Here is a 287,235-nt window from a genome sequence, read left to right as displayed (position 1 = left end):
CCTTCCGAAACTTGATACAACAGAAACCTGGTAAAAAAGAAAAAAAAAAGAAAAAAGACCAAATATATTAACCGCACATTTAGGGTACTATGTTCTCTACTCACTCATATCAATACCAAATGGTTACCTCTTCTTGCTGAGTAGTTAAGGTCCAGTAATCAGGTGCCCAAAAGTGTAATGATCTGTGGCGTGGCGTGAATAGCGATGTATCGATTGTTATGCCATTTAAACCTATGGAAAAGGATCGATAAACAGGGTGTTCGCAGCGAACACCTTAATAATCGAGTCTTTATCATAGGTTTAAATGGCATAACAATCGATACATCGCAATTCACGCCACGACACTGGTAATGATGCTCTGAAATTCGGATCCAAAGCGAGAATCAAAGGAAATCTGTAATCCGACAAATCGACGCCGGCAAAATGCTTGAGCACGGCTGGGCCGTGCTGCCGTGCTAAAAAAAAAAACGCCGTATGAACGTTCGAGAGTTGCCAAATTTCACCGGATAAAATATGTATTTTAGATGAAAGTTTTGCATATTTTCCCTTGAAATTCTCAGATAATTTAGATTGAATTGCGTACAAAATTGTCCAAAAATTTAGCGGAAAAATATTCACATACTCTCTTAAAAATATGTATGTTAATGGAAAATTGGCAACAACTGAAGGTTTATACGGCGTTTTTCCTTAGCACAGCAGCGTAGCTTTCTGCCCCGCGCACGCGTTTTCCTCAAGAAATCAGGCAGAGAGCTCCTTCTGCAAATTGAGTAGTCTCTCCGCGCGTCAGGATAGCGATGTTCCTGTTCTTATTGCACTCCAGACACTGCTTGGGTGCCGGAGTTGGCAAAAATCAATCAGTTTTAGTGAGGCTAAAGTAGGAGTAAATTGCAGGCCCTTTCGATGCGTTCATTTTGGTTTTGTGAAGTTAGCTTGTTCATTGTGTAGTCTGCATTAAAAACATAGGTTTTCAATTTTTTATTTTCAAAATTTTGAATTTTTGGTAAACTGCTTTTAAAAAAAATAAAAAAAAAATTAAAGAAAATTTGCAAAATTATGCCACAGAAGAAAGATTAAATATTTAAAAACCGGAAAAATACGTTGTTACTAATTCGTAACGCTATGCCATAGAGGGTTGAATGTATAAAATTTACAATACAGCGTAGTGATAGCGGCACGCGGAAATAAAAACTGTAGATCCACCTTAAATTCACGAATGTGTGCCTTAAGATTGAATATCCCGATTCCTTCACTAGAAAAAAAACACATTGGATCTAGAGTCCAGTCTCTTAAAAACATCGACAAGAAAACATACACTCAATTCAATCATATTTTTGCTTAAATCAAGAGCCAAGTCTCCTAATTTAAGCGGATTTCGTTTTGATCTAAGCAAAAATCCGATCGAATCAAGAGTTTTTTTTCTTGTCAATGTTTTCAAGAGTCTGGACTCTAGATCCAATGTGTTTTTTTTTCCAGTGTTCAAAATAAACTTTCCGCCCGTGCCGCTTCGAAAGCTCTCGACAGCGCCTGGAAACTAGGCAACCGGGCAAGTAACAAAGATGCATCTGCAAGAGGGAGGCGGCATGCAGCGGGAACTCGTAAACGGCTACCGCTCGCTCAGCATGGCCGCTTGAGCCCTGATTTATGGCAACAAGCTAACATGTGCAACTCTTTACTCCAACTTAAATAGTATTCCCTCCCCCTCCTCCTCCTCCACCTCCTCCTCACCCTCGTCAAAGATCCCCCAGATAATTACAGAGAAATGGTACAAATCCCTTGCCTCGATACATTTGTAGGAAAGTGGCCAATAAAAGAGCTTTCTCTTCATTTTTGTTGTTTTACAGGTTGTAAAAAATATTGGGTGTTATGAGCGTACACTGGAAAAAAAACACATTGGATCTAGAGTCAGGCTCTTGAAAACATTGACAAGAAAAAGGACGCTTGATTCAATCAGATTTAAGCTCAAATCAAAAGGAAATCCGCTCAAATTAAGAGGCTTGGTTCTTGATTTAAGCTTAAATCTGATTGAATCAAGAGTGTTTTTTCTTGTCGATGTTTTTAAGAGTCTGGACTCTAGATCCAATGTGTTTTTTTTTTTGCGACGCGGCGCAGAGAGCAATGATGACGAGGACTTGAGATATAAAGGTGAAGCTCTTGGCGCGGCGATCGGCATGTAAAACGTATTAGCGCCTACAAGACCGCGTGAATACTTCACGCATTGCGTCAATACAGTGCGCTCAGCAGCGGTTGGCGTGAAACGCATAGCGCCTACAAGACTGCAGGAATACTTCACGCATTGCGTTAAAAACAGTGCGCTGAGCTGCTGAGCAGCGGTCGGCGTGAAACGCATATCGCCTACAAGACTGCAGGAATACTTCACGCATTGCGCCAAACACAATGCGGTCAGCGCGGCGCGGCGGCGGAAGTTAAAATTAATAAACCACATTGGAAAAGAAACACATTGGATCTAGGGTCCAGACTCTTGAAAACATTGACAAGAAAAAATAGTCTTGATTTTAGTCTTTGTACTCTTGATTGTAGTCTATACTCTTGATGTAGTCCAATTATGAAGAAGCAATCTTTTTACAACACTGAAATTGCGTTGGTTACTTTTTTCCAAAATGCGATCCACTTAGAGACTTTCTCTGTTCTTTACCCCCCCCCCTCTCTCTCTTTGTAGTTCAGTATTTTTTTGCTGTTGCACTGTAACGGATCTTTCTCCAAAATAATTTATTTCCGTGTTCTTTTTCCTGTTTACGACCCCCCCCCCCCCCCTCTTTCATTGTTTTGCAGCCCGGAGGTTTCTTGACCGGACCGCAAAAGAAACTAAACAGGGGATTTCCATGTCCTGATTACAATGACACGTAAGTGTAAGGTCCATCATCCACCTCAGTGAAACAAAGGACCCCGCCTGCCTGCATCCGAATGATCTTAATGATGTTTACGATGGAATGCACCCCCTCCTAAAATTCCGCAAAGCTCAGATTTTCCGCCATTAGAAAACAAGGAAGAAGTTTCTGGAATACATCCTAATTGCGAGAGGGGTCAGCAAGGGAGGGGGGTTGGGGTTGTTAGTGGTGGCTACAGACCAACAGGTTACGAGGTCATAAAAAGGCAAACTCACCCCTAAATTACAGTCAGTTTGGGTTCAGCAAGCGAAGTAGTTTCATGGGTGAGCAGGTCAGTGGGTCCGTCAGTGGTGTTGTGTTGTGTTGTGTTGCGTTGCGTTGTGTTGTAGTGTAGTGGTGAAGTGCAGTCGGATACCGGAATCGCAACGCTTACGCTACAGGTCCTAATCCGCGTGAGTACACCGTCTGTAATATCTTATTCACAACTTCTACTGCAATAAAATTTATAGTTTGAAATTTATATCCTCTACAACTCAAACATTTATTTTTTAATTTTCTTAATTTCAAATTTTTTACATTTTAAATTCTAGATTTAAATTTTTACTTTATAAATTTTAAAATTTTAAAATTTTAATTTTTACTTTATAAATTTTAAAATTTTAATTTTTACTTTATAAATTTTAAAATTTTAATTTTTACTTTATAAATTTTAAAATTTTAATTTTTACTTTATAAATTTTAAAATTTTAATTTTTACTTTATAAATTTTAAAATTTTTGGGTTTCAATTTTATTTTTATTTTAATGCTTCACATCATTTTTCCAATTTATTCATACTCAATACGTCAATAATACATATATATTACTACTATCACAACTATATACTTACTACTACTCATACTATACTTACTTACTTACTTACTTACTTACTAACAGTACTTACTATACTTATTTACTTACCATACTACTCACTATATACCCACTACTACAATATTTATAGTATAAATACACTATTGATCTATTGAGTCTGAAAAAATTGTTAAAAATGATGTAAAACATTAACATAAAAATCAAATTGAAAAATAAAAATTATAAAATTTAAAAAGTAAAAATAGCAAGCGCTCAGTAAGAGCTTTGTGGCGCTGTAAAAGCGACTCATATGTATGTATGTAAAAAGTAAAAATTTTAATTCTAAAATTTAAAAGTTAAAATTTTTGAAATTAAAAAAATTAAATTTTAAAAATCGAAAATAAAGTTTTTAAACTGCAAAGACTATTAACTGTTAATTGTTTTTCTTAAGCCGGATTTTTTCCCCTCTTCAAAAGCTTCACATCAGCATTTCTTTCTCATTTGTATGTATCTATTCTGAATTGGACGTATTTCTGCCAAACGGAACTATGTGCATAATGACGTGAGCCCTGTTATGCACGAATTCCAATGGGTCTTAGGGCTCATGTCTCAATGCACATAGTTCCGTTCGGCAGAAATACGTCCGATTGACGAGAGATGCGGTTAGATAATTTTCAGCATTTTAATCACAAGGAAAATTGATTGACTGCGTTTTTATTACTCTCTCGAATAAGAGACTAGTTTTGCTCTCTGTGTTTTACTTTCATTTATTTTTTTATCAGATTAACATGAAACGAACACAGTAAAAATTGTTGGAGGGTATGGATTCGATCGACATGAATCGATCGAAAAATGAATACGTGAATCGATCGACAAATTATTAAAAAACCGTTGTCGATTCGATCAACATGAATCGATCAATAAATGAATACGTGAATCGATCGACATTAATTGATCGACACCGATTCGATCGACACCGATTTGATCGACAAATTATTAAAAAAACCGGGGGCGATTCGATCGACATGAATAGATCGAAGAATAAAAACGTCAATCGATCGCCACCGATTCAATCGACAACCGTGAATCGATCGACAAAAGCCGTGAGTCGATCGACAAACCCGTGAGTCGATCGACAAGCCCGTGAGTCGATCGAATTTTGTCGATCGATTCACGTTTTTATTTTTCGATCCACTCATGTCGATCGAATCGACACGGGTGTTTTTAAATTAACTGTCCATCGAATCGGTGTCGATTGATTCATGTCGATCGAATCGACACCGGTTTTTTAATAATTTGTCGACCGAATCGGTGTCGATCGATTCATGTCGATCGATTCACGTTTTCATTTTTCGATCGATTTATGTCGATCGAATCGACACCGGGTTTTTAATAATTTGTCGATCGATTCACGTTTTCATTTTTCGATCCACTTATGTCGATCGAATCGACAAGCGTGTTTTCAAATTAACTGTCGATTGAATCGGTGTCGATCGAATCGACACCGGTTTTTTAACAATCGGTGTTGATCGATTCACGTTTTCATTTTTCGATCGATTTATGTCGATCGAATCGACACCGGGTTTTTAATAATTTGTCGATCGATTCACGTTTTTATTTTTCGATCGATTCATGTCGATCGAATCCATACCCTCCAAAATTGTTTCACTTTGTTTTATTTAGTGTCTTTTCTTGTTTACTTTACACTACTTTTCCTCTATTTGCATAGTTTCAGACCGGTAGGAAAAACAGTTTTTCAAACTGTTCAGTTTAGTTTCATTTTCCGTTTTATGTTCCGTAAACCTCAAACTACCTAATTTTCTTTTGTTTATCTTTTTTTTTCAGATCGGCAAGAAACGAAGCGCTCACAGCGGAAGCTATTTTACACGCATTTTGATCATTGAATTTCACATTAATAATATTTAGTGTTGCAAATATTAACATGGATTTTAGCATAATTAAGCAGGAAACACTGAGACGTTTCTAATCCCTTATCACTTTTTTATCATTTATAATCACTTTAAAATGACTTTTATTAATCGCTCACATCGTCGCTTACCTGACATAAGGGCGTGACTATCCTCTGCAATGAACCCTGTCTTCCATATGTTTCAATGCTTTTCCGGGCTCATCTCAATGTGTAGTTACGCCTTTCTGTCAGCCAAGCGACGACATAACAAATAGCGAAAGAAAAGACAAAAGTAAAAATTAGCTTTAATACATTCCAAATAAATAATTAATTTTACATTAGAATAAGAGATGGGTATCAGCTTTATCAAATTGATTTTACATGAATAAAACAACTTTTCCACTAAACTTTTTATTTTCAAGTTAGGTTAAGATCCAACTAATCTTTCTTTTTTTTATTCTTAGTTTGTTTCAGGTCTGCAAAAAACGAAGAAAATGCTCCGCATGATGAGCCATCGAAGACGGAAGTAGTGCCTTCCAAAATGTGTACCTATTTGTTCTATCGTATCCATAACTTAAATAACCTTAGTTGCTGAAACAGAAGAAAAGTATTTGCAATTCCAATAAGTTCTGCATAGCTCTCGTGTGATACCTACTATCGAACAATAATGCATTCAACAGAAAGTAATTGGAATGAATTATGTAGAAAGGAATTATCTTTTTCGGTTTATTGTAGCATAGACTTAAATGTCATGAATTGTTCTAAATGAGCCAGAGAAATTAGTTTCTTTTTGCGTAATACAGTTCAGTTACTCTACAGCTGGATGCAAACTTGAAATTAACGAGAGAAACAAAACCACAAAGAAACGTAGCCCGGACGCATTGTTGCTTATCTGACGTAAGGGAGTACCTCAATTTTCGTATGAGCCTCAGAAAGCATGGTTTTAAATGCGGAATAGAGCTCACATGGAAATTGAGATATGCCCTTACATCAGAAGGGGACGGTGTGTAACAAGGTGGTACAATGGTGAATAATAATAAAATATCTAGTAGATAAGCCAAATAGGCCAAATGGTACAATAGTGCTGCGCCCACACAATTTTGCTGTGAAAACAAGGCCAAACAGTTCGAAAAAAAAAGAAATCAAAAGTTCTATTTGGCCTCGTTTCCGTCACAAAATAGTGTGGACCCAGCACTATTTTACCACCTTTCTGCAATTAACGCTGCATGATATAGTCCAAAAGCAACACGGAACTGCATTTTAAATTTGAAAAAGTAATACCTAAACTTTGATACCTTTTCGGCATGGTGCCTTGACTAAAATTTGGACAATAGATAAATGGACAAAAGGATCATGGACCTATGCACGCTAAAAGGAAGTATGTTGCATGCAAATAGTTCCCTTTAGCATTTATAAGTCCAGCGTAATAATTAATGGCGTGGCGTGAATTGCGATATCGATTGTTATGCCATGTACACCTATGCTAAAGAATCGATTATTAAGGTGTCCGCTGCGAACATTCTGTTTATCGATCATTTTCCATGGGATTAAATGGCATAACAATCGATTTATCGGAATTCACGCTACACCACTGATGATCATAGAACCAAACTTTTAATTACGTGGATGACGGATTAAATAGAAATGTAGAAGCCAGTTTTGTCACCTGTTGCTAATCATACTAATAATTCATGATTTGCCTTGTTTGTTTCAGATGCGGCTGAAGATTCGGGCTCGGGGGGAGGGATCGCTGAGGGGGGAGGTTCCCTGGGAAGGGGGGTTCGTAGGGTTGGGAAGTATCGCGGAACTAGGATTCCCAGGGGGGAGAGTCCCGGGGAGAGGGGGTTCGTGGGGTTGGGTGCGGCATCGCGGGGTAGGGTTTCCTAAGGGGGTTCCCGAGGGAGAGGGGGGATGTCCGTGGGGTTTAAGTAGGATCGCGGAGTAGGGTTTCCAAGGGGGGAGGGGCCGCGAAGTAGAATCACGGGGGGAGGAGTAGGTTTTTTTTTTTTTTTTTTTTTTTTCCGCGACTGGCTTGCTGAGATCCTCCGGGGCGTTACGTCCCGGGGTCCGCCGTCGCCGGCAGGGGCGCCCGCCGGGACCCCGTGGGTCCGTTGGGCGTCCCTGCCCCCGACCCCCCGCGAGGGGGGTCTTTGCCCCCCCGCAAGGGGGGGCTTTTTCCCCCCTCGTGGGGGGTCGGGGGTGGGGGCGCCCAACGGACCCTTATGGGGTCCCGACGGGCGCCCCTGCCGGCGACGGCGGCTCCGGGGCGTTACGCCCCGGAGGATCTCAGCAAGCCACGAGTGGAAAAAAAAAAAAAAAAAAAAAAAAAAAGGGAGGAGGGGGGAAAGGAACCTGGGGGCCGGAGGGGCCGGAAGCCGGGGTTGGGGGAGGCCGTCATCGTAACGGGATCGTCGTACCGGGATCATCGTACCAGGATCATCGTACCAGGATCATCGTACCAGGATCGTCGATTTTTTTTTTTTTTTTTTTTTTTTTTCTTCTGTTTCAGGTGCAGCTGCCGTCGTTCCCGCAACCGAAGGTTAGCTACCGTTTCATTTCTCCTCATTTCTAAATAAGGGTTATAATCGTTATTCAGTTTTAGTGGGCACTACTTCCGTCCTCCGAGCAGAGCTGATTTTTAGCAGAATCAAAAATGGCATGGAGCAGTGGAAGCTGGAGCTGCGTCAGCGTTGGTAAGTACTTTATTCCCTTCCCCCCTCCCACGTGGATTAGGGCTCATGGCGATACCACGTTAAAAAAAGCGCGCCTAAAGCTCTACCTCCAGGAGCAGTGCTGTATCATTTACCTGATCGGACTCTCCTAAGGTGGTGTGGAAACGAGCCTTTCAAAAGTTGTTTCCCCATTCCTTTTACGAGTTTTGCTTTTATCTGCTGTGCTGAGGAAAAACGCCGTATGAACATTCGAGAGGTGCCAAATTTCCTCCGACAAAACGTTTAATAATGAAGAAAGTTATGAATATTTTTCCTTGACATTTTCAGGAACTTGAGGTGAAATTGCGGACAAAATTATCTGCAAATTTGGAAGAATGTATGTATAAGCCGCTAGCCGCTTTTACGGCCGCCTTTTGGCGTCAAATTTTGGCCCCAAATTTGGGAGAAAAATATTTAAATATTTTCCCGAAAATTCGTAATTTAGCGGAGGAAATTTGGCAACGCCTGAGGGTTTATACGGCGTTCTCCCTTAGCACGGAAGTGTAGCTTCTGGCTGTACAAATGAAAAACATAAATAAGTAACGTCAAAACCTGAGATTGACCATCTTTTTATTGAACCGTACGAATCTGAAATTTTCAGGTGAGAGCAACACGAAGCTGAAGAAGTGTGAATTTTCTTCTTTACACGGAGAGTAGAAATTCAATACCTAATAAGTGCCACCAGGTGCCTTTAATGGGGCACCAGTTTTTAATAGACCAAATTTAGAGAAACTTTTCTAATGGAAATTCAATAAAAACGGGGCACTTTACGCTGAGGAGCAACATGCATATTTTATCAATAACCTGATGACGCTCGCCAGGTTTTGAATTTCTACTCGTCATGTATGATAGACCAAGGTGATGTCATAAGTCTGTGTGGTATACTGCCGTGCAAAGGAAGAACACCGTATGAACATCCGAGAGTTGCCAAATCTCCTTAGATATAAGGTTTATTTTTGAGGAAAGTTATGAACATTTTTCTTTGAGATTTTCTGGAGCTTGGTTAAATTGAGAACAAAATTATTTGGAAAATTGGAAGAAAAATATTCATACATTTACTAGGAAATTCTTGTTTTATCAAAGGAAATATTGCAACGCCTGAAGGTTCATACGTCGTTTTTCCATAGCACGGCAGTATAGGATCTACGGTTTGTAATCATTGTGTTACTCTGCACCGTTCCGAGTCTATCACAAGGAGACTTTAACGCAGGAGTAGAAAAGTAGAAAATTACGATGCCCATTGATGGTAAGCCAAGGTGATGTTTAAAGGCTGCTGCACGAAGTTTACTTTCACAGTGGAGGGAAAGTTATTTTTCTTGAATATCTGCATTATTTCATCTATTAAATATGACTTGACAAAAAATTTAGTCTAGATGCGTGAAATCACAAAATTTTAATTGATTTAAAGTTTAATCGGCTGCCGCCCACGCTTCTCCTGTAATCAAATATACTAACAGCCAATTAAATTTGCCTCTTGAAATCCGCGACCTAATCCTTGAAAGACGCCGTCTCCGTGTTAAATGGCAAAAACCCCGCCATTACTTAGACAAACTATATTTTAATAAAGTAAATAGAGAGACCACTAATTTAATATCAGAATTCAGACAACAACAAACATACAATTTCTTGAAAGAACTCACACCTACACCCACAACAGATTACTCCCTGTGGAAAACCACCAAGTATCTGAAAAAGAATGACTCTTTCAATGAGCCACTTAGCACACCCCTCATAACGGGAGGATGTACTAAAACTCACCAAGACATAGCAAATGAATTTTCCCGGCATTTATCTGAAGTCCTCCAACCCAATGCTAACATCAAATCAGATATTGACATCAAAGTCGAACAGGCGAAAATAATCCCACCGCCCCCTGAACCCTTTGCCGAAGTGAAGCGTCGGGAGGTAGCTGACTTAATTGAATATAAAATTAAAGTTAAAAAGGCGCCTGGACTGGACTTGGTCTCTGGTGATATGCTTACAAATTTGCCTAATATAGCAATTAAAAAATTGGCAGATATCTTTAGTGCATCGCTGGCCCTCTGCTGGATACCCTCCGTCTGGAAGACAGCGGGGGTTGTAATGTCTCATAAGAATTTTTTTTTTTTTTTTTTTTTTTTTTTTTTTTTTTTTTTTTGAGATAAGAAAAATAAACCCAAGGAGGTTATCATTTTTTGTGAGGTTTTCGCGATTTAGAAGATTTTTTAGTATGTTTGCGAAAAGCTCACGAAAATTATGATTTTTTCTATACCTTCATTTCATCTTCATATCTATAACATAATCTTCATCTTTTCCTTCTATGGTTCTGCAACTAGGGATGTGATTTTCGCATGTTTTCCTCGGCAGGGAAGGTTAATGTCTTTCATCCATGTCTAACTTCTCATAACTTAAATTTTTTTTTTTTTTTTTTTTTTTTTTTTTTTTTTTTTTTTTAAGGGATCAAGGGCTAGATAGTCCACTGCCAGTAAGCGTTTCATTCCCCCGCTCTCATTTATATTCTGGACCAAACAACGCTACGTCCTTGGTATACGTTCAAACATCGACCTTCACGGGAATCCGACCGACCCCTCGCCATCATTTTTCCGTAAACCGAAGTTTCCGCGAAGGATTCCCCATTATTTTCCGTCCGTCCACCGATACTTCGGAGCCTATAAATTCTACGCAGACGTCGGAAACATCTTTAACTTCGAAAAAAACTCGTCCGCGGAGCATGGATCATAGCGACCAAGGTCGTTGGATCGGCCTTTGCCTTTTGTGTAGTATGGCACGGCCCTCTTCCAAGAACGTCCGCTGCTAGACCGCGGTTCGACGAACCTTATCCCGGAGGATCCTAGATCCTGTCTGTGCGTTCCTTTTCCCTCGTTCCTCGTTCTGGTTGCTTCCCACTTCCCTTCCTCGGTTCCTCCGAAGGGCGCGATCTAAATTCAGCCATCGAACCCGCTCGCTATTTGTATGGAGAGCGCGCAGCATGGACGGCATTTCCACGGTTGCTAGGTCGAAATTGAAATAATTTGTTTTTGTGATGTGCTGCACGGAGAAAAAAAACTTCGTGCGTGGGGCCCGAAGTTTAAGTCATATGGATCTCTGAAGTTTTCAGATTGAGCATCTGAACACTTTAGGTCCAGCTGCTGAGGTTTGGATCACACATCTGAAACTTCAGTCTTTACATCTGAAGTACATACTTCGGTTCTCACATCGGAAGTACTTCAGATGTAAGAGCTGAAGTTTTAGATGTATGATCCAAACCTCGACAGCTAGACCTAAGTGTTCAGATGCTCAATCCGAAAACTTCAGAGATCCATATGGCCTAAACTTCGGGTCCTGTGCACGAGGTTTTTTTTCTCCGGGTGTGTACTGTAGAGACACTTTATACTGAGAGTCAAGACAATGTGAATCCATTTCTGATTGGTTCCCGTATTTTCGACCTCCGTAGTGTTTCAAACGAGAATAAAGATTACATTTTCTTCGATTCCAAAGATTATAATCTGGAGTGGACCAGGGAATTACACGTTTGGCAAGGAACAAATGGAATGAGAAAAGGAACGGAGAAAGGAATTTGAGAATGGGCCGATCAAAGATTACGGAAAACTGTCAATTTGTGTTATGTTTATTCCTGTTTGTGACTCCATGAGAGGGGGGGTTGTCTTGACTCTCGGTATAAAGGGACTCTAGTGTACTGCCTTGCTAAGGAAGAACGCCGTATGAGCATTCGACAGTTGCCGAGTTGCCTTCGATGAAATGTTTATTTTTGAGGCAAAGTTTTGAATATTTTTCCTTGGTATTGTCAGGAACTTCGGTTGAAATCGCGAACAAAATTATATGAAAAATTGGGAGAAAAATATTGATATGTTTACCAGGAAATTCGTGTTTTATCAAGGGATATTTGGCAACGCCTGGAGGCTCATACGGCGTTTTTCCTTAGCACGGCAGAGTAGGATGAGATGTGAAGTTTTTGGGCTCAACAGATTTCTCGTCGTCTCTTTATGCCCATCGTTTTGTCTATCAATTTCAATAATCAGTCTGATGGGATGGCATTGGCGAGATTATTTGGGAAAGTGGTCCGGGGGCTACCGCTGATTAGAGAAATAAGTTCGGTAAAATGCGAGTCTGTGGCGTCAAATGGACGTATTTCTACCAAACAGACCTATGTGGAGGTGAGAAATATGGGGTGTGCTCGTGGAAGCTGCATAAGAAGCAATGTATAAAAGTGGGCGTGATTCCTTTTGAAGAATTGGAAAAGCGGGATATTGCATTCTATCAAACAGACCTATGTGCAACTGAATGCGTAATTCATGAGCCGCGGGCTTGGCAAGAGAGCCTTGTGGACAGGACTCATGAGTTAATGACACCCCGCGGGGATCTCCCCGGTGCGCCCCGGTCTCGTTTGTTGCCGCTGACGTCACTGGCGCTTTATTATTCTCATTCACTCTTACGCAAAGAGAACTAACGAGCACACCCCACATTTCTCACTTGCACATAGGTCTGTTTGGTAGAAATACGTCCAAATGTGCTCCTCCTCTGCACGCTGGACATTGAAACTGATGGACAAAGAATATTTTTTTTTAACCAATAAGAAACGGATAAAAAATTTGTGTGTAGAATAAGTATATTAATATTTAATAAGTTTTCGTTTCTTTGTAATTTTTTTATATAGATATAGGGTACACGTCATATTATGGCATTCTGAAAGACATTTCTACGAATAAATATGGTGGAAGTTGTTTTTTTCTCTCGTAATTAAAGTAATGATTCTTCACTGCAACAACCATCAAGCCCTTCAGATACACGGTCGGATGTTCCTCTGTTCTGTAACAGAAAAAGATGAAAACATGTTTTAGCCAAGAATACTTATTGCCTATTTTTAAAATTGAACAAATTTGTGTGAAAATTAATTGATTGAATAATACCTTAAATGATGTACACATTGCCGTGTAAGGTCTACTTGGGTAATTATTGCTTTCTAATTATAACGACATATTTATCCAAGCGGGCTACAAAAGCAGAATTAATCAGAGTTCGGTTGAGAATTCTTTGGTATGTTGTGGATACAAACGGTGAGTGTACTTGCAATGGAGTTTGAGAAAAAGAAAAAAATTACAGTTTTAATATTTATGCCCAGCAGCAAAATAACAATATTTATTTTTTCATCACTTAAAATGGACTGATTGGGCCAATGAATCGGAGACTTGGCGAAAAGCCATATAAATCGCCTTCAATATTGTATGATACCAGATATTATGCGTTAGCGTGTGATGATAATCCACAGAAAATAATGATGAGCGCCATAATGAGTCTCGCGGTTAAAGATACTGCAAAGTTTCTATCCTACTTTCAAAAGGAAAACTAAAATTTATCATTTACGACCTTCCGTTTTAGTTTGCCTCAACAAAAATCATTATCCTCGATCATAATACAGATGGAGGGCTCGGAGGACAAGGCGCATAAGTGCAGTTTTGGAAGAATCAAGATATTGAAGATTTCAAGTAACACTAGGCTTGATACTAATTCTGTGAAAAAGTCGCTCCTAAATTTATATTTTCAAGGAACAAATAGTTAGTTTCAACTTTCTTTCCGCCATAAGGATCCATGTAATTTCAAAACTTCAAACACGTATTTCTAGAAATAGCGAAAACTGCACTTATGCGCCTTGTCCTCCAAGCCCTTCATATCTTTCAGCCACGTTTTTTATTAAAAATAAGATGGAGACACACTTTTATAAAAATCTCCGAGTATTATTTCATTCTCATCGAGTGAAAATAATGAAAAATTCTCGTTGCAATTTTGTGTGTTTTTGAGTGAAAAAATAAATGGACTGCATTCTGCAAGTTGGAACTATAAATTCTGGCTTTTTTGGAAAAACACTTATGTGCATAGGGAAACTAATGGCACTTACGTTGTTTTCAAACCGGGCTAGAAATTATAGTTCCAAATTGCTAAATGTAGTCCAAATGAAAGCATGCACAAACTGTATCCTTTAGAAAAACAAGACATGAGCGGAAGTTATCAATGTCAAAATCTGAGATCCGCATTTTTCGGACTCATCGATACAGTGAAGAAGCAACAGAATAAAAACCAAGAAAATGTTTCAATAAATTAAATACCTCAAAGTATCCGACGAAGTATTCACGCCTTGCAATTGCATCGATAAGAAAAAAGTCACAACGCAAGAGGTATACGATGAAACACGATGAAGATTGGGTGAGAAACTGATAAAGGATACGCAAATTCTGAGATGCCGTCGAGCAATATATAGTTCAACAAGACATATTTCCTCCGGAGCCTGCATCGTCGGGAATTCCCCAGTTTCCTCGTGGAAATCAAAGATACGTAGTATCATCTCATCATCATTGGGGAACAAGAGGACGTACTTACATCAAAAGGAACTATACTTATTGTTACATGAGCTCTGACTTGCATGTATCCTGATGGATTTCAGGGCTCACGTAAGAATGGGCATATTTCCTTTTGATTTAAATACGTCCAAGCCTGACTCTACTGCAGACCATAATACTGCCGAGCTAAGGAAAAACACCGTATGAACCTTCAGGCGTTGCCAAATTTCCTTTGCTAAAACACGACTTTCCCGGTAAACTTATGAGTATTTTCCTTCCAATTTTTCAGATAGTATTGTTCGCAGTTTCACACAAAGTTCTTGAAAATTTCATGGAAAAATATTCATAAATTTTCTCAAAAATGAACTTGTTATCAAAGTAAATTTGGCAACCCTCGAATGTTCATACAGCGTTCTTCTTTAGCACGGCAGAATGCCATGCCAACGAAAAACGCGCATGAACAATCGAAAGTTGCCCTATTCCCCGCGATGAAATATTTAATTTTCAGGAATGATACATATATTTTTCCTCAAAATTTTCGAATACTTTAGATACAAAATTGAACGAAATTTTTCGCCAATTTGGAAGGAAATTAGTAACAAGTATTTCAGAAAATGCATGGTTTATTAGAGGAAGCGCGACGGCGACCATAGGCTCATACTACTCTCTTCATTAGCATGATGGTTGAATAAATCATCACAGAAGAGGGGCTTCCCAAAAGTTGAATTCCCCCAAGATTGCAATTAGTTGAATAGGCGTTTTCCTTGAGCTAGGACTAAGCGTGCGCCGCAAATCTACAACACTGTAATTATAGTTGTAACGGTGGGGGAGAATGAAGCTGCTTGGACTTATTTATAAAAAAACAAAAAGTCACTCCGGCTGGGGATACGTTGCAGGAGCTTGAAATGTTCAATTGCAATAGTTCAATTGAGCTAGTGTTTTTTGTTCCTCTTGTCTACGCAGAGAGAAAAATTGGCACAAAAGTTCGGTTGATACAGGAAGTATAACACACAAAAAACGCAGCCTTCGGTTGACAATTTCAATAAATAATGTCAGCAAGTTTTCTTGAAGAAATTTAATGAAAAACGAGTGGTGAATACCTAACAAAGTCGCTATCAACAAAAAATGTGTATTGGTTTGCGTTCTATATTAACCAAAAGTAGCACAAAAACACAAATATTTGTATTAGTATAGTTAAAAGTTAACCCTTTGTTGTATGAGCGAATCGCCGACTTTGGAGAGAAAATCTATTTTATGTGGTACTTTTTCGATCGAAGAGATAGTTGAAGTCGAATTTTTTACTTTTTTGTTTTAAAAGTTTAAGTATGAGACTCCAAACCCCCATTCCCCCTAAAAAACTTATCTGTAACTTTCATACAACGGTATGCCAGAAAGGTTCAATAATGTACATTCGAAAATCTTTAATATTAATTCGGACGAAGATGAACAGTGAAAATGTCTGCCTGAAAGTAAGGAACAAGAGTAAATAATCGACAAAACAATAGAGACAATAAATTAATGTAGATATGTTTTAGTTCTGAAACTGATTCATTGCGACCGTAGTTTACCGTGTAGGAAAGCTTATATACGTAACGATGGTAGAAGGTGAATAATGAGTATCTCTGATTTTTGCGACAACGTTACAAGACTCTGCTCACACTGTCTGGTTTTTTTTTTTTTTTTTTTTTTTTTTTTTTTTTTTTTTTTTTAAGTAAACTATAAATTAGTTTTTGCTTCAAGTCTGGTGATTCCATTCACTCTTTCGGAAAAAGTCACAGAAAATTCCACGGAAATATTTTGGTTATTGTATTTTTAAGAATAAGAAGAAAATACAAAAACAAAATGAAGATATCATGGAGATCCGTATATTTTTAGTTTGTCTATCGATTCAAATCGATAACTTCCTACCAAGAACTTGTTCAAGAACCTGTAAAGATTTTTTAGTGCACAAGGAAGAATTCAGACAGAAATGTAAAATCGGAATGGAAAATGTGGAATTTTTTCAAAAAAGAATTGGTGCCGTAATTGTAACTTTAAACCATTTTAATTTCGTACATTTTTTTTTAACCTCCATATTGTTATTTTACTGAGTTTAGCAAGGACGAAACAATTCAACACTTGCCTCGGATAATATACAGCGGCCTCAAAAAAGCTCCTTCAAACCTACTTGAAACCATTTGTTACACTTGGCAGCAAGTGTAGATTAAGGCGCTTTTTCATCTTACCAGAAACCAGACTCGTTCAAAACGGTCCATTTCGATTACAAAGGTTTATTGTAACTCCGTAAACACAAATCATTCAAGAGTGAGGACTTGGAAAACTAAATGCTGACCAGCGTTCCAAGACTCTGTCGATTCTATTTACAATTTTTTCGAGTCAACGATGGTGTTAGAGACCAAATTAAGCAACCGTATTTTTGCTGATTTACGCTGATACACTGCCGAGATACTTGCATCTGAAAAAAGGAGATGAAGAAATAGAAATAGGAAAACAATGTGCCGGAGAGAGATAAATAATTCCAAAGAAATCCCAAAACCCAATGGTAGTTAATACTCCATAGCCATAACTCGTATAAGTTTTTTTTTTCTTTTTGTCTTCTTTTTTTAATTTCATTACAGGGAAGTTCATTAATTCATACTTAAGGAGCTCTAGGACTAGCTAGGAAGCTGAAAGGGTGTAATAGGTCCAAAACATAAGTCGTTCCCTATATTTTGGGCCAGAAAGGACCCTCAGGGGCCCTTTCAGCAAACTTCTGGAAGAATGTGAAGGAAACCTTTCCTCCGTTATCAGAGAGAGGTCACCAATTCTGATACCCAACTTTCCCCTCCAAAGTTTGGAACAAGTCAACCTCTGAAAATCAGAACATCATACACACATGATTTATCTAATAACGACTGCCATTGTAGGTCATTGTATTCTAAGCCTCGTTTAAGTGGATACCTGAGTGTATTTGGACGTATTTCTGCCAAACGGAACTATGTGCATTAAGACGTGAGCCCTGAGACCCATAAGAATATATGCATGACAGGGCTCACGCTTTAATGCACATAGTTCCGTTTGATAGAGATACGTTCATTTAAAGTTCCATGTCAAGAATATAATCAGATATATAATTAGCCACTAGAGTATGATCATTCGAATCCGAAACTAAATTTCTCTGACATGCCCCGTATTTCTTAAATCAATCTCTGTTGTTTGTAACCATTTCCAATCTCCTCAATTTTTAAAGCTGTTTTTGAGGAACGCCAGAGAGGCTAAAAGATGCTGCAATTTCGGCTCCGGAAGCTGAAACACAGATTCCGCGAACTTTTCGCCCCTCCTCGTCTTCCGGAAGTTAAAAATCTATTGTGATTCAGTGGATAGGCATTTAAAATTGGCTTCATAAAGTCATTTGATCAATCGACAGCAGAAATGTCAAGGCTGAGTGAGTTTTTTTCTTTCAACAGTTTCGACCGAATTTGACATCCTCGCTCCTTCAACGCAAGGGCATATCTCTATTTCCACATGAGCCTCAGAAAGTATACTGTTATGCGGAGCACCGGGCTCACTTGGAGATTGAGGTATGCCCTTACCTCAGAGAAACGACGATAGTCGACTTCGACTCGTCGGCGCACCGTGGGTCGACCTAAACATCGCGTTAATAATATACTCTTAAATCCATCTTTTGTCTCCCTCAACAAATTACTTGTAAACAATGCACTGAAACACGCCAGTGACACATTACTGCATATTTTAAGGCAGAAAAGTGCAACTTTTTCTTTTTTATACCAATAAAAAAATCACAGCATAGTTTTTCGTCTTTTTACTCTAAATAAGTAATTCCAATCGCATATCATTCTAAATTTACACATTTAATCATCTTTACCCTCAAGAAGAACCGTTAACAAAGGGGCCAGTTCTATCATACGTCGCTTATCATACGTCGTCTTGCAATCTCGCACATATTAGGAGACTTAAACGCTGCATAAGAAAAACAGTCATATTTGTGGACGGCGCAGAGTCCCTCGTGGGTAAAATCCATGCTTCTGATTTTTTTTCCTTCTTCTTTACCAGCCGAAGATATGCCCTCAGGCGATTCCGGCGTGTCTCACCCCGCGGTGTAATGCCGTGGAGTCTGTTTTTAGTCGAGATCAACCCATTAGTTTTTTTCTCCAAGTAAACTCAGTGAGCTTTGCTCAAATAAGAACTTTGTTTATTATTTTTTCTATCGTTTTGTTATCAAAACAACGACTTACAAAATTTTCAAATTTGTTTATTATTTTCCCGGCCAAAACTACATACATCTTTTAACTGGTGGCGCCCTACTTTCATATCGGGTCCAACTATCTCTTGTGAGATACCCAAAACCTTTATGAGGTTGGTGACAGTCGGTTAAAGTTTGGTATCTGTTGGCAGATTTTTTATCTCCACGATACAAAAAAAGAAAAAAAAAAAAACTTCTGATATGATTCATGCATTATGGATGTTTCTATCATAATGCTATTCTAGCACCTTTTTGGAAGCTTAAACTCAGAAAAGGAAAAACAACCCTATTCGCAGATGGCACTCTGAGCCCACTTAGGGCAAAATCAATATACCTTTGATACGATCCATGTAATCAATCTACCCATTTATACAAAATACTCAATCTTAAAGGGCTTTTGTTGTGATTATGTAAGGGTATTCATTTATTTCTTCTAAAATTAGGTTCAGTTTTAGCTCCTTCCCCGAAGTATAAAAAATTAAAATTGGACTTGATGCCCTGAAACAGACCGCACCATTTACCTTCTCGCAGCCCACATTTTTTGTTGATTGGCAACGGAGTTGAGTCCAGCAGGTTGGCAACACTTGCTTTTTCCATTTAAACTTAAGTTAAATGATCGACTCCTATCGAAGCACCTGATTCCTCCAAGAATCGATTCATCTCCATTGGTTAAAAGGAGAAAAACAATAATGCCAACTTGATAAATCCGCTAAAGACTGACAATCACTGTGGCATGACCGATGATACTTCCAGAGTGCCAGGAACCCTCAAAAAAGTCAAACTTTGAAAAAGTCTTGCTCCATCTCGCTTTTCCCATTCCTTTTGGACCTAATAATAAGAATCTGAAGTCTGGAGGCTGTAGCTGAAGTAAAGGGTTCGGTACTTTTGCCTTCTTTTTTCAAAAATTGAGCAAAAAAACTCGATTTTTGGTGATTTTTCAAAAAAAATTTGGGGGGGCGGGAGGGGCTCTCGAAGGTCAAATGGGGCTAAAATCACTAAATTAGATAGTCCTGTAATGAATTATAAATAAATTTCGTCACAAAGTTGCATTTAAAAACGCTTAAACGTTTTTAAAGAATAGCAAGAAATAAGTAGATTTCTCGTCATTAACGCTAATTTATTCTGTGTGATACAAAATTAGTTGAATTTAAAATAATTGCAAATTAATCAGTAACTTTTAGAATCCTTCTCTTTTCTGAACCCCTTCCATTATTTGCGAATTGATGTGGGCTTAAGGGTAAGAAAAAAAATTATTTTACAATTTCTGCTTTATAAAAGAAATCTCATACCTACTTGACATAATTAAAGCTAGCTTTCCTAAGCTTTCGAAAGAACAGATTTTGATTTCTTTAAACTTGATACAGTGCGACGACTTTGCTCTACTACCTGCAGCAAATCTTGTCGTTGTCCTTCATTTTTGGTGATTGATGAGGAAAAGTCTTGCATCAACTTTATTCCGCGTTCTACAGCGTCATTTACGGACTTCATTGTTTTAACGACTTTTTTTAATTCTAAAAAATCGGCGTCATCGGCCCATGCCGTTGTAGGTTTTTTCAGCCAAGAACTTTTGTGACCAGTGACGTTAAATAGTAGCCAAGAATTAGGTCCGACTAATTGAGGCAGCTTAGTACTTTTAAGTAAATTAGGAAATACAGGAGTTCCCTTCGAAAGTGGAGTATCAGATTTATTCCTCAGGAGCGCCGTTGCTATTTTTTTCTTGTCGGAGTCTGAAACTCGGCTAGAAAATAAAGCAAGTGGAAATGTGAGAAACAGCTCAAAATTTCGGAAGAGGGAAGGCTGTAAGCTCAAATGAGGAATTAAAACTGAAATATCAACCATACAGATGAATTTTTTGACAAATTGAACCCCCCCCCCCCCCACCTTCCCATGAAAAAGAGATCTGGAGCATTATCACTCCTTTTTAAAACAGATGTATATTTATTGCTCAAACGACTTTAGAATATATGTTTGTGTGCATGTATACGTAAGCTTGCTTAACATTCTGAGGAACTTCGCAAGGACGAAAAATCGGATAATTTTTAGTTATGTTCTTCAAACGTTGTTGAACCTATAATGTCACTATGTGACGAAATTTATTTATAATTCATTACAGGACTATCTAATTTAGTGATTTTAGCCCCATTTGACCTTCGAGAGCCCCTCCCGCCCCCCCAAATTTTTTTTGAAAAATCACCAAAAATCGAGTTTTTTTGCTCAATTTTTGAAAAAAGAAGGCAAAAGTACCGAACCCTTTACTTCAGCTACAGCCTCCAGACTTCAGATTCTTATTATTAGGTCCAAAAGGAATGGGAAAAGCGAGATGGAGCAAGACTTTTTCAAAGTTTGACTTTTTTGAGGGTTCCTAGCAGTGCCATACGCAGAGGCGGATCCAGTAAATTGGCAGCACCGAATTTCCTCCATTTAAATCTATGCTAGATGATCGATTCTTGTCGGAGCACCTGGCCCCTCCAAGAATCGATACATTTCCATAGGTTTAAATGGAGAGAAGGCAATGTTGCCAATTTGCTTGATCCGCCAATGGCCATACGTAACCGTGTCTCTCAATGTCAGTGCCACCAATCCACAGGGTCATTGCGCTTATTCTATCCTATGGTGCCAGACGCTTGCCGGCCATATAGTGAGCGATTCAGCTCCAGGGGGAAAAAAACTGCTGAAACACCTGTTCTCAACACCGACCAGAGGAACTCCTCTCTTGGCTAGAAGAAGAAAAAATTCCTGCGACAATCTCCGAACAGAATCTACGCTTACTCTTCCATTCGCTTGACCATTATATAAATTAGAGAAAAAAAGTTTTGAAAATCCTTCCTCTTTTCAATGTCTTCCGCAGTCTATCTATTCGTCCTAGATTTTTAAAAAAAATGACTAATAATTATTGAAAAAATATTTCCCATTCCTGATGATTCAATTTCGTTTGCATCATCGGATTCATTCGGTATCGGTGTTAGTTCTAGTGGACAGAGTGTGCCGAAAACTTGAAAATCAAGTGAAACGTGATTTGTTCCGTTTTAGTGATTTTAGGGACGGACGTCATAATTTTAGTGGTTTTAGGTTCTCACGGGTATTTTAGGTGTGACTCGATCAAAGGTAATCATTTTTATGACATTTTTAAAGTACGATTTAACTTTAAAATTGTGCAATATCCTGCAAACGTAACAACACACGCACCTTTCCTCACACAGATTAATGTTTTTTTCTTCATTTTTTTTTAAAATTGTAAAATTAATTTATTAGTAATTTACAGATTAACAATGGAGTTAGATAAGCATTCCTGAGTTAATACTTAACATCCCAATTCCCAAAAAAGGAGCTCTAGAATACTTGAGCAAAATAATTTCATATTGTTTCTTTTGATCAGTATCAGGTTAGGTTTTTTTTAATGTTGGTGTTAGCACTGAAGCAATAAATGTTACGGGAGTAAAATTGAAAAAGTATGAAATGTTTTCATCCAGAACAAAGGAGCAGCATTTTTTCATGTTACTCAAAGTTACAATTGAATTGTCATTGGCTCACTATAAATTAGCACATAGGTCGGAATTGATATTGCACGACAAAATTTCATCAATTTGAATTTATCAAGGTTTTTTTTTTTTTTTGACTATTTTTTCATCACATCTTTGTTTAAGAAGTTAGTAGTAGTAAGTAAATACATACTTTAGGACTAGTTAACCAAATTATAAGCCTACTATGAACTATGTGTAAAATGACAATAAATTAGTAAACTTAATTACTTGGGCTATGACTTAAGTAGTTGAATTAAGTAGATATATTTACGAGTAGAGGGCACTTGCAAAATTGTACATACAAAATAATAAAAATATAATAAAACCTATACTGTGTATACATCCTTATCAATGTATTACACCATTATAATTTCATGTTGAAAGCAACAAGAAATACTGGAGTTAAAAATGAAATATTTTGTGGAGCATAAGTCCAGTATGAAACCAAACTGTTCAAGTTTTCCGGCTTAGAGTAGTGATGGAAGTTCTAGTTGCGGAAGGTTCTGCTGACCAATAGGAAATCATATCGCTGAATGTTGAACTTTTTTTTGCAATGCGAGTCTAAATGTCACCGCAGCGCCGCGTAGTGGGACAAAACATTTGAAGAGGGGGGCTTAAAATGTTTTACTAAAACTATTATACCTTTTGAAGTTTATTTCGTCAAATGGTTCATTTTAAGGAGTGCTTCTGAAGAAGACGCTGCAAGAAAATCGATGGATCCAAGTTTAAGTTTCTTTTTTTTTGTATTATTTTTTGTATGGACATTAATTTGTGAAGTTTCCTAATTGTGTCCAATCTCTCTCTCATTCGCTGGTTGCAGCTTACTGCGCCCCGTTGAACGATAGGGTTTAGGAGCATAAAACAGAGATCGTGGAGAACTTGACATTGGTTTTGTTGATCAAAGCAGCCGCTCTGTAGCTGGTTTAACTGATGGACATTTTGATTGCGTAAGTGGGGTGTCTTGAGTGATGGAAGCAAGTGGATATTTCAACAAAAAGTCGAAGTTTTTGAACGTTTTCCACATCGAATATATTTCATATGATCGCATGTTTGAGATCATATTGAACAATGTCAGCCCATTTGGGTGAATGAGGAAATTAGATGTGTTTAAAAACACTTCGATGGCCGCAGTGCGAAACCACGTAATACGTTTGCAACGTTTCAAACGTCCTGTCCGTCCTGTTTTTTTTTTTTTTTTTTTTTTTTTTTTTTTTTTTTTTTTTTTTTTTTTTTTTCTTTTCTTTCTTTTTTTGGAAAACTAGTCAAAGAAATTTCTTGAAAACGTCCTTAATTTTTTTTCTCAATTAGCAGATTATTCTGTCAAAAGTTCAAGTCTCAAAGTTGTCTTGTTTGTCGTCAAAAAATCGAAACAGGTGCTAAAATTTTGAGGTTTTGCACCTTGACCATCGACTTATCCGTATTCCATGATAGACTAGGAGTCCCCTGGATACTGATCTAGATGTAGATTCCCTTCCAAGATAGACTAGGATTTTGAGATTTCGACGGAGCTTTCTCTAATTCTTTAATGCAATCAATCGCGAGGAGTATATTCCCTTTTTTTGCCAAAAGAGGGCGTGAATCTGCCTTGTAAGTTGACGATTGTGTTTCCTGTAAATGACAGTTATGCACTCCGAACAACTTAATTTCTCGAAAATATGCTCTTTGAACCAGAAACTTCAAACTATTGGAGCGTCCGCGCGTCTAGTCTGACATTTTTGGACTTTTTCTAGTCTCAAGAAGCTCGTAAAACTCTCTGCTGTTGTGAGCTTTGGCATCAATATTAAGCGCTCAGCCAATAGGCAGCGCTTTTTGATTTCGAATTGCCTCTGAGTACTAGTATACTAGTGCTAATGCGTTTAAATGGCGCACCAGCTCATCGATGTGTAAGCTTTTTTGGGGGGGGGGGGGGGGGGGGGTCCATTTTTAAAATAAATAAAGCTGTGAAAACTGCATTTTATGCTTTTAACGTAATGCGCAGGTAGTTTCGATCGTTTGTCTATAAGAAAATTTCTTAGCGGTAGAGTAATTCTTATCGAAATGGATCGTTGAACTCAAATGAAGCCTAAAAAAAACCCGCCTGATGAGCTAAACGGTGAGCTCATTTTCGGGAAACAAAAATACGCGTTTACGGTTTCCTTGGTAACCTTTGTTTGATATCAGCTGATGTTTTATTTCCATTTCCCAGCCAAATCGACGGAGTTTATACGTCCTTTCTTCATTAAATACATTTACTAACACCTGAGCGCTTTTCTAATACGACAGTATTAGAACTTTCCCGCTTGTTTTTTTTATTTTCTTTCTAGCCAAGGTTGCTCTTCTAGCGGATGCTGATAAATAGGTATTGAATTGGATTTAATTTCGTTGGTTTTCCCTGTATATCAGATGAGCGCAGCCGTAGTAATTGGAACAAGCTTGACACCTCTGCTTTTCTTCTTTCTCGCACTAACATATGTGGTCTATTCGTTAACCCAACGATGGAAGCTCAGGAGAATCATCCAATTTATGTCCCAAATTCCAGGCCCACCAGCTCTTCCGATTATCGGAACATTTTATATATTCCTTGACCAACTGAGAACCATGGGTAAGTATGCCAAGAACTTCGCATTAAAAATGTAGTACATTACACGTGCATTCAATGCAAAGGCACTGGATTTTAGAGAAGCCGGCTCTGAAGGTTGGGCCGCGCAGCAACCAGGGGACGCACCCCTTAGTTTTAAAAATAGCCTCCCAGATAAAGTTTGAAGCAGGAAATTAGTTGGAAGTAAAATTACCACTATCACTTACCAGATTTCTGGTCGATGAACGCAGCTGCATTAGACCGAAGACTAAACTACTATACCGTTTCAACAAAGCAGACAGCTCGATCAACTCAGAAGAGCACTGCTGTGCTAGGAAAAACGCCGTATGAACCCTCGAGAGTTGCCAAATTTCCTCCAATAAAATGTTTATTTTTAAGGAAAGATATGAATATTTTTGATTGAAATTTTCAGGGGCCTTAGGTGAAATTGCGAACAAAATTACCCAACAAATTCGATGAAAAATATTCACAAATTTTCCCTGAAATTCGTAATTTACCAAAGGAAATTTGGCAACGTCTGAAGGTTCATACGGCGTTTTTCCTTGACACGGCGGAGCAGAAAGAATTTCTTCATAAAATCCGTGCATGATTTTTTCTAGGTTTTCAAGGGATCGCATTTATGTGAATGCCAGTCATGTATCACTTCAATTGAATTTTTCTGTTCATGTAATTTCAGATGTGACCAAATTTCTTCTTGACGTCGTCGAAAGTTTTCCGGAGACCTCTCGACACTGGCTAAATTTCACACCTTACATTGTCACAACTGATCGTGAAATAGTTGCCGTTAGTATTGCAAAGTCTTTACATCTTGTTCTGCGAACTTATTGCATATCTTATACAGGAAAATCTAGAGGAAATTATAGTTTAAATCTTAATAATTTTGAAACGAACAATGAGATCGGAGTTTTTTTTGATCGCTTTATATTTGTGTTTAGTTAACTTCATAATGCAATTTCAAATTGCAAATTCAAGCAGTTAACAGCATCCTCATTTTGAACAAAGCAATATGAGCTCTGATTCTCTCTCGTCAAGATTCCTAGAGTGATCTCATGATCAAACCGTTACAGAATTGTACAGCATGATTAGACGTACACGACCAAAACCAACTTAGCTAAAACAGACGTTGTCTAATTTCCTCTTTTTTTTCTTATTGAATTTTTTATTTTTAAGAAAATAGGAAATTGAAATAATTTGTGTGAAGTGAGCCTGGAAATATTCGTTCTTTCACTCTAGAGAAAGCAGGGAAGCTACAAGTAACCGTAAAATGCAGTTCGGCAAATTTAGATTGATTTTGTTTCAATGAAATCTAATTTAAATTATTCACTGCTTTAAACTGCAACCGAAGAAAAAATGTTAATACTTCCGTAGCATGTAAGAGTGTCTAATTTCCTTCATTTTGAGGAGACCCTCAGCCTCTACTCCTGTATAATCTGATAAAAAAAAGATCATCAAAACTGGACCACATTTTCCAATTAGGGACTACAGTTTTTGGCTCAGTTTAAGAACAGCATGTTCCATAAGTTTCCTCAAACTCCCGTGCTAAGGAAAAACGCCGTATGAGCCCCCAGACGATGCCAAGTTTCCTTCGATAAAAACCAAATTTACTGGGGAAATTTTGAAAATTGTTTTCAAAAAATTTCAGACAATTTTGTACACAATGTAATATAAAATATCTGAAAATTTCACGGAAAAATCATGCATGATAGTCGTTAAAAATGCGTGTTTTATCAAGGGCAATTTGGCAACTCTCGAATGTTCATACGGCGTTCTTCCTTAGCACGCCAGAACAGACGTGTGTGCTTTTACGAATGAGCCAGACATTGTAGTTCCTACTCGAACTACTTTGTAGTTTCTTACGGTTGAACATTGAAACGCCATGAAGCAATGGAATGAGCCTAAGAGGTCTAACTTAGTCTTCGTTACTTATTTTGTTGGCAGGCTCTCACCAGCAGTCGTGACAACGTGACAAAAGCGAAAGAGTATGAAAGTTTGAGGCTTATCAGTGCCGGCCTTTTCTCTTCTACTGGTAAGTAATATGTTTTCGAAGTTTGTTTCATCTACTTTTCTTGGAATAAAATCATTCCTGAGTTTTCGGAAGATTTCAAAGAAAGTTCGTAATTCATTGCTTCCGCCTCCATCGAACTGGGCCGCCCCTCCCGCAAGAAAAACAGTTAATGGCGGGAAGGGGGCCAAACACACACTCACACACCCTCACACATATGTTACATAATTGGACTGCATTTTGCAATTTGACCTATAAATTCTGGCTCATCTGAAAAAACGCTTATGTGCATAGGGGAACTAATGATACATACGTTGTTTTTAAACCGGGCTAGAATTTATAGTTCCAAATTGCAAAATGTAGTCCAATTATGTTACACATGTTACATATGTTACATAAGTTACACTCACACCCCTCCCCCCAGTAAGCGATCTTCCCCCTCCCCGCCCCTTACTGCTAAGACCTATTGTTCAGGCCCGCAATAGGGTGTACCTGATTTGTACCTTGATGTAAAAATTAAGTGATGAAAGAATAAATTATAATAAAACTCGGTTTTTTTATTCATCCGGTTAGAAAATATTCAAACGCCCTAAAATTATAGTTTTAAAGGCAAAAAAAGTGGATTACTAATAGATTTTTCTTTGATTGACTCCTTCAGGTAATCTGTGGCGGAAAACGAGAAGAATCGTTAACCCCGGTTTCAGAACGAGTGTCCTAGACAGCTTTGATGAAAATTTCAGCCACCATGTTCAAGTGTTTCTCGACGCTGTGGAGGAACGTGTCAAAACAGGAGAGGAGTTTAACGTGTTCCGCATGGTACACTCATTCACTCTTGATGCTGTAATTGGTAAGTCAAAACCCAGAAACCCCAGAAACTCAGAGATGCTCAAGAATTTTTTACCAAATCCAATTTTTCCAAAATCCCAAGTCGGCTCAAATTCACCGCTCTATCAACCTTGTTTTATCTTTCCTCCTCAATCACACAGGGACACAGGGGCAGTGTCTCATCGGGCTAAAATATAAAATATGTAATGTAGGTGGAGAAATGCTGCTGGGTTCACACTATTTCGCGGGGGAAACAGAGCCAGGAAGTTCCAAAAATTATGATTAGAGTCAAAAATACATTTTTTAACTCTGATGAGTAGTACAAAACTGACGGTGGATAGAGTTTTCAGCTCTGGCAGTTTGCATTGGAATATTAAAGTTGAGGTCACGCCGAGGGATCCATAACAATCTTTCCTTCATTGCAGCTTTTAATTATAAAGTAATTTATTATGCTACCTTAGTACAGTTAATTTACTGTAGCTATTTAACTTTGTCACTGAGCAGAACTTATCTAAAATTTTTCTTTCTTTAAACTATGGATCTTTTTAGACCTCATCAGTATAGATTACCCTCGCGTCAGTGAACCCAACTAAGCTACCCGCAAAATCCAAGACGGCATTAAAACGTAGTCATGAATATATCATAGCAGCGCGTGCTACCAGCTCGAAACGCGCTATGACGCCTACAAACCTAAGGGGATACTTTAAGCATTGCGCAATGCGTGAAGTAGCCCTTTAGGTTTGTAGGCGTCAGTGCGCGCTTTGCGCTAGCAGCACGTCGCGGCTCTTCCGGCGGGTGGGCGGAGAAGGATTTCTTGCGGGGAGAGCTCCCTGGTGGGGAAACTCGGGTATCGTGTAATTTTTTTTTTTTTTTTTTTTTTTTTTTTTTTTTTTAATTTTCGACTTTTAAAATTACACACTGGTCGTGTGAAGTGATTAGTGTACTCTCAACACTAGACGAAGTGTAATAATGAGAGGCGGATCGTGTGCAATGCACGCTGCGGACGGCGCGGCGCTGCATTTTGTGTCCTCTCTAATGGTCCATTTTACATGGAGTGACCTTTCTGATGTGTGGCAACGCTGTACGGCTAAACGAATGATTGTGTTTAATTGACTTAACTTTGCTGTGTTCCAGATAATATGTTGGGGGTCCGCTTGGATATTCAGAAGGAGAAAACGTATCGTCTGTCTCGGTGTGTTGAGAAGTAAGTTGTCTTGAGGATTAGAAACTTAAAAAACATCCTATCTTACTGAGGTTTGAAAAGTTCCTTCATAAAGGACCTCTTCACTTTAAAACAATTTAACAGCAATTAAATAAAAAAATTCCTCATTAAAAAATTGCTGTTGATTTTAATGGGCGAAATTACTTCTTTTTTGCAATTTCCGGTTTTGAAACATGCAGTAACTAAATTTCTACGGCGATTCTGTTGCACTCTCCACATGGTTGATCACGTCATCGATAGCTATCGGATTTTAGGATCCTCCCCCCTTCTCTAAAAATCATAAAAAATCACACAAAATTTTACTGAGGTTATTTTAAAATAACCTTGAAAGTACTTTTTCGTGTGAATGTAGCACCTCAAAAGACAGGATAATTTTCGATATCCAATTGGGATGTGCTTTTGGAGTTTTCTTCAAAGTGCTTTCCGATTGGTTCTGGTGTGCAATAACCTGATTTTTTCCACCATGACGATATATTTGGGGATATTTGAGAAAAGAAAGTTAACGATCCCAAATTACCAATTAACTAATTGACTATTGAAGTGCTTTCTAAAAAGTTGAAGTTCCACATCCCTTTAGTCTTAAGTTATGACCACAAAATGACTCATTCAAAAGAACGATTAAAAGATGAGGATACAAGCTGCTATGACTCGTCTTTAAAAGGATCGTAATGATACAGAATCTGGAATATTATCTATTTTACTTTTTGTATTGCCTGAATGTTTGATTTAAAAAAATAATTTTTATAGGGCAGTTGACATGTTCTTCGAGAGATCTTTTAACCCTCTACTTTGGCCAGATCTCGTTTACTCTTTGATTGGGAAGAAGAAGATAATGCTTGAAGCTAGCGCCGAAATGCGTCGCCTTGCAGAGGAGGTAGGTAGAATTTTTGTAAAATGTTAAACTTTTTTTCTTTTTTTGCTTGCAATATTGCAATAACTTTCCTCAATTTATTCATCAAGTAATGTAACGAGTCATAGGTTCTTTGTCGTTTCTGTTATACTGTAAGGGTTTATACCTTTTTTGTGTACATCCGCGTATTCATGATGATTTTTTGGCAGCACGTGCAAAAAAGTTTAATACATTTGAAAGAATATGGTACACCACAAGCAAGTCTTAAACATACGATCTAGTAGTAAAATTAGAAAGCTGAAACTCCACACCTATCATCCAAAAAACTTATACAGCAAAATCCTTGGACTTGGTACTCCCCTGGCCTTACTTACTAATGTTAATTTCTGCGGATGCGACAATATTAACACCTTGATGCAGTTTTTTTCCCAACTATCTAAAATAAAGGGTAAAACTCCGACCGACAATAAATGTTCTACCTGCGCTAAATAGCGCGATTCTCCTTCAATTCAACGCTTATGCAAGCGCAACTCACACGAGTTGAAAAAATCGTGCATTTGGTGGCGGGCTTTCACCCCTCATGTTTCTATCTCTATCAAATCTTCAAATAGACCCGCGAAAGGGCCAATCACCTCTAACGCAGACTCACATTTTTTCCTCGGAAAAAGAAGGAAGAGAAGGAGTATTACCAGGGAGAAATTTTAATTCGGTAATTTCACAATATCATTTACTGAAAAGTCAGGAATTGAGAGTAAGGCCATTTTACACACGAAACGGTAAAAGGCCCTACAATGGGTCGGTTCCGCTGGTCACAGAATCGTGATTGATGCTCGGTTCTTATGGATTAGCTGAAAATAATAAAAACTGTCCAAATCGCGACTTTTTACGTTCAATATTAACCGAGATATCGCGCCTTAGAAAACTAGATTTATGACGTCATCCGCCGCGGCAGTGACACCCTCGGTTTCTTCCTGTTTTGTTCGATCAGCGAAGCAGAGGGTGCAACGCGCAACTTGAGCGACGTTAAACGTTAACGAACTGAGGTGAACTGACCGACCGCCTAATCTCTTCGCGGCGAGTGCGTTATGTCGTCTGATGAGATGATCTTTAAGGTGCGAATACGTCTGTTTCTTGAGTTTGTTAACGTTTAACGTCGCTCAAGTTTTGCGTTGCACCCTCTGTAATCACTGATCGAACAGAAAAAGAAGAAACCTAGGATGTCACTGCGGATGACGTTAAGAACCTGACTTTTCAAAAGGTGATATCTTGGTTAATTTTGAACCTAAAAAGTTGCGGTTTCGACAGATCTTAATATTTTCAGCTAATCTACAAGAATCAAGCACCAAAACACGATTCTGTGATTAACGAAACTGACTTATTGTGTGTTTGAACATTTGACCAACGTGCTGGAATAAAATGTATTAATTGTGCCATGGAATCTTTTAGGTTTTGAACGAGAGGATAGCACACAGAGAGAGGCAAAGGAAGGAAAATCCAACTGCAGGTCAGTAAATGTCGCAACTTCTTTCCTTTTTGCTGTGGTTGATTTTCGGTACGACGTTTCTTATTTCTGGATCATACTTGATTTCGAAAAATTGAGGCACTTTGCGAACCATTCACCTTGAAAAATCGAGGCTTCATTTTATAAGGATAGAAAGTGGGGAGTGGGCGACAGGCGTAGTTTTAAAGTGGACATATCTTTTATAATATTTTGTTGAAAAACGTTCGTTGCTCCAAAAAAGCTACGACTTTTGGAAGTTTTATTTACACGAACTAAATCAAACTGAAACCTGATCCGACAACTGCAAACCAGAGTGATCATTTTTTAGGTAAAAAACAAAGAAATTACTGATTAAGGGTGCTATCCTAAAATGAGACATTTTACACTATCAAGCCTTATCTTTGTAAAAATGTCAGAGTTTATGCGTTTTTTAGAATCATCGCAGCATTAGTTAAATAGTTGAACGATTATTTTATTTTGTCCTTTATAGAGACTCCTCAATACTTTATGGAGTTACTGTTGAATGGAATTGAATCTGGTGAGGTAACGAAACAGCAATGCGTTGAAGAAATAATTGAACTCTTTCTCGCTGTAAGTCTCTGTTTATTAACATTTTTTATACACTGTGCTTTAAAAAATTATGTATGATACACATTAATTGACATTTTTGAGCATCGAGATATAAAGTAGGGGAGGCTGTTGTACCTCAAGCTCATTTTACCTTGAAAGTAACATGTCTACAGGGCTTTCTAGGGATAATTGACACAAGATGACAAGTTTGGTTTCAAGAATGTTCACACAAAGTCTCTTCTGTTTTTTGTTTGTGAAATATTAAAGAGGAAATTTGAATTGCTCTATGTTATACCATAGATAGAGGCCCATTTATTACCTCACTGTATAATGTACCATTATTATCGTAGAGTAGGAGATGGTTAAAAAGTAAATGTCAACTTTATATAAACCCGTAAATACGTATAACCACAAAATTGGCCGCATGTAAAGAGCATTCTAACAATTCTCCTTGACAGTGAAACTGCACTTTTGAAATATCTTAGAAAAATACAAAATAGACAAAGCAATCGACGACCCAAAGTATATGTCAAATTTTCAAATTGAAATACATAAGCGGCAAATTTGAATAGTATTAAATCAATGATTTACTATTGCCATCTAGTTGGCAGATCAGTAACGAACATCGACAACAGAGATACCACCGCCAACTGATAACAGTCGTCAATATCCACCTTTCCTTTATAATGTTTCCTTTTTTTCTAATTTTACTGTATCTTATAATTCCAATCATATTCAGTTTATTTTGTTGCTGAGTCCTTTCTAATTGTTTATCCTGACTATGCACTGAAGTGCGAAAAATTTCGACAAAATAGGTAAGTCGTAAATTTTAATTCCCAGTAAGGCCATTGGTCAACCAATTTTAAACCATTACTACTCTTTATAATTACTATAAATGAATGTTTTTGAATTAATAGCGTCTTATCGGTTCATGCCATGAACTTGAGACACCCTATTTTGACTGCAAATCAATTTGTTTCCTCTTGACTGACAGCGACTCGCATTTTTTAGGGATCCCTCACGTCCGCTATCACGATTTCTTGGATGATTAAAGGAGCAGCCATGTATCCACATTTGTCAGAGAAAGTGTATGAAGAGGTTATGTCTGTTTGCGGCAACAGAAAAATCACCTACGATGACTTGTCGAAACTAACCTACTTGGACATGATTGTTAAAGAAACACTGAGGCACTGTACTTTACCGGTCATTGGTAGAGAGATAACTTCTGAGCTCAAAGTCAACGGTATGTACCACACGATACACAACGATACTACTTATTATTGCATTTTTGCAAGACCACACAGCTCATAGATATTTTAATCAACTTGGTATGAGAAGCATCATACCAAGTAATATAATTTTGTTAAGGTGGTAAAAGACTGCTGGGTCTACACTATTGCAGCAAGCCAAAAAGTCAAAAACTTTCAATTAGAATAAACAATGTGAGCTCTAATGAATATTAGTACAAGGGGGAGGGTGTTCAGCTCAAGCAAATGTATTGGGGTATTACTCTCCCCCTCAACTCTCGACTCAAGGGAAATAGGTATCCTATTACCCTTGAGAATCTCCCCCCCCCCCAAAGTCTTTTGCTGATCCTCATTAGGACTCAAATTTTTACTCATATTGAAATGTTTGAACTTTCTGTCCTCGCTCTCCCTGCAAAATAGTTGGGACTGAGCACTATTTGGCCGTATTTCTGTCAAACAGAACCAGAGACGTGTGGGAAGAAAGTGAAAAACTGTGTGTTTAATAAGTAAATGACTCTTAAAATTTGTCTGTGTGTAAGTTATCTGTACTTAAAATACGGCAAATTCAACTAAATTTCTCGGTTGGTGCCAAAATCGGTAGTGAATATGATTGAACTCTCATTCCTTTTTCTCAGCGGTATGGGAAAGTTTCATGAACTACTACTCTAACTATACAAGTTACTTACTCATATTTGTTTCTGTTTGTTTAGATAAAATGACAATTCCTCCTGGTATCAATGTCATTGTACCTCTATTTGGTCTGCACCACGATCCTAGGTACTGGGAGAAACCGAACGAATTTTATCCTGAGCACTTTTCTCCAGAGAACGAGGGCAAGAGACCGAAAGGAACTTTCCTACCGTTCTCCAGTGGACCCAGAAATTGTATCGGTAATACTGATGGTTTTTTATAAAGCGTGGTTTCATCAAACCTTACTAATTTAGTAATAATACTAGAAGTTTTAGACTCTTTAATGGTGTATCCGTGAGGATACAATGGTTGCAATAGGTATGAAACCTTCCCAGTGGGTTGGCAACATTGGATTCTCTCCATTTAAATGCATGTATAACAATTGATTCTTCATGGGGCAGCTTGCCTCACTTAAAATCGACATTTTTAATGGATTTTAAGGAGGGAAAACAAGCTTGCCAACTTGCAAAATTGTCACCGCTTATTGCGTGAAGAGAGGGAAGGATAAGAGAAACAATTGCGAGGAAATGAGATCAAAAGGATCTTATTCATAATTTTTCTGCGTCAGCATTCTTAGAGGATAATCCGAAATTCAATTGATCAATTGATAATTTTTACATATTTAAGACTCTGATTTTTTAAACTCCCACGGAAGCAAAATACATTGTATTGCATCATTGACATATAATTTTATTAGAAATGAACATCTAAATATAAAGCACGTGCCGTATGCATAGTATGTATATTGCATATGGTTGGGTCTTCAGTTCCTTTTTTGGACCAGGAACGTACTTTTGGACTTATTCCAAAGTACTTTCCCATGAAAGTAAACCATTGCCTCATTCATCGCAATGTTTTGTGTTTTTGAAAAAGTTTTGTGAAATTTATGTATCATAAAATGAACAGGCTCAAGTAAAAAAAAAACCGACGTCCAATTAAATTTTATAGCATTACATGAGTTTGGTTTCCTTAACAACACTGGGCAATGTCCTCTATAGACTATTAACCAGGGTCGGATTAAGGAGGTGGCCACATAGGCCTCGGCCCATGGCGGCAAATTTAGGGAGCGGAAAATTTTGCATTTTTTTTTTAATGTAGGTATAAAAAAATCGGATTTAAAAATAAAATTATCAATGAGAAAAGGGGACGAAAACTCTCTTCCCTGAGAGTATAGTAATTTCTAGTTTTGTCGTTTTTTCGGTGATACAAGAAGTAGCATCTTTAATTAGTAGAGTGAAGAGATAGAGGAACTAAATACGCAATTTGGCCTGGAGCTCAACGCAGAGAGGAATGATGACGAGGACTTGAGATGAAAAAGACAAGCCCTCCGCGCGGCATGTAACACATATTAGCGCCTACAAGACTGAATGAATACTTCACGCATTGCGTCAAACACAGTGCGGTCAGCAGCGGTCGGCGAGGAACGCATAGCGCCTATACAAGACTGTAGGAATATACTTCAAGCATTGCGCCAAACACAGTCCGGTCAGCGCGGCGATGCGGCGGAAGTTAAACTTATTAGACCACATTTATGTTTGTTCTTTCATAATTTGTTGGTTCATTTCTTATAAATGGAGGATCTTGTCCACATAGAGATAGGTTTACGGAACTTAACTTTCGCGCAAAGTTCCGTGAAATTTTGCTAGTAGTGTTGACAGGGCTTTCGCAAAAAATGTATCCAACACGAGTATTTAAACGCGTCTTATACACCTCTCCTCCTCCGGCACGTTCACTTGATGGTTTTTATTGATGATTCCAAACGAATGAGAAGGGGGCGGCAAAATTCAGGCGGCCCATGGGCGGCAGGTAGATAAATCCGGCCCTGCTATTAACTATATTTTCGATATTTTTAATAAAATCATTCCACAATTCTAAGGTTTTAAACTAAGGTTAGATCATTAGCCACAAAAATTTACTCACACAAATTTTAAAACATCGGGTTGAGGACAGTGGCGTGGCGTGCTTTGCGATGTATCAATTAATCTGTCATTCAAACCTATGAAAAGAAGTCGATTATCTGGGTGTTCGCAACGGACACTATAGTAATCGATTCTTTATCATTACTTCAATGTAGAAATTTCGATAGTCGCTCACTCTCGCCACGCCACTGGTTGGAGATAGGACGTTTTCAGAGATATTTCAATTCATCGATTAACCGTGGAATATCTCTTGATGGAACTATGAAACCATTTTTTCCGCACTCGGTTTCGTAACACGGAGCTTATTTGCCAGTACCAATTGTTCCGTATTGGCTATTTTTTCGATTGATATTGCAGCTGAAATTGAGAGCAAGTAGTTTAGCTTTCAGCCGATAGATCGCGTTGAGATCGCCGGCCTGAGAGCTAATAATTTGTACCGTTTTCCTCATTGATTTTGCTCAATTGAAGTCATCTTTCCTGGACCTTGCTACTTGCCAGATAGATTGTTGGCATTTTTGACTAAGTAGCCTTTGATTTATTGTGTGTTGTATTGTTAGCACTAAGTTGTTCATTTTATTCGCGAGAATTGGCGAGCTTTAGTTTTTGGTTGCCCGGCCACTGATTCCTCCTAATCAGTGTCTCTGGGACGAGTTACGTAGAGCGAGAATCCCAACCCGGCGATAGCTAGATTACAGACAAGTTGCGTCTATTTAGCTATTGTCACCTCTTTTGAAGAGAGGCCCGGACCGGACACTGTTGCCTGAGCACGTGCTCCGTGTTTCGTCAGAGTTTTTGTGATCAACCTTGGAGTCCTCAAGCCAAAGCTAAAAAGGCATGTTGAGCCTATGGTTTTGAATCTATGAGCCAACTCCTCGGTGCGATCTTTTGTTGAGTCAATCTTCGAGAGACCCTTAAGACAAGGCTAAAAAGGCTTGTTGCGCCTAAGGTCTTGAACCTATAAGGGATCACCTCAAGTGCGACTAAAACCCCCCTTTTTTGAACACTCGCGAATTCTCGCGAGTGTTAACAGGTGAACCACGTTGCGGTCACCTATAGCCGATTTTTTGTATTGAGCTGCTAAGAAGAGAGCTAAAGTCCAGATAGCCTTGTTGCGGTTTCTGGCACTTATTTTGAGTTCTTATTCGTCTTAGTCTGGGGGAGGAAAATTCGTGTTTTTGAAGTTTAGTCAGACTGCCATGTTGCGGCATCTGACCCCAATGTCTTTAGTTTTTTCGGGTCGAGTGTTGCAACTATGATGATATACAATTTGATTAGTTTCGCTCTTCAATGCTACTGCAGCTAGAAGCAGCTTTTGTTCGTTGTTTTATTCTGAGTTGCAACCTCACCCATCTTATTGATTTTTGATCAATTTTGATTTAGGTTCTTATCGAACATTTTTGGTCCCTCGGGCCGGATCCCTAAACCACGCAGGTTACGATCCGCACTAGTTCTTTGTAGAATTGTCATTTCTCGCCTAATCGAGTTACACTGAAGTAGCCGCATTAGAACTTATACTCTTTGAGTTTTTTGCATAGCAGATTCAACGAGTTACAGTGGACTTACAAACCACCTGTCAATTTTGTAGATTGAATGCTGCACTGTTCCTTGGAACTTTTTGCTTTTTGCTCGGCACAGAGTTGCCACATTTTCGAGATTTTTGATCTCAAAGTTCACTTTGGAACTTTTTTGCTTTTTGCTCGGCACAGAGTCGCCACATTTTCGAGATTTTTGATCTCATAGTTCACTTTGGAACTTTTTTGCTTTTTTGCTCGGCACAGAGTTGCCACATTTTCGAGATTATTGATCTCATCGTTCACTTGGAATTTTTTGACTTCTGAATTTTGCTCGGCACCGAGTTGCCATATCCACGAGAAAATAGTTCTCTTTTGCCTTTTTGAATATTACTGTAATTATTCTAGACTTTAGATTGTTTGAATTAAGTTAGAATATGATGGAATCAGTCACACAGTCAGAACGAAAAATTCAACTATCATCCACCCGTGCCGCCAGAGAGCGACTTAAGAGTCGAGTAAAAAGGTGCCTAGACCTAGGAAAAAATTTGAAAAATGATCCTACAAAGGTCGACCAATTTAAGGCTCGTTGCTCTAGGATGTCGGAATGCCTATTCGAATATTCTAATTTGACCGAAAAATGTTATTCTCTCGCCTTAAATATTGACCCCACTAGCGCGACTGAGGAATTTGCAGAAGACACGATACATTTTGAGGAGCTTTACTACGCTATGATGGAAATTTATGATAGTTTTAATAAGCAGCCGCCAGCCGCCGCGCAGCCGCTTGTAAACCTTACTGCAGAGACATCGAGCGCATCGGCACTCCAAAGACACGTAAAGTTGCCACCAATAAAATTGAAACCTTTTGATGGAAGTCAAAAGGAGTGGCGAGAATTTCGCTCAATTTACGAATCACTGATTCATAATGATAATGCTCTGAGTACGACTGCAAAATTTCACTACTTAAAGTCCGTGTTAAGTGGCCCGGCACTGTCAATTATTAAGGAGTTGCCTTTTTCGGATGAAAATTATCTCATAGCTTGGAATGCCTTGGTTAGGCGTTACACCAATAATAGGCTAATTGGAGCCGAACTTTTGAGTAAAATGTTGAAGTTTCCTGCGATTAAAAAGGAGACTTCAAAGGATTTGACGAATTTTGTTGCAACATTCAGCGAATGTCATGCTGCGTTGCAAGGATTACCTATTGCCGATCTTGCGGATTTCATAATTTTGCAACAAGCCCTCCAATGTCTCCCTTATGGCCTTCAACGGACCTTTGAAAGATCGATGGAGGATACTGAAATTCCCAAAACTGAGGATCTGATGAAATTTGTACGTCATCAAATTAGAATTGTAGAACTTTATCGTCCTGATGATTATAAAGAAAAGGATAGTCACGGAGAAAAAAAGGCTGACAAATCTGCCGCAAATCAAAAGAAGAGTTTTGTCGCCGGCGTCTCCCCTAAGGAATCCAAAAAACCCTTCTGCCCAAAATGTGAAAAGGCTCATTTTTTGTATAGATGTCCTCGTTTTTTGGCTGAAAGCTCGGACAGGAGATTCTCGTTTGTCAAGCAAAAAAGACTTTGTTATAACTGCCTCAGTAATTTGCATTTGTTGCCAAATTGTGAGGTACAGGTCAAATGTCGAACTTGCAAGGAACGTCATCATTCCCTGTTACATTTGAACCAAACTTCCCCGTCTCCCTCTAATAAAGATTCAGAGCATAAAAACTTAAAGGATAAATCCGAGACTGACAGCACTGGCGGTCACAATAAATTAGTTTCGACCACTGCAACAAGTTTGACTACCAGCACATCAGAGATGGTTTTGCTCGGTACTGCAGTAGTTCATATTAGAGGGAAAAATAACAAATTTTTCAAGGTTCGATCGGTGATTGATCCAGGTTCTATGACGTCATTAATTACGCAAGAATGCAGTAAACGACTTGGGCTCGTACCTAGCCAGACAGACTCTACGTTGACTGGCGTGGGGGAGAAGCCTATGCTAGAGGTTGAAGGGGCAACCACTTGTGTAATCAAGCCAATTTTTTCACCGTCACCTGCCTTAAGTACTACCGCCCTGATAATACCGCGCATCACCTCGAACCTACCAATTGCACCAGTGCCAAAATACCTTCGCGAAAAATTTAAGGATCTTACCTTAGCCGATCCTGACTATTTTTTACCTAAGGAATGCGAATTTTTGATTGCGGCTGATCTCTTCCCAAAACTTTACACTGGCGGCAGAATTGAATTTGGTGATTCTGAGCCCACTGCTTTAGAAAGCATTTTTGGTTGGGTGATCACCGGAAAATATCAATGCCACACGGTAAGTCCGCGGACTACATTGTTGACAAATTTACATGACCAGACCGACCACCTCTTGCGAAATTTCTGGGAAGTAGAAGAAATCAAGGTAAAAATTCCTGAAAACCCGGAGGATGAATTTTGCGAAAATTTGTATAGAGAAAAGCACCATAGGGATCCGTCTGGTCGCTATGTTGTGCCAATTTTGCTCAAGCCCGATCATGCCAAACTTGGTGCTTCGTATGATCTCGCCCTTTCACGTTTTTTGAGCGTCGAAAGAAGATTAGATAAAAATCCTGAATTGAAACAGTCATACTCTGAATTTATGACGGAGTATGAAAATTTAGGCCACATGGCTCCCGTACCTGCATCTCAGCAAGGAAAGGCGGAATATTATATTCCACATCATTGCGTCATCAAACCATCGTCAACTAGTACTAAAGTTCGAGTAGTTTTTGATGCTGGAATGAAAACTACTTCGGGCGTTTCGCTGAATGATATTCAATTTGCCGGGAAAAAATTGCTCCCGGATATTATTGATATTTTATCACGTTTTCGTCTTCACAAAATTGTATTTTGTACTGATGTATGTAAGATGTTCCGACAAATTTTAATTTTACCTGAACACCGAAAATATCAACACATATTGTGGAGAAGTGATAAAAATCAGCCCATTCAGGAATTTGAATTAAATACCGTTACATACGGACTTACTAGTTCTCCATTTTTGTGTAATCGCACGGTAACATGCCAGGTACCCGAGGACTACGAAGAAATATATCCGGAGGCGGTTGATACTTTCAGAAAACAAACCTTTGTCGATGATATTTTGGATGGTGATGATGATGTGCCCAAAGCCGTCAAGAAGAAAGACGACTTATTGGAAGTAGCTAAAGTAGTCGGCTTTACGCTACTCAAATGGGCAAGTAATAGCCCTGAGTTTTTAGCGACTCTACCCCCGGAATGCATTGAAACAACTTTTGATATCACTGATGAAAGTGATTTATTAAAACTCTTGGGCATGCAGTGGCAAGCCACACAAGATTTTTTTTCATTCAAATTCACTGTTTTGGATCCAGCGTATACAAAACGTGGAATTTTGTCCACATTTGCCAGAATTTTTGATCCCCTTGGGTTCCTTGCTCCTTTGACAAGCAAAATAAAAATTCTGTTTCAGAGCCTTTGGATAATAGGTCTAGACTGGGACACGTCATTGCCCAGCACTCTGAAATTAGAGTGGAGCCAAATTTTTGAATCGCTTCCGCTCCTCTCTAAACTTCGGATACCACGCTTGGTGGTGATCCCAAATTATACCCGTGCAGATTTGATCGGCTTCTCGGACGCTTCATCGCTAGCTTATGGAACAGTGATATATTTAAGGACCGAAAACTTGGAAAATCGTGAAGTAAAGGTCTCACTGGTGCTAGCAAAATCAAAGGTAGCACCGGTAAAAACAATTTCGATACCTCGTCTTGAATTGTGCGGTGCTGTCCTGATGTCAAAGGCACTCGAAAAGGCTCATAAAATGTACAGAGATCAGATTGAAATTCAGAGTAATGTCACCCTTACTGACTCGGAAGTGGTTTTATCTTGGTTAAAAACATTACCTTGTACTCTAAAAACATTTGAAGCGAATCGTGTCACTTACATTCTGGAAAGGACGGAGCCGCAGATGTGGCAACATGTTTCGACCGACCAAAACCCAGCTGATATAATTTCGCGTGGGTGCCACGTTTCTGATCTCATAGACAATAATTTTTGGTACCAAGGACCAACCTGGTTGATGAGGCCCATGGATGAATGGCCCATAAAAATCCTTACTACTACGCATCAGAATGCTAAAGAAGGCTTGAAAAATAACCAGGAATTTACTTGTCTATCTACATTACGCCCCCAGTATGATTTTCTAATGAATAACTATTCATCTTGGACCAAGTTAAATCGAATTACAGCGTGGATTTTACGCTTTTCAGTTAACTCACGTCAAATTGACCCCGAAAACAGGAAATCGGGTGAATTATCTGTCCTTGAACTAAGAGAAGCCGAATTTGCACTTGTGCGTATAACCCAAAAATTGTTCTTTGAAGACGAACTACGAAAATTGAGTAAAGGGCTAGTATTGTCTCGCTATTTACAAAAATTAAACCCTTACCTGGATGAAGAAAATATCCTCAGGGTGAGGGGTAGATTGACTAATGCAGATTTGCCAGAAGAGCAAAAGCATCCTATTTTATTGCCCAAGAAAGCAAAATTGACAGAACTATTGATTGATTCTTATCATCAAGATTATTTGCATGTTGGCCCGAGAACGCTTCAGTCGTTACTAGCTAGACGTTACTGGATAATTTCGGCCCGTCAGATAATTCGATCTCGTTTGGCAAAATGCGTCACTTGTTTTAGAGCAAACCCTCGTCCATTGAACCCATTGATGGGAGATTTACCGATAGCTCGTGTCGCACAAGGTCGTGCCTTTATATCCGTAGGAACAGATATGGGGGGCCCCTTTTGGACCAAAGACACGTCGCTTCGAAAAGCTAGATTTGTAAAATCCTACATATGCCTCTTCATCTGTCTTGCAACAAAGGCTGTTCATTTGGAACTAGTATCTGAAATGACGACACCAGCCTTCCTCGCAGCTCTTGATCGATTTACAGGTCGCCGTGGCTTACCACGTGATATTTACTCGGATCGTGGGTCAAACTACATCGGTGCTAGGAATTATCTGAATGATATTTCTAGATTCTACCGCAAACCTGAAAATCAAAAAGAAATTGAGGCCTACTGCTCTAAACAAGGAATTTCTTGGCATTTCCTGCCTGCCCAAGCTCCAAATTTTGGTGGAATTTGGGAGAGTGGGATTAAATCCACCAAACATCATTTAAAAAGAGTGATTGGAGATCAGCGACTTACTTTTGAAGCCTTCAGTACCGTTTTATCGCGAGTTGAAGCCATATTAAATTCAAGGCCCTTGTGTGCCCTCTCGGATGACCCCACAGAAATCGATGTCTTGACTCCGGGGCATTTTTTGATCGGAGCACCTCTCTTAGCACGGGCAGAGCGCGATCTCTCAGATGTCTCCATCAACCGGTTGTCACGCTGGGAATTATTGACAAGACTTTCCCAGTCATTTTGGAAGCGCTGGCAGCGTGACTATCTCCACACTCTGCAGCAACGCGCCAAGTGGAATGTTCCCACGCGGAACCTGGCCGTTGGAGATATTGTCATTATCTTAGATCCGAACTGTCCTCCGACGCACTGGGCGCTCGCCCGCGTGCTCGAGCTTTGTCCAGGACGAGACGATGTGGTCCGCGTCGTGAAGGTCCGGACGTCTACCGGCGAGTACACGCGCCCGGTGAACAAATTGTGCCCCCTTCCCGCGGCGACAACGGCCGAGGAGGAAAATTAGGAAACTGCCGCTGGCTGACTGCAGGTTGAGCAGTCAGTCTCCGCCTGATCAAAGATATCGACTTGTAAATATTATTGTTGTACTTGTAGCACACTGAAAGTGCAGTATATAGATTATTAAGGTTCACTTTAAAACAGATTCTTGATTACCATAGAACTACCTCCAATCAATATTGGAAAATTTTTTAAGGAAAATTTTGGTGAGGGGTATGTTCCGTATTGGCTATTTTTTCGATTGATATTGCAGCTGAAATTGAGAGCAAGTAGTTTAGCTTTCAGCCGATAGATCGCGTTGAGATCGCCGGCCTGAGAGCTAATAATTTGTACCGTTTTCCTCATTGATTTTGCTCAATTGAAGTCATCTTTCCTGGACCTTGCTACTTGCCAGATAGATTGTTGGCATTTTTGACTAAGTAGCCTTTGATTTATTGTGTGTTGTATTGTTAGCACTAAGTTGTTCATTTTATTCGCGAGAATTGGCGAGCTTTAGTTTTTGGTTGCCCGGCCACTGATTCCTCCTAATCAGTGTCTCTGGGACGAGTTACGTAGAGCGAGAATCCCAACCCGGCGATAGCTAGATTACAGACAAGTTGCGTCTATTTAGCTATTGTCACCTCTTTTGAAGAGAGGCCCGGACCGGACACTGTTGCCTGAGCACGTGCTCCGTGTTTCGTCAGAGTTTTTGTGATCAACCTTGGAGTCCTCAAGCCAAAGCTAAAAAGGCATGTTGAGCCTATGGTTTTGAATCTATGAGCCAACTCCTCGGTGCGATCTTTTGTTGAGTCAATCTTCGAGAGACCCTTAAGACAAGGCTAAAAAGGCTTGTTGCGCCTAAGGTCTTGAACCTATAAGGGATCACCTCAAGTGCGACTAAAACCCCCCTTTTTTGAACACTCGCGAATTCTCGCGAGTGTTAACAGGTGAACCACGTTGCGGTCACCTATAGCCGATTTTTTGTATTGAGCTGCTAAGAAGAGAGCTAAAGTCCAGATAGCCTTGTTGCGGTTTCTGGCACTTATTTTGAGTTCTTATTCGTCTTAGTCTGGGGGAGGAAAATTCGTGTTTTTGAAGTTTAGTCAGACTGCCATGTTGCGGCATCTGACCCCAATGTCTTTAGTTTTTTCGGGTCGAGTGTTGCAACTATGATGATATACAATTTGATTAGTTTCGCTCTTCAATGCTACTGCAGCTAGAAGCAGCTTTTGTTCGTTGTTTTATTCTGAGTTGCAACCTCACCCATCTTATTGATTTTTGATCAATTTTGATTTAGGTTCTTATCGAACACCAATGGAGTTTTCCTCGTTAATTTGAAATTAAACATCTTTTGGCCGTTTTGCCACAAAAAAGTTAGTGAAGGATATAGAATTGATATTTTTTAGGCTGTCTTGGTGTTGCAAGCAGGGGCGGACTGGAAGTCGAAAAGTTAGGAGGCGACCTAGATTTTGGGGGCCCCTCCTGTCGTTCGGGGGCCCCTCTAAGGAGATCCGGGGGCCCTCCCCCGGAAAATGTGGAAAATTACACACTTTTTAAACGCAATTTTATGCATTATTGGAGTCAAATTCTACAGTATTTGAACTTCAAAATAACCCATTCTCAGGATTCTTCGGGGGCCCCTTCATCACAAAAGCTTTAGACGACCTTTCATGTCACTTAGAGACAAATTTTCAAGGATTTTGGGACCTTTTAGTGACTGAATAGGATAAAAAAATTACAACATTACAGGGGTAAAACCATAACTCGAAAAAAATTCGCCAAGGGGGCCCCTTCGGGACCTTATCCGTGGCAAATTGTTAGGAGGCGATCGCCTCCCCGCCCCCATGGCCAGTCCGCCCCTGGTTGCAAGTGGTTTCGGGTTCAATGAGCCATTATGTATCCTCTAGTCAGGAAAACATCCTAAAATTCGCTGAAAAGGGGGGAATACACTGAACCCTCTGAACGAACATTCATGTTCCATTTTTAAACTCAATCAAGGGGCCGACCCGACCCCTATTCAACGAAATCCGGTCTTTAAAATCCGACTCTTCACCTGTAATATTGGAAGACAAACGAGAAGATGAGGAATGTAAAACGAGGAAAAACACAGAGAGAGGGAAACGCGAAAGAAGCTAAATTCATATCATCTCTCTTTTCCTTTTCCCTCTACCTCTGCTCATTCTGTTTTTTCTACTTATTCTTCCACTAGTCTTTTCCCCCTCTTCACTGGAAAAAAAATACACATTGGATCTAGAGTCCAGACTCTTGAAAACATTGACAAGAAAAAGGACTCTTGATTCAATCAGATTTAAGCTTAAATCAAGAACCAAGCCTCTTAATTTGAGCGGATTCTCTTTTGATTTAAGCTTAAATCCGATTGAATCAAGAGTCATTTTTCTTGTCAATGTTTTCAAGAGTCCGGACTCTAGATCCAATGTGTTTTTTTTTCTAGGTAAGGGCACTTTATCAAGGGGGTTTGGGGGGTACTAAAAAACACCCTGCTAAGGGAAATCTGTGGGACTTCCCCATTTCTAAAGAACGGTTTGGGGTTTCTCCTAGTTCCAAAGGTAGATGGGAGGGAGGTCCCTACTCACAAAAGAGGGTCGGGGGATTTTTCTAGTTCCAAGGGAAGGTATGGCGGGGGGGGGGGGGGTTGCCGGGAAAACTTTGAAAAAAAAAGGTCGTCGCTGGAGAACTTTTGAGCAGTTTCCGCCGAAAAATTGATCGAATTCCAATATCGTGGATGAGAGGAACGGTACGCACTTACCGGAAAAATCCTTTACATTCTCTCTAAGGAACCAATTAGATTTCTGGAGGGAGGGGGGGGAGAGCAGATCTACCGGTTCCCTAGTTCCGCTCTTGCTCAAACGACGTTTTTCCGTACAGAGGCGGATCTAACAATTTGGCAACACTGGATTTTCTCCATTTAAACCTAAGTTAAGTAATCGATTCTTGTTGGAGCTCCTGGTCCCTCCAAGAATCGATATATTTGCATAGGTTTAAATGGAGGGAACCCGGTGTTGCCAAATTGCTAAATCCACCAATGCAGTTCCATAACACGGCAGACAGCATAAAATCGTTATATTCATTAATTTGTTTTTCCAGGTAACAAATACGCGATGCGGGCCATGAAGTGTCTCCTGGCAAACGTGGTACTTCGATTCACAGTCTCGACGTCCGAGCCAGTGCCCAAAGACATCATCCACGATCTCCAGTACAAGATCGTTTTCCTCATCTGCCCCAAACATGGCTGGAACGTCCGCTTCCACAATAGAGTTCACAAATCGGAGAACCCTTCGTCCGAGCTAACTCTAGCTACTCCTGCTTAAAACCCTGGATAGACGATCAAATTCTGAAACAATTCCGATCAAAGTAGACATGCTGATGACTGATGGTCACCATCTACCATCAAATTTTGACGGGCCGCACTGTTTTGATCAAAGTAAGATTAGAATGGAGTGCCACCATTCATCATTTCGTAACCTCCCAGGCAAAGTATCACAAGCGCCATGCGACGTTTAAAAATTTCCACCGCCATTTTATTTTTTTACTGAGAAATTGTTGGTTGAATCTGTTCGAAAATTTCACTAAATTTTATCGGCAGCACAAAGAAAATTCGGTGTAATTTTCGGACAGCTTCGTTGAACAATTTCTCTGTAAAAAAATATAATGGCGGCGGAAATTTTTAAACGTCGCATGGCGCTTGTGATACTTTGCCTGGAAGGTGACGATTTCCTGTCACAGGAAAAATTTCTGCCAAGTTTTCATTCTAAATTAAGCAAATTAATGAGTTTAAGACTGATGACTCCCGACACTCTGATGGTAATTGGTTCGGGAATTAGATCGTCTATCGAGACCTTATGCCTTTACCTTTGTACCATCAAATCCATCAGAAAATTCTGGTACTCGATGGATATCCAGGGGTTAAATTTAAGAGCCACCGCCGTATAGTGGAGCTAGTCAATGATAGAGATCTGACATAAAGCGGAAACTTTAATATCGTCAGTCTACTAAACGTCTCTTTCAATAATGTGGCGTGCTCTGCGATCTGTCGATTGATTTTTCATTTAAACCTACCGAAAATAATCGATTAACAGGGTGTGCTCAACGAACACCATAATAATAGATTCTTTACCATAGCTTCAAATGGGGAAGTATCGATAATCGAACATCCATGCCTCGCCACGGGTCTCTTTGTTTATGTCTCTGCCTCTTATCGAATTATGATTCCTGTCTTACATTGCAAGGTTATGTAAGTATATGGCGACAAATATCCAGACGCACCGATGAAAACTTTGAGTCAGCAGAAAGAGGACAAATATCGATGTTTTAAATGTCAAATTTTGGCAGTTTAGTCAGTTCCTAAAATTTGTGATTTTTTCATTAATATGGGTTGCATTATTTTTATAAATAAAAAAAAATAAATTGCAATGTAAAATTACTGAGTTTGTGAAGGAGGGGAAAAATTCAGCTGTACTTCTGTCACACCGCGGTGAGGAGAATTGTCTTGTCCGGACATAGGCACCTATGCTGAATTAGCCACCGAGGAAAAATGCCGTATGATCGTTTAGAATTCGCCATATTTCTTCGGATACTATAGATTTGCTGACAAACTTGTGAATTTTTCTCTTGGACATTTTTAGAGACTTTTTCCCGCAACTCAATCCAGCATTATTTAAAATTTCAGGAAAGCGTATTTGTGTCGCAGGCAATCAGCAATCGCCGGCAATTTGCAAGCTCCGTACTTGTCAATTTGTCAAATCATAATTACAATGACATCGATGTATTAAAGGTTTCTTTAGCCAAAAAATGCAAGGCACGACCTCAGCTTGGAACGCCTTCAAATCCAGCGATACTCTCCGCTTTGCCGCGGAGTTAGTTTAATTGCTTAACCAAACCAAACCCAACGCAGATTATTGATTAAACTTCACGAACTAGCAAGTGTGCTAGCTGGTACCATGCATTCAAGAAGATGGAGATAACGTACGTTTGAATTCAAAGCATAATAATCACTACTTCCTTTCTCGTTTTTACTTTTTCACTTTAAATTTTTTTAATTTGTTAATTCAACACGAACAGATTGCAATTTGCCGGCGCTTGCTAATTGCCTGCAACATTTATACATTTCTCAAAAATCATTCTGGAGCAATTTGGCAACATTCGAATGCTTACATGGTATTATTTCTTAGCACGGCAGTATATTATTCATCGAAGTCACTGTGTTACTCGAACTATCGGACCTAGTTGAACGTATTTATACGAAGAGAAACTGTGCACACGTGGCTGACTTCAAAAGGGACGATGAGGCATGCAAATTCTATGTATATAGTTCATTTTCATCTTTGTTTTAGTTGTTTATTTCATTTGTTTATAGTTCCTTTGAGCACTAATAGTCCAATTATACTTATGGGAAAACTGCGACCCGGATTATAAATTCATGGTCAGTCACGACGATAAACATTTAAAGCATTGCAGTAAGAAAAGAGTGGAAGTCATATGCCCGAATTGTTGTGTGAAGAACGCATAAAACTTTTTCAGTATTTTCCAACGACTGACTTCAATACGATTTGTTTTGAAATGATCTGCAACTGTAATAGCAGAATTTTACGCATGCTACTTATTTCATGTTCATTTGCGACACAATGAAGGAAAAAAAAACTGGAAAAACGGTGTTGTTCAGTTTTATTTTAAGGAAATTTTGGATGTCATTTTTTTTTCAGTTAAATGAGCTGTAAAAACATATGTTAGAAAGCTGAACTAAGAGTAAAATATTGTAATGTTTTGGTTACGAAGAAATAATAAAAAAATAAATAAAAACTGTTATTATTACACTTATGAAGGATCACATCAGTTCAGCTGCTTTTCATTCACTACATGCCAGTCTTAGTATTTCATAAATGTAATATAAAGATTTACTTATGATTTTTTTTACGTAACAAAGAATGGAATCAAACCATTGTATGTTTAAAAATTAAAATTCCTGAAAAAAAACAATATATATGTGAATCAAATTTAAGCCTTTTTAATAATTGTATTTTTCATTGAGCGTCTTGTAACGTCAAATCACACTGCTCCGCTGTGACTGTAAGACTAAGATTGTCAGAGCGCCTGCATGTTTTCATTTACGCAACCTAGACATCACATTCGTTACAACAGTTGTAACTGTATTGGTCTCCTCATAGATTTTGCGTTACACGCGTTCACAAAAAATTCAGCCACATCTATCCGAATAACTAAATGACTTCATTTGAAAATGTAAAGCACCACCAGTGGATGTTATAAGTAAAAATGATATTGGAGTTACCTACTATCGTACAAGATTTTTTGGGTATCAATTAAAACATAGATCTAAATAAGATTCGCAGAACTTATTAGAAAATTCAAAAACATTACCGTTGAGAAATTTAATATTTCAAATGATTGAGGTATTGAAAACGCCAATATTTATATTTGAATTAGGGATGAAAGAAGATAATTAACATGCTTTGAAAACATTTGCTGTGGTGGGAAATCGTCATTGCCTTTTTAATCTTGTTCGAATGCTGCTTTTCCTACTATGTTCAGTTATTTTTCAGTTGTTTTGGAAAATGAAACAGAGACAAACTGCCCGAAAGTTTGAGTTAATTTTATCACAGTTTGTGTTTATATCATCACACAAAACGATGAAATACATAGGGGTTCAGGGTCAGACTGGCTCGCATCTGAGGGCAGGGCCGTATTTACATTTTTAGTGCCCTAGGCTAAACTTAGGATGGCGCCCTTAAAAGTAGGCGCTCTCATGAGGGGGGGGGGGGGGTCCCTCAGGAGCCCTTCCCCTCCTGGTCAGAAGGAGGATTTTAGGTGTCAGGAAAATGTTCAAATTCACCCTTAAAAAAACATGATTTTAAACAGTTCTGAGGTACGTTCACGTTTGCAAGTTGGTTTTGGTAAATGAAAAGTAAATAAAGAATCGTTAAATTAAAAAAAAATAAAATTCCCAGAGATTTTGCGCCCTTCAGAATGTTGCGCCCTAGGCTACAGCCTATGTAGCCTATTGGTAAATCCGGCCCTGTCTGAGGGTGTAGACCCTTGGCAGGTTAAGGGGCGTAATGTGATATTTCCTAATGGGGCATCCCCTTCGTGGAGAGGGGCTCAGAAAATTTTGGCGAAGCAGCACAAGTTTACGCTATTTTCAGGTTCAAAGTTTATTAATCGTACAGAGTAAAAATTGTAAAATTGAACGTATTGGAGTGACCGACAGACTTCTGAAATTAAAGAAAACAAAAATATTAAAGCCACTAGACGCATTCAAGCACCATTTTTTCCACAAGAACCGTGTCAGTGCTGCGGTTTACAAGAGCTTAAGACGTGGGTCTAAAAAACCTACCTATAAAAAAGAATCAGGCAAGAACCTGAAAAAAGTAGAAAGAACGAGTATCAACACAGCCGACGACAAAAAAGACGTATTCGGGCCTCTTTTTTAACTTTTCTCCCAAATCTGACCGACACCTCATTGACAGCATATAGCAGGGCATTGAGAACTCACGCTTCGCGTCATCGCGCCTTCAATTTTTCAGATGCGGCACGGACGTCCATCAAGTACGAATAGTTGTATCTCTTCGCCGTCGTTAACGCGCATCCTTTCCCTTCCTCTATTTCCATGTTGTGTTTGTTTCCGTTTGTCTTATTTGTAATGTTGCTTTAAACTAGAGCAGAGCATTGCGAGTTCACGACTCACACCATCGCGTCTTACATTTTTCATGTGCAATGTAGAAATCCATCTTGCGAGAATAGTTGTATCGCGGTTACACTTTAGATGTCTCTTACTTTTGAATTTCGAAATAAAATAAGGTTAAGTTTGCCCGAGATATGCTATGATATGTCCAAATCAATTGTCATTTTGAAAAGGAAGAAAAATGTTTAAAGGTTTCTCAAGAGGTCTATAAAGTGTGCGTATGTCTAAAAATCGAACCGGCTATCGCTTCTACGGGGGTAACATATGGAGAATGAAGGAGGGGGTGATAAAGCGCCTGTATGTCAACAAAAAGGTGACAATTTCGCAGAAAAGTGTTTACGCTTCAGAAAGTAGTTCTTGGACCTCTGTTCACCACTATGCGTAAAAGCACCTCTCTTCACTCCTAACTCTCTCTTCTTCCGTTCATTTAAAAAAATTTCCGCATATATTCTCTGTCGTTATTTTTTTCTCTTCTTATTTTGCTATGTGTCAGAGGGGCACGTTTTTGGCGCGCCAAGTGGGCGTATCTGCCAATGGCAGATTGGCCTTATGGCCAGTCCGAGCCTGTAGGGGTTATCTTTCATCATCCATGGGCTGACAATATTTTCGCTGCACCTCCCTATATTAACTGCATCTCGTTGTTTTTATTTTCAATGCAAACTGCAGCCTATAACGTCATAATTGTCATGTTTATTGAATGAAACATCTCCGTCAGCAGTGAGCGTCGTGGCTGCGTAGCAATTTAACGAATCTTATTATTTTTTCCGAACGTGCGTAAAATCTGTTTGCAAAGAGGCTGATTCATAATTCAATCGCCTCTTGCAAAAACGACCGATTTTAAATGCAGAGGTGTCAAATATCCAATGTGAAAATTACCGCATAATTTAAGAAAAAAGCTGATCCAAAACAGTAGAAACGTAGTCTATTTTTTTTTTTAATCCTACTGTGTAAATAAATGTTCAATCTAAGTTCATGAATCAGGATTATATAAGGCAAAAAGAACAACTATAATTAAAAAAAGTGTAGTAGACATACGACGTGTTTGCAGGAGCCGATTCAATTATCAAAGCTAACTCATTACCGGATGTTGTCGATTCTGGTGTTACACCGCTGAATCATGACAAATAATGAAAAACGTGGGCCGTAGGAGCCGATTTCTCATCACCAGAAAATGTAGCGAGTTCATACACAAAGTCATAAATGGAGGAGTAATAAAGTGGGCGGTACGAAAACTGGCACTCTTGAGTGTTTACGTTCATCTGAGCACATCGCGATTTGTTTGGAGTGCTTATTTTAAGATAGATGGGCAAGGGAACGCTGGAAAATATTCTACACAGGGTGTCGCAGAATTAGCAGGTCTGGTGCCATCACTTTGAAACGAATACATCCAGTGAGCAATAGAGAGAGATCAAATCACAAAAATGGTAACCAAAGCCTTCGGTTGATCCTAGGATTTCATCGATTTCCAAGTTTATATTCTGCGTTCATTTACTGCAAACTAAATCAAATTTAATTTGTTTGGGTTGGTTTGTGCTTGTCCTCCTTTATTAAACAAAAGAAACAAAATAACACAAATATTCTTTCTGTGTAGTTGGAATGCGTTAAAACCCAAATCTTAGTCTCTATTTTTTGGCAATGAGTTTTCAGTTAGACTCATCTGATGGAAAATTTGCCGAATTTTCTATAGATTGATTACAAAAAATGGAGGCCTTGTATCGTGTCGACTTTCTTATGGGAATATCTGTTATAAAATTTTGGTATAATTATTATTCTTATTGCGCGTTCATTTTACACTGTTGTTGTTTTCTCTCTTTTTAATACGTCTAATTTGATAATTAATTTATCGTTTACGGAATGTTTTGATGGATGACAAATAATTATGTGGGTGCAACTTCACATGATATTTGAAGAGGATTTGTGTGCAGAGAAGTCGAAAAAGAAATATATAATGCGGAGAAAAAGTTGAGTATTTTTTCAGACAGGAAATTCATCATCAAGTCTATACGCAGGCTTTCATATACGTATGTATACACTCATTCGGGAGATGAATATAGCTCTTCTAATTAGGAAAATATGTTCAGAAAAGGAGGAAGGGAAGAACGATGAGGAAAGGGAAGGGAGGGAGAGGGCAAGAAAGAGGATGGGATGAAAGGGAGGGAGAAAAAAAATGAGACCTCTTTATTTTCGTAATTTTCACACGGTTTTAATTTATTTGCTTCATTCAGCTTTCTTTTCCTATTTTGTAGAAGAAAAAAAAATATGAGCTCACTTTTGAGCAGAATGAAAAAAGTGTCCGTACTTATAAATGTTGAAAGCTTGAGATCCCGGGGATCAAATCTTGTTTGATAAGTCCCTCCTATTGAAAGCTGTTTTCACTGTAAGCAGTTCAGAAAATCGAGCCAATTTACAAAAATGCCAAAGGGAAAACATTCCATCTGCCCATGAAGGTCACCATTTCGATTCGTTATTACGCATTTCTCAATTTGACATGGACGACTTTTTGTACAGAGTCACCCCAAATTCAACCACCAGACGATTAAATTCAAGCCAAATTTATCCTTAAAATAGCTATAAACTCTTTTTAAGAGGATACAAAGTACTGCCTTGCTGAGGCGAAAAGCCTTACGAGGATCGAGCGTTGTCAAATTTCTTCTAGTAAAATAGTGCTTTTTCTAAAAATTGTAAGACCCTTTGTTCGGATTCTTGAACAAGGTTACTCCAATTTCAATGTCATTGACACCACTAACCAAAATTATCCTATACCTACATCTGACATACCCTAATTTTATCATACCTGAACGTTCTATTTTTTTCACCAGAATATTAAACACAGTTTATCTTGAAATTGTGTAATAATATTTCCTATACTCTAGGGGAAACTCATTAAAAATTTGAAGATGTTATATTGCTTACTGTGCCCTTTAGAAATTGCACTTTATTTTGTAAGTAGGGACTTCAATATCTGGCTTACAATCAGTTTGAAAACAACGCATCTGCCATTAGTTTCCCTGTGCACATAAGTATTTTTGCGGATGAGCCAAAAATTATGGTTCCTGGTTGATGAAGGAATATCAATTAATCGGGAGAGAAAAATAAGCAATGTGAAATGCAGCTGGGCTAACTCTGGCCATGTTCATCCTTATTATCCTGAACAGTGGCGTGGCGTGCATTGCGACATATCGATTGATCTGCCATTCAAACCTATGGAAAAAGATCGATATTCAGGGTGTTCGCAACGAAGACCTGACTGGAAAAAAAAAAACACATCGAATCTAGAGTCCAGACTCTTGAAAACATTGACAAGAAAAGATACTCTTGATTCAATCAGATTTAAGCTTAGATCAAAAGGAAATCCGCTCAAAGTAAGAGGCTGGGTTCTTGATTTAAGCTTAAAGCTTTTTGAACCGTGAGTATTTTTTCTTGTCAATTTGTTTAAGATTCTGGACTCTAGATCCAATGTGTTTTTTTTCCAGTGCTTTATAATCGATTCTTCACCATACCTTCAAATGGGGAAGTATCGATAATCGATCATTCACGCCACGCCACTGATCCTGAAAGTTTCAAGGGGGGATATTCATGATATCATCCACTGGAAAAAAACACATTGGATCTAGAGTCCAGACTCTTAAAAACATCAACAAGAAAAAATACTCTTGATTCAATCAGAATCTAGCTTAAATCAAGAACTAAATCTCTTAACTTTAGCGGATTTTGTTTAGATTCAAGCAAAAATCCGATTGAATCAAGAGTATTTTTGCTTGTCAATGTTTTCAAGAGTCTGGACTCTAGATCCAATGTGTTTTTTTCCCGCCAGTATTCAAAAGTATATAATTTTTTAAGAAACTTGGCACGCATGTCCACACAGCGTTGTACCAAAGCACGGTGATGTAGGGGCGTTCCATTTGCGGGCGCAATTTTTGATGAAGAGCCCCAAGGGAGTAGTTTATTTTCGCATTTTTCCCTCTCTCGGTCTCAAATACTCTTCAATTTTCCGCCGAATCTTTGAGAGGGGTGTTTTTTGCGACCTAACTTTTCACTTAACGTAACTTTCCCTTTCACTCTTCATTGAGACCTCCGTTTGTTAACCTTTGCCGCCTGGGCTGTATTCTGCATTATACGGATAAGATCCACCGTTGATTGGCCGCTGATTGTTTTTAATTATTTTCTCATTCCGTTTTCTGCTCCTCTGTCTTTGCGCATCGGGTCCGACGCCAATTTTCGATTCGATCTGCCTCAGCCTCGACCACGACCCGCGCAATCCTCAAGTTCTTCGGCGAAGAAAGCCGCCTTCGATTTTCACTCCGCGCAAATGTCTCCCGATAGTGCGCGCAAAGTTATTCTCGGTGCTCCCAACTGTGATTCGGAAAAATTAAAAGGTGGTGTTTTTTAGGATCGTTCCATCCGCCGACGCGGCGAAACCCCTCGCTTCCGATTTTTTTGCGGATCCGATTCAAGGTACTTGCAGTATTTCACTTCTCCTAGTAGACGGTGAAACTTTAAAAATGCATTTCTCGGTTGCGGCGTTTCAAAATTTCCTGTCTATTCTATATTTTTAAAAGGAGATCAAACCAGCAGGGTTTCAATTTTTTATGAAAAATAAAATATTGCAATTTCATGTGGAATATTGCTTTAAATTTCCGAAAAATATGAAAAATAATTTTCGAAATTAAATGCAAAATTAAATGAAAGGCGACTGCTTTTTGCTTTTTGGTGTTTTTTCGTGCGTGTTGCATACCCAGCCCCTGAAAATGTGTCTCATATGATTCATATTTTTCAGAATTTTGTGAAATTTTTATGAAATATTTTACGGAAATTTTCATATTTCACATTTCTCATTTCACCCATGCAACCCTGGCTCAAACCAACATTGTGGCTTGAAATATTCACAGAATATTTTCTCATATAGAAAAAAAAAATCACGGAAGTTTTCAATAGATGACATTTAGCGGTGATCCATGCAAAAAATAGCGTATGACAGGAAATCTGCAACGCCACAAACCGATATACGCATTTCTGCAGTTGTTAGACGGTCAGTCAAATCATTTATTTTATTAAAACGTTCAGCGGATGATTGAATTCTAAAGGTTTTCACAGTTTTGCATACATATAATTTGGACCAGAAGAAGAGCAAACGTATTGACTTTGCCTTAAAGGCACTCATAGCGATATCCATGAAAGTGGTTGTTTTACCAATTCTGCGTTAAAGTCCCAAAAGTACGGCAGCACGAGAAATAGCAGCATGTTTTTAAGAATTTTCCCCCCAGGAAAATTAATACCCACAAAAGTAATGCTGCTTCAGCATCTAGGTCGCCAAAATGTGTCTAGTGATTTCTACATGCTGATTTGACTGTTATTACAGTTACATATATTGCATTCTCAGGATGTAAAATGAACTTTAGGAGCGCAGTCATAAGCAGGCACTTAAGGTTTATTAAGAATATTCTTGAAGATGAACAAGAGGGGGAAAAGTAAGAAAGGAAGAAGAAGAAGAAATAGCAAAATACATAATAATGGTCTCAGTGTAATCCACGAAATTAGTGCCAAAGCTATGTAGTAAAACAGAGTCGGACTGGCTTGCATCTGAGGGCGTAGACCCTTGGCTAGTTAAAAAGGCGTAATGTTATATTTCCTGGTAGGGCATCTCCTACGTGGAGAGGGGTTCAGAAAATTTTGGCAAAGCAGCACAAGTTTACGCTATTTTCAGGCCCAAAGTTTATTAATCGTACAGTGTAAAAATTGCAAAATTGAACGTATCGAAGTAATCGACAGAATTCTGAAATTAACGAAAACATAAAAATTAAAGCCACCAGACGCATCCAAGCACCATTATTTTGAAAAGAACCGAGACAGTGCTGCGGTTTACACGAGCTTAAGACGTGGGTATATAAATCCATCCTAAAAGAGAATCAGATAAGAAGCTGAAAAAAGAAGAAAGAACGAGTATCACCACAGCCGAAAGCAGGAAAGACGTATTCGGGCCTCATTTTTAACTTTTCTCCCGAATCAGAGCGATACCTCATTGACAACATATAGCAGGTCATTGAGAGCTCACGCTTCGCGTCATCGCGCCTTCAATTTTTCAGATGCAGCACGGACGTCCATCGAGTACGAATAGTTGTATCTCTGCGCCGTCGTAAACGCGCATCCTTTCCCTCGCTTTACTTCCATATTGTGCTTGTTTGCGTTTGTTTTATTCGGAATGGTGCTTCAAACAAGTAGCATAGAGCAGAGCATTGCGAGTTCACGGCTCACGCCATTTCGTCTTACATTTTTCACATGCAATGTGTACATCCATCTTGCGCAAACAGTTGTATCGCGTTTACACTTTAGATGTCTCTTTCTTTTAAATTTCGAAATAAATTAAGGTTAAGTTTGCCCAAGATATGCTATGATATGTCCAAATCAATAGTCATTTTGAAAAGTAGGAAATATGTTTAAAGGTCTCTCAAGAGGTCTATAAATTGTGCGTGTGTGTAAAAATCGAACCGACCACCGCTCCTAAGGGAATTGAATGAAGGAGGGGGATTATAAAACGCCTGTATGTCGACAAAAAGTTGAAAATTTCACAGAAAAGTATTAACGCTTCAGAGAGTAGTTCTCTGTTCACCACTATCATGCATAAAAGCACCTTTCTTTACTCCTAAGTCTCTCTTCTCCCGTTCATTTAAGACATTTTTCGCGTATATTCTCGGTCGTAATTTTTTTTATCTTCTTATTTTACTATCTGTCAGAGGGGCGCTTTTTTGTCGCACCAAGGGGGCGTATCTGCCAATGGCAGATCGGCCTTATGGCCAGTCCGAGCCTGTAGTAAAAATATCATCGGAAAATCAGGCGATATTTGTTGTGTCGTCTGTTGATCAACTGCACAGAGCTCAAATGACGATTTCGTATATCTCACGACCTTGACCGCGACATAACTGATGTCTTATGGAATCTGCACTTGAAGCAAGACTTTCGTTTTTTGTTCGTCTCGTGTGAATTTAATTCATTATTTTAAACCTTTGCGCAAAATGTAAGCGGTAATCTGTCGGCGCAAAGAATGCTGATCCGTGCCAGTAAAAACAAACTTTACAGAGCATTTCAATTCCGCGATTTACCGAATAATGAGCACCAAGAAATTAACTGCGAGCTTTTGACTTGTTCTTTTCCCCAATAACTGAATTTAGTCTTCATAGTGTTCGTGAAAAGGGTGCCTTTGAAATCAGTCCTCGGCCTTAATTTTCTGCCGGGACCGTTCAGCTAATTAGACTTTCATTTTGTGTAATTGCTTGTTATGAATTTCGGGCATTTTCCTTCCTCTTATTTTCCAAAATGCTTCCTCCATGATGGTATTAGTCAGTTTTCGTCTTCTAATTATGCAGTGTTACCGTTGTGGGATTACTTTCAGCTAACATATCTCTACGACCGATAAAAATTGCCAGCAGACTGGTGAGCTGTTTTTGGCCTCTAAGGCATTTCTACATCCATGATTTTTATTTTTTTTCTCCAGATATCTCAGAATCATCTCTATTTTCTTATTATCTCCTTTCAACTGGGGCATTCTTTTTTCTTTTTCTTGCATGAATTAATGACATCACTTGGACAGGATCCAATTTTTTGGACTTATCTTAGAAATGGCACGTTATTAATTGATTTTCCTATGACAATAAGTGATTTAATAATTGAGAAAAAAAATGAATTTTATGCGAAATACCGTACAAATAATTACAGGTGAGGATATTGCCTGGTGAACCGCTCATGACAATTATTATTGTGCCGGTTCAATCACATGTCAAGCATGATATGATTCGTAAACCGCTCGTAAAATCATGATTTATCAGTGTATGGCTCGTGCTGGCACCGTTTAATATCACAGAAATTACACAATGCCCTTGCTTGTTGACAAAATTGGAAGGAGAGGGTGCGCTGACAACAAAGTTTGAAATGCAACCATTTTTATAGATTTATAAAGATTTTCAGTGCTTTCCGTAAATTTTTCAATGTAAATACCCTACAGTGCATTATAATTCAAGTTTGTTAGAGTATGCTTTTATAACAACAATGTGTTGCATTTTCCGCATTGTTTTCGATTCAAACTGCACTCAGCCTCTGAGGAAGTTGTCGCTTTGAGCTTTTGAAACCAATAGGCAAAATATCTTTAGGCCGGTTATGAATTGAGCCATTATAAAATCCTTATAGTAAATCCTAACTTACATTTCTCTGACGTAAGTCCATAAAATGGGTTCAAACAAATTAGCCCTAAAGATTATGTGTATCTGTTACCGGCAAACCCCGGGTTTCAGGCAAACCTCGGTTTTTCGAACGCTATTTCAGGCAAACCCCGATTTTGCTTTTTACTGCAAACATGACCGTTCCGTTTGACTTTTTTTTACCGCAAATATAACCCTACCCTACCGCTTATGTTTATTTTCGGTGTTAACGCCACGCCAGCGTCAGCTGCAACAATAAGTAGTGAGGCAGTTTTCACTTCAATATTTGTTTAAACATTTTGATGACATTTTTCGCAGTACTTATGCAATTATCAATTTTCTATGATATTTTCCCTTTTATTGTACGTGTTCCTGAAATTAAGTCTACTTCAATCTGTAAAAATTTGGTCTTCACAAACTGCCTACCAGCGTTAAGTTATATTTACGGTAAAAAAAAAAAAAAAAATTAAGCGGTACGGCCATATTTGCGGTAAAAAACAATATCGGAGTTTGCCTGTAATAGCAGTTTGCAAAGGTTTTCCTGGAATGGCGTTTGGCAAACCTAAATTTGCCTGATGACCTCCCTGGTAGCTTTACCTGATGACCACCTTGGCAAACCTAGGTTTGCCTGAAAAGCGGGGTTTGCCGGTAACATATCTATAAACATTTTCTCAACGCAAAACTTCAGCATATTTTATAAAAAACCGAGATTTGTCTGATTTGTAAGACAGATGTAGCTGACTTATCGATTGACTTCTATTGGCACGTATTGTGTACAACATGTGGGATCGCTTTGCGATTTTTTTAGTATTATGATCAATGGTGCGGTAAATGTTTTGGAGTTAAATTATATAAGACTCTAGACAAAAGTGTGAACTAGAGAATAGGTTTTTTTTTTTTTTTTATTTTTTTTGTTTTTTTTTTTTATATTTTTTTGTTTATTATCGCTTGATATAGAACAGATAAGTTTTCACTTACTATGAAAATGATAAATTGAATTTAAGGTTAATCTTCAGCTGTAGTTCCGAAAAAATCCACCACGTCGCGCTGCTAAAATCCGACTCCGAAATCAGTGATTATTTAAATATCACAATAGGTATCTTAAATTCTAAGACTCATAAGTTCTAGCAGCATACGTCTGGAATCCTTAGAAACAAACGCGAGCTTTGAAAGTCTAATAATAAAAGCTGTAAATTGATCCCAGTTTCTCTTACGGGATATCTGTAAGTGCGAGAGAGACAGCTCACGGTGGGAGAGAGATATCTGCCAACTGCTGAGAGCGATCAAGCGCGATTGGTTGCATCAAGGTCATCATGCTTAACCCTACTTTTTTCTGGGATCAAATTGCAGAGCTTCAGAAATGACTTTTCACGTTGTTTTTAGGGTCAATAGGAAGAGGAATGTTATGGCTAGAACTTATAACTCTTCGATTTAAACAGAAATTCCTTCAACTTTTATAAAAGCTCAAGGACTCACGTGGAGCTGTACGGACTCTAAAACACAGCGGTGGCGCCCCCTGCGCGGAGAAATTTCTTACTTCACGCAGCTGTAGGTAAACCTTAAGGAACAATAATTATTAGGACTATAAGTAACAGAGATTAGCTATGACGTGATGAAATTTACAAGTATAAGTATTACTTAAATCAACTCGGGTGATGGTGCGCGACTCCGGAATCCGGCTTTTGGCATACATCGGTAGGCACGTACATATGTTTCTCTTTAGAATCTTCCGTAAAAACTTATTTTCACAATTGGACGTATTTCTACCAAATGGAACTATGTGCATTAATACATGAGCCCTGAGACCCGTAAGATGTATTGCATAACAGGGCGCACGTTATTATGCACATAGTTCCGTTTGGTGGAAATACGTCCAATTGGAAGTTCGAAAACCAACGAGTTATTATCAAGTTTCACTTTTTCTTACTTATCTCAGAATATACGAATGACGTTATTCTTGCATTTTTGTCATTTAACCGATTTTAATTGTAAACACTCATTTCGATGACCAAAGTGTAAAAGCACGTGTATCCTAATTGCAGTGTTTCAAAATTCCCGCTCCTATTTTATGTTTCCAAAAAGCAATAAGTCAACTTTATAGCTTAAGGTGATTCGATAGACGCCATATTTTGTGTCAGAACGACGTGCGATATATCGCATTGATTGGCTCTATTTTCATTCAGCTACTAATCATTTTTCTCGAATTTTGAGATCGCAATTCTGTTGTCAGGAGACTAAAGCACTCACCTACCAATTTTTACAAACAAATTCAACGTAATAAAGGAGTGTTTTTTTAGAGAGAAAATATCGCATTCGAGTGCAGTTTCGATATCAGTATCGAATGCGATGCTTTTTCTCCAAAAAAAACACGCCTTTATTACGTTGAATTTCTTTGTTAAAATTGGTAAGTGAGTGCTTTAGTCTCCTGACAACAGAATTGCGATCTCAAAATTGGAGGAAAATGACGAGTAGCTGGAAAAATTGAACCAATTGATGCGATATATCGCATGCCGTTCTGACACAAAATATGGCGTCCATCGAATCACCTTAATATTTTTTAACAGAATATTTTGCTTACTGAGAAGACCAATCAAGAGCATTTTCAAGAAACTGCTTTTATTACTTTCCCCGTCCTCGAGAAAAATGAAAGTATGACATGAAGTCTGCAACGCAGCAACCAGAGGTAAGCGGTTTCGCACTTTGGTCATCGATGTGTAGTTTATGAGTAGATTTCTAGACTTCCCATCATGCAACTCGCGCTTTCCTCCTGAAGTTTCAAAGCCGCATTATGTTGCATATCGCTTTAATCCAAGGCCTTGTCAAGTGGCCCATTATTTCCTTCAATTTAAATCGAATATTTTCTGTAACTATAAAATGATAGACTTTGCATTGTTTCATACGTATTTCAGATGGATTTTGCGACAGGAAATGTATCATCTGCGCTAGCAGTCTTCTTAGCATTGACTATATTGATTCATACGATCATTCACCGATGGAGGAACAGGAGACTTATCAAATTCATGGCCCAATTCCCAGGCCCCATTCCTCTTCCATTTGTCGGATCAGCGTACATATATCTCAAGCAATTCAATACAACAAGTACGTATGCAAATTTTCTTCTCCGATGCTGTATTGAGTATTATAAAATCAGCAATTGTCAGCGATATTTTAACTTAAATGTCGCCATAAATTAAAAATTTTCGCGGTTACCGCGTTTAAAATATTATTGCGAATTATTATTATTATTATTTTATTTTTTTTTAACTGTGGATGCAAATTTTCATACTAATATTATTTTCATTGGTGTGAAAAAGGTAGATGCTACATTTTTACTAATTCAATATTGACGTGCAATAGAGTATTGCTGACTTTCGCCAGTTGTCCGTCATGTTTCACTCTTATACTGGAAGTGTTCCCTTCTTCCGAGGTAAAAACAAAAAAAAACTTTTCGACAAAGTTTTTGACGATCGCACAAATATGAAGAAAGTAAAAAATAAAAAAAAATGTAAGCATTTGCCTGATTGAATCAATTGCGATTGTCCCAGAATCATCTTTGATTGATCAAGTTGACAGATATGCAAAGTATAACAATCTATTCAAAAAATTCTTCGTACAATAGCAATGGAGGTATTGGTCATCGAAAAACACTGTGTATGTCACCAACCACAGTAAATAGCACTATGCTGCTGTGCTAAGGGAAATCGCCGTATAAACCTTCAGGCGTCGTTAAATTTCGATTGAGAAAACAGGAATTTCCTGGTAAACTTCTGAATATTTTTCTTCCAATTTTACAAGGAATATTCCTTGTATTTTGATCTAAAGTTCCTGAAAATTTCAAGGAAAATTATTCATAACTTTCCTCAAAAATAAACACTTTATTGAATAAAATTTGGCAACTCTCGAATGTTCATACGGCGTTCTTCCTTAGCAAGGCACTATGCTTTCTCCTACCTTTGATTTGTCAATTAATGACATATTTCCTGCGATTGCTCGAATCAAAACACGAAAGGAAACTAAGGCAAAAGAATACTGCTTTGCTCAGGAAGAACGCCTTATGAATATTCGAGAGTTGACAAATTTTCCAAACTAAAACATGCATTCTAGAAGAAAGTTATGTGTATTTTTCCTTAACATTTTCCAATATTAGATTTGGGAACAAAATTGTCTGAAAAACTGGAGGAAAAATATTCAGAATTTTCTCAGTAAATTCTCTGGTTATTAAATGCAATATGGCAATGCCTGAATGCTCATACGGCGTTTTTCCTTGGCACGGCAGAATAACCCTGGCATTCACCACCACGATAGATGATGTCATGCGTCGGGGTTTTTGAACGACATAATTTCCATTAATATGGAACGTGAAAACTCGGCGTTTGGACAGTTCTCATTGTTTCCAGCTAATCTATGATCTGAAATAATCAAAACACAATTCTATGAGTAGCGCAAACGGCCCATTGTTCATCATTACTTCATTGCTGGCCTTGTGAAAATATTTTTTTGTAACTTTAGGTGTGGTCCGATTCCTCCTACAGTTACTGGCAAATGCGGAAGAAACTGAGTCTCACTGGCTTGGCGGCTCCCCATACATAATGACGACGAATCGTGAAATTATTAACGTATGTACCACTAAATAATATCATTAGTGTCTGTTGCACACGAGAGAAACAGATGAGTGAATAGACTGCTATCAGGTAAAATTCTATAAACATCAAGTGGAGCATACACGAAAAACTTCTGAAATTTTCTCATTACCACAAAATAATTTGCGCACATGTTTCTTGCCGCGTCCGCTGACGGTCATGTATCTTAATTTGACCACATTTTGCAATTTGGACCTATGGATTCTAGCCCGGTTTAAAAACAACACATGTGCCATTAGTTTCCCTATACACATAAGTGTTTTTTCAGATGAGCCAGAATTTATAGTTCCAAATTGCAAAATGCAGTCCAATTATCGGCATTCGCGGCTGTCCGGAGAGAAATTTTTAAAAAAAAAAACCGCAACTACAAAATGCAAAAAATTTTTTTACCTTTTGCCCTGTAACGGAGCTTAGCCATAGCTTGAGATTCGTGAAATCTTTCTTTGAGCGAAACCGGTCTCTGCCAATGAAGAAAAATGCAGGCGGACGCGGAACATCTGAAAATGTGTGGCATGGACTAGACGAATGGACGTATCTCTGCCAAACGGAATTATGTGCATTATGATATGAGCCCTGAGACCCACAAGAATATTTACATAACAAGGTTCACGTCATAATGCACATAGTTCTGTTTAGCAGGAATAGTCCAAATGGAGAATGTGCAAGTGTCTTCAATTTGATGAACTGCTTTTTTGAATGTAAACTACTGACTAAACTGAGCACGGGAAATCATCGATCTTTTCATTGAACTATCATTAGAGAAGTTATGACAGAGCGAGGTAATCTGATAAAATGCAGGTGCTTTTAAATGTAAAATACCGTGACCTCCTCAAACACTAATGATGAACGTTGGATGGCATTTGCCAAAATTAGCTCAACCTATATCAGATCTCTGTTTTTTTCTCAAGTTTTTTTTTTTTTTTTTTTTTTTTTTTTTGCACAAAAAACAAAGCAAAATTTTGCTTCAAAGCTTTGTTCGTAAATTTTTTAAACCTCGTGAAATATTCTCAAAAAGATTGTAAACATCACGCAACATAACTTATTCCTCATTTTGCTGTGTAAAAATAATATACAGGAAGAAATTAGGAAACATGAAATGCAAATAGGCTGATTCTCTTCGGATCCGCGTATTTTTTAGAAAAAAATCCAGATCTCCAATCTGAGAATGATCTGAAAAATCCGAGAATCCATACCACGTCAAGACACTGAAATTTCAAATCTCTATTTATCTAATCTCACGTGTTTCTCTGGAATGATGAATTTTTGTCGGCATCCATTCCCATTGAAAGAACCTACTTTTTGATGGCACTATATCAAAGAGAAATATGTACTGCGTGTATGTGTGTATGTACTGTGTATAACTTAAAAAATTAAGGTTTTCCAATGGGTTTTCAGGTTTCTGACTGTCGTGATAAATTATAACTAAACTGAACTTTATGTATCTACCGCTTTGTTTCAAGTCACTAACTGCCTAAATTTTTCAGGCAATCGTCACTAATCTGAAGAATATTGATAAGACCAAGGATTATGACAGTCTTAAAGTTATTAGTGCTGGAATATTTACAGCAACAGGTGATGAACACATTTAAATACTTTAAATAATCTCCTATTATTCCAATATTTAAGCACCAGCCTACGCACAGTCTGGATTCACTGTTCCAGACTCTGGAACAGGAGTTCTCTAACTATTTTCGATACTTAAAGTTTGGGAATGGCACGACCAATCGTTACATCGAGGGCAAATATGAGAGTCGTCCAGAGAGTAAGTTTACCTATTCAATATCTCTTAAACTAAGAAAGATAAAAAAAAAAAAAAAATCTGTACAAAGCGTACACTATTCTAGAGTAGTGGCTTTTCAACGCTTCATACACATTTTCTTTATCTATCTCCGTTTAGGAGATATTGAATGAGTAAACTTACTTTCTGGATAACTTCGTTCGTCTAATTTTTATCCAAGCTGAAAATGCTTCCCAGTATGTGATGTTGCCCATACTAGTAAATGCAGGCGTTGATTTGGTGTCCACAAGTATAACAGAATTACACGGAGAACAACTGAATGTTGATTTACCATTTATACTGTTAAACAAATTTGCAAAAAGCATCAAATGCTGATTTTACATTTAAAAAAATGCTAGCACGACATAGAATTTGTCCATTTAATCGTGGACGTAGTCAACATAGCATTTTTTTTATTGTAAAATCAGCATTTATACTTGTCACACATTTTTCTAACAATATACTTGCCAAAGCAACATTCAATTTCTTCCGTGTAGGAAAATCAGCACACTAATTACCTTTGCATCATTGCCAAAGTTAAGATACATGTTTATAAATCCATATTAATATGAAGTTCATGAAGTAGCATCTGATTTTTGGTAAAATGATTATTTTTTTTGCATTTACTTGCTGAGTACGCACTTTCAATGAATACAATTAACTCAAGTCTTAGGTCTGACACCTAACAATAATTATTTTCTTTTGATTGCTTATCGATCGGTCTGTTACAACTCTTGCAGGCAACCAATGGCGCAAAACAAGGAAAATCGTCAATCCTGGCTTTAGGACAAACGTTCTGGACAGTTTTGATGACAATTTTAGTTACCATATTAAAATTTTCCTCGAAAGCATCTCCCGCCTTGCTGATACAGGAGAGGAGCACGATGTTTTCCGAGCTTGTCACGCTTTTACGCTCGATTCATTTTGTGGTAAGTTCATTTATTCAAACAGCCCATTTTAGTGACTTTTAAAAAATGACGCGAAAAGTACATTGTACTTTCACCGTTTGCCGAAATTTACTTCAGTCCATCCCGGTAATCAAAAGAAAGTAGTTTACCTTTATTCTTACCGGTGAAATTTTATTTATTCAGTTAGACGAACGGGCCATTTACTCCCCGAAAGATTTTAATGTGTGCTCTTTCTCTTTTTTCTGACAAATCATTTTTAAACAAAATACGTATACACTGGGGAGGAGTTCTCAGATTTGTTTTACTTTACACATATTATGAAGCAGAGTTTGGGAAATTTTTGTGAACCAACCCCTAACATTCATTACTGTATTCGCCCCACTAATCTTCGTCTTTTTACCTAATAATATCAATCGGAAAAAGGGCGAGTAAGAAACGTTGCCATTTGCATTATTTTTAAAACGATTAAATGGGACGCTATTTGGACATTTAACGGGACGCAAATCGGATAGTCCCCGGTTGCAATTCTCTGCGTAACGTCGCAAATCCAGATAAGTAAGAGATACGTTTGATCATCTATTATTATTATTCTGGATATCTTGTGTAAAAAAAACCTTAGATTCAAACAATTTATGAAATTAGTAGTTACCTAAAACATAATGTAAACAATCTTGTTTCAGATAATATGCTGGGCGTTCGGATAGACATTCAAAAGAGGAGGCTGTTTAACTTTTCTATAAGTGTTGAGGAGTATGTATCCAAGACGGTTGTTACGTTACTAAGAGTTTTTACCTTTTGTATTCAATCTCTTGAGAATGAGTGTTGTCTCTCAATCAATTGGTCCAATGGATCTGTTGCATGCAAGAGATTCAGCCAAATAAATGTACTCTTTGAGGGTTTCCTTAGCAGGGGAATATATCGGAAATACTACTTTTCCGTGTCTTAGGATTCCTCCCAAACTTGTATTTTTCAAAAAGAGCTATAATTAGAAACGGTGATCAATGGAATGAATAAGTAGTATATTTATTACATTCATGAAAATAATTTTTTTGTTTGGGTAGATTTTCCATCTGATACTTTGACTCATTAAGATTTTGATGCGAGTTTTGGCACCATCAGAACCAATATGGTAGTTCAATGGCAGACTCGTTTGTACAGGTCATAGAAGAGATTTTAAAGTCAATGTCAACCAATTATGTTACAGATCAATGAATATGTTCTTTACGAGAGCATTCAATCCTCTTTTGTGGTCCGATTTCGTCTATTCTCTGCTTGGAAAGACAAAGAAGCTAGCTGATGTATCGCGCGATATGCGTTTACTCGCAGAAGATGTAAGTGTTGTTCACTGCGTCACTTGGAAAACTTTTAAATGCAAATATCATGGGGTTATGCTGGACCGTCCTCCGTCTCAATGCATTTTTCTACAAAAAAAAAAAACAAAAAAAACCGAAGGAGTTATTTTTTACGCTAAATAAACTACCTACACAATCCGACACAGAAATCAACTCTTACTATTCACCGCATTTAACTCTAAAGTGATTTTAATTGACATTTTCATTACATCAAAGAAAAATGGAAATATTTGGAAACATCAGATGATGATACTGCCCTGCTAAGGGAGAATGCCGCAATAAAATTCGACGGCTGCAAATTTTCCCCAGGTAAAACATGTATTTTTGAGGAAAATTCTGCGCATTTTTCCTTAAAATTTTCAGACATTTTAGATTAAATTGCGACCAAAATTGTCTGAGAAAGTTGGCAAAAAATAGTAAACATTTCCTAGTAAAGTCGGTTTTTATTCAAAGAAATACGGCAACGTTGGACGGTTCATATACGTCGTTCTTCCTTACACGGCAGAAAATAAAATAGCTTAACCTAGCGTAGCAACTGTCAACAACAAAGTGAATGCAAAACGTGCATCGAAAATTCCCAAATCAAATCATACTGACATATTAACACCTGGGAGGGGCTTAATCCTATGCATGGTCAAAATGCTACACAATTGAAACTCTGCTGAAAGGCTTAATTAGCTTCCCAGATGTCATTTCAAATAATGAAGTGGGAGCTATTCTACACGTCGGATATAATTCCTTTTAAAATGGGTAACTATTGATAGCAAGTGTAAATTTGACATTATTACTATCAATTATCTTCGATGCAGGAAATACATCTGAGCGGATTAATTTGAAGGTTCATCGGTCAAACCTTAAAATATTTATTTTTAAGCCATTCGTGAGGTAAATTAACGTGTTATTGATAGCTGAGCAGTGAATGGTCTTGGTATGATATGTTGCAGGTACTAAATAAAAGACTTGCAATGGAAGATCTGCAGAGGAAAGAAGATATTAAGGCAGGTAAGATATTAAAAGTGATATGGAGAAAAAATGCACCCATCAATTTAATGAGAACAAAATGAGCTTTTGACCTGTTATTTAAGAGCATTCTTTGATATAACTGTCCAAAAGTTATGAAGGATTTCTCTCAAATCCCCCTCTTTTTATTCCATTTATTTGACTTCTATTAATTACTTCACTCTGATACTTAGGATCGTAATGGTTGCAGGAAACGAACACTTCAATTCAAAATGGATCTGTTTCTTAATGAAAAGGAATATATGATTAATAATGTAAAGACATTATCCCCAAATAATATTAGGTCAATGTTTTCCCGTAGGATTACAAGGCAACCCGTTAGTCGTGGGGCACAACTTTTAAACAAATGAAAATTGAGGCTTGAAACTCTGGGAGTGCTCCTGTTTTAATGTGAACTATTTTTTAGGCCTTATAAAGTTGTTTGGGCCTTTTTTGATGGAGCTACGGATCTCACTGTTTACGTAAAATAGGGAGGGAAAGAATCTGTGAATGGACCACTAGACAAGGTACGAATTTAAGCAATCTGATACTAGTTCTAAACTAGAATTTCACGTAGAGCACGATTCACGCAAAGAAAATTACTAAAATCAACTCCTTACGAAGATATAAACGATTTTATTTCACATTGGTTACGAAGAATTTGAACTGCCCGCTCACATGAAACTCAAAGCTCTACGTGAGTCAAATCGAGCACTACAACGGTTTCAGCAAGCTTCTGAAACAAGCAACGTTCATTTCCCACCGTGTATTGTTCATCCTATAAGCAATTTGCTGTAGCTGAGCCAAAGCGTCAAGATTGAGATTGTCAGATTTTATATCGCAGAGACTGTCATGATGACGTTTAGCACGCGGTATGAACATTGAGTTTTCATGAGCGGGTGGTTTAAATTTACGCATCAAGAACACTGAAAAAACACTCAAAAAAAAAACTACGGCCCTGTGACCCGGTTGCTCTGGACACTGGTGATCCCGGCGTTAACGCGCTGTGCGCCAGCTAGTACTGGACCCAGTGGCCGGTGTCCCGTGGACCCCGCGCGGCCTTCATGGCCGTAAGACCGGTTAGGAGCCGAGCGTAAGTTACGGGTTTCAGGATCGGAGCCAACCGCTTCCACGGCCGTTGGCAGTGAGGTGAGATTCAGTTTTCGGAAAATGGCGTCACCATCAGATTAAAATTGAGACGGCTACGTGTATATTCGCAGAAAATTATAATATTTTACGTCAATGTTATTCAGTGCGTGAATTTAAAGTTGCCGCCAGCCTTGAACATTTTCGGGAGCGATCGCAGCCACCACTCAGCGTTGTTTATTGAGGTTAGAATCTAGTAAATTGCTTGTCATTGTTGGTCATTGCTCATTACGTGTGTTCGTTTTTCGTTTAATTTTGGAGGTTTTCGATATATTTTCTTGATTCTGTGCGGTGCACGATTGATTCTAAAGTTCTGTGTGATAACGCTTGTCAAATACTTTCGGAAATGCGACGAGAGTTAAGTGAAAATTGTCAGTTTTACCTACACACTGAGCTCATATCCTCTCCTCCTGTAAGTTCGTTTGCAATTCACTTATTTTCCCCCTACTAAGGGAAAGAACTTAAATCCAAGAAAAGCAATCAATTACCTGCCACGCATCTTCCCACAGAGTAAATTACCGCCACACTAAAATACTGATAATGTAGACACAAGAATGTCTATTTACCGATTGCAACTTCATTGTGCCACCTTTGCTTGCTCATAAGATTGGGTTGATTTTTTATTCCATTTCAATCTAATCTCTGGCTTATACTTAAATGTTTTCAATTGAGAGTAGGTAGTATTTCACTCTCCGACATCCAACACCTCCCTTCTCTGTTGCCAAAATAGCTGTCCGCCAGCGGAAGCTATAAGCCAATCTTGCCTGCGTTGATTATCCGATAAGAGCCAGTGCAAACATTGTTGCTGTGAATATCTCTCTGATTCCATATCCCAATTCTAGGGAGCTCAGTGTACTGTAATAGTGGTAAAATTTTGTGTGAATCGCGCTTCAGTTTGCTGAAGGGAAGATCTACAATTTTAACAAGTGTGACAATTTTCGGTGGTATATTTCTTCGCTAATATTTTGTGGAAATTGTATCCGGTAGTTATTGCGGAGAGTTATATCTTGAAGTTTTGTCAACTTTTACTACTGAATTTACACTTTGAAATATTCTCAACCTCATTTTCAAGATTCTGAAGCTTTTCTAGTCGTAAGGAGTAAAAATCTGTAAGTACCTAGACCTACGCCTGTGCTTTTCCTTTGTTAATCATTTGGGTGATTTCCTACTTTGCATTCGTATTTTTTATTGAGGGATGAACCAGGTTTTGTTTTTGACAAATGCTGAATTCTCATTGAGTGAAAGTAATTACATTTATTGAGAACGGGCTGCCAAGTGATAAAAATGATTTTTCAATTTACATTTTTCGCTGCAATGAGTTTTAGCAATTTATCATACCTTGGACAGTCTGTTCTACATTTAAAATAGGTAGCATGAATTTTTGATCTATCTACATTTGTTCCTTCCAGTGCTTCCCCAGTGCTTTATTTATTTCTACGAAGGCTTGCAACATTAAAGTTAGGTTTTTGAAAATTTCTCTTGATATCTCTACACGATGAATAAGCTAACATTCATATGCTGATTTTCTTTCTCAATAAGCATCATCTCTTCTCTAAGATTCATCTCTTTTCTCAAATTGACTTGCTGAACTATCAGCCAAGGAGTTCAAATCTCTCTTGATATCTGAAACATGATCAACAAGCTAACGTTCATATGCTCTTTTTCTTTCTTAGACATTGAATTATCCATCACTTTCCTGAAACTAAATTGTTATGAACTATCAACAAAGAAATATATACCTATTTTAAAAAGAAGGAAAGAAAAAAAATCTTGTTCAGAAATTGACACAAGATAATTCACTCAATGTTTAAAACTTTGCTGGAAAGTTTTTCTTTTCTAAGTATGTACTTTAATGGTGAATTTTCAGCTGTAGTTCCGAAAAAATCCACCACGTCGCGGACAGCGGCGGCGCGCAGAGCTCCGGCCGTCCAGCCCGTAAGTAGCGCCTAGAGCGCAAGCTGCCTATGCCGCTCGAGGCCGCGACTTACGGTTTTCATGTCCGTAGGACTCCGCATCGTCCCCGCACGTAGCAATCCGGCCGTCAGGCGCGTAGGCGAACGGTAGTGCCATATAGCCCATCCAGTCCGTGCTCCAGGTCCGCTGCTTATGGCCTCCACGGCCGGAGCTTTTTTTGAGTGAAAAGTATGGTGACATTTACTATGAGTCTACTTGATTTTTTACACAGTGATACTATTTAGTGGAAATAACCAGAATTATAGTAGTATTCGCCAGAACTCTGGTGATTCTTACCATAGTATGGTAAATGCCACCATAGAGTCTGGTGTTTATTACCATATTCGTATCACTGTGTCAGAGATGGTAAAATCTACCGGCATATTTTTTTCAGTGAATAATTAGTTATCTTCGTAAGGAATTGATTTCAGTCATTTTCGCTGTGCGCACTGTATTTTACGCGATATTTTGGTTCAGAAATATGTATCAGAATGCGGCAATTCGTACCTTGTCTAACTGGTCCATTCCTAGCAATCGTCATTGCTCGGACACTTCAAACTCAATACATCAAATTGTTTTGTTATTTGCAGGGCAGCCAAAGTATTTCCTCGAGCTATTAATCGATGCCATTGAATCGAAGGAGATCTCAAGAGAGCAGTGCATTGAAGAAATCATCGAATTGTTCGTAGCTGTAAGTCTCATACATCCTTATGTTGAAATAATCACTGGCCCCTTTACTGTACACTGAAAAAAGAGTCCAGACTCTTGAAAACATTGACAAGAAAAATGACTCTCGATTCAAGCAGATTTAAGCTTAAATCGAAAGGAAATCCGCTCACAATAAGAGGCTTGGTTCTTCATTTAAGCTTAAATCTGATTGAATCAAGAGTATTTTTTCTTGTCGATGTTTTTAAGAGTCTGAACTCTAGATCTAATGTGTTTTTTTTTCCAGTGTACTACACATAACATTATTCCATACATTTAGTATATAAAATACTATCATGAGGAATAATTCGCAGTAGTAAGGACATCAAAAGTATCAGACGGAAAGTGGATCTGTTATGCGCAAAAATATATACTCAGGCATCACCAACGAATTGTAAGGATAGAATGTGAGTTGGGGATACCGCACAACAGTTACGCTGAGCACATAGAACTGTCTAAAATGAACCTCAATTTGTGTGGTTCATATTCTTGATTCAAATAAAATCTTCTTGACGGCATACTCAAGAATGTAGCTTTTGATGTTTGAGAATTCAAATCACCAGCATGTGTAACGTGATCAGTTTCTCATTTTGAATCTGAACTCAATGCTGATCAATGAATTCTGACCGTCAAAGTTTTTTTTCCCTCTCCGTTATTCAGCATTAAGAGCATTTAGGGTGTTGATCCTGATTCTTCAACAATTTATATTTGAAGGTACGTGGGCTTGTATTTTACTTATTTTAATGTGTGTTACAATTTTGTTTCATTTGTTTCTTTGCTTCCTTTCTTAACTTAACTACTTGTGAAGAGAGATGGGGGCCAAAGTATATTTCAAAAAGGATGAAACTAAAATGCCATAAAACCACCTCTTCCACTGGTTGCATCTTTCATTTTTGCAGTTTCATCATGCATGAAATTTTTTGGCTCAAACGCAACCTGATATGCATTTGACTTCATATGAGTAAGACTAGGGAAAAAGTTGAAGTGCACTGCATTTCTTTGCACTCTTGTCTTATTCATGGCTTAAATTGAATATCAAGTAGTGTGCGAGCAAGAGAATTTTATGCTACACTGTTGGCAGACTCGTAGCATCTTACTTAGATGAAGATAGCAAAATTTCTTGATTCAAGGAAAGAGAGTTCTTAAAATAAGAACGTTACTTGCTCAGCCTGAGAGGATAGATAACTTGGTTCAAGCCTTCTGTGGTGCTTAAACCAAGTTGAAAAATCTTTAGCCAAGCCATCCATGACTGCTTACACCAAGATTCAGCCGGGTAGCTAATTTTAAGCAGCATGCTTATTTCAAGCCATACGTTTCTTGGGGGCTTTAAAAGTTTTTCCAGCTTATTTCAAGCTAATTTTGAATTGTTTCAGGCTACTTTTTTTCCAGTGGCATTTAAAGATTAACGTTAGATAGTACTCCTTTTCCAAGCGTGTCAGTAGTTGTTTGATGGCGAAAAAAAAAACCAGAAAATTGTTCTCATTTTATTCAGGAAACCCTGGGAGTATCAAGGCCTCTAATATCCTCGACACCGTATCACAGTGCATCAAGAAAATTTAAAGTATATGTAAATTTAAAAGGATCAAATAAACAATGATAAGTGAAATAATTATTACAACCAAATTCTGAAAAAAATGATCACAATGAAAGAAAGTTTATTCTAAAAAAAACCGTGTATCATGATATTGTGCACATTTGCCTGTTTGCAAACTTTTCCGATTGAGCACGCATCCCTTTGCCAAACCTCCGGATGAATGGGAGGGAGCACGTTAGCAGGATGTCTATTGTCAGTAAAAAACTGAAAATATTAGGAAATTGGATGTCGTCAGGAAAAATGAGGAAATTCGGCCAAATTACTCATTGATCACAGGGTTGCCACAGTCTAAGAATACCGGGAACCGTCAGCAGGGTGTCTAGCATCAGGAAAAACCGGAAAATATCAGGAATTTTGGCCGATCAGGAAAATATCAGGAAAATTGGAAAAATCGGAATTTTTCTCACGCGAATCTCCTCAGCGGAGAAAGTCTTCCTGCTCTTTGCCTACCGTGCCAGGAGTCGAGAACAATCAGGATAATATCAGGACTTTTGAGAATGAAAAAATCAGGATTTTTTTATAGAATATTAGGAAAACTCAGGAAAATATCAGGATCTTTCAAAATTAAAAAATACTAGACACTCTGGTCAGGGAATCTTAAAAAGTCAGGGAAAATCTGGAAATGTCTGGGAAAAATTTTAGTAAAAAAATGAAAATAAAGTTCGCAGAATGATGATGATCGATGAATGTCGGGACAGCACGTTGCTGAGCGAGTTTTTGCTGATAGGTCAGGATTGCCTAGCCAAATAATCAACTCTTCGGCCATCAGTCATAACTCGGCGAACCTGACCGTTGACCCCCGGAAGTAACTTCTACAACAACGGAGACACGCACAAACCACATATCTCGTTTGCGATGTTACAAAATCTCCGCTCCTATTTTAACTTCTTTAAAGGACAACGACTCGACGTGATTGCTCGATGTGTCTGTCTGAATCAAGTCACTTTTTTCTCTGATGAAATTCAAAAACTACGCTAAACCGTATTAATTACGAATGCTAGGACCTAGTGAGTTTTTGGCCACCGCTCTGTTTTTTCCGTAGTATCTTGATTCATTGTGTGCGGAAAGCTCCGTACTCTTAAAGGATGCCTGTTATTCTTAATATGTTGGAGCGCCTTCAATTTCGTATGATACTGTGCAACACCTCTGTGGTGAAATAGTTGCTTGAGGCGCCGTGGCACGTTGCGGCGCGGTGAGCAGCCGGCCAGCGCCTACAAACCTAAGGGGATACTTCAAGCATTACGCAATGCGTGAAGTATCCCCTTAGGTTTGTAGGCGCCAGTGCGCGCCTCGCGCTGACAGCACCTTTTGCTCTAACGGAGATTGGTGGTAAATTAAATACCTCGGCCAAATCCATTCGCGAAAATTCGCCTATAAAAATTTATTTTCTTCCACAAATGAACACGAAAGTTAATTCGCTCTTGGATGCTGCATAAGAAATGTGATCAAAATTTAGTTCGCGGACACTTTTTCTCATTCAGGTTGGCCTCCATAAGAGCACTGATTTGAGCACTGACATGAATCGGTGCTCACTTCATATTGCTCGTCCAGCAGTTAACTACTTGTCAGAGTGTAATAAACTATTGATATAACCCTAATGCTCCAAAAAATGCAATCATTCCTCAATATTTAAATGCGACGAAAAATTAAATTTCACGCTGAAAATGAATATGCAATATACATGCATCAAGAGCATAATAATCTGGAATTTTAACTTTTCAGGGATCCTTGACCTCTGCTATATCTATTGCGTGGCTTATTAAGGGCGCAGCTATGTATCCAAACATGGCGGATAAAATGTATCGAGAACTTATCGAGGTTTGTGGCGTGAGAGAAATTACGCAGGAGGATTTGTCAAAGCTACCATACCTGGACATGATCGTCAAAGAATTATTGAGACATATCACACTGCCCATCATTGCTAGACACATTACGAATGACATCAGGGTCAATGGTAAGTTTTAATTGCTTGTGTATAGTGCAGGGTACTCCTAGTAGAATTCTAAAATAAAGAAAAATGCCCGAAATCAGGTACTCTAAGACTAGCCCTTTTCTTTAATTTCAATAGACTCTCCTGTTGAATATATTCCTCGCTCCAGTTGCATGATTAAGTTGCAAAATTGCAAAAGGGGTCACCAATCTTGTGTTTTTTATTTAATATTCTAAAAGTACCAGTTGAGTAGATATCGTGGTGATTTATTGCGTATGTTTGCAGCCAAAATCCGGGACAAGGCAGCTATCTAAAATTCCCTAGATTCGGAGGAATTCAAAACGCGCCAGAATGGCGGAAAAATGATGGCAGTGAAGTACAACAACAGTCAAATTGCTACCTCCTCTCATTTTTGATTGATGTTTCTTAATATAAAACGTATTTCAATATGAAATTTTTGCTTGCTCCTTACAGGTAACATGTATGGGATTATATTTTTTTATCTGAAGATGCAGTTTCGAAATATACTTATTGTTTTCTTATACGTGGAGTAGAATGACATTTGACGGAAGTCGTAGAGACTGAAGCTCGCTTTCGATTGGTGCCGGATAACGTTTGGTTTGGCGCAAAACCCGGGCGTTTTTTGCAGTAAAGTCGCGTGCTTATCGAATGGCGCATCTCTTAGTTTCTGAGTTACTTTTTCGTGTTTTTAATATGCGCATCGTGTTTTATGTGGCATAAACCTTTGAAAAAATGTATTCGCAACTCAAAATTTGTTCATGATATAGTGACCTATTGAAATTTGTTGTCCAAGGTAAGCGAATTCAAACTTTGCTCATTTTTATTTTTAGATAACATAGTAATTCCAGCCGGAATGAACGTCATGATGCCAATTTTTGGACTGCACCATGATCCAAGATTCTGGGAGAGACCCAATGAGTTTTACCCAGAACATTTCTCTCCTGAAAACGAAGCCAAAAGACCGAAAGGCGTCTACCTGCCCTTTTCCAGCGGACCGAGGAACTGTCCAGGTATTGACGGATGGAGCCCATCCTCTCAGTGTTTCCTTATCCATACCAAAATTCAATTTTGAATTCTCTTAACATACCAAATTTTTGGTTATTTTTTTAAATTTTTAACCACACCCTTGAATATGATAATATTACCCAAGGATGTTGACTGTTGAGTTATGGAACAATTTCTATGGGACCCTGGAGCTACTTCCGTAAGAGTCAATGTATAAATTCGTGAGCAGTTACTAGTGCTCCAACCGCGCGTATGATTCTGGCAAATATTTACCATTATCAGAAGCCGGACTTCACAAAATATCCGCAGGATCACATATCTGCTAGAAATCGAAAATTTCACCCGGAGTGATTGGGTGGTGGACCCTTTCCTGTCAAAAGGGGTCGGAAAACGTCAAAAATGTAATTATTTTTCAAGAAATCAGCCACCTTTCGGGCTATAATAATATTGGCTTACCCGCTTTTTTGGAGCGAGTGATGAATGGGCTAAGCATTAGGGTGAAGGATCCTAGGAGTTTACGAGGATCCTACGCAAGGTCGCGCTGCGATTGGGCTGCTCACGAGAGTGCGGTGTCCAATAGAACTTGTCCCTGGTTGAAGTGGTTGAGTCCTTTATGCAGGATATCGCAGTGGGTATGCCAGACCAAATGAGCTTGTTTTATAGGTCAAAATAATTTGTTTTACTTTTCTGAAAGTTTTTCCATAAACTTACTCCCCAGTCGAAGGTCCCCCCAATTCCCCAAAATTTTTCGAAGAACAGATTTATTCGCAAAACTACGTTGCTCGAATATACCCAAAATGACGCAACTCCTGTTTGGTCCGAATTTTTTTGCCTTCATCCCCCCTCCCCGTCCCCCACATATGCGTTGGTCACTCACCCAAGTAGCAGTGATCGCGATAAATAGCGATTTTATCGGTTGATTATCGCGATTATATCGGTGGCAATTTATCGCAATATTATCGAATAAATCGCTATGCATCGCAATTTTACGTTCAATAAAATCGCGATCAATTTTCGTCGATAAAATCGAGATGAAATCGTCATACATCGCGATTTTTGTTGCGATAATATCGCGATAAATTGCCGAGGGATAAAATCGCGATTTTATCGCAACAAGAACGAGGATAATCGCTCAGATGTTGATGATCTTAGCGATTTTTTCGCCGACAAAATCGCAACAAATCACGATTTTTCCGTTGAAAAATGCTACTTGGGCATTTATGCCTTGATATCAATCACTGAATTTTAAAGTTTTACAGAATGAGGTTTCTTTCGCCTTCGCCTTTCGAGGGCTTCCCGCCGATGCGTCCACCCCTAACTTACCTACTTATTTGCTTACTTACTTACTCACTTGCATCTATGAATGTTTTAGGTAACAAATACGCCGTGCGAGTTGTGAAGATTCTGGTGGCCAACATGATGCTTCATTTCAATTGCTCCTCCTCAGAGCCTACGCCAACGGACATCATCAACGATCTTGACTATCGTATCGCCCTTTTGGTCTGTCCGATCAAAGGATGGCGAGTGCGCTTCCACCGAAGGCGCCAAGAGCCTGAAAAGACCCAGGTTCACGCCGCTGCCTGATTTAACGAGAGGATTCGATCGTTTGTCTCTCTTTTCTTTCTGCTCAAGTATCTATCATCCTAAGTGGCATTTTTCAATATGAAAATCGCGATTTGTTACGATTTTGTCGGCGATAAAATCGCTAAGATCATCAACATCCGAGCGATTATCCTCGATCCTGTTGTAATAAAATCGCAATTTTATCGCCCGGCAATTTATCCTGATATTATCGCAACAAAAATCGCGATATATGGCGATTTAATCTCGATTATATCGACGAAAATTGATCGCGATTTTAATTAACAAAAAATTGCGATGCATAGCGATTTAATCGCCATTAATCGCAATTTTTTATTCCATGATATTGCGATAAATTGCCACCGATATAATCGCGATAATCAATAGATACAATCGCTATTTATCGCGATCACTGCTACTTGGGATACTGCCACGTTACTGAAGGCAGCAGTGACTCTGGAACTCTACCATGCTGAGAAAAAACGCCGTATAAACATCCAGATGATGCCAAATTTCTTCTGATAAAATGCGTACTTTTGAGGAAAATGTACAATTTAAGTACAATAAATCCGAGAATAGAATGATATAATGTAAGACTGAGAAAACAATGTAATTTGATTCCCTGTTATACAATTTATACCTGATACAAATAAATAAAAGTCGATGCCTGGCACGAATTTCTTTTACGGTGTATTTATCTATAACTTATAAGATTCAACATGACATTTGTATTCAACGTTCATATCGTAAGAAGTTTTTGTGGAATTTCAACCGATAAGTTTATCTTCATTTATATAATCCGCTTACTGACGCTTAGGAGAAGGTTCTGTTAAAATTCACGTATTCACGGTGTATGCAAGCGTGCTCTGCTATGAGAGGAAAAAGCTGCATGTGCCTATCGGTGCGGTCCTTTCATAAATGTAGAAAATATCGGAGTTCAAAATAAAACGCGATTTTCACAACTGGAGTCATTTTCAAGGCCGGTTTGAGTCAAGTACATGAGTCAAATTTGTTTAATGTTGGAGACAACTGAGACCTGTTTAGCTAGCTGCAAGCGTATTTTAAGTCACTCAATTAACGATCTTCTTTCTTTGTCATCATTGAGAAAATAGAGAAAAATTATGAGGAATTCAGAGACATGAATTCGCGCGCGCAACTTCTCAGTTGGCGATCAGGAAGATTCATTGACCAACAATATGACAGTCAGTTGATGATAGTTTGACTAGAAACCATCGCAGAACGTTTTGAATAGAGAAAGAACCAGTGACAGTTTGAGCTCCTTAATATTATGAAAATTTCAAATGAGGGATGAAGAGATAGGTAATTACGTTGCAACCTACACGGAGAAAAAAACTTCGTGCGTGGGACCCAAAGTTTAGGTCATATGGATCTCTGAAGTTTTCAGATTGAGCATCTGAACACTTAAGGTTTAGCTGTCGAGGTTCGGATCACACATCTGAAATTTCAGTTCTTACATCTGAAGTACTTCGGTTTTCACATCCAAAAAACATCGGTTCTCACATCTGAAGTACTTCAGATGTAAGAACTGAAGTTTCAGATGTGTGATCCGAACCTCGACAGCTAGACCTTCAGTGTTCAGATGCTCAATCTGAAAACTTCAGAGATCCATATGACCTAAACTTCGGGTCCCACTTACGAGGTTTTTTTCTCCGTGTGGGCGAATGATATGATCGTGCAATCTTGTACTAAACATACAAATAAATTTGTATCTCCTTTTTTGTGGCTCGTTTTTGCTCGTAATAACGTCAAGAATACATAAACACTAGGGGCTTATGGGGCTGCTTCGCAGCCCCTTATTTTTCCTGTACACTTTTCACTTTCACATGTTTTTTTTTTTTTTTTATTTATTTTCATTTAATTTTCTGTTTTGTCTTTGAATCGGGTCTAATTATTTTTTTGAGAGAATAAATATAACAAATGTTTTCAAAAATTGTAATTTTATTTAGTAAACTTTAAACTAAAATTTTGTTTTAATCTTCATACAAAATTATTTTTTAGGTTTTACATTTGTTTTCAAACTAATTTTAAAGAAGATCTTTTTTTATTTTTTAAATACTTTGCTTTTTTTTTCGATTAAATTGTTGATTCTTCTTTTGCCATTTCTGTCCTGCTTTTCTTCCTATATTTCCTACAACTTTGCTCTTCTTCTTTCCTCCTTTTGTCTTTTCTTTTTTTGCTTCTTCTTTTTCTTCTTCAGTAGCTGTTCCTTCTGGTTCTTCTTCTTTTTCTGCTCCTGTTTTAACTTCATCTAATTTTTCCGCTTTTTCTTCTTCGTTTTTTCCATGTTCAGTCTGCTTTCTGGTTTCCGGGGAATGCAGCTGCATTCCGGATGCGTTAAGGGGTGGGAAGGAGGGAGGGACGGACTGAGAAACTGAAAAAAGTACGTTACGTAACGGTAAATATTAAATAAACTTACCTATATATGGATCCTTGAACTTTAAAGCAATAAGGTCCATCACCCGGAATATCAATTCGATTTACAGAGAAAGAGGCAAAAGCAACAGCACTATTATAATTTCTGATACGCTTTATGAAATTTGGAGAATATAAATACTCGGTAAAGAAATTAAGCCATTTTGGCAGCAGTTATTAAAATGACCATTGGACATTTCACCCTGAAAATGGCGAGCATCACAATGATGACAAATTATATTCATTGAACCGACTGAAAATTTGGTAACAAAATTTTCATCAAAGTTCTGATCATCAATTTTATACTTCCGAAATGAAGAAATGAAACTTTGATTTTCTATACTAATAACAGAGTTAAGTTCTTGCTTCACTAAACGAACATGCGAAGAATTCTGGAAAACGCGACCACGTTTTGGAGGACGACCGCCTTGGTCATTGAAAATTTCACTCATAACAACTGTTAAATTTAAAATTAAAATTAGTAAAAATTATTATTATTTTAACAAAATCATAACTGAAAAGTTCAATTTTTAAATTAAAAAAAATAAATCAGAAGAAAAAGGATGAAATGAAAATGGAAATTAATAATAAACATATTTATACACATTGAAAAGAAACAGCGTGAAAAGTTCTGATCGGAATTTTTTTTTTTTTTTTTTTTTTTTTTTTTTTTTTTTTGGTATGTTAAAATGAGAAAAAAACTTGGAGGTTATTGACTTAATGAGGAAAAATTGGCAATAGGAAAAAGATGGAAGCAATCATGAAAAACCGTAAAAAAAAAAAAAAAAAAAACGCGGGAAAAGAAAAATGTAAGTTGATGGCAGTTGAGTGTTGGAAGTAACCTCACTTAATGATGATTGTTGAATGAAAACAGCTGATAAAAAGACAGCAAACAGTAAAGTAAGATGCGTAGCAACAAAACTTTTCCGAAAAACAAAAAACAAAAAACCCCCACTTCCCCTCATCCAATTTATGAGTTTTTAGGGATTTAAAAATCGGGGACGAACCCCAGAAAATAATTTATAGTTTTCCCGAAGCATTGAGAACAACACCTTTCAAATGAACCAACGCCCCTCGCAATTAGTACAGTGGTTGATTCACAATTTCATTCTATTTTTCAAATTAAATATTAAGATTGAGCTCTTCGCAGATTTTTTGCTTGATTCAGGATTGGGAGTTTTGACGCATGTATGTGAGAGAGAACTGATTGCCGGAACACGATAATCCTCACAAGATGAGGATCTTTTTATCGAAGGAACAATTAGATTTCATCGCAGATTGATTGGAATAAAAACAATTTATGCGGCAACTTTTTTGCGAAAATCACCTCGAATGTTACCGGGCCACTTTTCCGGTGGTGAATAATTCCAGGTGTAGAGGATGAGTGACAAGCTGTGAGAGCGAATATATTGAAGTGAGCTTATCAAAAGTGCTCAAGTCTTGCCAGTGCTGTATTCGGCGAGAGTTAAGTGAATTTTCATCTGGATATGTTCAAATCAGAACTAGTTCATCGATTATCGAAGGTCAGTGCAATTTTTTCGACTTGGTACTCTTGGTTCAACTCTGGTATTTGGAGTGTAGCCGAGTGATAGAAATAATGTAAAATTTATGTGAATAATATAATTGTGAACAGCTTGTTATCAATTGTTACCATCAATGAAATTTCTTAACTTGTTTGAAATTAAATTATGGTCTTTGTGATATCGATTTTGTGACCCTGACGATGAAGCGTTTGCATCGAAAAGCTTTGGCTTAAGTTTGTTAATAAAATGTAAGTTGTTTAAAGAAAATTTTACATTATTTCTGGCACTCTGGTACACTCCAAATACCAATATATTCAGTGCTACTAGTACCTTTCAGACATTGTATTACAATGTTCGCTGATTTTGTATTACACTCTGCTCAACAAACAAATACTCTCTTTTTCTGCCCTTGGTGTGTTAATGTTAAAAAGTCTAAAATCCATTCTTTGGTGCGCAATTTGCGTAGTTTGTAACACGCTAGTTTTGAAGTTTGCCGCGTCAGCGGGCAGTTTCTCTCAGTCACCGCCAACCATGTTTGAACAATCAGAGGAGTAAAAAAAAATTAACTTGAGTAAACAAACGATTTCATTAACTTTATATATTGTATAATTTCAATCGTTTTCAAGCGCTTGTTTCCTTTTCTTTCTTTATTTTGCAAACACAGACACTTTGAATTAATTAAAAATATATGCAAGGAGAGTTTTTAACAGTTCGCGAGATTGTTTCTTTATTTAGGTTAGGTCTCTCTCTGGGCAAACGTGATTGCCTGCAGCCACCAAGAAAAACTGCCCGCATACGCGATAAACTTCAGAAATCGTGTTATTAACGACGCAGATTAATACGTGTGTATAGTCAATGTTATTCAGTATAAAAACTGACTCATGCACACTGGTAAAAAAAACCTCTTGGTTCAAGAGTGCAGTTTCTTGTCGCCGGATTCAAGAGTCTGGACTCTTGTCTCAAGCGGATTTTGAATTGAATCAATGCAAAATCCGCTTGAAACAAGAGTTCAAGACTCTTAAATCCGGCGACAAGAAACTGCTCTCTTAAGTCAATGCACCGCGGCATTGGTCCGAGAGGTTTTTTTACCAGTGTAAGCATAAAATGTTGTTAAAAATGCGATATCACTTATTTTTACCTTATTGAGTTTTTTTCGTGATATGGTCGGCATACTTTTTCTAAATAGTCCAGGCGCCTGGTAAGTCTACCTGGAATTTTGGGTACACAGCGATTTTTTTGGCTTACTTTACGTTTTTTGGGTCACTGAATCCGAATCTGAAGTTTCCTACCGCGTATCCGGTGAGCATTTTCCGCCATTTGAAAAAATGGCCTAAAAAGGCATTTTTTGCGGTTTTGTTTTAGATAGCGGCTACGCATGAGAAAAAGTCTCGGATTTAGTTGATGTTTTGAATAGCTGACATAATTTGGAAGGAAATGGTATATGAATATGCTAAATTTGCTCAAAAATTGAGGAACCTCGGATCTCGGAACTTTGGAACGCTTCGGAGCTTGGCTGACCGCGGCGAGCCGGATCGTGCGTTGACGGGTGCGCCGCCGCAAAAAGGTGAATGGGCGCGATGAGCTTATTTCATCATAATGAAATTATTTCATCAGAGTAACGTATTTTGCGTGATGTTTATGAACAGATTTCATAAAAGAAAAGTCTCGCCTTTACTTGCTTGTGGTTTGATTTTTCGCTCAAATAATTTAGATTTTGGACTAAGAGCCCATCATCTGCACTATACCACGAACTTAACGATAAAATTCACTAAATAATGTGGTATCACAATGCATGACAGTGGGAAAAGATTGATCAATAGACATAAAAGTTAAAGCGTGTAAAGGCAAGACTTTTCTCTCACGAATTCTTAAAATATTAAAGTTTATAATTTAATGAAATGGAATTGCTATTACATAATGTTTTCCCGGACACTGCCTAAAGCCTACATTTAAACTTTGGCTGTCTGTAAAAAAAAAATTGAAATTTAGGCCACTCAATTCTGATCTGATGTCTTTTGACTAAATCCAGGGCCACAGGATTCTCTTAGGAACCGAGTAGGTATCCCTCCTAGGAGCTCTGCGACATCTCTCTAAGCGCACAGAGTGAACCATTCTGCCACTTCCCCCTCACCAAATATTCCGAATTTCCTTATCATGCATGCATTTTTATGCTTATGGATCTCAGGGCTCATGTCAGAATGGATATTGTTCCTTTTAATACACAAAGACGTTCCAATAAAAGAACCTCCTGCTCTCTTTCGCCGGGGAAACGCTAAGGACAAGTGAGAATTCTGCGCGTGAAAGTAGAAAAAGTGGTTCTCCATTTTATTATTTGGCTTCATTGAAAATACGTGTTACAAGACATCTCAGGAAGCTATTTCACGGCTTAGTTAAATTCATCTGCTGTTTAATCTTTGGATGAATTCTTTCCACACCACCTAAGAGAAACCCTCTTCAAAATAATCAGTTAACCGTCACCAAGACACACTTGACTTTAAGTAATCTTTGTTTTGGTGACGGCTAACTCATCATTTCGAACAGGGAAAGACCATCGCAAAAACATGATTTCTCAGGAGGTAAGTTCAGTGGCGCGTTGTTCCTTTCTTTATAGTGGTTGAACATCCCCATTAGGCCTACCGATCCACTTTTTACCGCGAATTAAAAGGAAAGAAACAGAGAGGAATGAAGGAGTTTTACGTATCCTCCCGCTTATACAAATGGACCATCTTTTATTATTTTTTTCGAGGGGTTTCCTACTCCGCCCTCCAGCATCGCACCATACCGGGTCCTGGTTATGGATTCAGCCGTCATCAGGAAATTGATTGCCGCAAGCCGTCTAACGGAGGTTCAAGCACCAATGCGACCCCGAACCAAAGCTACGGTATCGTACCGCCCCCCGTTCTAAATTTACTAGGCGTTAGAATATTTAAAATTCCTAGACCCACTCTACGGAAACGGAACTACGTGCATTGTGACGTGAGCCCTGTTATGCATTATTTTCTTATGGGTCTCGGGGCTCATGTCGTCATGCACATAGTTCCGTTTGGCAGAAATACGTCCATTTGAACGCATTGTCAGTACTATACTAGAAGTCTTTGGGCAGGTCGAAATTAAAAAGCTAGCGGTTGAGCGCTTAAAAATCTAAAATTCAAGGTGAGGAATTGTTGGCAGTTTCCAGGTGACAGAAATAAAACGAGAGGTAATTTCGCCTTCAGACGATGTAAGCACAGCGATCTAATCCTGCTCGGCTCAAGTCACTGAGAGGAATCCGGAGTAATGTTTTTCCAAAGATAGCTGCGAAGCAATCGAGGAACATTATCCATCATTAGTATCATAACATCGCCGTTCATCTACATTGTGACCTAGAAGTCCCGTGTCATCTCAATAACTTTTTTTGCTAATCGATTTGAAACTTTTGCGTTGTATCTAGGTCAAAAAAGGTATTATTAGGTCCCCCTAAAATCCAGGGCTGCAATTACGAAGAAAGGGGAGAGGACCCTTTCAAATGAATGATCCTACTTTTGTTATACAAGAAAGAGCATGAAAAAAAAAAAATTCTTGGCGCATAGTTCTGGTTTATGACTGTCACCGTATCATAATGGCGGAGGTTAAAGTTTAAAACGGCCGAAAAAAGTACCTAGGCAACCTATAAATTGATTTGCTTCAATCTTAGTATTTGAGGTTTTTTTAGTATCTGGGGTTATACACAAATTTCAAACGGAACCCTCGCTCTTCTTCCAAAAACTTCAAAATCAACCAAATATCAAGTTTAAAGCAATTCCACTGAACAGTCAATATTTTTACCCATCTTAGATCACTGACTTAAACAATTTTGGATATTTTGAAAAACTATAACTAAATTCGTGTCTGGTTTTTCAGCAGAAACTCCATGATAAACGTTTAAAGGAACATTATGCAAAAGTTGCCAAGATCCTTTTCGAGTAGTCAAGTTGGTTTTTTTTTTGTTTTTTTTTTGTTTTTTTTTATATAACTTTAACTAGCCCTTATTTGCAAGCAGTGATATACTCTAGAGATCTGAACCTATCGCCTTTTTTTCTCTTTTTTTATGATCCTACCAACGATTAATCACAAAGCAGAGGATGCTTTCCTACAAACAAAGGTATATTTTGTGCCCCTGTTAGGGCCCTTACCAAATTTTCCTCAGTGAAAGGCCATCAAGGTATCTCCTTTTAGCATAGGAACAAAAAGAGCTCCAATGTTTCACCTTGATTGCTCAAGTAAAAGCTTATTGGGATGATGCAAAACTTTTGGATCACACAGTAAAAAACGAGGCAGTCATAACCTCACAAAATTAGCATAATTTTAATATCAAATTCCTGACGTGCAGGTCAGCTAGCTCACCACGGCAGGTACTCTCACTTCTCGAGTAATGATTTATTATTTGTGTGCCTTTAGATCGACATGGTTTTCACCAGAGTGCGACTGAATTTTACCGATGTGCTGTGCATTTGTGTGCTGGTCGCGTTGTTTGTAAAAACACTGATCCAAAGATGGAGACACAGAAAACAGTACGCATTTATGGCCTCAATTCCTGGACCCATCGCTTTCCCTCTTATTGGAGCGAATTATTTAGCTTTAGGAATCACCATGAGTAGTAAGTTTTATCATGAACTGTTTTTATCAATTTCGTAAAAATTATGGCTTGTATTTTTATCCTTAAATAGACGTTAACAGTTTTTTTTTACGAATTTCCACGGTGCTGTAGCTAAGATCTGTAGGTTTTTTCATCGAAGATCATTGAAAGTGATTAAGGTGATTCGATGGACGCCATATTTTGTGTCAGAACGGCATGCGATATATCGCATCAATTGGTTCCATTTTTTCACCTACTCGTCATTTTTCTCCAATTTTGAGATCGCAATTCTGTTGTCAGGAGACTAAAACACTCATTTACCAATTTTAATAAAGAAATTCAACGTAATAAAGGCGTTTTTTATGTAGAGAGAAAACATCGCATTCGATACTGTTATCGAACCTGCACTCGAATGCGATATTTTCTCTCTAAAAAAACCACGCCATTACGTTGAATTTCTTTGTTAAAATTGGTAAGTGATTGCTTTAGTCTCCTGACAACAGAATTGCGATCTCATAATTGGTAAAAAATGACAAGTAGCTGAAAAAATGGAACCAACTGATGCGATATATCGCATGCCGTTCTGACACAAAATATGGCGTCCATCGAATCACCTTAACGCTAAAATACTAGGTCTCAAATCTGACAAATATTGAGATTCAAAAAAAGGGGTAGTATGTGCCGTTTGTCAATAAAAAAGCACAACAAAAATAAAAACATGTAGTTCAAAAAAATAAATGTATTGGCATTCATGAAGCTCCGAACATTACTCTCATTTCAAGGGAAAATTATTCAGCGTATTTTTAATGCACATAAATTGACACGGAGAAAATATTCGGTTCATTTTGAACACCAAAGTTCTTTTGGTCGAGTAATCGATTTTTTCGGTCGCGAGACCACATTTTGGTTCCTTCAACCCATAGGCGGATCCAGACATTTTGAACGGAGGGAGGAGAAGGGGGCGGAAGAAGGTTCAGGGGACTTCTCTCAGGAAATTGTCGAAATTTTGAAGCATCTAACATGCACTGAAAAAAAAGTGGAAGTGGGATTGACCATAATGGTATAGTAAAAAAAAATATGGTGATATATATATATAGAGTCGCTTTATAACGCACTCTGGCGTTCTACGACACCCAAACGCCACATATGCCTGTCTTCCCAGAGGTTATCGGGCAACTGACACCGCAACATCTCTTCGTCAACGCCCTGCCGCCAACCCTTTACGGGACGTCCCCGTCGCCTCTTCCCAGGTGGTACCCAATCCAAAACTTGTTTGGGCAACCTCTCCTCCGACATTCTTTGCACATGTCCATACCAGCATAACTGCCTGGACATGACGTCGTGCACGATATCTTTCTCAACCTTCATCACCTGGCGAATTCTCTCATTACGGACACGGTCCCGTCTCGAAATGCCGGCAGATCGCCGCCAAAAATCCATTTCAGTTGCCCTCAACATTTCTTGCGTTCTTTTCGTCAAAGGCCACACTTCACTACCATAGAGCAAGATACTTTTAACGATGGCATCATATATCCGGTGCTTGTTTGCCTTTGAGATGCTTTGATCCCAGAGCACCCCGTTCAGCATCGCGATGGCTCTCCTGCCCTGGATGATCCTGTCCTTAATTGCTCTATCCATCCTTCCATCCTGATCGAGCCAAACACCGAGATACTTATACTCGTCACACTCTTCGATGCGCCGTCCATCCTCAAGCTCTATGCTTTGCCGTTGATGCGCTGCTCCCATGACCAGCTTCTCTGTCTTGGACACACTAACGTCCATGCCCCATTTCCGATATTCTTCGACCAACTTCCGCGTCATGTAATCTGCATCTTCCTCATCTTGAGCTACAACGATCTGGTCATCGGCAAAGCATAGAGTATAAAGGGTCTGCCCATCAACGAGTGGAACGCCCATTCCCGCAACCTTATTTTTCCATTCCTTTAAAACGTGCTCTAGGTATACCTTAAATAGTGTTGGTGACAAACAGCAGCCTTGTTTTAGCCCTTTTGTGACGAAAAAACCTCCGGACAACTCTCCACGACATTTAATTCTTGCTATCGTCCCGTTATAAAATGATTTAATTGCCCCCACAAGTCCTTTGCTAAAACCCCTTTTTTCCAAGGCTTCCCAAAGCTTCACTAACGGCACGCTGTCATAAGCTTTCTGAAGATCCACAAACACCAAGTGCAGCTCCTGGCTGACCGCCCTTTTCTTCTCGATGACCTGGGTAATGGTGAACAGATGGTCGACGGTAGACCTACCGGCTCTAAAACCAGCCTGTTCTTCGGCTTCCTGGCCGCTCCAAAACTCTTCGACCTTTGCCTTGAGAATTTTACCATAGACCTTGCTCAAGGTTCCTGTGACCGATATACCTCTGTAATTATCGCAATCTTGTTTACTACCTTTCTTATGACTGGGAGTAATCCAAGATTCCTTCCAATCCTTTGGTATTTCGGAACCATGCAAACAGTCTTGCATGAGTTTCCTCAGATGTTCAAATAGTTTACCAGTGCCACATTTTATCAACTCCGCCGGTATACCCCCAGGTCCAGGAGCTCTGCGAGTTTTCAGCTCCCTCACAGCCTTCACTACATCTTGGAGCTGGATCTCCACGTTGGAATCTTCTTTAGTGCTTATGACTCCGCCTTGAAACTCGGGTCGCCTCTCCGTTAATAAATCTTTAAAATAGTCCTCCATCTTGTCAATTGGTATCGGAGATATAATGTCGCGCATTTTATTTCGTCGCAACCCTTTGATCACTTTCCAGCCTTCCGTACTTTTCCGGCCTCCAAGGTAGGTATTTATCTTCATACAGCTTTCTTCCCAAGCCTCATTCTTCTTCCGAGTGATGACCCGACGGACCCTTGCTTGAGCCTGTTTGTACATGATTTTATCATCCAACTTTTGAGAAGAGAGAAACTGATGATACCTATTCCTTTTCACATTTATTTCCTCCTCTACCTCCGCATCCCACCAGTACGGTTTTTGATTATCATTTTTTGGATCAGAAACCCCCAGGGCCTCCGCTGCCGCCGAGTGAACGCAATTCTTGATAAACTCATACCGCTCTTCCGTACTGCCATCGCACGCATCTCCTAACTTTTCATCCAGGCGCTTTGCGTACAGAGCCTTGACACTCGGGTGCTTTAGGCTATCGATGTTATACTGAACTTGATGTACGCGTTGTCGCTCCGGTTGTTGATTGTCGCCTTGATCGTTCTGCGACACACGAGCGGGAAAGGCTACATCCGCTCTGAGGAAATAGTGGTCACTACCGCAGGAGAGTCCTCTACATACTCTCACCTGCTGGATCTTAAGGTTTGTTACCTGTTTAACGAGCACGTAGTCAATGATGGATCTTAAGCCGCGAGTAGGTTGGACCCAAGTATATTTGTGAATATCCTTGTGTTGGTAGAACCCGTTCAACACTTTTAGTTCCCTCTGCTCGCAAACGTCGATAATGCGGCTTCCGTTGTCGTTCACCGTAACTTCACCGAACGGGCCGACGACTTTACTGTTCACCCGGGATCCCGTTCTACCGTTTAGATCTCCCAACACAAGGACTTCCCTCCCAGGTCCTACCTTCACTACCTCCTCGTCTAGTTCTTCAAAAAACTGATCCTTAAGTGCAATGGTAGCATCATCATTGACCCCGTATACTCCCAAAACAGTGACTCTGTGACCGTGCAATGTTAGGTTCATCTTAATCATGCGAGCGTTGATGGCCTCCCAGTTCTTAATATTTTTTCGAAATTTTTTGCGGATGAGAATTGCGACACCCTGTTGTGCACGCTGATGTTTCGGCACTCCACTGTAGAATAAATCGTAGTCCCCAAGGCTCTCTGATCCGTGGCCTTTTTTCTTTGTTTCCGTTATTACCGCCACGTCGATCCCGTTGTTCTTTATCTCCGATACCACTTCCGTCAGTTTCTTGGAAATGCCTTGCACATTCCAAGTACCAAAAGCGAGTGTCGTTTTCCGTAATCTAAGTCGAAGAGTCCGTAAAATATATCCAAAAATATGGTGATAAAAAGCCAAATAATGGTCGATTTAAGCATCTAGATGAAAGTGAGAATCATACTCGATATAAAAATTACCATACCCGGATTGTAAATATCAGTTAGGTGTGTCTGTCCATCGTTTAGGTATTTCTCACCATCAGCTGGGTATTTTTTACCATACGATGAGTTAAAAGTATGGAATAACATGCTAACACTTGCGTTTGATATCTGTAGGCATCTGTATGCGACTGGTCATGGTGTTGGTAGGTTAAATTTACCATACTGGTATACTCAGCGTGGTGAGAGCTCTCGCTTGACTGCGCTGCGGTCTGTGGTCCGCCATTTTTCGTTTGTCTGTTTGTCAGTTATAAATTTATCACGTTGAGGGTCGGAGTCCGTGGCTGTGTTTTATTGATCCATATTAATCCATGTGAATCCACGCGTAATTTGCCCAAATTTGTGTTCGAATTGTCCCTAAAGCTACCGTCTTCTCTTCGAATCTATCTATATTGATCTGCCACATACATTTTCTGAGATTTTTTCGTTATTCGTATCGACCAATTTCTGGAGGTTAGGAGTTGCTACAATGAATCTGGCTTGCAAAGTGAAGGAATCCTGAAAATTTGAAAACCTTCGCAAAGTTGTTCTGCAATCCAGTGAATATCGGTTCTGTGTAAAGTCATTTCGAAAACATAAAAGTGCGGAAGTAATTTGAAAATAATCGACTAGAAGTGATTTTTGAATACTTCGTTCGTAGGTATATCTATATTCTTGTTAAAATTTTCGAAGCTCAACATACTCAGATGAAGAGACAAATGTGCGTGGGATTGATGTTTAACTGTAACTTTAAGCAAAATTTGGCAGCTTCTGCCCCACCGTGAACCGTGCGATTGGATTTGCATGTAGTGTCTTTTTGTGGGTATATTTTGAACTATCTATTTATTATATGCAATTAAATTTTCCGTGGATCTGATTTAGTCTGTAAATGATACCTTAACGCGAATAACAAGTATGGTTTTGGTATCATTTACTTGAAATCAGTGAAGCAATTATCTGCTATTTCTCGTTGAAACTGTCTTTAACTGCCATTGATTGTGTATGTAACGGAATTTCTAAAAGTAAGATGTAAGTAAAATATCCACGACTTTCATCAAAAGCATTTAATAATATAAGATGAGTGGATTTTAGAATCTACAAGGTTTGTCGCAGCATCTGGATGCTTGAAATTACCATACTAGTAGTCAGTCGGGAACGCCACACTGGCACTGTGTCGCATAGTGTCAGCCGTATCGTGTTATTTACCATACCGGTATATTGGTAACTATGCTGCAGCTTCACTGTGTAAAAAATCAAGTAGACAGTATGGTAAATAACACCCAAACTCTGGTAAATCCCACCGATTATTTTTTTCAGTGTGCAGTTTGAGTCAATTTTGTCATGAAAAATCGCCAAATACAAGCGTCCTCCCTTCTTCTTTCCTCCGTTGCTTCCTTCTTTCTTCTCTCCCTTTTTCTACCTACTTTCTCAGGCAAACGGGGGGGGGGGGGACCTACGTCCCATATGCCCCCCTTCGATCCGCCGACCAAAATTTGGTTCCTACGATCGAAAAAATTCAGTACTAAGCTGAACCGAAATATTTTGGTATTCAATATGAGCAGTCTTCGCAACCTATTATCTTTCCTCAGTGCACGCTCCCATTTGCAACTGAGAATTGAGTGCAATTTTGAGGTTTTACAGTTTGAGTTGGAGAGAAACGTGTGACATTTCAGATGTTTGCGGCAGACTAAAATCATTTGTGAAGCACTATCCAAAAATTGGCGGATACTGGGATGGTGAGGAGCCTCATTTAATCACTGGTGATCGGGAAACTTTCAACGTGAGTATGCTATTATTGATTTTAAATGGTTTGACAGTGTATTATTGTTGAGGCAAATATAACTGAAATTAGTCTAACTACGATACGCACGATGTCGCTGGAACGCGCCGTACAATTATCACAAGTATTTCTTAATCTTTCGAATTGAATGGTAGAATGCAGGAATGATGGAAAGTGCAAAATCAATGATACTAGGGTTATTTTAAAACTCTAGAGCAGTTTTGAATCTATCAAATGAATCAATTACAGTTTACTTGAAAAATTACAATTTACCACAAAAGCTACAAGGGAAAAAGCAGTTAAAATAGGTAGCAATCGAAACAGTACATCGATATTGAATCTGCAAAAATGCGATTTCGTGCGTGCTCGAATTCTGTAATCCTATTTTATTTTATTAATATAAATGGAGACCAAGCCAACATCGTGGGATGAAGTTTACATAGCACCGAAAAAAGTGAGGCTGATTTAACATTCTAGATGTAGAAAAAGTGCGAGTACTTATAACGCTGAATTGCCCGCCACAGCAGTTAGTTTTACATCATGGCATTGCTAAAGTAACTGCTATACAGCAGGTATATAAGTTCTCACACACTTTCTTTACATTCAGAATGTTAAATTAACTTCAATTTCATTTTTCGGTGAGAATATTCTTTCCAAGTGAAACAATCACTACAATTTTCAAGAAATGACGTTCAGTAGTTTTCCATGTAGAAAGTAAAGTATATGACAAAAAGTCCTTCACTTTTAGGCACACATGTAGTGATGGACCTAAGAGAGTTGAGAGTGCATTAAAGTTATGGAAAAACCGTATCGTCTTTGTTTTTAGTTCCCTTATCACTCCTAAAATGCAAAAATATACTAGCATGCTGCCAAAATGTAACAGTAGACTCTCGAAGTAAACTTATTAAATTTGAAGTAGTTATTTCTGTACCTTAAAATTAAAAAATAAAAATTATAGATGCGAAAATCCAAGTTGTTCGGAGTCGTCTAAGAAAATATTAAGTATGACGTAGTAATAACGTTCTTAGCTGAAAGAGGATCAGAACTTGTCTTACAGTGTGATATACAAGGGAAGATTGATAGGAGGTTCGACTGCGGCTTTATATCCTTCTGTTTTTTCCTTTTTCATAGTGAAGGTTCAACAAAATTGATAATATTGTTAAGATTTTATAGAAACTAAAGTATTATGATACATTTCCATTTCTAATAGGAGATGACTGGCGGTTGATACGAAAGATGATAAACCCGTGTTTCAGGACGAAAATCCTGACAACTTTTGACGAAAACTTCTTCTATCATGTGAATATTTTTGTCGACCAACTTGAGCAGCATGTGAATGGAGACGCATTTGATGTATTTTTACCCGTCCATTTGTGTACTATGGATTTAATTTGTGGTGAGTTTCATTTATAATCTCATGCTCAAAAATCTTATGAATTAAGATGAGAATTATGAATTGCTCAATAAGTTAATGGCAATGTAAAATCCTATGAAATGTTGAACTTTAAATTATGGATCAAGTTTACAGAATGTCTGTCACAATGCTGGAGCGTGTGTTAGTAACAATCGATGTTTTGGCAGAGGAGGCCATTAAACATTTTCAGTTGTGAAATTTTGATTTTAATCAATGCAGCTTGTTAAGTTACAAAATGATACCAATAATTTGTTTATCCATGAATATAGATCACTTAATATTTTTTTTTTTTTTATTTCTAATTTTACCTCATTCTATAAGCTTTGGAGCACATGTATCTCACGTAATTTGTTATGCGTAGTTAAGATATTGTTTAAAACAAATTTCAGATAATATGATACACTCGCGGATGGATGTTCAGAAGAAAAACTTGGCGTATCTTTCTCACTCCATGACGCGGTAGGTGAAGCAGCTCCTAATAACTGTAGACAATGCTTGATAACTAACCAAATGCAATGTATATGTGTCAGGTAGGTTAGCGTAGCTCACAAAAATATCCCGGCAATGCAGTGATACGCTGCGCCGGCTGTTCAGGATTAGCAAACTCTCTCTTTTAAAATCATTATCAAATGTGAACAAGTAATTCGTTCACTACAGTACTTTTTATTTCTATAATTTTTTGGGATGAGAAAAAAAACAATACGATAATAGATGCTATTTTTTCTCCTTTCATCAGTCTCTCTTCCTATTTTCTGCACGTTTCTCTTTTTTTTCTATCCAAAACCTCTACCTCTGAACAAACTCTGATCATACAAGTTTTTTGGCCGAGGGAAAAGAGTCTTGGTTGAAAATAAATTTTGAGTGAACAACTAGCTTTTCCATCAAAGAGTGCAGATTTTAATACTGCTTATCCAATATTTTTGTTTTTGTTTTTGCTTTTCAAATTTATTTACTTGGTTGGGTGCGAAAAATTGTATCCTTACATTGCCGGCATTAAATAATATCTCACATATAATGAGTCTCACAATAAGTGAAAAAATATTCAATTTCTAGGCACGCTGAGATGCTTTTTGAGAGGGCGTTTTCCCCATTGCTCTGGTCAGACCTACTTTACAAGCTTGTCGGAAAATGGAAACTTCACAATGAATATCTCACTAAAGAGTTCAACTTCCTTGAAGAGGTATTGCCGTATGCGAATTTTTATTAGTCTATAATAATGCTGGAATTTTATTATCCTTGTAATAAATGAAAAATCAAAGTTGCCACAGTTGCTCTTTCAGTTTTACAGCACATCTGGTACTTCATTCTTTTTAATACAATTAAGGTAATATCATTCAGAAACATGTTAAAAGAAAACGCTTAATCGGACTATTTAAAAATTGCTGTTGGATTTTATGATCAGTGAATAAGGAAAATGGTAGGAAAAATAAATTGTCAGCGAAAGTGTAACACACACTGATGTATGAGACAATCTCTGAGATGATGCATCTTATCCCTGCATCCATAAAAAAGAAACAAAAAATTATCCCCCTTTCATTTTCCTTTTGGATACTTAAAGAGTCAATGTCGTAAGTTTTAAATAAATATTTCAGCAGCTTGTGCGGAGGTTTTTATAAAAATTGAAGTCCCATCATTTAGTTCCTCTTGGAAGTTGAGTTTATGCATTAATATTTTCCATTATTTTTATTTAAATAAAGTTCAAAAGAAATCATCCAAGTGCAACTCCAAGTTTCAAGAATCTCGGAAACACTGAAATGAAAATCAAAAACTAATTCATTGATAATGAAAATCGTGTCAATCTCAAGTTGATCCGACATAGTTTCATGATTTCAGATACTGACGCGAAGAATTGAAGAAAGGGACGAATTCAAAGCCACTACATCAGCTGCAGGTAATTATATATCGACCTAAAGAAAAAAACAGTCAGCGCCTTCTTAAAAACTTATGTACAAGAGCATGTTTTCTACTTTTATTATTATCTGCAGAAAGTCTGCAGTTTTCGACTTTTCAATTTTAGAGACTTTTAAAAAATCGTTCCCTAATTTTTGAAGTACATCAAATTCCCTTAAAATCAAATTTTGATGTTTCTCATTTTAATGACTTGCTCTCGATTTTCAGAGGGTGAGGGAACTTTCATCGACGTTTTGTTAGAGAATCTTGATCTTAGATCATAACAAGAGATCGCGTCTTTTCCGAGATAATGGATATGTTCGTTGCTGTAAGTATACCCATTTGAATTTAAGAGGCTTCATTATCATAAAATTAATCGCTGTGAGCTTCTTTTTATGTCTTTTTAAAAGTGCAACGTTTAGTCCGTCAAAAATTCCAACTATGGGCACTTGAAAAGTTGCAACTTTATGTTCATTCATAGTTGTTACCGTAAATACTGAAAGTTTAATGAAAGTCTTCTAAAAAGATTAGCCGAAAGGGTCGTCCACGGCACCCGGACCGTAGGCAATCGTGACCGGTCACGAGTAGCGCGATGGAAGCTAATTAAAGAGAGAGACGAACATTTACTTTATTGAAATTTGGAAGAATTCATCCGCGGCACTCGGACCGCAGGCAATCGTGTCCGGACACGAGTAACGCGAATGAATTTAGAGACCGAAAGGAATTATTTATTGGCAGAAGGCCGAATTTGACATGAAGTTATTATTAATGAAATGAATAGAGAAAAGAAGGTGAATTTAGAATACATACTCACTTGATTGAATGAAAAGACGTAACTGTTTAAGAAGGAAGGTTACAGCGCATGAAAGACATATGCGGGGCGAATGAACATACCCATAGACGCTACCATAGAGAGGTAGGTGATGCATAATTTAGATACGGCACACGGGCCAACCGGTCAAACTGGATTTGAAAAGGAATTGCGCGGACGCGTAGTTTAAGTTGAGAAAGGTTGTGACGGAAGGCACCAGTGAGAGTTATAATTGAGGATTAATTGAGAGAAGTAATCCAAGATGAATTTTACATATTGAAACAGACAAAATAATAAAGAAAAGAATTTAAATATCTAAAGGAAAGCCGAAGGGGCGATTGGAAAGCCCGCAGCGCGATCGGGCGGGCCGCGGCGGAACTAGGCGCGCGGCGCGACAATGTAGTACGGCGGTTTGCCTACCTAACAGATTGCAGGATAAATATTGGTGACGCTAGCGGCGCCAACATACCGGCCCCCATTGAAATACTGGGGTGTTTCAATAGGAAAAAAAAAATGTAGAAAGTTGAAAAATTCCAAAAGAAATACAGAGAAACAAATATTTTTGAAGAAAAAATTACACTTGAAAGAAAATTATGAGTGCTGATATTTCCAGTTGCTTACTCTATTGGAAGAGGGCAAAAAAATTCGTTTGAAGCTCCTAAAAAATTGGAGCCGCAGTCACTCCAGAGGTCTGAAGGCTTCCCTCTGCGGCAGATAAACCGTGTGAGCGCAGCAATGAAGGAGTTAGTGGTGAGATCCGATGTGGTTTCAATGTGTACTGCTTTTGTAGAGAAGCAGACAAATACACATATGTACGTTTTCACCACTTTTGAATTTCTTAATGTCGACGTGCGGGTTTGGATGGGTCCACCGAAGTCCATGCCTGTGCATAGAAAAGCGCGATTTGCGGTGACTCTGTTGACTGGTAAATTGCCCATCAACTGATTGACTGGCTTTGCCTTGAGTTTGAAACAAGGTATGCACTTGAGCAGGCAAGACCTAATGATAGACCTCGCAGACAAAATCCAAAATTCTTGATTCAGAATTGACATTAATAGAGAAGGACCGGCATGCAGATGCGTCTCATGATAATGATTGATAATGCAAATCGTTACTGGATGATTTTTAGGCATTAAAATGGGATGGCGAGCCTTATAATCGATAGAGGCTTTTTGAAGTCGGCCACCCACTCGCATGAGTCCTTGAGTGTCCAGGAATGGACAAAGTCGTTGTATTTGATCACTGCATTCCTTGCCTTTGCGGAGGTTCTTGAGGTCCTCAGCGAAGGCTTCCTTTTGCACCAGCGTGCAAATTTTGTTTTGAGCTGCTGCAATCTCCTCAAGCGATAAGGGTCCATGCAGATTTGACAGAGAGCTATCGATTTTTCTTGCTCTAATGTTGTTGACAAAACGTAGTATGTAGGCCATCACGCGTTTCAGAGAAGGCCACCAGGAGAAGCGCTGGAAGAAATCCCAGGTTGCGGGTTTCTCGTTGAGGTGAAGACTGGTCGCTGATTCAGGTTTCATAGCACCTTTGATGAATTCATCTTCCCGTTTAGTTGGGTCCTTTCTAGAGATAGGCCATTCTGATTTTGGTCCGCTGAGCCATTTTGGGCCGGACCACCACATTTCAGCGTTCATCAGCTCTGCTGGCAGCAAACCTCTAGACGCACAGTCTGCAGCGTTCTCTTCTGATGGTACATGTCTCCAGGACTCTGGTGATACGTTTTCTTGAATCTCAGCAACTCTGTTCCCCTCATAGGTCTTGAGGCGATAAGCTGGAGTTTGGATCCAACCCAGGGCTACGGTGGAGTCCGTGAAGGCGTGGGTTTCTGCAATCTCGAAGTCCTCTGCTAAAATTGATTTTGCATATGCCAAAAGTTTTGACAAGAGGTGAGCTCCATTGAGCTCTAATCGAGGTATGCTTAAGGTTTTGAGGGGCGAAACTCTGTTTTTAGCCATGAATAATCGAACTTTTGAGTCTGTAGTACTTCTGATGTAGATTACGGCAGCAAATCCTTTTTCTGAACCATCGCAGAATCCGCAAAGCTCTATAGAAGTGCAATTTTCTGACACGAGAAGTCTATCGATTAGAATATTCTCAAAGAGTGGCAATTCTGTGGTAAATTGGTTCCACAGGCACAGAGTTTCTGAGGGAACCGGTTCGTCCCAGTCGAGCCCTTTAGTCCAGATGATTTTCATGAAGGTTTTACACCATAGACTAGTTGGGGCTAAAAAGCCGCACGGGTCATAAATTCGAGCTATGACTGATAAAATTGTGCGCTTCGTGTTAGCAGGCATTATACTTTTAATTTTGTAGGATAAAGCATCCTTAGGTTTTATCCATCGTAGACCTAAAATGCCGAATGATAGATCATTAGGATCCGTGAAATCAAGAGGTTTTTCGAGGTCTTCCTGAGGTATTTTTGCCAAAATTTCAGGTGCATTGCTGACGATTTTTCGTAATGAGAAATGACATAAGCCGCATAAATCGATTAATTCTTGAAAAAGACACTCAGCTGTGTTCACGGTTTTCACGGAGGTTACGATGTCATCAACCAGAATATTTTTGCGCAGTACTGGCGCTGCCAATGGAAATTTATGACCTTCATCTGTCACCAATTGATGTATTGAGCGGACCGCTAAAAATGATGAGCTGGTGAATCCGAAAGTTACTGTGGTGAGTTGGTACACAGTTATCGGTTCATTTTCTGATTCGCGCCAAAAAATTAATTGATAATTTCTATCAGATTCATCCATGTTAATTTGTCTGTACATTTGGCGTATATCACAAACTAATACGATCGGATGAAATCTAAAACGGGCAACTACATCAACAAGCTCATTTTGCAGTTTAGGGCCACACAAAAGTTGAGAATTCAAGGATTCTCCGTTGTCAGTTTTCATACTGGCATCCATGACTACGCGACACTTAGTGGTACTGCTAGAATCCTTAAGTACAGGATGATGAGGTAAAAAATAATTAGGCTGCGAAAAATCAAAATGATTCAACGTGGCAACCTTTTTCATGTGCCCAAGTTGCTCGTACTCTCTCATGTACTCCGTATAAAGAGCTTTGAGCTTTGGATTTGAGGCGAGCTTTTTCTCTAGGGCATAAAATCTTCTTAAAGCCTGAGGGTGTGATTTACCCAAATTAGGACTTCCATTTTTGAATGGCAGGCGCACACTGTAACGACCATTTTCCAGCCGGGTGTGCGTTTCTTGATAGTGTTTCTCACAAGCGAGCTCTGCAGGGCTCAACTTTTGAGCTTGAGGTGGCTCTTCTGACCGCCAAAAGCGCTCCATAGTTTCCTGAATAGAAGGAACAGTGCTTGTTAACAAAGAGACCGATGAGTCATGACTTTGATCAAGAGTTGGACCAAAAAGTGCGTCACCGAAGACTGTAGGCAAGGCCATTGGCATGTTAGGGCCAAGAGAAATCGGTGTCCCAGAAATTAGGGTTGGCATTAAATCAGCGCCAAACAGAATGTCGATTGGGCCTTTGACGTGAAATTCAGGATCCGCCAATTTGAAATTGCGCGCGTAAGTACGCAGCTCACTGGAAACAGGGTGCGACGGAAGTGGAGCTGTAATAGCATCAAGAACATCTACGGAGTGATTCTGTGTCACAAGAATGTTTTCAGATGTTAAGACATTTATTTTGGTGCTCCCGCGTACATTCACTGGTACATCTGAAATGCCGCTCAAAGGAGAGCTTTTAGGATAGCATTTGAGATGCAGCTTTTGAGAAAGTTGCGTTGTGATTATCGTTCTTTGAGCACCGGAGTCCAGAATTCCGCGGACCATGATACTACGATTCGAATGGCCTGAAATTCGAGCCTTAACCGTGGCTAGTAGCACAGTAGTACGAGCAGGGATCGCGTCTGCAACGGTTGTTGCCACAACTGTCGCTGGTTTAGTGGAATCATCGTTTTTGGCATCTGAACTTTCAGTATGGAGCAATGTATTATGAGCTTTAAGGCACACTCGACAAGTCCATGTAGAATTGCACTGGTCGACGGGGTGCGAACGCAGACAATTTTTGCAGAGTCTGTGCTGCTGCGCTATTGAAGAGCGCTCTCGGACCGATTTTTGCAAAAACGCTTCACATTTGAAAACTGGATGAAGTTCTTTACAAAGTGGGCATGGATCGGTCCAATTGTTTGATTTAGATGAGTTGTTTGGTTTTTTCAAACTACTCTTTTTATTAGATTTTTTCTGATTTCGTTCATTCGAGTCAGAATTTTCTCCAGTTCCTACTAGAGCTCGAGCATTTTTCTGTTGAGCCTTGGGTTTCGGATTTGAGGAAGAAAGTTCTTCAACCAAAAGAGTTTCCTTTTCAAGAAAATTAATAAGTTCATCAATTTTAGGAAACTTGGCATCCTTGCCTCGATAATCTTCAAATCGCTTTTTGAAATAGTGATTCATTTTGCGTAATAACGCCGCAACGAGGAGATGAGGATTTTCTTCTTTGTACCCTAGACCTTCAAGCGCTTGAGTATGCTCGCGGTATTGCGTAAGAAAGGTTGGAATATGCTCTGTTTTGGAAATTTCAGGCAAATCCAAAAGTCCATGTAAGTGATGGACAACGTGACGTCTCTCGCACTGGTACCTTTTACATAAGAGTTCATAAGCAACATCGTAATTTTGTTCTGTGATGTTAAGTCCTTTTACAAGATCAAGGGCTTCACCGCGAAGTGAGCTTAAGAGGTACTGGAATTTTTGTACTGATGATAATTCCGGCAGAGAGTGCACTGTGACGTTAAAAACGTTAAAGAATGAGCTCCAGGTCTCAATTTTTCCTGAGAATTGAGGCAACTCCATTTTTGGAAGTCGCACTGACGCTGCTGATTTTTGAGATGACAAACGTGTTGAATTTGAGTTTTCATTGTGCGAGCTTTTTAGAGAGTTGAACTTGGCTTTCACTTCGTAAAAGAGCTCCTCAAATTGTTCCATCTCAGATTTTAAGTCAGTTCTCTTCTGCTCCGAAATGTGAGAAGAGAGACGGACGAGTTCGGAAAAATTTTCCTCGTGTTCCTTCCACAGACTTTCAAGATGCTCACAGCGAGCAAGAAAAATTCCGCGTTTTTCCGGCAAATTTTCTGATAGTGCATTTGTGTCTTGTACACGTTTGAAAAGCAATGAGTTCCTAATGAGAATCTCGTTTACTCTAGAGAGTTGCTCTTCCTGCACTTTTGCCTTTCTTGGAGCCATATTTGAAAGAAGGAGACACGTTTTTGATGCTTATTTTTGAGAGCAGTGGACTGTATTTTTAAACTGAAAATTTTGCAAGTTCAAATCCGGTTCGGTCAGGACCAATGAAAGTTTAATGAAAGTCTTCTAAAAAGATTAGCCGAAAGGGTCGTCCACGGCACCCGGACCGTAGGCAATCGTGACCGGTCACGAGTAGCGCGATGGAAGCTAATTAAAGAGAGAGACGAACATTTACTTTATTGAAATTTGGAAGAATTCATCCGCGGCACTCGGACCGCAGGCAATCGTGTCCGGACACGAGTAACGCGAATGAATTTAGAGACCGAAAGGAATTATTTATTGGCAGAAGGCCGGAATTTGACATGAATTTATTATTAATGAAATGAATAGAGAAAGAAGGTGAATTTAGAATACATACTCACTTGATTGAATGAAAAGACGTAACTGTTTAAGAAGGAAGGTTACAGCGCATGAAAGACATATGCGGGGCGAATGAACATACCCATAGACGCTACCATAGAGTGGTAGGTAAGCATAATTTAGATACGGCACACGGGCCAACCGGTCAAACTAGATTTGAAAAGGAATTGCGCGGACGCGTGGTTTGAGTTGAGAAAGGTTGTGAAGGAAGGCACCAGTGAGTAGTTATAATTTAGGATTTATGGAGAGAGGTAATCAAAGATGAATTTTACATATTGAAACAGACAAAATAATAAAGAAAAGAATTTAAATATCTAAAGGAAAGCCGAAGGGGCGATTGGAAAGCCCGCAGCGCGATCGGGCGGGCCGCGGCGGAACTAGGCGCGGGGCGCGACAATGTAGTACGGCGGTTTGCCTACCTAACAGATTGCAGGATAAATATTGGTGACGCTAGCGGCGCCAACAAATACATTAATAACTGCAACTTTATGTATTTAACAAATTGCACAGTGAAGCCATACACAGTCATACTAAGGATACACTGAAGGAACTTTAGGCGCTGCCAAATTTCCTCTGATAAAATATGAATATCCTGGTAAACTTGTGGATGTTTTTCTTCCAATTCTTCCGAAATTATGCTTGCAATTTCACCTAAAGTTTCCGAAAATTTAAAGGAAAAATGTTTGAAAACTTCCCTTAAAAATAAACGAAGGCAATGCGGCAACGTCTGAAGGTAATTATTTACGGCATTACAGTTCTACAGAGCACAGACGACGCACAGTACAACAACTTATTAAAAAGGTCAAACAAGTACTTTTTGACTAAAATTGCAAATTTTGATATTAACCTCAAAAAGTGATATTCGCTCGGTTTCAGTCAATTGCACATACGGTTTCCTTCCCAGTCAGAATTTTATCATGCATACTTACACCTAAAATTTTTCTCTTTTTTTTAATTTTTTTGAAAAGCTGCTCCATATTTTTGACAGCTCATTAGACAGCATACGACGGATTTCATTTTGGGATCGAATATTCTTTTTAGATTAACAAAATTTCGGCTGGAGGACGAGAAAGAAATTATTGTTCACCACATTTTTTCAGGGATCCATTACAACGGCATTGACGAACTCATGGGTGTTTAAGCTGCTGGCGATGTTCCCTGAGATTCAGGAAGGAGCTTACCAAGAAATCGTTGAAAACTGCACAGATGGAAAAGTGACACCGGACGATCTACCCAAGCTAGTTTACTTGGAAATGATCATCAAGGAGACTCTGAGACACTTCTCTGTCCCGGTCACTGGTCGACGAATCACCGAGGATTTAAAAGTCAACGGTAAAATTGCTCTGCATTAATGGCTCAAGAAAAATTAATATCATATAACAAAAGTCTGAATATTTAAAACGACAAGGAAATACGGAAAATTTGATCGAAAATCATTGTGCGAATTGGAGCAAACATTGTTAGAGTTTGAAATTGATTTTTTTTTTTTTTTTTTATAAAAAAAATATTCTGGGACAAAACCCTGGATGCATCGGTAAACTTTCGTTAATCTAAAACACGTTTCAAGACGACTTTAATCAAGAGATACATGCACTGCAGAGGTGATTTTTAGACCATCCGAGGGGCTTGGAGGACAAGGCGCATGAGTGCAGTTTTAGAAATTCGAGACTATAGATTGGAGCCTAGCCGTCTTAAGGACTAAATACACAGGGCAATTAATCGCAGCGACGGAAAGACGGAAGCCAATGGGTGAGCCTTGATTTCGATAAATCGACGCCAATGGATCGAAATCAAGGCTTTCCATTGGCTTTCGTCTCTCACTCGCTTCGATTAATCGCCGTGTGTATCTAGGCCTTTAGCTGCGTGCCATAAGCCGGTATCAGACGATCAAAGTGGAGCTCTCAAAGTGGCGTCACGTGGGGTCACGTGACCCCAATGAGGCAATGAGCGGGCCAATGGAGAGTCACGTGACCCCACGTGACGCCACTTTGAGAGCTCTACTTTGATCGTCTGCAGCCGGATTGTTGAAACTGTAACTGGCTATGTTGGCACGATGAGACAAGACATAGCACCGCACTGCACCGTATATGTAATACGTCGATTTTCAATTCTTGTCGTGCCGACATATTTCAACAATCGGGCTGCTGATACGGCTAAAGCTCATTACGCTTATATTTTAACAGGTGAGATATAAAAAAACGACCGGACCTCACTAAAAGCGCAGATAAAAAGAGATAGAACAGCCGAAGGGGAAACAGAAATCCGGACCATTTCGTGTTTTTTGGTGTTGTAAAAGGAAGGATAGAAATAAAAATACTAATATAATGTCTAATATAAACCAATGCAAACTTGTTCCACAGAAGAACTCACCATTCCAGCAGGAATTCAGGTATTTCTGTGCGCGTATACGCTTCATCATGACCCGCAATATTGGCAAAAACCTGGAGAGTTCTACCCAGAACATTTTTCTCCAGCCAACGAGGCTAGCAGACCCAAAGGAGCATACGTGCCTTTCTTAAGTGGACCCAGGGCTTGTCCGGGTAAGTGTGTAATAATTTAGAGTTCCCAAAATTTCAGCTTATGATGGATCACAATACGAGGTAAGAATGAGCTTGCTCAATAATGTTTTCAACTCTTGCACTCATGAAAACGAGAGAGTGCACACAGTTCGCAGCAGGGTGGCAAAACTTTATGAAAAATAAAATCTTGAAATTTCACGTGAAATACTTCATGAAAATCTAGAAATTTATGAAAGATATTGAAAAATGCCGGCTCCTTTTCATGTTTAGTAAAATTTAGAAATTGTAAATTTCTTCTATTTTTGTGTGTTTGAGTGCGGGTTGCATACTGTAACCCCTGAAAAATATGAAATATTTCACACCCGTGAATTCATGAATTTCACCGACTTTCCAATCTTTCATTTCTTTCTTACGTTTCATGCCACCCTGGTTCGCAGGAATTTCCCCCGATTTTTTTGAACAATAGTAATCCACAAAAAACGAGCTATAACGAGCAAGTGAGCTATATTAGGTAAACACTGTGACGTTATTAAAAATATATAGTGTTATTGAATTATTTAGAATTTTATGAAAAATTATGATGATGACCACGAGGTCGAGAAGATTAAGATAAATAAAGCAATCAGTAATTAAAAAGGGCTGCGGAGATCGTTCCGACTTCAATTACTCTTTTTACCTTGTGTTCCCTCTGCTCTGGCGCGATTCATGGTCACTTGCGCGAGCACTGATAACGGTAGAGGTTAACATGAACACATTGGAATCTTGCAATTTTTATTGAAATCATTGTTCGGTACTTCATTAACGTATAAACAATCATGATATTCATAAAAATTGAAAGATTCCGATGTATTTAAATTCACCCTTTCCGTTATCAATGCACGCGCACAGACCATGGGTCGGGCCAGAGGGAACGCAAAGTCAAAATTGTGGCTATAGTCGGACTGATTTGCGCGCTGCCGCCATCTTGGATGACCCGGCGGCGCGCGCTTAAATGGGAGCTTAAAATACCCAACCTCATACTCGTTTATCTTGGGTTAAGATTGTTAAAAAAAATCGGAGAAAATTCCTATGAGCCTACTCCTGTTTTGAAAAATAAAATTATTTTAAATTACTGAACCAGCTCTGCACGAGACCTCTGAAAAATATGTTCTCTCATCAAAATAGTATGTAAAATCCATTGAACATATATAAATCTTCCATAATCAAGTCATGGGTAAGAAATTAAAGTTCGTTTTCTACACCATAAACACTTAATTCTAATTTCCCGCCCCCTAAAAAAGAACAATCAGCGTAGCTAGGCCATGTTAGGAATCGAAAACAACCTAAATAGGCAAAATACTGGAGCTTGGTTTTCAACCCTTTTTCCCCCTTCTTTTATACACAGTAGCTTTCGTGACGTCTCGCCAAAAAAAAAAATCAAAACGAGGGAAAATTTATCCATTGTAAAACATACTGAAAGTAGTTGAGTATTCATTTGACCAGAAAAGTCTCCGGTTTTTAGAAGCAGGAGGTACAATGCGTCGTTCCCATCACGAAAGAACGTAACTCCATTTCAATGTTGCCAAATTTCTCCTCATAAATTGTTTTTTAACTAGGAAAATCTTGGGCATTCCCAACTGAAAATTTCACCGATTTTTCCTTAGATTTCATGAAAAAATCAAACAAATTCGTATGAAAATTGCACATGTACATTTTTGTAAAATAAATTAATTGTTTGGGTCAATTTGGCAAACTTGGAATGGAATTACGTTCCTTCATCCGGGGGACGCCGAACGGTACACGAGCTGACATGAAAGAAAGAAAGCGCTATGCCGGATATGTTTTTTCTTGGCAATTTCCTCGTCTGCAATGATAATCATCAATTTGTCATAGCTATCTTTTCAACTTCCCTCGGTGGCGTGGCGTGCTTTGCGATATATCGATTACTATGTCATTTAAACCTATGGAAAAAGATCGATAAACAGGGCGGTCGCAGCAAACACCTTAATAATCGATTCTTTACCATGCGTTTGAATGGCAAAATAATCGATACATCGCAATTCACGCCACGCCACTCCTCTCTGCGAACCTTTAATTTTCGTGAATTTATTGATTTTGTCTATATTTTTCAGGTAAAACATACGCAATGAGATCAATCAAGTTCCTTGTTGCAAACACGTTGTTGCGATTCAAATTCTCAACGGACGAGAGACCCCCACCGGACGTGAGGAATTTAGATTATCGCTTAATTTTCATGATATGGCCAACATCTGGATATAACGTCAAAATCAGCAAGAGGTGACAGTACTGTTTCTGTCAGGCGAGCAATATTTATTGTCAGGAAATGTTTGGTTCCTGGATTAGACTCAACTTTTTGAATGCATCTTTACTTATTTATGAATAAATTTAGTCTATTTATGCAGGAAGTTTTAAAAATTTTAGTCGAAACCTTCCAAAACTGTGTATTTCCATTTCAAATCATTTAAAATTCAAGTATGTTTATTTTGCGTCAGTAGGTTTACATGAGTAGCACAATCAGTTTTAACAAGATTTCATACAAAATAAAATAAAAACATCCCACCACCCTTTAAGTAAGAACTTTTGGTGGGTGGTGCAACCAAGGAAAAACAACACAAAAAAAAAACAACGTAACTAAATCACAGACTCAAACTACAAAAATGAAATTGATTGAATATTTGATTGATTATTATTGATCGATATTTGAATTATGCGGGTTTACTTGTGAAGCTCCTGATGCTATAAAGATCTACGGTTCACTGGTTTGATCCCAGCAAAAATATCGCATGCTTCAAATGGTCCGTTTCTGTGGAAAGTTATCTGGACTAAAGAACAGTTCAAATGAGCAGTTTTCTAAAATCCGAACTCATTTTAAGCTCATCTCATTAACTGGTGGGTAATTATTATTAATGAAGAAACCGTTTTTATACGCACTCAAAGTTTTTTGCGTCGATTAATAGCAGAACTCGATTGTATCCGAATTTCAATGGATCGAAAAATCCGCGTTAATTTTGGAGTTATTCCGGAGTGAATTTCGGATTTTCCGGATGCGTTTATCGCGACTCTCGAGTCCTCCGCATTGCGGGCCCACATTTACGCCTCTGAGAATAACCCCAAAAAGCCATTTAAGGGTACGAAAAATCACACTCGAAAATGCAGAAACTTACAAGAATGAAGGTGCGTTTGTTTACTTGAACTAAACTTGTTTAATCAGGTGTTATAAAAGTAATTCATTGAGCATTAAGAACATTTCTTTGTTTGAATATAACATTTATGCTATCTTTTGACCGTAAGATAGCTGAAAATAATACCTTCACGTCGTCTTTTTGTGTCACAGCCTCAATAATGAAATGCCGTATAATGTAGGACAAGATCACCTTTTCTTCCATCATCGCAAATTTTTGTCCTGCAACACATCGAGCAATTACCAGATTTTAGTCATTAGAATGAAAACAACATACCATCAACTTTACACAAGGTTATTTCCTAGTTTTGTCTAGGCTTTGTACCTCCTGTAAACTTGAGCGCGGCTGTGCAAAGTTTTTTCAAATATCACTTAGGATGAAAAATCCATGCTTTTAGAAAACAGGGGGATTTCATTTTTTACGATCTCTAGTGAAATTCAGAAGTTGTGCTAAACGTTATTAAATACGGTTGCTGGGACTTGGTGAGTATTTGGACTACCCCTCTCTTTTTGTGCCGTAGTATCTTGATTTATTTTGAGAGGAAAGCTCCGTACTCTTAAAGGATGAATGTCATTCTTAATACGTTGGAGCGCCTTCCATTTTGTATGATACTGTGCAACACCTCTGTTGTGAAATAGTTGCTTGAGGCGCCGTGGCACGGTGAGCAGCCGGCCAGCGCCTACAAACCTAACCGGGATACTTCACGCATTGCGCGGTGCGTGAAGTATCCCCTTAGGTTTGTAGGCGCCAGTGCGGTTCGGCGCTGGCAGCACACCGTTCCGCTCTGGGTTTGGCTCTCATGATTTTGTAATCCTTGCACACTCTGCATGGATTATCCTCATTTGAAAAAGCTTCTATCAAAGGAAAATATAATGTGTTTTGTAAATATTGAGGTGGTTCCGTGGTGCTGCTGTGTGATGTGTGCGGAACCAAACGCTCAAAACTGTACGTATTTTACTCAAAAAAATAGATGTACAAATGCGTTAAAACCAAAGATTGCGTGCCTCTTGGTTTTTTTGCCTCTTTAATTCATTTTTGTTTTGTTGCTTTCAACACAACTGCGGCGCACTGAGATTAATGTCGCTTGGAAAAGGTTTTACAAATATTTGTCACGTTTTAAAAATATAAATGTTTTCAAAATGAAGTAATAATTTTGTAAAGAAAAAATTGGGGAAAAAATACTATACATATATAAGGTATATTGTACATCGAATATTTTAAGAATAAAAATAAAACCAAATATTCACAATTTAAAAAGATGTTTCAAAAGGAGAAAGTAATAACATTTCATTTCGAAATTGAGCAACTATAACAACACCTTCTTCTCTCTTAATTTCTCATTTCCATATTTTCAATATAATTTTACATACAAACATTACGCCGCTTTTTTAGCGCCGCCAATCGCCATTGCCCCCTATCCTCCCATAGATCATCAGGCAATTGGCACCTTCTGATCTCCTCCTCCACCCCTTGTCGCCAACCTTTCACAGGACATCCACGCCGTCGCCTTATGGGAGGAACCCAATCGAAGACCTGCTTGGGCAACCGATCATCTATGCCATCCTTCGCACATGACCATACCAGACCAACTGCTTGGACCTGATATTGTGCACGATGTCCTTCTCCACACCCATTATCTCACGTACCTTCTCATTGCGGACACGCTCTCTTCTCGATATCCCAGCAGACCTTTGCCAAAAGTCCATCTCAGTTGCCCAAAGCATGTCTTCAGTTCTTTTCTTGAGTTGCCAGACCTCACTCCCCAAATTTTACATACTGACTAAAATATAACGCTTGGACCAAGTCACTGTTGCTCATTTTACGTGTGGGTGTAAATTACTGGACAAAAAAGATGTGCGGACATAAAATCGTTGACAAAATGTCCTGAAACCAATACTAGCTGTTCGGGACGCGCTTCGTGCATCCTAGCAGTTTGGCCGGGGGCTCCCCTCTGCGCCTCCGGTTACCCGCTTTTGTGAATCAATTTTAATAAATATTTGATTCATCTTTATTTATTTAATACATTATGATTATGAGAGACTTCAATGTGATCTTACCTAAACAATTTCTGGCTCCAGCTGCGAATGGAACATAAGCGAACGGATGTCGGATGCTGACATTTTCGCGACTGAACCTTTCCGGATCGAATTTTTCCGGATCCGGAAATTGCTCGGGATCCCGATGCAGCGCGTAAATGGACAATGTTAAATTTGATCCGGCGGGAGCGATGTATTTACCTGGCGGTTAAAGCATGAGAATTAAGTAGGGTTATCGATATTAGGGAAGGGGGAGGTATACAGTTACATACTTAATACTGCCGTGCTAAGGAAGAACGCCGTATGAACCTTCAGGCGTTGCCAAATTTCCTTTGATAAAACACAAATTTCCTGGTAAACTTATGAATATTTTTCTTCCAATTTTTCAAATAATTTTGTTCCCAATTTCACCTAAAGCTCCTGAAATTTTCAAGGACAAATATTCACATCTTTTCTCAAAAATTAACATTTCATCGAAGGAAATTTGGCAACTCTCGAATGTTCATACGGTGTTTTTCGTTAGCACGGCAGTATAGTCTGCGTTACTTTTTTGAGATGTGTTGACGTTCAGGTCAACACAAATAACTTAGGTTGCTTAACAACATTTGGTGTTAAATCGGCTAACATCTTAGGTTACTCTGAGACATTGGATCATGAAGGAAGCGCGTTGCCGAACTTATGTACTCTTGTTTTTTTCCCCTTACTCAGAAGTCGCGACTTGCGGATGGCTAGCGCATTAGAATTACCACCGATTTGATTCCGGTTCGATTCTGGCGGCTAGCTTTATAATTGTTAACGCGGTCGCAGATTTTCAACACAAAAATTTAGTCTTCTTAACCCAAAGATCTAGTCGATTTGACACAGTGAAACACAAAAATCAACCAACAGCTTATGTGTTGACTTCTTGTCTTACTCCCCACATCACGACAATATTCTGGTTAGTAAGTCTTACTAAGCCATAAGTAGAGTTTACCCAGTGCCGAGAGCAGCAATGTTCATTTATACAAGAACAATTTTTTTGTAGCAAGGTAAGCTATCGTTTTTATGAGTAAAAACTTGTCCCTTGCATTCCTGGCAACAACGATTGATTTGTCGCTGTAAAACTGCATTTAACCAGCCTAATCGAACTAAACCTTGTACTTATTATAATAATTATTTCTCGCTCATTTTTGAATTGACAAGTGTGTAGTTTGTTGCATAAACATTAAAATGATTTGATAGTTATGGATGTGCCAGAAATGGACTATTTCTGTCAAACGGAACTAAGCGCCAAATTGAGTTCCTTTAGAGGAATTTTGAATCCCGGAGTCGCTTGCTACGGCGCCTTGATACAACTATACAACCTCGACGGATGTCCGTATTGCGTTCAAATAATTGAAGGCGTTTTGACTTCCTACGCATAATACCTGTAGTTGATTCGATCGACAAACGCGTTGGTCGGCGGTGACGGGGACTTGATGAAACTATTTAAGCTTGTTGGATGTCCGTATCGTTCCGACTGAGGTGCAAAACCACGTATCTCCGTTGCGGTGTTTCAAAATTTCCGTTCTTAATTCATCTCTTCCATGAGAAACAATCCAAATTTACGACTTTAGATTTTGAACCAAATCTTTCGCTATCGAAGACGAAAAATCATGGAGAATTTAAGTTTCATGTTGACCAGCTTCTCGAAAGAAAAATAAAATTTCTAAGGAAGTCTGCAATGTCGCAAATGGAGAAACGTCGTCTCTCATTTTGCTCGAAAATATGTATGCGTAAAATTGAGGGCATTATGACTGGCCTCTCTCAACGAATATTCGTCTGTAACGATAAACAATGGGACGCGCTTGCTACGGCGCCTTGATACAACTATACAACCTCGACGGATGTTCGTATTGCGTTCAAAAAATTGAAGGAGCATTCCATGCGCCATGGAAAAGCATTGCGAGTATAGGACGAAATGAGCCCGACGCCCGATTCCGCCGTCAATCCAAGCCTCCTCTCTACCTTCCTTCTCCTATGGCGCTTAGTTCCATTTGATAGAAATACGTCCAAATAATGGCTTCATATTGTATCGATATTAGGTTTAATTTTAGCTCTTGCCTCATATACCCAACCAAAAACCAAGGAGTATGCTTTGGGAATTGCTGCGAATTTTTTAAATACGAATATATTCACAATATTTCGAGATTCTTTTTTTTAAAAAAAAAAAAAAAATAATAATGAAACCATTAAGATTTGTCACATATACCACCGACACAAATCGTCATTTTTTAGACAAAAGAATGTAACTTTATCTTAGCGTTGCCAAATTGCATTTCAGAATAATTTTTTTTACTTTGAAATTATGGTACATTTTTATTGTAAACTGCACAGGTTTTCTCATGGATTGCCGTTTAAAATCAGCGATGATCCAGACGGTTTCTCTTGTTGTTTTCGTGGCAAAAAACGCAATCGCGCCCTTGATACGTTTCTTCGTCTGGGAAACAACGGAAAATGCGATGAAAACACAAAGCCTGGATGTACTACCACGACTGTGACATTAAAACTTGTGATGATTTTACCGAATTGCGTGTCCGCCGAAACTCTTCGACCAATTTGAGGCGCACTCGGGAACAAACGCAGACTTTCTTTGATGACTTGCTCCAAGTATTTCATGTCCCGAAGGTCGTCTACTGTGGGCTTCCTGTCTGATCCTTGAAAAATATCATCCAGCTCTCGGAAACATTTTTCCTGCAAAGAATGAGCAGGACACACAGATAAGCAACTTGAAGCGAAATTCATCAGAAAATATGTGCTCGACTTCCTTAGAATTGGGAATAAAAGTAGATCCTCCGCTTTTCTGGAATGCATCCTGGGTCCTGGGTACAATCGGATATTTCAAATTTAAACCGATAGGTAGATTATTTTAGGAATATTGAAATAGTTCTTCAGGGCCGGATTAAGGGGGTGGCCACATGGGCCGCGGCCCATGGCAGCAAATCTAGGGGGTGGCAAATTTTGAATTTTTTTTAAATGTAGGTATAAAAAAATCGTATTTAGAAAAAAAAATTACAAACGAGAAAAGGCTACAAAATCTCTCATTTCCTGAGAGTATAGTAATTTCTAATTTTGTCGTCTTTCAGCGATACAAGAGACAGCACCTTTAATTAGTCGAGTTAAGAGAGAAACCAAACACACAATTTGGCCTGGAACGGCGCGACTTAGGGAGAAATGATGACGAGGACTTGAGATGAAAAGGAGAAGCCCTCGGCGCGGCAATCGGCATGTAACACATATTAGCGCCAACAAGACTGCACGAATACTTCACGCATTGCATCAAACACAGTGCGGTTATTGTGGTCAGCGTGAAACGGATAGCGCCTACAAGAATGCATGAATACTTCACGCATTGCGTCAAACAGTGCGGTCAGCGTGAAACGCATAGCGCCTACAAGACAGCGTGAATACTTCACGCATTGCACCAAACACGGTGCGGTCAGCTCGGCGCGGCGCGGCGGCGGAACTTAAAATTATTAAACTACATTTATGTTTGTTCTTCCATGATTTTTCTGTTAATTTCTCATATATGGAAGGCTTTGTCCACACAGTGGTAGGTTTACGGAACTTAACTTTCGCGCCGAGTTCCGTGAACTTTTGCTGGTAGTGTTGGCAGGACTTTCGCAAAAAATGTGTCCAACACGAGTAAACGCGACTTATGCACCTTTCCCCCTCTGGCACGTTCACTTGATGGTTTTTATTGATGTTTCAAAACGAATGAGAAGGGGGCGGCAAAATACAGGCGGCCCATGGGCGGCAAGCGGCAAGTATAGGAAAATCCGGCCCTGTAGTTGTTCAATCAATCAGCCAGGTATGTTAGCGCTGTAAATCACCCTCTCAAATTGTAAGGTAAAGTCAATAGCACTATTCCCAAATCACCATTAATACTCATAAATTGAAATAATCGGTTGCAAAATGGAATAAGTGGATTTGACTTTACTTTAATGTTTAGACGATATTTTTTGACATGGAAATTCCTCAAAGGTTGACCCAGGGACTAAAATTTCGCTTTTAACAAAGTAATCCACCCAATGGTTAGCATAGATCGTATCCGATACATCAAACAGACGATCTATCACTGCAATGGAGAATTTGCAAGGGTCTGAAATTTGATGAATTCCGTGTTGAAATGGAATCTACTGAGTGAACTGAACATGAAGATATCCTTGATTCATAAATTGAGCAATTATTAGAGGAGATATGACAAAATAACCGATTCTGCTAAAATACACGTGTTTAAATGGGAAATGCCGCCAGATGAAGTCACAAGGCGGCACATTTTCTCACTTTTAAATAAATTTTTCTCCAATTTCTCATGTCAGAAAAAAATTATAAAAAATACTGCGAACTCAGCTCATTAGACACTTTCAGATGAAGAAATAACATTTTTGTGTGCAAATTCTCCATTGTATAGATATAGATTGGTTCATTATGTATACATATAGCCTCAAAAGTCCATCACGTGATTTGTGGTAACGGATTTTTGTAATACATTTTTGTGATTAATTTTTGATCCTTATGAGTACTGCGTGCGGCAAGCGAAAAGTGTGAAAGTGTCAGGAGTTTCCTTTTTTTTAGCTTTTTCAGCTTAAATCCTGAAATTTCGGTTTGGTGTTATATTTTATTGTTTCGAACCAACCAATTCGTCGAACATGTTTCGAAAACGGTCCATTTAAAATGCAACAATCGTACCCGGAATGCATTTCATCTGCAAGGCGGTACCACGTAAATTATGTGCATCATACGATAATAAATGTACCCAAGTAGCATTTCTCAATGTAAAAGTTGCAACAAGTTGAAACAATGTTGGTGTTTGTTGCAACAAAGTTGCAACTTTCGGTCAACTGTTGGTCAATAAGTGCCGATTTTCGGAGATCTGATCGGAAGACAAACTTGCAACCTGCTGAGATTGCAAAATTGCTGCACCAAAGTTGTTTAAAATATAAAGATAGGCAACCAGCAATACTTTGAAGTTGAAACATGTTTCACCTTAATTGCAACTAGTTCCAACAATGATAGCTCCTTCGGGGGAGAGAGTAGGCAATCTGCACATCAATCTATTAGTTGGCATATTTGAGTAGTCATCGATTGAGTTGGAGACAAGTCACCAGCGTAGCAGAGAATCCGTAAATCGGCAGCTAAACGGTTCTGCATGAGTGACATGACTCATCGAGATGTTAAGGTCGCGCCAAAGTTGTCCGGTTAGACGATAACATGTGAGTATTATATATGACTTTAAATGAGGAAAAAAGGATGATTTTTCAGGACCATCTGGCAAGAATGGGTCGTTCTTGGCATGCAACCAGCACTTCGCAAGGTGAGAAGTGAGAGTTGTATGCGCATTTACAATTCACGAATATGTGTTTCTTCTTGTTTCCGAGGAACTGCAGAATATTGCAAGTCGCCATTTCAACCTCAAACGGGCAATTTGATTCACTAGAGGGATCAATTGAACTGCATTTTGCAATTAGGAACTACAATTTCTGGCTCAATTTAGGAACAGCATAAGTACCATCAGTTTAACTATGCACTTAAGTGTTTTTATGGATGAGGCAGAAATTATAGTTCCGAATTGCAAAATGGAGTCCAATTGGACGTGCTATGGCAAAAGAAATTACATAAAAATAGATTTTGCTTCAGGAAGATAAATAAATTTAAGTTCGTTTAAATGGCTTTCGACGTTCCCAAATATACGGTCGTCGAGGTGCGTGGTTGACCTCGCAGTGTTGGATCGTGAATTCTCTTCGTGTGCTGCTTACCTATATTGAAATCTCCGTAAATGAAATCTAATGAGGTTGACGTGTACGAGTCAATAACGCGCCTTATCATCACATTGTATTTGAATGAGAACCAATGTGTTGTACTGAATATGTATTAATTACTGAGGTACCTTCGGCTTACGCCATCTTCGGAGTACATATTCTCCGGAAACAGAAATATATCACAGTTTGTTTTACACAAGTTGTCACAAGCTTAACTGTGATATATTTATGTTTCCGAAGAATATGTACTCCGAAGATGGCGTAAGCCGAAAGGTACCTCAGTAATTAATAAATATTCTGTACAACACCTCGGTTTCCATTCAAATACAAATAAAATGGTGTTGTTCAAATCAAGCCTTATTAATCACATTAAGTTAGAGTATTCTACTTGTTCCAATGTGGAACTGATCTATGTTTAACGTGAACATAATAACACGAATACATGAATTCAACAGAATATTTCCTCTTTGTGCTTAAATCATTCTGTAGCACTGTTCTTTAAGAAGCTAATAAGATTTTGCTTGCGGAAAATCAATACATTTAAGGTCGTTCACATGACTTTCGACGTAGCCGTGCAGGACAGACATTCATAACATGAATTAGATTCGATTCGATTCTTTGATTCTAAAGATATGGTTACGACTTTCTTTTGTTTTCATTTATGAGGAGTAGCGAGACATCTGACGGAAGTCGCAGAAACCCTTGCTCTCTTCTGATTGGTGCCGGATGACATCATTTGGTTCGGCGCGAACCCGGGGTGTTTTGATCTCTCAGAAAATTTGCGCTGTTTTAACTGCGTATTATTCGGTTTCTGAGTATTTTTTTCTCGTTTTTAGCGGACGCATCAGGGCCGGATTAAGAAGGTGGCCATAAGGGCCGCGGTCCATGGTGGCAAAATGTAGGGGGCGGCAAATTTTGCAATCTTTTTGAATGCAGGTATCAAAAAAAGAGAGAGAAAAATCGGATTCAGAAAATAAATTACAAACGAAAAAAGGCGACAAAATCTCTCATTGCTTGAGAATAAAAGTATAGTAATTTCTAATTTTGTCGTCTTTCGGTGATACAAGAGACGACACCTATAATTAGTCGAGTTACGAGAGAAACCAAACACGCAATTTGACCTGCATTGGTCATGCAGCGGTCGGCATGAAACGCACAGCGCCTACAAGACTGTTTGGATACTTCACGCATTGCGCCAACACAGTGCGGTCGGGCAGCGGCGGAAGTTAAAATTATTAACCACGTTTATGTTTGTTCTTTCACAATTTTTTCGTTCGTTTTTTTATAAATTTAAGGTCTTGTCCAAACAGGGATGGATTTACGAAACTGAACTTTTGTTAGTGTTGACAGGGCTGTCACAAAAAATGTGGTCAACACGAGTAAACGCGTCTCATACACCCCTCCTCCACCGGCGGTTTTTATAGATCGTATTCGACAGATCACACAGGTGAGATTATATTGATATCGATTGGTTCAATATGTAACCACAGTCTCAAAAGTCAATTTAGAAATCTGAAGTAACGGGTCTTATGTGATCGAATTGTTATTTTCTCCAGTACCAAATGGCAATGAGAAGTGAAATTCTTAGGAATTTTCTCATTTTCAGCTTTTCCAATTAAATCCTAAAATTTTTGTTTGAGGTTATGTTCTATTGTTTGGAACCAAACGATACATCAAACCACTGTCGAATACGATCTATTGATGTTTTAAAACGAATGAGAAGGGGCGGAAAATTACAGGCGGCCCATGGGCCACCTACTTGCCACCCATGGCATGGGTGGCAAGTAGGTAAATCCGGCCCTGGAACGCATCGTGTTCTACGCGTGATTCATTACGAATTGTTGAATGAAAACGAGGAAGACAGAGAGAGGAGTATGTATAAAGATGAAGAGCCGATAATAATTAATCATCTTTTGAGAGATTAATTCTAGAGCAAATCTATTTTATTTTCATTTGTTTTCAAATGACAAAAACATAGATCCACGGTTAAATAAATGTCTACAGGGTGCAGAGTAGACCTCTAAATCCTAAACCTTTGGACTGCCTAGTTGGAGTAGTAAGTCAGCGTAGAAGAAAAAAATCACGGTAAGAAAAGCACAGGTACCTGAATTTCTGGATGAATACTTAAAATATGCAGCGTGAAACTCATCGATGAGGCCGTAGTCTCATGTCCCTGTGGTAAAAAAAAAAAAAAAAAAAAAAAAAAAAAAAAAAAAAAAAAAAAAAATAAGAATTACTAGTAGAAGGGAATAAAAGTTCAATTTTTCATATGTATGATTCGATTGACAAGCGCAGACATAAGACTCAAATCGCTACGCAGGGTGAATCTTAAAATTAGCGTAAAATTCTTCAAATTATTTGTGCGTTTGTTCTTTAAAAAAATTGTCTGGCCGTGAACTTGAGAGGAAATTCGATCAGCTATGAGTTCCATGCAACAACAATAAATAATTAACGACTTTTTTTTAATTTCTTGAGTTTATCGGTATCAATCGGATCAAGTCGATGGATCCATGCGTCATTATTTTTTGAAGGAATCATGTCGATTCAATTAATCCATACCCTCCACTGAGTAACCGTCATAATGGAAACACTAAAGTATTCTTATATAAAAGTGATTGCGTTAATTTTCACTGCCTAGAGAATACAATATAAATTAACCCTTTCAAATTTTTCATTTGCGTGGGACTCTGACAACATCTAATAAGAATTCACTACCTCTTGCGAGAGCCGCCGAGTCATAAAAATCAACTCTGCTTACTGTACTTACGGCAAACATAAACGTATTCACTTCATCTTGCAGACCCTCATCCGTGATAAAAGCTGTGGTTGAGTCGTGAGCCTCTAAGAGAAGATCTAGAAACGCAAGTTTCTTTTTCCCTAGAAAATTATCAGTAATATTTATACATTTTGGTGTGGTGTAGAATTTTCCAACTCCATATGTTGGCTTGAAGCGTTGTGCACAAATGAATCAGCCATTACAGAAAGGGCACAATCGACTTTTTTTTCGAAATTGATTTTTTTGCGGTTGTCGCATTAGTGTATGTAGACACATCCTGTAGTGCAGACAGGGTACTATATTCACATTTTTTATGTGTTTTTGACAGGGGTTAAGTTTTTTTTTCGTCTTCTTTTTTTTTTTTTTGTTCTTAAGTATTCTCTATTGAAATTTTGTGTACATTTTCTTCACACCATCAAGATTGTTTTCTGAAAATTTCATGGGAAAATCTCTATTAGTTCTCTTTAAAAAAATAAAATGAAAAGAGAGCAGAAATTTTGAAACGTTGCAATGGAGATACAATTTCCAACTTTCGCTATGGACATGCATCATTGCCATACATTTGAGATGAAAAACAAGGGCTAAAATAATTTTCTGGCTTCATTCTATCACTCTTTGTGGCTCCTTCCCCCATGTATTATACAGAAATGGCACTATTGCTCTTTCATAAAATGTCATTATTTACAACCCAGAAAGAGTATCATGTAAAAATGTTTTATGGAAATTGTTAGTCTACTTGGGGGACAAAAGAAAACCACGAAAAATTTTTTTCCAAAAGCTTATAGTTTAATCAAATCGGTTTTTTGCTGTTTCTGAACAATTAACATTTCTGCAATAGTGCCCTTTCTGTAATATGTGATTCAAATTGGCCGAAAGCAAATTTTTCAAAAGTTCTTCAATTTGTCTCCCATGATTTGTTCAAGCTGTAAATAAAAAAAAAAAAAAAAAAAAAAATCCGGCACGTCTATTAATATCACCGAATACAGACGTTTAGCTCATAAAAATGCTTACAAAATTGAGGTCTTGGTGCTTGGTCAGTTTAGATTTTTTACAACGGCCAATTTTACCAATAGCTCGTGGCGGAATCATTGCTCCTCTGTAAACCATAGTAAATTAATCGGATAATATTGAACTATGTGAATTTTCAAAAACGGTATACTGGCGTGGAAAAAGTCCTCATCATATCTTAAGCACCGGCGTTCATATGTACCCTAATGCGAAGGTAAAAACCCTCATACTGGTAATGACTTATACAGTAACTTAATCTTAATCAGGTCATTTTATCACCTTTAATTTCATCGAATTCAGTGTCTTCGTTTTCTTTCCTTTTAGGTTTTCTCGTCATTTTGCTGTGGCTGATTGCCTGTGAAAGAGAGTTTTATTTATTGAGGTTTAAAATGATAGAATCGAATTAAAAAGCATGCATACAAAAAATTATTCATGAACTTCCTGTAAATACCACTAAAAATTAACTCCTGATCAGTTTTATTTCTACAGAGCTGTATAGCTATAATTACAACTATTTTTTCGCTCGAGGCTCCTATTTATTCGTAAGAATAAAATAATTTTCTGTAAAAATATCAGAAATGTTATGATACAGGTACTTTCATTTAATTAGAGGTGGCTTATAAATCTTTCTAACTATCATGTGCATGTACCAGGACTTATACATCTATTCAACCCTACCCTAAAACCTCTGAAACGATCAAAAACCCATGTTCCATAATTGTTCCTGCAAGAATGAGTCAGCGCATTTTCACATTTTATATCACCCCATTCATATTCAATTTTCTTACCAATTTTTCAACAGTATCCACACGCAGTAATTTTTATCAACCATGAGCATTAATACACCGTACCGTGTTATCACTATAAATCACCGTAATATCATGTGATATTTACGTACCATTTTTGACAGTTGAAAAATTGTTTCCAAATTTCTGGCCAGTCTACGACCCATTGGTGTGATATAAAAGAAACGATGATTTAGCCACGGTTTAAACGTTCGTTCGATTGAAATTTTTGTATTACTGAAAAATGTAAAAACATGATTAAAAAAACATTTAACCGTAAAAGAAATCAAAATTAAATAGACTTGATAACAATTAATCCCTTTGTTCAAGGACGCTTTTAGAGTGCATAGTAAGGGTAAAAAAGTTGAATTATTTTTAAAAAAATACCGCCTCAGATGGCAATCATAGGATGGTAAGGAAATAAAATTACCGCATACTTTTTGATATTACAGAACATATGATTTCGGTTCGATTAAAGTATAAACCGCAGCATCAATAAGTTGCTATCTTCGTCTCCGTAGAGCCCCCGTGCCATATCCAAGAACCTCTAACCACAAAACAAGATCATGTGAAGTCCAAAATGCGCGTCTCAGGATAGGTCACACTTTTTTTCACTCACAATCATATCATCCCCAAAGAAAATCAACACATCTGTCACTTCTGTAATTTATCATCTCTAACCATCAAACACGTACTTATGGACTGTTCTGCCCTCAGATATTTCCAATCGCGGATCTACTCCCCTACAATCAACAGAAATACAAACCCACTTACATAGAATGAACCCAATGTTACTACCAAAATTCTGAAACTCCTCACCCTCTCTTAATTTTAAAATCTAAATTTTCGTATATACTCCCATTTTCAAAATTCTCTGTAAAGACGTTAAATAGCCTGTGACGCTGAATGTCTTAAAATATACTAACTAACTAACTATCTCGGATACTCATTATACATCATCTCCGATTGGAATTAATTTTATAATAAAGAACTAGTATATTCGGCTTATTCATAAAATGCACCGATCAGTGGAGTATTATTATACCTCATAGTGCCGGCTATAGGATGCGGCAGAGCGCAGAGGTCGAGTGTTACTATTCTCCGTCGGGCAGTCACGGCAGCCATTTTTTAGTGACCTACCAACGCGCGTTTAAATGGGAGCTCAAAAATACGCAACTTTTAGAGTCCCTTTATACCCAGAGTTAAGAAAACTCACTTTTGGTTGGGCTGAAAGTGGCCTAAAAAAAATCCGATTCTGATTGGTTCTCGCTCATGGAGGCCGAAACGAGTGCACCAAGATGGCGGCACCTCGAATAAGAACAAGAATAATGAAAATATTACCTAATTGTGGTTTATCAAGAGTAAATTGTTATTTCCGTCGGTCCCAAATGAAAATAGATTGAGAAATTATTCACAAACCAATCTCATTTTATTTTTAATCGATCATTTTTGTTGATGGTTGTTTTCGGATGACAGACATCGCAGGATTCCTGATCTTTATCCCTCAATATCGTTCGTTTAGGGGGACTCGTTTCGGCCTCCATGGCCAGCCAAGGCCGGCTGCCAGTCAGCTGATAATCGAGTTGTCTTAACTCTGGGTATAAAGGGACTCTAGTAACTTTGAGCTCGTTTGTCGTGGGTTAATATTTTTCAAAAAAATCGGGGAAAATTCCTGTGAACTCTTGGCATTCTCTAGTTTTTTAAAGTGCAGAAATTAAACACTGGTAACCAGGCTTATTTTAAGGCGGTTCTAACTCGTTCAGTGAGTGAGAACAACGAAAAGCCTGAATATGATAAAGCAGAAATATTCTTATGGCGCGCTCCACCAAGACCACGTGTTGGATTTATCAGCTTGTTTTTTATCTGTTCAGATGTAACAATTTTTAAAGGTAACTTACTCTGTAAGAGCTCGGATGTAATCCAGTTTTGGATCGGTCATTGCATTGATTTTGATTCCCATAGCAGCTTCTGCAATTGAAAAAAATCTAATTTAAAACGGAAATCCCTCATTCCATTTTCTCAATGGAACTTTTATCTGTCTCTTCAAACTTAAAAAATAGAAAATGAACGGACTTTTGAGATCCGTTTAAGATGATGGTTTTAAAATTTTTGAATGAGAGCCGCAGTACCAGATCTTAAATAAAATTGATTGATTCAGTCACTTTGTGCCGCTGTGTGTTAGAACGTAAAGAAATCCCAACGCTGCTAAATTTCCATTTATAATTTGTAGTTTTACTTGGAAAGAATCAGGTACTTATAACCAGGTAATTTGATAAACTTTCCACCCGGCTGCAGGCTCAAATTGGTGATCATATATTCTCGTAAGAATGTGAATGTTTTTACTCATTTTTGGAATCTTGGAATCTTAGAATCTTGACACTGTCTCAAAATATATTACCACAGATACTATCGAGGGCAACCAAGTACATGAATTCATAGACATCCACTGGAGAATCTTTGGGTTGGCTTCGTAACAATTCAACTGTTTTGATCCCTTTTTCCACTAGAGTGTCACATAATCCATTTAAAACGGAGAAATGAAACGCAGGTGTGATCAGTTTCCTTCGTTGTTGCCATAAGTGACCTATAATTCAGCCAAAAAATAGAAATGAGGTGTTTAAACGGATGGTCACATGGTTACAATACATGTACTAAAAATATTGAAACATTTGATTATGCTTTCTGAGAAAATCCTGTAAGGAGAGTTGAAGATATAATTAGGTATGTTGCATTAGTGTTGTTGCTTGTGATGATTCTTTCTCAATTCTCAATAAATTGAACATAACCAACGAAGCAGATGGTGATTCGATGGAGGCCATTTTTTGTGTCAGAGCGACGTGCGATTAATCGCATCGATTTGTTTCATAATTTCAACTACTTGTCATTTTTTTCACATTTTGAGATCGCACTTCTGTTGTCATGAGACTGAAGAACTCATGTACCAAATTTGACAAAGAAATTTAACATAATAAAGGCGTGGTTTTTTTAGAGGGAAAATATTGCATTCGAGTGCAATTTCGAGATCAGTGTCGAGTGCGATATTTTTCCTCTAAAAAACCACGCCTTTATTACGTTGAATTTCTTTGTCAAAGGTACGTGAGTTCTTAGGTCTCATGACAACAGAAGTGCGATCTCAAAATTTGAAAAAAATGACAAGGAGCTGAAATTATGGAACAGAGCGATGCGATATATCGCACGTCGCTTTGACGCAAAATATGGCCTCCATCGAATCACCTTACATTTCTGAATTCGGTATTTGTGATAAGTTGCACAAAACACGACGCAATTAAGGGCCGTTTTCAGCTTCAGGGACAAACGTATTGTCGATTTTGTTTTTACTTTTTATCATATTTAGTTAGCTTTTACTACCGAGGGTCCGGAAAAGCATTTCGGCGACAAACTTTACTTTTTGCTTCATTACTCTCTACTTGGTTTCATGCATTTAAATTATTTTTCCCTAAAGGCACCGCACGGTCATGAGTTATGATCATTTCCGAACCATCACACATTTGGAATCAGAGGGTAAACTGAAGGGTGCATCGCCAAAATGAAAGAAATATTTTTTTCCATCAATTTTGTGACGCACCCCTCTGTTCATCCTCTAATTTCAAATGTCTGATGGTTCTAAAATGATCATATATTTTTACTGAGCAGTGCCTTTGAGGAAAAATAATAACTTTAATGCATGAACTCAAGTAGGAAGCGGTGGAGCAGAAAGTGAAGTTTGAACACTTCATTTTGGGGGGCTCTTTTCAACTGTCCCCTGACTACAAACCCCGATTTTTGCTGCCGATGCTTTAATTTTGGGATACAAACCAGATTTAGCTTGATGCCGAACTAGTTCGGATATTACCTTAACTGAGCCCGTGTACTAAACTAAACTTTGAGTTTGCATTTAACACAAAATCATGGTGGTATACTATTCAAAATAAAAAGCCATATCAACTATCCGGAGTTTGTATATTGCACACCGATATTCAGGTAAAAATCCAAACCTTTCTTTTCCGCGAGGAAACCAGAATTTGGCCTGGCTTTGACATCTGAGGGTTAAATTATCTGAGGAATGCGAAACGAATAATGTGTCAATTTTGGAAAAAATGGCATTTATGATACTTTTCAGGATGAAAAAAATTTCCTGACTAGATCAGTATCTTTACAATGTACAGATACTGATCTAGTCAGGAAATTTTTTGTACAGTGTACATCATCATGCTTACCTGAACTAGTGAGAAGTCCCTGACCCAACCAGTCATGGAATACATCGTATAAGAAGGATTTTGTCTCCAAGTTTTTCGAGGTGAAAAACACCTGAACAAAGGATAAACGTAGATTTTTAGTCCTAGATGCACACGCATAGAAACTATCATTCCACGCACATTGAATAAGGTCTGTTATTGACTAGTTGAGATAATTTTTTTTTTAACGCATGTTCGTAAACTTATGTAATCAACTTTTTCAAAATAATTTCAAGTGTAAAGTTTATATAACAGCAAAAATATTAAAAGATCTTAGTAAATGATAAGCTTAATAAAATTTGATTTACATTTGGGGTAGATACATGGAATATTCGTTAAAAGATAACTGAAGCATTTTGAATTCTGATCGAGGATTTTAAAGACCAAGAATTACATCTAATTTTTATCACCCATCGACCATTGGTACCAATATGGCTATAGAAAACGTCAAAAATACAAACCTCCGCGTATTCAGCTTTAGCCAATAGTATAAAAGGTACCCAACCAGGCCACTGTCTATATATACCTCCGTATTCCTTGTGTAGCTGCAAATTAGACGCGGGCCGGGCTGGCGGAGAGAAAAAAAGTTAACTATAGTTTCGATTCAGTTCAAGTCAGAAAGTAAAATATAGAAATATTGTAATTAGACGGATTACAGACAGATGGATTTCCATTTCTAGATTGAATGTCTGGAGTGGTGCGTAAATTTATAGGTAAATAGGAATGGTCTAGAATCTTTGAAAAAAATTGGTTTTTTTCGACAAATTAGTTCGTATTGCAGTCTCGATGCATTACCAATGGACCGCTAGATAAGGTACGAATTTCAGCATTCTGATACATGTTTCTTAACCAAGATTTCACTTTAAAAACGGTGCACACAACGAAAGTTACCGAAATTAACTCCTTACGAAGATATTTCATGATTCTTGATGCGTGAATTCAAACCACCCGCTCGTTAAAACTCAATGCTCTACGTGATTCACATCGCGCGCTAAACGTTATCATGACAGTCTCTGCGATATAAAAATCTGACAATCTCAATCTTGACGCTTTGGCTCAGTTATAGCAAATTACTAATAGTTTGATCAACACATTGTGGGAATTGAACATTGCTCAATTGAGAAGCTTGCTGAAACCTTTGTAGTAGGCGATTTGACTCACGCAGAGCTTTGAGTTTCTTGTGAACGGGTAGTTCAAATTCCTCGTAACCAATGTGAAATAAAAACGTTAATATCTTCGTTAGGAATTGGTTTCAGTAATTTTCGATGTGTGAATCGTGTTTTACGTGAAATTTTGGTTAAGAAACATGTATCAGATCGCTTGAATTCGTACCTAGTCTAGTGGTCCATTGATGTTTGATTCCATTACTGTTATTCAGTAGAGGACATATCAATTAGTTTCATTTAAAGGAAAAATTGTCCATTTCCGAATGGCATCGGTTGAAAGAAATTGCAGTAACATGGTAAAATTATTGGAACATTATAGTTTGCGCTGTGAAGAGCCTACATATCCTGATCAAGGAGCTAAAATGATTTCATTAATGTGGAACAATAATGCAACACATCGAAAAAATGGGGCTGTTTATTTATATTCCTTTTTAAAAAGGGACTTAAAAATATTTCAAACTTTAGTGCTTTTTTATCTAAGATTTCAATACTAATAAATTGATTATTCAATTATAGCGTAGAAGAAAACCTACAAAAACCCTGAGTACATGGAAAATTGTACTTAAAATTGTAACTTTATTGCAATAAAGGTTCGATGTATTGCTACCAAGCTCGATATTTCTTCAGAAGGTGTCACTTGGGTAAGTATACACCACGGTAGGTTCCACCATTTTGGCAATTATTCAAATACTATAACGTTTTTTTTTTGTTTAAAATGCAAGAAAACACCAGGAACGAGAAAGGATAAAAATATATATGAATATTTGTAAAACAAGGAGAAATACTAACTTTCAACAGTGCGGAAAACCTCCGATGAGTGGCCAAGAAAGTAACTATCAAGAGGAGGGCCTGGTATTTTTTCCATAATTCGATATTGTCTGCGTATAATTGGAAACTTTTTCACTAACAAGTACACCACATAAAGTATAAATACCGAAAACCATAATAACAGCAACATTTTGATTTATTTTATTTAAACCTGTGAATTTTTTTAAAACGGTTTCTCAGGTGTATTCCTTATTATTTTAGAGCGTATTTCACTTCACATTTTATTATATTCATTTCATACACTAAGGATAAAATTTATTCACTCACTAGGATTATTAGGATGTTGATACCCAAACTAAAAATAATGTTATTCATCCGAACACCGAGATCCAGCGATCACTTTAAGAATAAGTGCGAGAAGATATACAGATAAAAATTATGGGTCAATGAAACGACTCGGAGTCACACACTACCTCAAACGTTCTTGGCAATATAGACTGATAATGAAAAAATCCGCATAATCTGAAGTCCGCGGTGAGAACTGATTGTCAATGTTAACCACAATCGCCACCGACATGCGTAAACACGTGGTGTGTTAAAGAAGTTACCGGACTGATGCCGCCCTGACCTTAAAAATGGTTCAATCAAGTTCAACTGGAGCTTATTTGAAAGCTTACTCTCTCAGCACAAGTACATTGATATTTAGTATTCTGAATTATATTTTTTAGTTTTTGTAAAACGCCAATTTTACGGCGGCGTGTTTGACCCGTTCGGCGATTTTGTTACTCTACAAATTTTCTGATGGACTGATGCAGCTGACACATTCAATTCTACTGAAGTTTGTCCAATCATTGTAGGAGCGTCTCCTCCAACAATCGGACGAACTTTTTCCACAGTATCATCATTGACAGAAGTCGCAGATACCGTTGCAGATACAGGGCGTACCGATCTTTCACCATCCTCCACTATGATCCTCCCTTTTACACGGAAAAAAAATATTTGCATGAATGGCAAAAATGGTTTGCGATTTCTGCAATTCACTTTTTTGCTCTTCGGGCATTCCCCCGGGGGGGGGGGGGGGGGGCTGGACATCTTTTATGCCGGGGGGGGGAGGGCAGACCCTCGGGGTTACACTTTTTAGATGCCAGGGGGGCACCCCTCTGGATTGGACTTCTTGGATGCCGGGGGGGGGGGGGGGGCTCAGGGTTGGAGGCGTTGCTCCCTTAGAAGTTCGTATTACATTGATGAAACCCGTACCTTGTTGCATGGGCCAATGATTTGCCTTCAATTAGCCGGCTATGCAAAATGACTGCCGTGATTTAAGATTTAAGTATGAATAAACGCCAATAATTGCAGAAATGCGGATCTCGTAATCAAATGCCATTTTTCAATCATATAATGCTTGACTTGGCTATATGAGATCAAAATAAATCTTACCTGATAGGAATATTAAGAGTGAAACTCTTTTTTCAGTCTTTAAATGATCCAAATCAACCAACAACAGGTTTAAAACCTAATTGCAAAAATGTGTATCTCGTGATGAAGTGTCAATTGGATTGCATTTTGCAAAAAGGAACCAGTAGCATTGCAATGCTGCTAAGATTGTGCAACTTCTTTTGTCTTAGAGGAAAAACCCGATTATCCATTAATAGTTTCTATTTTGCGCGCTAAAAACTGTAAATTCAGGACAAAAATTACCATCTAAATTGCATAGTTTTTCACAATTTCCGCAATTTTATTGCAAAAGATGAAGTTGCACAATCTTAGCATCATCGCAATGCTAGTGGTTCCTTTTTGCAAAATGCAATCCAAATCTTAGTGCCGAAAACGCGAATCTCGGCATTTCTGCCGTATTTTCTAACAGTTCGAGAAATTATTCAAAATGATGATAGAGTCTGAAAAAACATCTTATTCTTGCTATCCTCAAAAATTATTACCCTTCTACTAGCAATTGAGAGGAATGTAGACAGTTTTTTACTCTCCTGGAAAATCGTGTTTTCCGAGATATGCACTTTTGCACTTTTACCATCGATAAGTGGTTGCGGACTGCGCCGTCGATATAACTTTCCAGCAGCAACTTTCAAACTTTCCTTATGCGCTCACTTTAATTTTTAAGCTATTTTTTTTTTTTTTTTTTCAGAAAAATAAAGCTTCTTTTTGCTAAGGCCAGAGTTGGCAACAGATCTTTTGCTCAGTGTGTATCACTGATTAGCATCAGTGATTCCAATTGGTTGGCAACAACGGATATCTCCTATTGGTTGGTTACCAGCAATGAGAGGAATCAATGATGGACGTGAACTTATTAGAAGGCAATTTGAAATATGATGGAGTTTTTTTTGGCCATCGTGCATAAAAAGTTCAGCTTAAAGCTGATATCTCATTATAGAGGGAATAAGCTCACACACAAGCACAATTTCCCCTGAAAGAGATACGCTGTTTGGAGCACCACTAGTTACGTCCATTCAGGAGGGCAACTGCAGATGCGTTTCGGCCTTGTTGGGCCAATCCTCATTGCAGTGCAGTCTCCTGAAGGGAGGGGAAATTGTGCTTGTGTGTGAGCTTTTTCCCTCTGTAATGAGATATTAGCTTTAAGCTGAACTTTTTACGCACGATGGCCAAAAAAACTTCATCATTGTTTTGCGACTCGTGCGTGTACCGCAATCAGTTTGGGGAATTTGAAATATGTTTTAATTGATAGATGGATGGATAGATAGATTTATTCTGGAAAAAGAAACATTAATCATTACAAAAATTACCATCTCCACCTATAGCAAGCATACTACATATAATATCTTAACAAAAGTTTACATATAACTATTACAACGAAGTAAATATATTACACTAAAGTTTCATGATAATCTTATCTTATCTTACAATATTATAAAATCGTAAGCCCTAAAATTGTCGAGATCTGTTCCGCGGTGTCCTGAAGTTACCGTTAGGGCGAGAGTATGGAAATTTTACGGAGTTGTGACATTATGTGCTGTAGCACGGCGCGATCTCCTTTTTTGGATTTTTCATTTTTAGCCAAGTTATTGCGAAATCTATTTTTGCCTATTTTGTGACTAATATTGATCCTATGAACTTGAAATTCGTTATGATGAAGGGGCGAGCTGAAATGGTTATGCTAAAGCTTTTTGTCCATAAAATGAATACAATTGGTCGAGTTATCGCGAAAAATCTAAAAAATTCACCGCGTCTATGTCAAGGTGTACAGAGCATGCCATTGAATTCTCAACATAGACCTTTCTACCCACTGATGCAGCTTTACACGCACACGTGCACCTCGAAGCCCGATTTTTCAAATTTTTACCCACACGAGAGTGATTGCCTTTTTTCCAAATTTGCGAAATTGGGACAAATAATGTGGTTGTCAGATTGCGCAGAAATAACACGGATTCTCTTTAAAGACAAATGAGCGTTTTCGATATTTTTGGGACAGACGGCAGCGTCCTAAAAAACCCATAAAACTCTCTCGCGACAGTTTACGAGCCGAGAGGGTCGCGGTCGCCCTCGCCCGAGCCCTTGGGTGACGTGAGCCTTGCTATGCATATATTCTTATGGGTCTTGGGGCTCATATCTTAATGCACATAGTTCCGTTTGGCAGAAATACGTCCAATTCTACGGCAGTCAACTTTAACTACGTCACGACTGATCAAAAGTCAACCATCCAGAGTCAGCTGGAAACTCATTTCACCGAAAAAAAAAAAAAACCTCGGGGGCCCAGATGGTTCATGCCTTCGGTCTTACCCTCTCAGTTCTTGAAACACATTTACGACCTGGGGGTTGGGTCGCGGAGCGGCCAGGGGGCGTAGCCCCCTAGTTAGATAATAATAAGCTAATAGCAGGTGGCACGCACCTAATCAGTCTTATATATTGTAAACAAAGTATACTGTTCACTAGACAGTATACATGTTAGAGTGGTGGTGGAACCCTGAGCAAAATTGTTTAAGTAAATTTTAGGCGACTGTTTGAATCTCACTCATTGTGCCATTCTCTTCTTTGAATTTTAACCCTGAGACCATTAACTGGTACCGGCATGAACAAAATTCGAAACTCCAAGTCCGTCATATTTTCCGGTGGTTTTTCGTTGCTCGAAAAAGTGTAGTGCAATAGCGTATTTGCTATCATTAATTTCATTGACCGCATAGCGTATTTGTATCCTGCAAAAAGCAACATGAAAAATTGAAAAATACATTCAAATACTTTCATATTCTATTGATCATATTCATATTAACCGCCATTTGAACACATTAATGATTTGCTGCAAATATCACACGACTATACAAATGTGTGCAATGTCTGGAGACGCAGCTATTTGGACTCTCAAGCAGCAGTGAGTGGTATCAGCCAGAGATGGAGGCGAGTTTTTCAATCTAAGCTTATACATTAAATTTTCTGCGAATCAAAAACCTCAACCAATACAAATCGTCGTTTGTCGGACGAAAGAACTTACCTCTATTCCAAAGTTGCAAATTTGATTCTAATAATTCATTTTTTTACGATATTGTTTCTGAACAATTTTTGTCGAACATTTTCTGATTTTTGCATGAGATCCAAAGAAAAATCAGAGAAATATGCAGTTCGAAACGCTGTAATTTATGAGATCAACTTTGGCAACATTGAAATGTAGTGACGTTCTTTCTAAGGGAAGAGACGAAATGAGCGCAACATATGGAGACGTACGTCTTGGTGCTCTCACTTAGCGCAAGGTGTTAGACGAAAGAAATATCGATCAAGTAATGTATGATGTACTTCATACCTCAATTTAAATAAGGAGGGGATTAAAACATGGGTAAACAAGGCTAAAACATTACACACACTAAAAATCAGGACGTTTGACTGAAATCTGAGATTGACCGTTACCAGCTCAATCTCAGCTGCAAAAAGAACCGCACAATTGCGGCCACCCCGATATTGCATAAATAAATAAATGTGCACAAAATTCGTCATGTAAAATAACTCTCAAAAGTCTGAATTTGCTTTATGGTCTTGATAGCGTCACCTCTTAAAGTTCAAAAAAGTATCTCCAGAAAAGATGGACTCCTTTCATAATCCGTTGGTCCTCCATTATATAAAAGGAAAAGCCACTTACATCAAGCAGAAACCGCTGCCATCCAGCTATTTTATTATTGATTCAAAATATAATCTTCTTGACGGCATATTTAAGAACGTTTCTACCTAAATCGAGTCACTTTTTTCTCGGATGAAATTCAGAAATTATGCTGAGCGTTATTAGATAGGATGTTAGGACTTAGTGAGTTTGTGGACTACCGTTCTCTTTTTGTGCCGTAGTATCTTGATTTATTTTGAGAAATTCAGAAATTATGCTGAACGTTATTAGATAGGATGTTAGGACTTAGTGAGTTTGTGGACTACCGTTCTCTTTTTGTGCCGTAGTATCTTGATTTATTTTGAGAGGAAAGCTCCGTAGTCTTCAAGGATGCCTGTCACGATTAATATGTTGGGGCGCCTTCAATTTGATGTGATACTGTGCATCACCTCTGTTGTGAAATAGTTGCTTGAGGCGCCGTGGCACTTAGTGGGCAGGCGGCCAGCGCCTACAAACCTAAGGGGATACTTTAAGCATTGCGCAGTGCGTGAAGTATCCCCTTAGGTTTGTAGGCGCCAGTGCGCCGCTGCGCTGCATGTTAGGCTCTAACATTTAAACTTGCGGAGTCACCGTTTTTCAACTCATGATTTTGGAACGTTTGTACTCTCTGCATGGATTATTCTCATTTAAATTGATGGGGGGAGGGGGAAATATGTATGAAAGGAAAACATAATGTGTGTTTTGTGAATATTAAGGTGGTTCCGTGTCAAAGTTAATGATTTCAGCAGCACTTTAATTTTTTCTTTTTATTTTGTGCTTTACTGTGCTGCAGCGTGGTGCACGCGCAACCAAACGCTCAAAATTGGACGTTTGCCAAAATTGAAACGTTGCCTCGTTTCTCCTGATAATTTTTTTTTTTTTTTTTGAGAAAAGTTAGGAAAGTTCTCTATGTTCGCTTTTTTGGATTGAATGGACTTTTTTAGCTGAAACTCGGAATCAACGTTTTGGTATGAAATAATATATATATTCAAAATAAAACTTACCAGGACAGACTCTCGGGCCGCTTAAAAACGGGACAAATGCTCCTTTGGGCCGCTTGCTCTCAAGGTTGGGAGAGAAATGTCCTGGGTAGAACTTATTTGGTTTTTGCCAATATTCAGGATCGTGGTGCATCAAGTAAAGGAACATAAACACCTCTATCCCAGCCGGTATCGTCAAATTTTCTGAAATTAAGGACATCAACTGAGACATTCGTCGTGCTGAGGAAAAACGCCGAGTAAACCTTTAGGCGTTGCCAAATTTCCTTTGATAAAACACGAATTTCCTTGTAAACTTATGAATACTTTTCCTTCCAATTTTGCAGGGAATTTTGTTCCCAATTTAATCTAAAATATCTGAAAATTTCAAGTTAAAATATGCACAACATTCCTCAGAAATGAACGTATTTCTATGAAACGGAACTATGTGCATTATGACTTAAGCCCTGTTATGCACATTTTTTTGTGGGTCTCAGGGCTCATGTCTTAATGCACATAGTTTCGTTTGGCAGAAATACGTCCAAATAAAGGTTGTAGGCGGAAAAACTTGGTAACGCTCGAATGTTTATGCGGCGTTTTTCCTTAACAAGGCAGTACATACGTTGCTATATCGTCGACACATGAGGGGCTTGGAGGGCAAGGCCCATAAGTGCATTATTGCTATTTCGAGAAATAGGTGTTTGAAGTTTCGAAATTACATGGATCTTTATGGCAGAAAAAAATTTCAAACTGACTTTTTGATTCTTAAAAATTGGAATTTGGTAGCGAATTTTTCACAGGATATGCGTGAAGACTAGTTTCACTTGGTTTCATTAATATCTCAATTTTTTCAAAAACTGCACTTATGCGCTTTGTTCTCCAATCCCTGCATATTGGATTTCGAAAATTTACTCATCGATGACGTCATCCGTGCACTCGTGACTCATCAGATGACTTTTTATTCTTGATGTCAGTCTATCAAAAAATCATACCATTGACTTTGAGATCTTCGGTGATTTTCCGTCCTGTGAACGGAGGTCCGTAATGCCGAAGGGTTTCTTTGATGACCATCTCGAGGTAAACCAACTTATGTAGATCTTCTGGAGTAACCTGCTCCCCATCGCATATCTCATCGATCTCTTTACACACCCGTTCTTGAACTTCTGGAAACATTGCTAACAACTTGAACACCCACGCCGTCGTATTAGCTGTGGTTATGGAGCCCTATATAAATGAAAATATTACGAATTAAATTAACATGGAAACAACATTGATTGCATTTTGTAGAAAGGAACCAAGAGCGTTCCGATGTTGCAAGGATTATGCACTTTAGGTACACTGAAAAAAATGGTATGCTGTTTTAGCACCTAAGATGTCAAAAATGTGTCTGGTGATCCTAAGATGCTACCGTGATTGCCCACTCAGTTGAATTTGCATTCATAGGATGTAAAGTTAACTGCGAGGGCAGTAAAGGCAGCATCATGGGATCACCAGACACATTTTTGACATCCTAGGTGCTAAAACAGCATATTATTTTTTTCAGTGTACATAATTTGCAATAAAATGATTTGTATCGTGCAATGTATTTGCTCCCTATCTTTGCATGGAGAGTTTGTCTTAATGTAGAGGTAGACTCTCAGGATAGCGTGGGATATCCCCTCCATTTTAGCCTCAACTTGAGAGCTTTTTTGAGCTTGGGATTTGATTACGGGGAAAACCAGTGGCACCATCGTGTTTCTCGCGAACTTTTGCATAAGAATCAACAGTCAAATCGCGAATTCCTCACACATTCAACATCGATCTCCATTCGGGCATTAATACTGTTGTTGACATTACGATATAACGATCAGACATGATACAGCAGTGCAGAGTTTATACAAGGTGACCGCGACCACCCGAGCCGGGCTTTCTTCTCGGTTATTTTATGTCAGTTTATGGTTTTTGCCAACGTACGGAGCCGCTCATCAGTTCAATATTCAATCGATAAATTTTCAAATGATGACATGAATTTATACAAAGAAATACTTGTGGTATTAAAAATTATGTGGTATGCACGGAACTGAGGCTGTCCGTCATTTTTCTGACTCTTAAAATTTAGCCTTTACAAAATCTCAAAAAAAAGGAGAAAAAAAAATCAGTAAATAAAGTACTATTTAAATTGCCAAAAATCTGTCACCAAATGAGCGAAATAACACGGAGGGACATTTTCTGTTGGATCAATAGAAATTCTAATCAATAATTCCTGAGCAAAAATATTTGCTCAGTGAACAGGAAATTCCCTTGTTTCTAATGGTGTCTCTGTTATTTCAGAGAGACGTCCTCTCACTTAAAAGAGATTTTCGGTTGACGTAACGAGAATTCTTATCCGAAAATTATTCATTTTTTTTTTAAATGTGTGGATATACAACATTTTAACAATTATTAACTGGAATGTTTTTCTAAGTAAGAGATATACAGGGTGGGCCAGAAGTTCCAGGACGGTCGGCTAACTTTTTAACGGTTCGAGATAGAAAAATGAAACTTTGGGAATGTTCCTATCTCAAAGGGGACCATCTTATGGGGGAGTCAAAATTTTGGTCCCCCCTAAGGGAGGGGGCGGGGGGCCCCCAACTTTTTTTTTTCAAATGGCAACCCCTATCTTGTGATACCTCATTCGAAAGACCATAAAAAACTAAGAATTTTGGCGCAAACCGCAGATCAATATCTTAATTTTTGACCGAGTTATGATAGGATCAAAGGTCAAATTTGACCTATTTTCAAAAAATCACAACTCCGGTTCAAATTATCGTAAAGAAAAAAATAAAACGAGAAAATTTACGAAATTGTGTTTGCTTTTTTGTAAACATTGCAGAAATCACTTCGAACTAATTTTAAGGGGGGGTTCGGACCCCCAAATACGTCAATTCAAAGGTCATGTAATTTTCCAGTGAAATAAACCAATTTCCCCTAGATTTGCCTCCACATTATCTCAGTAAGGTCAAAATCAGTTCAACATTACGTTGGGCAAGTCCCCAGATTTCAGGAAAAGTTAAAAAAAACCCAATTTAAACGGTCAAATTTAATGTCCTTAAATTGCGTTTTTTTTAACTTTTCCTGAAATTTGGGGACTTGCCCAACGTAATGTTGAACTGATTTTGACCTTACTGAGATAATGTGGAGGCAAATCTAGGGGAAATTGGTTTATTTCACTGGAAAATTACATGACCTTTGAATTGACGTATTTGGGGGTCCGAACCCCCCCTTAAAATTAGTTCGAAGTGATTTCTGCAATTTTTACAAAAAAGCAAACACAATTTCGTAAATTTTCTCGTTTTATTTTTTTCTTTACGATAATTTGAACCGGAGTTGTGATTTTTTGAAAATAGGTCAAATTTGACCTTTGATCCTATCATAACTCGGTCAAAAATTAAGATATTGATCTGCGGTTTGCGCCAAAATTTTTAGTTTTTTATGGTCTTTCGAATGAGGTATCACAAGATAGGGGTTGCCATTTGAAAAAAAAAAGTTGGGGGCCCCCCGTCCCCTCCCTTAGGGGGGACCAAAATTTTGACTCCCCCATAAGATGGTCCCCTTTGAGATAGGAACATTCCCAAAGTTTCATTTTTCTATCTCGAACCGTTAAAAAGTTAGCCGACCGTCCTGGAACTTCTGGCCCACCCTGTATTAGCACTTACAGCAAAATACATTTCAGAGATCTCAGCAGTGACTTGCTTCATCGAAATTATTCCTGCCTCAAAATTATCCAATAAAATGTCCAAAAATGACCGGAAATTTTCTGAAAGTAGGAGAAAATTGCAAGTAGTTAAATCGAATTCTAAATCACGAACAGTATCGTCCAATTTAAATTCATTTACTTTTTCACTTTCTCTTAATATCTTTTAAACGACTCCATTGAAAGTTCTGAGCCATATAGCTTCATTTTTGGGTCGTCATCCAAATTAATTTAGGAATGCTCTCAAAGATGCAGTCAATAATTAAAAATTATTTTTGAAAGAAATGTATTCACCTTCAGACTCAGTTGCTACCACACCTTCTTTTCGCGCTTTCATCCTCTGTTCAATCCCCTGTAAACATAACAGTAGAAATTACTTTTACATCGATGCATCGTTTCTACTGAAAAGAGTCTCAACACTGCAACAAGATAGAAATTATCACAATACCTTAAAATTTATATTATTTGCACCAAATGAGTGAAATTAGAAACTGACATTGAAGAAACAATCGAAGCTTTTCAACGATAGAAATTAGGCACCACCACCACAGCAAATGTTCCGTCATCAAAATGCTACGCAGAATACAATGAACATACCAAAAATTTTCAAAATTATCTCATATGTAAGAAATCAATGTACCATACCCGTTGGGCAAATTAAGCATTGAAATCAACATATACATCAAGCAAACAATTAGAGCTTGATTTCATACATTTGTTATCCTTCCTCTGATGCAAGCAAAATTTTAACTTTATTAAAAAAAAATTGTTCTCCGGAAAATTCTTCCGTTCTGAAATATACCGAAATTTCTTTAGTACTCGATTTAAGTCCGTACACAAACTTTTGTTTTTCTATGATTGGGAAGTGTGAAACTCTACCTTACAACCACACGATGTTTGTATACATAATACCGTAGAAAAAAACCACTTACATTTTTTCTTTCCCTTTTTTCCTCTCGAATGTATTTGAAGATTTATTAGAAACATGTAAAACAATTTCCCATAAAAAAAATATTAAAATTTACCAATTTGACAAAATCCAGTCCTGGGTTGTACGTTTTTCTAAACGATGTCTGTTGCCCGGAAAGAAGATATGTAAAGTCCGGCCAAAATATTGGTTGAAACGCCCTCTCGAACATCATTTCTATGGCCCTGCGTAGAATGAAAAGTTATGAACACCAGTTACACTACACATATTACATACTTATGCAATCATTAATGGGAAAGAAACTTTAGTCCAAGGAAATGAACTTTTAATGAGAGCAATTCCAAGTTTAGCCCAAAGTTTGTTTGTTTTTTTTTTTTGATGGATAGGTCTCTCTGTTATCCCCAGGATGTGTTGCAAAAAAGTCGAGTTTACTTTTGAGTGACACGGAGAGTCCAGAACTGCGTTTTTAGCCGATGATTATGCGCTTAAAAAAAGCGCACTTAATCCTTAATCTACAGATATAATTACCTTCCGGCTACGCGTTTTTTGTGCTGCAAATAAACCGCCAAAGCTTCAGTTGTGTTTTGACATTATGCCGTTCTAAGGAAAAACACCGTATAAGTCTTCATGCGTTGCCACATTTTCGTCAATAAGAAGCAAATTTACCAGGAAAATTCTGGTTATTTTTGTTCCGACCTTTCAGAAAAGTTATTTCGTGATTTAATTTATTATGTCTCTAAATTTGAAGGAAAAAAAATTATTACTTCCTTCAAATAAAACAATTTTCCAAGAGGAAATTTGGCAACATTCGGATTCTCATACGGCGTTTTTCTTTGAAGAGACTAGAGTCCCTTTACACTGAGAGTCAAGACAACACCCCCTCATGGAGTCACAAACGGGAATAAAGATTACAGAAATTGAACGTTTTTCGTAATCTTTGATCGGCTCATTCTCATATTCCTTTCTCCGTTCCTTCTCTCATTCCGTCTGTTCCTTGCCGAACCGGTAATTCCCTGGTCCATTCCAGAATATAATCTTTGCAATCAGTGAAAATGTAATCTTTATTCCCGTTTGTGACACAGTGAAGGCCTAAAATACGGGAACCAATCAGAAATGGATTCACATTGTCTTGACTCTCATTATAAAGAGACTCTAGAAGAGACAACATGGTTGTATCAAAATGTTTGTTGAAAAATTTTCGAATTGAAGTTTTTCTTTATAAATTGAGGTCCATTCCCCATAACGTAAGGCGCAATTATTAAAACGTAGTATTAAAAATCATTCAGGTGGAGAGGCAGTTTGATCCATCCCTAGAGTATTTAAGAGTTGCAAGAACGAAAAGCATTTCTTGGAGGATCATTTTTTCCGGTGCCCTCTTGTACTAATATCGAGCAATTGAACTGTTAGATTCTTAAATCATAAACTTTGGGGAATTTGGTCCCGATGAGAAACTCATCTAATTCATGCTTATTAAACTCGTTTTTTGTTTATGCTTTAAGGTTTATCTACAGCTCCGTGAAGTAAGAAATTTCTCCGCGCAGGGGGCGCCACCGCTGTGTTTTAGAGTCCGTACAGCTCCACGTGAGTCCTTGAGCTTTTATAAAAGTTGAAGGAATTTCTGTTTAAATCGAAGAGTTATAAGTTCTAGCCATAACATTCTTCTTCCTATTGACCCTAAAAACAACGTGAAAAGTCATTTCTGAAGCTCTGCCATTTGATCCCAGAAAAAAGTAGGGTTAAGCATGATGACCTTGATGCAACCAATCGCGCTTGATCGCTCTCAGCAGTTGGCAGATATCTCTCTCCCACCGTGAGCTGTCTCTCTCGCACTTACAGATATCCCTTAAGAGAAACTGGGATCAATTTACAGCTTTTATTATTAGACTTTCAAAGCTCGCGTTTGTTTCTAAGGATTCCAGACGTATGCTGCTATAGAACTTATGAGTCTTAGAATTTAAGATACCTATTGTGATATTTAAATAATCACTGATTTCGGAGTCGGATTTTAGCAGCGCGACGTGGTGGATTTTTTCGGAACTACAGCTGAAGATTAACCTTAATGAAAAATTGATTTTAAGCGATGATAAGGTGATCGATTCTTAAAATACTAATGTCAAACACTTCAGTCGGGTGAGAGGAGACATAGCGTCTTGGACTGACAAAAAACGAGGAAAGGAAATGAAATGTAATTTTTCTTACCTACTCATGGCAATGGACAGATACTCAAGATTATTTTTCTGAACGTCCATCTCACAGCCAATCATGTTATCTGCAAATAAGGCAATAATTGGAATATTTCATTCACCAACTGATATTCTAATTTAAGTAAACTCAATCCACGATTTCCTGCGTGTGATACTTTGATAGTCTCGGCATTCATATTTATCCAAGCTTACGGTGGGACAATAAGGTTTGCTCCCTTTTTCTCATACTATTGAAAGTATACCAATGCAGAAAGAGGCTTAAAAAGAAATAAATGCATCGAAAATACAAGTATGTAAGAGAACAGGGGAGAAATTGATGAATAGAGGAAATTGGAGGGTTAATTATTATGTTCCCTTTGAATGTTGGATAGTGTAAACACGGTAAAAATACACTGATCTGCCAGAGGTGCAGCGAAAAGAAAATTTCGACGGCGTAAGTCCGCAATCACATATCTCGTTTACGGTGTCTGAGAATCTCCGCCTCTATGTATTTTTTTTAATGGAGAACAAATTGACATCATTCCTAAAACACGGAAAAAAACAAGGTAGTCAGGAGTACCAGAAATGGGCACTCCCTACTAGCGTGCGGTAGCGAAAAACGCGCCAGCTACCCTGCTGGTTGTCTAAACTGCCGTGCGCCGGTAGACCCAAGGTAGTCATCTCAACCACCGTGGCAGTAGCTTCAACTACCGGAAAATAGTTGAGACAACTACCGTGGTGGCCACCGTGACTGCCACAGTAGTTGTCTCAACTACTTTCCGGTGGTTGAGACGACTACCTTGGGTCTACAGGCGCACGGCAGTTTAGAAAACCAGCAGGGTAGCTGGCGCGTTTTTCGCTACCGCACGCTAGTAGGGAGTGCCCATTTTTGGTACTCCTGACTGCCGTGTTTTTTCTCGTGGGGAGGGGGGGGGGGGCTAGGGTGCCCATTAATACATAATGTCGAGATATTTAATGAAAGGGGAGGGGGAGAGATGATTCCAAATTTCCCTCAATAGAGGAAAAGATCCTATGTACCCTCTGGAAGAGATGCAAAAATCCCCGTTGGTCCTGCTAAGACCAATAGGGATTTTTGCATCCCTCCCAGAGGGTACATGGGATATTGTCTTCTATTGAGGGGAATTTGGAATCATCTCTCCCCCCCCCCCCTTTCATTAAATCTCTCGACTTCATGTATTAATTTGCAATAATAAAGTCACATTGTTTATTTTAATATCTGAGAGAAATTTAAATGAAAAATGAAGAGACCTCCCTCGGTCACTATTTGAGGCTAAAAAAGACATTCGGACCTTCAAAAGCGGGGCTCTTGTGTCATAATTTTGAAAATATTTAGTCAGACAGCACAGCAAATTTTAATCAAAATCGATGCCATGAAGCCTAAAATTTAATTTGGAAAATGATCTGGTGTTAGGCATGAAAAACAGTGCAGGGAGAGAAAAAGCTGGTTATTAATTTTTCCTAATTTTCCTTGAATTCATTTTTTTTTTTAAATTCCCAAGTAACTTCAGTTCCTCCCAATTTTGAATCGCTGATCGGTCGTTGTAGGTGCATATGTTGAAGGCAAATAGTCAAATCAGGCATTTGGTTGAATGCCTAGGCAAATGGTCAAATATTTTCACTTAGACTGAAATTCTGATTATTTTACTAACTGTAGACAAAATAATGCTCTGATCATGTGGGAAGGAATTCTCTGTAGAAATTTGCTTCATACAATGATAAATACCTGAGTTATTTCTAGTCCTAGATTGCACATTTATCTCAAAATACACAGCATTTAATAAAATAAACTTATTTCACAATTTGGACAGCTGAAGAAATGTGAGGAGCATTTTTGAATAGGAAAGGCAATAACAGTCTGTACTTTAATGGATTTTCACACTTTAAATATTGGAAATTCGAGAGGTCTCTGTGAAAACATAAGAAACCTCGCAACATCTGAAAATTTGACTATCTGCCTAGGTATTTGATAAAATGCCTAATTTGACTATTTGCCTTTGACACATACACATCTCTCTAAACAAGAATTAAGCACGATTGAAAAATAAAAAAAAATACCTCATTAGGTCTAGGAGCAATGATTGGTTCATGCAAGGAACAGTATCTCTATTCAAGTCAGTGAGAAAACTTGCTTGAAGAGAACTGATTAAAGATCACTCTCATGAAATACAAATACAAATTCTGCATACACCATTTTAAAACTTAAGTATCAAGAAAGGTTTACAGAACTGCACAACTTATTATAATATCTAGTTCTTGTTAGAATATGAAGTTGGATGGGCATAAGACATTCAATGTAGGTATGCTAAAACTAATTCTCTCTGCGAAGAGCACTAGAGTCGTTAATAAAATAAAATGTGAGAATATCCTGATCGGTCACAATTGCAGAGAACATGGATAGTGTTGAAGCGGAGAATAAAATAAAACACTGACTCACCAGACAATTTTTGCGATTGAATCAGAAGGTATGAAGTTTCTGCAGAGTTGGATGTGAATCTCTTGAGTACACTACACTTTCTGGTTTTTTTTTTTTTTCATTCGCCTTTCATTAAATAATAGATGCACCACTGATTTTCATTTCAAAAATTATAAGATGAAAGTCCATATGTAGAGGTAACATGCATTTAAGCAACAACTCACTGTGCGCGCACCTGACAATAATTGCACAATCTTTAAGGTAAGAGCGTAAGCTTAAGCAGTGAGGCTGCAACTATTGGGTGAAATAGATGAATCAACACTGCTAAATTTTCAAACAAATACTGAGACTGCAAGATGCAATCAGCTGAGTAATTTGTTTAAAAAGTCATACAGCTATCAATTACTCTTTAAGGAGGAAGATGTTTTGAGGTTATACCGATGGGCTCATGTATCTCTCTGAATCAGACTCCTATTAAATTCAGGAGAGCAGGTTCATCAAACAAGAAAACTAACTGAAAAGAACAAAGGGGATTACTGAAAACTGTAGGTGGGTACCTGAGAAACATATGTACTTCAATTGTTAGACAAAATCATTGGAACGAGACAAGCTGGATCTGTGACGTTCGGTTACGTGAGAAAAGCACACTCTGTAGAACTGATTCGGAAGAAGATAGTCTCCTTTTTGTATAGATACGTTAACATTCTCACTTCGTTACCATGGCTTTGGAAGAAATAGAAATCACAAATTACAACGAGTGCCGAACTTGATCCTGGAGGCACAAGGTTGATGAAACAAAGAGGTGCCTAAATGGACGTTCCTGAGTACTTTAAGTAACTGATAAGCTATGAGACACACAATTCAGAGTTTCAAATACAAAAACTCAGCACTGTTTTTTAATTATTCAGGGATATGAGAGTTGATTTGAGATAAAATGAAGCATTCGACACTGCACAAGCGTGGCTGATAACAAAGGAGGATGATCACAGAGAACAGAATTGATAGACGGTGCACATTTCTCACTCACCCAGCTCCAGCTGTCCAAATGTTGCCGGCTCGGACCACACGCGGCAAATTCAAATATCATTATACTTATATGCACTTGTGATTGAAATTATTCACTCCATTTCCACGATCGGATTCAAAGCCCACGCCATTCTCACGCGTGGAAAGCTGGCCGTACCCGACGCCATTTTAATTTGAACTAAATTGTAACGGAAATTTTGAAGGAGGGCAGCACACGCGAGGTAGTTATTACAACCAGCCGACAGCAGACAACCCAGGAAAACGTATTAGCCACCGCACGGTAGTTATGTTTACCTGAGCGGGTTCGTCACCTGCACTGGCACTCTGGTAGTAGCACCCAGCACGTCGGTTCCAATTACCATTTCGCCAACTACAACCGTCAACTGTCCCCCTAACAACCTTTTTTTTTTCCGTGAAGTTTATGCAGAATTTTCTTCGCACAGAGAAGAAAAATCACAACAGTTTTAAAGAATTGCCGTTGAGTAGTTTTCCGTTAAAAAAATAAAGTATGACGGGAAGTCTGCGATGTCGCAAACAAAGTTATGTAATTGCCGTCTTACACCGTTGATTTTTGATTTTTAATTGCATTCATTTTAGGTGTACATTTGAGTTAACTTATGAGCCTGTGTCACCAGAGAAAGTTTGGTTGGAAACGGAATGCCTACACCTTCCCCACAAGTGGTATTGTAGGTATAACATACGTATGAATTTAGCCAGACATACAGCTAACATACAGCATACACTGTAAACATATAAAACATATCGCTGCATTTTCAACGACTCCACGTTGGTTTCGCAAAACTTACCACATACTAAATCAAGTGTGCATAAATGAACAGGCAGATGTATGTCAAATTCTTCTCCTGTAGCGTGCTTATCAAGTTTATTCAAGAATTCATTGGTGCGGTATTGAAAATTTCTCTCAAAAACCTTGAAGTTGCTGATACAGAACGTCGGGTTAACAAGTTTTCTCATGTTCCTCCATTCATCTCCTGCAATGCGGAAGAAAATTTCAACAGTTTTAGCCCTATTTTTTTCAGAATTTTTGATCATTCTCATTTGAAAAATCAATTCAGATCCGTTCGACATCAGATTAGGGCGATTTGGGCTTGCTTTAAAATTGGTGGAAACAAAATGATTTGTAGCCTAAAGTCCTATACTAAGATACTTTCTTTGAATCGATATGAAAGAGGTATTATACCTCTTTCAATGAAGTGGATTGAGGTTTTTATTTGGTAATAGGAAGATTCAAAGGATCCTTCATTAAGAAAAGACTGTGATAGATATCATTATCAGTGGTATTCCATGTGAATTTTTAACATGAAATAGTGATAATTTTACCATTACATCAGTAAATATATCACTTAGTGTTGAAAATACCACCATTATTTGTTAAGTCTGCAATAAATTAAGAGTCAAACTGAGCTACCTACCAAAAATCTGGTGATTCTGACAATAATTATTTCTTTTTGTCATGCACAAGTCAAAGCAGTGTCTCTCTCATAAATTAAGGGCTTCGAGGACAAGGCGTATAAATTCAGACAAGTAGATAGTATTTCAAGTCATATGGCTGAAATTTGGAATAACCGAATTCATAAGACTAACTTTTGAAGATATTTGTAAGCATCTCACCTACTATACCTAGACTAAGTTACTCTGACACCGTGCCTGGCGGAGCTCATCTCTCTGAAAAAAAATTTCTTTAAAACACTATCGAACTACATTCAAACGTACCTTGAGCAGAAACAATCGCAGGATACTCAGTTTTTATACATTTATGATGACTGAATTTGTCAGTATTTTCGGAGCTTGCCAGGATTGCCTGCAAATATGGGTAAAATAAAATCATATTTATTCTTCTGTTGCGAGATTTTAATTTCGTCCAGTCATCTAAAGCCATTTATTGTGCACACTTTAAAAGTGTGCGTATTTTGTTATTCGGTGTGTCGTATCATTCTGCTAGATCAGGATTAATTTATCACAATTAATTGAGTCGATCATAATTTTTATTTAATTTTTTTCTCACTCATTTTCATGAAATTGATTTCTTTCAGATCATTAGTTAACTCATCAAATGAAACCATCAATGACGCGTCTTATCAACACTTTACACATGAGTTTGTTTTCCTATTCTTTCTTTTTGACACATACGCTCAAACTGAGTGATCACATCAACTCACGATTACGCTCTGCTATAATTATGCTAGTATGGTGTAATTACTTGATCATACAAAAAGTAATCTGGACGCTTTTTCATCACGAATGAATTATTACATTAAATTTTCTGCGAATTAAAAACCTCAAAAATCCACATAAATCGTCGTTTGTCGGCCGAAAATACTTAACTCTATTCTAAAGTTGTGAAATTGACTTAAAAAATTCATTTTTGCGATTTTTTAAAACAATTTTTCCAAAATTTTTTTATTTTTGCATGAGATCCAAAGAAAAATCAGAGAAATTTTCAGTTCGAAACGCTCAAGATTCTCATGGTAAAAATGCAATTTATGTGATCAAATTTGGCAACATTTACGTTCTTTCATGAGGTAAAAGATGAAATGAGCGCAAAATATGGAGATGCATGTCTTCTTGCTCTCATGTAGCACAAGGTGTTAAACATAAGAAATATCGGTCAAGGTATGTACAATATACTTCATACCTTAATTTATGTATGAATTATTACCGGTCAAATTCAGAATGAATTAGCTTTATGATAGAAACGAATGGACTATTATTTTTACTTTTCATTTCAATATTAAGGAACTCAAACATAATTGTCTTTCAGTTGTTTTTCAGTGTCGGCGTAGAGTATACAAAAAACATGGTAGCATGCACTCACACTGATGGCCTCTGGATCGCTTGTTAAAACATGAGGAATTCCACACATCCATATGGAAAAATTTCTCGGATAATCTTTACACAAATTTTTCAAGTAACGGCAAGCATCTGAAAATGAATCATGAGTGGTTATCAGTATCGACTAAAAATACCAAAAAATAATGGTTGCAAAATAAATGTATTAAATAAAAATCTCTATACCTAACAAGAAAGCGGAATTCGCAGCCATTGGAAATTTTTTTAAACTAATTTGATTTTAAATATTTTTTCTTCTTCCAAATAGAACAAGAAAAGGTTTTACAACACAATTGTGAGGAGTACAGTAACGCGTAGACAGTATAGGAGAGCGTCGCGATAGCTTCCAGATTTTCAAAGCCCCTTGCTTCGTGCGAAATTTTTCTCACAGTCCGTGCAGATAAATTTCCTATGAGGAACTTCGAAAATTTGAATCTTTTTCAAAGCTCTGTTGCGTCAAAATGACGCGTTTCTGGAAAATTTTGTACACTACGTCACCCATGATTTTTTGCGCTCTTTCACGTGTTGTAATCCGTTTTTCCAAAAACCATCTATCAAAAAAGTTATCAAAATTTTAAAATTCGGTAACCCTCAGAACGGCATTTTCCGAAGACGCGCGTCCTTGAAATCACAAAAAAATGAACAGTACGATAAAAAATAACCTCTTATCACTAAAAAAAGTTGTGCTTGGCTCAAGTATGATGATTCTTGAAATTACTGCAAAGAATTTTTTTTATTTTGATTTCAGCTGAATTTTTCTTGATACAAGGAAAATAAGGCTTGGATTGAGTAAAAAGGTTGTTTATATTAAGCAGCAAAATTCTTCCTTTTAGGAAAAATACTTATTGGCGGCAAAAAGATTCTTTTTTTTCAGTGTACACAAAGTTTCAGCTACTTTACGACAAAATGACGAGGAGTTACATCAGTTTGAAACAAAAAGAATGGCAAATTTGGAGGCGTAAAGTTTCCTTATAAAGCGTTTTTGGGCATTATATGTAATAGGACAAAACAGTCGTATTTGAGCCGAAAAATCGACCCTGAAAGTTAAAAAAGTTAACTTCCGCACACCCTGTATATTTTCTTTCAAGTCAAATCCTGAATTCAAAATTATAAAAACTTACTAGTAGTGTTAATTCCCACTATACGATGTATTGCGCCGAGGAAAGGGAGACCTGTGGGTCCAGGCAATGCAGCCATGAAGGCAAAAATTCGCTGATTTCTCAGTCGTTGCATCAGTGCTCTAAGTAGCAACGCACCAATCAAACACACCCATAGATTTCGGGTGAACTTGGATTGAACTGCTACCTGTGCTATTACCATGAGTGTGAAGTGCGCCCAAAGAAGTTGGAACACTGAAAATAGTGATTCAAAACAAAAAGTTGATCATGGTTTTTTTCGATTAATTCTAAATGAAGATTTCTAATTATATAATAGTTAATTCAAAGCGACTATATTGTAGAAGCTATTGTGACAAGTGGTGTCAGCTCATGGGATTACAGTTTATAATAAAATATTCGATTTTTCCGTTAAACAGGGAATTTGCAGGTGTCTTAAATTTTGCGAATTTCATCTTTAAAATGATGCTGCCAGGAAAACTGAGTACGAGGATATTCTTGGTTTCTAAATTGGACAATTATTGGAGAAAATATGACAAAATAACCTAATCTGCTAAAACACATGTGTTTAAATGGAAAATGCCGCCAGAGGACGTCACAAGGCGATGCATTTCCTCATTTTTAAAGCTATTTTTCTCCAATTTCCTAAGTCAGAAAAAATTATGAAAAATACTGCGAACTCAGCTCATTAGGCACTTTCAGATGAAGCAATACAATTTTTGTGTGCAAATTCTCCATTTTAGAGATAATGTAAGATTGCCCTTTTTAAGTAACACTATTTGAACATTTAATAACTATAATTACTCAGTAAGATGAGAATAGAGAGTTCTATAGTTATAAAGAGTATCTTAGGTTTCCATAATTTTATGTGAAGTCATTCTCATAGTATTACATACAAAACCATATACTTGTCGGAACTCACTGAGATCCACCTTTTAAAACCCATTCAGAACTATCCGTATACTTGCAGCGAGTCAGTTGCTGAATAATTATCGATTGACCTTGATTTGCACGATGAATCTCTATGTGTTGTACTTTCTACATAGGTACATTATACATACGTACGTTGTACATATGTGATTGTTTTTTAAAAGCATATGCTTAATACGAAATATGTTTACGATATGAGCCCTGAGCCCTTTAAATACAAATATCCTCACATGTAAAAATGTTTAAAGATAATGTTAAAAGTATTCGATCGTCTTTTAGTAAGTCTCCGTCTACAGACTACAAATAAGGGGCTTGGAGGACAAGGCGCATAAGTGCAGTTTTTGCTATTTCGAGAAATAGGTGATTGAAGTTTCGATATTTCATAGATCCTCATGGCGGAAAGAAAGTTTAAACTGAATTTTTGATGCGTAAAAATTTGAGTTTTGGGGCGAAATTTTCACAGAATATGTATTTAGACTAGTTTTACTTGAAATTATTAACACCTACATTTTTTCAAAAATTGCACTCATGCGTCTTGTCCTCCAAACCCTTCAAATGAGATCGATGAGGTGATGACCATCAAAACAGACATGTTACAAGAATGCACTTTCATGTTCTTAACCTTGCGTTAAAGTCTCCTAACATTCAAATTTAGTAAAAACCGCAAATGAGGTAATTATTTTGTTGATAGGGTGAAGCCAAATAACTTGTCAGTGTTTGTCCTACACTGTCGTGCTAAGGAAGAACGCCGTATGAACTCCCAGGCGTTGCCAAATTTCCTTTGATAAAACCCAAATTTCTTGGTAAACTCATGAATATTTTCTTTCCAATTTTTAAGATAATTTTGCTCGCAATTTCACCTAAAGTTCCTGAAATTTCAAGGAAAAATATTCATAACTACTACTTCAAATTAAAGCAAGGAAATCAATTGAGACATCACGGTGTAGCCTTACACTAATTAAATTAAATAGTCACTGATTCTATCAGATAAACACGAGACTCAGAAAATAATATTATGAGAAAACAAAACCCTTTTTCTTCATCTAACTTATTGGCTCAATGTAATATGGATCGCTCTTTTTTATATATTTTATTATGTTTTCAAAAAAAGCTCTTACTTGTCACGGGAAGAGGAACTCAATAAACACACGAAAACTGTAACAGAAAACCGAAAATAATCAACAAGCACTGTTTTACGAACACTAGCAGTTCATGAAAACTGTCACGGAATAACTATTCTAATATTAAAATAACATAGAGTGAAAAGTACTCAAAACTCTTCATTCTTTAGTCGAACAGTTTAACTGGTGCTAATATTCTGAAGCAACTGTCGCAAACCGACTCAGTTATTAAAATTATCATCCTCAAAGTGGCAGGCAACCCTCCCAAATAGCAACACTCAATTAATAATTCAGACTCATTAAATGCCTAAAAATATAATCAGGCCTCTTCATGACCTTTCGAACCTTTTTTTGCCACTAGGTTTTGTTTGAACACTTTGACATAATTCTGAAAAATTGATTTAATTCTTAGTATGATCATATTGTAGTTTTTCAGACACTCCCATAATTCAACGAATATTGGATGAATATGGTTCATTGAACTTTAGAGAATATAATATTCTCTCTTTACCCTACCAAACCTTGCAAATAAGACGATCAAGACTTTTTTGCCACTTTTTTCCCTGTATTTTTTCTCAGGGAGATTCAGTATGAATCACGCCCTCCTTAAAGTGTCTGCCATCAATTAAATTAATTGGAAAAGTTCATATCATCCAGCAACTTGTACTTCTTTTTTTTCCACGGGTGATCCTTGTGGAATAATTACCCCACCGACGAATAACCACTTTGATTACGGAATTATGAGGCCATCAAGGGTGTCAGGATGGAAAATAGGTAAGTTTCGCACTATACATTAAATATCAAAGTGAAAGCCGGAGTGCATTTTGCGATCGAGAACTTACATATCGCACAGACAAACTACATGCTGTGCATTTCGACGGTGAAAGTTCCAAACCATGTACCTCGTTTCGGTGTTTGGAAATCCCTGCCCCCAATTTTATTCTTTATAGGTTATAAAGAATAATATATCATTCCTTGAAGTTTTCCCAGAATTTTCTACGAATAGAAATGAAATTTCTTGGCAGTTTTTAAAAATTTCCGTAGAGTAGTTTTTCAGCTAAAAAAAAAAAAAAAAAAAAATATGACTGGAAGTCTACAACGCCGCAAACCGAGACAAGTGGCTTGGAAGTTTCACCGTCGCTGTGGAGCAGAATCTACTATTTTCACGGAGCTGACTCCTCTCTTACGTATAATCACCAATTGAAAAATTCAAATTTAAATTTCCGCAAAGAAAAAAAAGGAATCAATATAGCTTTCTCGCGGTGAACTAAATACAATGGGAATCAATGCGAATTGAATTGACCATGAAAATGATTTTGCCATGAGTCAAAAGTAAAATTGCTGTCACCGATCAAATGTTTTTTCCCCCCTGAGATGCTGTCCGGTTTTTTTGTCACCAAGGGGCTTAAGCAGGGATGTTGTCTGTCACTGACGCTGTTTAAGATATATCTAGAGCACGTTCTGAAGGAATGGAAAAGAAAGTGTGCCGGCATGGGCGTCCCTCTGAATGACCAGGAAACACTGTTCACGCTATGCTTTGCTGACGACCAGGTAGTCATAAGTCAAGATCACGATGACGCGGAGTATATGACCCGGAAGTTGGTGGAGGAGTACCGCAAATGGGGCCTCGAGGTTAGTGTCCGTAAGACAAAAAAGATGTCAGTTGGAGGTGCTCAGCAAAGCATAGTCCTGGAGGATGGTCAACATATAGAAAGTTGCGAACAATACAAGTACCTGGGGGTGAAGCTGACTTCGGATGGGAAGCTGGATCAGGCCATTCGGGACCGTAATCTTCTAGGAAGGAAAGCCATCGCCATGCTTAATGGGATCCTTTGGGACCAAAGGATTTCCAAAGACAACAAGAAGAGGATTTATAACTCGGTTGTCAAGCCTATTATCACCTATGGCAGTGAAGTGTGGCAGTTGAAGAAGCGGACCCAAGAAATGCTCAAGGCGACCGAGATGGATTTCTGGCGAAGATCGGCTGGAATCTCGAGGAGAGAACGTGTCAGGAATGAACGTGTCCGAGAGATAATGGGCGTTGAGGGGACGATTGTGCACGATATCATGACCAAGCAATTGGTATGGTATGGGCATGTGCAGAGAATGGCTGATACCAGGTTGCCGAAGAAGGTGTTGGAGTGGGTCCCCCCAGGTAGGCGACGGAGAGGGCGTCCAGCCAAACGGTGGGTAGAGGGCATCCATGAAGAGATGGAGAGATGCCAGCTTCCGGAGGATCTCTACCATGACCGATTCCTGTGGAGAATAGGCGTCGCAGAGCGCCCTAGCGCGCCGTAAAAGCGGCTCATACATACATAGATGCTGTCCTTTGGATACAAACACTCTTCTTAACTCGAGCGAAATCATTTTTTGGCAGCAAATTCAAAGAGATCTCTGGGTAAACGAAGTCGGTTTCAATGAAAATTCCGAATGATTCCTGAAGAATACTGGGAGAGACTTTTCCTTGTATTTCTTTAAATAAATAAATAAATATTGGAACTCACTTTTGGGAGGAAGGAACCTTCCTTTATCACAAAATATCGAAACAACAGAAAAATTACACTTCAATCCAACAAGTCTAACTCTCAAGTGAAAGGTTACATAAAAAAATAACACTTTTTTCCGGGAAAATTTTCTCTCCAACTGAGCCCCCAACATGTGGCCCCGTTCCGGGAGCGAACAATTAAAATCTTGTAACACCATTTTACAATTCTTTTTTTAACCTCTTACGTGTCGACGGCAAAACTGCAAAAAATGCTCATCACGGTTACAGTGTTTCGAAATCTCCGCTTTTACTTTATTTTTCCTAAGGAAATCGACTCTATATCACGGTTTGAAGTTTTTATAGAATATTCCTTATAAAGATAAGAAAAATCACTGTCATTTTCAAAAAATGACATTCCGTTGTTTTCCACGGAGAAATTAAAGTATGACCGGAAGTCTGCAACGCCGCAAACTGAGACACGCATTTCTGAAGTTCCACTTTCGATATGAACTTAAGGATAGGACGTGGTCCTCACTGTTGACTTGAAAATCATCAATGCGTTGTTGTTTCATCGGTCAACCAGAGAAGTTAGTGTCTTAAAATTCTTCTACGAGGAGGAAAAAGAGCGTTCAACAGTGGCGTGGCGTGTTTGCGATGTATCGATTGATCTGCCATTTAAACCGATCGAGAAGGGTCGATAAACGGGGTGCAAATTTTGATGTCTATTTTGTCACATTTTAAATTTTAAAGCGTGCATACAGAGGAAAATTTCACGAGAAAACCAACGGCCCCTCTTTTAGAATCTCAAAGTTTTGTATAAACGGAGTTATAAGCGTTTAAAGTCTCCAAATTTTGTTCGACCTCTCCTATTGACTCGATCCACTGTGCGCCGCGAACTTTACGTTATGCGTTACTCGACGGAAAAAGTGTAAGGGGTCATCCTCTATAGATTTGTGCTAATGCCCCAATTTATTGGATGATATGGACATTCCTAGTTAACTGTGGTAGCACCGCAAAATTGGGATTAGTAACCTGATTTACCGGGGGCGCTACCACAATTAATTGGAATTTTCCATATCATCCGACAACCTCTTGCTGTTTTTGTCCGTGTCGTATTAATTTACATAGTCGTATTAATTTACATGTCGTATTAATGTACATCCTTCCTTAATTTCAATCTTTAAAATTGTATACATGGTGAGCTTAGTCGTTTGGCACCCTGTAACTTTTGAACAAATGGAGAGTCGGTCTTGAAATTTTGACAATACGCGTGGTGTGTAGAATTAAACTCCTTTCCTGAATCCACAAAATTTTTACCCCATCTTAGGGGTTTCCATTTTTTTTTCGAATGTCAGCCTCTACTTTTTGACTTTTTGCAGACTCATAATGAAAAAATAAAACATTTCAGGTTGATAATGCAATTTTTTTTCAACATTTTGAGAATAGCGGATAATAAACGGCAAGAAACAGGTGTTTAAGGGTTTTAACAAGGTGGTAAAATAGTGCTGGGTCCACCTATTTCGCGAGGAAAGCAAGGCCAAAAAGTTAAACAAATTTCAGTAGCGTAAAGAAACTGAGCTCTAAAAACTTTTGACCCTAAGCGAAAATTTTGAACTTTTTGGCCTCACCCTCCCCGCAAAATAGTGTGGACCCATGGGTGAGGATCTATGGATCCCCCCAGTTCCTTCTCTCGCTTTGCCACTTTGATAGTCATGGTTTTTCCTACAAATTTTGCAAACAGCCCCTCATTAACGCATGACGTATAACAGAGTACCGAATGGACAATGAGTAGAGTAAAACGCGATGATTTTTGTATTCATGTAATTTATTCTCAAAGAAGACGAATTAATTCACAATGAAATTTTCACACGTACAAATAGCAAAAATGGGTAACCGTAAAAATACAAATAAAATTAAAATAATGACTAGGACAATTTCAGACGGAGAGGAAACCTCTCCAGAAATAAAGAGAGGCAGGAAAGGGTGACACGTGGTGGTAACTTTAAGTGGTCAAACCGTCGCCCCTTCTTACGTAAGGGCGTATCACCATTTCAACATGAACCACGCAAAGCCTATAGTTACACGGAGAACAGGGCTCAGGTTGAAATTGAGATACGCCCTTACATCAGAGGAGCGACGAAACAAGAGAGTTATTGAATTCAACTTCAGTCCTACCACTCAAAAATACTAATAAACCCGACAGCTACATGAGACTTCAAGTGAAATTATGGTTGGATCAACTCGCATAAAATGGACGCAGTAACAGGTAAAAGAGATTCTTTGCTCAGGCCATATAATATACCTCATAATTTAAGTTTTCACAGCTAATAAAGACCCTATTTAAAAGATAATTTTCTTTTGTTTCAAATTACATAAATACGATACATGCAGGTTGACAGCACTTTCACCCTTTAAATTAAAATAAACTATCGAATCTTGATGAGGCAGTCTTCCTCACCAATCGATATTTTTAATGGATTTAATTGGAGCAAAAACATTGTTGCCAACTTGCAAAAACCGTTGCTGAATTCTTCCCTTTTTCGATCCGATTCTATTTATTCGAATTACTTTAAATTATCGGCCATTTAAAATGCGCGGTGACATTTATGCTCAATGCCCTGAGTTTATATCTGATTTTCACCAGAAAAGTTATGTGTGAGGATTCTCAGTTTTGTTGCTTCTTTTATTTTCTTTGCGTGAATGCTGATTGCAGAGAAGCCTACAATTTCCATTCGAATTTAGATTTTTATGCCTAGAACCAACCAAAACTTGAGGATGTATACAGCAGTAAATGAAAACTGTATGAAAATTGAGGGCAACTTAAGTATTTCAAGAATTCTTGGGCCACTTCCGAGGCAATATTTTATCGTGAGCGCTGAAAAAAAAAAAAAAAAAAAAAAAAAAAAAAAAAAATCAACTACAAACTCTTTTTTCGGTTTTTAAGTTAAAATTTTGCGGTGGCTGTGATGGAACAAGATTAAGAGGAGTGCATCTGCAGTCGAAGTCGGAGCGAGGTTCCAAATTCAGGTACATTTCAGTCAAGTCGATCGGGGCAGTCCGTTGAAAATGAATACACTATTTACAATAATTATTATACACGGTAAAAATGTAAGCATGTGCGTAGCATAGTGATGGAATAGATTTCTGGTTTCTATGTTTAGCAAATTTTAAACCGATTTCGTTCTTACACTGATCAATCGTTTCTTAGGAGGCAAATTTCGATCAAGACTGCAATGGCAATTCTAGTAAGTTGGTATCACTGGCTTTAGTCTTTAAATGTGTATAAAACCATCGAAATTTATCAACATAGGCGGTTTTGCCCGTAATCGATTCTTTATAATATATTCAAAGTGAGAAAAAAAATAGTGTTGCCAAAATCTGAGAAATGCCTCTACAATAATGTCTGCTCCGAATTACACACAAAGTTACAATAGGCCTATGGGTGATACAACTGAAAGCACAAAATATTTTTAATCTATTTGAAATACAAAAATAAAGCAAGTTGCCAAAATACTACAGCAACATTTCAAAATACATAAAATCGTCTCTTTTATCACAATTCAGTTTTAGAACTTAATATCATCGCTAAGTTTAATACAAATATCATCGCTAAATGCCTGATTAAGATCAGGCAAAACTGAGCAACATTAAATGAGGTTTAGGGGAAAAATTTTCGTGTGTATTATGACATGCGATAGTTTTTGACGGAATATCTCAACTTCCTGGACACAATCAAAATTGGACAATTTAGCATGATATGTAAGATTTTCCATCCTTCATTTTCAAAAGCTGGATTTATGCTTGTCATTCCTTTTTTTTTAAAAAAATACACACATTTTGAAAATAATAGTAGTTTTAGCAGAGAAAGCTTAAAAAGAAAACATGAGACACATTATGTTTGGACAAAAAAATCTATTATACTATTTAATGTTTCACCAAGTGAAATAGGATTACTGCAAGTACTGTAAAAACACAGCTTTAGTTTTGTCAAGCTCAGATGATATAGTTCTGGAAAATATTACAAATTTTCATGCATTATTCATTTTTTGGACAAGGGAAAACTGGATGCACATTTTACAAGTGCTCCCATTTCAACAAGCATTGGCGGATCCAGCAATTTAGCAACACCGGATTTCCTCCATTTAAACCTATGCTAAATAATCGATTCTTGTCGGAGCACCTGGCCCCTCCAAGGATCGATACATTTCCGTAGGTTTAAATGGAGGAGATCCGGTGTTGCCAAATTGCTGGATCCGCCAATGACAACAAGATGAGCGAGACTCGTGATGGGTAAAAAATTACAAATGAAAGGCACTCTATCACAACTTTCGTACTTTTATATCCATAATTTGATCGACGATTTCCTCATTTAAAATGAACTTATACACTCAGAAAAATATTTGTGTCCTTGAGTTCCTTGCTGTTACGATAGGAAGTGAAACACTAACCAACCGAAGTGTTGACGCTAGTTCAGTCCGCGTTTAATCCAGCACACAGAGCACCATTGGCGAATCCAGAAAATTGGCAAAATTGTCTTTTCTCCACTTAAACCTATGAAAATGTATCGATTCTTGGAGGGGCCAGATGCTCCAACAGGAATCGATTTTTTAGCATAAGTTTAAATGGAAGAAATCCGTTGTTGCCAAATTGCTGGATCCGCCTCTGCAGAGCGCAATTAAAAAATCGCGAAAACCCAGAATTAACCGCGGGTTCAGGTTACTTCCTATAATAACCGAACTCATGTGTCATTTTTCTCTCGCCGCAGGTTCCAAACACATTGCCATTTCAAAATGACGCGTGCCAACATGCCACAATATGAAAGACAAACCGACTCGTAGCTTTTAACATCAATAAAATGAAAGAAAATTGGGTTTCACACGAATCGTAGCCTCCTTCCCATAAAAGGTAGAAGGACGATTCAGTTTAAACCATCACGCTGCGATGACGAATATGACGTCAGCGGTGACGTGAAACACGACGTTTTGCAAACGTCAACAACTCCAAAAGTTCATCCAGTCAGAGGGACGACCCGTTGCAAGCGGTCGCTTAAGACGATGCCGTTGACTTGACGTCGAATATGACGGCAGTCGCGATGTAGTTCGACAAAGCGTCGAATATGACGTCCATCGTGGACGACGATGGCGACGTGGTTTGACTTGACGTCAAATGTGACGTTGTTCGGACGTCGCGCAGACGTCGCTGATCCTAGGAGGCGGGTCGGGTGCTGGCCGGACTGGAGGTGGCTGTGCTGGAGCTGGCAGTGGTGGCAATGTCGATCGTGTCCAAGGAGATAGAGCGCCGTAGAGGGACAGGCGTGTCTCGACAGGAGAAGTCGCTGTCGCTGGCTACCCGGTGGAAGTTGCTGCGACCGATCACGCTTTGATGAACGAGCTCTACGTCTGAAAGCAGAAATAATTTTTTTTTTTAGTAAAATCACAGGAACGGTCAGAAATATTCAATAGATCGTTACCTCCCGACCAAAGTATCACAAATACTATGCGACGTTTCAAAATTTTCGCCGCAATTTTACTTTGTTTTACCGAGAAATTGTTGGTTGAACCGTCAGACTTTCACACAGGCAATTGTACACAGTGCTGCTATTTGGTGGAATTAATTCCGATTTTCGGAACTTTTCAAATGATTCGAACTTTTCCTGGAATCTTATAAATTCCTGGGATTTTTCGTCATTTTCGAAATTTTTCTGCTTTCTTGGAATTTCGGAGATTTCGTCAGTTTGACGGATTATTTGATCAAATTTGATGATTTTTTTTAAATTTTTGACAATAGTTGGAACTAAATTTATGAGTTTATTTCTAAATTTTACCCCGGAACATTGAAAAAAATTGGAATTTTTCTCGGAACATGGCAAAGTTGGCAATAATTCCGGAAACCCTGGAATCTTTGGTAAAATAAAAAGGCTGCATTGATTGTGGACACTTTAAAAAAGAGTTTTAAATCCAACAGAGGTAACTTACTTGAGCAAAGAGGAAGAGGTAAAGCAGGTGTCAGTTCATCCGGAGTGGAGGCCCGGCTGTACTGGTTCGAATGATACCGCTGGTGGTGGTAAGGGTCTGGCGATACATTCCGTTGGCTAGTTTGGTTAGCCTGTGAAATCATAAGAAAACACGTATGATACACAGCGTTTTAATTGCTTATGATAAAACAATGACTAGAATCTGGAGGGAAAATACTTTAAGGACTCTAGTGACGCCATTCGAATAATATAAAGCGGTAAGACTGGGACAAAAATCTTGGTTAACAAATATAAAAAGAGAATTCGTCTACATATCAGGGATCGAAATAATTACACCGACGCTAATGATCGTGATAGTTGATATGGAGAAAATAGAAAAAAAATATAAAGAATACATTAGAACAGATTACATTCGTGATGAAAAGGAGTCTAAAGAAGGAAAGATGCTTTTAAATAAGGACGAGTGACTTACATCACCTAGCTATTCCCCCGCTATTCACCCGCTTTCATCCAGCTATTTTATTCTTGATTCAAAATAAAATTTTCTTGACGGCATACTCAAGAATGTTTCTGCCTAAATTGAGTCACTTTTGTCTCTCATGAAATTCAGAAATTATGCTAAACGTTATTAGATAGGATGTTAGGACTTAGTGAGTTTGTGGACTACCGCTCTCTCGGTGTGCCGTAGTATCTTGATTTATTTTAAGAGGAAAGCTACGTACTCTTCAAGGATGCCTGTCATGCTTAATATAATGGAACGCCTTCAATTTCGTATGATACTGTGCAACACCTCTGTGGTGAAATAGTTGCTTGAGGCGCCGTGGCACTATGCGGGCAGCCGGCCAGCGCCTACAAACCTAAGTGGATACTCCAAGCATTGCGCAGTGCGAGAAGTATCCCCTTAGGTTTGTAGGCGCCAGTGCGAGTTTCGGGCCAGCAACACGCCGCGCCGCTCCGCTCCTTGTTAGGCTCTAACTTTTAAACTCGCGGAGTCACCGTTTTTCAACTCGGCCTGTGTGCAAAATAAACAATGAATAGCTGAGAGGATCAACACAAAAAGTTACTTACTTGCATTGAGGCAGGTCTTTGGTGCGAAGAAGGACTTAAATTTTGCATCGTATGCTGTACATTTCTGCGGTACTGCTCCGAGTCAGAATTCACATTCTCTTCTAGGTCCATGTGTAAAATGCTTTCTTGACTACCGGTGAACTGAAATAATGGAAAAGGCCAAATATTAATCGAGAAAATCAACAAGCAACCAGCGGAAGAAATCTTTTCTCGCCCACCATGTACGTACACATAAACGTCTACAAAAAGGGATCTCACAAATATGTACGATTTTAAGATAGCTACTATGGTCAAGTTACATAGAAAAAAATCGGAATTTAAGTTTCAAAGGAGGAGCACACTTTGTTATAAAGCCTTCCTTGTATAATGATCAAAAGTTGAATTAGTTTAGCTTCGTTTCAATAGAAAGCGGTAAGTTGAATTTCAATCCCACAATTTTTAGTCCAAACCATATAGACTAAGAATCCAATATGTTTTGTTTGTCAAAACTACATACTTTGAATTGCAAACTTCAAATCTCATCAATTAATTTTGGATTGGTTTGAAACTGTTGAAGATTTTGTTGGTGCCAAAATATTCGTCAATCTAACGTATATAAATCAAGGTAATACTATCCATATGTTGACATGGACCCTGAGAGCCATTGAAATGCATACATGACAGGGCTCATTTCACAGTGGATACATTTCTATTTCTAATTATAATACGTTCAATTTTGAGTTTTGTGATTGAGGGCAGTTTCAGGCAGTGAATGGTACCGCAAGTCGCTTGGAAAATATGCAAATACACCAACTTCACAAATATTATGCAAGAAAATCGCTTATATTCAGCAGTTACTTCTCACTCGAGTAAAAAATCAGCAACTTACCACAAATCCGTAATGTTTTAGAATGTCCATCTTGCACATAGGGCAAGTTCGATGCTCTAAAAGCCACGGGTCAATGCAATTACGATGGAATTCGTGCCTGAAACATTGATGACATTAGTTTAAAAAATTTAAAAGTGATACATTTTTATTTTTCACCAACTTTTATTAGAAAATTGCAATCTTTGAACGTACTTGTAATCTCTACACAACATGACATTTAAGTAGGTATTAGTCTTCGTGACAATCTCCAACCACCTGTCCACGATTATGAGTCTCTCCCAATGAATATGTGTGTCTGATTTGTTCTGAAAGTTTTGCAGTGATTTTTGAAAATACTTTCTTTATTTAATTTTTTTTTTAAATTTTGAGTTTGTTAAACTCTTCGAATTATCACTAAAATTCATTAGATTGTCTTTTTCAAAATCTGGAGAAAGGTTACTACAAAGTTCCATTCCATCAGTCCTGACTCCTAATCAAATTAATCAAAACTACTACGGTATCGACTGATATTCTTCTGTTTTAATGGGGATTAAAAGAAGTCATTTAAACACAATATAGTACTATAGTCGAGATAGAAAGTCCCCTCTGCTAAAACTAAATTTTATCCGGTCTCAAAATAAATAACTTCTAACGCCAACTTCTAATTAGGACCAAATGATTTTGACCGACATCCTTTTCCATGGATATCTTTCTTTTGTAATCAACAGAAAAGAATACTTTATAATGAGACGATTCCATTTTTAGGACTCCGCAAAAATTTAACTGCAAATTTTTTCTCTCTTTTTTTACATCACACATGGCACGCAAGTTTAAGTAGCACATCATCACCTTAATTAGCGCTGTAAATTTCCTCGAATGCATGAATATTAATTAGAGCGTGAGGCGCACATTAATTAGTGTTAAAATATGCTTCAAATTGAGCAAAAAACCCACCTGCATGGGAGAATCCTTACTACATCTGAATATTTGTAAGATTCTATACAAACAGCGCAACACTCCATCTCTCCATTAGAATCCTGAAAAATACAAGCAAAATACTCTTCATCTCTGAGCGAGACTAAATTTTTTCTCGAGCTTTAAACAAAATTGCGTGCAATAGTTCGTGTGAAATTAAGAAGTTAGACCATATTTTGAGCCAAGAGGCCTAATACATAATTAAATAATATAGTGACCTATATTTACATGAGAAAATTAATGAAGTTAACACTTTATAAAGTATATCAACACTGCGATAGAGCTTCTCTCAAATCAATTACTTTTTTCTATATCTAGTGGTTAAAAATTAAAAGAAACTTTTTCAACAATTTTGAAATGAGTGTCGAGTTCTCTAGTGACCTGCTAGTGACTTGGAAAGAACTATCTGGTGAGTTGCTATGAATGAATATTTCGATGTCAAAGAGGAAAAATAAAAGGACGATTCATATGCTGAGTGCCTTCAAATAGTTTGAATGCAATTTCCATTTCAAGCGTTCGCCGGTTGCGTTCGGTGTTTCTGCAGGCGATTTAAGCGGGCAATCTTATTGCTGATGGTTGAGAGCGAGCACTTCGTCAACTCAACTCCACAATCAGTTGCATTCTTGCATTGCATTGGCATTAATAGTTGCAGTTTCGATCTTCAATCGTCTATGTATATGCTTTATAATTGTATTAATCCATTCTGACTTGATTCAAAAAATATATTAAGTTACCCGTCCGACAAAATATGTTTCGGTCGAGTGGGGTAAAATACCTTATCCTCCCCTATTTGTGATATTAACCACAAAAATAACGGTCATGACTGATTAACAGGGGTAAACATGCTGCAAACACGTACCTTAAGTGCGCAGGTTACAAACCCCTTTGTATTTTATTTTTTGAAAATAAAACAACTCATTATTTTTCCATGAAATTTGCCTCACCCTGCGTTACAATTATTGCATAAAATTTCAAGTCGTTTTATTTGTTAGTTTTTCTTTGAAAAAGTAAGGTAAGCATGAACATTTCAAAACGCCATGGATATACGTGTCCGCAGAATTAATTTAGCCATTGATAAGAAATGACATAATTTAAAGGATTCAGAGGATTGGAAGCTATATAATTAATAACCAAACTGCACATTACACTAAATTAAATATTGTTGACTCGGTTTAGAAATAAAATATTTATCAGTTAACTAGCCGTTAGTTGTGCTCTTAAAGGTAAATTAACCAGAGAATTCCTTTCTGCGTAGTTCTGCTTAAGTTTATTATTTTCTTCTTTTTTTCTGAGAATACTGATTGTAAATGATTGCATCAGTTTAAAATTCTTACCTTGTCATCGTTCTTTATGTGTTTAGTGGGGATTTTCGACAGTGCCTTTTTTGCGGCTGAGCAAAGTTTTCTCTGAAACAGAAAAAAAAAATCCACATCATTAATTCATTGAAAGACAAATCTTCTATAGGGCATTTTTCATGCATCTCCAAAAGAGGAGTCACTTGATTTAAAAGTTTAGGATAGTTGCAAATAAAAGTCATTTTCATGCAATGAGTATGATTTTGTCAGTTTATTGATAGTGTCAACCGTTTCGTCTGGTCCACGTGGATCAATATTGGAAAACAGTCTGTTGATTGGTTTGGAAATGTATCCACGTCCAATTAGGGTGGCTCTTATCTTTAAAATTGAGAGAAGTTCAAGTCTTTTTCGCTCAAAATATGATACAATGTGGCCAAATCAAGACCATTTTGAAAAACAAAAAAATAATTTTTTCAGAGGTCTCTCGGGCTCCCTCAAGGGTTCACATCTAAAAATTGGTATTTTTGGGCAAAGTATTGCCGTTCCTCGATGGAAATTATCAAATTGCGACCTTTTAAAGCAACATTTCCGTCCGTTTGGTCGTATTTCCTCCATTAAGATCCCTGATGAAAAACGATTTAAATGATTGAGCATTGGTGGATCCAGCAATTCCCAACATCCTTCTCTCTCCATTTAAATCCACGGAAATGTATCGATTTTTTAAGGGGCCTGGTGCTGCGACCAGAATCGATCATTTCATATAGGTTTAAATGGAGGAAATTGCTGGAATTGCTGGATCCGCCTCTGATATTGAGCCTTTCGTAGCGTAAAATTATCGCATTTGCAGCCGTAAAAAGTTTTTGCCTCATTCCGACCGATTGCCCGTAAAAGAAAGTGCTTCTCATGAATTTTCTCATATCCGTCCAATGTGATTTTAGATGTTCGACTCGATCAGCAATGATCAGGATCGGTCACCATTCAGAAGGAGCAATGGTCGACGAAGCAAAACAAAGCTGTTATTGGACGCGCTGTTTGTTCCAGCATCAATTCACTTTCCAGCGATGCCATCTCGCTCACTGATTTCGGAATTTGGTGAGTTGATAACCCAACAGACTTCATGAAATCGTCTGATTGATTGACGATCCAAATGTGTGTATATGTATTTTTAATTCGTTTGGCTTTTCCGTTTCGTGCGGTAGATAAAATCAGTGGCGTGGCGTGCTTTGAGATATATCGATCGATACGCCACTCAAACCTATGAAAAAAGATCAATTTTTAGGGTAGCGAACACCTTAATAATCGATTTTTTACCATAGCTTCAAATGGCGAGATATCGATAATCAATCATTCACGCCACGCCACTGGATAAAATATTGACCTATCCATTTGAACATGGTGAATTAGCTCGACAACCTGTCCCAAAAAACTGTTCTCCACTATATTTACTGGTCACAACGCGTCACCCCTCTGACATGACGTTAGGGCTTACCTCAATTTCCACGTGAACCCTGATTTACATATAAATCAATACAGACTGGGGGTTATGTGGAAATCGAGATACGCCCTTACGCCAGAAGAGCGACGAATCGATCAGTCGCAATGGGCATGGAATGATATTCAGACGGTTGGAGTTTTTAGGCTAACAAAATATACTAATTTTCTCATGAAGGCAATGCCATGTTTGGTCAATGTTTTCGGAGACATCGGAATGATTCAGATACGCATAATTCTGAGACAAATCACATTGATTGACATTATCAATCACGTAGTCGCATCGCATGATTTCTTCCGAATTGCTTTTAACAGCAATCAATTATGCACGCATGTTTGCGTTACATACTGTGCGTGCATGCATCTCTTGAAATTGTATACAGGTTGACCACAGGTTAAATGACCAGACTGCAAGAGCGCGTTCTGTGGGTCAAAATAAGACTTTTTTGCTGTAAAAAGTTTTTTTCAAAAAATGTCCGCAGTCGGAGCTTCGCCCCCCCCCCCCCACAAAAAAAAAAATCGGAAAGTAAATAGTTTTTCCTGAATTTTGGCAAAGGTTGTGAACCCAATTTCATGAAATTTTGTGCTTTCCTGTGCGTTTATGCCCTGTAGTCATAAATGATCTAATAAAAATCGAAATCTCAATTAAAAGAGGAGGTTTGGGGGTGTTTCGGCTCCTGAAGTCTGGCCTTTTGACCCTAGACCATCCTGTATAGCATTAACAGGCAGAATCAGCCTAACTGCTCCAGGCGTTGCCTAATTTCACCGAATAATTGTAAAATTTGATCAAACATTTGATCAAAGTCTGGCAACGACCCTCACCAATTTCTGACCAGTCATTCGCGAGCTCTCGAAAATCGGCCAGCGAGGCAATAAATTATAATTAGCAGCCGTTTATTTTTGAGCACCGGAGAAAGTAAACAAAACCATTTTCGCCTATCTCGCCCTAGCCGGAGCGGAGGGGAGGGGGGGCCACGTTTTGGTTGTAAAAGTCCTGAGAACAGGCGCGAATCAGGAAATCAACGGAACGGCGCGAAACGGACGGAAACGTAACGTATCTAACGTTAACGTCTGTTTACTCTCCGCGCGGCCGTAAAGGCGGACCACCTGGAGGCCTACCAGATTAACGGCCTAACACCTCAGAGTTCGCAGTCGTAAAACTTTTAATTACCCCCAGAATTTTGCGATTCCGCCAGACCAGATGAAAGAGCTTTTTCTTATCCGTCACAAGACAGGCCGAGCGCATCTTGTAAAGATTCCATTGCTGAAATGTATATTTTATTTTTATATGAGTTTCACCGTCGATATGTACTTGTGCATGTTATTACGACACCGCAGAAGTGCATGTTTTCTTCATTGAAGAGGCACGGCGCCGTTGTTCCGATCAAAATTGAACCGCGTTTAGCAGAAAGGAACCAAGCCACATCAGGTATTGCCAAATTTAACTGGGCAATCTAATGTTTTACAAGAGAAGGTTTGTGCGGATTCCATTCAAAACTTTTAGGAATTTGCTTCGCACTATGCAGAAAATTCACCGGAATTTGCACTAAAATCTGCACAACCGTTTTCATCTAAAAAATCAAAGAATTATTTGACAATAGCTGATGTCGCTTAGTTCATTTCTGTGAAACGCGGTCCAATTAAGAGTGAGGTATTTATTTTTTTTATGTTTATTTCTTGATGATCACCGGGGTTTGGAGGAGAAACACACGTAGCATGCAGAACGTCAACTAGGTGTTAGATATATTTGACCGAGGTACAGAATTTGTAGATTACTAAAATTATGAGCCCTTGAAGGATATGATAAGTGTAAATAGTGCTGGGTCCACACTATTTTGCAAGGAAAGCTAGGCCAGAAAGTTCAAACATTTTAATTAGAGTCAAAAATGTTGAGCTCTAATGAGTTTCAGTGTAAGGCTGAAGGTAGAGTACCTGTATAGCAAGAGTATGGACAGCTCGCTTTATGAAAGGCTTAGGGCCCAAAGGGGTAGCCGGCCTTCTAGCACACAAAATTTCACCGCCAATCTCCAAATTACAATGGGCCTGTTGCAAACTTTTGCTAGAGCAAAAATAAGAGTTGTTTCTTATAGATAATGCCTCAAAAATCACGATGAGCGCATCGGCAAAGTCTGAAATGCACTCATAACTTCCCAATCTGCGTAAGAAATTTGCGTTTTTTTAAGCTTCCCGCTTCAAAAACGATACTACGGCATAGGTGAACATTTTGTTAGAGGAGTCGCTCCATCGTCGGCGATATTCATCATGGCCGACGCTTGCACGCAGTTCCGCGCGTAATTCAAGGAGAGTTCAAGGTCAATCAATTCGGGCGTGGAAAATATGAACGTTAACACACCGATTGTTATCTGGTCTAATCCAGTTCAGGTGTTATCTCGTCCCATCAAACGTGTTTTGGCGGATTGGCGTCGGCTATGATGATTATTGCCGACAATGGAACGACTCCTCTTACAAAATGTTCACCTGTGCCGTAGTATCGTTTTTGAAGCGGGAAGCTCAAAAAACCGCAAATTTCTTACGCAGTTTGTGAAGTTATGAGTGCATTTCAGAGTTTGCCGATGCGCTCATCGTGATTTTTGAGGCATTATCTATAAGAAACAACTCTTAGTTTTGCTCTAGCAAAAGTTTGCAACAGGCCCATTGGACGCATTTCTACCAAACGGAACTATGTACATTAAGACATGAGCCCTGAGACCCATAAGAATACATGCATTACAGGGCTCACGTCGTAAAGCACATAGGTCCGTTTGGCAGAAATACGTCCAATTCAAACCAAGATGGCCAAGAATGTTCATAAATGAGCGTTCTTCCGCAAAAATGAGTAAGTTCATGCAAAAACTAAGTCAAATACCAGTACATTGCATACAGTGCATTACAAATGCGGAGTCGTGACAATTGTAATAGCAAATCGTTCTGGATAATCTCTGGGAAGTATCCCATTACAACGTCAATCCTTTGGTTTTCCGTACGTCAATGGGATAGGTCCGAGGGGTTTATCTCGTTTTTTTTTTACTAATTTAAAAGTTTCAAATATTGTAATTCGCACCTCTGACAATCCATTTGGTTTCATCGCTTCAATCTCTCCGCTTACAAAGTGGAATCCCATGGAGTTTAGCTCAATAACATAGCGTCAGCTTGGCTCCCGAGTCAACCTGACGCGTGTCTTTGGCCCGAGGCTAAATATTTGGCACGGGCACTCGTCACGGGAGAATGTCAATGTCAGTCAATTTGGCACCACTTAACTTTGTTTACTATCCGGGGTATCGCCCTTTTTATATCTTAAATATCTCGGCCGCCGGAATAATTTTACATTTCACTCACCATCACATATTTTTACTCCATTTCATTTTTCATTCGGTTTCAGTGGCGAGGCGTGAATGATCGATTATCGATATTTCCTCATTTGAAGCTACGGTAAAGAATCGATAGTTGAGGTGTCCGAACACCCCGTTCATCGATCCTTCTCCATAGATTTAAATGACAGATCAATCGATATATCGCAAATCCACTATTTATGTTTATTTATGTGGGCACCCGCGGTAAAAAAAGTATCTTACTACACAAAAATTCAAAGTTGGGTTATTGATATCAGAGCACGAAGGATAGTTCCACGAACATTCCGAAACTGTAAACTCTCAAAATATAACCAAATTTGAAAGTAGATGGTTGGGATTGACATTTTTTAATGTTTTTTGTCTTAAAGTGTATTGCTTCATCTGAGAGTGCTTAAATTGTCGATTTTGCGGTATTTTTTAGAATTTTTTTCTGATATGGGAAATGGCCTAAAAGTAGTTTTAAAAGTGAGAAGAAGCACCACCTAGTGATGTCACCTGATGGCTTTTCACACACATAAACACATGTATTTTAGCAGATTGGATCATTTTGTCAAGTAGGTAGCTAGGGAACAATTATTCCGCCTATCTGCAAAGTGACGATTTTACAGACCAAGAATACATGTTGCCATTTTTGTAATTTTGAGGATAGATTTGCAATTTTTTGTAGATTTCAACGTTATTATGGCTTTCTCACCCTGAAAACACACAATTCCAGCTAACGATAAATCAGTAAATTTCGACCTGTGGCGATATCGCGGGGTGACAAGCAGGATCGCGGCCGAGTCATCCGTTTTCTCGATCCCAGAATCCACACGCGAATTCGCCGTTATTGCGGCGTCGCGACGCCGCGCCGGCCGCCGCGCCTGACTCGTCTTTGTTCCGCTTTTTTCTCACGTCCGATTGCGATTGCTCGACGTGCACTTTCGTCACCGCCCCGCCGCACAATGAGGCGAGCGTAATGAAGGGGTCGGACATGGAATTTTTTACGAAAACTGCAAATTTTGATGTTTATTTCGTCAAATTTTAAACTCTAAGGGTTGCCTCTTGCGGAAAATTGAGAAGTTGTATGTGTGAGGAATTTGCGATTTGACTATTCATTCTTATGAAAAAGTTCGCGAGGAACACGATGGTGCCACTGGTTGTCTCTGGAATCAACTCCCAAGCTTAAAAAAAGCTCTGAAAGTGAGGCCAAAATGGAGGGGATATCCCACGCTATACTGAGAGTCCACCTCTACATCAAGACAAACTCTCTATGCAAAGGTAGGGAGCAAATACATTGGCAGGGTTGCCGTATTTTCAGTCTTAGAGTCCCCAAATAAAGTGGCAGCCCTGTCAATGTATTTGCTCCCTATCTTTTAATGGAGAGTTTGTTTTGATGTAGAGGTGGACTCTCAGGGTAGGGCGGGATATCCCCTCCATTTTGGCCTCAACTTGAGAGCTTTTTTTGAACTTGGGAGTTGATTACAGAGAAAACCAGTGGCACCATCGTGTTTCTCGCGAACTTTTACATAGAAATTAGTAGTCAAATCGCAAATTCCTCACACATGCAACATTCACGAGGAAACCGATGGAGCCACTTTTAGGACCTCAAAGTCTTGTATAAACGGAGTTATGAGGGTTTAAAGTTTAAAAATTATGTCCGACTCTCTAATGACTCGATCCGTTGTGCGGCGTCCCATGAGAGTCCCGAGGAGTCAATTTCCCTGGCGGTTATGCGAAACGAACTGTGCTTTCTCACAAGGCGTCGCCGGAGAGCGCGGCCCAAGGACGAATGTGAGTGATTCAATCGGAGTGATATTTTTTCACACAGGGAAGAGCACTCTCCTAGGATTGGAATTATTGAGTAAAAGAAGCGCCCTCTGGCCACCTCCCAGACCTCGCTTTGCAGACCTCTCTAGAATACACTATTTAAAAGCGCAGAGTGAAATTCGGTGCCGGAGTGTATGCGGGGCCCAAAAACCACGAATGATATGAATATGAATGTGAAATGGCTCGCGTTTAGCAGAAAGGAACCAAGCCACATCAGTTATTGCCAAACGAAAAAGCACAAAAACATAGCCCGAATATACGGAAAAGAAGGAGATTTAATTAAAATATGGGTAAACAAGGCTAAAAAATCATTGAAACACTAAAAGGCAGGACGTTTCGAGCTGCTACCAGCTTATTTTCAGCTGCAAAAACACATAAAAACAAGTACGGCTGGGGTCAGGTCGCCACTCAATTTTTTACTTGTTTTTATGTGTTTTTGCAGCTGAAAATGAGCTGGTAGCAGCTCGAAACGTCCTGCCTTTTCGTGTTTCAATAATTTTTAGCCTTGTTTACCCAAATTTTAATAAAATCTCCTTTGTTATTGCCAAATTCAACGGGGCATTTTAATTTTTTACAAGAGAACGTTTGTGCGGGTATCATTGAAAATTTCGATGAATTTTCTTCGGACCATGCAGAAATTAGCTGAATTTTGGACAAAAATCCGCACGATCGTTTTCATGTAAAAAATTAAAATTGCCCAATTGAATTTTGGCAATAGCTAATCTGGCTTGGTTCATTTCTGCTTGACGCGGTCCAAATACACTGTTCAAAAGCGGAAAGTGAAATTGGGTGCCGGAGTCTGTACGGTGCTCAAAAAACCCGAGTGATATGAATATGAATGTGAAATGAAATTAGCTCCATAAAAGCGTGCGACTTTCCGCAAAAAAAGTGGATTCCGCTCCGTAATAGTGTAAGCCACTCCGTACGGAGAGTAGATTCCGCCCCGCATTAATTTCACTCGCGGCTCTACGCTACTACGTATAAACCTCGGTATAAAAATCCGCACAACCGTTTTCATGTAAAAATTTAAACTGCCCAATTAAATCTGGCAATAGGTGATGTGACTTATGTTTCCTTTCTGTTTAACGCGGTCCAAATAACTCTCGCATTGCGTTTGGTGCAATGCGAGAAGTATTCAAGCAGTCTTGTAGGCGCTAATATGCGTTTGAATCCGACTGCACTGTTTGGCACAGTGCTTGAAGTATTCTTACTGTCTTGCAGGCGCTGATATGAGTTTGACATCGACAGCACCGTGTTTGGCGCGACTATTTGAACTCGCGTTAGGATAATCGCGGCTTAGGGAAACGGAGCTTAACAGACCCATGTTGTGTTCTGACGCCGTTTGAGCGTTCCAACGTTGCCTCGTTTCTCCCGATAAAATATGTTTTTCTGAGAAAAGTTAGGAAAGTTCTTTACGTTCGCTTTTTAGATTGATAGAACTTTTATATTCAATATTTTTTTTTTTTTTTTTTACCACTTCAAATACCACACAAGTGGTAATCCTTGCGCTTCCAGTTAGAGCCCCTCCCCCCTCCGTCCGTACCATGTACCAGCCCAAGGCAACCGTTGTTTGAGACCACCAAACTCGGGTCGCCTAGCCGGGAATCGAACCCGGGACCTCCTGATTGTAGAGCCAGCGCTACAACCACTACACCTCGTTGGTTTCTCCGTAGTAAAACATTTCGTCAGTGCACTGAAAGAAAGAGGATGCTTATTCAATATTCTGGATGCAAAAAAACACGACAACTCATAAAACGCTGAATTAACTGCCGCAGCAGTTAGTTTTACATTTTTAAACTGATAAATCAAACTGCTGTAGTGGTTAATTCAGCGTTCTGTGAGTTGTCGCAAGCTTTTTTACATCCAGAATATAAAATCAGCATCCTTTTTTTTCGGTGAAAAGAGCCGGGGCCGAATTTTGTCGGCTTTTTCACACGGAGTGCAATATCCATCGATGAGTTCAAACCGCACCACTAGTTAAACCCTGGATAGACGATCAAATTCCCGAACCAATTCCGATCAAAGTAGCATCAAAGTGTCGGGAGTCATCAGTCTTAAACTCATTAATTTGCTTCATTTTAAAATGAAAACTTGGCAGAAATGTTGCCTGTGGCAGGAAATGATGAATGGTTGCACTCCATTCTGATCTTACTTTGAACAAATAAGTGCGGCCCGTCAAAATTTGATGGTAGATGGTGACCATCAGTCATCAGCATGACTACTTTGATCGGAATTAGTTCGGAATTTGATCGTCTATCCAGGGCTTTAGTCAGAAGCGCTAAGCTGGACTTAAGTGCAGTCGAGACCCATCCTAATATATTTAAGTACGGCGGAGGGACCGACAAAATTCGGCCCCTGAACAAATCTAGGATGGAGTTACGGTGGATTTGCTGAGGGCGGCAAAATATTGGACAGATGGCTTCACTAAAACTCGGATTAGCAGAAAATCATGGCGCGGCGCAGCGATGCACGCGTTATTTAATCGGTGTTTAAATAGCGAACGGTCGAGATTATGTCAGCGATGCACCGGGAGGCAATCAGGAAACTAGTCTCTTGCGAAACCGGTCCGCAAAAAAATCGACCCAACCTTGGACGTTGCCATTGCCGCCCATGCGGAGCTTTACTCTACCGTGCACAGGAAGAACGCCGTATGAACCTTCAGGCGTTGCCAAATTTCCCATGGTAAATCACGAATTTCCGGGAAAATTTGTAAATATTTTTCCTTCAATTTTTCAGTTAATTTTATTCGCAATTTCATCTAGAACCCCTGAAAATTTCAAGGAAAAATATTCATGACTTTTTTTCAATAATAACTATTTTCTGAGAGGAAATTTGGCAACTCTCGGATGTTCATACGGCGTTCTTCCTTAACACGGCAGACTAGCTTTAACCAGGTTCACATATTCCAGAAATTCACTCTAAAAACGCAACGCTGTCTCGATGCAGCCGAACCGATGTTTTCAATAATACGATCAGCCGTCGCATGGCCCTCCTCCAGGCAGTTATACTCCTTCCTTTCCTGCCGTGCTAAGGAAGAGCACCGTATGAGCCTTCAAACGTTGCCATATTTCTTCCGAAAATAAAAAACGAATCGATTGCGAATATTGTGAATATTTTCCTAAAATGTAGACAATATTTTTCGCAATTGTATCTGGAATATCTGAATATTTCAAGGCAAAATATGCATAACTCTCCTCAAAAATACATGTTTTATCCGACGAAATTTGGCAACTCTTGAATGTTCATACGGCGTTCATCCTTAACAAGGCGGTTTCCGAGTCCGGTGCTGTTTCCTCGTGATGCCATCGGGAACATGCGTAAGTTGCGTAATACACAGGCTCCGTTTAGAAACAACGTACGCATGCACTCTTGTCCCTATGGAAATAAGTTTTTTTTGTGAATGACGCAGAAATTTTAGATCCTAATTGTAAAATGCAGTCTAATTGATAATGACTTGATTTTCAATGAATTATTGAATACGAACCCTCATAAAAATGAAAAAGCTATCAAAATGAAAATTTCTGGATTTTAGGAAAGGCGGATTATCAATAAGGGCCATTTCTGGGCCCTTTCTACCTGAGCTTCTTCAACTTTACGATTTTTGGGCACATTGAAGGACTGTATCTTATAAAATTAGTTATGATTAGATCATTTTCGGTTTCTTTTGGAGTGTAATCCTGGTCTAATTATTGGTCTGAAACCCGATTCTGGTGAAAAATTCGGGTTTCTCGGCATTCAATCGCTAATCCGCCAATCCTGTCTTTTTTTCTACCAAAATTGGCCTTTAGAAACTTTTTTAGGCCAGTATTCAACCCGATAAGTGACTGAAAATGACCAAACCATGATGCATTCCAGAAAATATAGACCTTCAATGAGCAAAAAATCGTAGTGTTGATAAAATTTAGGGTGGGCCCAAAAACAAACCCTATCGATACCCATCCTCTCTCAAAATTTTTCGGGCAACGCATCATCCAGTAGTGCGTCAAATGTTCGTGCACAAAATTTGGCCAATGGAGAATTTGTACGAACATTTTTTATCACTTCGTCTGAGAGCACATAAGTAAAGAATTATAGTGATTAATTAATTCTTTCTGGTATGGGGGATTGTAGAAAAATAGATTTAAAATTGAGAAAATGCACCCCCTAGTGAAGTCAACTGATGGCATTTCCCATTTAAACACAATTATTTTAGCTGATCAGGGTATTTTGTCATATTTCCTGTAATAATTATTGTTCGCTCTATAAACCAAAGGAATCCTCGTGCTTAGTTTACTCAGTGGTTTTCACTTAAACACAAAATTCATTAATTTGAGGCATTTTCGGTAAAAGTGCGTATGAGACTTCCGATGCTGCGAAGATTATGCAATGTAGTTCTCTACTTGTAAGTAACTTATCCGGCAGTTTTGCTGTGCATTTTTCCCTGAACCTGCTCTGAGTTTTTCCTCGCTGTTGCAAGGAAGTAAGTTGACTGCGGATGAATTTTATCTGCCGCAAACGCTATAAAAAATTGCACAATCTCAGCAGTATTGCAAGCCTCCCACGCCCTTTCATCAAAAAAATCCTGAATTTCAGACTCTTACAATTTCTTTATATGGATTCCATTTTGCAAAAAGGAACCTAGAGCATTCCAATGTCGCAAAGGTTGTGCATCTTTGATTACCTTGCAAATATAAACTGATCATGTAAAAAAGTTTTATCTTTACTCTCAATAAACAATAAATTCATACAAAAAATTACCTTTGTAAAAATTTTTGTCATGATTTCGGTGATTTATTGCAAAGAATGTAAGTTGCATAATCCTAGCAACATTGGAATGCCCTTGGTTCCTTTTTGCAAAATGCAATCTATATGTTGCTCAATTTTTGCCACTGCTGTTGACCAATAGACCTACACTTTGAAAATTCATAAACTGATCTTCTTAAACATCCTCTTGAACATTCATTCCTAAAACACAGACAACTTGAGGCCACGTTCGAGTGGTTGCAGAGGACCAACGAAGGTCGATGGCTCACCATTCCGAGGCAGGGGAGCGTCGAAAGATTTACATAAGTGCTTCTCCATCTTCGAGTGATCGACTATGAGGCCACCGGTGACTGATGATCAGGACTGTTTAGTGTTTAACGCACGCGGCACTATCGTCAAGAGGGGCCTAGGAGTACACATCAGTGACGAGACGCGCGAGTGATCGAATATTGATATTCTCCCATTTGAAGCTATGATATATAATCGATTATTAAAGTGTTTGTTGCGAACACGCGGTTTATCGATCCTTTTCTATAGGTTCATACGGCAGATCAATCAATATATCGCAAAGCACGCCACGCCACTGGTGCAGATAGCCCATCAATATTGTTTTATGGGCACGACGCAACGCGCTATGCGCCAAGGTCAATAACACGGTGGGAGGAGGCTCCAATCGTCGCCCCTCTGACGTTAGGACGTATCTCGATCCCTGCATGAGCCCTAGAAAGCATGGGTTTTTATGAAAAACAAGGCTCACGTGGAAATTGAGATACGATTTTACGTCAGAGAGGCGACGCAATGTGACTCACCTCAGCGTGTGCGGTTTCCTTTGTGCTGAGAGGTAGTCATTTTTTGGTTGTCAGAACATGCACTGAAAAGAAAATGCGGGCTTTGTAGACGCACCATCCGTTCCGGGCTCAGAGGCCGAAAGTTACGGTGCTGGAGCCGTAGCTTCGATTGCTTCGGCCTCTGAGCCCGGAACGCGCACGGCATGTTTATATAATAAAGCCCGTGAGTACGGCTTCCATGGCCGGAGTTTTTTCTCCAGTGTGTATAGACTAGATATACATTAAAATGCGGTGGTCCGTATTTGACAGGGAATAAAGTCCATACTGAGAAACAAAAGCCGGGTTATATCTGTATGTATATGGACAGCGCTGGCGAAAATACCACACCGCGGACCACTAAGGGCCGTCCATCAATTACGCGACCTAGCTCCGTCCGTAACCCCTAGTAACCTCCGTTCCTAGTAGGATAGACAAGAGCCGAAAACAGGGTGATGACCGGTGCTCCACTGAGGGGCGTTGAGGACAAACCCCATAAGTGCAGTTTTTGTTATTTCAAGAAATACCTACGCGTTTAAAGTTTAAAAAGTAAATGGAGCCTTATGGCTGAGAGGAGATTTAAACCCACTTTTTGATGCTTTAAAGTTGCATGGGTCTTAGTTGTGAATTGTTCAGAGAATATACTTTCAGACTAGTTTTAGTTGAGTTTATGAATGTATTAATGGAGATGTTGCATGTGTGAGAGATTTGCGATTTGACAATTGACTCTTATGTAAAAGTTCGCGAAAAACACGATGGTGCCACTGGTTTTCTCTGAAATCAACTCCCAAGCTCAAAAAAAGCTCCCAAGTTGAGCCCAAAATGGAGGGGATACCCCACGCTATCCTGAGAGTCCACCTCTACATCAAGACAAACTCTCCATGCAAAGATAGGGAGCAAATACATTGACTGGGCTGCCACTTTATTTGGGAACTCCATAACTGAAAACACGGCAACCCTGCTAATGTATTTGCTCCCTATATTTGCATGGAGAGTTTGTCTTGATGTAGAGGTGGACTCTCAGGATAGCGTGGGATATCCCCTCCATTTTGGCCCCAACTTGAGAGGTTTTTGTGAGCTTGGGAGTTGATTTCAGAGAAAACCAGTGGCACCATCGTGTTTCTCGCGAACTTTTACATAAGAATCAACAGTCGAATCGCAAATTCCTCACACATGCAACATCTCCATTCCGGACGACTAGGGCAATTTGACAAAGAACGGAAGCTTTTTTCAATAAAATTTTCCGGTCCGTCGCTTGTGAACCCGTTTTCTCAAAACTTCATTTTTGCACTTACTGCTCTCTTCTACATCACGGCAGTCTAGTCGTGGCCTAGGGCTAATCATCTTAAGGCGTCAAAGTTGCGCACCATCGGTGCAAGTGCCTGTGGGACCGTTGGAGCGGCACCCATGGATCCTGGGGCCCATCGCCGGTTTCTCCCATCCCATGGATTTGGCGGAGAATATGACTGGGAATGAGTCGGCGCGGCGGTGACGCTTCGGCGGCTATTACGAGTAGGCCAAGGTGGAGAGCATTACATTGGGCCCATTATTATGACACAATAGCCCGAGTGTCAAACGATCGAGCATCGAGCGTTGCCAATCAACGCAAGTTCCACGCGCCGCGCCGCGCCGGCCGCCGGGCCAAACGGCTGGAGCACCGCAATTCGGTGTTATGCATGCCTCATCGAAGACTCAAAATCCGCGACGAATAACTTCGAGCAGATGAGGCGCATCTCTATTGGTGATCGGATCCGTGAAAAAGGACCTTATCTTCCAAAAATCTACAGAATTATTGGTGCGACAATGAAGAGGAGGACAATTTGGGCATCTCGGAGCAAATTTGACCCTGAAAGTTCAAAAATTTAAGGAGACATGGCACCCCAATCGATAGACAAAGTGGTAGACAAGAAAGACATAATGAGTATGGATGCGATATTATTGGTTGAAATGAATGGCTCTTATATAGACTAAGGGAAGAAATGATGGACTAACTATAGGGTCTCCTGTGGGTTGCTGTTAGTTAGTAGGGCCGGATTCACCTACTTGCCGCCCATGCGCCATGCCTGTATTTTGCCACCCCCTTCTCATTCGTTTTGAAACATCAATAAAAACCATCAAGTGAACGTGCAGCGGGGAGGGGTGCATAAGACGCGTTTACTCGTGTTGGACACATTTTTTGCGAAGCCGTGTCAACATTACCAGCAAAAGTTCACGGAACTTTGCGCGAAAGTTAAGTTCCGTGAACCTCTCCCTATGTGAACAAAGCCTTCCATTTGTAAGAAATAAACGAAAAAAGTATGAGAGAACAAACTGACCGCACTTTGTTTGACATGATGCGTAAAGCATTCCTACAGCCAAATGGGCGCTGTGCGTTTCACACCGACCGCTTCTGAACGCACTGTGTTTGACGCAATGCGTGAAGTATTCATGCAGTCTCGTAGGCGCTATGCGCTTCACGCCGACCGCTGCTGACCGCACTGTGTTTGACGCAATGTGTGAAGTATTCATGCAGTCTTGTAGGCGCTATGCGCCTCACCCCGACCGCTGCTGACCGCACTGTGTTTGACGCAATGGGTGAAGTATTCATGCAGTCTTGTAGGCGCTATGCGTTTCATGCCGACCGCCGCGTCGCTCCGTTTCAGGTTAAATTGCGTGTTTGGTTTCTCTCTTAACTCGACTTATTAAAGGTGGTGTCTCTTGTATCGCCGTAAGACGACACAATTAGAAATTACTGTACTTTTACCCTCAGGAAATGAGAGATTTCGTCACCTTTTCTCGTTTGTAATTTATTTTCTCTCTTTTTTTGATACCTACATTAAAAAAATTGCAAAACTTGCCGCCCTTTAAATTTATGCCGCCATCGGCCGCGGCCCATGTGGCCATCCACTTAATCCGGCCCTGTTAGTTAGTATATTACTTGCCTCCTTTGTCCATTGTAACCACCCACTTACACCAATAGGATCCCTCAATATATTTTCTTCTTCTTCGTCTATCACTTTGTATATCGCTTGTCTATTGCTTTGTCTATTAATTTCACGATTAGCCCGAAGAAATCAGGAGGTCGGCGGGAATATCTAGGAGAGATCGGGTAGAATGATAGAGTGCGACAGATCGTGGCAGTCGAAAATGATATCGTATCCGACGTTGTGACCGAACAGCTTTTCTGGTATGGTCACGTTATCAGGATAACGGGAGAAAGTCTGCCTAGGAAGATGCTTGATTGCGTTCTTCGTGGAAGGAGACGAAGGGGTTCGATGTTAGGTCCTGCGTGATCAATGTGATGTTATACATATGGGTACTAGTGTCTTGATACAACTATTCAAGCTCGGAAGCTGTCAAGATTGCATATAGATAAAATTGAAGGCGTTACAATTCCTTTTTCTGAACTGTTAGCATCAATTGGACTGCATTTTGCAATTTGGAACTATAAATTCTGGCCCGATTTAAAAACAACGTATTTGCCGTTAGTTTCCCCATGCACATAAGTGTTTTTTTCAAATGAGCCAGCATTTATAGTTCCAAATTGCAAAATGCAGTCCAATTATCAAAACCGAAATATTAAGATTCGCATCTCCATTGTTCGAGCCGGCAAGTGTGCATTGGGTCTCCGATCTCTGACCGTCATCAAAACAACTGTCCTGCATGAGGAGTAATGATGTGTCATACATATCATAGTTGGTGAGTACAGTCATCGCGGCGAGACGCAGGAGGAGAGACATTGAGGCACTGAACGGAGTCTACATTGCAGATACTGGAAGATGATGTAAATGTGATATTTATATTGTTTTCGTTCAATTGTATTCTCTGACTATGAGAAAATAAGTTTTAGCTGGTAAAAAACGCGTCGCATTGTTCCTTCAAAGAACGTGTCATGTGATGAAAATTGGAGTGATCGAATTATTTCTCAATTTTCTGGCATAAATATGAGAATTTGCAAGGCAGTCGTCATCAAGTTATCATGACACTCTGAGAGCAAGTTTTTGTAAATGAATAATTTATCTGTATCATTTCGGTGTGAGCTCTCTGTATAATTCCATTTCCATTTTTTACTTTTTATGATCGATTGGACCATATTTTGCAAAAAGGAACCAGCGCGGTTACAGTGCTTATATGATATTTTTTCGACACGAAATATTTTAGGGAGACAATATGCGAGTAGTTTAGCTAACATATACTGGGAGAGAGTTCATCCCATAGTAAAGGTTTGCCATTGTCTGCAATAATCGGTGAAATTTTTATTGGAACAACTTCCGACGTAAAACTCGAGATCCACTACACATAACATGAGATTTGTAACCGCAAACATAAATTGCATTTAATTAAGGTCAAGGTTTTGTATATCTATTGCTTTTAAGTGAGCTTTATCACCTGTGCCGTGGACCACGGCCCGTGGTAAGGGAAAACGCCGTATGAACGTTCGAGAGTTGTTGCACTGAAAAAAAAGTGGAAGTGGGATTGACCATAATGGTATAGTAAAAAAAAATATGGTGATAAAAAGCCAAATAATGGTCGATTTAAGCATCTAGATGAAAGTGAGAATCATACTCGATATAAAAATTACCATACCCGGATTGTAAATATCAGTTAGGTGTGTCTGTCCATCGTTTAGGTATTTCTCACCATCAGCTGGGTATTTTTTACCATACGATGAGTTAAAAGTATGGAATAACATGGTAACACTTGCGTTTGATATCTGTAGGCATCTGTATGCGACTGGTCATGGTGTTGGTAGGTTAAATTTACCATACTGGTATAGTCAGCGTGGTGAGAGCTCCCGCTTGACTGCGCTGCGGTCTGTGGTCCGCCATTTTTCGTTTGTCTGTTTGTCAGTTATAAATTTATCACGTTGAGGGTCGGAGTCCGTGGCTGTGTTTTATTGATCCATATTAATCCATGTGAATCCACGCGTAATTTGCCCAAATTTGTGTTCGAATTGTCCCTAAAGCTACCGTCTTCTCTTCGAATCTATCTATATTGATCTGCCACATACATTTTCTGAGATTTTTTCGTTATTCGTATCGACCAATTTCTGGAGGTTAGGAGTTGCTACAATGAATCTGGCTTGCAAAGTGAAGGAATCCTGAAAATTTGAAAACCTTCGCAAAGTTGTTCTGCAATCCAGTGAATATCGGTTCTGTGTAAAGTCATTTCGAAAACATAAAAGTGCGGAAGTAATTTGAAAATAATCGACTAGAAGTGATTTTTGAATACTTCGTTCGTAGGTATATCTATATTCTTGTTAAAATTTTCGAAGCTCAACATACTCAGATGAAGAGACAAATGTGCGTGGGATTGATGTTTAACTGTAACTTTAAGCAAAATTTGGCAGCTTCTGCCCCACCGTGAACCGTGCGATTGGATTTTCATGTAGTGTCTTTTTGTGGGTATATTTTGAACTATCTATTTATTATATGCAATTAAATTTTCCGTGGATCTGATTTAGTCTGTAAATGATACCTTAACGCGAATAACAAGTATGGTTTTGGTATCATTTACTTGAAATCAGTGAAGCAATTATCTGCTATTTCTCGTTGAAACTGTCTTTAACTGCCATTGATTGTGTATGTAACGGAATTTCTAAAAGTAAGATGTAAGTAAAATATCCACGACTTTCATCAAAAGCATTTAATAATATAAGATGAGTGGATTTTAGAATCTACAAGGTTTGTCGCAGCATCTGGATGCTTGAAATTACCATACTAGTCAGTCGGGAACGCCACACTGGCACTGTGTCGCATAGTGTCAGCCGTATCGTGTTATTTACCATACCGGTATATTGGTAACTATGCTGCAGCTTCACTGTGTAAAAAATCAAGTAGACAGTATGGTAAATAACACCCAAACTCTGGTAAATCCCACCGATTATTTTTTTCAGTGTGAATTTCCTTTGATAAAATTTTTATTTTTGAGGAAAGCTATGAATACTTTTCCGACAAATTTTCGAGGACTTGGGGTGAAATTGCGAACAAAATCAACCGGAAAATTGGAAGAAAAATATTTACAAACTTTCCCAAAAATTCGTGATTTACAATCGGAAATTTGGCAACGCCTAAAGGTTCATTCGACGTTCCTCCTTAGCATGGCAGAGCTCCCTCACTCACTTGTAAAAAAAAAACAATTCTTTGAAGCAGTTTTTGATTCCGCACCTGAACATAGCACCGGAGTGAGAGAAATAGTATGCTGCAATGTTAAAGCCTGGTGGAGCTGTAAATTAATTTGTAAGTAATAAAAGAGTGTTATTTACTTACCGACAATCGGTCCTTGGCGTGTATGTATCTGAAGCGTTGAACGTAGTAAAATACTAGCCATGCCAAAGACATCACCATCAGCACGACAAAAGAGACGCTCACAAAAAGCACCGAGGTCCTGAAACAGAGATTCATGAATTATGAGTGATGTTTTACTATACAATATAAAATATTATGACTTTAGCTGTCTTTTATGAATAGACTACACTGGAAAAAGTATGGCAGATGGAAAATTTGCGGGAGTCTGAAATTTTTTGCATTTTGCGCTTAAATGGATCCCTTGAGTGAGCTGAACACGAGGATACTCTTGGTTCAGAAATCGAACAACGATTAGAAGAGATACGACTAACGTATCCAATCTGCTAAAATACATGTGTTTAAATCAAAAAATGCCGCCAGATGACGTCACTAGGCGGTGCGTTTTCTCACTTTTAAATTTATTTTTATATTTTTTCTTATATATGAAAAAATTATAAAAAATCCGGCAAGATTAGCGCTTTAATTACTCTCAAGTGAAGTACAAAAAATTTGCGTGGAAATTCTTAATTCTATGCTGCCGTGCTAACAAAAAACGCCGTAAGAACATTTGAGAGTTGCCACATTTCTCTTGATAAAACATGTATTTTTTAGGAAAGTTATTCATATTTCTCCTTGAAATTTTCAGATATTTTAGATCGAATTGCGAACAAAATTATCTGAAAAATTCGAATGAAAATATTCGCAATTTTCCAAGATGATTCGGTTTTAACTGAAGTAAATCTGGCAATGTCTAAAGGGTCATACGGCGTCCTTCCTTACGACGGCAGTATGGAAGTATGATGCATAAGTTCGTATATTATCAAAGGAAATTTGGCAACGCCTGAAGGCTTATACGGCGTTTTTCCTCAGCACAACAGTATATCGATGTCGAAACTCCCGATCCGCGTTTTTCGTTTGCTGTGTTGAAACATTTCCTCTCCTGTTTTATTTCATTAAGGAGGAAAAATGAACATAACTTCGTAAAGTTTTCTCGGAATTCGCCCTGTATAGAGAAGAAAAATCACCGAACTTTTTAAGAATGGACGTTGAGTGGTTCTTTATTTACACTGAAAAAAAATTCTCGGCGTTTGTACCAAGGTCCGTTGGTACCTTTACCATCTCACTTTTTTTACCAATTATTGGTAATTTTACCCAGACAGACTGGTAAGCTTACCTAAAAACTGGTATTTTTACTGTTTTTTTTTTCAGGTAAGAATACCACTTTTATTGGTAATCAAGTCCCGGTAACTTCGCCATTTTATCTCGGTAATTCTACCACAGTCGATAAAAAATATTGGCGTTTTTACCAAGGTCCAGTAAAATTACCGAAAAAGTTCAATAAGTTTACCGATATTCCTCGGTAAAATTACCAATTCCATAAATGATAATTTTACCAAGAAAAAACTGGGATCAAACAATACCCTGAATTCTTGGTAATTTTACCCTTTTCTTAGTAAATACACCGAGATTTTTTTCAGTGTAAAAATTAAAGTATAAATGGCAATATCGCAGACCGAGATACGTGGTTTGGTGGTTTCACCATCGACATGCCGAGATTTAATTCTAGAGAGTTGGAGGGTCGATGAGATAGGTGAACAGCGGGGGAGTTATTCTGTTTATCCAACTTCAAGGGTCCCGATTACGGTGGAAAATCGAAGGCTCTGCAAATATTTGGCTTGTAACCAAGGGCTGAATTAGCAAGTACCATACCACAGTGTAAAACAATTCTCTCCTTGGCTCGTGCAGGAACACACACGGTCGAATCTGTGCTTCCAGTTTTGGCAATGACTTTGCACAACTGGGTTAAACAAATATATCAAGAGTCGGCTTGAGTCGCAAGGAATTTACTTTCAGCTTCATTTTAGGGATGTCTATTAGCCCTGGAAGGCCTTTGGTGTACATCGATATCCTAATGCACATTTAGGCATGAAGGATGTTTTTATAAAGTATTGTTGAGAGGAATAATATGCCTCAGAGATTTTTCTTTCGGAGAGAGCACTAAAACATCTCAAAAACTATTTTGAGAGACGTTTGAGGAGGTAAGTTATGATGACATCTGTGCGTTTTTAAACTGTTTTAAAGTCAATTTTAGTGTTTGTAAACATTTGAAAGTCATTGGAAGGCATATAAAGTTCTATGGTCTTATTTTAATAATTTTTTAAAAAAAAAATCTTCGATGGAAAATTTGTAAGATCATTTGAAAATTATTCGATATGATTTTAAAATAACTATCGAAATGTTTATAAAAATAATCACCAAGAGCATGTTTTCATCCTTTAATATTGTCATTAATTGCAGTTTTTATGAACACACGTTGTATTTATTTTTTATCTTCAAAACCAAGAAAGAATAGCATTTAAGAGAGGTTTTCCAGAACTAATAATGGAGGAGAAGTTTTCTAAAATAGCTTCTGATTTAGTAACAAATATAAATCGAGAGACCTTGAAATTTTCAAAATAAAATGAACACAAATTTTAGGTTAGTTTCGAGCCATTCAGCATCAGAAGTACAACTCTCGGGTGCTCAGCACGACCCAAATATCCGAGTGCTATTCGAACTCATGACGTCATGGCGAATGCACGGAAGGATCGCGGAACCGATTATTTTTAATAAAATACCTCCTCGGAGAAGTGACGTTAATTAACCACAATTGTTTATGCAGGATTCAAAAAGAATGTTGGGTGCGATGGGGTGGTGAGTTGGGTGCAGTATTGATCAGCGAGCGACGGGAGGGGGGGAGGGGTAAGAGGGCGGTGGTACAAGCTGCACCGTACTGCACACAACTGCAACCGGGCTGCATTCCACGATCGGGAGGGGGGGTGAGGAGGGGGGACGGTGTTCCAAAATAACTTCCAATCAAAACGGAACGTTCGTCTCTCTGTAGGTAGGGTTCATTCCGTGGTTTTGTGGTTTTTCTGCGAGAGCATGAACCATGATAAAGATTGGCATGTGCACTGTGCAGTGCCCTCTCTGGATGATGCCTCAAAAGGAGAGTTTTTCAAGTCTTTTAGTAAAAAAACCGAGTATTGTTTCTCCAAAAAATATAAATCAGTAAAAATATGCAAATCAAGTGTGTGAATAGTTCTGTATCGTAAATGTATTTGGACGTAATTTTCCGGAACGGAACTATGAGCATCATAACGTGGCCCTTATTGTGCATCCATTCCTATGGGCCTCACGGCTCATGTCTTAATGCATATAGTTCCGTTTGGCAGAATTACGCCCAAATACATTTACGATACAGAGTTATTGCTCACATATTTAATTTGGATATTTTCATATGTTCATGTTTTTTTGAGAAACAATAATCGGTTTCTCTACCAAAAGACTAGAAAAACTCTCCTTCTGAGGTATCATCCAGAGGGAGCACTGCAACTGCCATAGTCCGTTTGGCAGGAATACGTCCATTTAAACTTTAAATAAGCACTCCAGGATTCATTAATTCTTATAAAATGAAGAAATGAACCTCGTTTCAGGAGAAATGCAGAATACAGAGGAAAAATCCATAATTTTGGCACATTAATTATTTTCTTTGCATAGTAAAGGTTAAGCTTTTTTGTGGGTGAAACTTACATGAAAATGGATACCTACTTTGGATAACTTTTTATTCACTCGTTGTACGCAACCCTGGTAAAAATTGGCGATAGGAGCTGCGTTTCAAAATACCATAGGAGTACTTATAGCTGACTAAAGAAGGCTATAGAAAATCATATAGCTGGCTGTAGAAAGCGGAGAAAACCATATGGCTGGGCTATACGAAGTGATAACAAATTATGGAGCCGGGCTATAGTTCCTATCGCCGGGCTTTACACTCTATCGCCTGGTTGTTGCTTTATCGTCATCGGCTATAAAAGGCTAGAGGAAATTGTGTAGAAATTCGTGTGCTTTGTAAATCCTTAAGTTTGTACGGAATCACCTTAATATTTGACAAAACACACATTATATTTTCCTTTAATACATATTTTTTTCATCAACTAAAATGAGAATAATCGATATAGAGTGTGCAAACAATTCAAAATCATGAGTTGAAAAACGCTAACTCCGCGAGATTAAATATTCGAGTCTAACACAAAGCGGTGCGGCGACGCACTGGCGCCTACAAACCCAACAGGGATACTTCACGCATTGCGCAATGCGTGAAGTATCCCTGTTAGGTTTGTAGGCGCCAATGCGCGTATCGCGCTGGCTGCCGCACCGCAGCGTGCCACAGCGCGGCGCTTGAAGCAACTATTTCACACCAGAGGTATTGCACAGTATCACACGAAATTGAAGGGGCTCAAACATATTAGGAATGGCAGGCATCCTCCAAAAGTACGGAACTTTCCTCGCAAATTAAATCAAGATACTACGGCCCAAAAAGAGAGCGGTAGTCCAAAAACTCACTAAGTCCTAGCATCCGTAATTAGTGATGTTTAGCATACACTTTATCGCCTAGCTGTTGCTTAGTAGCCGTCGGCTATAAAAGGCTATTAGAAATTGTGTAGCCGGCTACAGAAGTTAGTAGAGATCTTACAGCCGGCTTTAGGTGTATGGTAGTTTGGAACACAGATTCTACTGCCAATTTCTATCAGGGAAAATCTTCATTTCTTGTGTATTATTTTTTTATTTTTTCCTGGAGTGCTTTATTACTAGAAATTCAACTTTATAGTAAAGGGACATTACTCAACTTAGTAAAGGGACATAGGAAAAATTTCAGGGGATCATGCAGTTTTCCTCAAATTGGATGAAATATGTAATCTAGATCTTTTTCATAGGAGACAACGTCTCGCTAGCGATCCGGAACGGCGATGCGTGACGGAGATCAAAACGCCTTCATTTTAACGCATGCAACACGGACATCCATTAAGCACGAATAGTTGTATCTAGGCGTTGCCATAATTTTTGTGCCTTGATAGCCAACTGATACCCAAGTTAGAGGCGATTCAATCTCGTTATTTGAGTTTTTGATTAGGAAACTACCTCTAGTAACCAAAGGAAAACATAGCAAGTAATATTTACATTTTGTATAAGAACCAGATACACGGAAAATGTTAGGGATCATCTTAAGTTTTAAGTACATATTTGTGTGGAAAAATAATGAATCACGCGAGTTTTAGTGACTTGAAAGGAAGGGCAATTGAAGTGTCAATTTTTGTTGCGTTTACTATTAACAGAAATCTCATGCCATTTTTTACAGAGAAACTTTTGATTATTCCGAATTTCAAGAAACTGAATGATGAAATGCAGCGCGATTTTGAGATAATTATTGTATTGACGTGCCCCAATTATATTAATCAATTTTCTCCACAAATTCAGATTTGTCAAAAACCAGCAGGAATTGAAAAAATTTCAACGAGGAGAACATCATTGACTTGCGTATTTCAGAATATGATCTGTGGCGAAGCGTTAAATGATCGATTAGCGATATTTCTCCATTTGAGGCTGTGGAGAAGAATCGATTATTAAGGTGTTCGTTGCAAACACCCTTTTTATCGATCCTTTTCCAGAGGTTCAAATGGGAGATAAATCGATAAATCGCAAAGCACGCATCGCCACTGCATATGATAAAATGCCTTTCATTTGATTTTTTGCCCGCAAGGTAAGTTCACATCAGGGAACGTGCATATCAGCCAAAATACAAACCCACTTACATGCGATGAACCCAATATTATTACCAAAATTTTGAAACTCTTCACCTCTCTTAACTTAAAAATCTAAATTTTCGTATACACTCCCATTTTCAAAATTCTCTGTTTAGATGTTAATAGCCTGTGACGCTGAATGTCTCAAAATATACTAACTAACTAACTTACTTTTAGATTTAGGATTCAAATTGCAAAATCCTCTCGGATCACTCAAGATTTTATTTGAAAAGAAAACTGCAACGCATATCCTATTCTCACATTCATTTTCGTTCATCACTACGCAACAACACAATAGTGTTCACCAGTCATCCGAAACCGTAAAATTTGGAGGTTACATCACACTTAACTGTCTATCAGAGGATGCCCGTAACAATAGGAATCGTACAAACACACGTGGAACGAATGGAAACTTTTCCGCGGTCGATCGAGTGGATGCAAGTTATTTTGAGGCAGAGAAAATTCTGCAACGAGCTCTCTTGAGGAACATTCTGGATAAGGTATTCAAATCTTGGTGCCTCTCTACCTTCTTATCATTATTATGCTGCACTGGAAAAAATATTTTTAACTCCACCGTTCATTTCACACAAATAAGATGAGATGCGGACATTAGTAAATTAAATGATATAATCCTCGAATAATTGGTGAGGCTCCGTTTTATTCGTCAAAATAGGACATTGACTGGATTCTAACAAGAACGAATAATCTATTTTGATATCGATTTCTTTACGCTTTTTAAGGGTGGCTATACCGAATGATGAGACCATTAAATCAGTTTATGGTTTAATAAATGACCTAAAATATGAACAGAAATCATGTTATGGGGTGTGGCTGAACGTAAATTGAATTGCATTTAAAATTCCAGTTCTGCTGTTTAAGTCAGAAATTACACGTTGTTTTCAAAGGAGGGTAAATATCTCCATCCGAGGGCTGAAAAATTATCGCAAATCACACTTCTTTTATTTATTTACAAAAATATGACTGTGCGTTATCAATCCAACATTTTTCTAATTGTTGCCAATAAAATCTGCACAAATTCCAAACGGGTCCCTGGTAAAAATACAGATCACGAATATGGACAATTTTTGCGAATTGTGATACAATCGAGTTCTTTCGTTTGAGGAATAACGTACCGACAAAAGTGAGAAAAAATGGCAAACATTTTGTGAATCAAAATAAAATTATTCTTGATTTAAAACAAACATTTTTGAAAAGAAAATTTTTATAAACAAAAAAATTAACAAATTCTTAGACAGTTTATTTCGAGTGAAAGAAATTATTTTAACTCAAATAATTTTTTTTAATACAAAGGAGATTAAAACTCAAATGTCTTTAAAATAAATAAAACCTCATCGGTGTTCAAATGTATTTCTTTCTCACGGATAATATTTGCTTTAAATGACCAGAAAAAATGTGGACCTCAAAAAATGAAAAACATCATAAAATCACAGAGAGCACGTGTTATGTTTCAATCCATGTTCCATAAATATGTTTTTTTAAAAAACGTCTACAGTGATCGAGTTAGTTGCTTAGCACGTAGAGGATAACAAAACAAAGAAACGAAAGAGAAGGCAATGACCCTGGGCAAAAAAAAACCAAACAAAAATCTAGACAGTCAATTATGCGCTGAGAGCTAGATGCGTATCATTTAATGACATGGTCCGGGTGTGAATGATAACAGTGACTGGTTCGTAGTATGCGGGTCTCGAATCTAGTCCTAGGCTGAATTGTGAATTAAGTAAAGCGCAACTTGGATGCTTTTATGGCAGGTCAGCGTCGCGTCGTCAAAATTGGAGGACGGGCCTATTATAATGGAACTTGCCTCGTAGCAATCGTTGGAAGTGTGAGCTGATTGTGAGTCAGCAGTGAACATAATGAGACGCTAGCACTGATTTTTAATTCGATGGACGGAGCTATGGATGAGGAAAACAAAGAGAAAATGGGCGATCTTATTGGTGGATTTGGGTGATTCCAGTACTGCCGTGCTAAGGAAAAACGTCGTAAGAGCCTTCAAACGTTGCCAAATCTCTTTTAACCACACAGAAAAAATAGATGGTGCTGACGACAGAGCCTTCTGTTCACAGAGGCTCCTGCAGTTTCTTTGTTACACATACAGAATTTTTCTGTTGTGAGAACAGACCTTCGGTCGTGGGAACAGAACGGTCTCTATCCTCATAACGGAAGCTTCTGTGACTGTTACAAAAAAGTGCAGGAGCCCTGTGAACAGAACTATTTTTTTCAGTGAACCGCAAATTCTTGAGAAAATGTGTGAATAGCCGTGGAACCTTTAGGCGTTGCCAAATTTCCTTTGGTAAATCACGAATTTTCGGAAGAATTTGTAAATATTTTTCTTCCGAATTTTTGAAAAATTATAGTTCGTAATTTGATCTGAAAGTGTCTGGAAATTTCAAGGAAAGATATTCATAACTCCCTCGAAAGAGTAAAATTTTTTGACAGGAAATTCGGCAACATTCTTATGTTCATGCGGCGTTCTTCCTTAGCATGTCAGAATGGACATCAGGTTCAAGAACGAAAACAATATAGAAAATTTGGCATCGTCTGATGCATTCGAGCTGAAACGTTCTTTCGTCAGAGAAATGATGTGCTTTGCAGGAAGTGTAAAACACATCAGAAATTGTCTCAGGAGTTAGATTATTTGATGATAATTTTTAATTCCTGCTTACACGAAGCATTAAAATTAGAAACAACCTATGACAGAATAAACACGCATTAAGAACCATCCCAAGGGAGGTCTAGAAAGAATAAATGAATTAAAAGCCACACTCTTAACCGCCAAAATAAAATAACACGAAAAGAAAATGAGCCCTCAACTCCCATTATTATGAGCTGAAATTGCTCTGAAAAATCTCGGTTTTTGTTTTGTTTATTTAAGTTCTTTATTTATTTTCACATTTTCCTGAATGAGTTATTTTTTATGAGGCATATGCTATCAGGACTTTCGCCTCAAACCGTAAGTCCTATCTGACATTTTTAAAGGAAGACGACTAAACAATAAAAACGGCCGAAGTAATTAAATAGACAGCAAAATTAATGCTTTTGGAATCGCAAATAACTGTGAGCACTCAAAAAACTTTCGACTGTCATGTCAACCTCAACTACTTGGAATTTTCCGTGAAAATTTTGTCACTTTATTGACAGTAATTTTATTTGCTATCTTCATAAAATTCCGCAACAAATGAGGTAGTTGTGATTTAGGAGCGGAAGGCAGTAAAGAACGACATAAATATTAGCACAACATTAGAGGACAAGGCGCATAAGTTCAGTTTTTGGAAAAATTGATATATTCATGAACTCAACTAAAACTAGTATCAAAGTATATTCTGTAAAAAAAAACCACGACTAAAATCCAACTTTGAAGCATCAAAAAGTGAGTTTAAACTTCCCCTCCACCACAAGGCTCCATGTAATTTTGAAACTTCAAACACGTTTTTTCTTGAAATAGTAAAAACTGCACTTAAATGCGCCGTGTCCTCCAGCCCCTTATTAGTTATTCTGGTGTTATTTCAAACGCAGTGATTGTTTCATTTTTTGTGCTAAAGTATTGCGTGCCAAAATATTTCAAGAGATACTTACCTATATACCTTCCGACTAAGTCTACAAGGAACTGGAGTGTTAATTTTAGGTTTTTTGCGAATGAGTGCGTGCTCAGAGACGAAATGAAACAAAAGGGATGACAGTGCTTTGCTATCTCCTTTTTAAGATTCCTTTACCTTTACCGCTTTAGCTTTTTTTATTTTCAAAAAATGCCTTACTCGGATTGAGAAACTCTTAAAAAGGAGAAAAAGTTTGAGGTCATTCTATTATCTTTATACTTTTTGGTGCATATAACTTTTGCAGAATATTGGACACTCCGTACTTTGCTCACACCATTTGAACTTAAGAGTTTGAATAATTATTTGTATGAGATCACTTCACCGCATGTGCACTATGTCAATCTAAGGAGAATACTGACCATAACGGTACAAGGAAAAGGCTAAACTCGATGTAATGATCGGTATCCTACGGCAAAGAGCAATACGGAAAGTTCAAGTAATTGAACTTATAAAATATCCTCCTGCCAATCAGGAGCTGCCAGTGCCATTGCTCTGGTTTTCTTCATAAGAGAACGACCTACTTTCCTTAACCTGACACAAAGCCCGTACCTTGAATCGGGTTGAATTGAATGGAGAAAAATGAATGGTTATCAATAAGACATTCATCCCAGCCCACGCATGAGGCGTAGAGGGACGCTCATCACATCTGAAATCATGATTCGAGCAATAAAATAGTCATTAATGCGGTTTGCTTTGACTATTGCAGGCTAGAAAATTAGACAAAAGACCAAATGAACCAGTTTGTTAAGCTATAAATGAAGGGTTCAGTTCTATATGAATGAACAGTTAATTTATCAGAACAGATAATTTAACAGAAGTTATCCTATCGTGATTTCCAAAATGAAATATTTAGAGATTGAAAGAACTACATGGACTCTTAAAAATGCTGAACTGACGTCAAGGGATTTTTTTTCTCTTTTTTTCCCTTTTTTTGTACGACATAATTTTAAAATTTTAAGGGAACATACAGATTCAAAGATGACGTTTCGCAAAAACTTTTAAGAGAAATTGGAAGAAGTTAACGGATGATATATGCATAGGTACTTCCTGATTCCCACTTTTTGACGCTCAATTCTTTAGGATCAGCAAGGTACTTGAAGCGAAGTAATCAATTCCTAAACTTTCTTAGAATATCACTAATATTTTTAGGCAGTAAACTTTTCAATTATATAACTTAAACATATTACTTCAACACGTTCCTTTTTTTTACCATAAAAGGGAATTTTTTCCTCTCTCAAAATTACATTTCGACTGAAACTGTGTCTCCTATTTTCGTAACGAGTAAACAAATTAATGACTATTTTTTAATATATTTCCATCAAGCTAGAGACTCAACTTTGCTCATGATATTAAACGATTCGCAAAATGATCAAAGGTATCTTGGACAGGAGAAAAACGGTCAAAATCAAAGTATGTTGTGCTTATCAAGGCCGAACGTCAAACGTGTTTTATGGCGAACGCAAACACTTAAAGAATGTATGCTCACAATACAATTCAATTCAATCAATATAAAAGACTATTGAAGTGCCGGTCCTTAACGCCGCGCCAAACACTGTTGCCGTTTTGTGTCAAAATCCACCAAATCTCCCGTTTCCTACATTGATTAATCGTAAATTCTTCATAAATTTGGTACCACTGATCGGAATAATTCAAGCCACGGGTGGTAGCCCGGTACGTCACTGACGGGAGCTTCCGCAGTCTTCCAAGGTCTGATCTAGGAAAAGTTGCGCTCTATTTGGAAGAAAAAAGCTTCAAGGAACTCGCTGACGACGAAACTTTTGCTCTTACAAGACAAAAGTTGCACGATTTCTCCCAATGTCACGATGAATATTGACGTCTCAATATCAATAGGTCGTTTAAATCGAATTGGGACCATCAATAATTTGGAATATTCAAAAAGAACATATCGATAGCCAAAGTTGCACGATTTCTCCCCGGGTTACGATTAATATTGACGTCTCAATATCAATAGGTCGTTTAAATCAAATTGGGACCATCAATAATTTGGAATATTCAAAAAGAATATATCGATAGCCAAAGTTGCACGATTTCTCCCCATGTTACGATGAATATTGACGGCTCAATATCAATAAGTCGTTTAAATCGAATTGGGACCATCAGCATTTTGGAATTTATATCAGAATTGGGGAACCCATCAATAATTTTGGAATATTCAAAGAGAATATATCGATAGGCCAAAGTTGCACGATTTCTCCTCCATGGTTACGATGAAATATTTGACGGCTCAATATCAAGAAGGTCGTTTTAATATCGAAATTGGGACCATCAGCATTTTTGGCATATTTTTAAAAATAACATATCGATAGCCAAAGTGCGAAAACCACTTATCTCCGTTTGCAACGTTGGAAACTTCCTGTGAAGCTTTATTTGGACCAAGTTTAGCACAAAGGAACCAAGCCACATCAGCTATTGCCAAATTCGAACGGGCCGTTAAATGTTTTACATGAAAACGGTTGTGCGAATTTTTGCGCAAAGCTCAGTGAATTTTCTGCTTAGTACGAAGCAAATTCCTTGACATTTTCGAAGGGATCCGCACAAAAGTTCTCAACAGATTCAATTGCCCAGTTAAATTTGGCAATGGTTGATGTGGCTTGGTTCCTCTCTGCTAAACGCGGTCCAATTTGATTATGGAAAACTGGTCAACGCAATTTCCCGCCAATGAAAAATTTAAGAATTTAAAAATTTAAGAAACAATTACGGAATTTCAAATTTAGCGAAAAATTGAAGTAAGCGGGAAACGTTGAATCTTGGTCTGTTATTAGGATAAGGTAAATGAATTGAAAGTATGCTGCTTTGCTACAGGCTATCCAAAAGCGACGAAACGCTCCGTTCCGTTTCGTTTCAGTCTTGGCGTAAAGTTTGAAATAAATGATTCCGATTTTTTCAATCGATTCATATTCGTTCAATCGCTCCCGGCCAGAGACAGATAAAGGAGAGTCGGGTATGAAAATCTTTTAATTTTTTTGGTCGTTCTTTCGTCGACGCGGGTCTAAGAGAACGCGAAGCGCCCTCTGGGGTTGGGCCGCGTACTGGCCGATCTTTATAGCCCGTAAATACAGCTTCTGAGCTTCTAGCGCAGAAATGCCAACGATTCTCTGGTAAATATTCAATTAGCGCGGGGAAATTTGGCAACATCGAAACGTAGTTACGTTCTTTCACGAGAGAAACGACGCGACGCGACCGGGGCTCTAATCCCGGACGCGTGACGTCATGACGTGGAAACGCGGCGCCCGCGACTAAACCCCTAAACGTGTCCGGGTCACGGCAGAACTGACCCTGCAACCCCACAGCTACGTCAGCGCGGCGGGTTGGACGTGACGTCACCGGGCGGCGAGTAACTGACCCGGTGACCCTGTTCGGGATTGCGGGCGGCAGGGACGGGGATGAAATCGGATAGCGGGCGGCGTTAGGCGTCGGTGGAGGGATTACCTGTTAATATTGGAGTAGGGTTTCGTGCAGTGGCTCGCGACGGATATGCTCGCGTGGATTCGAGTCCCGTTGTCGAGCAGCCGCGCTAGCTCCTCTCCCTTCCATCGGAACGTGAATACTGCACTCAGGTTCCCTGAAACAATGAGAAAAAGAATATTAGCGAGTTAAAGGATTTTTTTTGCAAATGGTTTCATGATATCGATCTGTCGAAGGCAGTTAGTCAAATCAGGCATTTTATCAAATGCCTATAGGACGGTAGTCGAATTTTGACAATTCTGTAAATTTATGGCGATGAGGAGTTTACGGGGTTTCAATATTTCGGGAAGAATAACTCTTCAAATCCGCGAACTCTCCTTGTTCGTTAATTTTTACATGCCTTCAGTAATTTTAAATGTTAAAATTTTAAAAATTCTATGTTTTATGATGTGCTGAAAATTTCATGAGAAATGTGCATTCAGGATCTTAAAATCGTTTAAAATACTATTGCATGCCGCATATTTTTACAGAGAATTCTTTCTTACAGAGGAAACGATTTATTTTGTCTGAAATCTGGGTAAAAAATCAACATTTCAATCTAAGTAAGAATATTTGACTACCGGCCTAGGTATTTGATAAAATGCCTGATTTGACCATTTACCTTCGACAGATCGATTAGAATCGAAACAGCACTCGTCCATTTTTAGGCAAAATCGTCGTCCCCTCCGCACTGAAAAAAAATTCTCGGCGTTTTTACCAAGGTCCGTTGGTACCTTTACAATCTCACATTTTTTTACCATTTATTGGTAATATTACCATGACAGACTGGTAAGCTTACCTAAAAACCGGTATTTTTACTGTTTTCCGCAGGTAAGAATACCACTTTTATTGGTAATCAATTTCCGGTAACTTTGCCATTTTATCTACCATAGTCGATAAAAAAATTGGCGTTTTTACCAAGGTTAATATATTTTGATGGTTTTCGATGATCGATTATAGATATCTCCACATTCGAAGCTACTGAATTATTAAGGTGTTCGTTGCGAACATCCTGTATCGATCCTTTTCCAAAAGTTTAAATGGCAGATCAATCAATTTATCGCAAAGCGCGCCAGGCCACTGCTTCAGCCATCGAAACCCAAATTTGCTTCAGGTAATCGAACTTAATGTAAGTCTTAAAATACGCACAACAAATATATACCAGGGTGCAGAAATTTATTTCACCAGCAAAATAAAAATTTTCCCTTTTGCACTATTCCCCATAACGGTCGAAGTAGAATCAGCAGAAATACTTCTGCGGTCGAGGTAATTTTGACAAAGAATCCCCGCCACAAAAAACTTCACTAAATAATTAGCGCAGTCCAGATTATATCGCAGCTATAGGACTTATTCAAATATCAGTGTGCGTGTAGTAATTTTTTCATTCTTTATCAAAACTAAAGCACTTGTAGAGTTTCCATCAATAAGAATGCACTTCTAATAATTTTAATTCGCTGACGAATTCCAAAAATCGCGGGCAACAGCATGTGCTTCCGTGCGGACAGTATATAGCGCCTTCAACATCGTAGAAATACTTCGAACGCTACATCGTGACACATACGTTCCGACGTGCAAATTGCCTATGCTGCGCCTGCCGGAATGTACTCCATAGCGGTGCGGTGTAGCGTTTGAAGTATTTCTACGATGTTGAAGGCGCTATGTATGGTGCGCGCGGGAGCGCATCCTCTTGCCCGCGATGATTTGAATCAGTCAGCGAATTAAGATTATTAGAAGTGCATACTTACTGTTGGAAACTCTACAAGATTTTTGTATAAATTACGTTATTCTTTATAGATGCTATCTGAAGTGCACGGGAAAAAAAAAGCTTGCTGACTTAACAATTAAAATGTTTAAAAAAAGTGACAGACACGTTTCAAATGTACACTTTACAATAGTAGAAAGTTAATTCAAGCACGGACGAGGATGAAGTTGCATTTTTTTTTTTTTTTTTTTTTTGTAAAATCTACATTGAAACATGTCTCTCTTTTTTCAACTACAAAATTGTTTAATCAGCAATTTCATTTTTTCCGAGTGCGCTCATTTTTAAGTAGAGTTCTTTTTTCGTGGCTCTGATTCTTTGTCAAAATTACCTAACTGGCTAACTTAAATACACTCGTGTGTTAATCAGCTAAAATAACACAGGTGCCATGCGACGTTTAGAAATTTCCGCCGTCATTTTATTTTTTTACAGAGAAATTCATGGTTGAATCTGTTTGAAAATTTCACAGAATTTTATCGGCAGTACAAAAAAATTCACTGAATTTTTCGAACAGCTTCGTTGAACAAAATCTCTGCAACAACATGAAATGGCGGCGGGAATTTTCTAACGTCACGTGGCGCTTGTGATACTTTGGCCGGAAGGTGACGAATATGAAGGAACGTAACTTCATTTCAATGTTGCAAAATTTTCCGTCACAAATTGCATTTTTACCAGGAGAATCTTAGGCATTTCTAACTGAAAATTTCGCTGTTTCATATTTAGAAAGAATGTCAGCTATCGTCTAGACTCATTCATAACCCGTTATTTTGTCAAATAATCGAACGTATTTCTATCAAAGGGAACTATGTGCGTTGTGACGTGAGCCTTGTAATGCATATATTCTTATGGGTCTCAGGGCTCATGTCTCATTGCACATAGTTCCATTTGATAGAAATATGCCCAATACTGCCGTGATAGCGAAGAGAGTCGGAAGTGCAACATTTTCAAAATCGAGTTTTCTTCAAAAACCGTCTGAACTCTTTTAAATGAAAGTCTATCGAATGATTGGTTGCGATTAGACAAAGAACGGAGGCTTTATTTATTAAAATGTTCCACTCAGAAGCTTCTGAGCCCATTTTCTCAAAACTTCATTTTTGCATTTACGGCTCTCTTCGTTATCACGGCAGAATATTGCATCCTTGTCGTAAATAGCAACGGCAAAACGAACGATCAATCCGTTAGCCCGTTTCAATTTTCCTCAGTTTTCAGTTCCAGGCTTTCGTTCTGTCAATTACGTTTTGCTTGGGCCTCCTCGCCAACTTGCGGGCAAAATCCCTAAATTTCGCAGATAAAACTGCTGAGGAACGCAGAGAATTGGCACCGGTGATGGTTATTTACTTTTGCATTTCTTCTCTCAGTTGCGTTTCTCATTCTCGACAGAATTTTCACCGGATGATGCAAATTCAAATTAGAATTATTACCCGTCTGCTAGAAAATTACTTCCTCTGATCAAGTACCTCTGCCGTCTTTTCAACAGCCTCTGTAGCCGGTGTGGTATTACAATTGGTCGTTTTATGCTGGAAGGAACTATCTTGCACGCAGTTCCTATGTACATAGTTCCTTTTAGCATAAATACGTTCAATTACATGTCGTAGAGGGAAAAGTATGCTCCATCGACCCCAGAAAAGATGAAGAACTTCCACAATTGTCGGCCGCCTATGGTGTAGTGGTTGTAGCGCTAGCTCTATGATAGGGAGGTCCCGGGTTCGATTCCCGGCCAGGCGACCCGAGTTTGATGGTCTCAAACACTGGTTGTAGGAACGGAGGGGGGTGGGACTAAAACGCAAGGATTAGCCCTTGTGGGCTATTTGAAGTAGTAGAAGTAAAAAAAAAATAAATAAAAAAAATAAAAAAATAAATTAAATAGGTTTCTGGTAGAAAGCGTCAATCTTATTTTTCATTTTTCCCCCTGACATATTTGGAATGCCAAAAAGTACTAACACGAGAGAGTATTAAGTGGGGAGGAGGAGGAAGCAATGTCTCTAAATATTTGTTTTTATCGGAACGATGTACCTCCCATTCTCTGCTTTAAAATAACAAAAATTCACTGCAAACCAACTTTTTTCACTTAAAATATCTCAATATTCCTCCAGTTTCTTGAAAATGGGCGTAAACTCAAAACTTTCAAATCAGATTAAAAAGGTGCTAAGATTTTCCCACCGAAAAAATTATTTCAGAACTATCAAACACACGTTTTCAACACGTCGTTCTGTTGTTCTTTATGTGCAATTCTTCCATTTAATACTAGACGTACATACTGGTTGCTTGGATAGAACATGGGCGTATTCATGCAGATCATGGAAAAGAGAGATCTCATAGTGTAACCAGTACATCGAGGGCAAACATTTCTTTCGAGGAAACTCAATACCACATCATGAAAACCGAGATAGAAAACAGATTTTTCCCAAATATAAATGTATATGTATGCATGCAAACGACCAATGTCGCAGACTCACTAGAGTGCAATGTCCGAGCGGGACTGACACGATCGGTGAGATTATCGACTTATACATGAATATATGTACATAAATGTTCAAGGCTTCCAGACGTGGATATAAAATTTCTCGCAAAGTAATGACATAAACAACGATGCTTGGAAACGAAGCATTATTGTTATTGTATGTATACCAAAAACCTGGAGAGAGTGATCTCACAGTACCGCGTCGCGTCGTTTCGACTGGGATTAGATGTAAATTTGCCGGGCCGCATTTTCAACTACAGTCGAGGCAAATATTAGACGACAAAGTGGATCGAGTCAATAGGAGAGGTCGGACAAAATTTGGAAACTTTAAAGGCTTATAATTCCGTTTATACAAAACTTTAAGGTTCTGACAGTGGACAATTTTTACAAATACCAGAGAAGAACAAAATCCAAATTTTACTGCGTGTACCCACTGCGTATGAATGGCGTCATTACCCACAAGGCAACAGGCTATGTACTATAGTGCATGTTACATTCGGAGACCCGAACAGCTGAAGGAGCTGCCCAGGAGCGCCCAAAAGACCGGGAAAGACTGACATGTTGACGGAATGTTGTATATTGAAAAGATCGGAATCAAGATACTTCCTGACATTGCCGTCCACATACTTGTGTTTAGGAATATACTGCCGTGCTAAGGAAAAACGCCGTAAGAACATTCGCGAGTTGCCAAATTGCCCCGAATAGAGCATATATTTTTGAAGAAAATTATGCGTATTTTTCCTTGAATTTTTCAGACGTTTTAGATGAAATCGCGAACAAAATTGTCCGAAAAAAGTGAAGAAAAATATTCACAATTTTCCTGGTAAATTAGATTTCTATTGAAGGAAATATGGCAACGTCTGAAAGCTAATACGGCGTTCTTCGTCAGCACGGCAGTATAGGGCTTTTTCGAGAGTTAAAACTCGGTGGTGCTGAATTTAAAATTCCCTGAGCGATTTTAAAATGCCACAAATTAGGCACCAGCACACAAATCATCACAGCGGTGAGCTAATCCGCGAACGAGGAAGATCCTCTGTTATTCTGCCGTACCAAGGAAAAACTTCGTATGAACATTCAAGAGTTGCCAAATTTCCTTAAATAAAATGTTCGTTTTTGGGGAAAGTTATGAATATTTTTCCTTTAAATTTCAGGAACTTTAGGTGAAATTGCGAACAATATTATCTGAAAAATTGGAAGAAGAATATTCATATAAGTTTACATGGAAATTCGTGTATTATCGATCGAAATTTGACAACGCCTGGAGGCTCATACGGCGTTTTTCCTTAGCACGGCAGTATTGGACTGGACGAGGAAAAGAGGAGGGGGTCGTTTTTCGTTTCTAAAAGAACTCGACGGGCTGCGGGAAAAAGAAATAAATGGAGAAGCGAGGGTTAGAAAATGTTGATCTGCAAAAATGGAAAGCAGCTGATTTGCTGGAGTGTTATGATCTTGACCTTCCTTGAAAACAAGTCTTGAATCGGGAGTGGCTGGCCGCCTCAGACCGACACTTTCCATCAACCTTTCAACCACTAATGGGGCGGGAGAATTTTCTGGATGATGCACAGCAGTGTTCGAAACTCACCTTTGAGTTTTAGGAGCCATGTGGCGCATCAAGCCCGATTTTTAGGCGCCATTGAAGATTTTTTAGGGGCCAAATTGACTTTTTGCCTACATATTACGGCGCATTTAGTGAAAAGTTAGACGCAAATGATATTAATTTCTCCTTTTGAATCATCTTTTTAAATTGTCATTGGTGAATATTTGGTTTTATTTTTATCCTTAAAATATTCGATGTAAAATATACCTTATATATGTATAGGTACTTTTTTTATTTGTTTAATTTTTTTCTTTACGAAATTATTACTTCAATTTGAAAACATTTATATTTTTAAAACGTGGCAAATATTTGTAAAACCTTTTCTAAGCGACATTAATCTCATTGAGCTGCAGTTGTGCCGATAGAAACTGCAAAAATGAATAAAATAGGGAAAAAACCAAGAAGCACGCAATCTTTAGTTTTAATCCATTTGTACATCGATCTTTCAGAGTCAAATACGTCAAATTTTGAGCGTTTGGTTACGCGTACACCTTGCTGCAGCACAAGAAAAACACAATATGTAAGAGAAAAAATTAAATTGCTTTGGAAATCATTAAATTTGACACAGAACCACCAATATTTAAAAATCACACATTATATTATTATTGTCTTTTGATAAATTGATACATATTCTTTTCCCATCAATTTAAATGAGAATAATCAATGCAGAGTGTGCAAACATTTCAAAATCATGAGTTAAAAAACGCTGACTTTGCAAGTATAAATACCTATTAAAGCCTAACAGAGCGGAGTGGCGTGGTGTGCTGCCAGCGCGAGTGGCTCACTGGCGCCTACAAACCTAAGTGGATACTTCGCGCATTGCACAATGCTTGAAGTATCCACTTAGGTTTGTAGGCGCCAATGCGCGTTTTGCTCTGGCCGCAAGCCCACCGCGCCGTGCGGCGGCGCCTGAAGCAAATACTTCACAACAGAGGTGTTGTAAGCAACACCTCTGTTGTGATTATACGAAATTGAACGTATAAAGAATGACAGGCATCCTTTAAAAGTACAGATCTTTCCTCGCAAAATAAATCAAGATACTCATCGTACACAGGAAAAATCTAAGAGCCTTTAGCTGAGGCAAATATAGAGGTTTATCCGGTTCAGGTATAACAAGGTGGGAATTTCTTGAAGGATAATTAAGTCCTGTTACACCTAAGAGGTGTGGAGAGTTTTAGTGAATTTTGTCTCATGGAATTGACGCTCCCCTATTTTTACCAAAACTCTCAACTAAGTATTATTCTACGTTGGACCCAACAGACAAAACAAAAAAACAAGCAAACCCTCATTCTTCCAAGACATTATACATTTTCATCCAAAAACGTCGTGAGCAATGGTCGTTTGTATTTACATGTGGGCCCATTAACTTTGGGTCTCAACTGGCACGTGGACCAAAACTCCCGTGCCGAAAAAACGCGTGGACGTAAATTACTGGAAAAAACAGGTGCGCGGACAAAAAATCGTTGACGAAATGTCCTATAACCCTCGCCGCATCACCCGCGCCTTGTGACAAGGTCCCAACGGCGGACTTTGCTAAGAGGATCCAAAATGAAAGCACGAGCGAATTTTCGACGTCACCTTACGGATACGCGCTTTTATGACTTAGTCTCGGTCTCGCAATAACAGCGTAGCGACGGCTCGTTTTTGTTTTTAATTTATTTCCCGGTTGAAAATGAAATTGTAATTATTTTGAAACGTTCCGGGTTTTGTTTATTCCTTTTTCTTTATTTGCAGCCTTTTCCCCAAATTAAGTTGTTCTTTTATTATGTTTCTTGGCTGATTAAGTTGTTTCTCATTCTTTATGACTTGAGTCAATTAAGCCATTGTAACCCGTGTCAAATCATGGATTCGCCCATGATAGATCCCACAGAGCAACGCGTATGAGCACGTCCTCGAGTTAGTTACCAATAGAATTCAACCTCCCGCCGGGTGGATTAAAAATAGATCCCTGTCTTCCGCGATTGATTCTTTGTTCTATCTCCAATTAATATTCCTCACAGTGCGCCAGCAACCGTCAGCGAGCTTGGTATGGAGGCGTCTCGGCGTTAGGGCTTTTGTTTATGTTTGCTCAGTTCGGACGTGGTGTTTTGACGAGCCATGAAAAACGCGAGTGGAGGAGAAAATGAGCTGCTCCTGTCGTTTTACCGCGAGATGGATGAGAACAAAGAACCTGACGCTTTTGCGGGAGCAACGAAGCATTTTCTTCGGTGGAATGTTTTTGCGCAGAAATTTTTCGCTGTTCAGACATACGGCACACTGGAAAAGAAAACACATTGGATCTACACGGGAAAAAAAACACATTGGATCTAGAGTCTAGACTCTTAAACATCGACAAGAAAATACTCTTGATTCAACAGATTAAGCTTAAATCAAGAACCAAGCCCTTATATGAGCGGATTTCCTTTCGATTTCAGCTTAAATCTGATTGAATCAAGAGTCCATTTTCTTATCAATGTTTCAAGAGTCTGGACTCTAGATCCAATGTGTTTTTCCAGTGTAGAGTCCAGACTCTTGTAAACATTGACAAGAAAAAGGACTCTTGATTCAATCAGATTAAGCTTAAATCAAAAGGAAATCCGCTCAAATTAAGAGGCTTGGTTCTTGATTTAAGCTTAAATGTGATTGAATCAAGAGTATTTTTTCTTGTCAATGTTCTCAAGAGTCTGGACTGTAGATCCAATGTGTTCTTTTTCCAGTGCAACACATAGCGTAAAAAGGTAGTTCTGAGCGTTCTTCGGTATTTTGAGACAAGTAAAGATTCTGAGTCACGATCCATATCCTGGATGCCCATACTGGAAGTGTGGGTGCATGGTGCATGGTGTGGATGCACAAAGCGGCATTTTTTCTCAATTTTAAATATATTTTTCTTTAATTTCCTATTTCAAAAAAAGTATGAAAAATACTGCGAATTTTGCCCACTAAGCACTCTCAGATGAAGCAATGCGCAAATTCTCCAGTGTATGAAAACTTCATTGAATTTTCTCCTCTGCCAGGATAATATTCTGTATAAATATCAAGCCATGACAATCGAAAACACAGGAGAATGCGGAAACAATTAGGCTAAAATACAAAGGCAGGACGTTTCGGATACCAACTGCTATCAAGCTATGCTGCCGTGCTAAGGAAGAACGCCGTACGAACCTTTGTGCGTTGCCAAATTTCTTTCTGTGAAATACGAATTTTCAGGAAACATGTGAAAATTTTCCGTCCAATTTTCCAGAGAAGTTTCTTCGCAATGTGATCAGAATAGTAGTAAAGGAACGTATCAGAAGATTTCAAGTAGAAATCATCATTATTTGTGTCAAAAAATTAACATTTTAAGAGGGGAAATTTGGCAACTTTTGAATGCTCATACGGTGTTTTTCCCCCGCTCGGCAGTATAGAATTGGCTTGTTTCTCCTCGAAAAATAAATTCGGGTCGGAAATTTTGAAACACCGCAATGGAGGTACGTGGTTTTGAACTTCGGACATCGATATATATCCATTCGTGTAAGTACCCGTTTCGATTTTGGCCGGGATCGCGAGCGTGGAATGAATCGGTCGGTGTTGACGTGGACGGAGGACTCGGTACACGAAGTGCACGTGATCTCCCAGCGTTGTCAATTTTCCGCGGAAAATTTCAATTCCCGCCGCGAATCAATGAAGCTATGCGACCCGAGACGCGCACGGCGAGAAACGCGGTGCTATTTTTGAAAGTATCCACCCGTGCAGAAATTACATGCCAACTCGCTCATAAATATTGCAAGCTTTCCCCTTTTTTCCGCGACCCGCTGCGCGGGGAGCAGCCGTTTGGGCCGTGGTAGCGAAGAGAGCAGCAAGTGCATGCCGCGATGAGCCTTGAGACCCATAAAAGCATGTGCTAACCATGGCTCATACAGAAATGTACTTATTGCTCTCTTCGCCATTACGACAGTTTGGGCCAACACCGTCGTCGGAAGCGACGCCAAATTTCGAAAAAGTTGCTCCGATTAGACATGAAATTGCTGGAAGGTAAGGATTCGATCGACATGAATGGGACGTATTTATCAAACAGAACTATGTGCATTAAGACATGAGCCTTGAGACCCATAAGAATACGTGCATAACAGGGCTCACGTCATAATGCACATAGTTCAATACGTCCAATTATAATCAAAAACTAAAAAGAACGTAAAGCGATCGACGTGATCCGATCTAAATCGATTCGATCGAGAATTTTTTTTAGAAAACGGGGTCGATTCTAATCGACATGAATCGATCGATTTAATAAAACTGTGAACTGATCGACGTGATTCAATCGACACCGAATCGATCGACAACTGTGGATGTGAATCAACTGACAAATCTGTGAATCGATGGACAAATCCGTGAATCGATCGACTGACGTGAATTGATGGACCATTCTGTGAATCGATCGAATTATGTCCATCTAATCGGTGTCGATCGGTTCACGTTTTTAGTTTTTCGATCGATCACGTCAATCGAATCCATACCATCAGACACAATTTCTTCTATAAATAATCGAAAAAATAAGCTTGCATGAGAAACAATTATATACAGTTGTTATATAGAACCTGCATACCTGCATGAATATCGTGGAGTGTTAAAAGTATTTTTCTAAGATTTTGCTCTCTCTACAGTACGACTTAATACAACGTACTGACTGTATGACTGTATAACGTGACTGTATGACGTAGTCATTCCTCTAAGAAACGACAAAATATACACTTTTTTAATTGTATATGTGGCAACGTCGTCCGCAAAATATAATGATCCAATTCGCAAACAGAGGTCTCCGACATTGCGGGGCGCCCCAATGAATCACGCAGTGTACCGAGTGGAAGGGTTTATTTCTTTCTAATGATTTTTCATGACCTTAACACTTCATGGGTCGCTTTAATTGCGCAGACAGGCCAAAGCATTCTCAAAGTTTACGATTATTCACTTTCCTCCCAGCTCTAATTTTAGTGTCGATTTTTGTTTTCGACGTAGACATTTTTTATGGACAAAGACATGGAGGGTGGAGGCACCTCTTGACTTCTATTCTGCCGCGCTATGGAAAAACGCCGTATGAGCCTTCAGACGTTGTCATATTTCCTTCAGTAAAAACGAACTGACTGAAAAATTGTGAGTTTTTTTCTTCAAATTTTTCAGACGTATTGCTTGAAATTTAGTATAAAATATCTCAAAATTGCAAGGAAAAATATGCATAACTTTCGTCACGAACACATGTTCCATCCTGGAAAGGCATCTCTCGAGTGTTCTACTGCGCTTAACAAGGCAGTATTTCTGCGGGGTCTTTGGGAAGGTGTTTTGTCTCGTAAGTCGGCAATCACATAACACGGTTCGCGATATCACAGACTTCCTGTCATACTTTATTTTTTAAACGGAAAACTACTCAACGGAAATTTTTTAAAACTGCCGTTATTTTACTTCTCTGTGCGGAGAAAATTCTGCAAAAACTTTAAGGAATGATGCCAATTTGTTCTCCTTTAAAAAAAGAACATAGAGGCCGAGATTTTCAACCACTGCAAACAAGATATGAGTGATTGCCAACTCACACCGTCGTCTTGCAGTTTCTTTGTTACACTTACAGAAGCTTTCTGTTGTGAGAACAGAACTTCGGTCGTAGAACTACCGATCATAGAGCTAGCTCTGAAACCACTACACCATAGGAGGCTGACCCTCTGAAAATTTTAGGAAAAATATTCATGTCTTTCCTTAAAAATAAGTATTTTCTAGAAGGAAATTTGGCAACATTTGAATGTTCATACTGTGTTGTTCCTTCGTACGGGAGCACAAAAAATAATGTCCGGCCGCACGACCGCTATTCATAGCGATCGTGCGGATGCAAAACCGGTAAGTTTACGAACTCGACGACCGCGAGATGATGGTAATTAACGCAACACTGGCGCTGGGTCACCGACTGAAGCGGCTGCTCGCGCAGTGCGCAGTGGGTAGATGCCTCAGTTTTGTGGATTAAAAGCATAGACATAACACAAACATAACAAAGTACGGAGGAAGGTATGATCAATTTTGTAGAATTTATTACATGTATTTTAGCCGCAGTGTAGTTTTCTCAAAACTGACAGTTGAAATTTTGGTGAGCGAGTTCTTACTCCTCAACGGTGCTTATCCTCTTCGAAGAACTTAAAAATTTTAATACGATCGTACTAGAATTCTTCCGCTTATTACACATTAATGTTAAGCTTCACGAAAACATCGATAGTCTTAATTATATAGGAAAAAATAGGATCACGACAAAATTAAGGTAAAGTAAAGTTGCCTTGACAATCTTTTCTTATGCACGTTCATTCATCACGTAAACATTCGTTTATTAATTTTTTTTTTTTTTTTTTTTTTTTTTTTTTTTTTTTTTGTTTAAACGGAAGTGAAAATCTGCTTTTCTCCCGCACTGGATAGAGGGGGAACCAGATCCGTGGATCCAGCGCCCCCAGATCCGGCGGGCCCCGAGGGGGGGGTCCCTTCCCCACCCCCGAGTACCAGATGCCAATCGCGGCCCAGACCGAGTGTAACGTCCCGGACATCGCTGCCCGAGACCTCGACCTGGGAGGGTGACTGGGTATGTGGGTTTGGCCCATGACGGTGGGCCCGCCAAACACTAACGACACTCCCCTTGAGATGCGTCCGCACTACGCATCCCCTTTTGTCCAAGTTTGCTCCCCACCCAACGGTCAGCCTGCGGCCATTACCTCGTCAGGCGAGAGGGCCCCCCGCTGCAGTGTCCAGCCGGATCCCACCCTCATAGGAGCGCCCCGTTGCCTCCGGAGCACCTAACCCCCGCCAGGAGGGATTTAAACCTCCCAGCAGCTCTGAGGATGGGAATCCGTACCCCGAGGGGTCCGTCAGCACTGGAGCCTCCGAAGCGGAAAGGTCACCTCCCGTGAATGTGTGGGGGATTCCAGGTGGCACCCGGCCGGGACTCCAAGGAGTCCCGTGTTACGCCGGCGCTCCAAGTCCTACCCACTACATCCATGGGACCCGGACTTTGCAGCGCCCCTCCCTACGAGTAGCGAGGGACGCGGCCGGCCAACCCCATCCGACGCACTAGTCAAATTTGACTTGCTCCTCCGGTCCGGCCCGCTTTCAGCCCCCGCCAGCCACCAGGACCGGGTGCGCGGGCTCAAGGCCCGCATTCCGGGATCCTGGGGGGCGCGGGAATCACGATGCCGGACACGTCAACGATTCCGCTTGATCTGTACGCCGTGGATCAGACAGAATATGGGCTAACAACCGAGGACGCAGGCACAGAGGAGCGGCGACATCAGGGGATGCCATTCCCACCCTAAGGTGGGGGGAGAGGCCCGAGAAAGTCACCTAGGTGGCAATCTACGGGATCAAAAGGGTAACCGACTATCACTAGCAATTTGCCGGCTAACTCGGGTACGGGGGAGCGTCAATCGTTTATTAATGAATGTTGAACAATTTTAATATCATCGCTCTCCGGACGATAAAAACGTAACTCAAAGTATAAAATTGACTGCAAAAAATTACTTTTTTTTTCAGGAATGTTCCTTTGCAATTTTGCTGTAAAATTTTTCAGATGTTTACATGAGATTAGAAGCAAAATCGGTATAATGTTCAGTTGGAAACGCCCGAGATCCTCCCGGTAAAAATCCAATTTGCGAGGTGGAATTTGGCAACATTGAAATGTAGTTATGTTCTTTTGAGAGATGAGAAACGACGATGTGTTGAGCATAACTCTCATGCTGTAAACGATTGGAAAGTACGCAATCCATTTTTTATTAGGTACGTTGATCGCTGTGCTCATTATTTTTTGGTTACAAAGTATGATACCACTATTCAAACTCTCAGGAATGCGAATTGCATACCTGCTTAAGTGAAGGCGCAAATGTAGTGCCTGTTCTTCGACGAAATCTTCGCGTTAATTGATCCTCCCCTCGTATCCAATTATGATACCACTATTCCATTATTTTGGCTACCAATTATGATACCACTATTCGAACTCTCAGGGATGCTAATTGCATACCTGCCACAGTGAAGGCGAACACGTACGGAATGTTCTTCGAAGGGATTCTCGCGTTTTCCGGTGTTCGCGTTTGTTGATGACACTAAGGTAGAAAAACCCATGGTTCGCACCACAGTAACGAGTGAGTTACATTTATGATGATTTACATTTTTTAATAACATTTTTCCCCATAATTTTCAAGAGCCTCAGGTGAAATTGCGAACAAAATTATTCGAAAAGTTAGAAGGAAAATGCTCATAAGTTTACCAGGAAATTCGTTTTTTATCAGAGGAAATTTGGCAACGCCTGAAGGTTCATACGGCGTTCTTCCCTAGCACGGCACCATTGTAATTTCATAAGCAACAGACTTTAATCCATCCGAGTTTGCTGGGACAACACTGTGCAACGACGACGCGACAGTTCCTCCGCCCGCGGACACGTCACCGACCGGAGACGGATCGGTGGCCGATTCAACGTCCAGCAGCCAGACGCCCGACCGACCGGGCACGATCGAGGAAACGCCGTCGTTATCACCGTCACCGACGGCGGTAGCGCGCTTCGACCGAGCGCCGCACACTGGACCGAGTCGTGGGAGAAGTCGGACAAAATCTGGCAACACCGAAAGCTTATACTGCCGTGGCAGCGAAGAGAGCAGTAAGTACAAAAATGAAGTTTTGAGAAAACGGGCTCAGAGGCTTCTGACCGGGTAATGTTATTAGAAGAAGCCTCCATTCTTTGTCAAATTGTCACTGATCATTTGAAAGGCTCCTAGATATTGTTTGGATGATTCCAAATCGACCAATTTTATTTCAATAAGGTAAAAAGGGTATCATTCGTTTTCATGTTAGGCTACCCAAAAAGCACAGTGCGACGAAAATATTGATATTGGAGAAGAGAGCAATGAGGGCAAAAATGAAGTTTTGAGAAAACGGGCTCAGAAGTTCCTGACCGGAAAATGTTATTGAAAGAAGCCTCCGTTCTTTGTCAATTGGAGAATTTGCAAGGGTCTGAAATTTGCAAAGAAGCACGCCTTAAAATTTAAAATGTGACGAATTAAGCATAAAAAATTGCAGTTTCAGTCACAAATTTCATGTCCGAGCCCTCGAATGGACTCGATCTACTGCGCGCCGGCCGTGTATTACCCCTGGGCGCGCAACGAGCGTTCACCCCTTGGATGGTGAGTCTAGTCTGGTCGGAGCAGACATGATTCAGCGGGCTACACTTTGTGAATGCTGACCGCGAGGCCGCTTCAATCGCCTGATTTTACGTAACTCCAAGTCCAAGCTGGGCGCTTTAAATATTGTGGCCAAGGGCGTGGCGTGCTTCGCGATATATCGATTGAACTTCCGTTTAAACCTACGGAAAAGGATCGATGTACAGGGTGCTTGCAACGAACATCTGAATAATCGATTATTTACCATAGCTCCAAATTGGGAAATATCAATGATTTATATGAATGGGAACTATCAATGGGACGTATTTCTATCAAACGGAAATATGTGCATTAGGACATGATCCCTGAGACCCATAACAATATGTGCATAATAGGGCTTACGTCATTATGCACATAGTTCCGTTTGATAGAAATACGTCCAATGAATAGCACGCCTCACCACTGATGGTATCCCCAAAGACTAGGTGCTTATAATCAAACGAGACTCATAATTTTTAGTTATAAAAAATGTAAAAATACAGAAATTAAACCAAAATTTTAAATTTAATTATTCGACTGTTTAACTAAAAGAAAATAAGATGAAATATATTCATAGTTACAATTACTGAGTTACTTAGAAACATAAATATTATTATTATGAAAAAATAAATAAAAGGCATAATTGAATGGAAAATAATATCAATGACCAGGATCAAAGTCGTACCTTAATCAGTTTTTTCCCTAAAAGAAACTCTCTTCTAGTCGAAGTACATTGGTAGTGAGCAAGGTTTAGGAAACAAGTCTCTAACACATATCATGAAAATAAAGACAAAGTTTACCATGTCGCTTAAAAAACACTTCATCGGAATGGTGACGATTAGAGTCCCTTTATACTGAGAGTTAAGACAACATACCCTCATGGATTCACAAACGGGAATAGAGATTACAGAAATTGAACGTTTTTTGTAATCTTTGATCGGCTCATTCTCAAATTCCTTTCTCCGTTCCTTCTCTCATTCCGTGTGTTCCTTGTCGAACCCGTAATTCCTCGGTCCATTCCGGATTATAATCTTAGCAATTGGTGAACATGTAATCTTTATTCCCGTTTGTGACACTTCACTGAAAAAAAAAACACGTTGGATCTAGAGTCAAGACTCTTGAAAACATTGACAAGAAAAAATACTCTTGATTCAATCAGATTTAAGCTTGAATCAAAAAAGAAATCCGCTCAAATTAAGACGATTGGTTCTTGCTTTAAGCTTAAATCTGATTGAATCAGGAGTATTTTTTCTTGTCGATGTTTTTAAGAGTCTGGACACTAGATCCAATGTGTTTTTTTTCCAGTGCACTGTGGCGGCCTAAAATACGGTAACCAATCAGAAGTGGATTTCCATTGTCTTAACTCTCAGTATAAAGGGACTCTAGTGACGATACGCGGAACTGAAAGCTCCAACACGAGAGGCTTTGTTGATTCTTCGGTATAGACCTTGGGAGGACTTTTGGCGCATTGGCATTGGCCTCTCCTGTTACCATCCAGCGCAAGCGATCTCATTTCATCAATTCGAGGTATTACTCTATAATTATCGGGCGCGGAGATACGGAGATTCGATTATGTCATGAATAAACAGGAAAAAAACTTAGAATCAATCGTACCCTTGGGGAAAACCTAGGAATTGTAAGAATGCGTAACTCGCATCCATGAATTCGTAGAGGTGGCCCCTCACTCCTCAGCCAAGGCGCCGCACAGTGGATCGAGTCAATGAGAGAGGTCGGACAAAATTTGGAAACTTTAAGAGCTTATGACTCCGTTCATACACAACTTTGATGTGTTATAAGTAGTTTCGTTGGTTACCTCGTGAAACTCTCTTTCAGAAACACCCCTTAAAATTTAAAATGTGACGAGTTAAACATCAAAATTTGCAGTTTTAGTTAAAAATTGGATGACCAACCTCTGTGATTGACTCGATCCACTGTGCGCCGCGTCGTTTGCTTTCATGGAGCATTGCCAAGGTAAGCAGTGGCGTGGCGTGCTTTGCGATGTATCGATTGATCTGCCATTTAACCTGTGGAGGAGGATCGATTATCAAGATGTTTGCAAAGAACATCTTAATAATCGATTCTTTACCATAGCTTAAATGGGGAAATATCGATATATATCGAAGCACGTGAGTAAGAGAACACACCGGGAATCCTGCAATATCATTAAACTTACAGCTTGTTACTACTCACGCTGTTCAACCCAAAATGTTTTTGTGTTTTTTTGAAGCTGAAAATGAGCTGGTAACAGCTCGAAACGTCCTGCCTTTTAGTGTTTTTAATGTTTAGCCTTGTTTACCCATGTTTTAATTCTCTCCTTCTTTATTCGGGCTATGTTTTTGTGCTTTATCGTAACTCTTTCAACACACCATCATAAAATGGTTAGTTTTTACTAGAGTACCTGTATAGCGAGAGTATGGACAGATCGCTTCATGGAGGGCTTAGGGCCCAAAAGTGCAGCCACCCTTCTAACCAACTTCTAACGCACAAAATTTCACTGCCAGTCTGCAGATTCCAATTCTAACCATGATGGCAAAGAATGTACAGAAATGAGCGTTCTTCCGCGAAATTGAGTAAATTTATGCAAAAACTGAGTCTAACACGTGCTTAATAAACGACGGTTCGTAACAATAGTATTCGTAAATCGTTCTGGATAATTGAAATTCATAGGTTGGCTGCATTTCTGGGCCCTAACTTTATTCGTAGAAGCATCGGTGAAGGCCTGATGGATTTTCGGAGTTTCACATCTGTCCATACTCTCACTATACAGGTACTCTAGTTTTTACGACTTTCCTACGAAATTCATCAGTGTAGCCCTGGAAAAAGTTCTGCACATTGGATTACGATTTCGTGTCATCACATAAAATACTAAAGACGACTCGATTAATTCCAGGATAATCTCGAGGAGTTGGCACACCTGCCTCCGAGGCACCGCGGAACGGCTCCCGGTCGCGGTTGGCAGACCTGACTTCCGAGCATCGCGCGCGCCAAGTTCAAAAGGTCGCTCGCGCCAACCTTGACGCAGCTTCAACGTCGCTCGTCATCGGAGGGATGTCCTGCACCGTCCCGTCCCGAGCGAGAAGATGACAGTGCTGCCTTGCTAAGGAAAAACAGCGCATGAATATTCGAGAGTTGCCAAATTTCTCTCGATAAAATGTTCATTTTTGAAGAGAGCTGTGAATATTTTGCCTTGAAATTTTCAGAAGTTTTAGATCAAATTACAAACAAAATTATCTGAGAAATTGGAAGAAAAATATTCACAAATTTGCCTGAAAATTAAAGTTTTATCAAAGGAAATTTGGCAACGCCTGAAGGCTCATACGGCGTTTTTCCTTAGCACGGCAGAGTGGCCGAAGACGAAACCGGGAAGCGCCCGGTGAGAAATTGATGAGTGCATGGTCAGTTCGTGAAGTGCAACAGGAAGAAAAACGAACCTCACGCATCTAGTAAATGCTTTTGCCTGATTTCGCCTTTTTAGCCATGCTTAGTATGTTTAATATAATAATTATTATGATACAATCGTTTTTGTAATTTTTATGTTACTTCTAATACATCGTCACCCTCCAGCTAAAGTGTGGAAAAGGATCGATAAACAGGGTGTTCGTAGCGAACACCTTAATAATCGATTCTTTACTATCCCTGGTAAAAATTGGCAGTAGAATCTGTGTTCCAAAATACCATAGACCTACAGCCGGCTGTAAGATTTCCAATAGCTTCTATGGCCGGTAACACAATTTCTTATAGCCTTTTATAGCCGATGGTGACTAAGCAACAGCCTGGCGATAAAGTGTATTCTAAACGTTATTAATTACGGATGCTAGGACTTAGTGAGTTTTTGGATTACCGCTCTCTTTTTGGGCCGTAGTATCTTGATTTATTTTGCGAGGAAAGCTCCGTACTTTTGGAGGATGCCTGCCATTCCTAATATGTTTGAGCCCCTTCAATTTCGTTTGATACTGTGCAATACCTCTGGTGTGAAATAGTTGCTTCAAGCGCCGCGCTGTGGCACGCTGCGGTGCGGCAGCCAGCGCGATACGCGCATTGGCGCCTACAAACCTAACAGGGATACTTCACGCGTTGCGCAATGCGTGAAGTATCCTTGTTAGGTTTGTAGGCGCCAGTTTGTCGCCGCTCCACTATGTGTCGGGCTCTAATATTTAATCTCGTGGAGTCAGCGTTTTTCAACACATGACTTTGAAATGTTTGCACACTCTGTATGGATTATTCTCATTTTAATTGATGAAAAAAAAATATGTATTAAAGGAAAATATAATGTGTGTTTTGTAAATATTAAGGTGGTTCCGTATCAAACTTAATGATTTCAAAAGCACCCGAATTTCTACACAATTTCTTATATCCTCTTATAATCGATAGCGAAAAAACAACAGCTTGGTGATAAAGTATAAAGTTCGGAGATAGGAACTATAGCCCGGCTTCATAATTTTTTATCGCTTTGTATAGCCCGGCCGTATGATTTTCTCCGCATTCTACAGCCAGCTATATGATTTTCTGTAGCCTTCTTCAGCTGGCTATAAGATTTCCTATGGTATTTTGAAACGAAGCTCCTATCGCCAATTTTTACCAGGGATAGGTTTAAATGACATAACAATCGATGTATCGCAAAGCACGCCACGCCACTGGAGCAGCCTCACGGTATTCCAATGTTGCAAAGTATATTTTGGTAATTTCTTAATATGCGTAAGGATGGTTATAAACTTTCATTGCAATTTTTTTGTCAATTTTCTTTGTGAATTGATGAAAATTAGGAACTGAATTTGCAACAAGGCGTCAGGTAGGAAAAATAAGAGGTGAAAGACGGAAGAGGATCATAAAGAACTGAGAGAGACAGGAGAGACAGACAATAATTCACCTCGCTTTAGTGTATTTTTATGAATTTCAAACATTCAGATGTCGAAATGACACTATCTTTTCATTACAGGTGCGATTAACTTTTTACTTGTCTACTGTCATGAATTTTGCTCTCTACCTTAGAATCACAATAGATTAACTTATAATCTTGGGTTCACTGAAATGAGTTATTCGTATCGCAGGCGAAAAGTTCGCAATATAATCCAATACTAATACTGCCGTGCTAGGAAAGAATGCCGCACAGTAGATCGAGTCAGTTAGAGAGGTCGGATATGACATTTTTGACTAGAAACTGCATATTTTAATGTTCATTTCGTCACATTTTAAACTTTAAGGGGTGTTCCTTGTGAAAAATTTCGCGAGAAAACCAATGAGGCCATTTTCAGAACCTCAGAGTTTTGTATAAACGGAGTAACAAGTGTTTAAAGTTTCCAAATTTTGTCTGACCTCTCCTATTGACTCGATCATTGTGCGCCGTGTCAGCCTTCAAATGTTGCAAAATAACGTTTTTAAAACATTACATTCTTGAAAACATGTAAAAAATTTTTCTCCAATTTTTTCATCGATTTTACTCACAATTCTATTTAGGTACCACAACAATACCGAGCGGTAGTCTTATCTCGGATTCCGCAAGCCTTAACAATTCTGAATCAGTTCCTTTCTCCTCTCTCCCACTATCTTCTTTACCACTCGCCGGCTGGAGTTTTCCTTGTTAAATTAAATATATGAACGTTTTAAGGAAAAATAGTTATATCCTCCATAAAAAAATAATATTTCATCGAGGACAACTTGACAACATTCGAATGTTGATAAGACTTTTCCTCTAAACAGGATACTAAACAAGAGGAATCTAATGATTAATACCGGATTTATTCTGGCCTTTTACTTCTCGGCGTCCTCTCAACGAATCCTAATGAAAATGAAAAAGTTATATAAGACTCAGCAACCTGTAAGTGTACTCTTGACCTTTTAGTTGTTAGGCATGATTTCTTTCCTTGTACAGACATTTCGAAACACCCTCAGTGGCTCTCGAGTTGAAAACCCATATTGATCCATCATAGAAGCGTTAAAAAAGTTGAAGAAAAAGTCTTTGAATAAAGCAACGTCACGGTCTTATGCCCAGGACCAAATTTCATACTGTTATGAGGGTAGTCCTTGACATTATAGATTCGATCTGGTATTTTATGGTGTGCACGAGGAAAGTATAAATAATTGCTTCGTGCAAAAGGTAAACGCTCTGTATTTATGCGCATGAATTTGCTCTCAGTTTGAGAAAATATAGCATTTATTATCGCAAACCTGCAAAAATAGACAAGGAGTGATTGTAATTCATTTCTGCAATCCGTGTTTTGCCAGTGTTTGCCGTAGCAAAAGAGGGGTATACCCTCTTGAGGATAATGCACAGTCACCAAATAGTTCTGAAAATTAACAGTTTCCCTTATTTTGGAACCTATATTAAATATCCACATTTTATCGCAAAATCTGGTGTGTTTTTAATGATTTTTGGGGCATTTTTATCACGGAACAACTTTTCCCTCTATTCTAGCAAAAGTTTGCAACAGACTTTTTGGTTCAGTTTTGAGTGCTTCTTTTAAATTATTTCACAACATCAGTCATTTAAACTCTTTTTAGATTACCTACACAAAGAGAAATTTCAACACAAAAGTTTGGTTAATACGAGAAGTACACAAAACAACACTAGCCCTCTGTTGACATTTGCAAGAGAAAATGCAAGCTAGTTTTCTTGAAGCAATTTAATAAAAAACAAGTGTACAAACGTCACAATCAGAGGAAAACATTTCCCCAATTTCCGTTGTTTTCTGCGCTAAATTAACAGCAAACTGTACCAAAATCAACACAAAGTTTTTGTTGGCTTGTGTTTCACTCCCTATATTAACCAAAAGTAACAAAATAACACAAATATTTTTATCAGTTTACCCTGCGATCGATTCCAAGAGTGAGATTATTTGCAACGGTTCCATCCGTTGAAGTGCCTTTAAGCCAATCCAAAAAGCAGACAACTATATTTCCAGAACCATTCAGCACATGTGTAAGATTTTAGTATTTACAGAGAGCGAAACTGACCTCAGTGCGAAAGTCAAAGGCTGAACCCCTTCGATGACACTTGTATGCGTCCGAGGAACAATAAGGGCGTTGCAAAGTTAATAAACGAGGAATTATTAAGACTGCATTCGAACGAAAATAAACATGTTTTTGTTGTCATATTTTGCAACAATTAACACAGAGCCTGCTCAAGTTGGCCTGCAGTTACAGCACACCGATTCAGAACTGTCGGAAGTGATGCACCGAAGCGGTGTTGCCAAATGGAAAGCCATTATTTTAGTTAACAACAGTGCAAACTGCAGATTTTCGATATTTTCGAGCGAATATTGGCAATTGCATGGATGACTCTGTTGGCACAAGCTGAACATTCACCATGAAGCTACTGCAGTTTACTGACTACAAGAGCTTTGTTGTCAAGTTGTGCGATTCAAAAAGTTCTCGATCAGTGGCGTTTTTTGCGATGTATCGATTGATCGGTCATTTAAACCTGTGGAAAAGTATCGATAAACAGGGAACATCTTAAGAATCGATTATTTACTACAGCTTCAAATGGGGAATTATCGATAGATCGCAAAGCACGCCTCGCCACCGTTCTCGATGTGATCGAGAAAATAAAAAAAAGAATAGACTGTGACGTATCAAGACACTACCAAAGAATATGTTAGGTCCATGTTCGGAAATTTTTGATGGGAGACTTTGAAGGTCGCGATGGTTTTAAAAATTTGTATGCCTTATTTGTAACATGCTTGGTACATTTTCCTGGTGATGGAAGGTCCTAGTCCATCTTTCTGCACTCAAATCAATACTGAGCTCAAAGCGAAACACATCATGTGAGGACGTGTTTGTTGCATTATGATTTATCCATTTCTTATCCGGAGCACGCTGGTTGAAAGTAGAAATCGCTTTTTTCTGAAAACCGCAAAAGTTTTTCAAGTCGTCATAATTTGATTCGATTTTACAGGAAAGTCGTGAATATTTTTCCGAGAAATTTTCCAGAACTGTAGGTAAAATTGCGAGAAAAATTTTCTGAAAAACTGGAAGAAGAATGTTCACAAATTTTCTCGATAATGGAGATGTTGCATGTGTGAGGAATTTGCGATTTGACTGTGGATTCTTATGTAAAAGTTCGCGAGAAACACGATGGTGCCACTGGTTTTCTCTGAAATCAACTCCCAAGCTCAAAAAAGCTCTCAAGTTGAGGCCAAAATAGAGGGGATATCCCACGCTATCCTGAGAGTCCACGTCTACATCAATATAAACTCTCCATGCAAAGATAGGGAACAAATACATTAGCAGGGTTGCCGTGTTTTCAGTTTTGGAGTCCCCAAATAAAGTGGCAGCCCTGTCAATGTATTTGCTCCCTATCTTTGCATGGAGAGTTTGTCTTGATGTAGAGGTGGACTCTCAGGATAGCGTGGGATATCCCCTCCATTTTGGCCTCAACTTGAGAGCTTTTTTTGAGCTTGGGAGTTGATTTCAGAGGAAACCAGTGGCACCATCGTGTTTCTCGCGAACTTTTACATAAGAATCAACAGTCAAATCGCAAATTCCTCACACATGCAACAGCTCCATCCATGATTTACCAATGTAAATTTGGCAGCGCCTGAAGGTTCATACGGCTCTTTTCCTCAGCACGGCAGTATAGCCGCGATGCGATCAGCTGATCGTGGGCTGGCTGGCTGTTGCACCGACGACACCGAACAAGTGGGAACTGAGGCGAGACCAGGAAAAAGAACTCATATCAAGAGTCGGACCCGCGGGCCGCTTATGGCGCCGCCGCGCAGCACCACTACCAAACGTGGCACCAGTACATACGCATGTGCACCAGGATCCAGAGCTAGGCTGGATTTGCGCAACTCATCGACTGTTGAGGATATTATCCTCGAGACTAGGAAGAAAGGATTTGATCAACACGAGTGATATATTTTCCGGCAATGGTTTCATTTTTTTATTCACAGACGCGCGTACAAAATCGATACTGTTACCCTGGTAAAAATTGGCAGTAGGATCTTTGTTCCAAAATACCATATACCTACAGCACTGAAAAAAAATTCTCGGCGTTTTTACCAAGGTCCGTTGGTACCTTTACCATCTCGCTTTTTTTACCAATTATTGGTAATTTCACCAAGCCAGACTAGTAAACTTACCCCAAAACCGGTATTTTTACTGTTTTTTTCAGGTAAGAATACCACTTTTATTGGTAATCGATTCCCGGTAACTTTGCCATTTTATCTCGGTAATTCTACCATAGTCGATAAAAAATATTGGCATTTTTACCGGGGTCCAGTAAAATTACCGAGAAAGTTAATGATTTTACCGAGATTTCTCGGTAAAATTACCAATTCCATTAATGGTAATTATACCGAGAAAAAACTGGGATCAAATAGAACCCTGAATTCTTAGTAATTTTACCCTTTTCTCAGTAAATACACCGAGATTTTTTCTTCAGTGAGCCAGCTGTAAGATTTCCAATAGCTACTACAGCCGGCTACACAATTTCTTATAGCCTTTTATAGCCGATGGCGATTAAGCAACAGCCAGGCAATGAAGTGTATGCTAAACGTTACTAATTACGGATGCTAGGACTTAGTGAGTTTTTGGCCTCCTGCTATCTTTTTGGGCCGTAGTATCTTGATTTATTTTGCGAGGAAAGCTCCGTACTTTTGATAGATGCTTGCCATTCCTAATATACTAGAGCGCCTCTAGTTTCGTATGAAACTGTGCAATACCTCTAGTGTGAGATAGTTGCTTCAAGCGCCGTGGTACGCTGCGGCGCGGCGCGGCGCGGCAGGCGGGCAGCCAGCGCGAAACGCGCATTGGCGCCTACAAACCTAACAGGGATACTTCACGCGTTGCGCAATGCGTGAAGTATCCCTGTTAGGTTTGTAGGCGCCAGTGCGCCGCCGCTCCGCTTTGTGTTCGGCTCTAATATTTAATCTGGCGGAGTGAGCGTTATTCAACTCATGATTTTGATTTGCACATCCTGTATGGATTATTCTCATTTTAATTGATGGAAAAAAATATGTATTGAAGGAAAATATAATGTGTGTTTTGTAAATATTAAGGTGGTTCCGTATCAAACTTAATGATTTCCAAAGCACCCGAATTTCTACACAATTTCTTATATCCTTTTATAATCGATAGCGAAAAAACAACAGCCAGGTAATAAAGTGTAAAGCCCGGCGATAGGAACTATAGCCCGGCTACATAATTTTTTATCGCTTCGTATAGCCCGGCCGTATGATCTTCTCCGCATTTTACAGCCAGCTTTATGATTTTCTGTAGCCTTCATTAGCCGGCTATAAGATTTCCTATGGTATTTTGAAACGCAGCTCTTATCGCCAATTTTTACCAGGGTAGCCAGAGGCAAATGGATTATGTGGACCACATTTTACAATAAGGAACTACTATTTCTGACTCATTTTAGAAACAGCATAATATGCCCTTGGTTACCCTATACAGAGGGTTGCTTTTATGAAAGAGCCAGAGATAGTGGTTCCTTATTGCAAAATGCAATTCATGTTATGCTTTAGGTGTACATGTTCATTGAGAGATTTGAAAAAAAGGCACGCGCGCACCAGCCTATAATCAACTCGTCTGTATCCTTGAGACTAGGAATATCGATAAGATTTCCATATAGGTTAAAATTTCTGAAACAGCAGCAGCCCGTGACAATGGTGATGTCAAAAACATAGCAGGAAAAACGCAGAACAAGGCTAAAAATTACACATAAAAATCCCGAGAAGTTTCGGCCCAAAACTGAGCCATTTTCAGTCGGAAGAATAATACTTTTTTTGGATAATTTTTTATAATAATTGTTTAATGATTTTAAAAAATTTTATAAAATTGTTTTATTCTTCCAACTGAAAATGGCCCAGTTTTTGAGCGAAACGTCTCGGGTTTTTACGAGTGATTTTTATATTTTAGCCTTGTTTCCCGTTTTTCTTCCTATGTTTTTGATAAGATTGCCATAACGATGGTGAAGGAGGGATGATATGCAATAATAAGGGAGTACGCCCCCTGGCTGCTACGCAGCCCAGCCCCCAGAGAGCGCTTTGCGCCATCTACGAGCCCTCCGGCTTACTTCGTGGGCCCCGAATAAATATCAATCTGGATTGTGTGAATATCGACGGTGAAACTACCAAACCACGTATCTCGGTTTGCGACGTCGCAGACTTCCTGTCATACTTTATTTTTTAAATGAAAAACTACTTAACGTCTAGTCTTGAAAATTTCTGTGATTTTTCCTCTTTGCGTGGAGAAAATTCCGTGAAAATTTCAAGGAATGATATTGATTTAGTCGATTTCAAAAAAATAAAATGCGAGCGTAGATTTTTAAACACCGCAAACGAGATACGTGGTTTGGTAGTTTCACCGTCGATATGTATTATACGGTAGCGGAAAAAACTATTCCATTGACTAACTTCCCGGCAGTAAATGATAATTAAAATAGATTTATTTTCCGTTTCCTCGATTAGAAGTGCGTGGAATACCCAATCACCCTCCAAAAAAACCCTTCATCGAAAAAAGCAAAAATCTAGACACAATTTCAAAGTGCGACCTTGACAAGACTCACAAAAAATGTTCCTCATATCTTCACCGGGTTTTCTACGAGCTACGAAAGGTATTCCCTCTTCTTCTAGAAAGCTATTTCCAGAGCATTTCCCTCTCTCTTGCACGACTTCTGAAGCTGGACTGAATGGCAAGGCCTCCAGTTACTGCCGTGCTGAGGAAAAACGCCGTAAGAACATTCGAGAGTTGCCAAAATTCCCTCGATAAAATGTTCATTTTTGAGGAGAATTATGGCTATTTTTCCTTAAAATTTTCGGACGTATTAGATGAAATTACAAACAAAATTATCTGAGAAATTGGTTGACAAATATTCAAAAATTTTCCTGAAAATTAGTGGATTGCCAAAGGAAATTTAGCAACGCCTGAAGGCTCATACGGCGTTTTTCCGTGGCACGGCAGAGGACCAGTGAGCGTATACGCTTACATCTTCGCACGTTTGATGCAGTTACTGGATGGCAAGGCCTCCAGTCATTGCCATGCTAAGGAAAAACGCTGTAAAAACATTCGAGAGTTGCCAAATTTCTTTCGATAAAATGTTTACTTTTGAGGAGAGTTATGAATATTATTCCATGCAATTTTTAGACGCTTTAGATCAAATTACAAACAAAATTATCTGAGAAAACGGTAGACAAATATTCAACAATTTTCCTTAAAATTAGTGAATTGTCAAGGGGGATTTTAGTAACGCCTGAAGGCCTATACGCCGTCTCTCCTTAGCACAGCAGAGTACCAGTGAGCATAACATGCTTACATCTTCGCACATTTGATGCAGTTACAAGATTATTGCCATTCTTTGCGTGGTCAGTAGAGCGCTTCGTCATGAAAAAATTCCGTTGACGTGTTTTTCTTTTCTTCCGTTTCATTTGTCCCGGGTTGCCAACGGTGGCGTGGCGTGCTTTGCGATACATCGATTGATCGGTCATTTAAAGCTATGGAAAAGTATCGATAAAGAGCGTGTTAGCTGCGGACACCTTAATAATCGATTATTATTACCACAACTTCAAATGGGGAAATATCGATAGATCCACGCCGAGGTTGCCGATCGAGTAGTGGACGGATTTTCGAAACGAATTTTTTAAAAACCCACAAAACACATTGTCACTTCATAGACCGCGGCAAGAAATGGTTGGAAACGGGAAAAATGGATTGCTGATTTAACAATTAAATTGTTGAAACTTACGTCCGACATGTTTCAAAGGTAAATTTTACAATAGTGGAAAGCTAATTTAAGCACAAGGCAAGGGCGGTTAAATTAGCATTCACTGGAAAAAAAACACATTGGATCTACAGCTCAGACTCTTGAAAACATTGACAACAAAAAGGACTCTTGATTCAAGCAGATTTAAGCTTAAATCAAAAAGAAATCCGCTCAAATTAAGAGGCTTGGTTCTTGATGTAAGCTTAAATCTGAATGAATCAAGAGTATTTTTTACTGTCGATGTTTTTAAGAGTCTGGACTCTAGATCCAATGTGTTTTTTTCCAGTGTTTTTTTACTGTAAAATCTACATTAAAACACACCGGAAACGTTTGATAACTAAATGATTGTAAAATCAGCAATATCATTTTGTTCCGAGTATTAGTATATTGTAATACAGAAACATAAGGTATGCAATGCATGTACTCCTTACATACCTCATCAAAAAGAAACTGAATCATGGCGGATTACTCTTTAGTATGTACATTAGATCTCATGGGATACTTTGCTCAAATAAGGGGAATTAGTCGAATCCAGAATTGTTAAATTCAACGCTTCGGTAGACAATTAAAAGTACAGACGCAACGATTTATCTCCAAGAAGCATTTGACAAGGTATTTAAATTTTCCAAAGCAAGTAAAATAATAGATCGGGATTACACAAGTTGTCATCTGAATACCACAAATAAATTATTTTATTCTGTTTTCTTCCCTGCCTTACTTGGGCTCGATTCCCATGTGTTTTACAGTTTTTACCTTGATCTGGCGCCTGATCTAAGCATACAGCGCATTGACCAGCTTTTGTCTACAGCAATGCGTAATATGCCTTGAAATGTCGTTTTTAATCAAAGTGAGTCATCTTTGAGCGTATATTCATCACGTGTCAACCTACCATATCATAAGTGGACGCATTTCTATCAAACCGAACTATGTGTATTTAGACATGAGCCCTGAGACCCATAAGAATACAAGTATAACAGGGCTCACGTCATAATGCACATAGTTCCGTTTGATAGAAATACGTCCAATTGTGTGTTTTGTTTTTTGATATTCGTTTATTTCATCAATGCCTCAGATCTCTGCACTGTGCTTTGTAGGAATACTTACGTACGGTCTTTAGCTTACATACTTGGGTCAATGAACGAAGCTAGGAAATTTTTGTGGGGCTCAGAGGGGCATTTCATTAAACGGGGTCTGGGAGGCACTAAAATACACCCGAAGAAGGAAATCTGAAGGATTACACGGTTCCAGGTTAAATATCCTTCGAACATTAGATAGGATCAGTAGAAAATGTAACTGTTTTGGAATTTTGACACTGCTCCACTGGTCACTTTCGTCGTTGGTTTTTCATTCAAACGTGCATAAAAAAAAAAAAAAAAATGATGAAAGTTGGAGATGTAGTTTGAAGATCAAACCCTCATTACGGTTCGCATGGTGATTGCAAAGAGTTAGCTACTGATTCGTCAAAACGTTAGCCTGGTCTCTTTGATGAAAACGTGTATAGTGAGATAGGACGCGATTTATTACTCATAAACAAATAATACCTCATGTAATTCAATGATGAGCGATGTAAAAATAGGTGTAACTTCGCATCATACAAATACTTCATGCAGGATCGACGTAAGACGTTTCCAACCATAGTTGAGTTGTTAAAACTTACCTGAAACATAACAGAAAAACAAAAAATCATTAGTCATGATTGCGGGTGAAAGAAAATAAAACGTTTTTGTCATGTAATGGTGATTTAAACCGGTAACGAGTCCCTCAAATTATTTGGTTGATAGACGTTGCTTTTCTTAAACGTACATATGAAACAATTAACACGTGCACTGCACGGAGAAAAAAACTTCGTGCGTGAGACCCGAAGTTTAGGTCATATGGATCTCTGAAGTTTTCAGATTGAGCATCTGAACACTTAAGGTCCAGCTGCTGAGGTTTGGATCACACATCTGAAACTTCAGTTCCTACATCTGAAGTACCTCGGTTTTCGCGCATCCGAAAAACTTCGGTTCTTACATCTGAAGTACTTCAGATGTAAGATGTAACGCGGTCCAAATAACTCTCGCATTGCGTTTGGTGCAATGCGAGAAGTATTCATGAAGTCTTGTAGGCGCTAATATGCGTTTGAATTCGACTGCACTGTTTGGCGCAGTGCGTGAAGTATTCTTACAGTCTTGCAGGCGCTGATATGAGTTTAACATCGACCGCATCGAGTCATCTTAATCCAGTTAGCGGCAATGTGCCTATACCCGTAATCGAATATTATCGCAAATGGATCGCGTTTAACAAAAAGGAACCAAGCCCCATAAGGTATTGCCAATTTTAATTGAACAATCCAATTTTTCACAGGAGAACATTTCTGCGGATTCTTTTGAAAATTTTGAGGAATTTGCTTCGTACTATGCAGGAAATCTAATGAAATTTGCACCAAAATCCGCTCAACAGTTTCCATTTAAAAAATCAAATTACCCTATTAAATTTGGCAACAGCTGATGTGGCTTGGTTGCTTTCTGCTTAGCGCGGTCCGGATAACTTCCAAGATTATTTATCGCTGAATTCTCAGGAGTCTTCTCAAATTGACTCATCAAACTATTTGACGCTACACCCGCATGCCCGTGTCGGCTCTAGCTAATTTCACGCGTCTCCAAGCGCTTCATTCGGGTACGGCGCACTGTGGATCGAATCAATCAGAGAGGTGGGACATGAAATTTTGGACTAAATCCGCAAATTTTGATCTTCATTTCGCCACATTTTAAAATTTTAAGAGGTGCTGTAGAGAGAAAATTTCACGAGGAAACTAATAAAAAAACTTTCAGAACCTCAAAATTTTATATGAACGTAGTTAAAAGCTTCCAAAGTTTCTAAATTTTGTCCGATCTCTAGTACTGACTCGATCCACCGTGCGGCGGCGTGGCAAAAAAAACTGTGGTACATAAGTTTGTCTCACTTTGTCTCCTCAGGAATTTACAACAAAGAAAAAAAAAACGAAAAAAACTCCATCTTTCGTAAGACCACTTTGCGTTGCAATCCCGGCTTTACCCACGTTCGCGTCGCTTTATTTGTCACTTAAATTGGTACCGCGATAAGATCACTGGCCCGCTTGCAAGGTTCTTCCTTTCGTGGCTTACCTCTGAGAGCGAAACGACTTTGTTGGAACTTCTGAGAGACGCCTCGTTTTATGGGAAGTTTATCTTTCCTCGTTAACTTCTAACTACAGACTGGTTTTTCAATGATTATATCCCACGGACTTGCAAATATCAATACATGAAAACAATGAAACGTTAAGAAGAAGTAATTGAGATTTATTAAAAATTAAGGAAACTGATTCTGTCCATCCAACAAGTTTACACCTGCAGAGGAGTAATAACTCAGTTGGACTTTAAAGTTGGAACTACGAAGAAAAATACTTCCATGAATTTCATGAACTTTAGGGTAGATGCGGACCTCCGGGAAAAAGAAGTGTCCTCTCATGGCCTCCAGCCTCCTTAATCACAAAGTTAACCATAAAATTGTATGGAAAGTATGGTTTACTTTGAGGAAAAGAGCCTCTATCAGAAACAAAGTCTTTTGAACCGATAGCTCAGGCTCTTAACAAATTCGACAAGAAGAACAAACTCTTAATTAAAGAAAAAATCTGATTGAATCAAGAGTATTTTTTTTAAGAATCATTTTTTTAAAACATTTTTTTTTTAAGAATCTGGACTCTGGATCCAAAGGACCCTTTTTTCCAGTGATCCCTGAAGAAAAGAGGCGCTAACATTTTTTCCGGTAATCCCTATGAAAAAGAGCTGCTTATTTTTGTTCCAGTGATCCCTGGATGGAAAAGAGCCGGTTACTTTTTTCCCAGTGATCCCTAAGGAAAAGAGCCGCCTAAAGAACGACTATAAATACGACCTATATATAATCACAATGAACGGGCGGTAACGCTCTAGGCATCCCCCCCCCCCCCGCGCGTTTGAAATTCCCTCGAGTCTTTGGTCCATTTAAAAGCGGGCTTGTCCGGGATTTTTGCTCCATAAATACGCAACAAATCACCACGCAATCTACTCACTGGTGCTTATAGAATATTAAATAAAAAAACAAAGTTTAGTGACCCATTGTTTATGAGGAAATGTTGAGTCCCGGAGAATAAAAGTTTCTACCTATGGCCAATGAATGAACTTTTAGAATATTCAATAAAAAACGCAAGGTTTAGCGACACATTTTCCATGAGGAAATGTTGAATCCCGGAAAATAAAAGTTTTTACCTATCGCCAATGAATCAACTGTTAAGAGAATATCAAATAAAAAACACAAAGTTTATAGCGATCCATTGTCCAGTAGGAAAAGGAGAGTCTCGTAAAAGAAAAGTTTCTACTTAGGTATCGCCGAAGAATTAGTCTACTATGCTAGGGAAAAACGCTGTATGAACATCCGAGAGTTGCCACATTTCCCCTCTTAAAATATTAATTTTTAAGACAAACCATTGATATTTCTACTTGAAATTCTCCGATAGTCTAGATCACATTGCGAAGAAAGTTCCCTGAGAAATTGGATGGAAACATTTCACAAGTTTTCCTGAAAATTCGTATTTTACCAAAAGAAATTTGGCAACACACGAAGGTTTTTACGGCGTTTTTCCTTTGCACGGCAGTATTGTTCATGAGGAAATGTCGAGTTGCGGAAAATAAAAGTTCCTACTTATCGGTCTGATAAACCGAATTCTTCGAATTATACGGGACACCAAAGTTCTGTTTATACAATTTGACTTTTTTCCAGTCGTTTTTTTCTCGTTTTTGAAGAATCAATTAAATATTATTATACAAGTTGGAACCAAGAAAACAGATTCTTAGCCGAAGGCCTATGTTTACGATCTAATCTAATAAAAAGGAAACATCAATGAACTACAAAGAAAGATAGCGAAATACGAAAACTCAAGAAGCACTAGCAGCTAGATACAACTGTTTTAGTGTTATAATAACGACAATATACTTGGAATGGAAAAATAACAATTTCTTTCCTGTATTAGTCCAAAAGACCCTCGTATGAAACCATTTTTTGCAGCGGATCGTCCCCTCAGCCAATGAATCATTTTTCCGTCACGAAGTGCACATCGCATGTTGCTTCAGTCACCCATTTTGACCCCCGTACATACATAAAAAGGAAACATAAAGTGTACCCACAAAGAAAAATAGCAAAATATGAAAGCTCAAGAGGCATTAGCAGATACAAATTTTTCAGTGTCAGTTTCAATAACTATACTCGGAATAGAAAAACAATACATTTTTCTATTTCGGTCAAAAAGACCCTCGTATTCATGAAATCATTTTTGCAATGGATCGTCCCCCAGCCAATTAATTCTTTCTCCGTCACGAAATGCACATCGCATGTTGATACAGACATTTTTTACTCCGGTTGCGGTTGGAGCCCAGCGCTCTCCGTCGCTACAATTAGATTTAATGTAAAAAGAAAATGAGAAGGCACGTTCGGAAAAAAACCCCGCCTCCCTATCTGTCATCTCTCCCGTAATGAGGGTGGAAAATAAAAACGTCGTCGTCTGTTTTTCTCGGGGCACATCAAAGATGCACCGCGATCCCTCGCAAGGTCAGGGCGCAATAGAGGGACCCACCTTGGTCTCTCAATATGCCACTCGGCGTGGTCGGGGGCCAATAAATTATAACACGTGTTTAATGGCTTCTGTTGCTCAGGCGTTCCGTTGGTCCGTACGCGCGACCGCGGATCTGCCGTCATAGCGAAGAGAGCAGTAAGTCCATTTCTGTATGGCCATGATTAGCACATGCTTTTATGAGTCTTGAGGTTCATCCTAGCATGCACTTACTGCTCTCTTCGTCATCACGGCAGGGATGAGATACGTGTTTGTTGGAGCTCTGCCGCGCTAAGGAAAAACGCCGTATGAACATTCGAGAGTCCTCGATGAAATGTTTCTTTCTGCCGAAAGTTGTGCATATTTTTCCTTGAAATTTTCAGATGTTTTAGATTAAATCGTAAACAAATTCGTCTGCATTATTGGATGTAAAATATTCACAATTTTCCAAGTAAATTCGTTTTTTATTGAATGAAACATGGCAACATCTGAAGGTTCATATGGCGTTTTTCCTCAGCTCGGCAGAGCTGGAACACATGTGTGCGAGTGACTCAAGCCGTGTTCGTGTTGTTTGAAATTAGATTCGTCCTGCCTGGACGAGTTTGCCAACTTTCGATTTTCTGTTATGATACCATTTTTAAGGCCCTTCTTTCTTTTAATCAAAAATTCGGTTCATGCTGATTACGTTCAAATTGATCAACTTGTTGTAACTTGAAGTAAATTCACTGACGTCACCAATCCATTACAATTATGGATCAAAAATGATATCAAGACAAATTAAATTGATGGTCAAGCTGATGAGTATACTCAAAGCTCGGTGTTATCAGATATTTGTATGATTAATGTGACAATTAATGTCTCCAAAATGTTTGGACATGGACAATCCGTTCAAATAATGTTTAGGAGTGGAAAATATACATTAATGAGGGATGAACAAGTTATAGCATGACTTTGAGTTTTTAGTTTTTTTGCGCAGGATTAAAAATAATATCCAACATTAATGGGAAAGAAATACGCCTCTTGAGAATTTGAAAATTTCCTCCTTGCGAGACAACTGATTTTTTTTTCAAATAGGAGCAGCTGAATTCCAGTAGAGGGAAAAAGTAGAAATGGAACATCACTGGAAAATAACCGAAATGTAATTTGTGAATGATATTGAGGTAGGTAGCGTTAAATAATTGAAAACGAAATGTAAAGACGTGGCATATTTTTGTTTCCTCATCTTTTTGCTTTCGATACACTTTACACCAACTGTACGAAATGCAAGGAGCATATTTTTTTCGCTCGAGAATTTAGCTTCCCAGAGACATTATTTTTTCTTCGGCTCCCTCTTACTGCCGGCATGCCAAAATTCCTGTACCAAAATACGATAAATATTTAGGATGTGTTCACTTACACTCAATTTTATCGTGTCCCCGGAAAATTAATACTGAGGAAAAGTTTGAGCATATAAATTGGAGGACGATTTTCGACGATTTCGAAGTCCAAAAAAGACTATCAGGGATTGCTGAATAATTTGGTATTCGTGGGCTATCTTAGTTTACGCTTGCGTGCTTGAATTTTGTGTGAATATCAAAGGGTTATTCATTAACACGATAAATGCATACAATAATAACAGAATCTTAGTGGAATGCTGGGCCCACACTGCACAGCTAGAAAATCAAGTCAAATCAAATTGATAGACAAAGCTATGGGAAAAGACGACATAGGGAGTATGGAGCGATCCTATTGGTTGAAATAATTGGTTCCTACAGACTAAGGGAGGAAATGATGGATAGGGTCTAGCCCATAGGGTGCCTTGAGGGCTCCCATTTGTAAGTCTATTGTCTTCCACCTTTGTCCAATGGAACCATCCGCTTCCACCAATAGGATCCCTCCGTATCCCTTTTGTCCTCTTTGGCTTTCTATGGTTTTGTCCATCAATTTCACCAATCAGCCCGCAGCCGGTATTTTCTTAGACTTTTCCTTTCGCCAGAGCCGGAGTGCAAGAACGACTTCCCCTCACCTCGACTTCTTTCATAATCCGAAAATCTCGAAAATCACGAGTTACCGACTTAAGTACCTTACTCCATTTACGCATCGTCGTCATCATCATCATCATCATTCGTCATCCCGGCCTGCAATCGCGACGATCATCGTAATAAAACCGCGGGCCCGCTACGACGTAACGCGCCGCGCCGTGTCGCGGGCAATAACTTACTCACTTCCTCGAAGCGGGGCTTCCTGCGATTAAACACTATAGACAGGTAGAGTAAGGGGGGACCCGGGGGGGGGGGGGCTGGTACTCGCACGACATGAGGTCCGGAAGTAGAGCCGAGGATGTGGGTCATGAAGACGGAGACGTCCAGTTCAGCGTATTCTCCGGAGCGGCGAGTAGTAGAGGCGCTCGAGCGATTGACAGCCGCTTGGATTGTTGGATGTGCAGAGGTTAGCGCCGCATTTCGGAGGTTGTTCACACTCCTCGGAAGTGGAGCGTCTTTTGAGGGTATCGCCGAGTCGGGGAAAATCGATGGTAGGGTTACGAATGACGCCACTTGATTTGCGATGTTGGGGGCCATTCGTGAATGGAAATACTTCGATCGAGATGATATACCTCCGTTCTAGCTTGGGCCCTGTCTCGCATGAATGCATATGTTGCATGTGTGAGGAATTTGCGATTTGACTATCGATTCATATGTAAAAGTTCGCAAGAAACACGATGGTGCCGCTGGTTATCTCTGAAATCAACTCCCAAGCTCAAAAAAAGCTCTCAAGTTGAGGCCAAAATGAAGGGGATATCCCACGCTATCCTGAGAGTTCACCTCTACATCAAGACAAGCTTTCCATGCAAAGATAAGGAGCAAATACATTTGCAGGGTTGCCGTGTTTTCAATTTTAGAGTCTCCAAATAAAGTGGCAGCCTTGTCAATGTATTTGCTCCCTATCTTTGCATGGAGAGTTTGTCTTGATGTAGAGGTGAACTCTCAGGATAGCGTGGGATATCCCTCCATTTTAGCCTCAACTTCAGAGCTTTTTTTGAGCTTGAGAGTTAATTTCAGAGGAAATCAGTGGCACCATCGTGTTTTTCATGAACTTTTACGTAAGAAACAACAGTCAAATCGCAAATTCCTCGCACATGCAACATCTACATTGGACTTCATTTGGACGTATCTATGCTGAAAGGAACTAGAGACGTGTGGGAGAGATGTGGTGTCCTCGTGGAAGTTGCATAGGAAGCAATGTAAAAGAGGGCGTGATTCCTCCATTTTCACAGAAAGTTTAAAGAAACGCAGCCAGGATTTCATACTTAAAAAAAAAAAAAAAGCGTGCAGAAATTCGCAGCGTCGGAAATACAAATGTTTCAACTATGCATGTCGAAGTACTGGCGCAAGATTCTTTGTAATGGACAAAGAACAAACTTTTTGTAAAAGAAGCGCACTGCCCAAGGGGCGTCTAAGAGCAATACTTCATCTTAAAGGGGGTCAGGGTGCCTTTCTTGGAGATTTTCAAAAATGTCAGCATTTCAAGGGCGCTTTTGACCCGTTTGGGCAGAAATATTTTCCAAAATAAGATAACTTCAAAGAATATCACCCAACAATTTTACAAACATTTCTCATTCCATTTTTATAACAAGATTTGCCGGTAGTCTTGAAAAGAATATCGGATAGTCTGACCACGTTTGTAGTATGGTAGTTTAACCAAAATTCTAACCGAGGTAAACATTATCTTAGTTCAATCAACCGTAAGAACTGATTTAAAGCCAAGAGAATTGAGCCCAGCATTTCAGGTTGCGCAAACTAATTTTTTCCCTCAATGCACGTTTCTTTTTCGGACACATTTTGTTCTTCTTTTTTTTCATCTCATGTTTCTTTACACTAAGTTTATGCTTTTATAACTATTCATAGTTTTAATCTTAAAACATTGCAATTGTATCACAACATTCTATATGTTTTATTCGATGCAATAAATATCTTGAATCTTGAAATCTTGAACATTTCTAGTCCAAAATCTCCATTTCGTCTGCATCGCTAAGAGCTTTTTCGGACTGCACGGCCCGAGATCCGAGCTGCATAATCCAGTATGCCATAAGCGGTCGTTGCTCCAACGCTGCCGGATTCAACAAAAAAACACGCTTTAACATATCATGTTGACATGTAAACGTGACTATTTGGATGACGAGTTGGCATCGTCCTCGCTATTATTCAACCGGCTCCGATGAGCGTCTCGGAGCAGCATCACATCGACGGCGCCACGTAATCGGACGGAGGTCATTGTTGCCGGCTCCGGCTGGTTGCATTGCGATCAGGAAGAACGAATCAGCTAAGTACCAACGTCCTATACTGCCGTGCTAAGGAAGAAGGCTATATGAGCCTTCAGGCGTTGCCAAATTTCCTTCGATAAAACACGAATTCCCTGGTAAAATTATGAATATTTTTCTTCCAATTTTGCAGGGAATATTCTTTGTATTTTTATCTAAAGCCCCTGAAAATTTCAAGGTAAAATATTCATAATTATCCTCTAAAATGTACACATTTATCGGAGGAAATCTGGCAACTCTCGAATGTTCATACGGCGTTCTTCCTCAGCACGGCAGCATACTGCCGTGCTAAGGAAGAAGGCTGTATGAGCATTCGAGTGTCGCCAAATTTCTTCTCAGAGAATAGTAATTTTTGAAAAAAGTTATGAATATTTTTCCTTAAAATTGTCGGACTTTATAGATTAAATTACGAACAAAATCCTCTAAAAAATCGGGAGAGAAATAATATATTCACAAATTTTCCTGAAAATTCGTGATTTGTCGAAGGAAATTTGACAATGCCAAGGCTTATACGGCGTTCTTCCATAGCTTGGCAGTATACTGCCGTTCTGAGGAAGATCGCCGTAGGAACATTTCAAGAGTTGCCGAATTTTCCTCGATAAATTGTTTATTGGTGGGGAACGATGAAAAGATTTTTCCTTGAAATTTTCAGAAACTTAAAGTGAAATTTAGAACGTAATTATCTGAAAAATTATTAAAGGGAAAATATTCACAAGCTTCCCAGGAAATTCGTGTTTTATCAAGGGAAATTTGGCAACACCTGAAGGTTCATACGGCGTTCTTCCATAGCACGGTAGTATACCAGGAGGCTACCAGCAGTTGTCGTCTCACGCAAGAGTCGTGCGTTTTACATTGCACCGTGCATTAATGTCAGGATAGAATGAAACGTAAAAGGAGAGCTTTGACATTTTGAAGTAGGTTCAATAGGTCTGTTGGACATTGGAGCTACCGTTACTACTCTTCTGACGAAAGGGTGTGTCTCCATTTCCATATGACCTTCGGAGAGCGTAGATTTATCTGGAGAACAGTATCCACGTGGAATTTGATTTACGTCCTTCCTTACGTTAGAGTAGCGACTACGGAAAAAAAGTGTTAGGAGTAATCCCCACTGGAAAAAATCACATTGGATCTAGAGTCCAGACTCTTCAAAGCATTTGACAAGAAAAATACTCTTGATTCAATCGGATTTTTGCTCGAATCAAAAGGAAATCCGCTTAAATTAAGAGGTTTGGTTTTTGATTTAAGCTAGATTCTGATCGAATCAAGAGTAATTTTTCTTGTCGATGTTTTCAAGAGTCTGGACTCTAGATCCAATGCGATTTTTTTCCAGTGCCCTAAAATTCTGGTAGCCAAATTGTTTAGATGATGTGCGGAAATTCCCTATTGATTTTGGTATAGAGTCGCAACACTTGTGTTAGTAATTTGATCTATTGGGGTACTATATGGACTTAACCCCTACGTCTTTTTTTTCCATGACAATATGGATGAACGATTGGACTTTAAAGTGGTAAGGTCGCAGTAAAATTACGATACGCACATCAGAAAGTCTCGAATTCATTCCTCACCGCACAATTGGCGTAATCCGCATCACGCATTATCAAATTTTGTGCGTCTTTCGATTGATTCCCACGTTCTTCTTCATCGGCAAGTAGGATTGCCGAAAGAGATGGAGTGTTAAAAAATACCTGAGTAATCTTAAATAATTATACTGTCGGAAAATTTCATTTTTGACTCACGAATACACACAGAAAAAAAGAGAGTTATAAGAGAATAGTAAGAGCGCAGAAATTTACTTCATTTCCGATGAGTAGCGATAGTTCGAATTCGAGAGAATAGTTAAAAAACCAGGCTGTATTACGTTCCTCCAATCTTCGGATGTGTTGCTCAACTGGCCTTTGAACCACCACCACAAATGAAACGAATGGAACAAACCAGAGTATGGGAATAATGCAAGGGAAAAGAAGCGCGATGTTGAAGGCGCAGAGATACAACTATTCGTACTTGATGGATGTCCGTGTTGCATGTTCAAAATTGAAGGCGCGATGGCGCACGGTGCTAACTCGTGAGGCTTCGTTCTTCGCTATCACTAAGGTGTTCCTCCGAATGATAGAGCACGTTCTGTTCTTGTCTTTCGCTAATTTGCACTCTCTCGTTGAGTTTTAACTTTTAAATGTCTCATAAGTCGTCAAAAACGGCGCTACGCGAACGTGCAGATAACAGCAAATGCGGCTGTTGCCTGACATGAACTTCAACGCTCAATTTCTTAGTCATCAGTCATTATTGCATTGACTTCTGAAAATAACTTTTACACTCTGGTGCAGACCTAATTGTGTGGTTTCTGATATATTGATGGTGTGCGTCTGCAACCACGTATCGCCGGCCGGTGAAACTACCAGACAACGTATCTCGTTTGCATTGTTCAAAAATATCGGTTTATTCTTGTGAAAGGGAGCAAACCGATATCATTTCTTGAAGTTTTCACAGATTTTTCTTCACGCCGAGAAGAAAAATTACGCAAAATTTCAAGCACTGTCGTTACGTGATTTTCCACCTAAACATTAGCATGTCTACGAATAACTCTTGAAAAAACACATGAAAACACTGTTAAATCGCCTTTCACCTTAATCACAGGCGGATGTAAGATGTGCATAACTTGCTTGCTGATAACAGCCATCTTGTTTATTTATTTACGGCCGTAAGAACATCGTGTCAGCCTATTTTCACGCGACCAATGAAAAACCGGCACATAAATGGCCATACTGTGTCTATAAAGGCACTCTAATTTTTTCCGGAGAGGATGCTTTGAAAAGGGGAATTTTCTCCCAGAATTCGGCACCGTTGAATGGTGATCGGTGGCAGTGGTGTCGGTGAGACTGGTATGGATGCTTCATCGCGAACGTAACTAACGGCTCGGCTAATTATTCCGGTCCTGGGACTGTCTTGTCCGGTTCGCATTAGCCCACTCCGAGCCGGCGTCCACTCGCCGAAATTGCATAACACATGCATTCGGAGCGCTCATTACTCCAATATTTGCATTAACCAACCCGCACCGGCCAATGCCGCCCCGAAATCGGGCTCGTTACCATTGGCCAGAAAAATTGGAAGTATTCCTGCCAAACAGAACTATGTGCATTGAGACATGAACCCTGAGACTCATAAGAATATAATGTGCATAACAGGCCTCACGTCATAATGCTTATAATTCCGTTTGGCAGAAAATACGTACTATGGAGATGTTGCATGTGTGAGGAATTTGCGATTTTACAATTGATTCTCATGTAAAATTTTGCGAGAAACACGATGGTGCCACTAGTTTTCTCTGAAATCAACTCCCAAGCTAAAAAAAGCTCTCAAGTTGAGGCCAAAATGGAGGGGATATCCCACCCTACCCTGAGAGTCCACGTCTACATCAAGGCAAACTCTCCATGCAAAAACAGGAAGCAAATACATTGACAGGACTGCCGCTTTAATTAGGGACTCCAATTTAAAACTCCAAAACAAAAAGTCCCAGTTTCTTCGAAAATGGGACTTCAGGAGAATAGAGTCGCGTATTCTTGCATGCTAAGGAGGAACGCTGTATGAACAATTAAATGTTGCCTTTCTTCTGATAAAATGTCGATTTTTTAGAAACTGATGACAATTTTTTCTTGAAATTTCCAGGCGATTTGAATATATCACGAGTATTGTTTGCCGAAAAACCGAGGGAAAATTCCTTACAAGTTTTTCTGAAAATTTGTAATATACCCAATGAAATTTTGCAACGTCTGAAGGTTCAGACAGCGTGCTTTCCTACTGCGGCAGCATTGGCGGATCCAGCAAACTGGCAACACCGTTTTTCTCCATTTAAACCTATGGATATGTATCGATTCTTGGAGGGGCCAAGTGCCCCTCCAAGAATCGATTATTTTTCATAGGTTTAAATGGAGGGGATCCGTTGTTGCCAAATTGTTGGATCCGCCCCGGCGCAGCAGTATCGGCGGAGGGCGGACCCCCTAGTATTTTAATGAAGACCGACTGGGAATTCGGTTGTAGAGAGCGCGAAGGACGCTCATAACAATAAAACATCGAAGTGACGCATTAAAGACAATAAACCAGGATGATGACGACGATGATGATGATTAGTGTACCAAAGCCGCCCAAAAATGTCGAGCGATCCATTCACTTAGTGTCACGCGAAGCAATTGGTCCGGTATCACACGCAGAGGTACTAATGCTGTTTTTGAATATAACCTCCGTTCTATTATCGGCTCAAGGTTAATCTTCGCGAACCATTAATTACTCTATTATACTTCGCGATAACCGCCTTTCTGATTCTTTGAACGGTCGCCCATTGGGTCTCTAATGATTGCAGATTGCGGATGCAGTGCATTCAAAATTAAATATCGATTTATCGCTCTCTTTATCGATCGCATCGACGAAATGGCAAACATTAAGTAAAATTACCCGTATCTAGACGCCATTTACCAAGATTTAAGGCAATGCACCAGCGCAATCGTATGTATTTCTGCCAAATAGAACTATGTGCATTATGACGTGAGCTCCGTTATGCATATATTCTTATGGGTCTCGGGGCGCATGTCTTAATGCACATAGTTCCGTCTGGCACAAATAAGCCCAATTCTGATTTTTCACCGTGGAAACGGTTTTGAGGCAAGCATAATTTGATGTAAGATTCTATTTGGAAGTAGGAAGAAAACAAGAATGTGTAATTTTTTACTATGTAGCAGCTGACTAGTAATTAATTATGCCGCATTTTGCACGTGGATGAAGTCATTAAAAATTAATTGACTCTCTATGAATATTGAGTTCAAATTTATTGCCTATTTTATTCGCAAGTTTCGTTAATCACTGACGCAACATTTTTTTTTTATGATCCTATGTACAGGATTCAGCTAGTCTCGTGTTCGGATTCTTCTGCCTGTAAAACAGAAGAAGCCACATTCACGTTTATATATTTGGATTAGTTTTATCCAATTGTGAAAATATTACAAATGAGCTGCTAAACGCAATGTTGAGGGGTTAGATTTAATGTGAAGATTCTGAAGCTATGAATGACAACAGTGGTAAACATTAAGGGGAGTTGTTCATCTCATGCGATTGAGTCCATAACCGTCTCCGTAATTCAGAAACAACCGATTCAGGGACTGTGGCTCTGAAGGGGAGGGAAACTTTATGGAGGGAGAAATCATATTTCGACGAAAAACAACACCGAAAAAAATGTGGGTTATTACTTTAACCATTCTCTGACACAGTGATACGAATATTATAATAAACAACAGACTCAATGGTAGCATCTACCACGTTATGCTAACTATCACCAGAGTTCTGGTGAATTCACTAAATAGTATCACTGTGTAAAAAAACAAGTAGACTTATAGTAGATACCCTGCTAACAATTACGAATAGGCTAAACAGAATTCGTTAACTCACATGAGTAGAACTTCCTACTGATATGAGTAGAAATCCTCCTCATATGATAACAGATTCTACTCGTATCAATAGAATATTTTATTCATAACAGTAGAAAAGTTCAACTCACATGAATTCAATTTTTTTTATTTTCTAGAAGTGCTGCTTCTGACCAGGAGACACAGACAGAGTCTGTAAATTTGAAAAATAAAAACATTTCGTTTTTATGATTTTTTTTTTTTTTTTTTTTTTTTTTTTTTTTTTTTTTTTTTATGCGGCGACTAGTTTCTGAGATATCGGACACGGTAGATTCAACGCTGAACTCATGTGAGTTGAAATCTCTAGTCATGTGTGTTGGACTCTCTATAGTCATAGAAGTTGGCGAAAACTGGATGGAAAAATTCTGCTCATATGAGTTTAAATTCTATTCATATAAGTTAAAATTGTATTCATATGAGTTGAAATTCTATTCATACGAATTGAAATTCTATTCATATGACTTTGATTTTCTACTAATTTGCACTCACCATTTTTAGCAGGGTGTTAACATACTTTGTTTCCGGTGAACAACATACAACATAGCCAGTTTCCTCCGAGGCACCCTGTATACCTCTCGCTCTGAAGATGATACACCGTGAAGCCAGCGTACTTACTGAGTGGAAACTTAGTGTGCACGGTGCATCCGTGCATCTGGCGAACGCGAGGCAATTCGTTGCTCGAGCGGCTAGCTTATTAATTGCTGATTGATGACGAAGCAGAAACAATGTAGCGTCAAGTACTCAAAGGGATTGGTCATCGATCGAGTTCTGGGATGCCTTATCTACTTGAATTAGGACGCATTTCTGCGAAACGGAACCAGAGATATGTGGGAAAGAAGGGGTATGCTCGTTGGTCGAGGGCCGTAAGAATGAATGGGAATTATTAAGCGCCAGTGACGTCAGCGGTGGCTTCCAAGACTTTATGTCCACCTACCTTTCGGCCATTAGATAAATGTCCACCGCTATTTATGTCCACTAAACGTTAAGTCCAGTCTTTATGAAGTCCACATGATTTAATGTCCAACCATGAATATGTCCAAAATTGTCCAAATTGTGGACATGTTATGTCCACATTTTTTTCTTCTCATTTAAATGACAGGAACCACCTCAAAAATAAATGCATACTACAACTACCTTCATTCTTACAAACATTTCATTCATGAATCAAGTCATGAAAGAGAAGAGACTCTAAGAGCAGATAAAAACATATGTTCATGTGTACATTGTACGGATATGATAAGATGAAAACCAAAGCCGGAGCCTAGGAAACGCTCCAATGCCAAATTAAACATTTTTCAGTAACAGATGCAGTCAAAATTGAAAGTCCTCTTTAACTAGTTATTTCGTGCGCCTTCAATATTGTAGGATACTGTGCAACGCCTCTGACGCGAAATAGTTGCTTGAAGCGTTGCGGCGCGGCAGGCAACCAACGTGACACGCACATAGGCGCCTACAAACCTAACAGGATACTTCACGCGTTGCGCAATGCGTGAAGTATCCCGTTAGGTTTGTAGGCGCCAGTGCGCGTTCTGCGCTGCTAACACGCCGCTCCGCTCTGTGTAAAGCTCTAATATTTAAACTCGCAGAGTCAGCGTTTTTCAACTCATGATTTTGAAATATTTGCATTCTCTTCATTGATTATTCCCTGTTAAACTGATGAAAAAGAAATATGTACTACTGGAAAATATAATATGTTTTTTGTAAATATAATAGTGGTTCCGTGTCAAATTTAATGTTTTCCAAAGCATTCAAATTTATTCTTTTATGATTTGGGCTTTTACTGTGCTGCAGCGTGGTGTAAGCGCAACTAAAGGCTCAAAATTATTATTTAACTCATGAGCCTTGTCCACAACGCTCTTGTCCCATGCCCATGGCTCATGGAGTGTGCACATACACTAAATAAATAAAATAAAATACTTGAGTAATTGTGAATACTTCCCTTCAATATTTTCAGGGAATTGTACTCGCTGTTTGGTCCAATATATCGAAAAATGTCAAGGAAAATTCGACAACTCTCGGATGTTCATACGGTGTTCTTCATTAGAAGAGCACTATTCTGCCGTGCTAAGGAAAAACGTCGCTTGAACCTGCAATCATTGCCGAATTTGCTTTGAAAAAACGCAAATCACCCGGAAAAATTATGAATATTTTTCTTCCAATTTTTCAGATAATTTCGTTCGCAAGTTCATATCTAAAGTTCTTGAAACTTTCAAGGAAAAACATTTGAAGCCTCATATGTAACAATGGCGGATGTAAAAAATTACCATCTCGAAACACCCTTAAAAACCCGTTTTGGTCACACAAAAGTTTAATATGTTTGGCTTTGGCACAAAGCGCAGATTTCGAAGATCACGCATCTCAAGTGTTTTCTCAAATTGTTCTCGATACCAAAACAGTTTTTTGAACGTGTTCCGAAAAGGTCATTTTTCGCATCTGCCATTGTTACATATTAGTCCTCATTTATAGCTGTCCTCAAAAATAAGCATATATGAGGACTTATTTGTAACAATGGCGGATGTGAAAAATTACCTTTTCGAAACACACTCAAAAAACTGTTTTGGCATCGAGAAAATTTTAAGAAAATACTTGAGATGTGATCTTTCGAGATCTGTACATTATGCCAGGGCCGAACATATCAAATTTTTGTGTGAACAAAACAGTTTTTAAGCGTGTTTCGAAAAGGTAATTTTTCACATCCGCCATTGTTACATATAAGGACTCATATTCGAAGGAAATCTGGCAACTCTCGGATGTGCATACGCCGTTCTTCCTTAGCAAGGCACAGTGGCCCTCGAACATGCACTCATATTCGGCAACATAGGGTGGTTTCGTGTCATCGCACTTTGTAAGAGAGTGATTGAACCTAGACCGATGCATACTTTGGGTGCATCTCAAACGTCAGCTGCACCGATCCCGCCTTCATGCACTCATTCCTCCTCGGGTAGTCTATTTAATTTAGCGATCAGTGCACGATGCTTTTGACACATCTCGAACTTTTCAACCTCCGGCGCTCATTAGGCGAACGACATAATGAATGTTTCGAGTTAAGAGTTCTCAATCAGATCTCTTCGTCTGACGTCGCGAGGGTTTCATGCATCGATGGTGATACACAAACATCCATCATGCATCGATGGATGCGCGGCGTAATGGATTGGTTTATGAAGTATACATCAAAGGAGTGCGCATGATATTTCTTCAAAATTGCGCGAAGAAATCATGTAGGCAACGAGTAGGTCGAAGAGCAAACGCTCAACAAGATGACGTGGATTTCTACTCGTCACACGCAAAAGAAGTATTTACTCTCATTGCTCAAATAACCGACACTGAAAAAAACATTTCGGTTCTCATTGGGCAACAAAGTTATATCAGTTCATGTAAGCGAACACTGAAAAAAAACAAAAAAAAACATTGGATCTAGAGTCCAGACTCTTGAAAACATCGACAAGAAAAAGGACTCATGATTAAAGTAGATTTCAGCTTAAATCAAAAGGAAATCCTCTCAAATTAAGAGACTTGATTCTTGATTTAAGCTTAAATCTGATTTAATAAAGATTATTTTTTCTTGTCGATGTTTTTAAGAGTCTGGACTCTAGATCCAATGTGTTTTTTTTCCACTGAAGTTTCTGGTCCTTTTTTTTGTCTTTTTTTGAGTTTATAATGGAAGTTTATTGAAAATTTCCGGTCTCAGAATTTCGGTCCAGATAACCAAAGTTTCAGTGGCGAGGCGTGAGTGGTTGATTATCGATAATACTGAAGAGATATGTAAAAAAGGTGTAACCTTACGAGCAAAGAGCCCATCTAAGATGTAGGAAGACTCCCTTCAAATGGTCATCAGAGGTAAGAACTTACCTGAAACAAACAGGACACAAAATATTAGCCATGATGAAATTCTTTTCTCCTTTTTTCCATTTCTTGATATAAACAAACTGTCTAATCTAAATAAGTAACTATTTATGGAAAAAATGAAAAAAATAACATTTATTTCAGAAATATGTACTACATATTTCTGAAACGCATTTTTTATCCGCACTTTTAACCTACATATTATGTAGGTTAAAAGTGCGGATAAAATAGCCGGGTAAAATCATACTAATTCTTTAAGTAAATCAACATCTCCAATAAATGTCGGAAAACGATGGAATATTTAAGAAACTGGAAAATTTTTCCGACAAAAAGTATCGGTTGCGTTTCCGCAATAAACGTAAGAGTGGCATCCAGTCAATATGCAGCTGGCAGCTTCTTACTGATGCACAGTCCTTGAAACGAACTTTGAAGATAGCTACTTGGAAGGGAGGCTACCGCGGGATTACATATTCGCCATTTTGGAAGCAATTCATGCGGAATCATAAATCGTATTCCGAAGAGTTAATTTGATTTTTACTTTTTGAGGCAATTACACTACCTATAGCTCAAATTCCACGAATTTTTGGTAACTAGCTAAAAAAAATTGAAAAATCCCCCCCCCCCTCCCTAGAAACAATTGTTAACTCTCAGTATTAAGGGACTCTACTTTTTGTTAAAAAATCTAATTTTTTAAGTCATTGTTGCATCCTTGGAATGGAGTTACGTTCCTTCGTTCGGGAAACAACAATTTGTCCCCTATCTACCTTTGTCTCCATCTTTATTGACAAAGCATGTTTAAGTTTCGGCTCTATGGCTCAAGTGGCACAAATTAGCTCGAGCTCGAAGTTCCAATCAATCATTCGCGGCTTTGTACCTTCTAGTAATTGCTTTTAGGACACTCAGTGGGGTGGCTCTGACAGCCTTGTTGGCGCCGGTTCCAACCACGCGGCTCCTAGGACACACAGTGGCTCAAAATGGAGATGTTGCATGTGTGGGGAATTTGCGATTTGACACTCAATTCATGTAAAAGTTCGCGAGAAACACGATTGTGCCACTGGTTTTCTCTGAAATCGACTCTCAAGCTCAAAAAAGCTCTGAAGTTGAGGCCAAAATGGAGGGGATACTTCACGCTATCCTGAGAGTCCACATCTACATCAAGACGAACTTTCCATGCAAAGATAGGGAGCAAATACATTAGCAGTGATGCCGTGTTTTTAGTTTTGGAGTCCCCAAATAAAGTGGCAGCCCTGTCAATGTATTTGATCCCTATCTTTGCATGGAGAGTTTGTCGTGATGTAGACGTGGACTCTCAGGATAGCGTGGGATATTCCCTCCATTTTGGCCTCAACTTGAGAGCCTTTTTTGAGCTTTGGAGTTGATTTCAGAGAAAACCAGTGGCACCATCGTGTTTCTCGCGAACTTTTACGTAAGATTCAACAGCCAAATCGAAAATTCCTCACACATGCAACATCTCCATCCAGGTCGGATTTGATATGTGGATGGGCTTAAACCTGCATGTTTTTATCGCATGTTTCTTCACCGAACCCTCACGTAAAATTTGATGGACACGCTGGAAATGCGGGCTCCTAATGGAATGGGCCTATTGCAAACTTCAGCGAGAGAAATAGGAGGAGTTGTTTGTAATGGAACATGGCTCAAAAATCACGATGAGCTAATCGAGAAAATCCGAAGTGCACTGCTGGCTTCCCAATCTGAGTCAGAAATATGATTTTTTAAGCTATCCGTTTCAAAAACGGAACACTGGAAAAAAAAAATTCCCATTGGATCTAGAGTCCGGACTCTTAAAAACATCGACAAGAAAAAATACTCTTGATTCAATCGGATTTAAGCTTAAATCAAGAAACCAAACCTCTTAATTTGAGCGGATTTCCTTTTGATTTTAGCAAAAATCTGATTGAATCAAGAGTATTTTCTCTTGTCAATGTTTTCAACAGTCTGGACTCTAAATCCAATGTGTTTTTTTTCCAATGTACTATTAACGGTACTACGGCACAGCTGTCGTAGATTTCCTGAATGTCATCGACTTTCCTCTCATTTTAAAATACTGTGCGACGGCAAGCGAAGATTACCAAGGCGAGTCGTGTCGCTTTCCCGATGACGAAAAGCGAAAAACCGCGAATCGTCCAGCGCGCCGCGCCGCATCGTGATAATTCGTAACTCCCGCTGCGACGGTTTCCGGATGACGCGCGACTGCGTAATGCGCGCATGCGTAGTTGTCGAATTGACTGATCGAGGAGCCGAATTTCGGCGATTTTCGAAAAAGCGTCGTCTTTCAAAGTAAAACTTCGAAAGGAAAATCTGCATCTTAATTACAACATTTAATAATCTCCAATCATGTTCAATTTTTTTGTAAACGAACACCACACTGGAAAAAAAAAAACACATTGGATCTAGAGTTCAGACTCATAAAAACATCGACAAGAAAAAGTACCCTTGATTCAATCAGAATCTAGCTTAAATCAAGAACCAAGCCTCTTAATTTAAGCGGATTTCCTTTTGATTCAGGCAAAAAGCCGATTGAATCAAGAGTATTTTTTCTTGTCAATGTTTTCAAGAGTCTGGACTCTAGATCCAATGTGTTTTTTTTCCAGTGCACTCATAATAACTTCTTGGTATTTTCTGTAAATCTTGGCCCTGCATCTATATTATTTTAGGGCATTTTCCAAGTAGTTTTGAAGAAGTAAAACGAAATCTGTAGAAAATTTCGAAAAAAATAAATAGATAAATAAATAAATAAATAATAAAAAAATCAGGTTCGTTTCCTTGTAAAAGAAAAGTAAAATATGAGCGGAGATTTGAACGTTCGCAATCGTAGATGCACAGTTTTTTACTTCAGTTACCAATGCTCACTACAAGCTATAAATTACGAATGTATGTATGTATCTAAGTATCTGCAGTGTGTTAGATGTTTAAGGTATTAGACGCTATGAGCAACTTTTTCAACTCTTCGGGCGCAAATTGCATTGCTAACTCGATGAAGGCACTCATTCTATGAAGGCAAAATTACCTATGTGTGCATCAAGGGAAGTCAAGTACGGATTGCAAGGCGCTATGAGCAACGTTTCGAACTCTGAGGAGCGCAAATTGCATAGCCAAAATAATGAAGGCATTTTGGATCGCCTGCTGCAGTTTGAACTACCTTGAATTATTGAACTGAGTCATATTTTGAGAAGGAAGGAGACCTGAATTTCGAAACATGCTTTGCAGATTTTTAAATTTTACCTAATTTTATCATTAAACTTGACCCTCCTTTAAACTAAATTCACTTGGTAATTACAGTTAGAATCAGAATCCTAGATCAGACGATCAGAGAGGAGTATTTTACGATCATGCTATAAGAAAAACGGCCACAAACGCCCCAGCAAAACAAAAATTACCTTGGTTTGAAGTCTCTAATTCAGAGAACGAGGTCTACGGAAGAATCTCGAAAAAAAGTGTCTTTTATCATGTTTGAAGTAAAACGATCTCGGATTATGAGGAAAAACTACATCATCCTTCGAAATAAGTAAACAAATTTAAAGTTGGCAACCAGGGTGGCAAAACCTCATGAAGAATAAAATCTTGGAATTTCAGAAATTCATGAAAAATATTGAAAGATACAGATTCTTTTTCATGTCTCGCAAAACGTAAAAACTGCACTGGAAAGAAAAAGGCATTGGATCGAGAGTCCCGACTCTTAAAAACATCGACAAGAAAAAATACTCTTCATTCAATCAGATTTCAGCTTAAATCAAGCACCATGCCTCTTAATTTAAGAGGATTTCCTTTTGATTTAAGCTTAAATCTGATTGAATCAAGAGTATTTTTTCTTGTCGATGTTTTTAAGAGTCTGGACTCTGGATCCAATTGTTCTTTTTTCCAGTGTGTGATTGAGTGCGGGTTGCATAATCTTGCCCCTGAAAAATATGAAATATTTCACAGCCTCGCGAAATCCCATGAAATATTTCACTGAAATTTCCAATCGGTCATTTCTCTCATGCGTTTCAAGCCACCCTCTTGGCAACCCTGCTCCGGGCGGCGTCAATAGGCCGCGGAGAACTTGACAATCAGTTACGAATCCGCGACTCGGCGTCGTCACCTCAGCGGCGCGCGGCCGCGGCGCCGCGACGCTTAGCTTTCACTCAATTACGCAGCCCCCCTCCCCCCGGCCCCCTCGGTTTTATCGTGACTCCCGTAAGTCACATCCAGTTCAACTGTCGACACCCGGGTCGGTCCGGGTTCGCACAATCGCATTGTGCGTTCCGCGTTCGAGCGAGCAGCGAGCACTCGCTCGTCCCGGGCGGAAGCCTTTCGCACGGATGCACAGATCCACGACTCTCGATTCGCGACGTGGCGAGCCGTGGTAAGGAAAAACGCCGTATGAGCCTTCAGACGTTGCCAAGTTCCCTCCGATAAAGACCGAATTTACTGGGAGAATCTTGAATATTACTTCTCCAAATTATCAGACAATGGAGATGTTGCATGTGTGAGGAATTTGCGATTTGACTGTTGATTCTCATGTAAAAGTTCGCGAGAAACACGATGGTGCCACTGATTTTCTCTGAAATCATCTCCCAAGCTCAAAAAAAGCTCTCAGGTTGAGGCCACGATGGAGGGGATATCCCACCCTACCCTGAGCGTCCACCTCTACATCAAGACAAACTCTCCATGCGAAGATAGGGAGCAAATACATTGATAGAGCTGCCGTGTTTTCAGTTTTGGAGTCCCCAAATAAAGTGGCAGCTCTGTAAATGTATTTGCTCCCTATCTTTGCATGGAGCGTTTGTTTCGATGCAGAGGTGGACTCTCAGGATAGCGTGAGATATTCCCTCCATTAGGCCTCAGTTTGAGAGCTTTTTTGAGCTTGGGGGATGATTTCAGAGAAAACCAGTGGCACCATCGTGTTTCTCGCGAACTTTTACATGAGAATCAATGGTCAAATGGGAGGTTCCTCACACATGCAACATCTCCATTATGTACGCAACTCAATCTAAAATCTCTGAAAATTTCAAGGAAAAATATGCAGAAATGTGGACAAAAATATGAGTTTTATCTGGGGCGATCTGGCAACTCTCGAATATTCACACGGCGTTTTTCCTTAGCGCAGCGGTACTGAGGTCGCATCCAACGCGCCTGGATCTGGAGACTGCATGGAAAGAGAGCGAATTGCATAATGTGGGAGACATATGCACTCTGGGTCAATTTGCAATGCGGCATTCAGCAGGGCTGTCTTGAGGTTGAATCGGCTCTCCTTTAACAGAGGAGGAGTTTGATTCCATTTGAATCTCTCACAAGGGGAACTTCCCAAGCTGCTGCCTCCGATCGGGCCGAAAAAATTGGTAAGAACGATTTGGATGATTCCAGATGGACCGAGTTGTTATTTGTTTTTTCCAATGCGCCATGGAAACACCCCCCCCCCCCACAACATTCCGAAAAGTCCGGTTTTAAGCGCGCGTCGACAATACGCACAATGTGCGCAGGGAACACTGGACAAAAAAACAGATATGATCTAGAGTCCAGACTCTTGAAAACATTGACAAGAAAAAGGACTCTTTATTCATTCAGATTTAAGCTTCAATCAAAAGGAAATCCGCTCGAATTAAGAGGCTTGGTTCTTGATATAAGCTTAAATGTGATTGAATCAAGAGTATTTTTTCTTGTCAATGTTTTTAAGAGTCTGGACTCTAGATCCAATGTGTTTTTTTTTTTTTTTTTTTTTTTTTTTTTTTTTTTTTTTTTTTTCTTCAGTGAAGGCTGGGCTAACCAAAAACCCCGAGTGATATGAATGCGAAGTGAAGAACCATGAAGACCATGGGTAACCATAAAAGCGTATGACACTCCGCAAAAAAGTTGATTCCGCTCCGTTATTGCGTAAGTTGGATTGCATTTTGCGAAAAGGAACCGAGAGCATTCCAATGTCGCTGCATGTTAATATTGCAAATAAAAGCTTATCATCTAAACAGGTTTTATCTCTAACTCCGATAAACTATGAATTCAAGACGAAAATTCCCTTTGTGAATTTAATTTTTTGCATGATTTTATAAGTAATTTTTTGCTAAGAATGCAAGTTGCACAATCCTAGCAACACTGGAATTCTCATGGTTCCTCTTTGCAAAATGCAATCCAGTTACTCCGTAAGGAGTATAGATTCTGCTCGCATTCAAATCACTCGGGGTTATAGGACGCTTCATAGACTTCGACACTGAATTTCACTCCAAAGTGTAAAGTGTGCGTTTTTAAGTGTCTCGTCTCATAATCGTAACAGCTTTATTACTCGCATAGCCGCTAATCCTAGTCTAATGAGACAACAAAAGAAAGCTTAGGATTTTAAATCCGGGACTGCTTGCAGAACGATTTTTCGAAATCCAGGGTACGAACCAACACACTCCAACCCCCTGTCATTTATGCATGCTATAAACACTTATCATAATCCCCTGCATGAAGATAGCCAGCCAAGAAGAAAGATTATTAGCATTCAAACGCATCACATGACGCCGCTCAGTAATTAGTAGTTTATGATCTGCACATATAATGGAAATTTTCACAGCAGGAAAAGAGCTCTGCTTGGCAGGAAATAGTCTTATTTATTCCTTGTAACCGATGCACCAAGAATTCAATTATTCGCGTAAGAAATTGAGAGAATTAACCGCGTCAAGGCCTTATAGCTCGTTAATTTTACTACCACCCAATATTGTTGGTGGAATGACTCTGATATTCGGTGGTATTTCTTTTGAGCCACATATATCGATGGTGAAACAACCAAACCATGTATCTCGGTTTGCGGCATTCCAGACGTCCTTTTATGGTTCATTTTTTCAATGGAGAACCACTCAACGTTCATTTTTTTACACTTTTCTGATTTTTTTTGTCTGTGCCAGGCAAATTCTGAAAGAACTTCAAAGAATGATGTTGATTTGTTCTAAGTACATCAAAAAAATAAAATGAAAACTAAGATTTTAAACATCGCAAACGAGATACGTGGTACCATCTATATGTGCGGCTCAAAAGAAACATCAGAGCCATTCCAGAGTCATTTCCATGAGGGGGAGGGGGGCACACTTAAATATGGCTCGAATACTGCAAGTAAAATATGGATAAATAGTACTGGTTTTCTGGGGGAAATCGAATCTGAAAAAACAGAAATCAGAATTTGAGGCACACTGGAAAAAAAACACATTGGATCTAGAGTCCAGACTCTTGAAAACATTGACAAGAAAAAATACTCTTGATTCAATCAGATTTCAGCTTAAATCAAATGGAAATCCGCTCAGATTAAGAGGCTTGGTTCTTGATTTAAGCTTAAACAAGAAGGAACATTGAATCAAGAGTATTTTTTCTTGTCGATGTTTTTAAGAGTCTGGACTCAGAATTCAATATGTTTTTTTTTCCAGTGCACAATAAATTGTAATGAATTTTGGTGCAAATCTTTAAGGAGAAGATGCATTCAGTGCAGGTAGTGGCATCTATTTCTATGCATGTAGATTAAATAATGACCACACTTTTCTAAACAAAAATTACGAATGTGAAATAATAATTCTTTTGAAATAATTTGTGTAAATATACTCGTTATTTTCTAAGGAACTGATGTAAGCACAATAAGCACATTAATCGAGTAAAATTTCATAATTCTTACAGCACGTAGCAGATTACAATGCTAATTTCTCGCCACTCGTCTATCTAAATTTTTTACCGGGACGACTTATTAATTAATTTATACTGGAAAAAATTAGATGTAATACCATCTTAAAACGCATGCTAGGTTTGCTTTTTCCTCAAATTTTTTCGGTGAAATATCGATGAACAATGAAAATTTCATTCGAATTAAAAAATTACGTCTGAATCCAAAAAAGAATCCGAAACAACAAGCAAACGATCAAACGAGGCTCATTTTTTAGACAAAAGCGTGTGCTTAAAAAGAGTCCGATGTAATTATTCCCGCAGCAGATTCAGTGTTACGTATTGCTGTTGTTCGGTTAACCTTCCCGATAATATTTCTAGTGTTTCATGATTTGCATTGTGGAAACTCAATTCTTCCTTCTCGTAATACGTAATGCTACTAGCTACTATCTGAAAACTGAGCCTATATATTTTGTCATTAAATGACGTCACATATTTCAATCTGTAAGATGGTTGAAATTTTCAAGACAAATTCGGAAATTGACATCCTCTAAAATTAGTCTTAAGACGATGTTTACTACTACATCACTATGCTTTCGAGGAGCCAATCAAAATGTATTATCGATAATGCTTTTACGGGCGTTCTGTGCACGTATGCACCGAAAGAAACCTCCGATTGGACGTATTTCTACCAAACAGAACTATGTGCATCATGACGTGAGCCCTGTTATGCATATAGTCTTATGAGTCCCAGGGCTTATGTCTTCATGCACATAGTTCCATTTGGTAGAAATACGTCCAGTTGGGCTTTTGGTCTTCGACATCTTCATTCACGAAAGTAACGTATAAGTCCACTAATTGCACACTTTATTATGCGAAACGTTAAAACCCTGTGTTGATTTTGATCGGAGTCCTACTAAACTATTTCTAACAGAACATAAGTCCCGTGTTCCCCCCCCCCCCCCAGAAAAAAGGCACTGGTAGTGGGTACAATATCGCGTCAATATTCTTGTAATATCCGAAAGCCAAAGTATTGGAAACAGGCTGTAGCATTCATTTTACGAGTATTTTGGAACTATTCAACACAATTCACTGGAAAAAAGTATCTTGGATCTAGAGCCCAGAATCTTAAAACATTCACAATACTCTTGTTTTAATCGAATTTTTGCTTGAATCAAAAGGAAATCCGATTGGATTAAGAAGCTTGGCTCTCGATTCAAGCATGACTCTGATTGAACCAAGAGAATTTTTTCTTGTCAAATTTTTTAAGAGTCTGGACCCTGGATCCAGTGCGTTTCACTTTTTAAGGCACGACTTTTTCCTATACATCACACCATTTTCGAGAAAATCGATGGAAAAAATCTGTATGTATTTTTACGTCATCGACCCCTCCCCGCAATATGCCCGTAATGCATGCACATTATTTTAACCCTAAAGTTTAGTACTACACTGAAAAAAAGTCACGGGTTATATAGACATACTGTCGATTCCGGACTCATAGACCGAAAGTCCCGGGTGTTGGAGCCGTAACTTTGATTGCTCCAGGTGGTACGCCCGGAATTTTCGGCCTCTGAGCCCGGAACGCGGACGCTATGTCAATATAGCCCGTAAGTACGGCTTCCACGGCAGAAGTTTTTTTTCAGAGTAGTCATTTTACATTGTCTTTCTCTAACACGAATCATTCATTCGCGAAATTCAAGGGGGCCGGCCCGCGACACAAAATACCCCTGGTTTCCTGATTCATAGGCAACCGGGAAATTGGCACTGCGCAAGTCCGTCATTCACTCCTCGAATCGAGACCGACCCGGGAACCAGGAACCCGCATACGATCGCCCTCGAGCTTGCCAAACCGTCGTAAAAACCACCAATTCCCTATCTAAAATCCGATCTATTTTGCGTGCATCCGGCAATGCTGCCTGCTCGAGCCCTTTAATGAGTCAACGGGTAATTAGAACCACGCTGAGAGCACAACACGCAGAGCGGAGCTCCTCGGCGGCTGCTCCCGGAACTGGGATTCTGGAGGGATAGTTCGGGGGGGGGGGGGGGGCTCCAGGTTAGTGACGTCATCGTTCGGATGCGGTAGGCCTTGGTCGACTTTCCGGAGATTTGCATTGCGAAGATTCAAGGGAAAGTGTCGCGAGGATTGCGGTCATCCGGAGTCCGGACCGTGGATTCCGGTTGAGAGTATGATTTCATAACCTCAAAATTTGCCCCCTCCTCTTCGTGAATTAAAATTTCGATGGTGGTATCCTTGAGAAGCGTATAGTACTGCCGTGCAAAGGAGAAAACGTCGTATGATCATTCGAGGGTTGCCAAATTTCCGCGTTTAAAAATGTATTTTTGAGGGGAGTTGTGAATATCTTCTCCTGAAAATTTCAGATAATTTACATCTAATTACAAGGAAATTCTCTGAAAAACTGAATCTAAAATTTTTAGGAGTTTTCCTGAAAACTCGTATTTAATCAGAGTAAATTTGGCAACTGACGAAGGTTCATACGGCGTTCTTCCTTAGCACGGCAGCATAGTGGGTGATCGTGCTTTATGATGGAATGGTTTGTTATGCGAAGGAGGGGCGGGGGTCCAAAAACGGAAAACAATTGGATTCAGCCGAAAATGTTTGGTATACGAGACATGCTTTAGAAGTGCGTTATCCGGTTCCCTGAAAAATTCCGAGAAGTCCAAACCTTTCGGTCCTTAATGTTGTACAGTGTGAAGTTTTTAAAGCTTGAAGTGAAGCATCTTCCGGGACAAACGAAGTGCTTGCCTACATGTTCAATGCAATATGGATTTTTTTTTTTTTTTTTTTTTTTTTTTTTTTTTTTTTAAGAAAATATTTCCTCGAAAAAAGCGAAATTTTTATCATACCCGAGTTGGGCAGTGTTTGAAGCAATAAGAAATTAGATTGTGCTCGACGTATGATGCTTAAAACAGAGGGTTTCGGGCAAAGGATCTCCCCTCTCACGATTGCCTTAAAAAGCAATTTTACTAAGTTTTCTGGAATGTTATATCTTCTATCCCATTGCTTTTTCATTAAAAAAATTGATATAATACACCCCTCCCCCTACAACCGCTTTAGTTCCATTGCCAAAAATTTTCAATTATAAGAGAGGTCCGAACTCAAAACCTCGCAGAAATAATTATTGTGTCTTTGATTGGCCTAATGACCTCGCCGAAACGACTCCACTTAACCTAAAAATCAAGCCGGTCGAAAAAAACTCGCGCAAAACCCGTAATTTCATCCGTTTACCTCAATCGCCGCATTTGCCCATTAACGTTTATTCGCTTCTCCGTTTTCCTTCGAATTGCCGCCGACTTAGCGCATCAGCGAGGTACAAAACCACGAATTTGACGAATTAGCGACGGTTAGAGCCATAATTCTCGCTCATGATGACTTCAAAAGAGATCTGCGCGGTGAGCCAAATATCTCTGTTTTGAGAAAATGTTTCAAATATACGAATTCATCAATTCATCACATCCAAAGGATGTGTGTTTTCAAGCTACAATAAATTTGAAAGAACATTCAAAACACAGATGATAACGTGAAGGTTTATCTCATGTAGATCATTAGTGGGTGGAGACAACCGTCCCGGCAATGGTAAAAACTTATATTTTTGAGTACTCGACTTTTTTTCATGGATAGAAACAGTTTTTTGCCTCTATTTTGACTGTATTGGGTTCGAAATTACGCGAGTGCGCCCAACAAGATTATGGAGATCGCCTTTTTCGACATTTGGTAGAGAATCGATTACGAGGGTCGATCCTTTTCAATAGGTTTAAATGACAGATCAATAGATATATCGCACAGCAAACCACGCCGCTGAATTCCTCAGCGGGTCGCCGCGCGAATCAGTGAGCCGAAAGACGAGGATGGGGCTGCTCAAACTGTACATTAGATTAAAACCGCGTATGTCCCTAAGTTTTTCATACAGGAGTTAGGTTGTTTCTGCGGAGGACAGGAGTAAAGTGGCGTTGAATATGGAAATATCGACATTTGGGATTCGGGGCCGGAGACACGGGCGGTGGCGGTGGCGGCGCCGGGAGTCAATCCAATCCGTTGCTCTGGAAAACCTTGAACTCCCCGGCTTGAACTTGATTCACAGCATCACAGCCTGCCGCACACTGGACCGAGTCAACACTGGGAAAAACACATTGGATCTAGAGTCCAGACTCTTGAAAACATTGACAAGAAAAAGTACTCTTGATTCAATCGGATTTTTGCTTGAATCAAAACGAAATTCGCTTAAATTAAGAGGCTTGGTTCTTGATTTAAGCTAGATTCAGAATGAATCAAGATTACTTTTTCTTGTCGATGTTTTTAAGAGTCTGTACTCTACTGCCGTGCTAAGGAAAAACGCTGTATGAGCCTCCAGGTGTTATCAAATTTCCTTTGATTAAACACAAATATCCTGGTAACTTATGAATATTTTCTTTCCAATTTTTCAGATACTTTTGCTCGCAATTTCACCTAAAGTCCCTGAAAATTTCAAGGAAAAATATTCACAACTTTCCTAAAAAATGGACATTTTATGGAAGGAAATTTGGCAACTCTCGAATGTTCATACGACGTTCTTCCTTAGCACGGCAGTCTAGATCCAATGTGTTTTTTTTTTTCCAGTGTAGGAGAAGTCGAACTAAATTTGGAAACTTTAAAAGCTGATAACTCCGTACCAAAGCGGAGAAATGGTGCTGGGCCCCCCTACTAAAAATGACGAGCAGGCTATTCAGAATTCGCCTGCGCACATGAGTAGAACTTTCTATTTATATGAGAAGAAATTCTATTCATATCGCCAGAATATTTATACTCATAAGAGTAGAAAAGTTCAACTCATATGAATTCAATTTTTTTCGTTTTTCAGAAGTGTTATTGTCTCTGACCAGGAGACACCGATGTAATGTGTAAATTTGAAAAATAAAAACATTTTGTTCTTATGATTTTTTTTGATGCGGTGACTAGTTTCTGAGATATCGGACACGGTAGATTCAATGCTGAACTCATGTGAGTTGAAATCTCTGGTCATATGAGTTGGCGAAAACTGGGTGGAGATATTCTGCTCAAATGAGTTAAATTCTATTGGTATAAGTTGAAATTCTATTCATATGGATTGAAATTCTATTCATATGAATTGAAATTCTATTCATATGACTTTAATTAAACTCACTATTTTCAGCAGGCCTACCTACCGCGAAATGGAGTACTCCATTAAAGCCGAAAAAATAAAAAAAAATACAATTAGAGTAAAAAAAAATTTCAGCCTAATGACTGACGAGTGTGATCTACTGATGAGGTAAAATGCAAACTGCCTGCGCTGATCACTCTGCCCCCTCAGTTTTGTAATAGCACTCATTAGGGTTAAAAAACGTTTGACTCTAATTGTAATTTTTGGAATCTCTCGGCTTTGATTTCCCCGCGAAATGGCGTGGACCCAGCACCATTTCTCCACCTTGTCACATTATTTTTTAGTATTTCTTCTCGTTTTTAACTCCGTTTATACACAACTTTGAGGTTTTAAAAGTGGCTCCAGCGGTTTCCGCGTGGAAACTTCATTTAGAAGCACCCCTTAAAATTTAAAATGTGGCAAATGAATCATCAAAATTTGCAGTTTTAGTTAAAAATTTCATGTCCGACCTCTCTGACTGACTCGACCCACTGTGCGCCGGTGCCGCGATGGCCAGCTCGTGGCTGTCTTAGTTTTACGCCCCGGTAAGCGCGTTCCGTTTACGTCTCCAAAACGCAACTTTTCAGTTTCGCCGGGAAAAAGAACCGTTCTTGTTACAGTGCTCACAAAGAGGTCCAGCGAGCAGATTATTGAAATTGATGGACAGAACGAATGGGAATATGACGAGATTTTATTTGATGAAGTGGGTAATTCTAATGGACCAATACTGCCACGCTAAGGAAGAACGCCATATAAATATTCGGGAGTTACCAAATTTCCCTTGATAAAACCTGTTTTTTTTAACAAAATTCATGCATAGTTTTTTTTTGAAATTTTTAGGTATTTTAGATTATATTGTGTACAAAATTGTCTGAAAATTTGAGAAAATAATATTCACAATTTTCCCGGTAATTTCGATTTTTATCGAAGGAAACTTGGCAACGCCTGAAGGTTCATACGGCGTTTTTCCTTCGTACGGCAGAATAGTTCCGAAGAAGATTGATGAAAACAAAGAACAAACAAAATATGGAAATAGAGCCTGTAAGGGATAGCGCAAGCGTTGATGACGGCGCAGACATACAACTATTCGTGCTTGATGGATGTCCGTGTTGCAAATTGCAATTATGCGAAATTGAAGGCGCTATGGACGCGAGGCGTAAACTCGAAATGCTTCGCTCCTTTTTGGAAGAAAAGTTGAAAAACCAGGCTGTCTTACGTTCCTCCAATCTTCGGCTGTGTTACTCACGTAGCCTTTGAACCACCACCACAAATTAAACAAATGGGACAAACTAGAATATAGGAATAAAGCCAGGGAAAGGAGGTGCGATGTTGACGGCGCAGAGATACAACTATTCGTACTTGATGGATGTCTGTGTTGCGTACGCAAAATTGAAGGCGCGATGGCACGAGGCGTGAACTCGCAGTACTCCGCTCTATGTTGCTAGTAAAGTGTGTCGTTCAAATTCGCGAGAAAATAGAAAAACGAGGCCGGATTTCGTCTCTCTTCTCCCCAGCTGTGTTGTTTACGTGGCTCTTGAAGCACAACTACAAAATAAATGAGGGGCTTGGAGGACAAGGCGCATAAGTGCAGTTTTTGCTATTTCGAGAAATACGTATTTGAAGTTTCAGAATTACATGGATCCTAAAGGCGGAAAGAAAGTTGAAACTGAAGTTTTGATGCTTAACAATTGGAATTTGCGGACGACTTTTTTTTTGCAGAATATGCATCAAGACTAGTTTCACTTGAAATTGTTAATATCCCAATGTTTTCAACAACTGCATTTACGCGTCTTGTCCTCCAAGCCCCTCAAATATGACAAATGGAAATGAACATGAATGTAGAAATAAAGCGAGGAAAAGGGTGCGCGATGTTAACGGCGCAGTGATACAACTAATCGTGCTTGATGGGTGTCCGTATTGCATTATCCGAAATTGAAGGCGCGATGGCGCGAGGCGTGAACTCGCAATGCTCATCTGGCCAATGCTGAGCGTTTTCGCGGATTTTTGATCAAGTCGCTCTAATCACCAAGCTGCGGGCTGATTATTGTAACTGATAGACAAAGCGGTAGACAAAAGATACAAAGGGAAAATGGAGCGATCCTCTGTTCGACCTCTCTAATTGACTCGATCCACTGTGCGGTGTTTTTCCTTAGCACAGCAGTACTGATGCAGATTGTTTGAGAATTTTTAATCGATATTTTAATTTAGAGAGCTACGGGTAGGAGAGAAAAAAGACAACGTCGGTCGCATCAACGGAGATTAAAAAGGAAGGAAAATATAAAATCCGTACGAGCTGTCTGCCTCAGAATTTGCGTTTCAACGGATTTGCGTCTAATCCAAGAATAATTTGCGGAGCACTTTAATACACCGGGATAAAATGGAAACCTGTAGAGGCACGAAGTAAGCGTCTGTCTTCAAGCTTTAAGTAGTTTTCATTGGGAATGAACCTGCTGTGAGTACCGACAGAAAGTCTGCAAAGTCACAAACGGAGGTACGTGGTTTGGCGCTTTGGCCATCGATATACACTGGAAAAAAAAAAAAAAAAAAAAAAAAAAAAAAACACATTGGATCTAGAGTCCAGACTCTTGAAAACATTGACAAGAAAAAGGACTCTTGATTCAATCAGATTTAAGCTTAAATCAAAAGGAAATCCGCGCTCAAATTGAGAGGCTTGGTTTTTGATTTAAGCTTAAATCTGATTGAATCAAGAGTATTTTTTCTTGTCGATGTTTTTAAGAGTCTGAACTGTAGATCCAATGTGTTTTTTTCCAGTGTAGGAAAATGAAGGCAAATTCCTTGCGTAAATGAAGGTATGGATTCGATAAACATGAATCAATCGACATGAATGGATCGAAAAATGAAAACGTGAATCGATCGACGAGAACCGATCGACTTAGATTCGATCGAAAACTGTGAATCGATCGGATTTTGTTGACGGAATTGGTGTCGATTGGTTTGAGTCGATCGACTCGCGTTTTTATTATTTTTCGATTCATTCATGTCGATCGAATCGACACGGGTATTTTTAAATTAACTGTCGATCGATTCACGTTTTCATTTTTCGATCCATTCATGTCGATCGAATCCATACCCTCCTTGCGCCAATGCGTTCCTATATGTAACGGCTGACACTACTATTTCGAAACCGCCCTTACAGGAAATATTCTCATTACAATTTACAATGAAGAAATTTAAAAGCACCATATCCACATATCGACGGTGAAACTACCAAACCACGTATCTCGGTTTGCGACGTCGCAGACTTCCTGTCATACTTCAGTTTTTAAATGAAAAACTACTTAACGTCCAGTCTTGAAAATTTCTGTGATTTTTCCTCTTCGTGCGGAGAAAATTCTGTGAAAATTTCAAGGAATGATATTGATTTGGTCTACTTCAAAAATATAAAATGCGAGCCTAGATTTTTAAACACCGCAAACGAGATACGTGGTTTGGTAGTTTCACCGTCGATATGAGATACGGTTATAAATGCATGAGTTTTTTGTGGGTCGGCAGATCACTTTATATTGATTGCCTTGTGACAGTTGTGACGTACAAATAACAAGACACCTCCTCATAAAGAATCAAAAACCCACAGCAATGTGCTCTAGAGTGATTTCATTCCAATTTTTCCATTTTACATTCATTAAATCATTATTTCATACGAGTGAGCGGTGTTCTTCTGCGGATATAATACAACCTGCAACAACGCCCACTTACTTATGTACACACTACGAATCAGTAAAATAACGGTGAAAATGAGATGAGTAGATCAAAATCAGGAGCATAGATCCAAAAATACTGCATATTTCATAAGAAAAGTAAAAAAAAATGAATGACAAATAAGTTGAAAGAACTCCCAACAGGTTCACAACAGGTTCTTCTCAGAGTGACCTTAGAAGTCGATTAATTCTCGACTGAAATATACTTTCAGTCGAGAATTAACCATGTCCTTTTATCAGACGAGAACAACGAGCAGAGTTCAGCAAAAAGGAACCGACCCGCTCCTTATTTGTTTCATAAACGACGCATGTACCATTCAATTATCTACACGGAAGCGGTTTTTTTATGAATATGCCTAATTCCTTAGTTCTTTTTTATAAAATCAGACCGAACGGAACTTCCACAGCCAATTCAGCGTGGAATAACCCACGCTCAAGGCACGTCCTTTCATTACATATCTGTTTTTCTCCCCCCCCCCCCTTTCGTGATGGCATCTGCTAAGTACTCATTTCAAGCGAATACCGAATGGAAGTTGGCTCAAAAAATACCATCAGCCCACGTGGGTAGGTTGCTGCCAGGGGAAGTCTCTGGAAAAATTTTTTGCACCTTGAATTAGTGATAAAAAACTCAGTTGTCAATTTTTTTTTGTCTCTTTAATGTAATGAAAACGACTTATCCTCCGCTTGAGAGATTTTCAAATCGTCGCCCTCCTGACACAAGGACGTAACTACATTCTGCAATGAACCCTGTTATCCATACAACTCAATGCTTTTCCAGGCTCATCTCAATGTGTAGTCACGCCCTTATGTCAGCCAAGCGACGAAATGAACAGTTCTAATCGCCCCGTGTCCGCACCTGCGGAATTTAAGTTTTAACGGGATTCGTTTTCTTTCCTACAAAAACACGACAATTTGGTTTAATCGTCACCTACTTCTTAAATCCAATCTCTGCAAAGTTTAACAAAAGAAACGAATAAATATGTAGTGGGTCACATCAGAATACATGCTTGATTGGGCTCAAGTCAAAGTGGATACATCCTTCCTTTTACTTCAAATGCGTTCAAATGATTACATTGCGCACTCACAGTTAGTTTTAGAGTGGCGAAGCAGCAACCTGGCTCTCTGCCGAACTGGAGAAAAACGTCGTTTGAACATTTGAATGTTCCCAAAATTATTAGAGAAAACTCACTTTTTCAGGAACTTGAGAATATTTTTCAATGAAATTTCCAGATTTTAGATTGAATTACGAGTCAACTTTTTTGCAAATTGGAAGACGAACATTCCCGAAAATTCGTGATCTGTCAAAGGATATTTGGAAAAACGTCGTTTGAACATTTGAATGTTCCCAAAATTATCAGAGAGGACTCACTTTTTCAGGAATTTAAGGATATTTTTCAATGAAATTTCCAGATTTTAGATTGAACTACGAGTCAACTTTACTGAAAATTGCAAGACACACATTCCCAAAAATTCGTGATTTTTCATAGGAAATTTGGCAACGTCTAAGGGGTCATACGGCGTTCTTTCTCAGCTTGTCAGTTATGACAAATATTGCGGCACGGGTGAAAAATATGAATTATTACTCGGACAATAACAGACGTGGATCGGTTCGTAAGTAGATTGGCCAGAAGCTGGCGCGAATTTCAACAGACCCTTCGCTGGACAATGGCACACTTGACTGTTCGAGTATCTCTCTGTTTCTCACGGCGCACGCTGGACCGAGTCGATAGGAGAAGTCGGACAAAATGTGAAAACTTTAAAGGCTTATAACTCCGTTTATACAAAACTTTGAGGTTCTAAAAGTGTATCCATTGGTTTTCTCGTGAAATTTCCTTGAAGGAGCACCCCTTACAGTTTAAAATGTGACGAAATAAACATCAAAATTTGCGGTTCTATTCAAGAATTTCATGTCCGACCTCTCTGACTGACTCGATCCACTGTGCGGCGATGGACTTGCATAACGTGGGAACTGGGACCTGTCGTCTGTTTAAGATGACTTGTTTTGACCGAGGGAAGTGAAAAAGAATGGAACTGAATTTTATGACAGGCTTCAATGGATATCTGTGGACTGATTATTGAAATTGATATATTGCCAAATGCCTAGGCAGATAAAATTTTGTGAATTTATGGCGGAGAGCTCACGAGTTTTCAATATCTGTGAAAACATATCTCATCAAACCTACAAACTCTTTTTGTCTCTTAATCTGAAATTGCGTCTCATATTTTGAAATGTTGAAATTCTAAAAATGCTGTATTCTCTGACATGCTTAACATCTCAAGATACCCTGCAGTTTAAGTCAATCATTTCCCAACTTAGTTTACAAGAACCACCCTTTCCAACTAATACGATCGCTCCATCCTCCCTGTGTCTACTTCGTCCATAGCTTTGTCGTCAATTTCAACTATCAGCCCACTAATATTGATAAACCACTTAACGCCGTTTTTAATTGTATTTTAAACGGTGTTTCAAAGGCGTTTTTTAATAAATGTCCATCGATTTTATGCAGAATACCGAAATGGAATGAGGAAAAGTCTGCCTCTTTAATCGATCTTGTCGAATTTGTTAAATTCATTTATTGTTTCATCATTATCTGTGTTGCATGACATTTTAAATGGTTATGCATAAGATAAGATAAAAATAAAATTTGGCTGTCGTAATACAGCGACAAACAGCAACCATTTTTTCGAAGATAATTACTGAAAGAATTCATTAAATTATTAAATCCCTCTTTCTTTTCGAACTTTTTATCTGTGCTTAGTGATTCGTTTTGGTGGATAAATAAGATGACCATGCAGAATTTAGGAGGAAAAAGAACCAGAAGCATCGTCAGTCTTCGAGATATGTTTAATGGTTATGCACGAGCAGGGTAAAAATAAAATGCGGTTTTGGTGGTAAGGTAGCAGATACCATATAATCGACCATATTTCTGAAAAATTGTCATCAATCTATACATATTTTCTTTCTTTTTGAACGTTTTGACCGCATTTTGTGTTTTGTTTCCGTAGATAAAAAGGATGACGATGCAGAATTTAAGAGAGGAAAGAGCCAAAATTGCAGTCAGATAATCATGTAATTGAATGTAAAGAAAAACACGCTGCATTTCGCCAGTTGCATGAACTCCTCGATTTTCTTGGGGATAAAAGTATTTTAAGTCAGAAGTTATTTTATTCCCCCTTCTCTTCAACCTATTGTGCCTACGCTTGTGCTAAATCAAAAAACTTGTCGTCATGAAATCATGCAAAGAGGACACACGTCACTTGATCTTAGTGCCATTCCATCAACCACTCCACACAGATATAATCTGACGACCGACCACCTGACGGAACTATTTCTGTCTTCGAATTTGAATTATTAAATCTCCTTAACATTCCCCTGAGAGACAAGAAAATCAATTCTGCCTAAATTAATAATTCCGAGGTTCGCAGCACAGGAGCAGTCATCGAACTTTGACCACCTACTCATGATTATAATCATAAAAGCATAACCTCCTCAGTGTCGTCAAATTTAATGAATAGTTAAACATCATAGTCTACGCAGCGCAAAATTGATATCAGAATTGTTATAGGTTCGGAATCTAATGAACTTTGTAAAGTAGATGAGTGAGTTCGTCGCTCTAATTTTCAAAAGTCGCCACAGTCTAGACTCTAGAGTGGCAATACTTATATTTTTAAACGTACACGGTAAAGGTTACAAAATCGCCTTCATTCGCTCATGATACCAAATCTTGACGGTGAAGTTCGAATAGTCGCATCTCTGAACGTAAAACTTCAGTAAAGTCATTAGGATGCATAAACACGCCATTTTTCGAGTCACTCGGTCGTGGTCAGTGGCGATTACTTGAAAAAAGGACTATCTATGAATACTAGTAATAAATTTAAAATAACTAGGAAAAATAATAAAATTAAGCAAATGGTAAGATATATGTGAAAAAATGTAAACTTACTTGTCGTTCGTAGAGGAGAAAGAAGAAGAAGAAGAAGAAGATGAAGAAGAAGATGATGAAGAAGAAGAAGAAGTAAAACAACTTATGACCCATATTGTCATTAAGTCATCACATGGTCTTTGGTCCAGGTCTGACATCAGAGGAGAATGCAATAGTGTATGTACTTCGGAAAATACACTCAAAGAAGAAGAAAAAGAGGAAGAAGAAGAAGAAAAAGAAAAAGAAAAAGGAAGAAAGAAGAAAAAAGAAGAAAAAGGGAAAAGAAATGAAGAAGAAGTAGAAACATAGGAAGAAAGAAGAAAAAGAAAGAAGAAAAAAAGAAGGAGGAAAAGAAGATGATGAAGAAGAAGAATAAGAAAATTTTTGGAGGAACGTTACTCTAAAGTAGACGATCCTTGTTTATAATGCACAAAGACATCGACTTAAAAGGTTGCTCTAGAGCTCTCTTTGACGAAGAGTTAAACCGGCCTCGATGTTTCCGAGAATATTACGAAAAGTTTTTTATCAAAGGGCACAACTAATCACGTCTCTATTCATTTAAAGTTGCCCTTCAGAAACACTTATTCATAGGCCAGAGCAAAGAAGATCCTTATTTCGGGGTCATGTTCGAAGTTGCTTCTTAAATAACTCCTTAATTTTCCCAGGAAACCCCATCCAGTGGCGTGGCGTATTTTGCGATTAACCGATTGATCTGCCATTTAAACCTTCGGAAAAAAATCGATGTTTGCAACAAACATCTTAATAATCGATTCTTTACTGTAGCTTCATTAGGGGAAATATTGAAAGTCGTTCACGCTACTCATCTGCGTTACACGGAAAAAAAAGTGTAAGGGCTTATCCCCTAAAATTGTGGTACTACCCAAATTTGCCGGATGATATGGACATTTCTAATAAATTTTGCCAGTACCGCACCTCAATTTGGGGTAGTACCGCAACATTTAGGTTAGTAACCTAATTTTTTGGGGTACTAACACCATTAATCGGGGTATTACAAAAATTAATTGGGGTATTACCACAATTAATTGGAAATGTCCATATTATCCAACAGTTGGGACTTATAACCCCTAGCTCTTTTTTTTCCGTGTACAATGTAATTGAGGGAGATTCAAGGAGATCCTTAGAATGGAATTATAAAAAGGGAGATTTTGCAAATTTCGAGTGAAGTTCAGCCGTGTAAATTTGAAACGGGTCCTTAAAAGGACATTAAAAATTAAAGATGTTAAATTTAGTGATTTATCACAGACAGAGAAGCCTTCCGAGTTCCGATTACATGATCCTAGAAATGTATTTTTTCAAATTCAGCCACTGAATTCATCATGTACAATTTAAGATTTATGATTTGATCTTTGCTACTTGAGAGCAAACCTATTTGAGAATAAATCTTTAAAATTTGATGGACTGCTTAAGAATTAGACGAAATTATTGGTTCGGCATTGGTCTCCAGTACGAATACGGCGCAATTCAACATCTCTATGCCTCTTTAAATGGTTTTGATGACAACGAATCAATATCATCCGAGTATTTGGTAATCACCGGGTCATTACCGACAGCAAATATCCGATTGAATGGAGGGGTAGTATACAGTGGCGTGGCGTGAATTGCGATACATCGATTGTTATACTATTTAAGCCCATGGTAAAGAATCGGTTATTAAGGTGTTCGCTGCGAACACTCTATTTATTGATACTTTTCCATATGTTTAAATGGCCGATCAATCGATATATCGCAGAGCACGCCACGCCACCGGTAGTATATCAATCCAAGAACGTTTATTTTATGTCCATTAAATGAACTAAAATTCCGGTTGATGTCACTTGTTATTAAGTAGCAAAAAATTGTAAGTCCTTGACTCTTGTTTAGAATACCATTAAAGTGGCTGAGAAAGAATATACGGAAGATTATTTTTTTTTTCGAGAATTGCATGTTTGCCTACCGACAGCTGCTTTTATGTATATAGACGAATAATTTAAAATTTTAAACGGATTATGTAATTTTAGTATTCGCTTCATTACTGCGACTCTTGACTGCGATGGAGAGACCAAGCTCACTCTGGCGTGCTAAGGTAAAACGCTGTATGAACATTCGAGTGTTGCCAAATTTCCTTTGGTAAAACAGGTATTTTTCACGAAATTTATGCATACTTTTCTTTGAAACTTTCAGATATTCTAGATTGAATTGCGTAAAATATTGTGTGAACATTTTGGAAAGAAATATTCACAATTTTCTCAGTAAAGTCGGTTTTTATTGGAAGAAATTTCGGAACATCTGAAGGTTCATACGGCGGTTTTCCTTAACACGGCAGTACAGTTGTGCTGACTGAAATTTTTGATCGCGTGCTTTCGATCAGACTTCACGGTCTGGCGCACAAAAGCTTGGTGTCGTGTATTATGCTTCAATCACCGCTATCCCATATTTCCTTCTTCCACATTAACGGCACCTCAGTCCGCAGCTGGTGTTTTTTTGTTATCTTCCTCTTGTTTGTCCATTATTAGTGTATCCGCAACTTGATTTCAATTAGAGAGGAAGATGGTCACGCCCTCATTGGCTCATTGTGCCCGCGGCAGATGGCTTATTGTTTCCTCCAGACACACAAACGCGTTAAAAATTAAAGACGGCAATGAGAGTTTCAACTCTTACTGAGACACTCTTAAAACTTGTAGTGCAGAGGGTTCACAATTTTGTCGTGGTTTTTTAATGTCATTTTATACTCAACTACAGACTCTTAATAGAGTTGAATCTGAACTCTCCCTTTTGCCAAACTATGGGACAAGATATTCGGGCTGCAACCGTTTGGGGAGTAAGCACATTCATTTTTAGACACCACTTTGAATGAAGGACGCACACCTAAAAAGAAGAAGAAAAAGAAAAGAAAGAAAGAAAGTCTGCTCTGTCAAGCAAATTTTTCAAATTTTTGATGCTTAGGATCGGACTCAAAATTCTCACGTGTGCCAAAAACTGATTCTAAAAAAGCGAAATATGTTCTGAGACCCCATGCAATAATTATTGGACACATTCAACCAAAATCAGCATTACAGCATTTTTAAACGCAATTTTTGCATAAACTATACTGAAAAGAGAAGAACAAGGGTTTCCCAACGCATACATTTTACAATATTTTCAATTTCTTTTTCTTTTTCTTTTCAAGTTCTTCAACAGTCAATGCTACAAGACAAACGTAGATACCTACCCGACAGTACTCGTGCCTAGCTACTACACCACTTCATCCCCAAAGCCGAATGCATTACTGCCGTTCACAGCATAAAGGCCGTATCTCCACTCCAAATTTTACATTTTTCTCCCACACATACTGCTCCATTTCAAGACTACTCAAATACCACAAGGCTTCATTTTTTTTATTTTGAGTTCCTAAAGGTGTCCCCGAGTCTATTTGAAAAAAATAAGGATGAAAATTGTTAATTTTCTTGCTGATAAACAGCATTACGTCAGAAAAACAATTGCAAAAATTTTGAATGGAGATACGGCGTTTACGGCGTTACTTTGGGCGGCAGATTATCAATGTTGACGGTAGCTTTTAGGAATCGCGTAAAAGTTGACCCTGCATGCCAGAGAGGGACGATAAATTCAGAAACATTTACTCGAGCAAACTGTTTCACGCGACAAACCCGGTGATTATCAGCACGCGACATTTCCCAGCCATTATCAGGCGAAGATGAATGGTGCTGCACAAGAGGAAGCGTTGAATCTCCGGAAGTAACTTCTATTATATCATTTAAATAGACTAATAATTGCTCTACTCTCAAATTCTTGTTTTTTCGAACGGAGCTTACAGATTTGTGACAAGTTTTACGTAATTTCTCGTTTTCTGGGTTCTGTTGCAATAGTACCTATTCTATTTTCTGTTGTATAATATGCATATCTACGTGCGTGTAGAGTTTACTCTGCCCACATATTTATGTTGGAGACAGACCCTATAGTTAGTCCATCATTTTCTCCCTTACTCAAGTAGAATTTTTTAACGGAAAAATCGCGATATTTTGAAATTAAGTTGAGATTTTATCACGATTTTTGGCGATAAAATCGCTTAGATCATCAAAATCTGAGCGATTATCTTTAAACAAGTCGAAATTTCATCTCAATAAAATCGCGTTCGATAAAATAGAAATTCCATCTCGGTTTATCACGATTTTTTTCCGGTAATATTACGATGAATCGCCGTCGATAAAATCACGATTTCATTGCAAATTTATGCGATGAAAATAAATAGCAGTTTACCGAAATTTTTCCGATAGTAAATTACAATAAATCGGCGTCTATAAAATTGCGGTAAATTATCTGATCCAATCGCAACTTATCGCGATCGCTGCTACTTGGGTAGTCTATCGCGACCCACAGGATCTCTTCATTTTCCACGGAAAAAAAAGTGTCAGGGGTTACCCCTTAAAATTGTGATACTACCCCAATTTGTTGGATGATATGGACATTTCTAATAAATTGTGGTAGTACTGCAACTCAAGTTAGGATAGTACCGCAAAATTTGGGTTAGTTACCTGATTTATTGGGGTACTACCATAATTAATTGGGGCACTACCACAGTTAATTGGAAATGTCCATACTATCCAACAACCTCGTGCCTTTTTTTATCCGTGATTTTTTCAAGTTTGAACTTGTCCGTTCATCGTCTTCGTCTATCACTTTATGTCTATCAATCTCAATAATCAGCCCTCAGACAAGAACCAAATCCGGAATCTTCGAGATATCTCATCCATAGCGACACTTCAACACTGTTACACTTCGAGCCCGAACAAGTACATTCAACCGCGATCCGCTCATCCGCAAAAACCGTACCCCTGCGACGTAAGCGCGTAACTCAATCCCCACGTGAGCCCTGTTCCACGTATAAATCCATGCTTTCCGGGGCTCATGCGGGAATCGGTTGGCGCGATGGCGACGTCCGGGGCCGGGGCGAGTGACCGAGGGCGAAGGCGTCAATCCATCACTCTGATTGGTGACTGTTGCGTTCTGATGAGCATCGATCATTCTTATCCTTCGGTCCGAGCGGTGGCCGCCAGGCTCGAGCGGGTTGATTGAGAGCTAATTATTGCTCGATTGTGCTCCTTGCGCCCCGAGGGGCGGTCGCCGAGAGTGCCTCCTAATCTCGTCCGACTAGAGAGCATCCGTAAACAAAACGCCGAGGCGGTATTGCCGCTTCCGTGCGGAAAACGGAGGGATCCATCGAGCTTTGGTTGAATTTCAGGACAAGGGATGTTAAAAAATGTATTAAGGGTAGCAAGTAAGCCCAGGGGCCGAATTTTTTCGGTCTTTCCACCGTACTTAAATATACTTAGGACGGGTCTCGACTACAATGAAGTCCGGCTTAGCGCTTCTGATTGGCCGGTGGTGCAGTTTGAACTCATCGATGGATGTAGCACTACATGTGAAAAAGCCGACAAAATTCGGCCCAGATCACTGAGACTGCCCTGATGGCGAAGAGAGCCGTAAGTGCAAAACTGAAGTTTTGAGAAAACGGGCTCAGAAGCGTCTGGCGGGAAAATTTTAGTGAAAGAAGCCTCCGCTCTTTGTAAAATTGCCACTAATCGCCCGAAAGACTCCTAAAAGTCGTTTGGATGATTCAAAAGCAACCGAATTTATTTCAATTACATAAAAGGGGCACTATTCATTTTCATATAAGTCTAGTGTCAGGCAGAACAGCGGTAAGTGCTATCTTCTGCATGCTTTCGTGGTTGCGTTTTGGACATACAACATGTAAATTTTCAGGTTAGAAATTGGCAGAAGAGGGCAGCACTTTACTTGAAAGCTCTGTTTCTGTTGGCTCTCTGGAGGAACAATGTCACTTACGGCTGTCTTGCCTGTAACTATACGTCATTTTTTGCGATCTTACTGCTTTCTCGAAAATACTGAGGAAGGAAAAGAAGAGAAGAGGACGCGTATATTTGGTAATTAATCATAATGAAATCGACTCATTCTGCATGTAAGGTGCTTTAAAATGTCACAAATTTTCTAAGGAAATCCTCCGGACTGGCGGGCCATCTTCAATAACCCCCTCTCCCCCCGTTTGAAGTGTTAGGATCCGCTTATGTAGTTCTCATCGGAATAAAAATTGCGAAGTAATTTTTTACAAAAAAAAAAAAAAACTTTCGTCAAACCAAGTTTTTCTTCAGTGACCCGATAGCGAGAACCCTCCAAATTCGGCAACGGTTCTGGCGGCACCTGAAACCCGCAATTACGCCGGGAAACGGGGGCAGGAGCGGAAGATTACAAGTCTATTCATCACTCGGTAATCGCGCGGTGGCGTGCGCCGTTGGCGGAGGTCAAGAGCAGCCGAAAAACCAGCGGTGGCCCAAGGCCCCGCGGCGTCTTATCAGCCCCGGCTTTTCCGGGCCCGGGAGCCGGGAAATCGCCCGCGTCGCCCGCGTTGACCTTCCCGCCCGGGGACTCCGGGGCCATTGCTCTTGAACTTGAGTCATTAGCGGGGTGGAGGCGGAGTAGACGGAGGCTGGTAGCGCACCTTCCTCCGGTTGATTAACCGATTTTGAATGACAATCAGGCCATTAGGCGAAGAGCGAGGACGCTGCTCTGCCCGCCGGGGATGTCGGATTTACGCCGCTGAGTTCACCCTCTCACGTTGAGTGACCTCGTGAGAAAAGCCTGTCTAGCGGGCTGATTATTATTAAAAAAAAATTAAAATTGGACTATTTCATCAAACGGAGCTATGTGCATTATGACCTTAGCCCTTGTCCATATCGCTGTCTATCAATTTCAATAATCAGCCCGCTAGACTGAGTTTTCTCACGTGGTTCACTCATTATGAGAGGCGGAAGTCAGAACGCTCAAAAATTGTCCAACTTCTTTGTCTATTGCTTTGTCTATCGATTTAAATGATCAACCCGCTGGACTGGGTTCTCTCTCGATGTCCACTCAACGTAAGAGGTTGAAGTCAGAACGCTAAAAAATTGTCCAATTTCTTTGTCTATTGATTGGACGTATTTCTATCAAACGAACTATGTGTTTTATGACCTGAGCCCTGTTATGCGTGTATTTATATAGGTTTCAGGGCTCATGTCTTAATGCACATAATTCCGTTTGATAGAAATACGTCCAATTGATAGACAAAGAAAGTGGACAATTTTTTAGCGTTCTGACTTCACCCTCTTACGTTGAGTGGACATCGAGAGAGAACCCAGTCCAGCGGGTTGATTATTTAAATTTATAGACAAAGCAATAGACAAAGAAGTTGGACAATTTTTGAGCGTTCTGACTTCCCCCTCTCATAATGAGTGAGCCACGTGAGAAAACTCAGTCTAGCGGGCTGATTATTAAAATTGATAGACAAAGAAATTGGACATTTTTTTAGCGTTCGGTTCACCCTCTTACGTTGAGTGGACACCGAGAGAGAACCCAGTCCAGCGGGTTGAATATTTAAATTGATAGACAAAGCAATAGACAAAGAAGTTGGACAATTTTTGAGCGTTCTGACTTCACCCTATTACGTTGAGTGGACATCGAGAGAGAACCCAGTCCAGCGGGTTGCACTGAAAAAAAATTCTCATCGTTTTTACCAAGGTCCGTTGGTACCTTTACCATCTCACTTTTTTTTTACCAATTATTGGTAATTTTACCAAGACAGGCTGGTAAGCTTACTTAAAAACCGGCATTTTTACTGTTTTTTTCCAGGTAATAATACCACCTTTATTGGTAATCAATTCCCGGTAACTTTGCCATTTTATCTCGGTAATTCTACCACAGTCGATAAAAAATATTGGCGTTTTTACCAAGATCGAGTAAAAATACCGAGAAAGTCAATCATTTTACGGAGATTTCTCGGTAAAATTACCAATTCCATAAATGGTAATTTACCAAGAAAAAACTGGGATCAAATAGAACCCTGAATTCTTGGTAATTTTACCCATTTCTTGGTAAATATACAGAGATTTTTTTTCAGTGTGGCTTCACCCTCTTGCGTTGAGTGGACATCGAGAGAGAACCCAGTCCAACGGGTTTGATTATTGAAATTGATAGACGGCTATAGACAAAGAATTCGGACAATTTTTTAGCGGTCTGATATGTTGAGTGAACCACGTGGCTATTATTCGGCTTATTATTATCTAGCGGGCTGATTATTGAAATTTATAGATACAGCCATAGACAAAGAAGTCGGACAATTTTTTAGAAGCGCCATGCGATGTCTCAATATTTCCGCCGCCTGAATTTGACTGACCCAAGTTTTCCTCTCTCTTTGACATACCCTTAAAATCGAAAAAGTTGTGAAAAAATTTTAACTTAACGATTAAAGATTCCATCTAAAATGTGGGATGTCTCCCTTCATATGGTCATCAGCGGTAGAAACTTACCTGAAACAAGCAAAATACAAAATTATTAGCCATGATTATAATGGTTTTTCAATTTCTCTACACAAGCATGGTGACCCGATTAACATTTAGTGGCAAACATCAACGGGAAGAGCATTTACTTTGGAAATAAATAACCAATAATAGAGAGGATACGTTTTGAAATTTCCGCCACCATTTTTACTCCGCTCACTAAGCGCAAAATAAACTTCGGTTTTAGGGACCAACTTTTCATTCATGGCAAATACCGAAGTTATTGGGTTCAAATATAACTTACTTTTTCGGTCGTAGTAATCAAAATCCAGCAACCTGAACAAAAGTTTGGTTTCTGAGACCATAGACTTCGGATATATCTGGGCCCAGAACTTCAATGTCCAACATGAACCCAACTTATTTCTCCGAGTAAGTATTCAGAAATAACGTATCTTTCAGTAAAACTGGGTCGATCTATTTAAGCTACTAATGTTCGAACTGAGACCCATACTGAGTGATATGTATCTAATTTGAGATTTCGTTGAAGGCTGCGTGTCATAACGAATAAATGAGCTGTACCCCTCCACTACCCCTACCTCCACGTTATAAGTAATTTTTCTATCGCACTACTTGGCAATGATCTTGCGAGTGATGACCTCGCGATGTGGTCGAACTGAAGTTCATATGACCGTTCACTAACGATCTGAACGGTGGAAAAGAGCTTTGACATTCGATGAATACTGCGTGACTACGGCCCATTTTGTTCGGCTGTCAAACCACCGATCTTGGTGATGAATTGGGCAGGGAATTGATTTCTTACGGCTCTCAGTAGCTTCTGTAGAACTTAACCCCCTCTTCATTTAATCGGTTTAATGGGTGCAGAGGGGGGTGGGGGTTGTTTGATGAGCATTGTTAACCTGTTCGCAAATTACTAAGTTGGGGCCGAGTTTGCCTGGTGGTCAGTGCAACTGTTTCTAGGTCAGCAAGTTCATGTTGACCTAGGGATCTGATTTCTTACAGCTCTCGGTTTCTTTTGTGTGAAACTAAAACCATCTCATCATTAGATCGGTTTTTATTAGGATGGATGAGGGGGTGTTTGGTTGGCGTTGTTAATCTGTCCGCGATCCATTGAGTCGAAGACCGATTGGGCTCAGTGGTCTGCGCGCTTAATTTTAAGTCAACAGATCTTGGGTTTAAATTCGGCATGTGATGAAAAAATTTTATGAGATTGACGACTGTTTCTGATGAGAAAAAATGGCTTGGCTTTAACCGCAGAAAACTTGAAAAGCCTGGAGAATAGCTGTGTCTATATGTATGCATATCCTCTCCCTGGTAAAAATTGGCAGTAGAATCTGTGTTCCAAAATACCATAAACCTACAGCCGGCTGTAAGATTTCCAGTGGCTACTGTAGCTGGCTACACAATTTCTTATAGCCTTTTATAGCCGATGGCGATTGAGCAGCAGCCAGGCGATAAAGTGTATGCTAAACGTTACTAATTACGGATGCTAGGACTTGGTGAGTTTTTGGGCTCCTGCTATCTTTTTGGGCCGTAGTATCTTGATTTATTTTGCGAGGAACGCTCCGTACTTTTGATGGATGCCTGTCATTACTAATATATTAGAGCGCCTTCAGTTTCGTATGATACTGTGCAATACCTCTAGTGTGAAATAGTAGCTTCAAGCGCCGTAGCAGGCGGGCAGTCAGCGCGAAACGCGCATTGGCGCCTACAAACCTAACAGGGATACTTCACGCGTTACGCGATGCGTGAAGTATCCCTGTTAGGTTTGTAGGCGCCAGTGCGTCGCCGCTCCGCTTTGTGTTCGGCTCTAATATTTAATCTGGCGGAGTCAGCGTTATTCAACTCATGATTTTGAAATGTTTGCACATCCTGTATGGATGAAGCTTACACAAAGAAAAAAACTTCGTGCGTGGGACCCGAAGTTGAGGTCATATGGATCTCTGAAGTTTTCGGATCTCGTAACTAAAAACTTGAGGTCGAGCTGCCGAAGTCCGGGTCATACATCTGAAGTACTTCGATGTATACCGAAGGGTTTGGGTCACACGTCTGAAGTACTTCGGCACATACCGAAGTGCCTCGATGTCTGACCCAAACTTCGGCAGCTCGACCTCAAGTTTTCGGATGCGTGATGAGAAAACTTCAGAGATCCATATGACCTCAACTTCGGGTCCCATGCACGAAGTTTTTTCCTCCGTGTGTATTTGCAAAAACATGAAACAAAAAAGTTTACGAGTGAATCCAATGCGTTTTTTGAGAAATTTCCTATCAGAAACACCCACAGAAATTGAATTTGTGACGAAATAAACATAAACATTTGAAATTTTAGCCAACTATTTCACGTCCGATTTCTCCTATTTAGCTCGTCTCACCGTGCACCGTCCAAAACGCTCAATTTTTGGGCCCGGTGCAATCTCTCACCTTCTCATTCGCATAATTCGACTAATCCCACGACAAACTGACCCTAACTCGAAAACAAGCCCGTCGGGTCGGCCCAAGCGACAAATGCGAGCTGTCGCACTACGAAAGCCAGCCGTAAGTACATTTCCACCATGAGCCTCGCTTACCACTTACTCTTACGGTGTTCAAGGCTCACGCTACGGTCTACTTACTGCTCACTCCCACAACACGCGGAGCTCGTCCTATTTTTAGTGCGGCTTTGACCTTACCCTCCACCGCGCGCCGGGAGACAATTCGGCTTTGATAATGTACTCTCCCGCTCTGATTTATAGGGATTTTTAAACGAACCCGCGTCAAACAAATTTCTGGCCGGTTTTGAACCCCCCGCCCCCCCCTCTTCGGGGCGAGATTACCCCTCCCTTGCACCGTATTCTCGCAGTGACATTGCGTGTCTGTTCCGACTTGAGCGACATTGAGTCTTTCTCTAGGCGTCGAGCAGCATCGACAGATCAAGGCTCTGTGCAAGGGAAAAATAAACTTACGGGGGCTCAGTGTTCATCTTTAACAATTGGACGTATTTCTACCAAACAGACCTATATGAAGGTGAGAAATATGGGGTGTGCTCTAGAAAGCTGCATAGGTAGCAATGTAAAAGTGGGCGTGATTCCTTCTGAAGAATTGGAAAAGCGGGATTTTACATTCTGACAAACAGTCCTAAGTGAACTGAATGCGGAACTCATGAGCCGCGGGAGCGGCAAGAGAGGCAAGAGAGCGTTGTGGACAGGGCTCATGAGTTAAAGACACGGATCCGCGGATCGGAGTCTCCATCGTCGCCGCTGACGTCACTGGCGCTTTATTATTCTCATTCACACTTACGGCCAGAGAATTAACAAGCACACCCCATATTTCTCACCCCCACATAGGTCTGTTTGGTAGAAATACGTCCAATTTGCAATGGAAAAATACATATTTTAACGCCAAAAGCTGGCTAAGCTACTAATGGCATGGTAAATGATGAATCAAACGAGCTGAAAGTCAAAAATCAGTGGCGTGGCGTACTTTGCGATATATATCGATTGTTATGCCATTTAAACCTATGGAAAAGGATCGATAAACAGGGTGTTCGCAGCGAACACCTTAATAATCGATTCTTTACCATAGGTTTAAACGGCATAACAATCGATATATCGCAATTCACGCCACGCCACTGTCAAAAATATAATAATAATTTATTGTGCTCAACTACCTGCATGATGTTAACACAAGTTTTGTATGTAAGTGTAGTGAGTGGAGTATAATGTTAACACTTGAGTTGTATTTTCATATTTTGCTTGTTGTGTTAACATCATGTAGGTAGTCGTGCACACTGAATTATTATTTTAATTTTTGGCTTTTAGCTCGTTTGATACATCATTCACCATAGAAAATATAGGTGTGGCTGTCCGTTTTGAAAAAGAGAGCTTAGTTCACGGAACCAAATTGTCAGAGAAATGATTTTTGTCGAGTTGGGTCAAAAAATCAGATTAGATCTGTCGTTCCTTAAATAGGGAGGTGTAACTTAGCTCAAAAAAGATTGACTTAAACTATTCAATTTTTCAGAAAAATTTTGATTGTGAAATTTCTGAGGGAAAATCAGTGAAATTTTCGGTCAGCAACGTCAGATAATTTCTTGGTAAAAACAGTTTATTTGCGAGTGAAAATTTTGCAACGATGAAATTCATTTGCGTTATTATGTTTGGCAGAGACGAATTTCTCTTTACGGAAGACGCGCCAACGTCCTTAACGAATTTGAATTTAAATTGCATTTATTAAACTTTTGTATGACCAAAAAAACTCACGAATTCTTCAAATTATAATCGTATGTACGTAAATAAAATAAGTGAAAAATGAAAAGCAATTTGCAGGAGAGTTTAGAAAGTGTCATAAATAAACTGGAATCCCGAAACTTAGTAACTCAAACCTAAAAAAAATTGTCCTCGTAATGTAGGAGGGGAAAATGTATAGTATCACTATTGCGTGGCTGACTGGCAGGTGTCATTTGTGTGGATTCCAGAGCGATTCTTTTTAAAAGAGCAACAACCGAAAAAAAAAGTAAAGCCAAAGTGCATCAACAGCAGCGTTGCCTAACTTTGCAATGATGTCTGTGTTACAGTGTCATTAGACAACTTGCATAAGCACCAAATTATCCAACCGTGTGAAAGTTTACAAAAGGACAGTAAATATTTATTATGCAGGGCTCTTATCTGCATTACCTAATTTCATTGTAGGATTTGTGTGCAGTCTACATCCGTTGAAGCTTTGAGGTACGAAAAAAAGGCCGACGCTCTTGACTTCGCTTAAACTTATGCGCAATGATGCATAGACGGATTTTTCTTTTTTCTAAAATTGGCTTTTCCTGCATTTGCGCCAGGACGACACTGCTATCCGGTGATTTATAGTTTTAAAAAACAAATTATTGATAACAGAAAGTGCTAACTTGAATAGAAAAACATACCTAGTATCAAAATCTCCAGGCCAGAACTTGTAACAGTTACAGTAGGCAAGATTTGCATTCATTGCATGTAATTAGCAATCGCCGCCAAATTGCAATTTATATGGGTTGAATTAAAAAACAAAAAATTAAGCAGTAAAGGAAGAAGATAGAGGGTATTGATGATTATGTTCAGAATTCAAACATACGTCTTTTCTGCTTAAATGCACGATACCTAGCCAGCACACTCGCGCTTACATGTGGTGAGATCAGTGACCCAAGTTAGGTTTGGTTCCGATAGGCAACTAAACCGACTGGCCGGCAAAGCTGGAGGTAGCATCGGTATTTGAAGGCGCTCTATGCCGAGGTGAAGATTTAGAGATTTTTTACCAATGGAACCGTTACCATTTTTTGATTTTTTCATTTTTTGGCAGCCTCTCTTCCGTCATCCTATTAACATGACCGTACCAGACAAGCTGATTGGTCATGACTTCGGACACGATGTCACCAAAAGTTCTACACTGAAAAAAAAAGGTGCTTGAGCCAAGCCTAATAATTCTTGAATTTGCCGCCAAGAATTCGTTGTATCTCAATTATTTAAGCTGACTTTTTCTTGATACAAGCAAAATAATGCTCGGGTTAAGCGAAAAAGTTGTTTCTTTTAAACAGCAAAATATTTGATTTAATAAGAAGTACTTCTTGGCGGCAAATTAAAGATTCTTTTTTTCAGCGTACCTCAATAATTTTCAATAGATACCAATCAAAACTTTTCAGTTTCGTTAATTTAAACTATGTACACTGCAGGCATATGGAGTCATGATAAGTGTGCACATGCAATTTCAACAAACGTGAGAAGTAAAAATAAATCAATGGTTTCAGCCGTGAAAAGTTTTCTTCGCATTTTTAATATGGAAATCGACGATTTCGCATGCAACACGCGTAAGTTATGATTTGCAGCTCGAGACTGCATATATATCCACTGCTGCGCCGGAATATCATTTGCACGACTTTGATTACTCATTAGCCTCTTACTCCGAGACTGAAGAAAATAAAGACGTGACCATAATACGTCATTTGCGTTCTGCGAAAGCTTCCAGTCCATCGTTTCTTCGATGCGTTTCTGTGCGCAGTGGTGACTCTCGCAGAATCCAACCACTGTCTGCCCGCCACCTGAATGATGTAAAACAATCGATTCTCTGCCTCTTTTAGGGTCGATTTTTATAATGATTTTAAGGGTGAAAAAAGCCCTGCCTCATTTAGGATCGATTTTTATTATGGATTTAAAGGGAGGAAAAAAGTGTTACCAACTCGCAAGAGGTAGCAGTTTCTATATCCAGAAGCAGATCCAGAATTTTCGAACATAGGGGTCAGAAGAGGGGCTCAGGGGGTTCCCTCAGAAAATTTTCAAAATTTTAAGCATCGAATATGCTGTTTTAGTTAATTTCGTCATAAATAATCACCAAATATAAGCATACTTCTTCTCCTTTCCTCCGTTCCTTCCTACCTTCCTTCCTTCCTTCCTTCCTTCCTTCCTTCCTTCCTTCCTCCCTTCCTTCCTTCCTTCCCTCCTTCCTTCCTTCCTTTTACGATGTCACTCGTATGAATTAACAAATACAAAACTTGTGTTTCTAATCAAATAAACGGTGACTTTGTTCCGTATATTTATTCATTATTTTACTTTAATGTGTAAATAAAATCCGACGATTCAAGAATCGTGACCGAACTGAAAAATTGAGAGAGAGCGTCGAGATTATGTTCTTCAATCATTTTTATGCACAATTTTCCAACTCGTCGCCACCGTGTAAGACAATAAGGGAGCCAACCTGAACTTCGGAGTAAATTGAAAAATCTTAGAATGTCTCTTTGTTCGGAAAGAAGATAGGCAAAAGGAGGAAAGAGAACTTTAAGTTAAAAAGTCGTTCTCTCCAAAGAACAGAAGAGAGATAATAAGACACGAATTCTGAGTAAGTACGTGATGCAAGTAGGAAAGCGTAGTTAGATTAAGGCTCTCTTTAGTCCTTGGTCGGTCAAACCAGTTAATTTACTACAGCTAATAAGTTGAGAGTTTATTTCGGTCAGCGTTCAGTAATTCGTGGAAATAATCATATAGGTTAATGTATATTATGGTTGAGGTTATTTTACATTCTTTTAAAACCTGGTTATTAAATTCGAGCTTATCATTTAAAAGTTCAAAGCAAACTGGATCTCTAGGATCACTTCAAAAGCATTTTAGAGGCGCCCTAACGCCATTGGGCATTACCTACTTTCCTCTCCTGTTTAATTTTTCAAACAGAAAAAGATGCAACATTGAGGCTCAACATTTTGTAAGTGTATTTTTCGTAATTTAAAAAAAAATCATCAAAAATTTAACGGAGTTTTGCTGTTTAGTTTTCTGTAAAAAAAATAAACTTAAGAGAAAATTAGTGAACGTCAAACGCGGTTTGATCAATTTTAGTCAAATTAGTCCAATAAAAATAATCAACGTCTAATTTTAGTAAAGAGTGCTTTATCCACCCTCATGCAATACTAGGTTACCTACATTGTTCCAGCGCCCCCTTCCCAACTAACAGAATCCACTTTAGCGCAAAAATCACCCTAGGTTCCGGGATGCGGTTGCTAATATAATCATGTTCAGAGTGCAGTTGCATACCGCTTTGTAAGTATCGGAATTGAGAGAGGGATACATGCAGCTGTAAAAACGAATAATCTACTTTTTCCTCGATTCTATTCTCCGAACACTTCAACTATTTCATTTTCCCTTACGCAAATGCCTCTCGGTTTTCGGACACCTACGCCTGCACTCTCGCTTGGTAATTCTAGAGATGGACATTCCGATCTAAATTGCATTATTCGAATCTATATTAAAACTAGCTATTCCACGTGCACGATCCCTCTGTGCCCTGATTTCTCAGGCACGATATTGAAACATTTATTTTGCGATCAGAGTCTTTTCAAATTCATATAAATTGGTGCTCTTATTTTCACCTTTGGATGTCGCGCCTTTCTCATATTAAGTTACTGTACACTAATTTTACACATGCACACTGAAAAAAAAGTATGGTGACATTTACTATGAGTCTACTTGATTTTTTACACAGTGATACTATTTAGTGGAAATAACCAGAATTATAGTAGTATTCGCCAGAACTCTGGTGATTCTTACCATAGTATGGTAAATGCCACCATAGAGTCTGGTGTTTATTACCATATTCGTATCACTGTGTCAGAGATGGTAAAATCTACCGGCATATTTTTTTCAGTGCACCCATGTATAGGTGAACAATTTTTAATCTATGCCACTGCACTGCTGGTTTCCTATCATTGATTTACTGAGAAGCTGAACCTCGAGCCGATTTTGATACAAAACAACAATTCCGATTTGAGCAAACGAGATTTATATTTCAAGAGATGTCAGTCAAATCAGGCATTTCATCATCACGGAAAAACAACAATTGCTGCTTTAACAATTAAATTGCTGAAAAAGCGACTGCAATATTTCAACGTAGATTTCACGACACAAAAATGCTACTTTATCCACCCCCGTGGTTAAATTAGCTTACAATTAGTGGTTAAAGAAGCATTTTGTGTTCTGAAATCTACGTTGAAATATTGCAGTCACTTTTTTTTAGCAATTTAATTGTTAAATCAGCAAATTAATTTTTTCAGTGAACATTAGAATTGACAGTAGGTATTCTCTTTGTTTTAAGTGCTGCATGTTTTGCTGATTTTGAACTCAATATGGCCCAAAAAATTCCGTCCGAGATCGGTAAAAGGTCTGTAAAATAACGCAATATTTATTTCAAAATTCTGTAAATAGGCATTCTAGACTTTAACTCTCCTGTTTAAAATATGAATGGATTTTAACGCAACCGTTAACGACTCCTCACAAAATGACATGCTCAGTGAGATGAATTTTTACTTTTTCAAACGGAGAGTGAATGAAAATTGAAATTGAACAATCACCCAAAGTTGAATCGCGTTGTTACGTAGTAGTGAAGTAGTTACGGCATGTGCTTACATTATCTAAGAATAGTCAACGCCGGTTAAATTTGTTTTTTAGTTGTTCATGCAGCTATTGTACTCGGCGAGCCCTATAGCCTACGGCTAACAATAATTCTGCATTCGTCGTGGCATTCACAAGCAGACATAACTGTTCAGGTGCAAACAGGATAAAACGATGAGTTATTATTAATAGAATTATTGTGCGCTGAGGTGTTTTTCGCTCTGTGAGGATTCAATCGCAGAATCTTGAGGGTATTAAGTAGATGGATTCCCCATTCATTCATTCCGGCATGTCCTATTGTAACGTAATCAAATCGATAATTAAGGTGTTCGTTGCGATCTCCCTGATAATCGATCCTTTTCCACAGGTCTAAATGGCAGATCAATCGATATATCGCAAATCACGCCGCGCCACTGGAGATACGAAGGATACGATAGAGATACGGATATTGGAAGTCTCGCCGTCGCACAATGGAATCAGTCAATGGGAAAGGTTGGACATAATTTGGGAAATTTACAAGCTCATAACGTACTCCGTTTACAAAAAAAATTGAGGTTCAGAAAACGAGTAAACTGGAATCTTCGTAGAATTTTTTTTCAAAGCACCCGTTAAAATTTGAAAAGTGACGAATTAAACATCAAAATTTGCAGTTTTAGTAAAAAATTTCATGTCCGACCCGTCTGATCGACTCTATCCACCGTGCGTCGGTATGCAATAATGCGATTGAGGCCAGTGACTTTATCTACCTGCCGATAACCAAAAATCATGGAAATCGACCTGGTAGATCACAGGATGTACGCATGTCAAAGAATAATAACTGCATGAATCGGGGCGCTTAAAGTAAGAATGCATGCAATTTTACGGCTAGGTGCAATCAAATCATCGATTAGAACTAAACTATGTCATAAAATTGCAAACCGACCTCCAAACTTTGTTGGTTTTAGGTTCATGAGTGCTATTCTGTCGTGTTAAGGATGAACGCCGTATGAGCATTCAGACGTTGCCAAATTTCCATCGAAAAAACAGAATCAACTGAGCAAATTGTACATATTTTCCCCCAAAATTTTAAGACAATTTTGTACGCACTTAAATGTAAAATATCTGAAAATTTCTAGGAAAAATATGCTCGAATGTTGTCAAAAATACATGGTTAATCAAGGGGAATTCGGCGACTCTCGAATGTTCATACGGCGTTCTCCCTTAGTCCAGCAGTATTCCTCAGCAATGAAGGATTTCATGATTCAACGAATGGCACTTGATTATTGCTGCACTTAGTACATCTTTAAGAAGTTAAGTGCGGTCAGGACCATGCCATCACCACTCAATTAAGGCTCGCAAGTGTTTCTCGTCATTGCGCCTAACATCGCGGTGTTGCAACATTTTTGCAAACCGCGATTTAATGTGAGGCTTCCGAAACTGCCAGCGGTGAAGCCTTTATTATCCGAACGGTCTATCAAGTTTATTGGATTATATTTTATTGGATCAGAATTCGTGGGATTGGATTAGATCGGAAATAGCCATGATTCTTTCAAGGGGCTACGGTTTAGCGATGGGATTATTTTAATTGCCGTTGTCAGTCTATAAAGAGGCGATGTTTCGCGAGAGGAAACCGTCTCTCTTAAAGGAAAAGAAGTGGAGCGTATTAAGCAGAAAGGAACCAAGTCACATCCGCTATTGCCATATTCAATTGGACAATTCCATTTTTTACATGAAAACGGTTGTGCACACGGAAAAAAAAGTGTCAGGGGTTATCCCCTAAAATTGTGGTACTACCCCAATGGAGATGTTGCATGTGTGAGGAATTTGCGATTTGACTGTTGTTTCTTATGTAAAAGTTCGCGAAAAACACGAAAGTGCCACTCGTATTGGGTTTTACCGACTGGCGGAAAGGAGGAATCCATCGTTGGAATTCGGCGGATGACCCCGAAACCGCACCAATTCGGTGCTCATTCACGTTGACCGGTGCGCACAACGTAAACAAATCGGCCGCCATTTTGAAAAAAAGAGCAATGCGCAATCCATAACGCATCCCATCCTTGATTTTTCTCATTATTATTGTTATTATTTTTAAAATCACATATTCAGTGCAGTATTTCATAATAGGAAGAACTTTCTGCGGGTAATTTGATCACCATGCATAGAATCATAGGAAACGAAGCTTTTCCCACCAAACTTATATCGGAGTTAATAAATTTGCTCCAGCTCTAAAACTCTTTTTGAAGATGGCAGGCAAATCACTGCAATCTCGGTGGCAGGTCACTCATCATCTTGAGATAAAGAGCATTGATGCGGGCTTATTATTATTCAAAATTTGCTCAAGCTAAAAATAATGAGATTTATGCTGAGCGTTAACAACCACTCATTTTGGCAAATTTTTCCTCAACTGCCACCTAGGGAGTACCACTATTTTGCTGTTTTGAAAAAATGGAACAAATAATCTACCATAGAAAATAAACTTTTCCTCTAAGGTTTTTAGAAGGAAATTTTCCAGTTTGACGTATTTATGCTGCAAGAACTGTGTTGCCCTCAAAACCATGTGATGCAAACAATTAGCAGACAGGAATAATTGCAGATAATACTATCGGCATGCAACCTAGGTTGGATAGTGATCGTAGATTAAGAAGGTCATATTCTTTCTGGATATTTCATTTATAACAAACTATCTTCAGTAGATTGTAACTTAAGCCTGCAAGTCCTCATGCTATCATGAGTATTCCAAGTTGTAATTTTTGAATAAAAAATATTTCTTAATACAAAAAGAAAAAAAAAATTTACTTTGTGATAATTTCGATGCGTTCATGCCCTTAACTTGTTGAATGAACAGATAGCTGCTAATACAAAGTAGCAGCTCAATTCACAAGTTCCCACTTGAAGACAGTGCCAATGAAAAATTGTGCATCTAGGTTTGCGATGCTGCATACTTCCTGCCATTATGTATGTCCTAAATGGTAGGATTCTCAATCTCAAGCGATGATAAGTGCCCTAATTCTTCTTGTGAGAGTAAAGAATATTCTGTGAAAATTTCAAGCAATGTTCGTCCACTCCCTTTTAAGAAAATAATATTTGAGCAGAGATTTTGACTTAGGTACTGCAAACGAGATCCGCATGTGAGCAAGTTAACCGTTGATTTTTATTTTTTGTTGTTCTTTTTCTATGAGCAAGATACCCCCTCCCCCTCCTATCGGCAGTAATTTCTGTCACAGATAAGATGTAAGTAACAAATTTTAAATCGTTATTTTACTATTTTCAGTCACAAAAACCTTATTTTAACTATCACTGCTGCATTAAAAATACTCACCTGTACACAGAGAAAAAATTATCGGCACCAGTTATTCCATTTATCTAACTCCATTTTCAATTACAGCTCATGATAATCAATGAAAGCAATGTACCTAATAAGATGAATAATTCCATTCGGAGCAAATTTAAGAGTTCTTAGTGACCAAAAGAACATTTTGACAAATTCTACCTAAAATAAGTTTTTATAGCTACAGGGCGCGCATGACATAATAATTTGATGATATTTTAATACGTGGGTAAAAAATTAATTATTGCCAGCAAAAGGATGAAGCGTCATAGCTCTGTGCCCCGCTTTTCATAATTAATGCAAACAGGGATTATTCATCAGCAACACAAGTAATTGGTTTAAAAAGAAGTGAAAGAAAAGTCAGTTTAAAAGAGAAAAATATCAAGAGGGTTGAACGTAGAACCAAAATTGAAGGGCTATCTTACACTTGAGGAGAAATTAGGAACAAAACTACCGCGCAAAGCGTTTCCTCGTCAGAGAAACCGGAGTCACGCATTTGAAAATAATTAAAAATACCGCGCTTAATTTGAATTTGCCGCGCAAAATAGGTTCCGCCATCTTTGTAGGGTCACCGGTGTGCCGACCCGAAGAGCATCATTTGATGCTTTTTCGGGTCATTCTTTTGGTCAAACGTTGGCCTCTATTCCGTCAGTTTGAACGACTCCACTGGTATTCTCTGAAATTATCTCCCAAGCTCAAAAAAGCTCTTAACTTAAGGCCAAAACGGAAGGGATATCCCACGCTATCCTGAGAGTCCACCTCTACATCAAGACAAACTCTCCATGCAAAGATAGGGAGCAACTACATTAGCAAGGTTGCCGTGTTTTCAGTTTTGGAGTCCCCAAATAAAGTGGCAGCCCTGTCATTGTATTTGCTCCCTATCTTTGCATGGAGAGTTTGTTTTGATGTAGATGTGAATTCTCAGGGTAGGGCGGGATATCCCCTCCATTTTGGCCTCACTTTGAGGGCTGTTTTTGAGCTTGGGAGCTGATTTCAGAGAAAACCAGTGGCACCATCGTGTTTTTCGCGAACTTTTACATAAGAAACAGCAGTCAAATCGCAAATCCCTCACACATGCAAAATCTCCATTAGTTGGATGATATGGACATTTCTAATTAATTGTGGTAGTACCGCAAAATTTGGGTTAGTTACCTAATCTATTGGGGTACTACCATAATTACTTGGGGTGCTACCATAGTTACAAATTGGGATGCTACCACAATTAATTGGAAATGTCCATATCATCCAACAACCCCGTGCTTTTTTTCCGTGCAGATTTTTGTGCAAATTTCAGTGAATACTTCACATGGTGCGAGGCAAATTCCTTAAAATTTTCTAAGGAATCCGCGCAAACGTTTTCTCGTAAAAAGTGATACTGTCCAGTTAAATTTGGCAATAACTAATGTGGCTTGGTCTCTTTCTGCTAAACGGGGTCCAAGTCTGGGAGTCTTTTTTTAGAATGGTCGGCATGACTCCCTACTTACTTCCGTGAAAAATATTTCGGATGGGAAAATTTTCATTTCAACAAATTGAACGCTCCTCATCTTCACATTAGGAAGTGAATGAGTTGTATTTTATCAATAAATAAACCAGGTTAGACCAAAACGCACCCACTCACATTAAGTTTGAACCTAAAAAAGAGGGTTGAGGTTTTTAATCCTCCATACGATTCATTGTAAAGGGCGAGGTTCAACGACCATTTTCCACATCATGAAAATATTTTTCTAGCTTTGAATTTTGCTCAGGGGAAAATTTTGGACTCAAATACTACCCCTAACTTGCTCAGTCCAAAATGCAACTTGGTGCATTCTGTTAAACTCGGTCCAAATTTGAGAGGCACGGAGGACAAGGCGCGTAAGTGCAGTTTTTGTTATTTCGAGAAATACATATTTGAAGTTTCGAAATTACATGGATATTTATGGCAAACTTTATGTAGAAAGTTCAAACCGACTTTTTGATGCTTAAAAATTGGAATTCGGGTGCAAATTTTTCACATAATATGCATCAAGACTAGTTTTATTTGAAATCATTAATATCTCGAATTTTTCAAAAACTGCACTTATGCGCTCTGTCCTCCGATCCTCCCATTTGACTTATTAGCTATTCTCGGTAATCAACTCATTAACGAACCTATTAATAAATATCTAATGAAAATGATGACAGCTTAATCCTCGCTGTGTTTTGCCACTGATTTCGGATTAAAAGAATAAAAGCTCATATATTTTTAAGGAAGGGGCAAATCCTACTTTAAATAGATTATTCAAAAATAAGGCGTATTAAAAATGGTCATTAAGTGGTTTTTTTTTTTTTTTTTTTTTTTTTTTTTTAAACACATCAATGACGATAATACCTAACATTGAACCACTCGCCCACAGAGCCGACTACGTTCCCTGTCGCACCCATTCGTGACTGTGATCAAGACAAAGATCGCAAAGTGGTCGCCCAAGTATTTACGGATATTTATTTCGCTCATTTTCGAGATATTCTGTGAGCCAGGTGAAATAAAATACTTGACTGGCTTTAATGTTGAAGGTCTCACGGCTAACTGCCGGCCGGCATGCACTGCTTAAATGAGGTGAGGATACACGCCCATGTGTATAAGACGGGAATATTATAGGTCAGTAAAAAAAACTACTAACTTTTTAAATACCAAGTTTTCAAGTTCAATATTCATAAAATATCGCCCTCTGGAAAACTCGATGGGTGGTGTGAAATGACGCGCGCTTGCGCAAACCACCGTTTTTTCCACATTAATCTCGAGATATGAATCAGTTATAAATAATGTGCAAATTGCAGTGGTTGCTCTGCGAGGTTAACGATTACGCGAAGATGGAAGAAACCATAGCATGCACTAACGCGAGTATGTATAGACGTCATCCACTCAGCCTTAAAAAAGGTGATATCGATATTTTCATAGTCAGAAAAAAACGCGGCACTTGTTCTGTTTGCACTGTTCAGTGGTTTTTATGGTTCTTTAAAAGTCGACCGTCGAAAAACGATTCTGAGACACGCGTAGCTATAATAATCTAAAATTCAGTTTCACACTGAAAAAAAAAAAAATGCTTGAGATATTATTTTAAATTAAAGCGTCGTTTCTTGTCGGCAAAAGTTGGTTTTTCTTTTGGTTAAGGAAATGTTATTTTTCTATCGTGTTTTAAACTTAAACTTAACGATGCAGCAAAACGACGCTTCTTTAACTAAAAAAAAACTGATGTTAAAGTAAATCCGCACGAATGTAACTTTTAAAAAAAAACAGAATTTTATTGACAAGAAACGACCCTTCAAGGCAAAATAATATCTGAAGAAAATTTTATTTTAGTGCATGACTTTTTTCTTAGCAAGAACGTCGCTCCTTTGACGTAAGGCGTACCTCGATTTCCAAGTGAGCCCTATTTTACCTATAAACCCATGCTTGCTAGGGCTCAATCGTGTGGCCAGTCGAACCAGATTTAAATGATCACCAGACTTTGAAGCGCTGGGTGCAAAGAGGGCATTCTCAGTAGTATCTCAAAATCTCCGCTAACGTTTCATCCATTATAAATGAAGCAATGGGCCTGTTGCAAACTTTTGCTAGAGCAAAAATAAGAGTTGTTTCTTATAGATAATGCCTCAAAAATCACGATGAGCGCATCGGCAAAGTCTGAAATGCACTCATAACTTCACAGTCTGCGTAAGAAATTTGCGGTTTTTTGACCTTCCCGCTTCAAAAGCGATACTACGGCACAGGTGAACATTTTGTAAGAATGGTCGTTCCATCGTCGGCAATACTCATCATGGCCGACGCCAATTCGCCAAAACACGTGTGATGGGACGAGATAATACCTGAACTAGATTAGACCAGATAACAATCGGCGTGTTTTAACGTTCATGTATTCCACGCCCGAATTGATTGACCTTGAACTCTCCTCGAATTACGCGCGGAACTGCGCGCAAGCGTCGGCCATGATGAATATCGCCGACGATGGAGCGACTCCTCTAACAAAATGCTCACCTGTGCCGTAGTATCGTTTTTGAAGCGGGAAGCTTAAAAAAACGCAAATTTCTTACGCAGATTGTGAAGTTATGAGTGCATTTCAGACTTTGCCGATGCGCTCATCGTGATTTTTGAGGCATTATCTATAAGAAACAACTCTTATTTTTGCTCTAGCAAAAGTTTGCAACAGGCCCATTGAATTGTATATGTAATTTCGTTTAACTTTTACTGAATATTCCTTATGATTTCACAGTGCTGAAAACGTAAAATCTCAGAGAATTCACTCAAATAGCTCCCTCTCTGAAATAAAAATTAGCACTGAAGATTCTGAAACACCGCAACCAAGAAATGCCCTCTCTGCAGCAACTGCAGCATTTTATTTTTTCGGCGAGTCCATCGACCAACTTTTTTTTTTCTTTCTTTCTTTCACTGGAAAAAAACACATTGGACTCCAGACTTAGGCTGAAATCTAATTGAATCAAGAGTATTTTTTCTTGTCGATGTTTTTAAGAGTCTGGACTCTAGATCCAATGTGCTTTTTTTCCAGTGTTCTTTTTTTCAGGTCCAACCAATAAAAAATCGAACCACTTACTATGCCTGGTCGAGAGCTTCATCTTATCCAAACTGGTGGTCTCCCGATCGTTGTAGATGATGATGGCCGACGCATTATAGTGATAAGCGTTATCCAGCTTGACTTGGAAGTTACAAGCACCCCGCTTCACGAGCGCGATCCACTTGGTGCCCTTCGGGGGGAACTCCCCCCCATCGGAGGGCCGGAGGGGGAGCGAACACCCGGTGGTATCCCAGTCCTCCGAGTCCGAGACGAGGTGGACCAGAAGCCCTGAGGCGAAACCCACGTGGTACTCTCCGTACTTCCCCATCTCGGTTTTTTCCGTGTGCAGGAGACCTGTTTCCGGGTCCCTGTACGTGAGGTTGATGAACGCCGTCGTGTAGGAATCGGCCGTCTCCTCGAAGACGGGGTTGTATGTGTTGGAGATCATGTGGTTTGTGTGAGACCATGATGCCGAGGCGCATGTCATCAGGGGGAGGAATAGCACGGAGGCTATGTACGTCCACATTTTGAGGTTAGGAACGCGCGCACCGTCGAATAATCCAGCAGCTTCAATGTAATTGCAGAGTTGGTTCTTACTAATTTTGAGGTTAGGAATTTGCACAAACTGAAGTTGGACTGTAGCCGGGGTCGTTTCAAATCCCCACTTCGATCGTTACGCAAAGTGGTGGAAAATTGTTAGGGCTTAAGTACGGTTGATTACACTAAAGCGAATCTAAAACTAAGGACGCGGATATTACGTAAAACACGCGATTAAAAAAATACACTTACACACTTAAAACACTTGATAGTTTAAACACGCGGCAACTTTGCGAAAATTTGCCGTTTGGGTGATTGAAACCGGTTCGGGACGAAGATCGCTATTCTGAAATTACGTTCGACGGACTGGATCTCCAAAATCCAAGCTTTCGTCGAACCGAAAAGTAGAAAACTCCAGTAATTCGTAGATTTTCCGGCTTGGATTTTTAAAATTGTCAAAATTATCAGGACCTTAGTGCAGGCAATCCGGAATTCACTTGATTCGCGCACACCGCGAGGTAAAGATGCACAAAAACACTAAAATTCACGAAACAAATTTCTAAAATACACGCTTTTAACAGGCGATGAAAACACGCGTTTAAAAAACTCAATTCCCCCGAACAGTCCGTCTTAAAATCGAAAAAGCTCACTAGGTCGGAAACGGCTCAGTCCTTCCGGTCATCGGACCTTTTGGCGGGAATGGCGCGGGCCCGGAAGTGAGGGCACCGGAAACGAGGGATGGTACCGGAAACGAGGGTACCAACCGGAAACAGGGGTGGCTACCGGAAGTGAGGGTACCGGAGTCGTGGAACGGCCGGGAACACGTGTTGCGCCGGGTGCGGGTCGGGAAAACTCCACGTGACACTTCGGGAAACTCTGCTCTCGAACTTGTCTCGGGGGTTCGCGGTGACGCTTTTCGGATGCGATGCTGCGCGGAGCTCGCGACTCTCTCGCTCACGGCCGACTCGCGCGGAGGCCAGAATCGGACTTGGCGCCGGAGAGCGGGTCCGCTGCTCGCGCGCGCCGTGGGAGATGCGCGCCCCCCTCCCGCGAGCGCGCCGGCGCAGCGCGGGGGGTTCTCCCTCCCCCCCCCGCCCCCCGGGACTTGTTTCGTCGCCCGGACTGGAGGGGTCGCGGCACGCGAAGACAAGACGGAGTCCTTCCGCTGTTTTGACCCTTTTCTGGTCTAGCATGGCGTGCGGCGGTGATAAGGAGCCGGTGTGGTAGCGTTCCTGCAAG

At 39.0% G+C, this 287,235-nt stretch overlaps 8 protein-coding genes across 11 annotated transcripts; 4 read left to right on the top strand and 4 right to left on the bottom strand.

Moving 5' to 3' along the window:
* The first annotated feature begins 24,987 nt into the window (after positions 1-24,987).
* Positions 24,988-32,612, top strand: LOC109043837 (cytochrome P450 4V2-like). Its single transcript, XM_072304744.1, has 8 exons — positions 24,988-24,991; positions 25,665-25,771; positions 26,927-27,014; positions 27,649-27,837; positions 28,950-29,019; positions 29,785-29,911; positions 31,334-31,391; positions 32,563-32,612. Exons 1-8 carry the CDS (start codon positions 24,988-24,990, stop codon positions 32,610-32,612), a joined length of 693 nt encoding a protein of 230 aa, XP_072160845.1.
* Positions 32,613-32,978: 366 nt separating this feature from the next.
* On the top strand, positions 32,979-46,362 carry LOC140225516 (cytochrome P450 4F2-like). The gene is made up of 3 exons (XM_072304678.1): positions 32,979-33,201; positions 33,916-34,095; positions 46,117-46,362. Exons 1-3 carry the CDS (start codon positions 33,003-33,005, stop codon positions 46,338-46,340), a joined length of 603 nt encoding a protein of 200 aa, XP_072160779.1. The 5' UTR covers positions 32,979-33,002; the 3' UTR covers positions 46,341-46,362.
* Positions 46,363-54,701: 8,339 nt separating this feature from the next.
* LOC109043950 (cytochrome P450 4c3) lies at positions 54,702-79,202 on the top strand. Of its 4 annotated transcripts, XM_072304677.1 has the most exons (13): positions 54,702-55,180; positions 60,298-60,462; positions 61,824-62,013; positions 63,424-63,530; positions 65,039-65,126; positions 66,072-66,260; positions 66,920-66,989; positions 67,444-67,570; positions 68,536-68,593; positions 72,280-72,380; positions 75,711-75,942; positions 76,770-76,949; positions 78,317-79,202. In XM_072304677.1, exons 3-13 carry the CDS (start codon positions 61,824-61,826, stop codon positions 78,526-78,528), a joined length of 1,554 nt encoding a protein of 517 aa, XP_072160778.1. In that variant the 5' UTR covers positions 54,702-55,180; positions 60,298-60,462; the 3' UTR covers positions 78,529-79,202. The 4 variants fall into 4 exon arrangements, with proteins under 4 accessions (XP_072160778.1, XP_018916876.2, XP_072160776.1 ...); XM_019061331.2 differs by lacking the exon at positions 60,298-60,462 and having other exon boundaries at positions 54,703-55,180; XM_072304675.1 differs by lacking the exon at positions 54,702-55,180 and having other exon boundaries at positions 59,902-60,462.
* Positions 79,203-93,358: 14,156 nt separating this feature from the next.
* LOC109043831 (cytochrome P450 4V2-like) lies at positions 93,359-107,566 on the top strand. The gene is made up of 9 exons (XM_072304743.1): positions 93,359-93,409; positions 94,129-94,351; positions 94,759-94,828; positions 95,423-95,549; positions 96,203-96,260; positions 97,684-97,820; positions 103,804-104,035; positions 105,064-105,243; positions 107,334-107,566. Exons 1-9 carry the CDS (start codon positions 93,359-93,361, stop codon positions 107,501-107,503), a joined length of 1,248 nt encoding a protein of 415 aa, XP_072160844.1. The 3' UTR covers positions 107,504-107,566.
* Positions 107,567-107,872: 306 nt separating this feature from the next.
* Positions 107,873-127,470, bottom strand: LOC109043912 (cytochrome P450 4C1). Its single transcript, XM_072304673.1, has 13 exons — positions 127,286-127,470; positions 126,980-127,169; positions 125,486-125,592; positions 125,007-125,097; positions 123,188-123,373; positions 122,688-122,757; positions 120,903-121,026; positions 120,284-120,359; positions 118,988-119,097; positions 118,325-118,393; positions 112,984-113,152; positions 110,462-110,641; positions 107,873-108,625 (listed from the first exon to the last, which is right to left on the bottom strand). Exons 2-13 carry the CDS (start codon positions 127,146-127,148, stop codon positions 108,450-108,452), a joined length of 1,527 nt encoding a protein of 508 aa, XP_072160774.1. The 5' UTR covers positions 127,149-127,169; positions 127,286-127,470; the 3' UTR covers positions 107,873-108,449.
* A 2,185-nt stretch (positions 127,471-129,655) lies between these two features.
* Positions 129,656-136,828, bottom strand: LOC140225515 (cytochrome P450 4A2-like). Its single transcript, XM_072304674.1, has 4 exons — positions 136,702-136,828; positions 134,020-134,251; positions 133,055-133,234; positions 129,656-131,121 (listed from the first exon to the last, which is right to left on the bottom strand). Exons 1-4 carry the CDS (start codon positions 136,741-136,743, stop codon positions 130,937-130,939), a joined length of 639 nt encoding a protein of 212 aa, XP_072160775.1. The 5' UTR covers positions 136,744-136,828; the 3' UTR covers positions 129,656-130,936.
* Positions 136,829-137,001: 173 nt separating this feature from the next.
* On the bottom strand, positions 137,002-150,393 carry LOC109036074 (cytochrome P450 4d10-like). The gene is made up of 8 exons (XM_072304742.1): positions 149,324-150,393; positions 147,282-147,512; positions 146,147-146,253; positions 145,045-145,132; positions 144,117-144,302; positions 139,867-139,936; positions 137,765-137,891; positions 137,002-137,091 (listed from the first exon to the last, which is right to left on the bottom strand). Coding segments are annotated over exons 1-8 (900 nt in total). The 5' UTR covers positions 149,325-150,393.
* A 6,437-nt stretch (positions 150,394-156,830) lies between these two features.
* Positions 156,831-287,000, bottom strand: gol (ring finger protein goliath). The gene is made up of 9 exons (XM_019050060.2): positions 285,499-287,000; positions 193,139-193,271; positions 180,436-180,553; positions 162,010-162,081; positions 160,655-160,737; positions 159,722-159,818; positions 158,854-158,994; positions 157,787-157,916; positions 156,831-157,210 (listed from the first exon to the last, which is right to left on the bottom strand). Exons 1-9 carry the CDS (start codon positions 285,983-285,985, stop codon positions 157,017-157,019), a joined length of 1,455 nt encoding a protein of 484 aa, XP_018905605.1. The 5' UTR covers positions 285,986-287,000; the 3' UTR covers positions 156,831-157,016.
* Between the last annotated feature and the right edge of the window lie 235 nt (positions 287,001-287,235).

Source organism: Bemisia tabaci, chromosome 9 (assembly GCF_918797505.1).
Source record: "Bemisia tabaci chromosome 9, PGI_BMITA_v3".
Lineage (NCBI taxonomy): Eukaryota > Metazoa > Arthropoda > Insecta > Hemiptera > Aleyrodidae > Bemisia > Bemisia tabaci.
Note: the sequence above shows the minus strand (reverse complement) of the source record. Positions and strands in the feature narration are given on the sequence as shown.

Excerpts from the sequence above, each read along its gene's own strand:
- LOC109043837 (XM_072304744.1), top strand. Across the intron at positions 27,015-27,648 it reads CGGCCTTTTCTCTTCTACTG|GTAATCTGTGGCGGAAAACG; the intron begins GTAAGTAATATG and ends TGACTCCTTCAG. Across the intron at positions 27,838-28,949 it reads CACTCTTGATGCTGTAATTG|ATAATATGTTGGGGGTCCGC; the intron begins GTAAGTCAAAAC and ends GCTGTGTTCCAG.
- LOC140225516 (XM_072304678.1), top strand. The coding sequence starts at position 33,003 with ATGATTAAAGGAGCAGCCATGTATCCACATTTGTCAGAGAAAGTGTAT. Across the intron at positions 33,202-33,915 it reads TTCTGAGCTCAAAGTCAACG|ATAAAATGACAATTCCTCCT; the intron begins GTATGTACCACA and ends CTGTTTGTTTAG. Across the intron at positions 34,096-46,116 it reads TGGACCCAGAAATTGTATCG|GTAACAAATACGCGATGCGG; the intron begins GTAATACTGATG and ends TTGTTTTTCCAG.
- LOC109043950 (XM_072304677.1), top strand. The coding sequence starts at position 61,824 with ATGGATTTTGCGACAGGAAATGTATCATCTGCGCTAGCAGTCTTCTTA. Across the intron at positions 68,594-72,279 it reads GAAAGAAGATATTAAGGCAG|GGCAGCCAAAGTATTTCCTC; the intron begins GTAAGATATTAA and ends TGTTATTTGCAG. Across the intron at positions 75,943-76,769 it reads GAATGACATCAGGGTCAATG|ATAACATAGTAATTCCAGCC; the intron begins GTAAGTTTTAAT and ends TTTTATTTTTAG.
- LOC109043831 (XM_072304743.1), top strand. The coding sequence starts at position 93,359 with ATGGAGACCAAGCCAACATCGTGGGATGAAGTTTACATAGCACCGAAA. Across the intron at positions 95,550-96,202 it reads AGTTCAACTTCCTTGAAGAG|ATACTGACGCGAAGAATTGA; the intron begins GTATTGCCGTAT and ends TCATGATTTCAG. Across the intron at positions 96,261-97,683 it reads AGCCACTACATCAGCTGCAG|TTGCTTACTCTATTGGAAGA; the intron begins GTAATTATATAT and ends TGATATTTCCAG.
- LOC109043912 (XM_072304673.1), bottom strand. The coding sequence starts at position 127,148 with ATGTTGCTGTTATTATGGTTTTCGGTATTTATACTTTATGTGGTGTAC. Across the intron at positions 125,593-126,979 it reads GGTTTTCCGCACTGTTGAAA|CCCGGCCCGCGTCTAATTTG; the intron begins GTTAGTATTTCT and ends TCTCTCCGCCAG. Across the intron at positions 119,098-120,283 it reads TGAATTCGATGAAATTAAAG|GGAAAAAGAAACTTGCGTTT; the intron begins GTGATAAAATGA and ends ATAATTTTCTAG.
- LOC140225515 (XM_072304674.1), bottom strand. The coding sequence starts at position 136,743 with ATGAAGCAAGTCACTGCTGAGATCTCTGAAATGTATTTTGCT. Across the intron at positions 134,252-136,701 it reads TCTCTGAAATGTATTTTGCT|GGCTCCATAACCACAGCTAA; the intron begins GTAAGTGCTAAT and ends TCATTTATATAG. Across the intron at positions 133,235-134,019 it reads CGAAGATCTCAAAGTCAATG|AAAATTTGACGATACCGGCT; the intron begins GTATGATTTTTT and ends CCTTAATTTCAG.
- LOC109036074 (XM_072304742.1), bottom strand. Across the intron at positions 144,303-145,044 it reads TGCGATTGTTTCTGCTCAAG|GAGATGAATGGAGGAACATG; the intron begins GTACGTTTGAAT and ends TCCGCATTGCAG. Across the intron at positions 139,937-144,116 it reads CACACTTGATTTAGTATGTG|ATAACATGATTGGCTGTGAG; the intron begins GTAAGTTTTGCG and ends CCTTATTTGCAG.
- gol (XM_019050060.2), bottom strand. The coding sequence starts at position 285,985 with ATGTGGACGTACATAGCCTCCGTGCTATTCCTCCCCCTGATGACATGC. Across the intron at positions 159,819-160,654 it reads GTAAGGATTCTCCCATGCAG|GCACGAATTCCATCGTAATT; the intron begins GTGGGTTTTTTG and ends TCAATGTTTCAG. Across the intron at positions 158,995-159,721 it reads TAAAACATTACGGATTTGTG|TTCACCGGTAGTCAAGAAAG; the intron begins GTAAGTTGCTGA and ends CCATTATTTCAG.